Raw genomic sequence first — 275,002 nt, 5'->3', positions numbered from 1 at the left:
TGCAGCTCCATCAGCCCCTACGTTAATCCGGCCCTGCTTGTAACCGTATGAACCTATAGAATAAAGATTCGGTAAACAATTTTACCGAAAATTGCACTGTGTAGAAACTGAACATTTTTTTTAAATTTCCCCCCACAAATAATTTTATTTAGCTTCACCGCAGATTATGTTATAAAATAATTGATGTCATTACAAAGTACAATTGGTGATGCAAAAAACAAGCCGTTATATTGGTCTGTAGGTGCAAAATTGTAAGCATTATGATTTTTAGAAGGGGAGGAGGAAAAAATGAAAGTGAAAAAAAGAAAATTGGCCTGGTCCTTAAAAAATGGGCTTGGTCCCCAAGGGGTTAAAGCACTCTGTCATGTTCTTTCTAGTTCTTGGTCTCCTCAGCCCCCTCCTTGGTCTCCTCAGCCCCCCCTGCACCCCATCCTTGGTCTCCTCAGCCCCCCTGCACTCCTCAGCCCCCGCTGCACCCCATCTCCTCACATACTTTCCCCAGCTCCTCTCTCATGCACAGTCTGTCCTCTCATCAGCCCCCCCATGCACCTCATCCTTGGTCTCCTCAGCCCCCCCCCCTGCACCCCATTCTTGGTCTTCTCAGACCCCCTGCACCCCATACTTGGTCTCCTCAACACCCCCCCATCCTACATACTTTTCCCCTGTCCTCTCTCATCCACAGTCTGAAGACCCCCCCCCACACACACACATACACTGTTGCGCACTGCTCTACACCCCATCCCTGGCTTCCATAGCCCTCAGTTCACACACTCTCAATACCCCCCTCCCCGCAGTTCACTCTCCTGGAGATCGTGGCTTCGTTTGGGGTGGTGGAGCCTGTGCTGCTCCTGCCACTGCTGCACAGGGGACCTCTGCTGGGGAGAGCTAGGTGGGAGAGCAGACAAGGAGCGCGGCCATGGAGAGCACACAGGGACAGTTTCAGGTGATTGTTGGAGCAGTCGTGCATCCCTGCGTGGGCACTTCAGCTCCTATCAGCCCCTGGCCTGTTCTGCTCTTCTCAGAGTTTTAAAGGGCCCCGCACCCTTCCTAAAGGTAATTTTGAAATACAAATGATCGCATAGTAACATCCCCTGAGGGACTAAAAAATGTATTAAAAAGGGGAGAGTGTATTAAAGGGCATAATAATGGCGAAGTATAAGAAGAACATTTTCCAGCACGGAGATTATTTTGTTTACAGGCTTCTTATTCTAAATGTCCTTCTCTCCTAATTCCTGAATGTTGAATAAGCATACTAGGCAGAACAGTGGTTCAGTGGTTAGTATGGTTCTCTTTCATAGAGTTTGCATATTCTCTCTGTGTTTGCATGTTTTCTCCCACACTTTCACCCCTTAAGGACGCAGGGTTTTTCCGTTTTTGCATTTTCATTTTTTCCTCATCACCTTCTAAAAATCATAACGCTTTCAATTTTGCACATAAAATTCCATATGATGGCTTATTTTTTGTGCCACCAATTCTACTTTGCATTGACATTAGTCATTTTACCCAAAAACCCTAGCTCAGACTAGGAGAAATCAAACCCAGATCGGATGCAGCGGAGACAGGTAAGAGGACCTCTGCTCGCGTCCTAGCTGATCGGGACATCGCGATGTCCCGATCAGCCCGACTGAGCTGCCGGGAAGCGTTTACTTTCACTTTCAGACGCGGCGGTCAACTTTGATCGGCGCATCTGAAGGGTTAATAGCGCGCGGCACAACGATCGGTGCGGCGGCTGTTAGCCCAGGGTCTCGGCTATGAATAGCAACCGGGACCGACCCGGTGTGATGCGGGGTCATGGTGTCACCCCGTTTTAAACACCGAGCGTAGGGCATATAGGTACGTCCTACGTCCTTAAGAGGTCAAAAATATATGGAATGTTTAATTTGGAATTTAGGTTGTGAGCCCCAGTGGGGACAGGGACCGATGAATTCACAATATGAATAGAGATGAGCGAATCGAAGCTGACGAACCCGAACTTGTTACGAATTTCTGTAAATATTCGATTCACAACAAATGCGAATATGGCCGCAATTCTATCGCGCAAATCGCTTCATTAAACTCGATTTTACAGCGTTCCAGGCTCCAGGGCATCTAAAATGGCGGATGCACATGTCAGTACATGGGGCAAGGGACGCTGGGAAGGGGGGAAGGCAAGGCGGGAAGGGAAGTAGGCGGGATGATCCTGAATCACATGCAGGATGCAGCCTATCAGCAGCCAGTCACCCCTGTGATGTCACAGACCTATATAATCGGCAGCCATATTGCGGCCAGTCACTTCATTCATGACACTGCAGAGAGATAGGACGGACAACCTGTGTGTGTGTTAAAGCAGAGAAAAGCGCATTCCAGCAGCATTTAACATCCTCCTAATCACATCAGCGTTCTCGTGGATGGAGAGCAGTGTTTTTTTTCACTTAAAAGGATTTTAACTGCAGCTGCAGGCAGTAAAGGGGTGCTCCAGTGGAAAACTTTTTTTTTTAAATCAACTGGTGCCAGAAAGTTAAACAGATTTGTACATTACTTCTATTAAAAAATCCTAATCCTTCCAGTACTTATTACCTGCTGAATACTACAGAGGAAATTATTTTCTTTATGGAACACAGAGCTCTCTGCTGAATCATGAGCACAGTGCTCTCTGCTGACACCTCTGTCCATTTTAAGAACTGTCCAGAGTAGGAGAAAATCCCCATAGCAAACATATGCTGCTCTGGACAGTTCCTAAAATGGAGAGAGATGTCAGCAGAGAGCTCTGTGCTTGTGACGTCAGCAGAGAGCACTGTGTTCCAAAAAGAAAATAATTTCTTCAGTAGTATTCAGCAGCTAATAAGTACTGGAAGGATTAATATTTTTTAATAGAAGTAATTTACAAATCTGTTTAACTTTCTGGCACCAGTTGATTTAAAAGAAAAAAAGGTTTCCACCAGAGTACCCCTTTAACCTCCCAGTCACTTTCTTCAGCATAGTATTACAGAGAGGGGCAGATAGCTGTGTGTAATTCAATGTCTTTGTTCCACAAAAAAACATCTACTGGTTATACTAGTCTGTAGATGGTATAATAACCAGCAGTCCATTCCTAATAGTCTGTGACAGAGTGTAATTTTGTGTTTAGTACACAGCTTTTTTTTGGCTGCAGCACTGTTGTGTACTGCTGGTGTTTTACAAAAATATATATTTTTTAAGGGTACTGTAGCGCATTTTTCTGCCCTCATAAGTGCATACCGTACACGTACATCTAAGTAGTGTACTATTTTGTACCTGTTAATCTGTCAAAGGCCTACATACTTGGAAAGGACAGCCAAAAGTAATCACAGGCTGCTGTTTAAAAAAAATTACTTTTAGGTGCATTGTAACACATTTTTCTGCCCTCATAAGTGCATACCGCATACGTACATCTAAGTAATGTACTATTTTGGACCTTTTAATCTGTCAAGGGTCTACATACTGTTAAAGTCCACATACTACTGTCAAGAGCCTACATACTATGAAAAGACAGCCAAAAGTAATCACCGGCTGGTGTTTTAACAAAATTACAGAGTTTTTATGTACATTGTAGCGCATTTTTCTGCCCTCATAAGTGCATACTGTATACGTACATCTAAGTAGTGTACTATTTTGTACCTGTTAATCTGTCAAGGGCCTACATACTGTGAAAGGACAGCCAAAAGTTATCACTGGCTGGTGTTTAAAAAAAAAAACTTACAGAGTTTTTAGGCTCATTGTAGCGCATTTTTCTGCCCTCATAAGTGCATACCGCATACGTACATCTCAGTAGTGTACTATTTTGTACCTGTTAATCTGTCAAGGGCCTACATACCGTGAAAGGACAGCCAAAAGTAATCACCGGCTGGTGTTTTAAATAAATTACAGAGTTTTTAGGCTCATTGTAGAGCATTTTTCTGCCCTCATAAGTGCATACCACAATTTTATCAACAATACCAGTATAAAAGGGGAAATATTATCACCATAAATATTACCATCATACTGTTACTGACCAAATCCTGTATACTGAGACCAATATTAACAACAATACCAGTATACAAGTAGCAAATATTATCACCATACATATTACCATCATACTGTTACTGACCAAATCCTGTATACTGAGACCAATATTACTATTACTACCAGTATACAAGGAGGAATATTATCACCATACATATCACCATCTTACTGTTACTGACCAAATCCTGTATACTAAGACCAATATTACCAATAATACTAGTATACAAGAATAAAATATTATAACCATACATATTACCATCAAATCAAACTTTTACTGACCAAATCCTGTATAATTAGACCAATATTACATATATTATTAAAATATAAGGAGGAATATCATCACCATACATATTATCATCATACTGTTACTGACCAAATCCTGTATACTAAGACAAATATTACCAATAAAACCAGTATACAAGGAGGAAATATTCTCCCTATACAGTGACCATATAGTGGTGGATACCAGCTGTACACAGGCTAAGCAGACCATATAAGTTATTACATGTAGTTATATTTGGTGTCTCACAGGTGATGTCTTCTCTAATTGGAGTCAATCACTTTTCTTCTCTATCCAGCCCAGATTATCATGACAATTTCTTCCAGCCTCAACTCATCTCCACAGAACCTGCAAGACAAACATTTTAGGTTCCGTAATTATAGCACTTTAGGTTCCACCTATAGCACTCCAAATAGTAATAATAACACCATGGGTGTCCCATGTAACCAAAGTAGCATGGGTAGATAAGTGGGTTTGGAGGAGTAGGTAGCTCCCCCCCCCCCCCATTAGGTAGTAAGTAGACAGGTCCCTTCACATAGTTTCCTTCATTATGCAGTTACCCACTGTAGGGAGTAGCAGCCCTTTATAAGTAGGGGTTACTCTCTGTAGGTAGGTCCCCCTGTACATAAAAAAAACCCTGTATATAGTTGCAGTCCACTGTATATAGTAGTATAAGACCTCCCTTTGGGTAGTAGTAGTAGCAGCCCCCTTTAGGTAGTAGTAGCAGCAGCCCACTTTAGGAATTAGAAGTAGCAGCCCCATTTAGGTAGTACTAGTAGCAGCCCTATCTAGGTAGTAGTAGTTGCAACACCCTTTAAGTAGTGGTAGTAGCAGCACCCTTCAGGTAGAAGAGTAGCAGCCCCTTTAGGTTAGTATCATCAGCCTCCTTTAGGTTAGTAGCAGCAGCCAACTTTAGATAGTAGTAGCAGCAGCCCCCTTTTGGTAGCAGTAGCAGCAATCCCCTTTATCTAGTAAAAGCAGCAGCCCACTTTAGGTGTTTGCAACCCCTATTGCCAAGATGAAAAAACAAATGAAAACAAAACAAAACATAAAAACATACTTTCCTGGCTTATATATAGATATTGCAACAATGGCAATATCTTCATCTACTAGCTGTGCTAGCGCTATCTGTGCATGCTGACTATGCTCCTCTCTATGGCAGATGTGATGGTTAAAAAGACATGCCTTTGCAGCACATCCATACTTAACACTGCAACAGCAAACTCATGTCACATGGCTAAGATAGCTCTTAAAGCAGATCCTGCCTGTTGCCACGGCTCCAGTCCTAAGAATTAAACAAGGAGGGTGAGCTGGCCTGCATGGCACACATCTGCTCTGCTGCTGAAGACTAAACAGCCTGCCTTTGGATACGGCAAGAGCTGGATGCTTCTCTTAAAGCCCCCTGACTTAGTGAGTGAGCCATAATTCAGGGCAGGAGGACATACCGGCCCACTGGACAAATGCCCGGTGAGCCTGATGGCCATTCTGGCCAAAGTTAAAAAGGAAAAAACAAACTGCAAAAATAAAAATTGGCTGTGTCCTCAAGGCCAGGGCCCGCTGTGTCCTTAAGGGGTTAAAGTGTCAAACTGTTGAGGCATTCTGCATTCAGCATTCACAGTAGTTCATGATACATAATGCAAGAGTCTGCATAAGGCAGGTAGCTGGGCTGACTTGACTCCAGCAGTGGCCTCCAACTATCATTCTTCATTATGGTAATGCTCGTAACAGAGAGGATTAAATGACTCACATATTCCTCACAAATACTGAAGTAACAGAAGACTTAGCAGGGAGAATGGAGCAGTTTGTAGTCGCTTGTCCGATTAAAAATCATGTTACACAATGTTTAATTCAAATATTTACAACAATAAAACATAGAGAACACTAAAATACACTTCACAGCCTAGGATTACACAATAGTGTGTGTGGAACGTGTGTAAAGATTTTTATTATTTTAATAGCCAGGCTGGGTCTATTACTACAAAAAGTTTTTTACTTGATAACCCCTTCAAAGTCAATGGAAAGTATGAAAGTATGCACAATGCATAAGACAGCCGACTGAAGGGGCAGGGAGCCATCAATATCAACATAGAGGTGAGACCCACATCTAGAGGACATTAATGTCATATCCTGTTGATATGTCCTAAATGTCCCAGTTGGGAATGCCCCATTAACTTTCTACACTCTACAAAGTGTTTTCTACATTTTTTGGGAACCACCACACAAAGTGTCCTTAAACTGGCCAGCATTAGGATATTATGTTTGGCTGCGTCTAGGTGTGAAGTTGACTTCATGCAAATGTAGAGATCTGATCTGAGTTTATTTTGGAGTTGTGCCTGAGGTCTGCATTAACGTCTAGCCTGGGGACTGAATTTATTCTGAGGCTTGGTCTAGTGCAGGCATAGGCAACCTTCGGCACTGCAGATGTTTTGGACTACATCTCCCATGATGCTTTGTCAGCATTTTGGCTGTAAGAGCATCATGGGAGATGTAGTCCAAAACATCTGCAGTGTCGAAGTTTGCCTATGCCTGGTCAAGGGTTTGGGTCTCAATTTATTTTGGAGTCTAGTCTGGTATCTGAGTCTATTTTAGGTTTTAGTCTCTATAGTATATTTCTAGGGCAAATATTTAGCAGTCTCCCTAGAAGGATTGTTCGGCTGCGAGTTTATGAGTAACTTTTTTAAATGGTGAAGGACGTTTATTTTGGTGACATTTTAAACTGCTTGAATAAAAAGCTAAGTTTTAAGCACTATCCTTAGTGTATTTCCCTACACATTATTATTTACTCAAATATTGCCCCACAGTAAGTTTTCCGGAACACATATGGCAGAAAAGTACATCTCTAGGGAAACCTATGATGAAAGATTATCTCTAGGAGTACATATGGTGGCATAGTATACCTCTGGTAAACGTGCCACAATACAGTGATCCCTCTTAGAGGCCATCGCATGTTGAAGGCAGCATCAACATACAATGTCGGGGCCATCGCATAAACGGGCAGCGCAGACTGCTTCAGCTGCTGCCAGATAGTCGTTTAAGGTGCCCCATGTGGTCCGGTGAGTGTCACTCACTTGTCCCCGACGTTCCGGACCTTCCTCTTCAGGTTCCACTGCATGGCCGTCGATCTCTGTTGTCGTCATCATGTCGCCATGCACGCCGTCCCGTCATCCAATAGGAGCAGCATGTACAGCAATGTGATGACGGGGATGGAGAGCGACTATTCTGGCCAGTGGTGACGGTCTAGAGCGGCGAGGACACCCCGGGGACGTGATGACAGCGACGATCCAGCGCAGCGGTGACGGTCTGGAGCGGCGGGGACACGTGAGTATAACTTTCTATATTACTATTGCACGCATCCCTAAACATACGATGGATTCAAGTAACAATGGTTCGTTTGGAAGGAATCACCATCGTATGTTGAGGGATCACTGTAAAGGTACACACACTGTATTGGTAGTACTATAACTCTTAGGGGAACAGTTTATTTGACTATGGTACACTATTCTGGCACTAAAACAGTATCTGTATATATCACTTGGAAACAGTATATATCTAAAGGGCACAACATACGTCTCTGTAGTCTACATTCTGGTCACTACTTCTGCAGCATAACTAAAGGGGGTACTCCCGTGGAAAACTATTTTTTTTTATCAACTGGTGCCAGAAAGTTAAACAGATTTGTAAATTACTTTTACTTAAAAATCTTAGTCCTTCCAGTACTTATAAGCTGCTGTATGCTCCAGAAGAAGTTCTTTTCCTTTTTTAATTTATTTTCAGTCTGACCACAGTGCTCTCTGCTGACACCTCTGTCCATGTCAGGAAATTTCTGGAGCAGGAGAGGTTAGCCATGGGGATTTTCTCCTGCTCTGGACAGAATTTACAAATCTGTTTAACTTTCTGGTACCAGTTCATTTATAAAAAATGTTTTCCACCAGAGTACCCCTTTAACCCCTTAAGGACCGAGTCCTTTTTCACCTTAAGGACCGGAGCGTTTTTTTGCAATTCTGACCACTGTCAATTTAAACATTAATAACTCTGGAATGCTTTTAGTTATCATTCTGATTCCGAGATTGTTTTTTCGTGACATATTCTACTTTAACTTAGTGGTAAAATTTTATGGTAACTTGCATCCTTTCTTGGTGAAAAATCACCAAATTTGATGAAAAAAATGAAAATTTTGCATTTTTCTAACTTTGAAGCTCTCTGCTTGTAAGGAAAATGGATATTCAAAATAAATTTTTTTTTGGGTTCACATATACAATATGTCTACTTTATGTTTGCATCATAAAATTTATGAGTTTTTACTTTTGGAAGACACCAGAGGGCTTCAAAGTTCAGCAGCAATTTTGAAATTTTTCACAAAATTTTCAAACTCGCTATTTTTCATGGACCAGTTCAGGTTTGAAGTGGATTTGAAGGGTCTTCATATTAGAAATACCCCATAAAAGACCCCATTATAAAAACTACACCCCCCAAAGTATTCAAAATGACATTCAGTAAGTGTATTAACCCTTTAGGTGTTTCACAGGAATAGCAGCAAAGTGAAGGAGAAAATTCAAAATCTTCATTTTTTACACTCGCATGTTCTTGTAGACCCAATTTTTGAATTTTTGCAAGGGGTAAAAAGGAGAAAATTTTTACTTGTATTTGAAACCCAATTTCTCTCGAGTAAGCACATACCTCATATGTCTATGTTAATTGTTCAGCGGGCGCAGTAGAGGGCTCAGAAGGGAAGGAGCGACAAATGGTTTTTGGGGGGCATGTCACCTTTAGGAAGCCCCTATGGTGCCAGGACAGCAAAAAAACACACATGACATACCATTTTGGAAACTAGACCCCTCAGGGAACGTAACAAGGGGTAAAGTGAACCTTAGGTGTTTCACGACTTTTGCATATGTAAAAAATTTTTTTTTTTTTTTACCTAAAATGCTTACCCAAAAATTTTACATTTTTAAAAAGTGTAATAGCAGAAAATACCCCCCAAAATTTGAAACCCAATTTCTCCCGATTCAGAAAACACCCCATATGGGGGGTGAAAATTGCTCTGCTGGCGCACTACAGGTCTCAGAAGAGAAGGAGTCACATTTGGCTTTTTGAAAGCAAATTTTGCTCTGGGGGCATGCCGCATTTAGGAAGCCCCTATGGTGCCAGAACAGCAAAAAAAAAACCACATGGCATACCATTTTGGAAACTAGACCCCTCGGGGAACGTAACAAGGGGTAATATGAACCTTAATACCCTACAGGTGTTTCACGACTTTTGCATATGTAAAAAAAAATTTTTTTTTTTACCTAATATGCTTGGTTTCCCAAAATTTTTACATTTTTAAAAAGGGTAATAGCAGAAAATACCCCCCAAAATTTGAAGCCCAATTTCTCCCGATTCAGAAAACACCCCATATGGGGGTGAAAAGTTCTCTGCTGGCGCACTACAGGTCTCAGAAGAGAAGGAGTCACATTTGGCTTTTTGAAAGCAAATTTTGCTCTGGGGGCATGACGCATTTAGGAAGCCCCTATGGTGCCAGGACAGCAAAAAAAAAAACACATGGCATACCATTTTGGAAACTAGACCCCTCGAGGAACGTAACAAGGGGTAAAGTGAACCTTTATACCCCACAGGTGTTTCATGACTTTTGTATATGTAAAAAAAAAAATTTTTTTTAGCCTAAAATGCTTGTTTTCCCAAAAATTTTACATTTTTAAAAAGGGTAATAGTAGAAAATACCCCACAAAATTTGAAGCCCAATTTCTCCCGAGTACGGCGATACCCCATATGTGGCCCTAAACTGTTGCCTTGAAATACGACAGGGCTCCAAAGTGAGAGTGCCATGCGCATTTGAGGCCTAAATTAGAGATTGCATAGGGGTGGACATAGGGGTATTCTACGCCAGTGATTCCCAAACAGGGGGCCTCCAGCTGTTGTAAAACTCCCAGCATGCCTGGACAGTCAGTGGCTATCTGGCAATACTGGGAGTAGTTGTTTTGCAATAGCTGGAGGCTCCGTTCTGGAAACAGTGGCGTACCAGACATTTTTCATTTTTATTGGGGAGGGGAGGGGGGCTGTGTAGGGGTATGTGTATATGTAGTGTTTTTTACTTTTTATTTTGTGTTAGTGTAGTGTTTTTAGGGTACAGTCGCATGGGCGGGGGTTCACAGTAGTTTCTCGCTGGCAGCTTGAGCTGCAGCAGAAAATTTGCAGCAGCTCAAACTTGCAGCCGGATACTTACTGTAATCCTCAGCCCATGTGAGTGTACCCTGTACGTTTACATTGGGGGGGGGGGGGGAAACATCCAGCTGTTGCAAAACTACAACTCCCAGCATGTACGGTCTATCAGTGCATGCTGGGAGTTGTAGTTTTGCAACAGCTGGAGACACACAGGTTGTGAAACACCGAGTTTGGTAACAAACTCAGTGTTTTGCAACCAATGTGCCTTCAGCTGTTGCAAAAGCTACAACCCCCAGCATGTACGGACAGCGGAAGGGCATGCTGGGTCTTGTAGTTATGCAACAGCCGGAGGCATACTACATTGGCTGGGGATGCTGGGGATTGTAGTTATGCAACAGCTGGAGACACACTGGTTTACTACTTAACTCAGTGTGCCTTCAGCTGTTGCAAAACTACAACTCTCAGCAGTCACCGACAGCCAACGGGCATGCTGGGAGTTGTAGTTATGCAACCACCAGATGCACCACTACAACTCCCAGCATGCACTTTAGCTGATTGTGCAAGCTGGGAGTTGTAGTTACACAACAGCTGAAGGTACACTTTTCCATAGAAAGAATGTGCCTCCAGCTGTTGCAAAACTACAAGTCCCAGCATGCCCATAAGGGCATGCTGGGAGTTGTGGTGGTCTGCCTCCTGCTGTTGCATAACTACAGCTCCCAGCATGCCCTTGTTGCATGCTGGGAGCTGTTGCTAAGCAACAGCAGGAGGCTGTCACTCACCTCCAACGATCCACACTGCAGGACTGTCCCTCGCCGCAGCCGTCGCTCCTGGGGCCCGATCCCAACAGGGACGCCGGGGATCGGGGTCCCCAGCACCCGGGGTCGTCTTCCCGCACCCGCTCACGTCCTCCGGAAGAGGGGCGGAGCGGGTTGCGGGAGTGACACCCGCAGCAGGTGCCCTGATTGGTCGTCCGAAGAATCAGGGCGATCGTGAGGTGGCACCAGTGCCACCTCACCCCTGCAGGCTCTGGCTGTTCGGGGCCGTCTCTGACGGCCCCGATCAGCCAGTAATTCCGGGTCATTGGGTCACTGAAGACCCAATTGACCCGGAATCCGCCGCAGATCACTGGACTGAATTGTCCAGCGATCTGCGGCAATCGCCGACATGGGGGGACATAATGACCCCCCTGGGCGATATGCCGGGATGCCTGCTGAACGATTTCAGCAGGCATCCGACTCCGGCTCCCCTCCGGCTAGCGGTGGGGGCCGGAAATGCTCAGGGCGTATCCATACGCCCTCGGTCCTTAAGGACTTGGAAATGGGGGCGTATGGATACGCCCTATGTCCTTAAGGGGTTAAAGCTCCTGAGCCAAAATGAATATTCGGTAACAGGGTACCTCCTTACCATGTGGCTTTTATAATATGTCTCATAAACCAGATTGAGGTACGCAGAGACTACTACACTAATACCCAGTATACATATATATATATAGTAGTAACTTATATGGTAATATAGTAAGGTTCGTGTAATTGTGTATGGAGCTCCATTAGGGAGCTACTTCGAGAGTCTGTTAATCTGAGCTGAACGGTCAAATGCACAAGGAACACCAATGGGTTCCTAGGGATCCCAATTTACTTAATGGGGTCAAACTGGTTTTGCATATAATATCCATTGTTTTGCAGGCTTTGAGCAGAGGAAAAAATTACTACTTGCATCACTGCTTATTGCTTTGAATGGAGCTGAACGCTGATGTGCACATAGCTTTATAACCCTAAATCATGGCAGTATTCAATACAACCAATACTACTTGCAAAAACTAAAGACTAAGGGAGAGATTTATCATTGCTTTTAGAGCATTTTGTCTATGATTTGGCGCAGTTCAGGCACAAGCAGCATATTTAGCCCCTTAAGGCGCTGCTTAGCACATCTTAGCACACAGTGCCGTACATTTATGGCGCAGTGTTCCGGGATCGCCACGTCACCGGACAGGGTGATTTGGCCGGGACGGCTGCTGTTATCTAACAACAGCCATCCCGGCATATCGTCCAGGGGGTTCTGAGACCCCCCCCCCCCATGTCGGCGATCTGTGTCCAAGACACCTCCGGTCCCCCTGAAGGGATTGGAGTTAGGTGGCAGGAGTGGCACCCCTCCTATCCCTGCTATTGGCGGGTCAGAAACAACCTACCAATAGCAGATCAGGGGTTGGGGGGTTAAAGTTCAGTTCCCCCGTTCTGCACACTGACGGTAATCCGGGCAGAACGGAGGAACTGTCCTGTGACCGGCAGCGGTGGAGGACCCTTACTGGCGATCGGTGGTGGGCGGCGATCCTCTCTCCCGCCTGGTGCGGCGTGCAGTGATCCTACGGAAGCCATTGAGTTGCCCAGCAACATCTGGAGGGCTACAGTTTGGAGACCACTATACTATGTTGCAAAACTACAAATCCCAGCATGCACAGAGAGCAAACTGCTGGGATTTGTAGTTTTGCAACATCTGGAGGGCCACAGTTTGGAGATCACTGTGCGGTGGTTTCTAAACTGTGCTGGGAGTTGTAGTTGCATACCTCCAGCTTTTGTATAACTACATCTCCCAGTATGCCCTGTGGCGGTCAGTACATGCTGGGAGTTGTAGTTTTGCAACAGCTGGAGGCACACTGGTTGGAACATACTGAGTTAGGTAATAGAACCTAACTGAAGGTTTTCCAACCAGTGTGCCTCCAGCTGTTGCAAAAGTACTACTCCCAGCATGCACAGTCAGTCAGTTTTGTAACAGCTGGATGTTTGCCCCCCCCCCCCCATGTGAATGTACAGGGTACATTCACATGGGTGGGTTTACAGTGAGTTTCCTGCTTCAAGTTGAAGCTGTGGCAAGTTTTCCGCCACAGCGCAAAATCCTAGTGGGAAACTCACCGTAACCCCTTCCGTGTGAATGTACCCTAATAACACTACACTACAATAATACATAATAAAGGGTAAAACACTACATATAGCCCCCTTACACTGACCCCCCCACCCCCAATAAAAATGAAAAATGTATTGTACAGCAGTGTTTCCAAAACGGAGCCTACAGCTGTTGCACAGCAACAACTCCCAGTATTTCCAGACATCCACTGACTGTCCAGGCATGCTGGGAGTTTAACAACAGCTGGAGGCACCCTGTTTAGGAATCACTGGCATAGAAAACTCCTATGTCCACCCCTATGCAATCCCTAATATAGTCCTCAAATGCGCATGGCGCTCTCTCACTTCAGAGCCCTGTGGTATTGCATATGGGGTATTTCCGTACTCGGGAGCAATTGCGTTACAAATTTGGGGGGCTTTTTCTCCTTTTACCCCTTATGAAAAGGAAAAGTTGGGGTCTACACCAGCCTGTTACTGTAAAAAACAAAAATTTTCACTAACATGCTGGTGTTGCCCCATACTTTTTATTTTCACAAGAAGTAAAAGGAAAAAAAGACCCCCAAAATTTGTAACGCAATTTCTCCTGAGTGCAGAAATACTCCATATGTAGGCATAAAATGCTCTGCGGATGCACATCAAGGCTCAGGAGTGAGAGCGCACTATGTACATTTGAGGCCTATTTTGGTGATTTGCATAGGGGTGGCTGATTTTACAGCGGTTCTGACACAAACGCAAAAAAATAAATACCCATGTGTGACCCCATTTGGAAACTACACCCTTCAGGGAACGTAACAAGGGGTATAGTGAGCCTTAACAACCCACAGGTGTTTGATGAATTTTCGTTAAAGCTGGATGGGAAAATGAAAAACATTTTTTTTTAACTAAAATGCTGATGTTACCCTAAATTTTTCATTTTCACATGGGAAAATAGGAAAAAAAGTCCCCCAAAATTTGTAACCCCATTTCTTCTTAGTAAGAACATAAACCATATGTGGATGTAAAGTGCACTGCTGGCGCACTACAATGCTTAGAAGAGAAGGAGCGCCATTGGGCTTTTAGAGAGAAAATGTGTCCAGAATTGAAGGCCACGTGTGTTTACAAAGCCCCCATAGTGCCAGAACAATGGACCCCCCCCCCACATGTGACACCATTTTGGAAACTACACCCCAAACATAATGTAATAAAAGGTACAGAGAGCATGTACACCCAACAGGTGTCTGACAGATTTTTGGAACAGTGGTCCGTTACAATGAAAAATTTTATTTTTCATTTGCTCAGCCCACTGTTCCAAAGATCTTTCAAACGCCAGTGGGGTGTAAATGCTCACTGCACCCCTTATTAGATTCTGTGAGGGGTGTTGTTTCCAATGGGGTCACATGTGGGGGGGGGGGTCCACTGTTCTGGCACCACGGGGGGCTTTGTAAACACACATGGCCCCCAACCAAATTCTCTCTCCAAAAGCCTAATGGTGCTACTTCTCTTCTGAGCATTGTAGTGCGCCAGCAGAGCACTTGACGTCCACACATGGGGTATTTCCATGCTCAAAAGAAATGGGTTTAAAAATTATGGGGCGCATTTTCTCCTATTACCCCTTGTAAACATTTAAAATTGGGGTAAAACCAGTATTTTAGTGAAAAAAATTTCATTTACACATCCGACTTTAACGAAAAGTTATCAAACACCTGTGGGGGGTATTAAGGCTCACTGTACCTCTTGTTACATTCCTTGAAGGGTGTAGTTTCCAAAATAGTATGCCATGTGGGTTTATTTATTTTTTGCTGTTCTGGCACCATAGGGGGTTCCTAAATGTGACATGCCCCCCAAAAACCATTTCAGCAAAATTTGCTTTCCAAAAGCCAAAATGTGACTCCCTCTCTTCTGAGGATTGTAGTTCGCCCGCAGAGCATTTTACGTCCTAACATGGGGTATTTCCAGACTCGGAAGAGATGGGGTTACAAATTTTGGGGGCATGTTCTCCTATTACCCCTTGTAAAAATGTAAAATTTGGGGGGAAAGTAGCATTTAGTGAAAAAAAATATTTAACACATCCAACTTTAACGAAAAGTCGTCAAACACCTGTGGGGTGTTAAGGCTCACTGTTCACCTTGTTACTTTCCTTGAGGGGTGTAGTTTTTTAAAATAGTATGTCATGTTTTTTTTTTTTTTTTGCTGTTCTGGCACCATAGGGGCTTCCTAAATGTGACATGCCCTCTCCAAAATCCCATTGTCGCTCCTTCCCTTCTGGGCCCTCTAGTGCACCCACAGAGCACTTAACATCCACATATGAGGTATTTCCTTACTCAAGAGAAATTGGGTTACAAATTTTAGAAGGATTTCTCTCCTTTTACCCCTTTTAAAAATTCAAAAGCTGGGTCTACAAGAACATGCGAGTTTAAAAAATGAAGATTTTGAATTTTCTACCTCACTTTGCTGCTATTCCTGTGAAACACCTAAAGGGTTAACACATTTATTGAATGTCATTTTGAATACTTTGAGGGTGCAGTTTTTATAATGGGGTCATTTATGGGGTATTTCTAATATGAAGACCCTTCAAATCCACTTCAAAACTGAACTAGTCCCTGAAAAATTTACATTTTGAAAATTTTGTGAAAAATTGGAAAATTGCTGCAGAACTTTAAAGTCCTCTGATGTCTTCCAAAAGTAAAAACATGTCAACTTTATGATGAAAATATAAAGTAGACATATTGCATATGTGAATCAATATATCATTTATTTGAGATGTCCATTGTACTTATAAGCAGAGAATTTCAAAGTTAAAAAAATGCAAAATTTTCTAATTTTTCCCCAAATCTTGGAATTTTTCACCAAGAAATGATGCAAGTATCGACGAAAATTTACCTATAACTTGAAGTAGAATATGTCATGAAAAAAGAATCTTGGAATCAGAATGAAAAGTAAAGCCGTCACGTCACACGGGGGGCGGAGTCGTCACGATCTTCTGTCCCCGTGGTCGAGTGCCAGACCCTCCAGCGCTTCCGGAGCAGTAACAGGTGGGTGCTGCGTGCTATAAGATAAGGGGATAAGATGTCTAGAGGTCATAGCTGAGCGCAGGTCATAGCTGGGAGGTCCTGGCAGCTATCTGCCACCTGGACCCATCTCTAATGCCAGACATCACAGATCATGGTGATGCACGTCTTTAACCCCTTAGACACCACAATCAAATTTGATTGTAACATTTAAAATGCAAGTAAAAATGTCTGGCAGCTCTGAAAGTAAGTAAAAACACCTAACCTTCCAAATTCAGGACCCGGGAAAGTGTCTACTTCTCTCCCTCACAAGCAACTAGAAAAAGTGTATGTAGTAGCAGCAGAGCTGTGCAAAATTCATCATCCTGCTTCACCTTCTTGATAAATAAGATGCACGCCAGTCAAACCCACCACCCAAATAAACTTGGGAAAATAGCTCTACAGTAGACTAAAGTGCATATATGATATACCATATATCATGGATAGACAAAAACTACCACAAGAGAATGATTTATTCAAATACCCATAATGGGATACCGCTGATCCCGACTAAAATTTTGTGACGAACAGCTTTTGTCTGAGGTAAGCTTTATAATATGTGGCAGAGGAGCCTTTGGGCCCACTTAAGATCCAGAAACATGTGTAACTGCTTTACCCCTGACTGCAATTCTCTGCCAGTATGAGTGGGATTCGTGTAAGTATAAACCTGGGGAAAGGATTTCAGGGGAGATTTATCAAAACCTGTCCAGAGGAAAAGTTGCTAGTTGCCCATAGCAACCAATCGCTTCTTTCATTTTTCAGAGGCCTTTTCAAAATTGAAAGAAGAAATCTGATTGGTTGTTATGAGCAACTCAGCAACTTTTCCTATACACAGGTTTTGATAAATCTCCCCCGTAATGTTTATGAAATATCAGAAAGAGCACTTTCCTGTGACCAGTGCAGAAGTGTACCTAATCCCTTAACCCTTTAATGACGAGCGCAGTAAAAGTGTCACTTTGCGAACAGTGCAGCCTTCCTTGATCACCGCGTCTCCTCTGGAAGTCCGGGCAGAGTGAGGTAAAGATGGCGGTGGCGGCGGCAGTTACCGGCAGCAGACAGTGGGGGGACGGCTGCAGACAGCGCGGGACCAGTCGTGTGGAGGACCGGCGGCAGCAGTTTGCAGGCGGCGGTGGCAGAGACATAGGCAGCAGTGAAGATCTGGTAATTGATCTTCACTGCTGCCTTTTAGTTTCATAACTACAACTCCCAGCATGCCCAGATAGCCAAAGGCTGTCTGGGCATGCTTTGAGTTGTAGTTGTGCAACGTCTGGAGCGCTGCAGTTTGGAGACCTCTGTATTGTGGTCTCCAATCTGCACTTCCAAATGTTGCAAAACTACAACTCCCAGCATGCCAAGACTGTCCAGGCATGCTAAGCATTGTAGTTCGGCAACATCTGAAGGGCCAGATGTTGCAAAACTACAACTCCCAGCATGCCCTTCGGCTCTCCAGGCATGCTGAGAGTTGTAGTTTTGCAGCAACTGGAGGCACACTGGTTGGGAAACATTGTCTGTTTCCTTACTCAGTGTTTCCCAACCCGTGTGCCTCCAGCTGTTGCAAAACTACAACTCCCAGCATGCATTGACAGACCATGAATGCTTGGAGTTGTAGTTTTGCAACAGCTGGAGGCACACTGATGCAGAAACACTGTGGTAGTCTGTTACCTATCTTAGTGTTTCCCAACCAGTGTGCCTCCAGCTGTTGCATAAGTACAACTCCCAGTATGCACGGTCTGTCAGTACATGCTGAGAGTTGTAGTTTTGCAACAGTTGAAGGTTAGCCCCCGCCCATGGGAATGTACAGGGTTTCCTGCTTTAAGTTTGAGATGCAGCAAATTTTCCGCCGCAGCTCAAACTCCCAGCAAGAAACTCGCTGTGAACCCCCGCCCATGTGAATGTACCCTAAAAACACTACAATACACTACACCTACACTTAATAATAAAGGGTAAAACACTACATTTATACACCCTTGCACTGGCCCCCAATAAAAACTACTCCCCATAGCAAACCTCACCTGCTCTGGACAGTTCCTGGAATGGACAGAGGTGTCAGCAGAGAGCACTGTGGAGAGGCAGAAAATAAATTCAAAAATAAAACAACTTCCTCTGCAGCATACAGCAGCTGATAAGTACTGGAAGGATTAATATTTTTTACATTTACAAATCTTTTTTTTTACTTTATGGCACCAGTTGATTTAAAAAAAGATTGTTTTCCACTGGAGTACTCCTTTAAGGGCTTAATGACAGACCAATGCCCACTAGTGTTGGGCGCAAATATTCGCATTTCGAAATTTTATCATGAATATCTCAAATTCACGAATATTGCGAATATATTTTCGATATATATTCGAAATTGCGAATATAATTTTTCCGCATATTCGCATATGTGAATATTCGCATGTGCGCATATTCACATGTGTGAATATTCGCATGTGCGCATATTCGCATATGTGAATATTCGCATATTCCTTCTTTTCACTTGTGGGCCAATTAGAATGATGCAAATACACTTGTCAGAGGTTATCAACAACATCCCTAACAACCAATAGTAAAGTTGCCCACCCCCCACTGTTTTCCTGTCTTCCTCAAATACGCAAATATGCAATTATTCATATATGCGAATATAACGAATACGCGAAATTCGCGAATATAGGACGAATATTCATCTATATATTCGCAAAATATCACAAATTCGAATATGGCCAATGCCGCTCATCACTAATGTCCATCATTAACTGTGAGTGCATGAACAGTCTCTACAGCTCCTGCACTTGCTTTATAGACAGAATGCAGCTCAAGTTGTAAATGCGCATCCTAGGTCATTAAGTACAAGGGCATACATTTATGTCCATTTTTCTCAGGCTAAGTTTCTACTTGTTTATTTTTTGGGGGGAAAAATGCCAAGAATAACGCCAATTCTGCTGCACAGCATTTTTTGGGCCAAAAAACACTACGACCAGATGTTAGCTGTAAATTGCTAAATTCTTACTCCACTTGGTGTTTTTCACTTTCGCATTTTTTTTAATCTTTTTGGCGTTTTTTCACTCTTTTTTGGTGTTGTTCAGCTCCTTGGTGGTTTTCCAAAATCGCAGCATGTTGAGCCACTGGCGATTTTTTTTGTCAAAATCGTGGAATTTTTCTCCCATAGGAGTCTATGGGAGTGAAAAAACGCCAAGAAAAACGATATGTGGGTTTTAACTTTGGTGTTTTTTCAGGTGGTATTTATTCTTTTTTGGACTTTAGCGATCCAAAAAAGTGATGGAGATACCTTTTTAATAAAATTTCGTAGGGTACCGTTAAAAAAAATAAATAAAAAAAGATACAGTGAAGGAAAAAATTGTATCTAAGGAAATGTATCTTTTTTATAACAAAATGTTTTACATTTTTAAGCAGGGATCAATTGATGTGTGCGGGCAGGGACCTAAACATGCAGACGACAATAATAAAAATGTAGTGTGTGTGTTTTTCACTTTTTTCTTTATTTTTTAATTTTTTATAGGTAGTACTACTACTCCCAGCATGGAACACACTGTTCCATGATGGGAGTAGTAGTACCTGTACTAATTGACAGATCACCCGTTGCGATCCTCCTGCATAACGTTTAGATGCGGCCAGCCCTTCTACGGTCCCCTGCACTGCCGTATATATACACCTATTCATATTTCCCGCAGACAGCTGTGATTGGCCAGATTGTTCCAGCCAATCACAGCTGTCTGTGGGAAATATGAATAGGTGTATATATACGTCAGTGCAGGGGACCATAGAAGAGCGGCCGGCCTCGTCTATACATTATACAGGAGGATCACAGTGGGTGTCAGTAGTGTTGAGCGGCATAGGCCATATTCGAATTCGCGAATATATGGACGAATATTCGTCATATTCGCGATTATTCGCATATTAGAATATTCTCGTTTTATTTTCGCATATGCGAATATTCATTTGTGCGAAGATTAGTATATGCGAAAATTAACATATGCAAATTTTCGCATATACGAAAATTCGCACACCAGTCTCACACAGTAGTATTAGAGCCTTCTTACACCACATAAGCTGGAAGCAGAGAGGGATGATCACTGTGATGTGTACTGTGAAAAAAAAAAAAAACAATATTCGTAATTACGAATATATAGCGCAATATTCGCGAATATTCGTGAATCCGCGAATATGCGATATGCGCGAATAAAATTCGAATTGTGAATATTCGCGAGCAACACTAGGTGTCAGGAGTGAAATCCACTTTTATCTTTCCTTAACTGTAGGTACTACTACTCCCTACATGAAGCACACTCTGCTCCATGCTGGGAGCTGTAGTACCTGCATTAATAGACAGATCGCAACAGGTGTCAAAAATAACACTCGCTGCGATCTGTCTATTAATGCAGGTACTACAGCTCCCAGCATGGAGCAGAGTGTGCTCCATGTTGGGAGTAGTGTTGAGCGGCATAGGCCATATTCGAATTTGTGATATTTTGCGAATATATTGACGAATATTTGTCATATATTCGCTAAATTCGCATATTCGTAATATTAGCGTTTTATTTTAGCATATGCAAAAATCTGCGTATGCGAACATTAGTATATGCGAAAATTTGCATATACAAAAATTAGCACAAGCGAAAATTCACATATGCGAAAATTAGCATATGCAAATTTTCGCATATGCGAAAATTCGCATGCCAGTCTCACACAGTAGTATTAGAGCCTTCTTTACACCACACAAGCTGGAAGCAGAGAGGGGTGATCACTGTGATGTGTACTGTGGGAAAAAAAAAAAGAATATTCGTAATTACGAATATGTAGTGCTATATTCGTGAATATTCGCGAATTCGCGAATAAAATTTGCATTGCGAATATTCGCGAGCAACACTAGTTGGGAGTAATAGTACCTGCAGGTAAGAACAGATCACAGCGGGTATCACTATTGACACCCGATGCGATCGTCCTATCAATCGCAAAGATGGAGCGGCTCTATACAGCACTTACATCTCTGCACTATACTCCGGCCGGCCACTCACTCATTCATATTTCCCTCAGAGAGCGGTGATTGGCTGCAACCATCCGGCCAATCCCCACTCTGGGCGGAAAATATGAATGATGTTCTATTCACATCACTGGCCGGAGTAGAGAGCAGAGATGCGAGCGCTGTATAGAGACGTTCCACATCTCTACTATATTATGGACGATCACATCGGGTGTCACGACTGACACCCGGGGCGATATGTCTATTAGTACAGGTACTACTACTCCCATCATGGAACAGTCTGTTCAGAACAGTCTAAAAAATGTAAAAAATAGAGAAAAAAAGTGAAACACACACACTTTATTAAACATTAATTAAAATGTTGTTATAAAATATATGAATTTTGCTAAATACATTTTTTCCATCACTACTGCATCCTTTTTTTTTTTTTTTGGTACCCAACAAATTTTGGGTACCAAAAAAAACTGCCAAGGTACAATTTCCACACAAATGAAAAAAAACGCCAGAAAAAATGCCAGACGCAGGAGATTGCACTGCCATTTTTTCAGGCGTTTTTTCTTGCGTTTTTTCAAACCAGAAAACGCAGGACAAAAAAACAAGTTGAAACAGAGTAGATTTTAGAAAACTGTACAATATAATATGACTAGTATATGGTTGTTACGATGTTTGTCAGTTAAGTGTATTATGTATGGTACATACAGTACATTGATAGAGATATTATACAGTTAGAATATTTTTCTTTGCATTTGTACTATAATTCAATAGTTGGGAATTGAGAAATAAGCTTCAGTGTTTAGAAAATCCACATATTTCATGAAATATTTACTTACTGGCATAAGGCTTATGAAGTGAAAGGGTTGTCTGTACTGACCAAATAAAACACAGCCTGACAGATGAAAATCATGTCCTACCTTCTGTGCACATCTAAAGTGTTTTGTTCTATTTTCCTTTCTCTGTCTTTCTGGAATGTTTCTCAAATCAGGTACCAGTCAGGTTTTGTTCAAACACTCAGTGTAGGTTTGTCTTCAGGTATTGTTGCTTTCTACTGTATTTATGTGTATATATTCAGTTTTTATGTTTTTAAGGTATTTTGCACTATTCTTATGTGATTGCAATGCTTACACCTTTTATTGGTTGTGAGTGGGAACCATACACTTAAAGGGGTTATCCAGCATTTTTTTTTTTTTTTCCAAGAACTTTGCCCATTTAACACATAAAAAAACAAACCGTTACTTACTTTTGGCATTCCTGCTGTGCTTTTGGTGTCCCTCTCTGGTCCCTGGCGCCTGGCCCCTGAGTGACGCCTTGGCCCTGAGTGACATTGGGGCCCAGAGTGTGACATTGGCCCTCAGCCAATTACTGGCAGCAGCAATGTCTTGTTTTGGAAAGTGATTGGCTGGGCAGCATTGTGACACTCTTGGTACCTTTGAGCTGCTGTGCCCCCTTTGTTGGTGAGGGTGTCCCTGCTATCCTCCATTCTGATGCTAGCGGTCTGAGCATTGAGGCATTTTTTCCTTGTTGTTGCACCTTCTTGTCCATTTGATAGGTTACAGGTGTTTATATTTCTATACATTGGTATATTGGGACTATTTTTGTGTTAGTGTCTTGCAGCATTGTGTGTATTCTTTCCACATTTTAGTGTATTTCTTGCTTAAAATTGTGGTGCCCATCACGCTAGCACTTTATATCAGGGACCCTCCCATTAGGTAATTCATACCTTACTAGGGGGCAGGTGTAGAGTAGGATTATGTCGTGGCCCAGTACAGGAGTTGCTCTCCTGTACCCTTTTCTGTCCTGTGTGGCAGACTCTATGTCAGTGCTCCCTGGGTCCACCTCCATTCTACAGACCCTAAATGTTTAACAGTGCCTTATGTTATGTATTAATTTATCTTTCTGATGTTGATGTGCCTTTAAATGTGGTTACTAAGTCCTATGTAACCAAGTAAGGTGTCAGTGACCAGGTGACTTGTGGGTGACCTATGGGAGTCCTCCAAATTGCTCCCTTATAAACCTAGGAAGGAGCTAGTTTAGTTTCAGTTTAGACCTTGCTGAGCTACAGTACAGTCAAGACCTGAGAGTGTCTGGTGTCTTAAGGGAGACCAAGGCCTAGTCACACCAACCGTTAACCCCTTCAGGTGAGAGTCAAAACCTGGCGAGCAACCACAGGGGAGAAGTTTAGTCAGTCAAAGTCAAGTCTAAAGTCAGCATGGGACTGCATTATTCAGTCCAAGTCCACTACAAGTCCCAGCGAGCCAGCAAGTCTCCTAAAGTCACTGGTCATCTCCTTGGGACTAACTGAGCTGTAAAGACTATAACACCTGTCTGCCTCAGTAAAGCTGCCGTTGTTCTGTATCCTTGCATCGGAGTGATTATTTGCCCCGCACCTGGCCCAGGAACCAGCGGCCATACCTTGGGTGGTGTAGAGGATAACAACGCCCTGGCATCACGAACACAAGGGGTTAATGCCATCTGACCCTAGGGTAATAACATCTGCCCTTCATCAACACCCTCATCACAACATTTGGAGTCACAAACAGGATACGGGGTACGCTTTATGCAAAAAGTACACCCCCAGTCTGAACTGTGCCTGTACTGCCAACAATTTTCACGCCGATGTGAAAATAAATTACGCCAAAATTGTACAGGACTTTGTCTGCGAATACTTATATGTTGAGAGGCGCATGTGAAATAGAAGGGTATTGTCTGCTGTTGTTACCCCCATCATCCAAACCGAAGCCGCTGCAGCACCTCATCAGCTCTCTTAACCCCTTCACGACCACGGACGTAACTGTACGTCCTGGCTTGGCGGGACTTCCCGCACCAGGACGTACATTTACGTCCTGTGTATGACCGCGAGCAATGGTCGACCGCCCGTAATGGTCGACATCCGCGATCGCGCGGATGTCCGCCATTATCCCCTCAGATGCCGTGATCAATACAGATCACGGCATCTGCGGCATTGCGGTACTTTGATTGGAGGATCGGATCACCTGCAGCGCTGCTGCGGCAATCTGATCATCCAGCATGGTGGCCGGAGGTCCCCTCACCTGGCTCCGGCCGTCTCCCGGGGTCTTCTGCTCTGGTCTGAGATCGAGCAGACCAGAGCAGAAGATCACCGATAATACTGAGCAGTGCTGTGTCCTATACATAGCACTGCACAGTATTAGCAATGGGAACATAAAAAGTGTAAAAAAAAAAAGTTAAAATCCCCCAATAAAAATGAAAATTGTCAGTTTTTCCCATTTTACCCCCAAAAAGCGTAAAATATTTTTTTAAATAAACATATTTGGTATCGCCGCGTGCGTACATGTCCGAAATATCAAAATATAATGTTAATCCCGGATCCCGTATGGTGAATGGCGTAAACGTAAAAAGAAAAAAAAAGTCCAAAAATGCTGCTTTTTTTGTCACATTTTATTCAAAAAATTTTCTATTAAAAATGATCTAAAAGTTTTATATATGCAAATCTAGTATCTATAAAAAGTAAAGATGGCGGCGCAAAAAAATTACCCTCATACCTCCCTATATACGGAAAAATTTAAAAGTTATAGGTGGTCAAAATAGGGCGATTTTAGATTACTGATTTTGTACAAAAAGTTTTAGATTTTTTTTAAGCAGTACAAAAATATAAAAGTATCTAGCCATGGGTATCATTTTAATCATTTTATGGTAAAATGAGAGGTTTCATTACAAAGTACAATTGGTCACGCAAAAAACAAGCCCTTATATGGGTCTGTAGATGGAAATATAAAAGAGTTATGGATTTTAGAAGGCGAGGAGGAAAAAACAAAAACGCAAAAATAAAATTGGCCTGGTCCTTAAGGTGAAAATAGGCTTGGTCTTTAAGGGGTTAAAGAGGAACGCACCTCATCTTTCTTAAACGCACTCAAAATTCCACGGGATGTCTGAACCAAGCACCACAGATCAATATAACCCTTTTCTCAGTATAATATAACCCTTTCCTCAGTAGTCATAATATTATGACTACTGAGGAAAGGGTTATATTATACAACCCTGAAACGCATCTAGTCGTTTATGCACATTTACTGCCATAGTATTACCCTTGAAGAACTGTGCCCAAACCTCAAGGCCGGTTACCTTTTATGAACTGTACCATCATCAGCGCTCTTACTCTGCTACCTACCCGGTCCAGCAGTTCAGATCCATGCCGGTGCAACCATCCCGGTGCAGCCATCCCGGCTCTGACCACAGCTGACCTCAGACGCCGGCAACACGAGGTGAACTTCCAGCCTTCCAGTATATGGTCCTGTTTACCAACCAGCAAAGCGGTGAGGAATACCAACTCCAGCGCACGCCAGCGTCAGCAGTCCCCGGGCATCATTGCGATCTTCGGCGCCTGCCAGCGCCTCAGCCGTTAGCGACTGCCACCGCTCTCAATCGGACAATACTGGACCAGGCTCACGATTGGAAGTGCCCCACAGAGGACTGTGTGCACCACGGACACCCAGTCATTGCGGGAACAACACCCATCGCCTGAGTTACCATTCAAAGACCGGTAACAATTTCTAATATTACAGACTGTTTGCTACTGTATCTAAAAGGGACATATCTACCCTAAATACTCAGAAGAACAACTCTTTAACATATTTGTTTGGTACAGATCTTACTTTGTTATCTTATTATCTTATGCCAGGATTATAGTTTTAACTACTATATGCCTAAATATATTGTTAGGTTGCCTTTTAATATGTATGTTCTTCTCACAAAGGCCCTGTGAGAAGTACCTAATCTTATTCATATTTTATAATAAATATTGATTATTATTGAAGCACGATCCACGTATATCTATTTTCATTTACTCACCTAGAAGGTCCGGGCTACATTGTGTATTTTTGGTTTTCCCTTTTCTAGCAATTAAGGTATAGTTGCTTGCCCAGTTTGACCTCGGTGTGTATTAGTTGTGAGCTGCACATATCTATATAATTTTCTCAAATTTGCAAATGACTTCTATTTAAAAATCTTAATACTTCTAGTACTTATCAGCATCTATTTGCTCCACAGGAAATTCTTTTCTTTTTGAATTTCCTTTCTGTCAGACCACAGTGCTCTCTGATGACATCTATGTTCATTTTAGGAACTGTCCAGAGTAGAAGCAAATCCCCATAGCAAACCTCTCCTGCTCTGGACAGTTCCTAAAATGGATAGAGGTGTCAGCAGAGAGCACTGCAGTCAGACTGAAAAGGAAATTCAAAAAGAAAATAACTTCCTGTGGAGCAAAAAGAAGCTGATAAGTACTAGAAGGATTACAATTTTTAAATAGAAGGAATTTACAAATCTGTTTCTGGCTGTTTCTGGCACCAGTTGATTTAAAAAAAAATAATGTTTTCCAGGGGAGCACCTCTTTAGCAATCCTGGTGTCCCAACATCCGCTCTGGTATTCATGGGGAATCCTGTCCTTCCTACCTACAATGGAGACCCCTTCACCCTGAGGGATTTCAAAGAGAGGATCAAGAGTTTGTCTGTCTTTTACTCTTTCCCTCCTAACCAACAGGTGCAACTGCTAATGGGACAACTCCGGGGACCGGCACTAGAGGAAGTCTGCACCTGGCCAGTATCTGAAAAGACAACTGTGGAACAGATTTTTGAAGGACTATACCAGGTATTTGAGTCACACTCTCCGTCAGAGGTACGTCTCCGGCTGTATGAAAGGCGACAAAAGCCAGGTGAGACCTTGAGAGCGTATTAAGCAGTAACTCTTGACAATAGTGGGACTACTTCAAAAATTCTAATGTAAATCCTGAGTTGGATATGGTGACTCAGGTGTGCTACTGTTTAGCAGTCTCCCTAGAAGGACAGTTCGGCTGCTAGTGTTTGAGTAACTTTTATATGGTGAAGGACTCACGTTCATTTTGGTGACATTTTAAACTGCTTGAATTAAAAGCTATGTTTTAAGCACTATCCTTAGAGTTTTTTTCTACACCTTATTATGTACATATATTGATTGCAGGATAGACATCACCCAGTGTGGTTTATGGGACCAGTATATACCTATTGATTTTTTGATCAGCCGCGACAGTTCAGAAAAAATTGTTTAGCGTGTCAGTCAGTGGTGTGTAGATCCAAATGTATATATATTATCTTAAAAATAAAATGAAAGTACAATTATAATCATACTCTATGATGAAATATCAGCAAAATTCTCCCCGAACTGGGAGTCCTACTGGTGGGTGCCTCTATATGGAAGGGATGCCGGTGCTGTCATCGGATCTGTCCTCATGACCGTGTGCACTTTGGTTGACTGGTGACCTTCGAGGCTATCAGGATGGTCGAAGTAAGGATACTTACTCTGGATGGACTTTCGGAGATGCTGGCGTTAATAAGTAACTAACTTCTTCATGAGTTCGGCAATAATTGTTTACTGCCCATTGCTAAGATGGAGAAGATGCAGCATGGAGAGAAGCTGCGCATCCGTGCCCGGAACACATTAGTCATCCCCATGGTTATGAGGACGCTGTCCTCTGATTGGTCAAAACAATCCGACTTCCTCCTGACGCGGATGCAGGCCTTTTGTCTTGCGCCTGCGCAATGTTCTTTACCCACGCTAACGGGGTGAGCTGTATATACTTCTGCATGTTTGGTACAGTGGTGAGTGTCAGCCCCATTGCGATATTAATTATTCTATTGAGCATCAATTAATCTTTGTTTTTAATTATGCACTGCACTTCTATGGATCTATATTGATCCTCTTATCTATCTTGCACTATATTGCATTGTATTTACACTGAATATATTTGGGATGTGTGTTTTATGACATGAATTATTATGATATGCACTTTATTTAAATACCTTGATGTAACTCACCTGTTATGCTTGGGAAAGGCGGTGTGAGGCCGCAGAAACATTGCACTGTTTGTAAGAGGATGGAATAAACACCACACTTTTTTTTTAACAAGATCTTTTTTTTGTTTTGTTTTTTTCCCTATGGATATACATGGGGTTTCCTGACCAGAAACCTGATGATGGCGTGCCCCTAACTAGTGATAATATTGGAGCGGTTGCGCTGTTCTTCTTGGGACTTTTGCAGGTAGTTAGGTAGCTAGTTAGGTAGCCAGTTATGTAGTTATGTAGGCAGTTTTTTAGGAAAGAAGGTAGTTAGCCAGGTATGTACCTAGGCAGTTAGGTAGCCAGGTATATAGGTAGTTAGGTAGGCATGAATGTTGATAGGAAGTTAGGTAGCCAGGTATGGCAGTATGTCACTGTTTCCAACCAGGGTACCTTCAGCTGTTGCAAAAGTATAACTCTCAGAATACCTTGAAAGCCTCTGGCTGTCTGGGCATGCTGGGAGTTGTAGTTGTGCACCATCTGGGGGCACATTGGTTGTGGAACACTGCCTTGCATGCTACAGACAGAGTAAAGATGGCTGTGAGGAGGTACAGGTACACCCTGGTGCGTTAAGTCCCAAATGGCAAAGGCATACCTGTATCTCCTCTCTGCTATCTTTACTATAAAGAGTGAACAGCTCCCATTGTAAGGCAGTGTTCCCCAACCAATGTACCTCAAGCTGTTACAAAACTACAACTCTTAGCATGCCCAGATGGACTTTGGCTGTCTGGGAATGCTGGGAGTCGAAGTTTTGCAACATCTGGAGGCAGCTCCCAGTCTGAGGCAGTGTTTCCCAACCAATGTACCTCAAGCTGTTGCAAAACTACAACTCCCAGCATGCTCAAACAGCCTTTGACTGTCCAGGCATGCTGGGAGTTGTATTTTTGCAACAGCCAAAGGCACATGGTTGGGAAAAACTGACTAATCATTTGAATTTTGCCCCAGGTATTCCCAAATTTTCCCAGGGGGCCATATTGATGTATCGCAATTTGCAAAACTCGTGATGCGATTGTGATATATCATGCAGCCCTAATACATATGTCTATCATACATGAATACATTTATTATACATATATACATACACACATCTATCATGCATGCATGCATACATCATAAATACACACATCTATTATATATACATACAAACACCATAAATGCACATATATATCATATATGCATATTTCATGCAAACATGTACACATCTATCATGCATACATACACCATACATGCACACATCTATCATACATACATAATGCATGCACACATCTATCATAGATTATATAGTACATACACACATCTATCATGCAAACCTCATGCCCCCCCCCCCCCCAGTCTACTCACCTGGAGATCAGTGCCATGGCCTGCCGCTCATCTGGTGCCAGGCATGTAGTGCGGGTCTGAGGAAGCGCTCACAGCTGATGATGGCAGTGTAGTTTTCTTCGGTACACTCCTTCTCCCCACTGGATGCCGGTTAGTAATAGGAGGCAGGAGCTAGGAGCAGACATGCATGCCTGCGCAGGGCAAGTCTGCTCCCAGAAATCACTGCACCTGCTGTTAAAGTGGAAGTGTCCTGTCCCATCTAATGAGATTAGGGGGCCAGCCCAGAGACGAAAACTTGCATTGAGGTGGCTTGTCATGCAACATGCCACTTCCCAGAAGCCACCACTGTTTTAAAGCAGCAGCGACTAAAAGAAAAAAAAAGTATTTTTTTTGGCAGTGATGATCTTGGCAGCTTGAGACTCATGGCTATGGGCCTGAGACAGGGGACTAAAGCCCTGCCATGGTCAGGTGATTGGTCAGGGTGCGGTAGCCCTTCGGCTGTCCCTACTGCCGGTCTAGGGGAGGTGTGTGGCCATTAGGTTCCTCACCCGACACCACCCCCATCCTTGCTTCAGCAGGGGTGCCAAGACAGTTTTACTGGGTCCTTGGTGACAACTTGGTTTTTGCAGGTTGTTCAATATGAACACTTTCGGTCCCTGAGTAAATTCGGTGAAAGGGGACACTGTACCTGGAGCCTTGCAGGTACATTTGGGCTCGGAGGCAAAGGGTTTGATTCATTGTGGGATCTCTCTCCTTTCGGAGAAGGGCTTGAGATGGAATGCATCCTCGTGCATGTTTTTTTGAGTGAACACTTGCACTTTTTATTTGCACTTGGGTGAATTGAGAGCACATACCTTGGCTCATTTAAAAAAAAAAAAAAAGAAAGAAAAAAATAGTACCATACATTCCTATATCATCCTTATTGACTAACTGTTGACGTGTACTTCATGGCCACCGTGGCATTATCATCACCATTGTCAGCACAGCCGGTTAACCTATACAACGCTCAGTGCTGTGACAAGGAAAGGCAACATTGTTATTATTTTACGGCTATTACTACAGAGACATTGACTGCCACAGTTTTATTCTGGTGTGTTTGTGACTCGTACACAGTCCTAGAAAACCTGTCTACCTTTATGTAACAATCATATCCTGGCAACATCTTCCTAGTCAGGCATTTTTTGGGTTTAATGTTTTTTTTATTACAGTTTTTGTAATGTTGTAACTTGTTTTAACATGTATATTTGTTTGCTTTTTTCCTGTCACAAGCCATTGTATTCTTTGGTCATGTGATTCAAGGATTTCCCATAACATACACATGCGTTGATATGAGCAAGAACAAAAAACTATGAAGAAAAAAAATGTTGAAATAATTCACCATGGAAGACCCGCCTAAATTCTGCCAGTGTGAACGTACCCTCATAGCAGACACATTCACTGCAAGTTTAATGACCTATGGCCTTTTATAATTAATGTTATGATATATCGTATGACCTTTTTCTTCAGCACAACTAAGCTATGGCCAATTAGTGTAAATGTCACCCAAGGAAAGGCTCAGTACTAGGAAAATGGTGCAACAAGCACCTGCAGCTATATGAACAGTCTATACAATAAGAGTCTCATATTATATATCATAATCATAAGATTAAGCTTACACAGGAGATATTGCAGGTGAAAAGTCTTTAGTTGCTTAAAATTGAACATTCTATTCTGTACATTTGATGATCATAAACAAACATGAAGAGCAAACATAAAGGTCATGTTATCCCCTGGGATGGGAAAAAGTAGATATGATCTTTATGCATCCATTTAGACCTAAACATTATAATTTTTATGTCTCTTAGGAAACAAAAGTCTTTATGTGGCCTTTAGAGTTTCTCATCACGCCCCCTCCCGTAGGCTTGCATTGAGGGGCGGAGCATGACGTCACACAGGGGTGTGATGTCACACGCCGCCGGCCCTGCAGTCGACCTTAATCAGACCCGGAGCGAACACGCTCCGGGCACTGATTATAAACGGGGTGCCGCGTGCATGATCCCGGGCGTCCCCAGCTGTGGGACTCCCGCGATCAGGCATCTTATCCCCTATCTTTTGGATAGGGGATAAGATGTGTAAGCACCGGAGAACCCCTTTAAAGGGGTTCTCTGGGGAAAAATACATTTGTAGTTTATGTCTTATTAAAAAATTATTCATATTTACTTCCATTGATCCCTTCTGCTGTCAAGTATTTCAGTCCCCGCTGCTATCCTCTTCTTCCCCCTTTAACCCCTTGGGGACGGAGGGTTTTCCAGTTTTTGCACTTTAGTTTTTTCCTCCTTACCTTTTAAAAATCATAAACCTTTCCAATTTTGCAGCTAAAAATCCATATGATGGCTTATTTTTTGGGCCACCAGTTCTATTTTTTAATGACATCAGTCATTTTACCCAAAAATCTACGGCGAAACGGAAAAAAAATTGTGCGACAAAATTGAAAAAAAAATGCCATTTTGCAAATTTTTGGGGGCTTCCGTTTCTACGCAGTACATTTTTCAGTAAAAGATAAACCTTCTCTTTATTCTGTAGGTCCATACGATTAAACTGATACCTTACTTATATAGGTTTGATTTTGTTGTACTTCTGGAAAAAATCATAACTACATGCAGGAAAATTTATACGTTTAAAATTGTCATCTTCTGACCCCTATAACTTTTTTTATTTTTCCGTGTATGTGGCGGTATGAGGGCTCATTTTTTGCGCCGTGATCTGAAGTTTTTAGCGGTACCATTTATGTATTGATCGGACTTCTTCATAACTTTTTATTCATTTTTTTATTATATAAAAAGTGATTTAAAAAAATACGCTATTTTGGACTTTGGAATTTTTATGCGCGTACGTCATTGACCATGTGGTTTAATTAACAATATATTTTTATAATTTGGACATTTCCGCACATGGTGATACCACATATGTTTATTTTTATTTACACATTTTATTTTATTGGGAAAAGGGGGGTGATTCAAACTTTTATTAGGGAAGGGGTTAAATGATCTTTATTCGCTTTTTTTCCCACTTTTTGTTTGCAATGTTATAGATCCCATAGGGGGCTATAACACTGCATACACTGATCTTTTACTTTGATCAATGGTTTCTCATAGGAAACCATTGATCAGTGATTCTGCCGCTTGACTGCTCATGCCTGGCTCTCAGGCACTGAGCAGTCATTCGGCGATCGGACAGTGAGGAGGGAGGTAGGGACCCTCCTGCTGTCTTTACAGCTATTCGGGATGCCGCGATTTCAACGCAGACATCCCGATCAGCACCCTGAGCTTACCGGCAGTGCTTTACTTTCACTTTAGATGCGGCGTTCAACTTTGAACGCCACGTCTAAAGGGTTAATAGCATGCAGCACCGCGATCAATGCAGCGCACTATTAGCCACAGGTTCTGACCATTGTTAGAGACAGGGAGCGGGTTGAGGGCATATAGGTACGCCCTCTGTCCCTAAGGAGTTAAAGGTGTACTCCGCCCCTAGACATCTTATCCCCTATCCAAAGGATGTCTGATCTAAGATGTCAGATCTCTCCCTGTCATCAGGGGCCGGAGGATCATAACATCACACCCCACCCCATAGACTTGCATTGAGGGGGCGGGGTGTGACATCACGATCCTACGGCCCCTGCATCGCCAGTCATCAGGCATGGAGTGAAGCTCGCTCTGTGCATCAGATGACAGGGGTGCTGCAGAAGAGATCGCCAGGGTCCCCAGCGGCAGGACACCCCGCAATCAGACATCTTATCCCCTATCCAAAAGATGTCTAGGGGCGGAGTACCCCTTTAAGTGATGTTTCGTGCTGACAGAAACTGCCCACCTATCATATTGATTGGCTGAACGGGCACGATACGTCATTAGAAGGAGAAGGAAGAGGACAGAAGTCAGGACTGGAGATTTTGAAGAGGGGCAGCAGTGAGTAAGTATGCACATTCCCCCTGCTGATCAGAGACATAACACCTTTAATATTTAACAATTTGGTACATTTTATCCATTAATGGATATTAATGTAATTGTTCTAGGAGGCGATTAAAATGTGGGCTCAGGCAAGCATACTGTGGTGCAATGTACTAGTATAAAGTGGTGTAAGTTCATGAAACACATATGTCCTATATTGAAAAACACCTCAAAATGACAATGTTTTTGTGCTTTATGCATTCTTTTGAGATAAACTTTTGTGGCATTTTTGCAAACAAGCGTGTTTATGTACATGCAGGCTTTAGTTGTTTTTCTGTGCTGTTTTCCCATTAAAAATGATGTAATTCATTGGATTTCTCTTCATAAATGTGGAAACAAAATGCACCTAAAACCCAACATACATGTAATATGTGCGGTGTCCCAGCACTCATAGCTGTCCCGTGGCTTTGGACTGTCTCGAGCAGCTCGGCAGCACAAGGTGTTGGGCCCACCAGAGTTTTATTGTGACAATGATTATGTGAAAGTTATAACGCCAGATAATATATTTTTATAAATTAATTTTGTATGTACATATGTATTCTTGTTACTGGGCCTTTAATTGTGAGCAGTAGAACCTGCCTGTCAATGAGAACCCCAAAAGTCTCCCCTACATAGTGAGGTACAAGGGATGAGTTCTCAATTCAGTACGGTGCTAGACATTGTTCAGTCTAGTTCCCACAAGGCTCCTTAGAAACAGCTTAACTCAGGTGTGCTGGGTGTCGTGTGCTCTGAGGAAAGGCCTACTTTAAGTCTAATCTCTCAATTTATCATCCTGCAAGGATTACTCGCAAAGAGGGAATTCATGCCTCTGCGAAACGTTCTTCAGTAACTTGATAGGACCCTAGCAACCAGGATTTAATCTTCAGTCTCAAGTCAGTATACTTCTGTCTGGTGAAAGCACCACAAGTCTCAGCAAGGCAACAGGGCTCCCAAGGGGTTATGCTGCACTCTCAAACCAAGGCCAGCTGTTTGTGTATTCCCATCTGCACCAGCTCAGTAAAGACAGTTATCCGTAACCTGATGTCGGTGTGTTCATTTACTCCCCTTGTCTGGCCCAGGAGAAGCTGCCTCCAACCTTGGACCTTGTATCGATAACGGTGCCCTGGTGTCACGAAGTGATCAAGTATTTCTACCAACAACCCCCCCCCCCCCCGTGTCACCACGTATGCATTTTTGTAAGCAGAAATAAGAACAACCAAAATTTATGGGAGAAAAATGTTACAAACTGCCTAAAAGACATACCACATCTTGAGCTGTGTATAGAAAAATAAATAAATAAGGTACCCAAAAAAGGCACTACAAGAAAGAAAAACACAAACAAAAAACATTGTTGGTGTTGTTTTCAATATTTCCATATTAGCTGTATTTTTCAGGCAAAAAGAGGTTTGTAAAAAAAATCGATTGGTACTAGGACTGCGTGGACCTGAGCGGTCACCATTGACAGCTATGCAGTCTGCATGAAATTATAGGAGGTCTGGAATTTCTTTGGTGGAATAGCGCTGCAGATTATGTTGGTTCTAAATAAATAAAAGAAGAACTCACTATAAAAATATAATTTTACACTTTATCTTTCACTTTTATTAGTTTCATGGAGAGACAGTCCACACTATACAGTTAGGGTGTAATAGGAGATCATTAAAATAACAGCATACTAGAATACATTATCATTGTAATTTACTGTACAATATATTGAGCAATCACATAGTTAAGTCCCCTGGGGGATAGTAAAGTCTACTGGGGAACAATAAAAAAAGAAAAGTTCTGAAAAATGTTTTTAAGAATATATAAAAAATGTCCTATTATAATATCCAAAAAGAAGAAAAAAGAGAGGCACTCTCCGATCACAGAAAAATACTGTACTTAATGTGCAAGTAAAAAGATATATAGTGCTACTCTCATCAGCGTGGTAGTGACAGCTATTTTAACCTATTACAATATAGTTATTTATTTTATATATATATATATATATATATATATATATATATATATATATATATATATATTCTATATTTATTAAGAAGTCAAGACACATTGGTAGTTTTTTTATTTTTATTTACTGTCTGTTGTATTTAGGAGATCTTGATAAGCCCTCATGGATTTATGAATCCTTTAATTGGTACACAAAGGGGTTCATATTTAAAAACCTACACGCCAAAGTGTTTAACATGAGAATGATCCAAGGTTTACACTAGTCACGCCAATTTTGCAAAAGTGAGCATGGTTATGTAAATTCCATGTTTTACATGATATTTTCAAAGGGGTGAGAGTCCGTTTTACATTAAAAAATATCACACCAGCTCTTTGCAAGTGTAGAAATCACAGAAATTGTTGCAGTGTTTTTATTCTTTTTCTTTCTTTTTTTTTTTTTGGGGGGGGGGGGGGGGAAGGTGTTATTAAATCAATTACTGGAAAATAAATTATTATTGGAAAATGTTAATAAATAAATTAATTAATTGTCAAAAATGGTCACTGCACCTTCACTCACATTTAACCACTGGACATCTGGACATGTTTTATTTATACAGTTATCGCTTGTATGGGCACTGGACTTCTGCCAGAATTTTCAGTGATTCAAAATTTGGCCCTAAAATCGTCAATTTTGGCACAAATAAAATCAAAGGTGACGGCAAAAGAAAAAAAAAACTTTTTGGCACTAAAATGGACAATTTTGGCATGAAAAAAAATGTAAGTGACATGAAAATGAACTCTCACATATTTTCATATTTTAAAAGCAGCAAAAGAGACCATTGAAAATGTGAGGAGATAAAAAGGTGTAATTACTATTGCTAGAACAGAAATAACAGTAGTTTTTGAATATCTCCCCCAGAGTATTTATGGCTCCATAATAGCCATTTCCTGTGATTCCTATGGTGTAACCACATGATATTGGGGAAAATCCTGTGAACAGGGATTTAGATGTCACATGCTACAATTTTGCTTCTTACAGATTTAGTATGAGATCATAATCTGCATTTGTTCTATGCAAGATGTTAGGAGATCTGAGATGTAAATGGTGTTTGCTGCTAGGGATACAAGCAGAAAACTAAACAGTGCATGCTTTTATACAAATTCTAATTAATTAAATAGTATCAGACATATTTTGGTACAAACACAGCATATAATAACATTTTGGAAATTTGCCTGTACTTTATCAGGAAAGACAAACATATATATCTACAAGTTTAAGAAATCCCAGCATTCTGTCCAAGCTGTTAGAATAGGTATTGACCAGTTCCACCACATTGCTAACATTCTAATGTGTTTGTGAAAGGTGGCTCATGTTTACACTAAATCAAAAGTATACTTCAAACCGCTCATATTCACTTAATATAATCTTACTGCAGCTATCTGAAATGTTCTGAGGTGTGCACTTGGTACAACTAACTCTGACACATCATGGTTTTTTTTTTGCAAATGTAAAAAAATTGTTCATAAATTCATTAAGCGTACCAAATTCCCTAACATCTCCCAAAATGGCCATTTTAATCGAGATGGACAATTTTGATAATCCTAATCTCCTTTCTATCTCGTGAAAGACCTTTCTCCAGAATTCCCTTACTACCCCACAATTCCAAAGAATATGGACAAAGTTGGCTTTGGCCTCCCCACATTTGGGACAATTTGAATTAACTTTACAGCCAACCCCATGTAAAAATCTATGTGAATAGTACAGACCGTAAATAATTTTTAACTAAGCATATTGAAATTCTTTTTTACTTGAACATTTATTTACATTCTGCAAAATTCTCTCCCAAAGATAATCATTAATCACCCCAGTGTCCCTTTCCCATTTACTTCTTATATTCAGTTGAAAACCCACTGCGATTCCTCGAATCAAACTTCTATATATAATCCTCAACAAACATTTACTACTTGATTTCCTTCTCAAATACAAAAGCAAATCGTGAAACTAAATACTAAATACCATTTTATTTTTTGTGCTCCTAAAAGCTTCCTGTATCTGTGCATACCATAAAAATTGTGCATCTTCCAAACCAAATTCCTGTTTAATTATATCGAACGTAATAAGATTACCGTGGTGTACTATTTGATTTACCCATTTAAGACCTCTTTGGGTCCAAAATCTTTTTTTGATACCTCTACTAAATTCTTCAAGTTTATAATTATCCCATGACGGTGCACACTCCAAACTCCCTCCCACATTAAAGGGTTACATAACCCTTTAATGTGATTCCATACCTTACAGTACAAGTCTAAAAAGAAAAGTCTACCAGATAATCATAGTTTTTTTTTGCGGATCTGCCTCTTACAGTTCTGAAAATTCCCCATATCTATCACCAAATTTGTTCATAATGTAGTCCAACCAATTTTTCCACCCTCTTTTAACCCCTTAAGGACCAAGCCCATTTTCACCTTAAATGGGCACTGTCAGATATAAAAACTTTGTACATGTTGTAAAGTATGCAAAACCAATAGGTATTGCAATTGCTTTCATAAAAAAAACAGTATTTCACACTGAAAAAGCCAGTCAAAGAACTGTCCCCCCCCTGCCTCCTATTTTGACCACCTATAACTTTTCCATTTTTCCGTAAATGGGGCGGTATGAGGGCTAATTTTTTGCGCCATTATCTGTAATTTTTTTTTACACTACATTTACTTTTTATAAAACTTTTGAATCCCTTTTTATAATTTTTTTTTAGAATAAAATGTGACAAAAAAGCAGCAATTTTGGACTTTTATTTTTAATTTTTTACATTTACACCGTTCACTGTATGGGATCATTAACATGATATTTTGATAGTTTAGACCTTTATGCACGCGGCGATACCAAAATTGCTTATTTTATTTATTTTTACACTTTTTGGGTGTAAAATGGGAAAAAGGGACAATTTCAATTTTTATTGGGGGAGGGGATTTTTCAGATTTTTTACTTTTGTTTTACACTTTTTATGTTCCCATGGGGGACTATCTATAGCAATCACTTGATTGCTAATACTATTTAGTGCTATGCATAGGGCATAGCACTGATCAGTGTTATCGGCTGTCTTCTGCTCTGGTCTGGTCGATCTCAAACCAGAGCAGAAGACCACAGGAGAGGGCAGCGCCGCAGGCCATCCGATCATCTACTTAAACGTGCACATTGCTGAAGATGCAGTGATCTTTATTGATCACAGCATCTGAGGGGTTAATGGAGGACATCAGCGCGATCGCTGATGTCCGCCAGTATCGGCGGGTCCCCGGCTGCTATAGCAGCTGGGACCTGCAGTGCATGATACGAGCACCGCTCCGATGCTCGTAGTCATGTACAGGATGTAAATGTACATCCTGGTGTGTACCCCCGCACTAGGACGTACATTTATGTCTGTGGTCGTTAAAGGGTTAATTACCTGCGCCTTCACCACCAGGAAATATAATCTGAAGTTGGGAAGCGAACCATCCCTCTTCTCCCTCTCGAAGGGAGATGACTATATTTTATGCAAACTCGACCTCTGGCCCATATAAGACGATTTAAGGATGATTCGAACCCTGCAAACCATCTCTCCGGTATCCATACCGGTGATGCTTTTAATATATATAAGAACTGCGGCAAAATAAAAAAATTATTATCGCTATCCTGTCAGCCTGGGAAGCAAGCAATTTACACCATACTGATATTTTTGTTGAGTTTTTTGAAGAACCATCAAGTTTAATTTAATAAAAAAAGGTCTACACTATTGTTTATCTAAATACCAAGATAAAACTCATAGACTCACCCTCTCCAATAATTTTCACACCAGACATCCTGAAGTTGGCCCCGTCCACCACCGGAAGTAATGATGATTTCTCCCAGTTAATTTGTAATCAGGGAAAAAAATATTCCACTATATTCATTGCCCTTGGCATCATATACTCTGGATCATTTAAAAAAAAGCAGCAAGTCATTGGCATAAAAAGGATCTTATCTTTTTCCCCTTTCAGGCCAAAGTCAGCTATATCAGGTGAATCCCAAATTGCAATAGCCAAAGGTTCACTGTATACAACAAAAAGAACTGGAGATAAGGGACATCTTTATCGTGTCCTGTGTGTTAAAGAAAATTTCTCTGTCAATGACCCACTCAATAAAATACTTGCAAAGGGTTTATTATAAAGTAACTTAATCCATTTAATTATACCATCTCCCAAGCCGAAATGTCTCAATACTCAATATGCTCCAATGGAACCCCCACTCCACCCTGTCAAAGGCTTTCATGGCTCCCAATGGCAGGATGGACGTTGTGGACCCCCCCCCCCCCCCCCCCCCCACCTGCAGGGCAGCTAACGCTCTACCCAAAGTGTCCTGTATTGACCTCCCAGGAATAAATCCTGATTGGTACTACCCCACTAATTATGGAACAACCTTAAGGAGACATTTCGCTAATATTTTGGCCAATAATTTAACATCACAATTGAGAATATTTAAGAAAAAAAACTTTCTTTCCTCCCTTCCATATTACTACATTCAGTCGTATATAATTCTCTATAAGCCGAAACCACATAACCCCTCACTTCCTCAGGGCAAGATACAACATTCCCCTCAGAGGTGCGGATAGTGCTAATTTCAGAACTCCCACCTGGCCTTCCACCCTCTATAAAAATTCTGCCACATAAAAAAAAAAGACCTCTGTGAGGTTTTTCTGCCACTAAATTTGCTAATTTTAATTGTGCATTTCTCATACTATCATAACTGTCAGGAACCGGACTGGTATGCGGGTAGTGGATCCTCTGTGTCAGTAAGGCGATGACGTGGGCCGTACCAGGGGACCGGTTCTAAGAAGTTACTGGTTTTCACCAGAGCCCGCCGCGAGGCGGGATGGACTTGCTGCGGCGGTAACTCCCAGGTCGTATCCCCTGATAGCGACTCGACCTCACTAACAGCTGATATAGACGTGGTACACAAGGACAAGGCGAAGGCAAGGTCGGACATAGCAAGAGGTCAAGACAGGCGGCAAAGGTTCGTAGTCAGGGGCAACGGCAAAAGGTCTGGATACACAGGCTAGGGATACACAAAACACTTTCTCAGGGCACTAGGGCAACAAGATCTGGCAAGGACAGGAAGGGGAAGTGGGTTTATATGTGTAGGGAGTGATTGAGAACTGATTGGACCAGGCACCAATTAATGGTGCACTGGCCCTTTAAATCTGAGAGACCTAGATAGTGGGACCGCGCGCCGGGACTGAGCAGGAGGACGGGGCAGGTGAATGGAATGGGATGCGACCTGCGGGCAGGCACATCCCGCCGTGCGGATCACATCCCCGCCGGAGAACACAGAGCAGCACTCTCAGTCAGCGAGTCTGACCGGGGCGCTGCAAGCAAGAGCAAAACGCTGTGAGCGCTCCGGGGGAGGAGCGGGACCCAGAGCGCTCGGCGCTACAGTACCCCCCCCCCCCTTAGCTCTCCCCCTCTTTTTGGAACCAAGAAATTTGTGGATAAGCTTCTTGTCCAAAATATTGGCCTCCGGCTCCCAGGACCTTTCTTCAGGGCCACAATTCTCCCAATCAATTAAAAAAAATCTGTTACCTCTGACGACCTTGGAGGCGAGGATCTCCTTGACAGAAAAGACATCAGAGGAGCCAGAAACAGGAGCAGGAACAGTGACCTTGGGAGAAAAACGGTTCAATATGAGAGGTTTAAGAAGAGAAAGATGCAAAGAGTTGAGAATACGAAGAGAAGGGGGAAGATGAAGCTTGTAGGAGACAGAATTGATCTGATGTTTTATTTTAAATGGCCCGAGGTAACCGTATGTATTTGGCAGAGAGCCACACTTCTCTTTTTATCCGCATGTCTCTTCATGCGAGAAGAGGCTAGTAAGAGCGACTTTTGAGTCTCCTTCCAGATAGAGGAGAAGTCCCGGGTTAATTCATCCACGGCAGGAACTCCAGATGAAGTGGGAATGGGGGGGGGGGGGGGCAGCGGGTGACGGCCGTACACCACAAAAAATGGAGATTTGGAGGAAGACTCAGAATTTTTGAAATTGTACGAGAATTCAGCCCAGGGCAGAATCATCTTGACGGGAGGAGACAAAATGTCGCAAGTAGTCACCAAGAATCTGGTTCACTCTTTCCACTTGTCCATTGGATTGGGGGTGATAGGAGGAAGAGAAATTAAATTTGATCTTTAATTGATTGCAGAGTGCTCTCCAAAATTTTGAAACAAATTGAACGCCTCTATCCGAGACGATATGCGTGGGAAGCCCGTGAAGACGAAAAATCTGCAGAAAAAATTGTTTCGCCAACTGTGGCGCAGAAGGAAGGCCAGGAAGCGGAACAAAATGAGCCATTTTGGAAAAACGATCAACGACCACCCAAATGACAGTGTTGCCATGAGATAAAGGAAGGTCAGTGATGAAGTCCATGGCTATGTGGGACCAAGGCTGTTCAGGCACCAGCAGAGGAAGGAGAAGACCTGCAGGCTTTTGGAGTGGAGTCTTGCCACGTGCACACACTGTACAGGCTCGTACGAAATCGGTCACATCTTTTTCCAGGGAGGACCACCAAAAGTGTCTGGCAATCAACTGTATAGATTTTTTGATTCCAGCGTGACCAGCCAGATAGGAGGAATGACCCCATTTGAGAGTCCGGAGGCGAAGACGTGGAGGAACATAAGTTTTTCCTGGAGGAATTGGCACCAGAGAAGCAGGAGCAGAGGAGATCAGACACTCAGGAGGTATGATGTGCTGAGGAAGAGTCCCGGCTTCTGAGGCATCGGTGGAACGTGATACAGCATCAGCCCTGACATTCTTGTCTGCAGGCCGAAAATGGATTTGAAAATTGAAGCGGGCAAAAATCAGCGACCATCTGGCCTGGAGAGAATTTAACCGCTGGGCGGATTGGAGATAAGACAGGTTTTTATGGTCCGTGTAAATGGTGATGGGGTGAAGGGATCCCTCTAGGAGGTGTCTCCATTCCTCAAGTGCCAACTTGATAGCCAACAGTTCACAGTCTCCTATAGAATAGTTTTTTTCAGGAGGAGAAAAAGTTTTGGAGAAGAAACCACAAGTGATATTTTTTCCTTTAGCGGTTTTTTGAAGAAGGACAGCTCCGGCTCCAGCTGAGGAGGCGTCAACTTCAATGAAAAAGGGCTTCAGAGGATCTGGCCTAGAAAAGACTGGAGCAGAGGTGAAGGCGGCTTTGAGGTGGTTAAAGGCTTCCTCCGCCTGCGGTGGCCAGGATTTCGGATTAGCATTTTTCTTGGTCAATGCTACAATAGGAGCAACGATGGTGGAGAAGTGGGGAATGAATTGACGGTAATAATTAGCAAATCCGAGAAATCGTTGGATAGCTTGCAGACCAGTGGGATGTGGCTAATCTATTACCGCAGATAGCTTATCCAGGTCCATCTGAAGGCCTTGACCGGACACTATGTATCCCTGGCAAAACCTAAACTGTGCTCCACTGTGCCCCTCCCCCTTCTTCTCCTCCAGTTCAGCCCCCACAGGGCTCATGTGGCCGTGAGATTTAGGCACCACGTCTCCAGTGCCCTGACCAGCCATTGTTTCCAACACATTTTGTAAAAAATGAAGCAGTGGAATGATGTCGTTCATCCCGTGATCCTGGCTACTCACAAATAATGTGGCTTCCTCAAAGGGCTTGAGCAAACGGCAGGTGTCACGCATGAGCTGCCACTGGTTCACATTGAAGTTACACAGGGGAGTACTCCTATCCACTTGGATCATTAAGAAATCGTGATGGCTTTTCTCTGTTCGTACAGTCGGTCCAACATATGGAAGGTGGAATTCCAACGTGTGGCAATGTCACAAATCAGACTATGTTGGGGGACACCGTTCTGACGCTGCAGCTCAAGGAGGGTGTGCTTGCGTTGTATGAATTGCTGAAGTACATGCAAAGTTTCCTTCCCATTGTTAAGATGTCTTGCAAATGGGTGGAACACTTCAGGAACTGTTTCACAACCAGATTGAACACGTGTGCCATGCAGGGAGCATGGCTCAGCCTTCCCAGTCGCAGTGCATGCAAGATGTTCTTCCCATTGCCAGTCACCATTGATCCCATTTCCAGTTTTTGTGGAGTAAGCCAGGCTCCGATTTCTTTACGAATGACTTTTAGCAGTTCCTCCCCTGTGTGGCTCCGTTCGCCATGGCAAACCATGTGAAGAATAGTGTGACACTGCCGTGCCCTGCACACATGGTATGCTGAAGGGCCACTGAGACTTGTCTGGGCTGAAGACACAGTGGAGGATGAGGAGGCAGAGTCGCATACTGTCACAGGACCAACGACCTGAGAGCAAGGAGGAGGAAGCGGCGTAACCTGTCCAAGTTGGTGTTATGGCTGTGCAGGAGCCACATTCACCCAGTGAGCCATAAAGAACATGTATTGTCCCTGACCATAGTTACAGCTCCAGACGTCGGCGCTGCTGTGCACTTTGTTGCACAACAACAGGTTCAAGGACTGGCCCACCTTTTCTTCCACAAAATTGTGCAGGGCTGGTACTGCCTTCTTCGCAAAGAAATGACGGCTTGGCACTCTCCACCTCGGCTCGGCACAAGCCATCAGTTCTCTGAAAGGTGCAGAGTCCACCACTTGAAAAGGGAGGAACTGCAGCACCAGCAACTTGGACAGGAGCACATTCAGCTTCTGTGCCATTCGATGAGTGGGCCTGTCGTCTCTTGGACATGGCTTCACTGATGGATTGTTGGTGGAATCTCTGACTAAAAGTAGGAGGAGCAGGAGCATCTGGAGCGACAGAAGGAGGGTATGACATAGAGCTCCCTTCGGCTGAAGTGGTGGAGCCTTGGCTGGCTGAAAGAGGGAGTGGAGTGCCACTGGGTGATGCAGCAGGCTGGGAAGGCGGGAAGGCAAGGCCAGAAGGCAGGTAGGCGGGATGACCCTGAATCACATGCAGGATACAGTCTATCAGCAGCCAGTCACCCCTGTGATGTCACAGTCCTATATAATTGGCAGCCATTTTCTGGCTCGTCATTTCATTCATTACTGCAGCAATTAACCCCTCAGTCACTGTGAACAGCATTGTATTAAAGAGAGGGGCAGAGAGCTGTGTGTGGCCTTAGCTGCAGAAACGTTTTCACAGGAGGGAGAAATATTTTTTTAGGGCTAATCTGTGTCTTTGCTCCACAACAACTTGTCTGCTGGTTATTCTTGTCTGTAGATGGTATAATCCATACCCAGCAGTCCATTCTTAATTGTATTTAAGAGAGTCTTTTTGCAAATTGGGTTTAGTACACAGTGACTGTGTGCTCCAGCATTGCTGTGTACTGCTGGTGCTGTGGACAAACAATTTTTTTTTTAGCTTATTGTAGTGCATTTTTCTGCCCTCATAAGTGCATACCACATACCTTCATCTAAGTGGTGTACTATATTGTACCTGTTAATCTGTCAAAGGCCTACATACTTTGAAAGGACAGCCAAAAGTAACCATCGGTTGGTGTTTTACTCAAATAATTTTTTAAGCGTACAGTAGCGCATTTTTCTGCCCTCTTAAGTGCATACCACATACCTACATCTAAGTAGTGTACTATTTTGTACCTGTTAATCTGTCAAGGTTCTACATACTGTGAAAGTCCAGGTGAAAATAATCACCGGCTGATGTACTCAGATGCTTTTTTAAGTGTACTGTAGCACATTTTTCTGCCCTCATAAGTGCATATCATGTACCTACATCTGAATAGTGTACCATTTTGCACCTGTTAATCTGTCAAGGGCATAGCTACTGTGAAAGTTAGGCAAAAGTACTCACTGGCTGGTGTTTTACCCAGATACTTTTTTAAGTGTACTGTTGCGCATTTTTCTGCTCTTATAAGTGCATACTTCATACGTACATCTAAGTAGTGTACTATTTTAAACATGCTATTCTGTCAAGGTCCTACATACTGTGAAAGGACAGGCAAAAGTACTCACCGGCTGGTGTTTTACTCCAATACATTTATTAGGCGTACTGTAGTGCATTTTTCTGCCCAGATAAGTGCATACCACATACCTACCTCTAAGTAGTGTACTATTTTGTACCTTTTTATCTGTCAAGGGCCTAGATACTGTGAAAGTCTAGGCAAAAGTACTCACTGGCTGGTGTTTTTACTCAGATTCTTTTTAAAGTGTACTGCAGCGCATTTTTCTGCCCTTATAAGTGCATATCACATACGTACATCTAAGTAGTGTACTATTTTGTACCTGTTAATCTGTCAAGGGCCTAGATACTGTGAAAGTCCAGGCAAAAGTACTCACCGGCTGTTGTTGTACTCAGATACTTTTTAAAGTGTACTGTAGCACATTTTTCTGCCCTCATAAGTGCATACCACATATGTACATCTAAGTAGTGTACTAATTTTAACCTGTCAATCTGTCAAGGGCCTACATACTGTGAAAGGACAGTCAAAAGTAATCACCAGCTTGTGTTTTACTCCAATATGTTTATTAAGCATACTGTAGTTGTTACGCCGAGCACTCCGGGTCCCCGCTCCTCCCGGGAGCGCTCGCAACATCTTCGCTACGGCAGCGCCCCGGTCAGATCCACTGACCGGGTGCGCTGCGATACCGCCTCCAGCCGGGATGCGATTCGCGATGCGGGTGGCGCCCGCTCGCGATGCGCACCCCGGCTTCCGTACCTGACTCGCTCTCCCTCGTTCCTGTCCCGGCGCGCGCGGCCCCGCTCCCTAGGGCGCGCGCGCGCCGGGTCTCTGCGATTTAAAGGGCCACTGCGCCACTGATTGGCGCAGTGGTTCCAATTAGTGTTTTCACCTGTGCACTCCCTATGTATACCTCACTTCCCCTGCACTCCCTCGCCGGATCTTGTTGCCCTTGTGCCTAGTGAAAGCGTTCCCTTGTGTGTTCCTAGCCTGTGTTCCAGACCTCCTGCCGTTGCCCCTGACTACGATCCTTGCTGCCTGCCCCGACCTTCTGCTACGTCCGACCTTGCTTCTGTCTACTCCCTTGTACCGCGCCTATCTTCAGCAGTCAGAGAGGTTGAGCCGTTGCTAGTGGATACGACCTGGTCACTACCGCCGCAGCAAGACCATCCCGCTTTGCGGCGGGCTCTGGTGAATACCAGTAGTGACTTAGAACCGGTCCACTAGCACGGTCCACGCCAAACAAGTCAAAATGAGGCTCAGTAGTATGTGTGGCCTCCAAGGGGTCTGAGGATCTCATCTCAGTACCTAATGGCAGTCAGGCTACCTTTGGCAAGCACATGGAGGGCTGTGCGGCCCTCCAAAGAAATGCCACCCCACACCATTACTGACCCAAACCGGTCATGCTGGAGGATGTTGCAGGCAGCAGAACGTTCTCCATGGCGTCTCCAGACTCACGTCTGTCACATGTGCTCAGCATGAACCTGCTTTCATCTGTGAAGAGCACAGGGCGCCAGTGGCGAATTTGCCAATCTTGGTGTTCTGCACGGTGTTGGGCTGTAAGCACAACCCCCACCTGTGGACGTTGGGCCCTAATACCACCTTCATAGAATCTATTTCTGACCATTTGAGTGGACACATGCACATTTGCAGGGCTCTGGCAGTGCTCTTCCTGCTCCTCCTTGCACAAAGGCAGAGATAGTGGCCCTGCTGCTGGGTTGTTGCCCTCCTACGGCCTCCTCTATGTCGCCTGATGTATGATCTCATGGGGGTCCCAACGCTGGGAATCCCCGCGATCTCTCCTGCAGCAACCCCTGTCATCTGCTGCACAGAGTGAAGTTTCGCTCTGTGCCTGATGATGGGGGGATACAGGGGCCGGAGTATCGTGATGTCACTGCCCTGCCCCCTCATGACGTCACATCCCCCCCCCCCCCCTCAATACAAGTCTCTGGGAATGGGCGTGATTGCAGGGTCGTGACATTACGATACTCCAGCCTCTATCGCCCGTCATCAGGCATGGAGCAAAACTTCACTCTGTGCAGCAGATGACAGGGGGTGCTGCAGGAGAGATCGCGAGGGGATTCCCAGCGTCGGGGCCCCCACGATCAGACATCTTATCCCCTATGTTTTGGATAGGAGATAAGATGTCTAGTACCCCTCAGGGTTTTTCCGTTTTTGCACTTTCGTTTTTTCCTCCTTACCTTTTAAAAATCCTAACCCTTTCAATTTTCCACCTAAAAATCCATATTATGGCTTATTTTTTGCGTCACCAATTCTACTTTCCAGTTACATTAGTCATTTTACCCAAAAATTCACGGCGAAACGGAAAAAAAAATTATTGTGCGACAAAATCGAAGAAAAAACGCCATTTTGTAAATTTTGGGGGCTTCCGTTTCTACGCAGTGCATATTTCGGTAAAAATTACAACTTATCATTATTCTTTAGGTCCATACGGTTAAAATGATATCCTACTTATATAGGTTTGATTTTTTCGTACTTCTGGAAAAAATCATAACTACATGCAGGAAAATTTATACTGTTACGCCGAGCGCTCCGGGTCCCCGCTCCTCCCCGGAGCGCTCGCTTCTCTCTCGCTACCGCAGCGCTCCGGGCAGCTCCACTGACCCGGTGCGCTGCGATACCGTCTCCAGCCGGGATGCGATTCGCGATGCGGGTAGCGCCCGCTCGCGATGCGCATCCCGGCTCCCGTACCTGACTCGCTCTCCGTCTGTCCTGTCCCGGCGCGCGCGGCCCCGCTCCCTAGGGCGCGCGCGCGCCGGGTCTCTGCGATTTAAAGGGCCACTGCGCCGCTGATTGGCGCAGTGGTTCCAATTAGTGTGTTCACCTGTGCACTTGTTACGCCAAGCGCTCCGGGTCCCCGCTCCTCCCCGGAGCGCTCGCTACACTCTCCTCACTGCAGCGCTCCGGTCAGATCCACTGACCCGGGGCGCTGCGATACCGCCTCCAGCCGGGATGCGATTCGCGATGCGGGTAGCGCCCGCTCGCGATGCGCACCCCGGCTCCCGTACCTGACTCGCTCTCTGTCAGTCCTGTCCCGGCGCGCGCGGCCCCGCTCCCTAGGGCGCGCGCGCGCCGGGTCTTTGCGATTTAAAGGGCCACTGCGCCGCTGATTGGCGCAGTGGTTCCAATTAGTGTTATCACCTGTGCACTTCCCTATATCTCCTCACTTCCCCTGCACTTCCTTGCCGGATCTTGTTGCCATCGTGCCAGTGAAAGCGTTTCCTTGTATGTTCCTAGCCTGTGTTCCAGACCTCCTGCCGTTGCCCCTGACTACGATCCTTGCTGCCTGCCCCGACCTTCTGCTACGTCCGACCTTGCTTCTGTCTACTCCCTTGTACCGCGCCTATCTTCAGCAGCCAGAGAGGTTGAGCCGTTGCTAGTGGATACGACCTGGTCACTACCGCCGCAGCAAGACCATCCCGCTTTGCGGCGGGCTCTGGTGAAAACCAGTAGTGACTTAGAACCGATCCACTAGCACGGTCCACGCCAATCCCTCTCTGGCACAGAGGATCCACTACCTGCCAGCCGGCATCGTGACAGCACTCCTTATTTATACCTCACTTCCCCTTCACTCCCTCGCCGGATCTTGTTGCCATTGTGCCAGTGAAAGCGTTTCCTTGTGTGTTCCTAGCCTGTGTTCCAGACCTCCTGCCGTTGCCCCTGACTACGATTCTTGCTGCCTGCCCCGACCTTCTGCTACGTCCGACCTTGCTTCTGTCTACTCCCTTGTACCGCGCCTATCTTCAGCAGTCAGAGAGGTTGAGCCGTTGCTAGTGGATACGACCTGGTCACTACCGCCGCAGCAAGACCATCCCGCTTTGCGGCGGGCTCTGGTGAAAACCAGTAGTGACTTAGAACCGATCCACTAGCACGGTCCACGCCAATCCCTCTCTGGCACAGAGGATCCACTACCTGCCAGCCGACATCGTGACAGTAGATCCGGCCATGGATCCCGCTGAAGTTCCTCTGCCAGTTGTCGCCGACCTCACCACGGTGGTCGCCCAGCAGTCACAACAGATAGCGCAACAAGGCCAACAGCTGTCTCAACTGACCGTGATGCTACAGCAGCTACTACCACAGCTTCAGCAATCATCTCCTCCGCCAGCTCCTGCACCTCCTCCTCAGCGAGTGGCCGCTTCTGGTCTACGACTATCCTTGCCGGATAAATTTGATGGGGACTCTAAATTCTGCCGTGGCTTTCTTTCCCAATGTTCCCTGCACTTGGAGATGATGTCGGACCAGTTCCCTACTGAGAGGTCTAAGGTGGCTTTCGTAGTCAGCCTTCTGTCTGGAAAAGCTCTGTCATGGGCCACACCGCTCTGGGACCGCAATGACCCTGTCACTGCCTCTATACACTCCTTCTTCTCAGAAATTCGAAGTGTCTTTGAGGAACCTGCCCGAGCCTCTTCTGCTGAGACTGCCCTGTTGAACCTGGTCCAGGGTAATTCTTCCGTTGGCGAGTACGCCGTACAATTCCGTACTCTTGCTTCAGAATTATCCTGGAATAATGAGGCCCTCTGCGCGACCTTTAAAAAAGGCCTATCCAGCAACATTAAAGATGTTCTGGCCGCACGAGAAATCCCTGCTAACCTACATGAACTCATCCATCTTGCCACTCGCATTGACATGCGTTTTTCCGAAAGGCGTCAGGAGCTCCGCCAGGATATGGACTTTGTTCGCACAAGACGTTTTTTCTCCCCGGCTCCTCTCTCCTCTGGTCCCCTGCAATCCGTTTCTGTGCCTCCCGCCGTGGAGGCTATGCAGGTCGATCGGTCTCGCCTGACACCTCAAGAGAGGACACGACGCCGCATGGAGAATCTCTGTCTGTACTGTGCCAGTACCGAACACTTCCTGAAGGATTGTCCTATCCGTCCTCCCCGCCTGGAAAGACGTACGCTGACTCCGCACAAAGGTGAGACAGTCCTTGATGTCTACTCTGCTTCTCCACGTCTTACTGTGCCTGTGCGGATATCTGCCTCTGCCTTCTCCTTCTCTACTATGGCCTTCTTGGATTCCGGATCTGCAGGAAATTTTATTTTGGCCTCTCTCGTCAACAGGTTCAACATCCCAGTGACCAGTCTCGCCAGACCCCTCTACATCAATTGTGTAAACAATGAAAGATTGGATTGTTCCATACGTTTCCGCACGGAGCCCCTTCTAATGTGCATCGGACCTCATCACGAGAAGATTGAATTTTTGGTCCTCCCCAATTGCACTTCCGAAATCCTCCTTGGACTACCCTGGCTTCAACTCCATTCCCCAACCCTGGATTGGTCCACTGGGGAGATCAAGAGTTGGGGGCCCTCTTGTTTCAAGAACTGCCTAAAACCGGTTCCCAGTACCCCTTGCCGTGACTCTGTGGTTCCCCCTGTAACCGGTCTCCCTAAGGCCTATATGGACTTTGCGGATGTTTTTTGCAAAAAACAAGCTGAGACTCTACCTCCTCACAGGCCTTATGATTGTCCTATTGACCTCCTCCCGGGCACTACTCCACCCCGGGGCAGAATCTATCCTCTGTCCGCCCCAGAGACTCTTGCTATGTCGGAGTACATCCAGGAAAATTTAAAAAAAGGCTTTATCCGTAAATCCTCCTCTCCTGCCGGAGCCGGATTTTTCTTTGTGTCCAAAAAAGATGGCTCTCTACGCCCTTGCATTGACTACCGCGGTCTTAATAAAATCACGATAAAGAACCGCTACCCTCTACCCCTCATCTCTGAACTCTTTGATCGCCTCCAAGGTGCCCACATCTTTACCAAACTGGACTTAAGAGGTGCTTATAATCTCATCCGCATCAGAGAGGGGGATGAATGGAAAACGGCATTTAACACTAGAGATGGACACTTTGAGTATCTGGTCATGCCCTTTGGCCTGTGCAACGCCCCTGCCGTCTTCCAAGACTTTGTTAATGAAATTTTTCGTGATCTCTTATACTCCTGTGTTGTTGTATATCTGGACGATATCCTGATTTTTTCTGCCAATCTAGAAGAACACCGCCAGCATGTCCGTATGGTTCTTCAGAGACTTCGTGACAATCAACTTTATGCCAAGATAGAGAAATGTCTGTTTGAATGCCAATCTCTTCCTTTCCTAGGATACTTGGTCTCTGGCCAGGGACTACAAATGGATCCAGACAAACTCTCTGCCGTCTTAGATTGGCCACGCCCCTCCGGACTCCGTGCTATCCAACGTTTTTTGGGGTTCGCCAATTATTACAGGCAATTTATTCCACATTTTTCTACCGTTGTGGCCCCTATCGTGGCTTTAACCAAAAAAAATGCCAATCCCAAGTCTTGGCCTCCTCAAGCGGAAGACGCCTTTAAACGGCTCAAGTCTGCCTTTTCTTCGGCTCCCGTGCTCTCCAGACCTGACCCATCTAAACCCTTCCTATTGGAGGTTGATGCCTCCTCTGTAGGAGCTGGAGCGGTCCTTCTACAAAAAAATTCTTCCGGGCATGCTGTTACTTGTGGTTTTTTTTCTAGGACCTTCTCTCCGGCGGAGAGGAACTACTCCATCGGGGATCGAGAGCTTCTAGCCATTAAATTAGCACTTGAGGAATGGAGGCATCTGCTGGAGGGATCAAGATTTCCTGTTATTATTTACACCGATCACAAGAACCTCTCCTATCTCCAGTCTGCCCAACGGCTGAATCCTCGCCAGGCCAGGTGGTCTCTGTTCTTTGCCCGATTTAATTTTGAAATTCACTTTCGGCCTGCCGATAAGAACATTAGGGCCGATGCTCTCTCTCGTTCCTCGGATGCCTCGGAAGTCGAACTCTCTCCGCAACACATCATTCCTCCTGACTGCCTGATCTCCACTTCTCCAGCCTCCATCAGGCAAACTCCTCCAGGAAGGACCTTCGTCTCTCCACGCCAACACCTCGGAATCCTCAAATGGGGTCACTCCTCCCATCTCGCAGGTCATACAGGCATCAAGAAATCTGTGCAACTCATCTCTCGCTTCTATTGGTGGCCGACTCTGGAGACGGATGTCGTGGACTTTGTGCGAGCCTGCACTGTCTGTGCCCGGGATAAGACTCCTCGCCAGAAGCCCGCTGGTTTTCTTCATCCTCTGCCTGTCCCCGAACAGCCTTGGTCTCTGATTGGTATGGATTTTATTACAGACCTACCCCCATCCCGTGGCAACACTGTTGTTTGGGTGGTCGTTGATCGATTCTCCAAGATGGCACATTTCATCCCTCTTCCTGGTCTTCCTTCAGCGCCTCAGTTGGCTAAACTATTTTTTGTACACATTTTTCGTCTTCACGGGTTGCCCACACAAATAGTCTCGGATAGAGGCGTCCAATTCGTGTCAAAATTCTGGAGGGCTCTCTGTAAACAACTCAAGATTAAATTAAACTTTTCTTCTGCATATCATCCTCAATCCAATGGACAAGTAGAAAGAATTAACCAGGTCTTGGGTGATTATTTACGACATTTTGTTTCCTCCCGCCAGGATGATTGGGCAGATCTTCTACCATGGGCCGAATTCTCGTATAACTTCTGAATCTTCCTCCAAATCCCCATTTTTCGTGGTGTACGGCCGTCACCCTCTTCCCCCCCTCCCTACTCCCTTGCCCTCTGGTTTGCCCGCGGTAGATGAAGTGACTCGTGATCTTTCCACCATATGGAAAGAGACCCAAGTTTCTCTTTTACAGGCTTCATCTCGCATGAAAAAGTTTGCCGACAAGAAAAGAAGAGCTCCCCCCATTTTTGCTCCCGGAGACAAGGTATGGCTCTCCGCTAAATATGTCCGCTTTCGTGTCCCCAGTTACAAACTGGGTCCACGCTATCTTGGTCCCTTCAAAGTCTTGTGCCAAATTAATCCTGTCTCTTACAAACTTCTTCTTCCTCCTTCTCTCCGTATTCCTAATGCCTTTCATGTCTCTCTTCTTAAAGCACTCATCATCAACCGTTTCTCTCCCAAATTAGTTTCTCCCACTCCTGTCTCCGGTTCTTCTGACGTCTTCTCAGTGAAAGAGATACTGGCCTCCAAGACGGTCAGAGGAAAAAAGTTCTTTTTGGTGGATTGGGAGGGCTGTGGACCTGAAGAGAGATCCTGGGAACCTGAGGACAACATCCTAGACAAAAGTCTGCTCCTCAGGTTCTCAGGCTCTAAGAAGAGGGGGAGACCCAAGGGGGGGGGTACTGTTACGCCGAGCGCTCCGGGTCCCCGCTCCTCCCCGGAGCGCTCGCTTCTCTCTCGCTACCGCAGCGCTCCGGGCAGCTCCACTGACCCGGTGCGCTGCGATACCGTCTCCAGCCGGGATGCGATTCGCGATGCGGGTAGCGCCCGCTCGCGATGCGCATCCCGGCTCCCGTACCTGACTCGCTCTCCGTCTGTCCTGTCCCGGCGCGCGCGGCCCCGCTCCCTAGGGCGCGCGCGCGCCGGGTCTCTGCGATTTAAAGGGCCACTGCGCCGCTGATTGGCGCAGTGGTTCCAATTAGTGTGTTCACCTGTGCACTCCTTATTTATACCTCACTTCCCCTTCACTCCCTCGCCGGATCTTGTTGCCATTGTGCCAGTGAAAGCGTTTCCTTGTGTGTTCCTAGCCTGTGTTCCAGACCTCCTGCCGTTGCCCCTGACTACGATTCTTGCTGCCTGCCCCGACCTTCTGCTACGTCCGACCTTGCTTCTGTCTACTCCCTTGTACCGCGCCTATCTTCAGCAGTCAGAGAGGTTGAGCCGTTGCTAGTGGATACGACCTGGTCACTACCGCCGCAGCAAGACCATCCCGCTTTGCGGCGGGCTCTGGTGAAAACCAGTAGTGACTTAGAACCGATCCACTAGCACGGTCCACGCCAATCCCTCTCTGGCACAGAGGATCCACTACCTGCCAGCCGACATCGTGACATATACGTTTAAAAATGTCATCTTCTGACCCCTATAACTTTTTTATTTTTCCACGTACAGGGCGGTATGAGGGCTTATTTTTGATCTGAAGTTTTTATCGATATGATTTTTGTTTTGATCAGACTTTTTGATCACTTTTTATTAATTTTTTAATGGTATAAAAAGTGACCAAAATACGCTTTTTTGGACTTTGGAATTTTTTTACGTGTACGCCATTGACCGTGCAGTTTAATTAATTATATATTTTTATAGTTCGGACATTTACACACGCGGAAATACCACATATGTTTATTTTTATTTACACTGTTATTTTTTTATGGGAAAAGGGGGGCGATTCAAACTTTTATTAGGGTTTAATGACCCTTATTAACACTTTTTTTTTGCAGTGTTATAGGTCCTGCGTCGTTAAGGGGTTAAGAAGAAATGCAAAGAAAGAAAGATAGACAGTGGTCAGTAAAGGAGATTGAAAAAAGTATCAGAAAATTGAGCAGGTATGGGCAGTAAAGGGGTGCGATTTTAATGCTTGGTCACTGTCTTCAATGTAGAGTATGCTCATCTTCTGCAGAGGTTGATAAAGATCAAACTTCGCTCCGTGCAGCAGATGACAGGGGGTGCTGCAGGAGAGATAAGATGTCTAGGGGTGGAGTACCCTGCTTTAGCCCTTCCTCCCTCAACATTTTTCTGCCCAGAATAACACTCCCTGTCTGAAGATTCAGACTCACACTCCCAACCACTGAGCATCCATCTCCATCTGCTTTGTTTGGACTTCTGATTGATTTCTTCCAACAAAGCTTCATTATTCTTTAGTCCGGCTTCATCTATTCACCAGCTTCATGGTTCCTGCAATTATAAATACACCTTCGGCCTGGCAATTGGGGCCCCAATTTGAAACCTTAGGAGTTGACCCTATGAGGTGCCCAAATCTCCAGACAATGGTGATGGTAAGGCCTACCCTGGCCAAAGAGGCTCTTTTGAGGACCCATATTCCAGGAGTGGTGTTGAAATATTCAGTGGGGGTTTTGGAGTAATAGCTAATGTGAACTGATGGGACACCACTTCTGAAGTTAGGATATAACAGGTGCATATCACATGCGCAATATCCAGAACAGTGGGCATTGAGATCCATCCCACATAATGAATGGTCTAACTTACTTTTAGATATCACAGGGAGTTGATTCTTAGTGACTAGAAGAGACAGGGTACACATCCACCAGACATGTAGTCCGGCAGGGTGCAGCTTGATACTGTATACTGGGTGTACTCTGGCTGCTGGCACATTTTTGCACCAGAAAGAAGATAGGTAAAAGACCCCAGTGGGCTCTTGTTTAAAAGGAAGCATAGAGGAATGCTGTTTCTTCCCTCCCACCTCTAAACCAACTATTTATTGTGCTTACCTGCAGTATTTTATCTCCTCCTTCTGGTCATCCCAATCTCTTCACTTACTTTGATGGGCTATTTGGAATCTGGATCAATCATCTACATTCTATCTATAAGGCTGGGTTCACACTACGTTTTGTCCCATACGGGAGCGCATACGGCAGGGGGGAGCTAAAACCTCGCGCTCCCGTATGTGACCGTATGCGCTCCCGTATGTCATTCATTTCAATGAGCCGACCGGAGTGAAACGTTCGGTCCGGTCGGCTCATTTTTGCGCCGTATGCGCTTTTACAACCGGACCTAAAACTGTGGTCAACCACGGTTTTAGGTCCGGTTGTAAAAGCGCATACGGCGCAAAAATGAGCCGACCGGACCGAACGTTTCACTCCGGTCGGCTCATTGAAATGAATGACATACGGGAGCGCATACGGTCACATACGGGAGCGCGAGCTTTTAGCTCCCCCCTGCCGTATGCGCTCCCGTATGGGACAAAACGTAGTGTGAACCCAGCCTAAGTTGTAGCCTTTTTCCTTCTATAGCTTGAACTACCTGGCTACTGTCTGACCACCCCTTAAACACCATCTATGCTGGTCCCTTCAAGTGACCATTTCCAAGCCAAATTACCCCTCTCCCAGAGTGGAGTGAGACCCTCCCCAGCAACATCTTGTTAAAGGGGTATTCCGATGGAAAACCCCTTTTTTTTTTTTTTTTTTTTTATCAACTGGTGCCAGAAAGTTAAGCAGATTTGCAAATGACTTCTATTATTTTTTTTACCCTTCCAGTACTTTTTAGCATCTGTATGCTACAGAGGAAATTCTTTTCTTTTTGAATTTCTTCTTAGTCTGGTCCACAGTGCTCTCTGCTGACATCTCTGTCCATGTCAGGAACTGTCCGGAGCAGCATAGGTTTGCAATGGGGATTTTCTCCTGCTTTGGACAGTTCCTGATACGGGCATCAGGTGTCAGCAGAGAGCACTGTGGGCAAGACAAAAAAGAAATCCAAAAAGAAAAGAATTTCCTCTGTAGCATACAGCTGCTAAAAAGTACTGGAAGGGTAATTTTTTTTTTTTTATATAGAAGTAATTTACAAATCTGTTTAACTTTCTGGCATCAGTTGATTTAAAAAATATGTTTTCTCACTGGAGTACCCCTTTAAGCCATGCAGTAATTAAAGGTTTGTTTGTACAACTCAGGGGGAAATGGCACCCTCTTTAGCTGTGCACCCCTCCCCCTTTTTCACAAGTGGAGTTTTAAATTGTTTATGGATCCAGCATGTAACCCAGTCAGAGGCTATATGCCCAGCAGAGGTGAGTGGATATTTGAGTGTTAGGCTCAGAATTTGTGCTAGGGTCCCATCCTAAATGAGGCCACCTCCCCTTAGTGCACTAAGAGCCTCAATTTTTTGACCAATGTGTGCTGCTGCAATCCTCTTTAATGTATACCCAGTAATTAAAGGTGTTATCCAGGATTAGAATAATGTAATTGCTTTCTTTAAAAAAATATATAAATATTTTTTTTTTAAACAGCGCCACACCTGTCCTCAGGTTATGTGCTGTATTACAACTTGGCTCCATTCCCTTCAATGGAACTGAGCTGCAGTACCGCACACAAACTGAGGACAAGAGAGAAGCTGATCCCGGATGAAAATAGCTATGTTTTCTAATCCTGATAACCCCTTGAAGTCTTAACTCCTTAACATGAGAGTGCCAATGGAGAGCATGGAATCAGTTAAACCTAGATCCTTACCTAGATCTCCCCCAAAGTGTGTCATTCTTAAAGACACAGCTCACCAAAAAACTGCTTATTCCACGCAAATACATAAGCTCTTGCTTTTTAAGCTTTTCATTAACAAATGATCTCTGTGTCAGAAAACGTAAGAAAAACAGTAATATTTTTACAACTTTTTATAATTATTTTTTATCACACCAAATTTCCATTTTTTTGTTTCTTATTGGGTAATATATACTATTTATTGACTATACACTATTTAATTACACTACACTATTTAATTATTTAATATACACTATTTATTTAGGAGCACCATGTTTGTAAATATTTTTTATGTAAAATATTTAACATGATTAAATACAGATCAGTGTAAAGAATAACAAGTCATGGAATGTTTTATTGCTTGGTGCATTTCGGTGATATTTTGTATTAGAAGCATTGATTCTATAGGGTAGAATAGAGCGCTGTGCAGAAGCAGAAGTGCCCACGTGAAGATATTTAGCTTGTTTGGATGTCTGCTGTCGAGTTTTAAAATCTTGTTTCCTATTATTTTAATAGATGGCTATTGACATCATTACAACAATGAAAAGCACAGGGAGTCTATTGCACAACAGATGGAACTAAAAGAACTTAAAAACTGATTATGACGTTCATGAAGATTAAATTTACTTAAGAAAATAAACTGAAATCAGATAACCACTAACCAGTCCAGCTGTCAAGCATGTGATCTGGGGAGCAGTTAGGTCTCAAGTGTCTCTAATGGCACCTAACAGTTTATTTTACTGCATTACATGGGACCTGCATTTCGGAGGCAGTATATTCACACATCCCACAGGATGCTAATACCTGTAATACGATGAGCCATAGATTAGGTGACTCACATAAGCTGCTTTGTGTATTCTCTCTTTTATTAGCTTGCTCCTCTTCTTTGTGATTTTAATGAAAACATGGCTCATTAAGAAGCTGGAGAGGAAGTGTCTTTTTGTTTCTTTGACATTTCAGGAACTGACAATTTCATTTATCCTGAATTGTGAAATGTTTTGGCACTGTCTATGGAAAGATGGAATTAGTGAGAATTGTATTAGCTTCCCCCAATCACAGAAATTAGGCCCCACATGCTCCCTTATGCTGCTGTAGCTCTGCATGTCTGTTCTTGACTGCCAGCAGGAAACAAGGGGATGCATGGCAGCAGCAGGGAGCTTGCTCTGCGATGGCTCTGTGACTGCCAGAAGCACATCAGCAGCATCAAATATGCTGCGGATTTGCTCCCATGTGATCCTACCCTTAGGAAAAGCTTCTACTTGTTGTTTTGGAGGGGGGGAAAAACGCCAGGAAAAAGGCCAAGAAAAACGCCAATTCTGCCACATGGCATTTTTTCGGCCCAAATATGCTGCGGCCAGATGTTAGCTGTAAATCAATGAGAAATTGCAAAATTCTTTTTCCACTTGGCGTTTTTCAGTTTGGCGTTTTTTTTTATCCATTTGCCATTTTTTCACTCTTTTTTAGCTCCTTGGCAGTTTTGCAAAGTCGCAGCATGTTGAGCCAATGGCGTTTTTTTTCCCTGAAATAGTGGCGTTTGTCTCCCATAGAAGTGTATGGGAGCGAAAAAAAGCCAAGAAAAATTACATGTGGGTTTTAACTTTGGGGTTTTTGCAGGCTTTTTTTATTCTTTTTTGGAAATCCAAAAAAGTGATGGAGATGCCTTTTTTAATAAAATTTCGTAGGGTAACATTAAAAAACAAAACTAAGAAAGATACAGTAGTGAAGGAAAAAATTGTATCTAATGAAATTTCAATTTTTTATAACAAAATTTTTATTAATTTTTAAAACAGGGATCAATTTATGTGGGCGGGCAGGGCACAAAAAATTTAACCGACAATAATAAAAATGTAGTGTGTGTGTGTGTGTGTGTTTCTAACTTTTTTTTCTTTCTTTATTTTTATTTTTTTAGGTAGTACTACTACTCCCAGCATGGAATACACTGTTCCATTATAGGATTAGTAGTACCTATACTAATTGACAGATTGCCTCGGGTCCGTTGCGATCCTTCTCTATAATTTATAGATGCGGGCGGCTTCTCTTCTATGGTCTCCTGCACTGCCGTATATATACACATATTCATATTTCCCGCAGAGAGCTGTGATTGGCCAGATGGTTCCAGCCAATCACAACTCTCTGTGGGAAATATGAATAGGTGTGTATATACTTCAGTGCAGGGGACCATTGAAGAGCGACCGGCCGCATCTATACATTATACAGGAGGATCACAGCGGGTGTCAGGAGTGACATCCGCTGTGATCTATCCTCAACTGCAGGTACTAGTGCTCCCAACATGGAGCACACTCTGCTCCATGCTGGGAGCTGTAGTACCTGCATTATTAGACAGATCGCAAAAGGTGTCAGAAGTTACACTCACTGCAATCTGTCTATTAATGCAGGTACTAAAGCTCCCAGCATGGAGCAGAGTGTGCTCCATGTTGGGAGCAGTAGTACCTGCAGTTAAGAACAGATCACAGCAGGTATCACTCCTGACACCCGATGCGATCGTCCTATCTATTGCAGAGATGTGGAGTGGCTCTATACAGCGCTCGCATCTCTGCTCTGTACTCTGGCCAGTGAGCTGTAATTGGCTACAACCATCCGGTCAATCCCCACTCTGGGCGGAAAATATGAATGAGTGATGTTCTATTCACATCACTGGCCGGAGTACAGAGCAGAGATGCGAGCGCTGGATATAGCCGCACCGCATCTCTGCTATATTATGGACGATCACATCGGGTGTCACGACTGACACCTGGGGCAATATGTCTATTAGTACAGGTACTACTACTCCCATCATGAAACAGTCTGTTCCATGCTGGGAGTAGTAGTACTACCTAAAAAATGTTAAAAAAAATTGAGAGAAAAAAAGTGAAATACACAAACTTTATAAAAAATGTATAAACATGTAATTCTAAAAAATATGAATTTCGTTAAATACATAATTTTTTCCATCACTACTGCACTCTTTTTTTTCTTCTTTTTTTAGTACCCGACAAATTTTGGGTTCCCAAAAATACCGCCAAAGGGGCCAAAAATACAATTTCCATGGCGTTTTTTCTGGCGTTTTTTTGGGCCACAAAAAAAACAAGTAGAAACTTAGCCTTATAGTGCTACTGCTTTAAGCTAATGATTAGCCGCAGTCCAAACACATTTAGGGTGTGTTCACACTGGAGTGGGGTGGTTTGAGTCACAGCGGGTGTTACACGTCAGATTTTCCGCAGCGGAAAATCCACAGCAGATTACATTAGCTGTGGAAAATCAGCCACGGAAAACTTGTCACGGCTCAAACCGGCTGTAAGCCTCCGGTAACCCCTCAGATGCTGTGATCAATACAGATCATAACATCTGTGGCAGTGCGGCTATTGTAATGGCTGATCTGATTGCTTGCGGCGGGGGCCACGGGGATCAGATCAGTCAAGATGGCGGCCAGAGGTCCCATCACCTGCCTCGGCTGCTCTCCCAGAGTCTTCTGCTCTGATCTGCCTTCCAGCAGACCAGACCAGAAGATCGCTGAGAATACTAATCAGTGCTATGCCTATATCTAATGATTGATATAGATAGTCCCCTATGGGGACATAATGAGTTAGAAATAAAAGTAAAAAAATAAAAGTAAAAAAATCCCCTCCCCCAATAAAAATTGAAATCACCCCTTTTCCCCATTAAACTTAAAAAAGCGTAAAAAATTATAATAATTTAAAATATTTGGTATCGCTGCGTGCATAACTGCCCGATCTATAAAAATATAATGTTAATGATCCCATATGGTGAACAACGTAAACGTAGAAAAAAAAAAGTCCAAAATTGCAGCTTTTTGGTCATTTCACATTCACAAAAAAATGTATAAAAAGCTATCAAATAGTCACATATACACAAAAGTGGTACTAAAAAAAACTACAGGTCATGGCGCAAAAAATTAGCCCTTATACGGAAAAATGAAAAAGTTATAGGTGGTCAAAATAGGCGTTTTTGTAGCAATAATAGAAAAGTATGTAAATATGGGTATCATTTTAATTGTATTCACCCACATAATAAAGAAAACATGTCATTTTTTCCATAAAGTGAAAATGAAACCCTCCAAAATTAGCAAAAATGTGGTTTTCATTTAACCCCTTAAGGACCAAGGACGTACCGGTACGTCCTTGGTCCTGCTCTCCTGATATAACGCGGGGTTACACAGTAACCCCGCGTCATATCACGGCGGGCCCGGCGTCATAGTGAAGCCAGGACCCACCTCTAATAGTGCGCAGCGCCGATCGCGGCGCCGCGCTCTATTAACCCTTTAGCCGCGCGCTCAGAGCTGAGCCGCGCGGCTAAAAGTGAAAGTTCCCGGCTAGCTCAGTCGGGCTGTTCGGGATAGCCGCGGCTAATCGTGGCATCCCGAACAGCTGACAGGACAGCGGGAGGGCCCCTTCCTGCCTCCTCGCTGTCCGATCGCCGAATGACTGCTCAGTGCCTGAGATCCAGGCCTGAGCAGTCATGTGGCAGAATCGTTGATCACTGGTTTCTTATAAGAAACCAGTGATCAGCATAGGAGAACAGTGTGTGCAGTGTGTGCAGTGTTATAGGTTCCAAAGTCCAAAATAGTGCATTTTTGGTCACTTTTTATATCATTTAAAAATGAATAAAAAGCGATCAATAAGTCCTATCAATGCAAAGATGGTACCGTTAAAAACTTCAGATCACGGCGCAAAAAATGAGCCCTCATACCGCCCCATACACGGAAAAATAAAAAAGTTATAGGGGTCAGAAGATGACAATTTTAAACGTATTCATTTTCCTGCATGTAGTTATGATTTTTTCCAGAAGTCCGACAAAATCAAACCTATATAAGTAGGGTATCATTTTAATCGTATGGACCTACAGAATAAATATCAGGTGTCATTTTTACCGAAAAATGTACTACGTAGAAACGGAAGCCCCCAAAAGTCACAAAACAGCGTTTTTTTTTTTCAATTTTGTCGCAAAATGATTTTTTTTCCCATTTCACCGTAGATTTTTGGGCAAAATGACTGACGTCATTACAAAGTAGAATTGGTGGCGCAAAAAATAAGCCATCATATGGATTTTTAGGTGCGAAATTGAAAGAGTTATGATTTTTTAAAGGCAAGGAGCAAAAAACGAAAATGCAAAAACGGAAAAAACCCGGTCCTTAAGGGGTTAAATATCTGCACAGAAATAATAATTTTTTGTGTGATACCTTACAGACACCGATATGCGCAGGTAGATTATCGTTCCCCATAGAGCGTTGTGCGACCCCAAGGATAGAATACGTATTCAGGTGAGTATGCAACAGCCTTCCCATCCACTACAACAATCAGCAAACCAAGAAACTCCTCCAAGGACAGACGGGTAATCAGGCACTGATAGACTCAGGTAAGAACTAGAGATTAATTTCCCACAATGCAACAACTAGTTTCACAATCATTCAATTGCTTCCTCAGGCATTCTACAGTAATGACTGATGTGCCAAATGTATTACTGTTTGAGACAAACACTGCAAATTGTTTCTTGTGATATACCTTTATATACCTTTATTTCAATCAGTAGGAAGCTTTCCTGTAGGCTGTTTTTACCCACCATGTTTAACCCCTTCTCCTCTAGACTTTTAGTGGTCTGTTAGATTTGGATAATTTTTTTATTGAATGGCCCTCTGGCAAAAGAGATTTAGCATTCTGCTTAGTGAGCTTAAAAGAGTATTCCATCATTAAAATATAGTGACTACTAAATTATACTTGCCAAACCCTGGTCCCCCACAGGTTCTGCTGCAGCTCCTGCTTCCTCCATTTTCAGTCTCTTTCTGGAAGCCGGTAGAAGACAGAATCTCCAGAGGACCAGAAACAGAGCACACAGGAACTGTAGCAGGACCTGCAGTAGACTGGGACTAGGTGTATCAAATTTTCTACAGCCCCAGCACTATAATAATTTTTTTTTTATGTTAGAATAACCCTTTAAGAAAGTTCTACTGCAGGATTGCAAAACAGTGGATATTTGATCAATCTTGTCCATTGGAGGAATATTGTGCTTGTTTACCACATCTTTTTGCTGGGGTTTTTCTGCATCAAAAACCATGCAGTTTATCCTAAAAACCTTCATTTTTCCCACACATACAAAAAGAAGTGCAATTCTGCATGAAACTTCACAGTGAAATTAATGGGAGCTTTAAAAACTGTATGAAAAGCCTCATGAAAAAACATCAAAAGCAACAAAAACGCACAACAGATTCCGCACTAGTTTTGAGGTGGTTTTCTCACAGTGGTTTTTGCCCATGTAAACCTATCCTTATTCTGAATGTATAAGCTAGCCCAGTTCTTGGAGGAGGCTTTCAGTTTCTGACTTGGTTCTCATCAAGGTGTTTCGTAGAATCTTATCCTCCGGGTGTTGGTGGGATTAACACAGGAACTGCAAGACTAAGTAAGCGGGCAAACGTGTTTATTTTTCGACAATGCAATGCAACACGTTTCACGGTGTTATACCGCTTCCTCAGTGGGTGTGAGGCTGAGTTTCTACTTGTTTTTTTTTCTGGCAGTTTTTGGAAATCTGCCACTGCAGTTTTTGAGCCAAAGTCAGAAGTGGATCCATAAGAGAGAAGAAGTATAAGTTCTTCCTTTATATGTCCTATTCCTTTTGAATACATTTCTGGCTTTGGCTCAAAAACTGCAGTGGCAGATATCCAAAAACTGCCAGGAAAAAACCAAGTGGAAACTTAGCCTTATACACTCATCTAGGTGGGACTCAAAAGTGATAAAACTACCAGTATTTACCACATGGACAGAAATTTCACTCAATTAAACAAAATACAATATAAACACATAAAAAAAAGCACCAAATCCCAAAATTATACATTACATAAAAAATGGCATGAGGATACCAAAGAATAAATTTACATGGGACATCATGCAGCCTACATCCAGCGCTGCATTGTATATTTTTCCTGTTCTTTGAACATACCATTATACTCCTGGTTTTATTTTTATAAATGATGCAAAAATGTGCAAATAAATTTTACAAGGCCCTTCAATTTTTACAATAACTGTATTATAGTGGACGATAGAGAAATTAGGTATTGTGTCTGACAGGAAACAATGTTCTCAGAACCCAAACACGAAGAGGTAGCATGCTTGCAAGGAAATTATAGGTTGTCATGGAAGTAAGAGAAAGAAGCTAGAAAGACAGAAAACCCCTTTGTCTATTGAACTATGAATGATCAGCCTAGCCAATCTAAACTGCATGCAGAAAGGGGACATTAATATTGGTAAACAATTGCTCTTTTTTGTCTGGAAGCTTGGTTTAATCCACCATGGCCATTGGAGAAAGAGATTATATTATACTGTTTCTGGGCACAGACTTAAATTTGAAATGGCTTCTAGGTAGGCAACACATTTGTCACATGAGTCTCTTCTGACAATTGTATGATAGCTCTAGAAAATGTCATTTTGGGTTTACATATGAAAAACTGGTTACAAATCCAGAAATTCAATATTTTTAATCACTGCATATGTGCTCAGTCCCATTGCTTATGTGCTTATGTTTAACTGACTTCCCCCAGCTCATTGTCAGGGATGTTGTATTGCAGTTTTTGCAGGAATAAACTTGGTAGAAAAAAGTGAGCCTTTTATATGCCATATTTATCGGCATATAACATGCAAAGGCGTATAACACGCACCCCCAGTTTAACAGGGAAATTTAAGTTAAAAAAATTGAATGTAAAATAAATGACTTGGACTAAATGCCACATCATACCCCCAACTTCGTTTTCTTCTGCACCTCAGTTTGGTCCCGTCCCCTCCAGTGCCACATGATTCCTTCCCTTTTATCAGTCCCTGTGCCACATTTACCCCTCTCATTGCCACCCCCCATGTCTCATCATCCCCCCATGTCTCATAATTTCCCACTGTCATAGACCACCGCTAGCCATACAGACATTAAGCCTTTAGTGCCTCCCCCACCATTACCACTTCCCCCTGTCTCATCATGTCACCCATCATTCTCCCCCTCATAATTTCCCCCGGTCTCATCATCCCCCAATCTATCTTCTCATCCCCTCATCATGTTCCTCCTATGCTATTCTTCCCCTCCCTCATCATTCCCCCTTTTCCCTGCTTTTCATAGTTTTTTTTTATTTTCCTTACCTGGCTGCGCTTCGGCTGTCTTGTGGGTTGCGATCAGTGAAGAAGATGAATGACGTCCTCTCCCGACTCTTCTGCGCGGCATCAATGACATCGCTTTTCATTTCCTGCAACCGCCGCGAGTCAGAGTTCAGAGTGCGGCGACTACAGGAAATGAAAAGTGACATCACTGATGCCGCGCAGAGAAGCCAGCAGAGGACATCACTCATCTGCTTCACTGACCACAGCCCGCAAGACCCCCCGCCTGACCTGGCCTGTCGAAGAACAGCTAGGTAAGGAAAATAAAAAAATATATTAAAAGCAGGGAAAAGGGGGAATGATGAGGGAGGGGGGAGGTAAGAAAAATGTAAAGTAAAACTGTCACTTGTTTTCTCCTGCACTATCCACAGGTACTGGTGGATAGTGCGGGAGACGCTGATCAAAATGAGCCCTACCTTGTCGGGATCTGCGCCGCTGTTCTCCCGCAATTGTAGTTTTATTATGTGTTGAAATCTTCCTGTAACTGGCACGGGCGGGGTTTCGGCGCTTAATTGGCACTGACATCAGCGCCGCTTATGAATATTCATCCCCCCTCCCCCCAGTTAGGAGCGGCGAAGAGACAGAGAGCTGGAGGGAGAGGGGATGAATATTCATAAGCGGTGCTGATGTCATTGCCACTTAAGCGCTGAAGCCCCTCCCGTGCCAGTTACAGGAAGATTTCAACACATAATAAAACTACAATTGCAGGAGAACAGCGGCGCAGATCCGGACAAGGTAGGGCTCATTTTAATCAGCATCTCCCGCACTATCCACCAGTACCTGTGGATAGTGCGGGAGAAAACAAGTGACAGTTTTCCTTTAAAGCAGAGCGGGGAGGAGACGCCGCTGGTCACTGATTTAAAGTGGCCGCGGCCATGCTGCTAATACTTAACAAGCAGTTGCTGCTGCGGCCGCTTTAACCCCTTAAGGACTGAGCAATTTCCCGTTTTTGCATTTTCGTTTTTTCCTCCTTGCCTTTAAAAAATCATAACCCTTTCAATTTTGCACTTAAAAATCTGTGTTATGGCTTATTTTTTGCGCCACCAATTCTAATTTACAGTGAAATTAGTCATTTTACTAAAAAATCCACAGCGAAACGGAAAAAAAATTCATTGTGCGACAAACTTGAAGAAAAAATGCCATTTTGTAAATTTTGGGGGCTTCCGTTTCTACGCAGTAAATTTTTCGGTACAAATGACAATTTATCTTTATTCTGTACGTCCATATGGTTAAAATTATACCCTACTTGTATAGGTTTGATTTTGTATTACCTCAGTAACAAATCATAAATACATGCAGGAAAATTTATACATTTAAAATTGTCATATTCTGAGCCCTATAACTTTTTTACTTTTCTGTGTTCAGAGCACTATGAGGGCTAATTTTTTGCACCGTGATCTGAAGTTTTTAGCGGTTCCATTTTTATTCTGATCAGACTTTTTGATCACTTTTTATTCACTTTTTTGTGGTATAAAAAGTGATCAAAAATGCGCTAATTTGGGCTTTGTAATTTTTTTGCGCGTACGCCATTGAACGTGTGGTTTTAAAAGTGGTATATTTTTATAATTCGGACATTTCCGCACGCGGTGATACCACATATGTTTATTTTTATTTACACTGTTTTATTTTGTTACTAGGAAATAGTGTTGAGCGGCATGGGCCATATTCGAATTCGCGAATATTCGCGAATATATGGACGAATATTCGTCATATATTCGCTAAATTCGCATATTCGTAATATTCGCGGTTTGTTTTCGCATATGCGAAAATTTGCGGATGTAAATATTTGCATATGCGAAAATTTGCATATACAAATGAACGTATATAAAAATTTGCATACACGAAAATTTGCATATGTTAATTTTCGCATATGCGAAAATTCGCACGCCAGTCTCACACAATAGTATTAGAGCCTTCATTACACCACACAAGCTGGAAGCAGAGAGGAATAATCACTGTGATGTGTACTGTGATAAAAAAATAAAAAAAAATATTCGTAATTACGAATAAATAGTGCTATATTCACGAATATTCGCAAATTTGCGAATATGCGATATTCGCGAATAAAATTCGCATTGCGAATATTCGCGAGCAACACTACTAGGAAATGCCGGTTGATTTAAACTTTTCATTCAGAAGGGAATACCTGAAAGGGTTAACTTTTTTTTACACTTTTTTTTAAACTTTTTTTCTGCGAGATCATAGCTCCTATAGGGACCTATGAGCTTGCAATGGCTGATTGCATACACAGATTGTTGCCTTGCCGTTGCATGGGAACAAGTTGTGTAATCGGCGGTTGATTGCTCCAGCCTGTAGCTCAGGCATGGAGCAATCAATCAGAGCCGGGGCGCCGACGGAAGAAGGTAGGGACCTTCTTCTCTCCGGGTAGCTGATCGGGGCATCGCGATGACCCCAATCAGCGCGACTGAGCAGCTTGGAAGCATTTACTTTCACTTTGAGCACCGCATCGGAAGGGTTAACAGCGCGTGGCCAAACGATTGCGGCCGCGCACTATTAGCCGCGGGTCCCGACTGTGAATAGGCGAAGGACATCAATACTAAAGCCAAATAGACTTCTAGCCAGCGGGCACGCTCCTCTGTGTGAGCAGGATACTGGCGTAGTAGGAAACAGAAATATAATACACGGAACACTAGCCCGGGAAACGGATGAGTCTGAACAGACTCCACAAAAGCCAAACTCCAAAACATGGAGGAATACAGGTCAGGAGACAAAAGGGTACATGCAAGACTCATAGTGAGAACACATACTAAGATATCAAGTTTAAGCAGAACGTACATACATGAACCTAAAAACCGACTAAAAACCAAGCAGACTAAAATTTATAATAAAACAGGCATAATAACCATGGTTAAAACTCAGATATATAACAAGATAAATGCAAGGTGCAAGATAAACTAGACATGGTCAGAAAAGTACTAATCACCAGCCCAGAGTTCCGAGAGAGCTCAGGTTTTGAAGCCACACCTGAGCTGCAATAGGGTGAGAGCATTAACTCTTCCAACCCTGGGAAGAATAGCACAGAAACTGCTCAGACATAAAAACTAGAGTTTGCACAGACCCCAAGACAGAAAAATATAAAAAAACAAGAACAGACATTACACATTTTTTATATTCAGGGACTCTATAGTAATAGGGACTGTTCCCCAGGACTGGCGCATTGCAAATGTGGTGCCAATATTTAAAAAGGGGTCAAATGGTGACCCCAGGAATTATAGGCCTGTTAGTTTAACCTCCGTTGTATGTAAATTGTTTAAGGGTTTTCTAAGAGATGCTATTTTGTAGTATCTTGATAAAAATAAATGTATGACCCCATATCAGCATGAGGGATCGTTCCTATCAAACTAACCTGATCAGCTTTTATAAGGAGGTGAGCTCCAAATTGGACCAGGGGGAATCACTGGATGTCGTATATCTGGATTTTTTCAGAGCATTTGATACGGTGCCACACAGAAGGTTGGTGCATAAAATGAGGATGCTTGGACTGGGGGAAAATGTGTGCAAGTGGGTAAGTAACTGGCTCAGTGATAGGAAACAGAGGGTGGTTATTAATGGTACTTATTCTGATTGGGTGACTGTTACTAGTGGAACACAACAGGGGTCAGTCTTGTGTCCTGTCCTATTTAATATATTTATTAATTACCTTGTAGAGTGAGTGGTTGAATAGTAAAGTAGCAATCTTTGCGAATGATACTAAACACTGTAAAGCGGTAAACACTATAGAGGACAGTGCACTGTTCCAAATGGATCTGGATAGGTTGGAGGTTTGGGCTGAGAAGTGGCAGATGAGGTTCAACACTGGTAAATGTAAAATTATGCACATTTGGAAGAAGAAGAAAAAAGGCAAAAATAGGAGAGCGGACAGGTTCGATGTTTAAATGTAACCAATTCGTACAAGGATATTAAGCTCCCACTTACTTCAGCGAGAGGGGTTTCTATGTCCTTAAACCCCTCTCAATCTGGCAAGCCTTTAATCTATCACCTTAGACACGCCAAGCAGGGAACTTTGTACACTCAAGCTCTTTCTTTCGAATCTGACCAGAGTTTTGCACAGGAAACACTGCGATTCACAGTTCTTCATACAAGGTAACACATTTTTTCTATTAAAACCTTCATATAAAACCTATACATCTGGATCCGACGCGATGCGGGGACAATTCCCCTTCCTCAGGTGCAGTGTGTTGTGCCTTTTTTGTGTACCTTTTTAACGTTTCCAATGCAGTGAGCATTGTTTATTATGTGCTCCTTTTTGAAAAAAGGGGCATAAAAAGACTCATCTACCATAAAAAAAAGCTGCAACTTTATTCCACATTGAGCCAATCTTTTCATTCACTCAAAAGGTGCAATATTTATTAAGAATGTGCACCTTTACAGTAAATTTGGCGCAAGTTAGCAAAATTAACAAAAACAAAAATTCTGTCAGGAAAAACGGTATCCTACAGCCAACATTGATAAATGTCCTCCTAGCTGTCTACGTTTGGGTCATTGAAATGAATAGGTCCCATGTGTGTCTGAGAAAATGACTTTTGAAAGTTACCTGATATATCCATGCCTCAGAGGCACAAATCGTAATGCAAACCCAGCCTTATGTAAGATTCTCATTATTGCCCATAACAACCAATCACAGCTCATCTTTTATTTTACCACAGAAGTGAAAACTGAGCTGTGGTTGGTTGTTATGGGCAACATAGAGAATCTTACAATAAGACAGCTTGATAAATCTCCCCCAAGTGTTTAAAAATCTGCACGTTCGGAATTTACTGTGGATCTACTGAGTTTCCATAGTAAAATCTGTGGATCCACAATAAGTCTTCAGCATTTCTGACCTCAGAATTTGCGCAATGTGTCGCTGAGATAGTAAATGTGTCTTCCGTGCGGACATTCTGCACATTGTACGCCATGTGAATATGGCCTTACTGTGGATCTATTGTAGAGTTTGACATAATACATCTACAGCATATTTGTAACACACACTGACATGCTGCGGATTTAAAATCCATACTGTAGGTTGATTTTCATGCAAATGCAGGGAGGGTTTCTTATTTTTTGGCAATGTGTGAAAGAAAATCTATGTAAAAGTTTACTAGAGCAAATGCATTCATTTTACCACTTTAGTTGGGCACTTGATCTAGAGTTGCCCACTAGATGTACAGTGATCCCTCAACTTACAATGGCCTCAACATACAATAGTTTCAACATACAATGGTATCTTCTGGACCATTGTAACTTGAAAGACTCAACATACAATGCTAGAGACAGTCCAGATCTGCGAAACATGGCTGTCCAGGCATGCTGGGAGTTGTAGTTTTGCAACAGCTGGAGGCACCCTGGTTGGGAAACACTGACATAGACAGTGATTTCCAGCTTCCTGCTGATCTTTCTTACTGTTATATGTTAGGATTTGCTTTATCTATATTAGTTATCTACTTATTTCTATTTAATCCTCACTTTTTCTTATCTTTGGATGATATTTTGGGGCTTCAGAACCAATTACCAGGTTTCCATAGAGTTCTGGTCTCAACATACAAGGGTTTCAACATACAATGGTCATCCTGGAACCAATTAATATTGTAACTTGAGGGACCACTGTACATTTTCCTTATTCCATAAAGATTGTACACAAAGATTGTACTTTGTACTGTTATGAATTGCTATAGTCTAGTTGTACATCTGCACTTGATTCTAGTAAAGCAATGTTTCCTAACCAGTGCGCCAGCAGCTGTTGCAAACTACAAATTCAAGCATGTCTGGACAGCCAAAAAAACAGCTGGAGGCACACTGGTTGGGAAACACTGTAAAAAAAAAAAAAAAAAAAAAGGTGCTGGTTTGCAAACAATGCCTGCTCTGTTCTGCCACCCTGTGGACAGGTGGACAATTTCTCCATTGTTCTGAACACCTTGTCCTACTGTTTGTGCAGTTGAATTAACTATTCATCTATTGTTTCTAAAAAACAAAAAGTTTCCAACTGGCTCTGATCCCATTGTTGTATCCATGCCCACAGGAGCCCTGACAATGTGTAAGTTAACTATTAGGAAGCTGTAAGAAAGTTTGTTATATTCGTTATTTGGGCATATGGAAATCATAGGAGAAGGACTCCATTCTAACCATTCAACCTTGGTTTCCCCAGTACAGTCCTGTACAACACAGTCACTAATACACTGTAATACCACATATTTCAAGCATTGAAATGTCTTGCCGGGCACAGCTTCCTTTAAAAAAAGAAAAAAAAAAAGGTCATTCAGGCAGCTTCCTTTTACACTCAAATTAACCTTTTCACTGCCATAACACTATAGAAACATTGTTTGAAGATAGGACTGCACTATTTGGCTTGTGGTGATGTCCGTATTGTTGTGTTGACTGTAAATACAGGAAAAAAATATTGAGCAATGCGGATAATATCAATTAACACAGAATTAAGCTAAAATATTTAGAGATACAGTATTATTTATGTAAACATGTCCTTTTGTCTATGAAGATAATAAACACAGATTTATGGCAACTTAGTGCACTTGTATTCTTGGCTCTATTTCTCATTTTTTTTTCTTTAAATAAATTAAAGGGGTATTCCCAGCTCAACTAACATTGTAGGGCATGTCAAGTTAAATAATTTGCAAACACATTCATTTATTAAATTTGCCTCCTTCTCCTGATATCCCTGCTCCTTTTGTCCCCTCATTGCCTAGTTTACAGACCACTACTCCCCTTTAAATGACAACATTATACAAGCATATCCCTGAACAATTAATTGAGTGTAAGAGCTTGTATGTTGTATATATTAAAAAACTAAAACATTTTATTTTTCTATAAATGTGCCTAGGCTGTCTGATAACATAAAAGTAGGAAGCGAGAAAAAACGGAACCTTGTCTAGGTGCTGTTATTATTAATATACTTCCAATGACGCGTTTCGGAGGGCGTCATTGGAAGTATATTAATAAATATAATGCCTCCTGGCACTTTCTCCTTACACATTTGTGTTTGATTGTTCTGGATTTGTAAACAGCGCCTAGACAAGGTTCTGTTTTTTCTTGCTTCCTTCTTGACCACATGGGAGAAGATGTTATCCTCTCCTGTTTGACCCTGGGCCTTGCAGTTCACTCCTGGGTCCCTCCCCAGTCCCTCCTGGGATCTTGGTGCCTTGGATAATACACAAGGCGCTGTCCTCTCCCCTCTTTTTTTTTCTTTTCACAGGTCTGATAACATAAAAAGCCTGTTACTTACCACCCTCGCTTCCCTGCAGCCTCTGTTATCACGATGCCCAGTCTACAATGCACTTCGCTACTTTGTGCTCAGTAATTGACGGAGCTTGTGGTGTGCCGTCTGTAGCACCCGGAAGTGAAGCTGTCTGAAGACCAGGAGCCTTGATAACAAAGGCTGCAAGGGAGCGGGGGAGGTAAGTACAGGCTTTTTATGTTATCAGCCAGCCTCGGCACAATGATGGAAAAAAAAAAACATAAAACATTTTTGCTGGATAACCTCTTTAAAGGGGTTATCCAGGGATCTAAAAAACCAAAAAGTACTCCAGATGTTGTGGAATGTACTTACATAGTCCCCCAGGTTTGTCCTAGCAGTTTATTGCTCCCCGATGTTATCCTTTGCCCACTGCTCCATTTTCTTCTATCTTCTCCTTCCTCCTGCACACCCTATTGAAATTACATTTCCCAGCAGTTCTCACTGCTCAAACTGTTAGAAAGGGAGTGTGGCTTGTCAGTATTATGCTAATAGGGGTCATGGCTTGATGAGCTATGATAAAGTGGCTTGAGTGGGGTGGCTTGAATGGATGATTGTAGAAAGGGGGCACAGTTTATTGATATGACATCAGACAATAGTGTCTTATAAGGCGAGGATGCCGAAAGCAAGGAAAAGGTTTCACATGATCTCTGTCTCTGTTGGCAGGGGCAGAGGGGAGAGAGGAGACAAAGTGGACAGGGGGTGGCAGGTTTTTCTTTACTTTCTGCCTGTGACAGCACATTCCTACAGGGGAAATGGCCTAGTACAGATAATAAGTGTATATTGCAAAACAGTTGGACTGGGCAAGAGGGAACAAAATATAAATAATTTGTGCTATCTGGAATACCCCTTTAAGTTCGGTCATTATTTCACACATTTACTTTTCCATTGCCTGCAGACTTGGCAGTTATATCACCCCTGCAGTTTGTTTTATATATATATATATATATATATATATATATATATATATATTTCATGTGGCAGGGACTATCTGACACTAAATTGCATTCTTGGAAAATACAAAGTAAAATTAAGTATGTAAAGTGACATCATGTGACACATGACAGGCCTTTATCTACATAAGCACACTTCCCTCTGTGCCATATGAATAGTAACAGACAATCAGATGGCAGTTTTCACTTACAGAACCTTCACACTGATTGCCTGTTGGTGCCTCCGCTCTTCTTGCTGTGCTATTGCTATGGCTGCTCTCTCCCACTGTGTCCTGACCACAGCTCCATGTTTATCACCAATCCTGGGCAGGTGCACAGGGAGCACACAGGCACAGACCAACATGCTTATCGTCATGTGGCGGAAAGAGCAGCTGGTGGAGGTGCGCCATGACCGGAACACCAGCAGAGACCAACGTGCTTATCACCATGTGGGGGAAAGAGCAGCTGGTGGAGGTGCGCCATGACCTGAACACCAGCAGAGACCAACGTGCTTATCACCATGTGGAGGAAAGAGCAGCTGGTGGAGGTGCGCCATGACCTGAACACCAGAAGAGACCAACGTGCTTATCACCATGTGGGGGAAAGAGCAGTTGGTAGAGGTGCGCCATGACCTGAACACCAGCAGAGACCAATGTGCTTATCACCATGTGGGGGAAAGAGCAGCTGGTGGAGGTGCGCCATGACCTGAACACCAGCAGAGACCAACGTGCTTATCACCATGTGGGGGAAAGAGCAGTTGGTAGAGGTGCGCCATGACCTGAACACCAGCAGAGACCAATGTGCTTATCACCATGTGGGGGAAAGAGCAGTTGGTGGAGGTGCAGCTGGTGTCCAGGGCATTCGATGGAAGGCGGGTGGAGAAGAATGGGAGGACTCGCTCAGGCGCCCCCCTCATCCAACAGCTCCATGTGCACCGCCCCATGATTGGTGATAAGCCTGTGCTGATTGGTGATAAGCCTGTGCTTATTTCCATGTGGGGGAAAGGGCAGCTGGTGATAAGAACATGCCCAGGATTGGTGATATGCATGTTGATCTTGGCTTGAATTTATTCATTGACACAGAAGATCTGCCCCTCTGGACTGTTATTGAACAGGAAGTTTTCCCTTCCACTCCATTTGACCTTTTGCCCCGGATTTCCCAGGGACAGCGACCTATGATATTGTGCCCTCTCCTATCTTCTACTTTTACTTTAATTTGATCTCAGCACATATGCCTGCAGCCAGGTTATTTTTTATCATGGCTTTTATCCTAGGCCTTCAATTACAGGCTTTCCTATGTTGGCTTCACAAGTGTCTCTGTTGGGATCTTTATGCGTAAACTAAGGATTTGGCATAGGGAGCTTTCTAACCTGTCCACAAAAATGCTGAGGGTTAAAGCCTCTCAATAAAACTAAATAACCAATTCTTTGACTACTCTAAAGGCCAGTTCTCTGGATATTACTGTATCCATGGTTTCTCTTATGGTTTTACATGCCCTTTATATTATTAATTCTAACATTCTGCCCTACTCATAATTTCTCTTATGTTTCACTGGGAAGCTAACTGAATGGCAGGATATGGCTTTTTGGATGGACAAAATATTTATTAATATGCCTTTGGTAGAGGCCAATTATAAAGTGTATTTTAGATGGTACTATGTACCTGATTACATAGTGAAAATAGCCCCTACCCATTCCACCCTTTGCTTTTGTAATTGTGGTGTTCAGGGTCCCTTTTTCATATTTGGTGGGAATGCCCCAAGGTTACACATTTTTGGAGAATTTTTAACATGCTTTACTCCCCTTCCAAGGTAAATGTTATGTTTTTTCCTACCTATGCCCTGTTATATAAGTCTCGGTATGCCTAAAATCCCCATAGCAACCTCTTGGATAAAGATAGTTGTGCCAGAAAGTTAAACAGATTTGTAAATTACTTTTATTAAAAAAAATCTTAATCCTTCCAGGTACTTATCAGCTGCTGTATGCTCTACAGGAAGTTCTTTTCTTTTTGAATTTCCTTTCTGTCTGACCACAGTGCTCTCTGCTGACACCTCTGTCCATTTCAGGAACTGTCCAGAGTAGGAGCAAAACCTATCCTGCTCTGAACAGTTCCTGAAATGGACAGAGGTGTCAGCAGAGAGCACTGTGGTCAGACAGAAAAGAAATTAAAAAATAAAAGAACTTCCTGTAGATCATACAGCAGCTTATAAGTACTGAAATGATTAAGATTTTTTTAATAGAAATAATTTACAAATCTGTTTAACTTTCTGGCACCAGTTGATAAAAAATAATAATAATAATAATGTTTTCCAGTGGCCTACCCCTTTAAAAGTAATCTGACAGCAGGGTCACTCAGACTAACTTAAATACGCAGGTAGATATTGTGAGTTACCCTGTTTCTAACACTTTTTACCAGGTAAATATCTCTGCAGCCATTCAGAAAATATTCATCTAGTTGCTAATGTGTTTTTTACTTCATTACTGCATTAGTGGCGAGCTCCAGCTGTATGTGCAATGCTTTCTCCTGCCCGTTTCTGTGATTCTATATTATATAGATTTTTCAGTTGTGCTACTATAAGGCTGAAGATGCCTGTTACATGGTGCTTACCTGGTTATACTTGTTGATTCCTTTCTATTTCATTTGCTGGTGTTGACAAGTCTGCAATTATATAATACTGCAAAAGATCCACCAATGCAGAAAATGTACAAAATGTATAATAATTTTATTAAAGCTAGATAACGTACAAACATGATAAAATCTCTCTCAAGATATATTTGGAGAGAACAAGAGCAAGGATATGCTTTAAAAATTGCAAATTGAGGCAGGCGTAAAAATCTGGCAGAAAGTAGATGACAGTTCACACTGTATGCATGGGTGAGGTATAGCAATGATAAGTAAACAAAGGTATTGGCAAATTTGTAAATGGAGAAAAGAAGGAAAAGATGATAAAGGAGTACCAAAGGTAATTATTGTGCTAGCCGGATCCTAATAAAAAGATGTAAATGCTTAAGCATAAATAGTACAGAAAATAAAATAAAAAAGACCATGAAGCAAACATATAAGAAAACTACCCCACCCAATGCAACCAGGTTGTGAAAAACAAGTACAGAGACATAAGATTCAGGTTACCGACCCCAGTTACCCACCAGTCCTCTGATGCATTTCGCCATTCAAGCTTAGACTTACAATCTGTAATTAGTTTTGCTTATACTTCATGTGATCTTTATATGTCACTGTATTGCTTTACTGACTGTACTGACTGTCTTAAAAAAAAAATAGCTGGATCATGTGAACAATGTGAACAATGACATATATTTACCATATGATACTTTATTAAATCTAGTTAGCAAGCATGAACAAACCAACAGAAGGGGGACTGTGAACAGGGCCGGTTTTAGGCTTAGCGTGGCCCTGGGCAAAATCAAAAGTGGGGCTCCAAAAGTCGTAATAGTGCACTAACCAGATTTGCACATTTTTAGTCACTTCAAATACCATAAAAAAATATCTAAAATGCAATTGAAAAGTCCCATCAAAACAAAAATGGTACCAATAAAAACTACAAATCAAAGTGCAAAAATGAGCCCTCATACATCCCCATATACAGAAAAAAAAGAGTTCTAGGTATCAGAACAGTACAATTTAATATTTTTGTATAGTTCCCCCACTTTAGGATGGCAGTATAGTTCCCCCACATTAGGTTGGCAGTTTAGCTCCCCCCAAATTAGGTTGGCAGTTTAGTTCCCCCACATTAGGTTGTAGTTCCCCCACATTAGGGGGTATAGGTCCCCCCACATTAGGTTGTCAGTATAATTCCCCCACATTAGGTTGTCAGTATAGTTCCCCCCACATTAGGTTGTCAGTATAGTTCCCCCACATTAGGCTGTAGTTCCCTCACATTAGGTTGTAGTTCCCCCACATTAGGCTGACAGTATAGTTCCCCCACATTAGGTTGGCAGTTTAGTTCCCCCACATTAGGTTGTAGTTCCCCCACATTAGGTTGGCAGTATAGGTCCCCCCACATTAGGTTGGCAGCATAGTTCCCCCACATTAGGTTGGCAGTATAGTTCCCCCACATTAGGTAGGCAGTATAGTTTCCCCACATTAGGTTGTAGTTCCCCCACATTAGGTTGTAGTTCCCCCACATTAGATTGGAAGCACTGTTCCCCCACATTAGGCTGGCAGTATAAGTACCCCCACATTAGGTTGTAGTTCCCCCACATTCGGTTGGCAGTGTAATCCCCCCACATTAGGTTGTAGTTCCCCCACATTAGGCTGGCAGTATAAGTCTCCCCACATTAGGTTGGCAGTATAGTTCCCCCACATTAGGTGCAGTATAGTTCCCCACATTAGGGGCAGTATAGTTCCCCCACATTAGGTGCAGTATAGTTCCCCCACATTAGGTGCAGTATAGTTCCCCCACATTAGGTGCAGTATAGTTCCCCCACATTAGGTGCAGTATAGTTTCCCCACATTATTAGGTGCAGTATAGTTCCCCACATTAGGTGAAGTATAGCTCCTCCACAGACATACATCCTTCAGCCACATACAGTGTATGGCTGGAGGCTGTATGCCTGTGTACTGCCCCACTTCAGTGCTCCGTCCACCAGTCCTCCGGTCAGGGGTCACAATCTACTGCTATGGCCTAGAGGCGTCCTACTCCTTGATGCTCCATTTCTCCATTCCTATGGGCGCACGCACGGGACGTCAGTGACGTCCCTGCGTGCGCTACCTCCCGGAGGCCCCTGCATTCTTAAAGTTGACGCGGGGCTGCAGAAAGATAACCGGGGCATCCTTGTGTCCCGAAAAGATCTTTCGGGACACAGGGACGTCCCGAATGATGGGGCCCCCTGCGGGCTGCTCAGTGGCGGATCCCCCCCCCCCTGGATCCGCTACTAAGCAACCCGCAGGGGATGCCCTGGGGGATGGGGGCCCTGGGAAATTGCCCGGACTGCCCCACCCTAACACCAGCTCTGACTGTGAAAAACCAAAACAAGAATTACAGAAGGAATTCCCCGGACATTATTCAGGGTTATAAAACTGTGAATTCTGCTACTCAAGTAATCAGCAACATAACATAGCATTACAATTGTAAGTACTTAAGTGTATCACATGAAGAGATCCTGTCTAGTCACATTCTGTGTGTAGACAGCAACAGCTCATTTCCTTCCAGTGGAGAACTATGCGGCATGCTTTCATTGACCAATATGTCATTTATTTTTCTGTCATTCCCCAAAAAGGAAATGATTTTGTACCCTCCCATGGACTTTGGCCTCTGACTCCAACATCCATGGGCATAGATACATTGTGTGACATCTTTCTTTCTTATCAGTTTATCATACTTTTTAGAATTGTCAATATGTAATAAACTAAACATGTTTGAGCTTATTAATATTTGCAAGTAAGGCTATGTTCAAATGTCGAGGTTTTTAATTGCAAGTACTGAATGCAAAACAAGAAACAAATAAAAAATCAAGGAAATATATTAAGAAAAAACGGAGATGTCTCCTCTTTTCAGTATGAATACACCCCAATTAAAATCATGAAAACCAAGGCAAGTAATTGGATGTATGGTAAGGTCAGTTCAGACTCTTTTGTAGATATTTCTAGTTGTTACATATGATTTTGCACAGAAAGCATGTCAGTCTATAAATCATGTTTACATAGCATAATGTCTTGACTGGGGAGCCTTAAAGAATACCTGTCAGCCAATAAAACTTTTAATATAGTGTTCATTGTGTAATTAGCAGAAATTTTCCCATTCACTTGCTTTTAAAATGATCACTATAAATATGTTTAACATGTAATAGAAATAATGGCCACTAGGTGGCTCTGTTCTGTTCCCTGCCAAAATTAATACAGTGAGTTTGGTCTCCTCCCGGGCCTGGCAGGAGACCGAACTCAGGAAGTGTTTCTCTGCACTGAGATTGATTGACAGCTGCACAGAGCCTCACTGAAAGCTGCACAGAGCTTGAGGTCTTCTATTCATCACAGCACTGCAACAATGTAAGGGCGGAAGTGGCCCCCCAGCAGGCTTCAGTGATGTCATGCCTTCTGGGAAATGCCCATTTTCTCCTGCTGGGAGATTGCACTATGTGAGCAAGAATAAAGGTATTGTAAGGACCCAAGAGCTTTTGTTTGGTCTTGTTTCTATGGTTACACCTGTTTGCTGAGACTGGTCAGCTTACCTTGATCAGAGCACCTGTTCTGGCTCCTATATAAGCTGGCAGTCTGCTCTCACACCTTGCCCTGCTAAAGAGCTCTGTGTACTCCTAACTAGCATTTATATTATATCTGTATATCTGGCATTTTTGACCCTTTGACTCTTCTCCTGGCTTTGCGAATTGGCTTATCCGTAACCTCTTGGTATCTACTCGAACTGTGGACAGCGACTTATTGTGTATGTTTAGTTATTTTTCTGTTAGTTTAAGTGATTCCATTCTGTGTCCCGACCTCTGTCTGCATTATAGTTTATTATTTTGACTGGACTGCCCTCACTAATTGTAAGTAGGGACCGCCACCATGTTTATGGACCCGCTACCTAGGGCGGGTACGTAAGCAGGCAGGGATAGGGGGATAGGGTAAATATATAGTGTGCGCTCCTTCCCTGCACATACATGCTCCTTCCCTGCACAGACAGGTATGATACAGAGCTTTTTAAAGCTCTGAATTTTTTAAGGGTGGGAGAAGTGTTAGGAGCAGTTAGGGAACATAGCCTGAGTTAGTTTACAAAGTAACATAGTTCATAAGGTTGAAAAAAGACCAAAGTCCATCAAGTTCAACCTATAACCCTAATGAGTCCCTACTGAGTTGATCCAGAGGAAAAGTTTATTTGGTGACAGGTACTTTTACAAGTACAGTATCCTGCGCATATTTGATGTGCAGGATTTAGAGGTGGAGATTTCAATGTATACACAGCTTCAAATTTGCAGCTTCAAATCCTGAACATCAAATAGGTGCAGGATACCTTACCTGTGAATAGACTTTAAAGGCTCCCCAGTCAACATCAATATGCCAGTCAACACATTGTGCTCTGTAAACACGATTAATAGACTGGCATGCCTTCTGTGCAGATAGGGAATACCTGTCTGATCGCAGGGGAGGGGTCCTCTATGATCTCCTGCCCAGCACCCCCGCTCTCCCCATGAAGGAAGCTGTGTCGACCACTGCATGAAGTGGTGGCCAACACGCCCCCTCCAAGCATCTCTATGGGAGAGCCGGAGACACAAGAGTGCTGTATCTCTGGCTTTCCCATAGAGATGCATGGAGGTGTTTCATCAGCCGCTGCTTCATGCCATTGTCGACACAGCTTCATTTATTGGGAGAGCCGGGGTGCCGAGCAAGAAATCGCAGGAGGGTCCCAGCAGTCGGACACCCCACAGACACTTGTCCCCTATCCTGCGGATAGGGGATAAGTTTTCCGCAACTGGATTACTTCTTTAGAAGTCCCCAGTATAGGTTATGGTCACACATATCTTATACATTGCAGATTGAATGCTTCAGATATGATACTGTTGGTTTTATGATCAATGAATGAATTAATAGACATTAGACAAATACAGTAGTTTTGAACAACTGTATATGGATACATGTGTATTAAAGTACCCTTTGCCATCTAGAGCAAATAATACTCACTAGGACCAGCCATACTAGTCTTATATACAGTCATGGCCGTAAAGGTTGACACCCCTGAAATGTAGAAAGAAAATGAAATATTTCTCACAGAAAAGGACTGATTTCAGTTATTTTTTCCAAAGGGTGTGCAACCAATTATTAAGTTAAGGGTGCCAATTATTTTGTCTATCACATTTTTGGAGTTTTGTGTGACATTATGTACAATTTTCTTTTTTTCCTGACTTTTTTGATTTAGTTCCAATATACACAACCGTATGTTTCTTTAGGCTATATCTAGTGATCAGTGGGGGTCTCAGCATTGAGACATTGATTAAAACTTTTTCCCCGTCTGTGCGACATATAAAAAAATTTTCTCATCTAAAATTAGTAAGCCTATAGTCTTGTGTATACAAAGGCATAAGTGGGTTGTTACCTTTGATAAAGTTTGACATGTGCGTCCACATATCTTACCCTTGTATACTATGAGTAACTGATGGACGCAACAGAGTCAAGATCAATAGAACCAGGTTAGTTTGTTCACATTTTCTTGTTTGCTTGTATTTTGCTTAACCTTCACAAGCATTTTTGTAAACCAATTGGAGTTTGAGTTTACTGAACTCCAAAATCCTGCTGGAATTTAGGGTAAGAGATTTAAAGGGAGTCTGTCAGTGGTTTCCCATAGTGTGACTAATCACAGCACAAAAAAACGCGAAAAAAACGGATCGTGCGTCATCCCTACATAGAACAAGGACCAACAAGACAACTGACAACCAGGTGAGGTGCATTTTAGATTATAACTCTCGTAGCCATGAGATTAGGCAGATACTTGAACAGCATTGGCCCGTTCTACAAGTGGATGAGACACTAAATGGTATGATACCTTCGAGACCAGCGATTGCATATAGACGGAATAGAAACTTGAAGGACCTTCTGGTGAGGAGCCACTATGAGACTGAGGAGCCATATTTATTTGGCTCCAAGGGCCCCAAAAACGGCTGCTCCCCATGTGGTAAATGCCTTGCATGTAGTAATATATTACGGACTGATATGTTTCGCAATTCATCCTGTACCAAGTCATATGAAATTAGGCAGAAAATAAACTGTGTAACCAAAGGGGTGGTATATGTTGCACAATGCCCATGCGAATTGCTATACGTGGGCATGACCACCAGGGAGCTCCGCCGACGGGTCAGAGAGCATATCCTGGATATTAATGCGGCAGCCAATGAAACAAACCTTCAGTCTTTGAAAACCCTACCAAGACACTTTAAACTTAAACATAACAGTGATGCCACTCTCCTCAAATTCATAGGTATCGACCACGTCCCGGTGGGTATCAGAGGTGGCCAATGGAAGAAATTGGTTGCACAAAGAGAAACGCGATGGATCTTCAGGCTGGACACACTTGTACCTCACGGCTTAAATGAGGTAAACAGCTATGCCCCATTTTTGTGAGGAGTATTGGTTGGTTTCTGAGCTCGGATTTTTATTAGTGTGTGTAATTAATGGGTTTTAAGTGATTTTTTAGCAGCTTCCATTTTGTTTTAACTGTTGTTTATTAATTTATTCCTTTTTATCTGATTGTCTATCTAGATGTGTTATGAGACTTACCAACCAGGGCCATCACGTGACTACTTCTAGCCTCCTTCTATCGTTGGAGTGACCTTACCACCGGAATCATGTTGGGACTCTCTTTCTCTTATCAATTTTAAAACATACTTTTTTATGTACACTTCCAGGGTCACAATCCTCTCTCTATATATTCTTTTACATATATTTTTAATACTTTTTTTATATTTATTATTAATTTTATTACTAATTTTCAATTAATTATATATTCCTTGATACGATATTTTTACTCCCACTTCTTATACCCTATGTTTTTTTATGCATGATTACAATCCCTCTTTCTTCTTATCACCTCATCACACTTCTACACAGGCCTTTCAATCACATATATACGTTTTTCACTCATACTATTCACTTCTTTCATCCCATCTTACACTCCGTACACTAATCTCACACTACACTGTCACTCCCCTATTTTATATTTTTTCTATATACCCACATTTTTATGCCCCTCTTTGTTTATTTATATTATTTTTGGGGCTCTAATCTAATTGCTTAAATTATATTTAACATTCACAGCTACCCATTTATTTATTTAATTATGACAGCGCTACTAATTATTAAGCCATTTTTCATATTTCCACTTTTTCACACATTCATTGACATTATGGTTCCCCCCCTTTTTTACTAGGTAGATTTTTATATAGGTTTCTTTTTTCTCCCCCTCTTCCCCTCTTCCCCCTTTTTCCCCCCCCCCCCCTTCCTTTCCCCCCCCCTCCCCCCTTTTTTTCCTGCATGTCACTTTTATTTTGTCACTGTGTGTTCACCTTGCACTTGACTTTTTTTCACTGTTGTTCTGTTGTTTTTTTTTTTTTTTTTTTTTTTTTTTTTTTTTGCACGCGATGCACTTTACCTTGATTCTTCATGATGCTGTACTGCCTTTGTGCAGTGCAGCTGCATGAATATCTATATAATAAAATATATGAATATATGAAAAATATAATAATATGCACTTGCATCCACATAACATGTGACCCTAGTATTATATGTACTTACCTTAAGTGTGTACTCTTTATGTATTTACTCACAATATGTACCCATCATGATATTTAGTCCCTGATATGTAATCTATAATATGTTGATATAGAAATGAATATATTTTATTTTTTATTTATGTTTGAATTGTGCCTGTATATAATTATAACTAACTACCTAGAGTTATGAATTTTCGCTTTAGTAGGGATCTCCGCATCTGAGCACTTTCCAAGCCTCGCTTTGACAGCGAGGCTTGGCTCTCTACTGGATAATGACACATCCCAGTATACGATTGGCCCGTACATCCGAGCCTCGCTTTGGAAGCGAGGCTTGGTTTGTCAGGTGATGCACGTTGACAGACGTATCTGTTTCCGGACCTCGGTATGAAAGCGAGGCTTGGTAACAGTGACCTATGGGCGATTACGACGCCCTAACTACATCACGTGCTTTTGTCCCTGGTTTTAATTGGTTAAGTCTCTGCATATATACATACCCCACACTCTATTGACCACACCCCGGAAGAAGCCTTCATTGGTGAAACGTTATGGGTGGCGGGTGGCTGTAGCATTGCACTCTCTGCTCCACTTGGTAAAGTATTTCCTTATATTGTCTAGCTTAGGGTTTGTTCTACTTATAATGCGCTTTTGATCCCCTGGGGCTCTCTCTTGCTCTCTGATTTTCTGTATTTAATTGCGATCCGAGCATTGCCGGATCAGTTCCTAATATCTATTCCACAACCCTTGAGCCGTAGCCTCCCTCATTAATTCATGGGAAACAATACTTATGTGCACTATTTATTTAACTCTTTCCCGGGCAGACAAGCATAGCCCCCGTTCTTCTCTCTCAGCATCTCTTGGATTCATGTTTACTACTATATATGTATTCTTTTAAATTATTTTAAATGTCTTGTCATTTTTCATGTTAATAAAGTATACTTTGTGTCAATTATGTCCTGTTTGACGCCTTTTTCTTTATGAATTATTCTATAATCACAGCACAGCAGCAAGTACCCACTGGATGGGCCGATTGCCTCCAGTGCCCTCCAGTGTTTTCATCCTATAGTGCTGCTTGGCTCTGTCTGCATGTGATTGACAACCTATGTGCTGTAAGTGATAGAAATGTTTAGCACTTGAGGTGAATATCTGGCCCTGCGGGCATTTGCAGCCTATTGAAATAAGTGAAAAAATGTAAAGTGTTCAGCTCACGAGCAGAAGTTCACTTTTGAAAGTCACAATGTGATGCCACGGGGGTGCTAGGAAATACCTTATCACTTCAAGACGCCAGGGCACCATACACGGTTCGATGTTGGAGACAGCATCTCCTGGGCCAGACACGGGGAGTAAAGGAACACACTGATGTCAGGATAAGGATAACTGTCTTTACTGAGCAGGGTGCATATGGTATTACATAGACAGTATTGTGCAGAGTGGAGAGGATGCAGTGTAAACCCTTGGGAGCCTTGCTGGGACTTGTGGTGCTTTTGCCCAATACATTGATACTGACTATAGAGAAGTCAGTATCAATGTATTGTCAAGGTCCTGTAGCTTTCTACGCCAGGGCATGAACTTCCACCTTGCGGGTGATCCTTGCTGAATGACCGGATAAGATAGATTTTTATCTTGGCCTTCCCTTAGAGCTTCTCCACATACCTCACACTTTACCACACTGGTGCTCAGAAACAACTGAACTTAGACTGGGGCAACTTCTCCACTACTACACTATATGGATAAGAATTTAGAGGTTCCCATTGGCAGACAGGGTCACATGGGGTGCACTGCTCCTCTCTTTACCCTTTAAGGACCCAGGACATATGGGTACGCCCTGGCTCCTTGGTACTTAAGGGTCCTGAGACCCCCCCATGTCGGCAATTGCAGTGATTCCGGATCAATCGGGTCTCTGGTGACCCGGTGATCCAGAAACAAAAGGTGGAATGGGGCTGTCCGAGACATCCCCATTCACCCTTACCCAGCAGGAGTGAGGTGGCACGGGTGCCACCCCACGATCACTTGATTGATCAGTCGGAACGACCAACCGATCACGTGATTGATTGTTGTTCCGACCGATCAATCACTGCCCTGCTGGGCGATGATTGGGGTGGCGATTGGGGTGGCGATTGGGGCCAGCGGGGTTCTTCTACCTCTCCCTGCCCGGCGGGGGTCCCCCCAGGAGCGGCGGTGGTCCCGGCGGCAGGAGCAGCGGCAGGAGCGGCGGCGGTCCCGGCGGCAGGATACAGCAGGAGGGGAGGCCTGTTCACCTCCTGTTGTTGCTTCGACACAACTCTCAGCATGCACAGCCAAAGGACATGCTGGTAGTTGCAGTTTTGCAACAGCTGGAATTCCAAATACAACTCCCAGCATGCCCTTTGGTAGTCTGTGCATGCTGGGGGTTGTAGTTATGCAAAAGCTGGAGGCACATTTTTTCTATGAAAAAGTGTGCATCCAGCTGTTGCATATCTACAACTCCCAGCATGCAAAGACTACCAAAAGGCATGCTGGAAGTTGAAGCAGTGTGCCTCAAGCTGTTGCAAAACTACAACTCCCTGCATGCCATTCGACTGTCAATGCATGCTGAGTGTTGCAGTTTTGCAACAGCTGGAGACACATTGGTTGTGAAACAGAGTTTGGGTCTTCGCAACCAGTGTGCCTCCAGCTGTTGCAAAAATAAAACTCCCATTTTAGTGAAAAAATAACAATTAATTTACACATCCGACCTTAACAAAAAGTCGTCAAATACCTGTGGGGTGTTAAGGCTCACTGTACCCCTTGTTACCTTCCTTGAGGGGTGTAGTTTCCAAAACAGTATGCCATGTTGGTTTTTTTATGTTTGTTTTTTTGCTGTTCTGGCACCATAGGGGCTTCCTAAATGTGACATGCCCCTCAAAAACCATTTCAGAAAATCTCACTGGGGCATAAAAGACACAATAATAAGTCCCTCAGTGGGCCCAACACCTGTGCCGCAGGTCTGCCTGAGGAAGTCCGAAGCCACAGGACAGCCTTTGGTGCTGGGACACTACAACATTATGTGAAACCATCTGCCAGTATACATTTTCTAGATTGTCGTGACATATTCTGTTGATTTTTTCAATGGGATTCTGCTGCACCATGCACTATGCGGAATTTCCGAAGTATAAAATTCAGCAACAGAAATTCAAATTTCAGACTCCAAAGAAAGAATTGACATGTTCATTCTTTCAGAAGAATCTGTTCAGACATGCCGGCACCTGCCACGCACAGAATGTCCATTCAGAAATGTCCTCAGTGCATAATCCACCGTCTGTATAGGCCCTAAAAATTTAAATTTGCCAATAGGCATCCTTCTGCAGATGCCAATGGGTAACAGGAATTATGGGGTGGTATTTATTTTTTTGGTATTTATTTTTAGTAAATTATTCATTTATCATAATCTAGACAGAGGATTCTTGTTCTTATTCATGTACAGTAGGTGGGTTTAACCAATAGGAATGGTTAGTGTAACCAATAGGTTACATTCACATGGCTAAAAGCTGTATGGTTTTTGAGGTGAATGTTTGGCACCAAAAAAAATGCCTCCAAAATGAAAAACCTTGAGGAAAAGCTATGCTGAATTCTGAAGTGTTTTTTGAAGCATTTTTTTTTTCAGGAAGAATTTTAACACAAGGTTTTTAGCCATGTGAATATACCATTTTTTTGTGATTCATGATGCAGATTTTGTAAAACGGAAAGAAAATTCCTTGTGTGACAAAATTTAAGAAAAATTAAAATTTTGTAACTTTTGGGAGCTTCTGTTTCTACGCAGTGCATTTTTCGTAAAAAAAATTTTTTATGGGAAAAGGGGGGAGATTCAAACTTTTATTAGTGAAGGGGTTAAAATACCTTTATTAACTTTTTTCACTTTTTTTTTGCAGTGTTATAGCTCCCATAGGGGGCTATAACACTTAATACACTGATCTTTTACACTGATCCCTGCAAAGCCATAGCTTTTCATTGATCAGTGTTATAGGCGGTCAATTGCTTAAGCCTGTATCTCAGGCTTGGAGCAATTGCCGATCGGACGCAAGGTAGACAGGTGAGGGGACCTCCGCTCGCGTGCTAGCTGATCTGGACATCGCGATTTTATCGCGATGGTCCCGACTGAGCTGCCAGGAAGCTTTCCCTTTCATTTTAGACGAGGCGATCAACTTTGATCGCCGTGTCTAAAGGATTAATAGCGCGCAGCACAACGATCGGTGCTGCACGCTATTAGCCCAGGGTCCCGGCTATCATTAGCTGCTGGGACTGACCCAGTATGACCAGTTATGGCCTGCATCCTTAAGAGGTTAAATGGTGGCAACACGTGTGAGGAAATGGGGCAAGGAAGTCTGGAAAGGCGGGTAGGCGGCATCACACTGAATGACATAGCGGCATGCAGCCTATCAGCAGCCAGCCAGCCCTGTGATGTCACAGCCCTATATATATATATATATATATATATATATATATATATATATATATTCGTCAGCCATTGCCGAAGACAGGCATTTCCCATTTTGCTGAGAGAGCAGAGACTGTGTGTGCCCTAATCAGCGTTACTGACAATACAGATCTTTACAGCGGCTAATCCAGTCACCTCAAGCCCGCATTCATTCTGATTAGAGAGAGAAGACACTGTGTGGTCACTAATCAGCATTACTGACAATACAGATCAGCCAATTGAGTTCAGTACTGGAAGCATTCACCATTCACAGACTTCAAGCAACCATAGTGCAGGCAGGGACAGCTCAGAGAGAGAGAAATATATACGCACTACGTTTTTTCTGGTTAAAGCTAATAGGGTGCAGTAAGTGTAAAAGCACTAAAAGACTTATGCACTAGATTTTTACACTTATTTCTGGTGCAACCGTACTGGGGCGTATTACCCTAATAAATGAGAAATATATACACACTCTGCAGTTTTCCTTTTTTACTGGTTAAAGCTAATAGGCTGCAGTAAGTGTAAAAGCACTAAAATACTTACGCACTAGATTGTTACGCTTAGTTCTGGTGCAACCGTACTGGGTAGAGATGAGCGAACTTACAGTAACTTCGATTCGTCACGAACTTCTCGGCTTGGCAGTTGATGGCTTATCCTGCATATATTAGTTCAGCTTTCAGGTGCTCCGGTGGGCTGGAAAAGGTGGATACATTCCTAGGAAAGACTATCCTAGGACTGTATCCACCTTTTCCATCCCACGGGAGAACCTGGAAACTGAACTAATTTATGAAGGATAAGGCATCAACTGCCGAGCTGAGAAGTTGGTGACGAATCGAATTTACTGTAAGTTCGCTCATCTCTAGTACTGGGGCGTATAACTCAAAAAAAAAAGGGAAATATATATGCACTCCACGTGTTTTCTGTTACAAGCGTATAGTGGCAGCCAGAGGAGCTACAGGGTGATGAGGAAGACAAGACAGAGGACCTAGACACACCATTGCAGTATGCAGTGGAGATTAAGACAGGGAGTCCCTTCGAGTCACTTGCACAAATGGCACAATGCATGCTCACTTGCTTGCGTAGTGACTGCCGAATTGTCCTCATTCGGCAGCGGGATGACTTTTGGCTCTTTACCTTGTTGGACCCTCACTACCAGCACAAAATGGGGGGCCTTTTTTACACCCACTGAAAGGGAGGACAAACTTACCTACTACAGAGACATCCTACTTAGTCATTGGGCCAATGCCTATCTGCACCATCGTCCAACCTCTCACAGGTCTGACTGGGGGCCCTCTGCGTTCACGTTCCACTGCAATGGCTACTGGAGAGGGGTGGGGTGCAGGAGCAGTACCAGCTCCATCATCAGCGGCCTGAGTCTACAGTCGCTTTCTTCACTCGCATAGTAAAAAAACTAATCAGTAGCAGCAGGTAGACCTTAAGAAGGACCTGAACCAGCAGGTGGTGGCAAACTTGGACATGACCCTGTCAACCCACATTGAAGATCTGCTGGACTTCTGGGCAGCCACACTGGATTTATGGCCAGAGTTTGCCCTGGAAAAGCTGTCCTGCCTGGCCAGTAGTATGCCATCAGAGCGGGTGGTTAGGGTGACAGGGTCATAGAAACCTCAAAACCTTGCCTGTCCAGCAAAAATTTTGGAAAGACTGATGTTTGTCAAGATAAATCAGGCTTGAATTAGCCAGGATTTCCACCCACCAATGCCTGATGCATCAGACTAGATTATCCATGGTGCCATACCAACACTTTGACAAAAGAGACTGGTTTCTTCTGCCTACCTGCCTCAGCCACTATTCTCATTCTGCAATGCGCCTGATGCCACACATCTGATGCCAAGTGCTCCTTCTTTCACCCACCTTTGTCAGGTATTGCCACCCACTGCCCCACTCTGTCACTGGGTCATTTTCAGGACCCCTGAGGCTGCTGCTACCTCCAGGCTCTGTCATTGTGCCACCATATGATCTCCTCATGCTGCTGCTTCTACCTCCAGGCTCTGTCATTGTGCCACCCTATGGTCACCTAATGCTGCTGCTGCCACCTCCAGGCCCTGTCATTGTGCCGCTCTGTGGCCTACATAGGCTGCTGTCACCTCCAGGCTTTGTCATTGTTCCGCCATATGGTCTCCTTATGCTGCTGCCACCTCCAGGCTCTGTCATTGTGCCACCCTATGGTCTCGTCATGCTGCTGCCACCTCCAGACTGTCATTGTGCCACTTTGCAGCAGTAATTCTAATTGCAATGCCTGTAATCTGCATGTCATACTGAATAACAGTATAATTTCACTACCCCAGCACACTCCCTATGCATTTTACGGCAAGGCAAAGTGTTCTACACCCCTATTGAGGCTCTCTGTAACCCAGAAATAGCAGTTTTTAATAGAAATGTTACATAAATAAATTTGTATCGAACCAAATTTTTTGGAAAAATTCGGCGAATCGAATTTTTGAAAAATTTCCCCATCTCTAGTTGCTATGGGCAACTCCTCCTCTCTTCCTCTACATGTTTTAAAAAATTTCCCTTACCACTCAAAGCTAATGGGGCGGCTTTCTGCCTATGCACACTATAAGATACTACTCAGTGACAGCCGCATGGGGGATGTCCACCGCTTATGATTATGGTGTGTGCTGCAGCTGATATGAAAGTTATGAAAACTACTGCAAAAGGAAAAGGAAAAATTTTAGTGAGCTGGAATCTGTCTCCCTTCAACTTGTTGTAGAAAGTGTTTTGAAAAGTTTAGATCAGTTGAGGTCTGAGAGTTCAGGCCTTGACTGATCGCTAATCACTAGATAGACCCCAGAAGTGTTCACGCTAAGCGCCTTAACTCCCACCTCTGTACCACATGATTCAGACAGTTACACAATATCTAAGTCCTATCAACAAAGAGCTCAGCTGTGCACTTTACTACCTGACCATTTTACCAATCCCTCAGAAATTTGAACAGCCAGACCCTGACCAATTGATATTTTTATAGTCTCCAACACGTCAAACATTTTTTAAAGCAACAGGTACAACTTTCAATTGCTTTGGTAAAATGAAAGCTGTGCTGTGATTGGTTGCTATTGGGAACGAAGACAGTTTGGTACATTCAGGGTATATTCAGACATACATAGTCTGCTGCGGATTGCACTATGTGGATTTTATGCTAAGAGTTTTATACCGCATACTTTTATGCTGTGGAGCATAGCATCTGCCGCATAAAATCTGCAGCATAAAATCCAAAAAAGTGTAAACTTGGCACTGGGAAATCCACGTCAGATTTGTGTAAACATACCTATAGTAAGTTTTCATAAATTTGCCCAATTGTGTCCAGATGTTAGCTGGAAGTCAATAAGGAAATATAAAGCCCTGTACCTACAATGCTGTTTTCTTTGTTGTGGGGTTTTTTCCCCCCTTGATTGTCGTTTTTGATCCAGTGGCAGTTTTTGCACTTTGTTGGTGGTGTTTTTGCTCTCATAGATGTCATAGGATTTTATAAAAAGAGGATGTGTCTAATAGGAATTCCAACTGCTGGGTCCCCCCACGATCTCCAGAAAGGGACTCCGGCAATCTGTAAGGAGCACATGCTGCAGGCGTCATGTACTCGATTCATTTCTATGGGAGCAGGGGAATAGCTATATAGGTAGCAGAGTTAGAAGTTTAGACCTAGTGTCTAAGGGGTCCCAAAGCACATCTGCTTCATGAGAGACCAGTATTATATTTGGCATATGGGGCCCTGTGGCAGTTTTTGCGTCAGGGCATAGAAGCTACAAGCTACGCTTCTGTATGCCGCAGAAATTCTGTAGTGTACACTGTGCAGAGAAATCGGAATGCTTGTAATTAAGGTGTGTACTGCAGCTTATATGAAAGCTATGTAAACTACTGCAAAAGGAAAATAAAATAAAAGTGAGCTTGTACTTGTAGAAAATGTAGCTTGAGGGTACGTTCACACGGGCGTATTTGTCAGCGGATCCGCAGCTGCCCTCTTTGTGCCTGCTAACAGCGGCAATCCGCCGCTACCAGCAGACACACTGCGATGTGTGAGTTACCCTGCAGTGTACTCGCACACATCGCGGCCACTCTCTGTGTAGCTCAGGGAGCCGGGGGAGCGGCCGCAATGTGTGGATACACTGCGACTCGCACTTCACAGTGTGTCTGCTGGTAGCGGCGGATTGCCGCTATTAGCAGGCACAAAGAGGGCAGAACTTTAGGGGCCTTTGTCAGCGAATCAAATACACCCGTGTGAACGTACCCTCAGGATACATAGCGATTATCTGTGTATAGGGAGTTGGCACCACTCTGACATACCACAGGTTTTATCAGTGCAGAACACTGTTCAGACTCAGCCATTATTCAGTGGCACTGAATAAGGTTGTTTCCACAGTATAAATGCCCCCAGTAGGTAGATTACTAATTATACATAAACTCCGTAGATGGGTTTCCCTGTATTTGTGCCCTCAGTAGGTATTTTCCTTTTGGATAAAAAAAAAAAAAAATATATATATATATATATATATATATATATATATATATGCTCACCTTTTCCCAGCTCCCCCCACAGCCACTGGCATCTGGTCTTTAATTTTCTAGGCTGCAGGCAACTTTATAGGCCTCATTTATCAAAAGTGTTTAAAAGAAAAACTGTTGTTGTTGCCTATAGCAACCAGAGTACAGGTTTAATTTCTTAAATGAGCTTGTTCAGGTCGCCAGAAACATGAATAAGCTCATTCTATTGATGTCGTAATTTCAGCAACTGAAATTCCGTAGTGTGCACTGTGCAGCTGAATCCCATCGCCAGCAATAGGATTCTGCTGCACTGGAATTTCCAACCAAAATTGAGGTTGGAAATTCCGTAGTGTGAACCTAGCCATAGACTACATAATCAAGGAATCATATGACTTGTACTAAGAAAAACGCAACTAAACCCATGCACGTACTAATTCAGACTATGGCAGTTGACATTGGACATGGAGTTGACATTGGGTTTTGTGTTTACTTTTCACTGTTTCCGTATTATTATGTATTATTTTGCTGTAAACAAAAGCGTTGTCAACAGTGCTTTTGTATAGAGCAAAAGAAAAAGAAAAAGTGCATTGCAATGTATGTGTTTTTTATTATTTGAAATAAGGTCAGTCAGTGAAAAACAGACAGATGTATGGCAGCATGTGTTTTTTTTTTTTCATTTTCAGTAGTATAAAATAGGAGTGTGGAATCCTATAGAAGTCTATGTAGAGAAAAGAAAAGAAAGGACCGACGGACGGCGCCTCGTGTATTTACCCTCAATAGATCGGGTGGTGGGTGGGGGGGGGAACCCCACAGGGCTTATAGATGGCCGCTCACCTTGAGATCTATGCAAAAAAGCATATCACCCACGATATAATCTGGGTACTGTAGTACGAGTCGCTGCTATGCCGATGGGTTGCAGGAGGAAACAAGTCGTCCTGGGAGTCAATATTAGAAGTAGAGCAGGAAAAAACCCTCAGGTATGGCGCTGCAGACTCTTGTAGACAGATGAGGCGGATGCCAAAGGTAATAGGAAAGTCCTCAGCAGGACATTTTATTAAAAAAACAATAAAAAAAACTATAAAATGGACAAGATTACGCGTTTCGGGAGGATCCCTCCCTTCCTCAGATCAGGATGATCCTCCCGAAACGCGTAATCTTGTCCATTTTATTGTTTTTTTAATAAAATGTCCTGCTGAGGACTTTCCTATTACCTTTGGCATCCGCCTCATCTGTCTACAAGAGTCTGCAGCGCCATACCTGAGGGTTTTTTCCTGCTCTACTTCTAATATAGAAGTCTATGGGCTTTAATTTGAGGCGGAATCCCGCAAGTGGAAGTTCTGCCGTGTGAAGAGACTAGGTTAACACTACAGAATTTCTGTCTGCATTTCCCCTTTTAAATTGCCGACAGAAGTTCTGCTTACTAAAATGTATAAGCTAGTCAATGGGTTTTCCGTCCACCAATTCACACTTCGTAATTTTTAAAGCAATTGTGAACGGAAATTTCGCTTTTAAATTTACACCTGAAGAATGGTGGTGCTCATTCTTCAGGCGGATCTACTCGCGGAAGCCATAGAGGTCTGAATTAGTCGGCGCTGGCCACACCCGAAATCTCTAGATGGAATTTTTCTGTTGAATCATAGTCTTAAATGTAAACCCTGTATATTGAAGGGGACAAAACACTATGGGGAGATTTACCCTTCTTTTCAAACATATGGCTTTTAACAATTTTTTTTAATCTTACTTTTGCTTACATGCGACCGATTTAAAATAGTCGCACGACCTTGATGAATAAATCGCATATAAGCAAAACCCGGGAAACCCGCTTACAAAGGCGTTTTTTAAAGCAGAAAAGTTTTCCCTTATGTTAATAGCCAAAGTTCTTTATCTACCCTTTATTACCAGTAGGGTTGCTAGAGAGTGATGGCGAGGGGGGGGGGGGGGGGGGGGGCGTACCGCATCGGATGACACCCTGACTGGCCTGCCTGGCACTAAAAAGCTGCGCTCCAACTTTCCCGCAACAAACCATCCACCCTCCTCAGAAATTAGAAAAATATTAAAAACATACTATGCCGCACCATGAATATCCGTACTCTGGAGGCTTTTTTGTTTAATTTTGAGCCTGCATTTTTTGATGCCGGAGTTTACGTCAGGAAGGAAGACAGCGCAGCCCCAACAGGCACATAAACAATAGTGAAGCCACACACTAAAAAAAACGACTCGGTACGTTACCCACCCCAAAATGTGCCTGAAGATGGATTACTATGGATGTTTCTTTTTTTTAAGGAAAACTTTTAGTGCCACATATCATATGGGTTATTTACGTAGTCTGTAAAAATTCTTACACAATTATTTTGTGCCTTATTTTATTTTAACACAACATTAATTTTAAAATTTAGTGGGTACGCCAGCATGGTCGTGTCCTAAAATTAACAAGGTGGGCAGTGTGTATTTTCAACCCTAAAATTCAGGGGAGGAATAATGATGAGCTCGGCGGCGCTGCGGCCGGCGGCTCTGACATCAAAGTGCCAGTTAGCACATACCGAAAATAGAAGATTACGGCGCGGCAGATTTGGGCACGGTAAGGATCAAACTGATCAGCGTCCCCTGCACTACAAGTCAGTACCGCTGGTTAGTGCGAGGGGAGAAAGCTGACGGTGTTCCTTTAAAGGTTGCATACGTATTCCAGGTCCAACTTGGCATAGGCTAAGTTTCCACTTGGATTTTTTTCTGGCAGTTTTTGGAAAACTGCCACTGCTGTTTTTGAGCCAAAGTCAGAAGTGGATCCATAAGGGAGGAGAAGTATAAGTCCTTCCTTTATATGTCCTATTCCTTTTGCATACACTTCTGGCTTTGGCGCAAAAACTGCACTGGCAGATATCCAAAACCTGTCAGAAAAAAAACCAAGTGGAAACTTAGCCTAAGGCTGCATTCACACCTCGTATTCAGCATACGGTTGTCGGATCCGGATTCTATTCTGAAGTCATTTACTTTAATGAGCCGACTGGAGTCAAACGGTGACTCCGGTCAGCTCATTTTTGACCCGTATGCGGTTTCCTGACCGGACCTAAAATCGTAGTATACTACGGTTTTAGGTCCGGTCACAAAACCGCATACGGGTCAAAAATGAGCCGACCGGAGTCACTGTTTGACTCTGGTCGGCTCCTTAACCCCTTAAGGACTCAGGGTTTTTCAGTTTTTGCACTTTCGTTTTTTCCTCCTTACCTTTTAAAAATCATAACCCTTTCAATTTTCCACCTAAAAATCCATATTATGGCTTATTTTTTTGCGTCACCAATTCTACTTTGCAGTGACAATAGTCATTTTACCCAAAAATTCACGGCGAAAGGGAAAAAAAATCATTGTGCGACAAAATCGAAGAAAAAACGCCATTTTGTAACTTTTGGGGGCTTCCGTTTCTACGCAGTGCATATTTCTGTAAAAATGACACTTTATCATTATTCTATAGGTCCATACGGTTAAAATGATATCCTACTTATATAGGTTGGATATTGTCGTACTTCGGAAAAAAATCATAACTACATGCAGGAAAATGTATACGTTTAAAAATGACCCCTTTTTGACCCCTATAACTTTTTTGTTTTTCCACGTACAGGGCAGTATGAGGGCTCATTTTTTGCGCCGTGATCTGAAGTTTTTATCGGTTTGTTTTGACCGGACTTTTTGATCACTTTTTATTCATTTTTTAATGGTATAAAAAGTGACCCAAAATACGCTGGCTGGGGTGCGGGAGCGCCCGGTTTTCCCCTCCCCTACGGCACCCGTGGGCTGAAAACAAGGTGTAAATGCAGCCTTATAGAAAGTACATACGTCCGCAGAAAAGGAAATTAACGCCCACTTTAACAACTGTTCTTGTTCTGCATCATGAAACAAAGCTACTACATTAATGTTAATTATAGAAAAAATGTATTATATAACTAATAACTATACATTTTAAGGTTGCAAATACACACTGCCCACCTTGTTAATTTTGGGACACGACCATGCTGGCGTACCCACTGCATTTTAAAATGAATGTTGTGTTAAAATAAAATAAGGCACAAAATAATTGTGTAAGAATTTTTACAGACTACGTAAATAACCCATATGATATGTGGCACTAAAAGTTTTCCTTAAAAAAAAGAAACATCCAAAGTAATACAGCTTCATGCACATTTTGGGGTGGGTAACGTATCAAGACGTTTTTTTGTGTGTGGGGCTTCACTATTTATGTGCCTGTTGGGGCTGCGCTGTCTTCCTTCCTGACATAAACTCCGGCCTCACAAAATGTGGGCTCAAAATTAAACAAAAAAGCCTCCAGAGTACGGATATTCATGGTGCGGCATAGTATGTTTTTAATATTTTTTATTTTTGAGCAGGGTGGATGGGTTGTTGCAGGATAGTTGGAGCGCTGCTATTTAGTGCCAGGCAGGCCAGTCAGGGTGTCACCCGATGCGGTACGAACCCCCCCCCCCCCCCTCCCCGTCACTCTCTAGCAACGCTACTGGCAATAAAGGGTAGATAAAAATTTTGGCTATTAACATAAGGGAAAACTTTTCTGCTTTAAAAAATGTCTTTGTAAGCGGGTTTCCCGGGTTTTGCTTACATGCGATTTATTTATCAAGGTCGTGCGACTATTTGATAAATAGGCAGATATAGTAGACAAGAAATCCAGCTCACTGTGCAATTATCCCCTCGCCCGGACTGTGCTATGGCAGGCACACAAAGCAGACCAGCAATAAAAAGAGATTGTCCAGCGAAAAGGATATTGTGCCAAAAAGGATTCTTCTTTATTGTATAAAAAGCCAGTATACAGGACAATGTGAAACGTTTCAGGGGTCGTAGTGCACCCTTAGTCGACTAAGGGTGCACTACGACCCCTGAAACGCGTCACATTGTCCATGTGTGTTCCTCTATACTGGCTTTTTATGCAATAAAGAAGAATCCCCTTTGGCACAATATCCTTTTCGCTGGACAATCTCTTTTTATTTGATAAACAGGTCGCATGTAAGCAAAAGTAAGTTAAATATATAAGCATATAAAGCAAAGCAAGTAAAAGTAAGTTAAATATATAAACATACAAAAGCCATACGTTTGAAAAGCATGATAAATCTCCTTCTAAATTACTACGTGAGCAGATTTCAGAAATGTGCTTTGGAAGAAGCAAAAATCTAAAAGTCGCAGCATGTCTAGAAAAGTCGCACGTGCGACTCTTTTACGCAAAAAACAAAACAAAAAAAAAACTACTATGGAGCTTGATAAATCTCCTTCTATGAAAGCTGCAGTTCAAAAAGTGCAGTATTTTTATTTCTGATGGTGCAGAGAATGGGATGCCAACACAGGGCATCACCATCCTACCCTGCCACTGTCATTTATTCATGAAATGTATTACTCAACCAAAGCCATTTCTTGTGAATATGGCTTGGCCATTCCTCATAGCAGGTTTTGGTGCCACCACTTCCTCAGAGCTGAATTGGCCCCATTGTCCTGAGTACAGTGAGTACAGAGAGTCCCTATCCCGAGGCTGGCAGGGTGCAGAACACAGTGTGAGCCATCTCCTCCCTATCTGGGTGTAGCTACACTTCACTTGTTGATGCAGCTGCCCGCCCCCAGGACGGCCCCATGACAGCTGAAGCCTCCTTACCAGGGCCCTACAAGCCGCTACTGTCACTGAGCACAGAGCAAGGAGCCCGGTGAGTAAGAGCACAAGATGAGACAGAGAGGAGCAGCAATGTGACAGCCACATGACAGCGGGTGGCAGCTGCCAGTGTGTGTGTGTGTGTGAGCTGGGGACTGTGCAGGAACTTGGAGAAGTTGCTGAGCTGCAGCCTGTAGATAGCAGAGTTGGCCATTAGTTCTGTATACCGACAGCCAGATCGCCTGCAGCCTAGACTTCTTGTGTAGAACATGTGCAAGCTTCTCTTTACATGGCAGGGCAGGAGCTGGCACACAGGAGGCAGGGCTGGGCACTTCTGAATGACAGCTACTCAGGGACACATGGGCAGTGGGGCATCATTATGTGGGCATTGAACAATTATGAAAAGTGCACTACTGCAGTGTTTCCCAACCAGGGTGCCTCCAGCTGTTGCTAAACTACAACTCCCAGCATGCCCGGACAGCCGAAGGCTGTCCGGGCATGCTGGGAGTTGTAGTTTTGCAACAGCTGGAGGCACACTGGTTGGGAAGCAGCACACTATTGTATATTACTGTATAGATTACTCAATTACTGATGTTCTTATTTGTAAATACAACTGTTATTGTAGCAATGTCAACTCATTCAAACTTTAGATGGAAGCGATCATTGTATATATAGAATAGCTGTAATGGCCCAAACTGTAGAAGCGACAGTTTCTCCACTTTGATGCCGGCTTTAACCCCTTGGGGACGGAGCCCATTATGACCTTAAGGACGGGAGCATTTTTTTTTTCAAATCTGACCTCTATGGGGGATATTTATCAAAGCTGTCTATAGTCCGCATCAATATAGACCAAACTACAGAGGGTTAGGCCGGTCTATTGTGCGCTTAATTTATCAAAAGTCGCACCGCTCTTGATAAATTCTGCGCACGGACTTCGTGATCTATGCTTTAGACTGTATTTAAACCTGCTTCAGTATGGTCTGACATTTTGGCGTACTTTCAGCCGATGCGACTTGTCATTGAAAAATCGCTTTTTATAAATTCAGCACCAATGCATTTTTCCGTCTAAAATAGACTAGAATGCATCATGTTCTAAAAATCCTCTAAAGCAAAAGTCACAGAAAAGTCGCACCTATTTAGACTGTGACTTTCTGTGCGACAAAGTTAGACAGGAAAATCCAGTCTAAATCCTTTGATTTAATATCACTTTATGCATTAATAACTCTGGGATGCTTATACTTATAAATTTGATTCCGAGTTTGTTTTTTCGTGACATATTCTACTTTATGTTAGCGCAAAATTTTCGTCAGTACTTGCATCATTTCTTGGTGAAAAATTCCAAAATTTCAGGAAAAATTTTAAAATGTAGCATTTTTCTAACTTTGAAGCTCTCTGCTTGAAAGGAAAAGGGACATGTCCAATAAATTACATATTGATTCATATATGCAATATGTTAATTTCATGTTTGCATCATAAAGTTGACATGTTTTTACATTTTGAAGACATCAGAGGGCTTCAAAGTAGAGCAGCAGTTTTTCACAAAAAATTCTAAATCAGAATTTTTCAGGGACCAGTTAAGTTTAGAAGTGAATTTGAGGGTCTTAATGTTGGAAATCCTCTATGATGGACCCCATTATGAAAACTGCACCCCTCAAAGTATTCAAAATGACATTCAAAAAGTTTGTTAACCCTTTAGGTATTTCACAGGAATAGCAGCAAAATGGAGGAGAAAAATCTAAATCTTCATTTTTTACACTAACATCTAACATGTTATTGCAGCCCCATTGTTTTCATTTTTACAAGGGGTAAAAGGTAAAAACGCCCCCAAAACTTGTAATTCATTTTCTCTCGAGTAAGGAAGTACCTCATATTTGGATGTAAAGTGCTCTGTGGGTGAACTAGAGGGCTCAGAAGGGAAGGCGCGACAATGGGATTTTGGACAGCAAATTTTACTGAAATGGTTTTTGGGGGGCATGTTACATTTAGGAAGCCCCCATGATGTCAGAACAGTAAGAAAAAAAAACACATGGCATACTTTTTTGGAAACTACACCCCTCAAGGAACGTAACAAGGGGTAAATTGAGTCGTTATACCCCACAGGTGATTGACAAACTTTCATTAAAGTGGGACGTGAAAATTAAAAATTAGATTTTTAACACTAAAATGCTGGTGTTACCCCAAACTTTTCATTTTCACAAGGAGTGATAGGAGAAAATGCTCCCCAAAATTTGTAACCCCATTTCACTTGAGTATGGAAATACCCCATATGTGGATGTAAAGTGCTCTGCAGGCACACTACAATGCTCAAAAGGGAAGGAGCGACATTGGGCTTTTGAAGAGAGAATTTGGTGGGAATGGAAGTCGGGGGCCATGTGCGTTTACAAAGCCCCCCGTGGTGCCAGAACAGTGGACCCCTCCCACATTTGACCCCATTTTGGAAACAACACCCCTCAAGGGTTGTAACAAGGGGTGCAGTGAGCATTTACACCCCACTGGTGTTTGACAGATCTTTAAAACAGTGGGCTGTGCAAATGAAAAATTACATTTTTCATTTTCACGGACCACTGTTCCAAGAATCTGTCAGACACCTGCTTGGTGTAAATGCTCACTGTACCCCTTATTACATTACATGAGGGGTGTAGTTTCCAAAATGGGGTCAAATGTGTGTGTGGGAGGTGGTGGTCCACTGTTCTGGCATCATGGGGGCTTTGTAAACACACATGGCCTTCAATTCCAGCCTAATTATCTCCAAAAGCCCAATGGAGCTCCTTCACTTCTGAGCATTGTAGTCCTCCAGCAGAGCACTTTACATCCACATATGGGGTATTTCCATACTCAGAAGAAATGGGGTTACAAATTTTGAGAGGCTTTTTTCCTGTTACCCCTTGTGAAAATGAAAAATTTGGGGTAACACCAGCATTTCAGGGGGGAAAAAATAAAACATTTTTATTTTCACGTCCAACTTTAACAAAAATTTGTCAAAGACCTGTGGGGTGTTAAGGTACACTATACCCCTTGTTACCTTCCGTGAGGGGAGTAGTTTCCAAAATGGGGTCACATGGTGTTTTTTTTTGCATTCATGTCAGAACTTCTGTAACTATCAGCTACCCCTGTGCAAATCACCAATTTGGGCCTCAAATGTACATGGCGCTCTCTCACTCCTGAGCCTTGTTGTGCACCTGCAGAGCATTTTACGCCCACATATGGGGTATTTCCGTACTCAGAAGAAATTGCATTACCAATTTAAGGGGTCTAGGGCAACACCAGCATGTTAGTGTAATTTTTTTTTTACACTAACATGCTGGTGTAGCCCCCAACTTTTCCTTTTCATAAGGGGTAAAAGGAGAAAAATCCCCCCAAAATTTGTAACACAATTTCTCCTGAGTACGGAAATACCCCATATGTGGCCCTAAACTGTTGCCTTGAAATACGTCAGGGCCCTGAAGTGAGAGAGCGCCAAACTCATTTGAGGCCTAAATTCAGACTTTGCAATAGAGGCGGACCTGGATACAAGTATGGGGCTTGTCTCCACCTAAACCCTACGGCAGTGTTTCTCAAACAGGGTGCCTCCAGCTGTTGCAAAACTCCCAGCCTGCCAGGACAGTCAATGGCTGTCCAGCAATACTGGGAGTTGTTGTTTTGTAACAGCTGGAGGCTCTGTTTTAGAAACACTGCCCTATGAGACGTTTTTCATTTTTATGGGGGGGAGGGGGGTGTAACTGTGTAGGGGTGTAGTGTATATGTAGTGTTTTCTTTTTATTTTGTGTCAGTGTAGTGTAGTGTTTTTAGGGTACGTACATACAGGCGGGGGTTCACAGTGAATTTTCCGCTGGGAGTATGAGCTGCGGCTGCAAATTTGCCACAGCTCATACTTGTAGAAGGACACCCACTGTAAACCCGCCTGTGTGAATGTACCCTGTACATTTATTCACATGGGGGGGCTCAAACCTTCAGACCGTACATGCTGGGAGTTGTAGTTTTGCAACAGCTGTAGGCACGCTGGTGGGGAACCACTCTAGCTCAGTGATTCCAACCCGTGTGCCTCCAGCTATTGCTACAACTCCCAGCATGTACGGTCTGTCAGTGAATTCTGGGAGTTGTAGTTTTGCATCAGCTGGAGGTACACGGGTTGGAATCACTGAGTTAGGAGACAGACTCTAGCTCAGTGTTTCCCAACCAGTGTGCCTACAGCTGTTGCAAAACTACAATTCCCAGCATGCCCAGACAGTCAGGGATGCTGGGCGGTGTAGTTCTGCAATATCTGGCCCTTCAGATGTTGCAGAACTACAACTCCCAGCATGCCTGGACAGTCTGGGCATGCTAGGAGTTGTAGTTATGCAACAACTGGGGAAGAACAGTTTGGAGACCGCTAAGTAGTGGTCTTCAAACTGTAGCGCTCCAGATGTTGCAAAACTACAACTCCAAGCATGCCCAGACTGTTCAGGCATGCTAGGAGTTGTAGTTCTGCAACCTATGAAGGGCCAGATATTGCAGAACTACACTGCCCAGCATGGCATCCCTGACTGGGCATGCCGGGAATTGTAGTTTTGCAACATCGGGAGGGCTACAGTTTGGAGACCACTGTATAGTGGTCTCCAAACTGTGTCACTTCAGATGTGGCAAAACTACAACTCCCAGCATGCCTAGGCAGTCAGTGCATGCTGAAAGTAGTAGTTTTGCAACATCTGGAGGACCACAGTTTGGAGACCACTACAGAGCGGTCTCCAAACTGTTGCCCTCCAGATGTTGCAAAACTACAACTCCCAGTATGCCCAGCTCCTATCACTGACCCCATTGGCCCAGAATCGCCGCAAATTGCTGGTCTAGATCCTAGAGAGCGGGACCATGCGTGCCGGGACTGAGCAGACGGAGGACGGGGCAGGTGAACAGAACGGGATGCCACCCGCGGGCAGGCACGTCCCGCCGCACGGATCGCATCCCTGCTGGGGGAACCAGAGCAGCGCTCCTGGTCAGCGAGTCTGACCGGGGCGCTGCGAACAGGAGCCAAACGCCGCAAGCGCTCTGGGGGAGGAGAGGGACCCGGAGCGCTCGGCATTACACATATATTTTAAATTGGCAGTATGTATGCTGTTGTGTCGGATCTGCTGCAGATATACTGCCGATTTTCCCCATTGACTTTAATGCGGTACTGGTGCCAGAAAGTAAAACAGGTTTGTAAATTACTTCTATTTAAAAATCTTAATCCTTCCAGTACTTCTCAGCTGTTATATGCTCCACAGGAATTTCTTTTCTTTTTGAATTTCCTTTCTGTCTGACCACAGTGCTCTCTGCTGACACCTCTGTCCCTTTTAGGAACTGTCCAGAGTAGAAGCAAATCCCCATAACAAACCTATCCTGCTCTGGACAGTTCCTGATATGGACAGAGGTGTCAGCAGAGAGCACTGTGGTCAGGCAGAAAGGAAATTCAAAAAGAAAAGAACTTCCTGTGGATCATACAGCAGCTGATAAGTACTGGAAGGATAAAGATTTTTTTTTTAATACAAGTGATTTACAAATCTGTTTAACTTTCTGGCAACAGTTGATTTTATTTGATTTTTTTCCAGTGGAGTACTCCTTTAATAAACAGAAGGGAATTATCAATACATGTGCAGGTGTTACAGATCTGCAGAAAACGTAGCAGCAGCAGATATGTTAAATGTACCTGTCATTTAAAAAAAAAAAAAAAAAAAAAAAACTTTTGATGTGTCACAGAGACATGTCAAAGGTTTTATTGGTCAGAGTCTCAGTGGTAAGACCACCACCGAACAGGAGAATGAGCAGGGACACCCCAGCTGCTGCTTCCAAGGCCGGCTGGATATTGTCATGTATAAAAAGAGGCATGGACTCGAGGGACAGGGACATAATACTCCCCCTTTATAAAGCATTGGTACGGCCTCATCTGGAATATGCTGTTCAGTTTTGGGCACCAGTCCATAAAAGGGACACTGCGGAGTTGGAAAGGGTGCAGAGACGTGCGACTATACTAATATGGGGCATGGAACATCTTAGCTATGAGGAGCGATTAAAGGAGTAACAATTGTTTAGTCTTGAGAAGAGACGTTTAAGGGGGGATATGATAAATGTATATAAGTTTATAAATGGCCCATACAAAAAATATGGAGAAAAACTGTTCCAGGTTAACCCCCCTAAGGAAGAGGGGGCACTCCCTCCGTCTGGAGAAGAAAAGGTTTAGTCTCAAGGGGCGACACGCCTTCTTTACCATGAGAACTGTGAACTTATGGAACAGTCTACCTCAGGAACTGGTCACAGCAGGAAAAATTAACAGCTTTAAAACAGGATTAGATACATTCCTGGAACAAAATAACATTAATGCTTATAAAGAAATATAAAATCCCATCCCTTCCCCAATATCGCGCCACACCCCTACCCTTCAATTCCCTGGTTGAACTTAATAGACATATGTCTTTTTTCAACCGTACTAACTATGTAACTATGGTAGCACACTGTGTTGCTGCCCCATAGACTTGCAATAGAGCAGTGAAACAAAGATCAATAAGAGTTGGGAAGCAAAACTTACTACCGCATGCTTTTCCCCACTCGTTCTCCTGATTGTTGGGGGTCTTAGGGTCTTGTAAAAAACCTTTGACATGTCTCTGTTGCATGTCAAGTTTTTTAAATGACAGGTAAACTTAAATGTACTTAAAATATTAGCATATTTTTGCACAAAGCTGATTTGAGCAAAACTTTATGGGGGAGATTTATCAAAACCTGTGCAGAGGAAAAGTTGCCTAATTGCCCATAGCAACCAATCAGATCGCTTCTTTCATTTTTAACAAGGCCTCCAAAATGAAAGAAGCAATCTGGTTGGTTGCTATGGGCAACTTTTCCTCTGCACAGGTTTTGATAAGTATCCCCCCATGTCTTTTTGGCCAGGTTACGCTGCACCCAACACTTTGTAATAAGGTTTTTTTTTGCCAATTATTGGCATAATTTAGAGTGGAAATGGCTCATAGCTGGCATAGGATCTCAAGGACATCATGAGCATCATGACCATTATGACATGTCATTGTGACTTTTCCCACTGTCTTCCAGCACATAGTGATCTTAGTAGTGCAGGCGGGGTTGGAAGACTGCATCCACATTATCTTTCCCCAATATGTAAGCAAAGCCTTGCGTCAAACTAGACAGCTGGGCTGAAAAAAAAAATCATCCCACCCAAATAGACCTTGACATTTTGACAATAGGACCAGGATTCCAATGGGATTCTGAAACAGATAATGGTAAAGAATATAATAGTGAATTTCTGGTTGTGTCTATCAGGCAGCTCACCTCGTGCCCATTTCAGGTTTGTCAAACAAGGAATATGTCATAAGCAACACACTATACAGCAATTCCTGCAGTAAAACCATTCACACTGCCAAGTAGTAATATCATTATGATTCTTAAAGTGTACCTGTCGTCAACAAAAACTTTTTATATAATGTATATAATAACATTATATGTATATTTGTAATATACATTGGATAAAAAATGTGTATATTTTTGGGTGAAAAAATGCTGTCTCTGCAGCCATTGTCTGTGTGTCTCTATGAGGAGTCCAAATACAGGAAGTGTGGGGAGGACAAGCAGGGCTCTGTGCAGGCTCCTGGCTTGCCAATAATACTCATGTGTGAGCCCATAACATGTCACAGAGCCTCAGTGTACAGAGTCCTGCTTGTCCTCAGTGTACAGAGCCCTGCTTGTCCTCAGTGTACAGAGCCCTGCTTGTCCTCAGTGTACAGAGCCCTGCTTGTCCTCAGTGTACAGAGCCCTGCTTGTCCTCAGTGTACAGAGCCATGCTTGTCCTCAGTGTACAGAGCACGGCTTGTCCTCAGTGTACAGAGGCCTGCTTGTCCTCAGTGTACAGAGCCCTGCTTGTCCTCAGTGCACAGAGCCCTGCTTGTCCTCAGTGTACAGAGCCCTGCTTGTCCTCAGTGTACAGAGCCCTGCTTGTCCTCAGTGTACAGAGCCCTGCTTGTCCTCAGTGTACAGAGCCCTGCTTGTCTTCAGTGCACAGAGCCCTGCTTGTCCTCAGTGCACAGAGCCCTGCTTGTCCCGCCCACACTTCCTGTATTTGGACTCCTCATAAAGACACACAGGCAATAGCTGCAGGGACAAAAATATACACATGTTTAACCAATGTGATTACAAATATACATATAATGGTATTATTTACATTTTATAAAAGGTTTTTGTTGATGACAGGTACACTTTAAACTACCAGGGTTGTGGAAATCCTATCGCCCGACGCCCGGGACAAGTAGTTTTGGGCGCCGGGCAGGTGAATTTGTCATAGATTTATCCCTGTAACGGGCAAGCAGGGACAGACCGACTTCCCCCTTATTTTTCTTTAATGCCGGTGTGAGGCGCAGGAGCGGATGCAAGTCTGCACCTTACATCGGCGCTCAGAGTGTATGGGGGTGGGGGGGGGGGGGGCAGCTGCAGAGCCATAGGCTGCATCAGGGCATGCTGGGAGTTGTAGTTACTAACTGCAATTCCCAGTATTCCTTGACACAGCGTATGGCTCTGCAGCTGACACGAACCAAAACTACAACTCCCAGCATGTTACACAATAACCTTAACTGTACTACTATACAGTGCAACATGCTGCAACACCCACACAACCATAGGCTGTATCAGGGCATGCTGGGAGTTGTAGTTATCTAGTAACTAAATGCAACTTCCAGCATTTTCTGACACAAAATGCACCACATAAACTGGATCAACTGAAACCCGCCCCCCCCCCCCCCAGTAACACATAAGTCCCTATTGAGACTGAAAAATAGTGATTAAAATATTTTAAAAAGTGCGTATATATGTGAATAAGCCCCTTTCCTAATAAAAGTTTCCAATTTTCTTTAAATAAAAATAATGTACTAAAATAAACATAAGTGGTATCTCTACATGTGGAAATTTCCAGACTATTAAAATATAATGTTAATTAAACCGTACGGTGAACGGTGTAAATGTAAAAAATAGTCCAGAATTGCTCATTTTTGGTCACTTCATATGAATTTTTTATAAGGTGATCAAAAAGTTACATCTAGACTTTTTTGGGCTTGCCTCGGCATAAAAGGAGCTACAGCTCTCCCGCCGCTAATAGCCTGGCATGCTGCGATCGCCGTGGCCGCTATTAAACCATTAGATCACCGCTGTCTAAGTTGACAGCAGTGTCTAAAGGGACCTTATATCCATCCCTGGTGGTCTAGTGGAGGGATCGTACTATTTTGGTTGAAATTATTTTATCTACCAGGACAAGTGGATTTTCTTGAGGGGCAAGTAGATTGTGTTCCGCTTTAGTCCCTTGGACAAGTAGTTTTTTTTAAAATTTCCACACCCCTGACTACTTTAACTAACAAATAGGTGTAATTCATTCATGTCCATTTTGAAATTCTAAATTCTGCTAGTTTTCTTTCACCAGAGTTCAGTGCATTAAAGCGGTATTCTGCCACTAGACATCTTATCCCCTATCCTTTGAAAATATGTCTGATTGTGGGGGTCCTGCTACTGGGGACCCCCGCGATCTTGGCTTTGGCACCCCAGACATCTGGTGCACAGAGCGAACTTCGCTCCATGCCGGATGACTGGCGATGCGGAGGCTCATGATGTCACGGCCACACCCCGATCGTGATGTTGTGGCCATGCCCCCTCAATGCCGTCACGCCCCCTCCATAGACTTGCATTGAGGGGGCATGGCTGTGACATCACGAACCTCTGGCACTCTGGTTCTGCACCCGACGCTCTAAACGAATGGATAGGAGATAAGATGTCTAGGGACGGAGTATCCCTTTAAGGGAGATCAGAGGACAGCTACACTGACCTCATGTGCTTAACAAAACTGTCTAGAGACCTGTATGACAGAACTCAGGTTGAATAAGGGTCCATATCATGAATATTTTACCAGTGTGTGTTGTTCTCATGAGACACAATTCCCCTAGAAGAATTGCCACATATAAGATTTTTTTTCTCATTGTAGCAGTAAGGCTAGGTTCACACTGCAGAATCCCTGGGAAGAAAATTTCCACCTGGAGATTCTGAGTGCGGCCAGCGCAGACTGAATCAGTCGGCGCTAGGACTGTGCAGACACTGCAGTCTCCATTAGAGTATTTCCACCTGAAGAATGAGCAACACCATTCTTCAGGCGGAAATTTTCACGTGGATTTTCCGTTCACAAATTCTGCTTCACAAATTCTGAAGTGTGAATTTGTGAACGGAAACCCATTCACTATGCATTTTAATAAGCAGAATTTCTGCCTGCAATTTCAAAGCGAAATTGAAGGCAGAAATTCCGTAGTTTGAACCTAGCCTAAGGTTAAGTTTCTACTTTTTTTTGTGTGTCTCTTTAACTTCAACTTGTTCACAGATGGCATCAAGTTAGCATCCAAAATTTGCTGAAATTTTATTGAATCAATTTTTCCTTCTACTCATGAGATGTTCCCTGTGCCACCTGCTGCAATACAACCCCAAAGCATGATTGATCCACCCCACATGCTTAACAGTAGGACAGAGGTTCTTTTCATTAAATTCTGTTCCCCTTCTTCTCCAAATGTACCTTTGCTCATTCCGGCCAAAAAGTTAAATTTTAACCTCATCGGTCCACAGAACTTGTTTCCAAAATGCATCAGGCTTTTCTATATGTTCATTTGCAAAGTTAAAATGCTGATTTTGTGGTGAGGATGTAGAAGAGGTTTTTTTTCTCTTTATAGTGGAATAGTGTACCACAACTCCAGTGTCTGCCAGATGTTTCCGGAGGGATTGTGCAGTCAAACAAGGGTTTTGAATTGTTTTTCTCACAATCCTGCAAGCTGTTCTGTCTGATATTTGTCTTGGTCTTCCAGATCTTGCTTTAACTTCCACTGTTCCTGATGACTGCCATTTCTTAAATAAATTCCGAACAGAGGATATTGACATCTGAAAATGTGTTGCTATCTTCTTATAGCCTTCTCCAGCTTTGTGAGTGTCAACTATTTTCAGTTTCAGATTTCTAGACAACTGCTTAGAAGAACCCATGGTGCTGATTGTTGGGGCAAGGTCAGATGAGTCTGGACATTTAAAACCTTTGAGATTGAAATCACTTGGTCTTCCCAGATGATGATTGAGAAAAATCCATGACACTTGGAGGTCTCAGCTTTGCAAAGGGGGCAGTGCATGCTATAAATTCTGCAGGGTGCCCAAACTTTTGCATACACCATTTTTTTGTTTTCTGTTATTTTGAAAGTGTAAATGATGGAAATAAAATCTGACTTTTGTTGACATATTATAAGAACGTCTAATCTGTAATTTGATGCCTTTTGGAGATTTTTCCATCTTTCCTTGGCTTCTTTATGCACATTAATACAAATTTTTACCTGGGGTGCCCAAACTTTTGATCCCAACTGTATACACCTATTCATATTTTCCGCCAGATGGTTCCAGCCAATCACAACTCTCTGTGGGAAATAGGAATTGGTGTATATATATATATATATATATATATATATATATATATATACATCAGTGCAGGGGACCATAGAAGAGCGGCCAGTCGCATCTATACATTATACAGGAGGACCACAGCGGGTGTCAGGAGTAACATCCGCTGTGATCTATCCTTAACTGCAGGTACTACTACTCCCAACATGGATCACACTCTGCTCAATGTTGGGAGCTGTAGTACCTGCATTAATAGACAGATCGCAACAGATGTCAGAAGTTACACACCTGCGTTCTGTCTATTAATGCAGGTACTAAAGCTTCCAGCATGGAGCAGAGTGTGCTCCATGTTGGGAGTAGTAGTACCTGCAGTTAAGGACAGATCACAGCAGATGTCACTCCTGACACCCAATACAATTGTCCTATCTATTGCAGAGATACAGAGCGGCTTTCTTCTACTCTCCACATCTCTGCACTATACTGCATGTGGGCATGATTACACCCACACCAGATGTTTGCGTCAAGCACCTGCCCTTCCTGTCTTGAAACAGTATACTTCTGAGACAACCACAAAGCAGAAATTAAGTGCCGGGGAGCATAATAGGTGGGTCTTTTTCTACTCCTGGGACAACCCCTTTTACCATCAGAATTTTAAAAGCTTGTTAGCTTCTTATTTAGAAAAGTTACCCCATAGGGGATAACTAGCAGAACGGTGGGGGTCCAACCACTTGGTCCTTCACAATCACAAGAATGCAGGCAAACTGTGCCTTTGAATACACGTGCAGGGCCAGCGCTCCATTCATTCTCTATGGAAATTCAGAACATTGCCAAGTGGAAGAGCTTAAAAATTACCTGTCATCAAATAAACTTTTCTAAACTACCTCAGGCTATGTTCTCTAACTACTCCTAACACCCTTCCCACCCTTAAAAAAGAGCTTTAAAAAGCTGTGTATCTTACCTTTATTCTTGCTCACATAGTGATATCTCCCAACAGGAGAATGTGGGCGTTTCCCAGAAGGTATGACATCACTGATACCTGCTGGGGGACCACTTCCACCCTTACAGCATTTCAGTGAGGATCTGTGCAGCTGTCAATCAAGTTCAGTGCAGAGAAACACTTCCTGAGTTTGGTCTCCTGACAGGCCAGAAGGAGACCAAACTCACTGTATTAATTGTGGCAGGGAACAGAACAGAGCCACCTAGTGGCCGTTTTTCTCATGTACATTTTAAACATATTTATGTTAATCATTTTAAAAGCAAGTGAATGGGGAAGTGTCTGCTAATTACACAAGGAACACTATATTAACCCCTTAAGGACCAAGGACGTACAGGTACGTCCTTGGTCCTGCTCCAGTGAAATAACGCGGGGGTTACACAGTAACCCCGCATGATATCACGGCGGGCCCGGCGTCATAGTGAAGCCGGGACCCGCCGCTAATAGCGTGCAGCGCCGATTGCGGCGCCGCACGCTATTAACCCTTTAGCCGCACACTCAGAGCTGAGCCGCGCGGATAAAAGCGAAAGCTGCCGGTTAACTCAGTGGGCTGTTCGGGATAGCCGCGGCGAAATCGCAGCATCCCAAACAGCTTACAGGACAGCGGGAGGGCCCCTACCTGCCTCCTCGCTGTCCGATCGCCGAATGACTGCTCAGAGCCTGAGATCCAGACATGAGCACTCATGCGGCAGAATCATCGATCATTGGTTTCTTATGAGAAACCAGTGATCAATGATAAAGATCAGTGTGTGCAGTGTTATAGGTCCCTATGGGAGCTATAACACTGCAAAAAAAAAGTGAAAAAAAAGTGAATGAATATCATTTAACCCCTCCCCTATTAAAAGTTTGAATCACCCCCCTTTTCCCATAAAAAAAAAACACAGTGTAAATAAAAATAAAAATAAACATATATGGTATGATCGCATGCGGAAATGTCCGAATTATAAAAATATATCATTAATTAAACCGCTCGGTCAATGGCGTCCGCGCAAAAAAATTCCAAAGTCCAAAATAGTGCATTTTTGGTCACTTTTTATATAACTTAAAAATGATCAATAAGTCCTATCAATGCAAAAATGGTACCGTTAAAAACTTCAGATCACGGCGCAAAAAATGAGCCCTCATACCGCCCCATACACGGAAAAATAAAAAAGTTATACGGGTCAGAAGATGACAATTTTAAACGTATTATGATTTTTTCCAGAAGTCCGACAAAATCAAACCTATATAAGTAGGGTATCATTTTAATCGTATGGACCTACAGAATAACGATAAGGTGTCCTTTTTACTGAAAAATGTACTACATAGAAACGGAAGCCCCCAAAACGGGTTTTTTTTTTCAATTTTGTCGCACACTGATTTTTTTTTCTGTTTCACCGTAGATTTTTGGGCAAAATGACTGATGTCATTACAAAGTAGAATTGGTGGCGCAAAAAATAAGCAATCATATGGATTTTTAGGTGTAAAATTGAAAGAGTTATTATTTTTTAAAGGCAAGTAGCAAAAAACGAAAATGCAAAAATGGAAAAAAAAACGGTCCTTAAGGGGTTAAAAGTATTTTTTTTTTGGTGAAAGGTACTCTTTAATATAGGCTCAAGATAGGTGGAAGAATCATTTATATTTATTTATATGGCTTTTCTTTGATTGTGGGGCCACTGTTATGCTGGGTTCACATTTGTGTCAGAGGTCTGCTAGGGGCCTACATTGCAGATTCATTTTGGTACCAGAAAATGGAACTGTATGGTCCCAGAGAGATTCCGAGAGATCCTTTTGATTTGAAAAGGGTCCATTAGGTTTCTGTCTGGTGACCATTCACTTAGCAGAATTTGACCAGACAAAAAATACTTCCTTCCATATCTTTTTGTCCAGTCAAATCCTGCTAAATAAACGGAATCTGCAAAAAAAATAGCCTCCCACCCCGAATGGAACTCCATTGCAGATCTGAACCTAGCCTTTGCTCATGTTTTCATTTCATTAGTCACTGAAATGATTTTCTATTTGAGTATAATCAGTTCTGACTTAATTACATTACAGTATGTAAATAGCAACTTACTGTATTTACTGCGTGCAGTACGTAAGCAGCTTGTTTAAACTGTCATCATTTTCTCTGTCCCATCATGTAGTTGTATGTGATCTTTTTTTATGTTCAGCCATGTGACGTTTGGGTTGGTGATTGAGGTTTTTTACTAGTATTTCCTGGGAGATCATTCTGAGGTTTCAGATGCGACTTCCTCTTATGTTGACACATGTTATTATTATGCCGAGAAATCATTTTTTTTCTGGCATAATCTATGGCAGTGTTTTTGTGTGGTTGTATTTCTTGTCACTTGTAGATAAAGCCTTGCTTGTAACGGTGATGCAGCATAATCTATTTTTTGTGAGCTAAAGTTCACAGAACTCTAGTCCATTGTTTGCATTGTTTGGAGACGGTAACATACAGTAATGGTAACTGATGCAATAGTCATACAATATTCCTTGTACCATGAAGCAGATCTTTTTCTAGGAGGCTCAGAATACGTTTCTCAAAATATGAAAAATAAACCTTATAATTTACTTTTAAAATAGCGTGCGATCCACATATTAATGTAGACAGTGTGCTCTCTGCATGTTATGATACCTTGATCTACAATGCTTGAGGTGTATAATCACTGTGCAGCTGCTTACAGCTTTCCCCAATGATAACTGATAATCAGAGTGTAGTGATGGTTAAAAGTTTTTATCTGAAATCCTTGGGCTATTTTCCCATGTCATTATGTCCGCACGGAAAATCTCCATGCGGACATCCCTCAGACTGCAAGGACTGTGGGGCCATCTTCTGAAAACTGGACAGAGATCGATGTGAGTCAGGGAGTGAAGCATGCAGCCATGTTCTTCTCCCGATGGGTCCTAATGATCTATGGGTGTCTGAGCATTCAGACCCCGATTGATCACAGCACAAGACCGGTCCTCCATAGAGAAGGTTACTCTTTGTAACCATTCTACAGCTTGGGCAAGAGATGAGGCCCCACCTTTCTAAACTGTATACCTTTTTAAGTTTTTTATGCATAAAGTTTACTATACTGAGCATTGAATACGTTTCACAGTAGCATAAATTATACACTGCTCAAAAAAAATAAAGGGAACACTTAAACAACACAATGTAATTCCAAGTCAATCACACTTCTGTGAAATCACACTGTCCACTCAGGAAGCAACACTGATTGGCAATCAATTTCACATGCTGTTGTGCAAATGGAACAGACAACAGGTGGAAATGATAGGCAATTAGCAAGACACCCCCAATAAAGGAGTGGTTATGCAGGTGGTGACTACAGACCACTTTTCAGTTCCTATGCTTCCTAGCTGATGCTTTGGTCACTTTTGAATGCTGGCGGTGCTTTCACTCTAGTGGTAGCATGAGACGAAGTCTACAACCCACACAAGTGGCTCAGGTAATGCAGCTCATCCAGGATGGCACATCAATGTGAGCTGTGGCAAGAAGGTTTGCTGTGTTTGTCAGCGTAGTGTCCAGAGCATGGAGGCACTACCAGGAGACAGGCGAGTACATCAGAAGACGGAGGCCTGGCCCCCGCATTCAGGCATCTTATCCTCTATCCTTTGGGTAGGGGATAAGATGTCTAGGGGCGGATTACCCCTTTAAGGCTGGGTTCACACATGAGTGGAGCCTACAGAGAAAAACTATAATGGAAAGATTTGTACCTTATTTTGTATTTTAGACCCACTCCTATTTTTTGGCTAAAAATACTGACCAAAATATTTACTGATCCAAATGCTATGTTTATAACCAGCCTAATGGATGTGTGTTATTACTTGTTTAGTAGATTTAGAAACAATACAGGTATTATACAGGTAGTCACAAGTAGCTTGTATGTCAGATAATATGAATGTTTATGCAGTGGTGTGGAAATAATAAAAAAATAAAAATACTTGTCCAAGGGACTAAAACGGAGCCCAATCTACTTTTCCGTTATAACAATCTATTTGCCTGGGCCAATTTTCGTTTTTGCACATTCGTTTTTTCCACCTCACAACTCTTTAGTATTTTTCCATCTACAGACCCATATGAGGGACTGATTGCACTTTGTAATGACACCTTTTTTTTTCCATGACATATGCTCCGAAACCCCAAAAAGTTGGTGAAATTGAAATAAAAAAAAAGAATCTAGCAAATTTGGTGGTTTTCTTTTTACGCCATTTACCTTGTGGTCAAACTGACCTGTTATTTTGATACTTTAGGTTGGCCTGATTACAACAATACAAATTTGTATAATGTCTGTCATGTTTTACTAACTTTTAAATAATTCAAAACTTTTTAGAATTTTTTTAATTGCCATTTTCTGACCCCTGTAGCTTTTTTATTTAATTTTTGTATGCCAGGCTGTATCATGGCTCATTTTTTAAGCCGTAATCTGTTGTTTGTATCTGTACCATTTTGGTATTGATCTGCCTTTTAAATCGCTTTTTACATTATTTTTTCTGGGATATGATGTTATAAAAAATGCAATTCTGTTTTTTTTTTTTTTTACATTTACGTCATTTACCGTACAGCATATATTATATGTTATATTTTAATAGTACGGAAAATTGCGCATGAGGCGATACCAAATATGTTTGTTTTTATTATGTTTATGTTTTTTTTATATAGGAAAAGGGGGTGATTTAATCCTTTAATATAGAAGAGGTAACATGTCTCTTTTAAACTTTTTTTGAAACCTTTTTTTTTAAACTTTATTAGTCCCTTAGGGGACTTTTAGGAAGAATTATTAGATTCCTCATACAGATCAATGCAGTTCTATTGAATGCCATTGATCTGTGTGCTCTGCGCTCCATTGATAAAGCCTGGTCCAGTCAGGCTCTATCAATGACAGAACCACGGACACCAGGGAACAAGAGTTAAGCCCTCCAGCTCCCTCTACAGTGGACCATCTGCATGCCGGCTATTAGGGGCGGCCACCAGCTATAGTAATCAGCTGGGGGCTGCCAGGTATGGAGCGGCTTGAGTCAGGAGCCCGCTCCATACACCCTGGGGGCCGCTGGGTTGTCTGTCAGAGAAATTCACCTTCGCGGCGCCTGGAACTGCATGTCCCGGGGCGTCGGGCGATAGGATTTCCACATCCCTGTATGCACATTTGTTGATCAAACACTCTGCCAATTACAATGTGAACACAACATAGATTGCATACATAATATTGTACGTATAATCATACACATACAAGCTGCGCCAAGCAGTTAAAACAGGTACACTTCCGTCATCTCTAGAACAAAACTGTTATATGAATTGTTATCGTACCCTCAGGCTCTCACCTAGCCTTATATTAAAAGTCTACCCTACAGTACACTTTAACCTAACACCTTGTACATTTTAGGAAGAGTGAATGGGCAAATGGCATGTAATAGTCAAATAAATCAAAGTGTTTGTGAATAAACCTAGTCTACTTGCATGATATTACTATTACTATAGAAATATCCTTTTCATGTGAAAAAAACAGACATCAAACAATAAAACAATAAGGCAATAGGATGACATAGATTTGCATTGTACAAAGTTTGGATCCATCAGAATCCTATTGTTTATCATGATAGAAAAATCAGACCTTGTTAGCCATCAGCAAAGAGAATGATTTATCTGCCAATGCCTGCAGTTCTGATTCTGAACATGATATAGAACCGACAGATTCCCTTTAAAGGGAACCTTTCAGGTAGGTTATTCTGCCCTAGCTGAGGGAAGCATAACACTGTTTTCAGTGGTCTGATCCTTGCTATTGTACTGCAGTGCGGTTTAAAATCACTTTCGGTTAGGTTTCCTTAACCCCTTAAGGACACATGACGTTCTCATACGTCTCCATTTCCGAGTCCTTAAGGACACATGACGTATGAGAACGTCATGTGTTTTACCGGCCCCCCGCAACCATCTGGAGCGGAGCCGGTGCCCGATGCCTGCTGAAATCGTTCAGCAGGCATCGGGGCATATCGCCCAGGGGGGTCATGATGACCCCCCATGTTGGCGATGGCCGCAGATCGCTGGACAATTCAGTCCAGCGATCTGCGGCGGATTACGGGTCAATCGGGTCTCCAGTGACCCGGTGACCCGGAATTATTGGCTGATCGGGGCCGTCAGAGACAGCCCCGAACAGCCAGACCCAGCAGGGGTGAGGTGGCACTGGTGCCACCTCACGATCGCCCTGATTCGTCGGCCGGATTACCGGCCGACCAATCAGGGCGCCTGCTGCGGGTGTCACTCCCGCAACCCGCTCCGCCCCTCTTCCGGAGGACGTGAGCGGGTGCGGGAGGTGCACCCCAGGTGCTGGGGACCCCGATCCCCGGCGTCAATGTTGGGATCGGGGCCCCAGGAGCAGCGGCGGCGGCGGCGACGACGAGGGACTGACCTGTGCGGCGAGGATCGTTGGAGGTGAGTGACAGCCTCCTGCTGTTGCTTAGCAACAGCTCCCAGCATGCAAAAAGGGCATGCTGGGAGCTGTAGTTATGCAACAGCAGGAGGCAGACCACCACAACTCCCAGCATTCCCTTATGGGCATGCTGGGACTTGTAGTTTTGCAACAGCTGGAGGCACATTCTTTCTATGGAAAAGTGTACCTTCAGCTGTTGTATAACTACAACTCCCAGCTTGCACAATCAGCTAAAGTGCATGCTGGGAGTTGTAGTGGTGCATCTGGTGGTTGCATAACTACAACTCCCAGCATGCCCGTTGGCTGTCGTTGACTGCTGAGAGTTGTAATTTTGCAACAGCTGAGGGCACACTGAGTTAAGTAGCAAACCAATGTGTCTCCAGCTGTTGCATAACTACAATCCCCAGCATCCCCAGCCAAAGTAGTATGCCTCCAGCTGTTGCATAACTACAACACCCAGCATGCCCTTCCGCTGTCCGTACATGCTGGGGGTTGTAGCTTTTGCAACAGCTGAAGGCACACTGGTTGCAAAACACTGAGTTTGTTACCAAACTCGGTGTTTCACAACCAGTGTGCCTCCAGCTGTTGCAAAACTACAACTCCCAGCATGCACTGATAGACCGTACATGCTGGGAGTTGTAGTTTTGCAACAGCTGGATGTTCCCCCCCCCCCCCCACTGTGAATGTACAGGGTACACTCACATGGGCGGAGGATTACAGTAAGTATCCGGCTGCAAGTTTGAGGTGCGGCAAAATTTCTGCCGCAGCTCAAACTGCCAGCGAGAAACTACTGTGAACCCCCCGCCCGTGCGACTGTACCCTAAAAACACTACACTACACTAACACACAATAAAATAAAAAGTAAAAAACACTACGTATACACATACCCCCTACACAGCCCCCCTCCCCAATAAAAATGAAAAACGTCTGGTACGCCACTGTTTCCAAAACGGAGCCTCCAGCTGTTGCAAAACAACTACTCCCAGTATTGCCAGATAGCCGTTGACTGTCTAGGCATGCTGGGAGTTTTACAACAGCTGGAGGCACCCTGTTTGGGAATCACTGGCGTAGAATACCCCTATGTCCACCCCTATGCAAGTCCCTAATTTAGGCCTCAAATGCGCATGGCGCTCTCACTTTGGAGCCCTGTCGTATTTCAAGGCAACAGTTTAGGGCCACATATGGGGTATCGCCGTACTCGGGAGAAATTGCCTAACAAATTTTGGGGGGTATTTTCTGCTATTACCCTTTTAAAAAATGTAAACTTTTTGGGAAAACAAGCATTTTAGGTAAAAAAAATATATATTTTTTTACATATGCAAAAGTCGTGAAACACCTGTAGGGTATTAAGGTTCACATTACCCCTTGTTACGTTCCCCGAGGGGTCTAGTTTCCAAAATGGTATGCCATGTGTTTTTTTTTGCTGTTCTGGCACCATAGGGGCTTCCTAAATGCGGCATGCCCCCAGAGCAAAATTTGCTTTCAAAAAGCCAAATGTGACTCCTTCTCTTCTGAGACCTGTAGTGCGCCAGCAGAGCACTTTTCATCCCCTTATGGGGTGTTTTCTGAATCGGGAGAAATTGGGCTTCAAATTTTGGGGGGTATTTTCCGCTATTACCCTTTTTAAAAATGTAAACATTTTGGGAAAACAAGCGTTTTAGGTTAAAAAAAATTTTTTTTTTTACATATGCAAAAGTCGTGAATCACCTGTAGGGTATTAAGGTTCACTTTACCCCTTGTTACGTTCCCTGAGGGGTCTAGTTTCCAAAATGGTATGCCATGTGTTTTTTTTTGCTGTCCTGGCACCATAGGGGCTTCCTAAATGCGTCATGCCCCCCAAAAACCATTTGTCTCTCCTTCCCTTCTGAGCCCTCTACTGCGCCCGCCGAACACTTTACATAGACATATGAGGTATGTGCTTACTCGAGAGAAATTGGGTTTCAAATACAAGTAAAAATTTTCTCCTTTTTACCCCTTGCAAAAATTCAAAAATTGGGTCTACAAGAACATGCGAGTGTAAATGAATTGTAATGAATTGAATTTTCTCCTTCACTTTGCTGCTATTCCTGTGAAACACCTAAAGGGTTAATACACTTACTGAATGTAATTTTGAATACTTTGCGGGGTGTAGTTTTTATAATGGGGTCTTTTATGGGGTATTTCTAATATAAAGACCCTTCAAATCCACTTCAAAACTTAACTGGTCCCTGAAAAATAGTGAGTTTGAAAATTTTGTGAAAAATTTCAAAATAGCTGCTGAACTTTGAAGCCCTCTGGTGTCTTCCAAAAGTAAAAACTCATAAATTTTATGATGCAAACATAAAGTAGACATATTGTATATGTGAACCCAAAAAAAATATATTTTGAATATCCATTTTCCTTACAAGCAGAGAGCTTCAAAGTTAGAAAAATGCAAAATTTTCATTTTTTTCATCAAATTTTGGGATTTTTCACCAAGAAAGGATGCAAGTTACCATAACATTTTACCACTAAGTTAAAGTAGAATATGTCATGAAAAAACAATCTCGGAATCAGAATGATAACTAAAAGCATTCCAGAGTTATTAATGTTTAAAGTGACAGTGGTCAGAATTGCAAAAAACGCTCTGGTCCTTAAGGTATAAAATGGCCTGGTCCTTAAGGGGTTAAAGGGGTACTCTGGTGGAAAACTATTATTTTTTTTAAATCAACTGGGGCCAGAAAGTTAAACAGATTTGTGAATTACTTCTATTTAAAAATCTTAATCCTTCCAGTACTTATCAGCTGCTGTATGCTCCACAGAAAGTTATTTTCTTTTTTTTTTTTAGAACTGTTTATTTTTATATTTTATAAACAATTTTTCATTTTAACAGTAAGGGAATCAAAAAAGAAAAAACAGACATTGAAAACAAATAAAAAGAAAAAATATATTGGTATTATCTGAATCCGAACCAATAAATTGTTAGTCCTCTAATTGTATAATTCACTTAGACATGTCTTGTAATCATAACTTTCAGTTTCATGCTCTCTGCTGACACCTCTGTCCATGTCAGGAACAAGATAGGTTTGCTATGGGGATTTGTTCTTGCTCTAAACAGTTCCTGACATGGACAGAGGTATCAGCAGAGAGCACTGTGGTCAGTCAGAAAAGAAATTCAAAAGGAAAAGAAATACAACTTCCTCTGAAGTATACAGCAACTGATAAGTACTGGTAGGATTGATATTTTTAAATAGAAGTCATTTGCAAATCTGTTTAACTTTCTGGCCCCAGTTGATTTAAAAAATTGTTTTCCACTGGAGTAGCCCTTTAAAGCTTTTTGTTAAATTTTCAAGTGCTTCCCCCTCAAAGCACATGAAGGCTAATTTTTAAAATACAATGGTCCCTCAACATACGATGGTAATCCGTTCCAAACGGACCATTATTTGTTGAAACCATCGCATGTTGAGGGATCTGTGCACTGTAAAGTATAGGACAGTGGTCTACAACCTGCGGACCTCCAGATGTTGCAAAACTACAACACCCAGCATGCCCGAACAGCCAACGGCTGTCCGCGCATGCTGGGAGTTGTAGTTTTGCAACATCTGGAGGTCCGCAGGTTGTAGACCACTGTTAGAGGAAGTTGTACTCATCTGTCCCCGCCACTCCGGACCGTCACCGCTGCCCGGGATGTCGCCGTCCATCGCTGTCGCCGTGTTCCCGAGGTGTCCCCGACGCTCCGGTAAGGCCTCTGCTTCACCCGGCATCTGTGCTCTCCGACGCTGCCATCACATCGCTATGCACGCCGCTCCTATTGGATGACGGGACGGCGTGCGCAGCGACGTGATGACGTCAATGGAGAGCACCGACGATGCAGGGGATTCCGAAGAGGACGAGCCGGAGCCCCGAGGACAGGTAGGAGACATCACCAGAGCACACAGGGCACCGTAAACAGCTATCTGGCGGCAGCTGAAGCAGTCAGCGCTGCCGGATAGCCGTTTATGTGATGGCCCCGACATACAAAAGCATCGTATGTTGATGCTGCCTTCAACATGCGATGGCCTCTGAGAGTCCATTGTATGTTGAAATTATCGTATGTCGGGGCCATCGTAGGTCGTCGAGGGGGTCACTGTAATAAGTGGTGGTATTTTTTAAATGTGATCATTACATCAGGCCCCATCTGAGGTCTCTGTATGAGTGTCATGTTACTGGCATGCTTGTAACCATGAGGCCTCCTTTTCCGTCTATTGTAGGTTACTGTTGTTCAGTTTAGTGGCCGATGACACTTGACATCATAATTGTTATTTGTGTTCGGGGACTCAATGCGTAGCGTACCTACCTAAACTAATCACCTGATGAACTAGCTAACAGGCAGTCTGAGTTGTGCCATGTACTGCCGCGTGTAGGTGTACCTGAATAAAATAGAGGGCATACCTAATAACCGTGACTGGATAAAAGAAGAAAAATGGGGGGGGGGGAATTACATGGGTGGGATGCGAAGAACCCGCGGCGTGGGGATGTGCTGACGCCGCGGGTTCTTATAGTTGTAACCCCGCCCCCTCACACAAACACAGGCCAACTACGCCGGCCTTCCCACTTGTGTTCGGGGACTCAATGCGTAGCGTACCTACCTAAACTAATCACCTGATGAACTAGCTAACAGGCAGTCTGAGTTGTGCCATGTACTGCCGCGTGTAGGTGTACCTGAATAAAATAGAGGGCAAAACTGCAAAATTTGAAACAAAAGCGCTTTATTACCAAACAACATTACAGTACCAAGGACTGAAAAGCACGCGACATTTCGACCTTAGGATTGGGTATGTAGCGCATATATGTGCTGGATTTCCACCGGCCTAACTTGCGAATGATGTGAGCTGGTACCCCCTGCCGTGATGCAGATGACGCGGCACCAATACGAAGGGAGTGACCAGATATGACTTCCGGATTACCCCCTAAACCTCATTACTAAGGCACGTATGTGTTTGATGAATTGGGCCGTGGTGAGAGCAGCCCCTTGAAACAACAACAGCAGCGGCTGCGATCTACTGGCTTCTGGACGAGAGGTCAAAAGATCGCTTAGGACATGCACCGGACACCATCTGTGATCGGTTGTAAAGTATCGGATGGTAACCACTTGCCCTGGTAGGGATGTCTTAGTAGAGTTTAATTCTAGCTTGTAGTGATCCGAACTCCGTATTAATTGCCCCAACGTCAAGCAAGGGCTACTAGCTGACTTACAAGTGAATTCTCCGGGTCTGAGGAACCCGTAGTAACCTAAAAACAAAGCTGCTTTCAGACACAGACTATCTCTGAAGCCAAATGGTGATCTATCTAAAATGTCGGCTAAATCTCTAAATAGTTCGGCCGCCAGAGGTTGCCGGGAAGGAGTCTTCACTCCCTCGCACCTAAGAGCGCCCCTAAGTGCGGCTTTGACAGCGTGTGACGTGAACAAAGATGCTAACTGTGGTTGTGCCAATGTGATGTGGTGCTGAACCCCGGCAAGGTAAGACCTGATTGTGTTGTGAGCAAGGTGCAAAGAAGAGTGGCAAAAGCCGATGAAACCAAGTAGGAGAGTGATAGAGTGCGGAGTTTCTTCAGGAAAATTGTTACAGAATGTGTTATAAGTGCTCCAGCCTGTGTTATACATCTTCAGAGTGCTGGGGGCCAATGATTTGATGATGAGATGTTTGGCGGCTTCCAAATAGAGTGTTAGTCCAGGATCAGTTCTTGAGGCATGGGCACTGGAGCCCCTTGAGGGTCTGCCTCTGGCATGATCTGGAAAAAGAGTTGAAAATTCAGTCTGGATAAAGCGTCTGCGGCCGTGTTCCTAACCCCTTGAATATGTGAACTGGTGAACCGGAAGTGATGCTGCAGGGACAACCATACTAATCTCCTGACTAAGGACATAATCAAGGCTGACTTGGACCTGCCTTTACTCAGAATTTCTACAGTGGCTGCGTTGTCTGAAACAAACATCACAGTCTTCCTGTGCCACAGATGACCCCAAACTTTGGCCGCAGCCACGATTGGATAGAGCTCAAATAATGCTGAGCTAGAGGAGAACCCGGGAGACCGAGATACTTCGGCCGGCCACTCTCCTGCCATCCACTTGCTGCCCCAGACGGCAGCAAAGCCAATGGAGGACGAAGCGTCCGAAAATATCAACGGTGAGAGATTATCAACGCCAGGAACAAAAAATGCCCTGCCATTCCAGTCTCTGAGAAATGACTCCCACATGAGCAAATCTGCCCTGGCATGCTGATCCAATATTACCACATCATTCTGACGAGGGACCGAAGCCATGAGTACTAACAACCTGGAAACGAACGACCTGCCTTGTGGCATTATGCGCATCGCAAAGTTCAGCCAAGGAGTGATTGGAGCTCGACCTTCGTTACCCTGGGTGACATGAGGGTGTCGTGTATGATCTTTCTAATGCGGGACAATTTATCCATGGGCAGCCTGGCTTCCATGGCTTGAGTGTCCAATTCTATGCCGAGGAACGTGAGCGACTTGCTTGGACCTTCCACCTTCCTATCTGACACTGGAATTTGCATTTGAATGAACGAAGCCAGGAGGACACCTAGATCCCTGGGACGTGCTTCGCCTTTCTCAATTAAAAGGAAATCATCCAAATAATGTATCACATGATTGCATTCGAACCTGTGTTCTAACATCCAATGTAAAGCTTGGGCGAACTTATCGAATATGCAGGGGCTGCTACGGGACCCGAAGGTTAATTTGACAGCAAAGTAATATTGGCCACGCCATTTCAGACCGTGCCACTTCCACAACTCCGGATGAATCGGAAGGAGTTTAAAGGCATCAGCAATGTCTGCCTTAGACAACCACTCCTCACCCCCTATGCTATGAATCACTGCAATAGCCTCGTCAATTGATGAATACTTGAGAGCAAACTCTTCTGTTGGAACAAGAGAGTTTAAACTGGGAGTGGAGGACGAGTAAGGAGCGGACAAGTCATAGATCAGACGCTGTTTATTATTGAACTTGCCAACTACTAGGCCTATCGGATTAATTCTCCAGACATCGAACGGTGATTCACGAAAAGGGCCTAACACAAACCCTTTATGAACCTCATTGGCAATCAACTGATCGACTACTGCCGGGTTTCGAGCAGCTGACCTCAAGTTTTCACACTCAAAAGTGGCAATGGGGAGAGCCACCAAACCAGTGTTAAAACCTTCTACTAGACCTGACATCAGATATGACACAAACTGGCTGTCCGGGTGCTCCTGAAGAAACAACTGCATGAACGATACCTCCACCACTGTTAGTCATGCTCTGACTTTTTGGGGGCATGCTGTCTTCAGGTGTGCCCGGAAGCAGACTGCACAAACGTGCAGCAGTCTGCACTGGTGGTAATTGCAGACAGTATGATTGTAATTATTGCAAATTTGGGATTTGCCTAAGTATCGGATGGGTCTACCAAGTTTGTCAGTTAAACCCGACAACTTAGGACCTCTCGTAGGCACAGTGGAGGAGGATGTTCCTGGAGCTGCCTCTTCGTCCGTGTTATTGTGGCTACTGCACCATTCCGTCGTATGAGCTATCGACTGACATTTGGCGCAAACTGGGGCTTTCAAACCTGCGAAATGGTTGCAGAAAATTTCGGTGTCGACGGCTGCCCAATTCATGGTGTAATTGTACTGAACTAACGCAGCGGCCGCTTTGGCGGAAAACGACTTATGATAGTCGTAAAACGTATATCCGCCATATTTGTGAGACAGCTCCGTCACTTTGAAGAGATACATGTCGAGCTCTTCGCGACGCTCAGGTTTGACCGAGCATATGATATCCATATATATGGCGAAGGCCATGCTAAACTCAGCAAGGGAAAGTTTCCTGCTAAGTCTAACATCCTTTGCTCTGAGGATGACCGATACCTCACCACATGCAATTGTCTTGTTTTCAATAATGTCATGCGTGGCAATCAGAAGGGAGGCAAGGTTGACGTCCTTACCCTCAATGATATCTTTCTTCAAATTTGCCGGGATGAAGTGGGCAGGAGCTGGGCTGGGAACTACTGCGTTAAGTCCAACAGACATGGCCGGGATCGACTGCTGAACCGGCTGGGCGGTGGTAACTGAAGGAGAATTAACCCAGTTCTCTAAGTTATCAATCCTGGAGGAGAGGGAGTTAATCAAGGTGTGTAGCTGGGTGATGGATGTATGCAACGTTTGCGTAGATACTCCCCCGCCGCTGGGCCCTGCTTGATCGCTAGAACCCGCCGGTTCCGTGATTAACAGGCGATAAAGTTCCGCCTTCCGGGCCGTAGCTGGAAACGGAATGCCCCTCCGCATGAGCTCGGCCGTCAGTTTAGGGATGGTCCAAGTACGTAGTGACTGCGCGCTACCGTGTTCTGATGTTCTAGCGACGTTCTCCAAGATGGAGCCGGAGTCCTCAATATCAGAGGCAAGAGACATCCCTACCAACAAGAAATGATAATTACCGCCAGACCGATATTGTGTAGCTGAAACCTCCACCCGTTCTAGCACCACCAATCACGCAACGAAACCTAACCTGCCCTAATTACCCTGGAAAACGATGATGAGGCCTGAAGACGTGTCAGACCTCCACACGTGACATGTTGACATTGGTGGAAACATACCCTTAACTGGTGACAAGTGACCAATACAACGTGACAAGCTTCGAAATGCCCAATGACGTGATGGGCTATCGCCTGTTATCCTTACTACCCAAAGACGTGATGGGTAATAACCCTAACTACCTGTGATCTGGGAACTCTTACAGGACGGACGAACGGATGTACCACAAAGAACCTGCCCACTGGAGACTGTGCACAACCTGAAAAGAAGTCGAAAACCCAGTCAAACCAAATTGCTACCCTTGCCACGGCTCTGACTAACCGTACCTACCCGAAAACGGAAACTCGTGGCAACTACCAAGACATGCAGCTCCGTACCCTACCAAACTCGACCGACTGGACAACTGACAGTCAAAGCTGAATCTGAAACAAATACAAAGAATAACATAATCCAACGTTACCTATCCACCGACAGTTAGGGACGTGTACCCAAAGACGTGATGGGTAACCCAAACAAGATTGCCCGTACCTGTACCGAGAAAAGAGCTGATCTGCCCTGCGAGCCCACGTACTAGCCTGGAACTGAATTAGCGGACCTTACGCCAACACGACCTAATAACAATGAACAAACCATGACCGAAAGTAACATGCATCTTATCCCTTTCCAGCCCTATATACCTACCCTAATAACTGAACACGTATAGCCAAACCCTGGATAAGGAGTTCAGTCGACTACTGACCCAGCCCGAGCAGGATAGCTGAAATACAAAATACATCGTACCGACTGGTCTAGCGAATGACAGTTTGGGACGTGAACCCAATGATCGAATGGGTAACCCCGACCAGTGAATGTCAATACCTGAACTGGAACACATGCGCTAATCACAACCACGAGCAACGTACGAGACTGGCACTAGAGAAGCCAGTCTGATACCAACGAATCTAGTAATAGAAAACACAATGACAATCTGAATCTGTCAATAGTACCCCAAAGCCCTACCCTAGATGCTTACCACCACGGAAGAACACTAGTACGTGATTCTACCGCAACACACTGTCCTGTAACGCAAGGGAGTTCTACCCGACAGCAACAAACCGTCACGATGTGAAGACCCCAGCAGTGGACGACAACTGAAGTACACGAACCTAGATATGATAGTACAAATGATTACAGGAGCCTCCGAACGTATACGACTCTATAAGCTAACCAGGAACCTGGCGACGCTATGACGCTGCTTGTGCGGGGAGTGTCGTGCGCAACTGACCCTCCCTAACTGAACCATGCTGGATGAATAGTGTAAGCATTACCTGTACCCCTAACCTACCCACCTCGTGCCACCTTGAGTTTTTTTTTTTTTGAGAATCCTATAGATAATCAGTAGTGACTACAGCGCCAAAGGCCCCAGATTACCTGTGCCTAGGCTACTCCACCACCGTGACCCATATGCCATGTGTGTAAGTGACTAAGCATTGAAAAGTGCCTGGAGCACGCAAAGGGCACCCTTACCGATGATTGACAGTGGTAACCCTGTACCGCACCCTCAAGATGATGCCCCACAACTGAGCCCCTCGAATAGTGCCGAGTGAAGTTCTGAAGCAACAGTGCACCCCCGTGAGATGCGTATAACAGACTCCCTGCAAGGTCCCTAACGTGATTGCTAACCCACGCCCACGTGCTAGGTGACAGACAGCTACAGATACCGAGGCGACGAAATATAGCCAAGCCCCAGCTCACACATATCATGTGTCTGCCCGGAGAACTGCGCCACATGCAGACCTGGGACCTGCAACACCAAGCGGAGAACACCCTGAATATGCGCCGCTCCCCGGCGCCGTCAGCTGCCTCTCGCAGTCAGCTAATACATATCATGCGCCCGCCCGGAGAACGGCGCCACAAGCTGACCCGGGACCTGCGACACCGTGCGGCAGCGAAACCCCACCAGTGCTCAAATAAAAGACCGGGGCTGCCTCCTGTTCCCGGTCCCCGCTTGCTACTTACCGCTCCTCAGAGCGCCGCTCGGCGAGGATACGGGGACCGGGATCAAGGGCAGCCTACTCACCGGAAATGATGACGCCGCTGACACCCGACTTCCGGTCAGCTGATCGGAACCTAATGCGAAGAACCCGCGGCGTGGGGATGTGCTGACGCCGCAGGTTCTTATAGTTGTAACCCCGCCCCCTCACACAAACACAGGCCAACTACGCCGGCCTTCCCACTTACCCTGACATTAAAACCTTGTGTAGTGTTTTCAGCCTGTGTTCCTGTTTTGTTATGTATAACATACTGGTCAACTAGGTGGGTTGGTTGAAGAACTATTATTATGTCTCACGTGTAGGTTGCATGTAATTTCCTTCATTCTTATACATTTCTGCAGTATTTTAAATTTGAATGTGTTTTAAAAATATTATATACGGTAACTCTAAAACAGTAATATTTAACACAAAGCACAATAAAACTGATTCTTTAGCTCAACCTAAGTCATTGACCTGATTAGGAAAAAATTACTCTAAAGGCATATCATAAAGTGTGCCTAATAATACCCAAAGGGTTCAGAGAGGGGGACATTCTGATGAACTAAAAGCGGCTACCATTATTGTTTGCAGAATCTAAAGCTGCTGTAAAATACACCAGAATGCAGTATATAGAAGCCAGGAGATTAGAATATCAGGCACTTACCCTGAGTACATAGGTGCCTGTTTTAAGTAAGTCAGTGACTACCAGTGCACCCATACTAAACAGAGCAATGGGCAAGAAAGTGATATGATGCCATGGTATATTTATATTTATTTGCTGATATTGTGTCGCCATTAATATTTTGAGCTACCTATACATTGGAACCAAGAACTGTAATACAGTAAAGATAATATGACATACTGAGGTTTTCTAATAAGGCTTACATGATATGCCCCATATATCTGGAATGTATGTTCAACACTAAAAGGGGTATTGCAGGATTCTTTTTTATTTGACTATGCTACAGGGTCTGTAAAGTTAGTGTAGTTCATAATATAGTGTCTGTACCTGTGTGTGACAGTTTTCTTACAATTATTATGTGATTTTACCCCAATATTTATTTTTAACAGCATACAAAATGACTGTTGCCTCAGATTTTTCTGCTTCAGTGGGTGGAGGGATCGCTTGGTGGGAGAGGGATCAATCTGCAACTAATGCAACAGCTGTATTCACCCTGATTGAAAACCACAGGTCTTTTGAACGGATGCAGCTCATTTATGTTTCAATGGGTGGGGTGGCTGATGTGTGGGAGGGAGGAAAATAGAATTGTGGGATTTGTAGTCAAAAAAAGAAAAGTCAAACAGAAATAACAGTTCACAAAAAGCTAGCCACAGTGTTCTGGTAATCTCACAACATAGCCATTTAGCCCCAAGACAAGCGCAGATCCATCCTAAGCATGTCCATTACTGTCTGCCAGGTACGTACTAAAATCACCTTATGGTGGATAACTCCTTTAAGGGACCAATTCTTATTATGAGAAAGATGATACTATAAGCCAGTGTTTCTCAACCAGGATGCCTCCAGATGTTGCAAAACTACAACTCCCAACATGCATGGACAGCCTTTGGCTATCCAGGCATGCTGGGAGTTGCACTTTTGCAACACCTGGAGGCACCCTGGTTCGTAAACACTGCTATAAGCAAGCGAAAGCTACCCAGGGTAGCAACACATAGTAGAACAAACAGGAAAGTAGAGAGTTTCCCTCACACTTGGGCTGTGTTCACACGGCAGAATATCCGCAATTATACACAAAGCTTGCTGAACGGAATTACAGAATTCTGGCGGTGCTCAAAACACAGAATTCTGCCGAAATTCAAAGCCCCATTGAGTTCTATGCGATTCCGTCCGCACTTTCACAACATTTAAAGACAGGTCTTTAAATTTTGCCAAAATGCAGAATTCCTGTGGTGGAATGTCCTCTGCGGTAATTCTACTGTGTGAATGGGACAGATGGGGGAGATGCCTACAGCAACCAATCACAGTGCGTCTTTTATTTTTCAGAGGCCTTGTTAAAAATAAAAGAAGCCATCTGATTGGTTTCTATGGACAACTGGTCTTTTTTTCCTCTGGACAGGTTTTGATAAATCTCTCCCACAGTGCTTCATATTTCGGCTGAATTTCCGTCGAACGTCTTTCGCGAAATTCCGCACGGAAATTCAGCTGTGTGAACATAGCCTTAGAAGTTTATAGGGGGCTGTGAAATGAGCCAAGGGGCACAATGTACCACCACCTATACAAGGCTGCCGCTGGCTGTCTTGGCTTACTATATGATTGGGGCTTTTACCTTTTAGACAATTAGTAGGTAACCTGTAAAAAGTGACAGGGTGTGGTTTTATAGGAGTTGATATTTGTATTAATAATTGTATCATTGATCCTGAATTTTTCAATTCGACAAGACAAATGACCTTTAATTGTTCAATTAATATCCATTAGCGCAGCTCTATATCAGATACATTCCTGGGAATAAAAATGAGATACCGTCGCTAATGTTCTGATACTAACAATATTTAATCCACTTGCAGTCCCGGTTGGCATGTGATCATCATGTGCATCTATCTACGTTGCAGCTGTAGCTATCAGCATTACCAAATATTGACACAGTGTGTTGTTATTGTATGAAAGTTCACTGTAGGATACTATAGTAAAAAAATATGGACATTGAGTGAGTGTTTTGTGGCATTACATTTTTTTATCGCAGTCCCTGGAGTAGTATAACCTTACCATCTAACTCCGTCCGGCTCATTTAAATGACTGAGGTGTGACGCAGATATGGCAGTGGCCGTTTTTTAAAGGGGTACACAGCCCCTAGGGGATAAGATGTCTGATCACGGAGGTCCCGCCGCTTGGACCACCGCAATATCTGTGCAGCACCCGACATTCTTTTAGAACGCTGGGTGCAAACTGCCGGGTTCTTGACGTCACCCCAACCCCCCCTCCTGTGATGTCACGCCACTCTCCCTCCCCTAGACTTGCATCGAGGGGGGCATGGCGTGACATCACGATGGGAGTGGTAGAGACTACACGACCCCGCCACTCCACTCCAAACATTCAGAACTAAATGTTCCAAACGCTGGGGCAGGGAGTACCCCTTTAAACTCTTTAAATTCTCTTGCCGGATTCAGCTGCCGTGTCCCCAAAACGTGGTGTGAATGAACCCCTTAAGACTGCCCTTGCAACTACTTTTCTGTAATGCATCTAAAATACTTAACACAAACGTCAGTCATTTTGTAAACATGACTATCATGATCAAATATCCCAACGTTGTGTACATAACTTCTGTGCAGACCAAAGTATATCAGGTGGATGCTGTTGCTGCAAGACATCTGTCAGAGGTAAACATTTTTCATACGCAGCATATGTTATATTTCCCACAGTAGGCACAGTTGTGTCTGTGTGAAGGAATGAGATGACACAGTTACACAGGATACACCATTGACAGAATGTAGAGATAGGGAGAAGATTATAGCCTGTCATGATTAATGGTAGTTATTTGTGACGGAAGAAAAAACGGCACATGCACAAATTTTTCTTCCGTCACAAGAAACGGGTAAATTAACGGCCGTTATTTTTAACATTGAAGTCTATGGCAAACGGATGAGCCTTTATGCCATCCATTTGCACCTGGTTTATAATATCCATTATTTCTTCTGAGCATGCTCAGAAGAGGTGACATCAGCAGACTCCTGTAGTGCTGAGGGACTACTACTACTCCCATCATGGAACAGACTTGTTTCCATGATGTAAGTAGTAATTCCCTGGCTGCGGGAGTCTGCTGGTGGCAGAGGAGGCTACATTAGTGTTACTACCCCCATCATGGAACAGACTCTGTTCCATGATGGGGGTTTCAGTACAGGGGCCGAGGGATTGTTCGCACTGGGTCTCACTTCTGAGACCCGATGCAATTATAACTTATTAAATGGGATCGGGTGGCATGGTCCACAACCCTGCAATGTATGGTGTGTTTTACTTTCATTCCCATTCAGGGCTCCTGGCAGGGTTTTCAAATAGAAACTCAGCAGTGGGGAAAGATATATAGAATCGACGTATATGTCTGGCCCCCGCATCGCTTCTATATATCTTGCCCCCTGCTGCTCTATATAAGTCTTGCCTCCCTCAGCGCATATATATATTGTCCCCCACAGCACATTTATATAGGTATTGCTCCCTGCAGCACACACATATATATATATATATATATATATATATATATATATATTGTCCCCTGCAGTGCATGTGTATATTTATATATATATTCCCCCCGCAGCGGTCTCATAAGCCCCCAACAGCGCTATGAATGAAAAGTATTCTATTAGCAGCGCATTGAGCTGGGAAGCCGGCCATCTCGATGCGCTGCTGAAAGAATACTTTTCTTTCATATCACTGGCTGCATATGTACATGGAAGCAAAGTGGGGGCCGGATAACACTATATGTCTCGCCCCCACAGCGCTTCTATAATCATATGCCTCCGCAGTGCTATGAATGAAAAGTATTCTAACAGCAGCGCATCTGGCCGGGAAGCCAGCCAGGGCGATGCGCTGCTGAAAGAATACTTGACATGCATAGCGCTGCAGCTGCATCTGTATATAGATGCGCTGCGGGGGTCAGACATATATCCATATGTCTGGCCCCCACAGTGCTTTTATAATCATATGCCTTCGCAGCGCTATGAATGAAAAGTATTATAACAGCAGTGCATCTGGCCGGGAAGCCGTCCGGCCCGATGCGCTGCTGAAAGAATACTTCTCACTCATAGCGCTGCGGCAGCATATGATTATAGAAGCGCTGTGGGGGCCAGACATATGGCTATATGTCTGACCCCCGCAGCGCATCTATATACATATGGGGGGGAATAAGGATACTCACTGAAGTTTAAAAACCCCACTGGGAGCCCTGAATGGCTCCTCGGTACCGGCCATTCAGGGCTCCCGGCGGGGAATTTAAAAATGAAAGTAAAATACATCACAGGGAAGCGGAGCATGACGCCTGCTCTCCTGTTTAATAACTTCTAATTACATCGAGTCTCAGAAGTGAGACCCGGTGCTATCATTCCCTCAGCCCCTGTGCTACAACCCCCATCATGGAACGGAGTCTGTTCCATGATGGGGGTAGTAGTATAAACACTAATGTGGCCTCCCCAGCCACCGGCAGACTCCCGCAGCAGGGGAACTACTACTCCCATCATGGAAAACAAGTCTGTTCTGGAGTAGTAATAGTCTCGACTGTAGGAGTCTGTAGGCAGAGGTGTTAAAATGGCCATACATGTTGGATGTTATAACGGGTCTTAACGGATGAATATGCCTGTTATTTTGACGGACGTTATTCAGCCGTTAGCACCCGTCATATCATCCGTTATTATACATCCATTTTTAGACAGGAAACGGATGTTTAATAATGGATGAAAACTCATAGTGTGAAAGGAGCCTAAGTTAGTGTTTCCCAACCAGGGGGACTCCAGCTGTTGCAAAACTACAACTCCTTGCATGCACCAACAGCCTTTGGCTGTCCAGGCATGCTGGGAGTTGCAGTTTTGCAACAGCTGAAGGTACCCTAGTTGGGAAACACTAATGGTTTAGACCCCACTAACTGTTGAAATGAGTGAAGAGAAGCACATGGTTAAGAGCTTCTCTCCCCAGTTTGCTTTCCTTCCTGCTGCAAAGCTCCATAGACTAATAATGGAACTTGTTTTGTGCAGCAAGATGGATAAGGTAGCGAGCTGGGGAGAAAAGTGCTTAAAGGGTTTTCCAGCAATAAAAAAACTGAGAAATTTTCTTCCAAATACAGTACCACATCTGCCCACAGGTATGGCTCCATTCATTTTAAGGAGAACTCTGGTATCGAACATCTTATGCCCTATCCCCTCCATGCATCTCTATCCCATAGAGATACGTGGAGGTCGCTCCGTGCATAGACAGAGTCAGCATGCCAGGCAGGAGATTGCGGGGACATCATATAAACCTCCATATGATTTGTACTGACAATGTCCACTTCCAATAAGTCATATGAGCCCTAACTGTAAACAGTTATTACCGTATTGTTAAATAATCGTGTTAAAGGGCTTGGCTGGGATTTGAAAGGGTTTTTAGGTTTAACAAACCCTTAAGGCATCAGTTTGTGCGTATAACTATAACTTCTTGGCTATATTTTTAATAGGGATACAAGGTGCATAACTTTAGAAATTTGACATGCTGCTTGTTTGCAGCCTAAACATTTTGAGTATATATGTAAACAAAAATATACTAGGTGATACACGGTGCATAACTTTAGAAACTTGACATGCTGCTTGTTTGCAGGCTAAATATTTTGAGTATATATGTAAACAAAAATATACAAGGTTATACAAGGGGCATAACTTTAGAAATTTGGCATGCTGCTTGTTTGCAGGCTAAATATTTAACATATATAATGTAAACCAAAACATACTAAACTACTCATTATGTAATGTGGGAGTTTATCTCAGTAGAGATGGGCAAAAGGCATAAAACACCAATCAAAGAAAATGTTCAAATGCAGGGCTTCTCATGCAGTTTATTGTCCAAGCGCAAAATACAGCTGCACTTATCTTTGCACAAAACTAAGCAAAACCTGCTTGTCCAGAGCTGGATAAATACTTTAAGTGGCCCTCAAATGGCCTACTACTGGCCACTCCATAAAACATACTGTAAAGTTGTTACTTCACACCACTGCCACTTATTACAAAGTCCTCTTTTAGAGGCAGCAGCCTTTCAGAATACAATTCCCATCTGAGGATTTGGTTCTTCTCAGCCTTCCTAGTTTTAATACCCAGTACCATCTACACTCAGCACCTGTGCTGACCAGGGCTCATCTTAAACCTTGTGTGGCCCACAAAGTTGAACAAAAGGCCCCACTGACAATTCTGCCTTTGATTCTGTAAGAATCCAGGCCTGAAAATATGACTTACCGAATGTCCCTAGCAAGCTAACTTTTGATTTACATAGCATTGCCATTTGGAAAAGCTTTTGACATGTCCTGGTTTCAGGAGAATGATCCGTGAGAAGTTTGCCCTCAGGTGCATTCTCTCCTGACTGTCATGTGATGGAGACAATCTTATAATGTAAGTCTATGGAGCAGGGAGTGAAGCACTAGGCAGCATGGACTTCTCCCGGACCCTTTATATGATCAGCAGATGTCTAAACACTCAGAACTTCGCCAATCAAAGCTTTTGACATGTCCCCAGGACACAAATACACTTTAATTCTTTCCTGGCTTTCCCATATCTCATCCACTTTTCCTTGGAAGTGATATGTGCCTCCTGAAACCTGCTTGCTACATATGACAGTTAACTTGGAGAAATATAGCAATCCCCAACCACTATACCTGTCACTGTGTTACAGTAAGTATACAAAGTGTACAGCTAATTGCTTATAGTATAGTATAGTATAGTATACCTAGTATCCAGTAAAGATGTCCTAATCTCCACAGGGTTAATTGCCTCTTACATAACATTGATGGGTAAGCGCTGCAATTGAGAGATAATCATAGTGTGACTGCGTTGATGATCTTAGCTGGTGAGCGACATCAGGAAGGAAGAGGATTAAAGTTCATGTATAATGGTAATTAGATTTTAATGAATATAGGTAGTATAAAAATCATTTATTAGTACCTGTAAGCTTACAGAAATAAGCTTATGTTTCCAATCTTATGTCTAAATCTTAAAGCAACACTGTCATGAACGTTCACACGTAACATAATGATCTAAAGCAGTGGTTTAATGTGGACCTCTAGATGTATAAAAACAGCAACACCCAGACAATAGCAAATACCTGTCTAATAGGTCCCTTACCTGCTCTGATCCAGAGTGTATGTGTAGCCTCCAAAAACACAGATGTTGGTGTCACGATGCCGGCTGGCAGGTAGTGGATCCTCTGTGCCAGAGAGGGATGGAGAGGACCGCGCTAGTGGACCGGTTCTAAGCCACTACAGGTTTTCACCAGAGCCCGCCGCAAAGCGGGATGGTCTTGCTGCGGCGGTAGTGACCAGGTCGTATCCACTAGCAACGGCTTACCTCTCTGGCTGCTGAAGATGCTGAATATAGGCGCGGTACAAGGGAGTAGGCAGAAGCAAGGTCGGACGTAGCAGAAGGTCGAGGCAGGCAGCAAGGATCGTAGTCAGGGGCAACGGCAGGAGGTCAGGAACACGGGCTAGGAACAGACAAGGGAACGCTTTCACTAGGCACTAAGGCAACAAGATCCGGCCAGGGAGTGCAAGGGAGGAGACTAGATATAAGCAGGGAACAGGTGGGAACCAATTAAGCTAATTGGGAAGATTGGGCCAGGCACCATCATTGGTGCACTGGCCCTTTAAATCGCAGAGACCCGGCGCGCGCGCGCCCTAGGGAGCGGGGCCGCGCGCGCCGGGACAGGACCGAGGGAGAGCGAGTCAGGTACGGGGACCGGGGTGCGCATCGCGAGCGGGCGCTACCCGCATCGCGAATCGCACCCCGGCTGAAGGCGGGACCGCAGCGCACCCGGTCAGTGGATCTGACCGGGGCGCTGCAACAACGAAGATGAGGCGAGCGCTCCGGGGAGGAACGGGGACCCGGAGCGCTCGGCGTAACAGTACCCCCCCCCTTGGGTCTCCCCCTCTTCTTGGGGCCAAAGAACCTGAGAAAGAAAAACTCAATTTTTTCGTGATGAGGTCCGATGCAAATTAGGAGGGGTTCTGTGTGGAAACGTACGAGACAGTCCAATCTTTTATTGTAAAAACAATAGATGTAGAGGGGTCTGGCGAGACTGGTCACAGGAACGTAGAACCTGTTGATGAGAGAGGCCAAAAAAAATTTTCCTGCAGATCCGGAATCCAAGAAGAGCATAGTAGAGAAGGAGAAGGTAGAGGCAGATATCCGCACAGGCACAGTAAGGCGTGGAGAAGCAGAGTTGACATCAAGAACTGTGTCACCTTTGTGCGGAGTCAGCGTACGTCTTTCCAGGCGGGGAGGACGGATAGGACAATCCTTCAGGAAGAGTTCGGTACCGGCATAGTACAGGCAAAGATTCTCCATGCGGCGTAGTGTCCTCTCTTGAGGTGTCAAGCAAGACCGGTCAACTTGCATAGCCTCCGCGGCGGGAAGCACAGGAACAGATTGCAGAGGACCAGAGGGGAGAGGAGCCGGAGAGAAAAAACGCTTCGTGCGAACAAAGTCCATATCCAGGCGGAGCTCCAGACGCCATCCGGAAGAACGCATGTCAATGCGAGTGGCAAGGTGAATGAGTTCATGTAGGTCAGCAGGAGTCTCTCGTGCGGCCAGAACATCTTTAATGTTGCTGGATAGGCCTTTTTTAAAGGTCGCGCAGAGAACCTCACTATTCCAAGACAACTCGTAAGCAAGAGTACGGAACTGAATGGCGTACTCGCCAACGGAAGAAACACCCTGGGCCAGGTTCAGCAGGGCAATCTCGGCTGAAGAAGCTCGGGCAGGTTCCTCAAAGACACTTCGAATTTCCGAGAAGAAGGAGTGTACAGAGGCAGTGACGGGGTCATTGCGGTCCCAGAGCGGTGCGGCCCATGACAGGGCTTTTCCAGACAGAAGGCTGACTACGAAAGCCACCTTAGACCTTTCAGTAGGAAACTGGTCCGACATCATCTCCAAGTGCTGGGAACATTGCGAAAGAAAGCCACGGCAATACTTAGAGTCCCCATTAAATTTGTCCGGCAAGGACAGGCAGAGGCTAGGAGTGGCCACTCGCTGCGGAGGAGGTGCAGGAGCTGGCGGAGGAGAAGATTGCTGGAGAAGTTGCGACTGAAGTTGGTGCGAAATGGTGGACATTTCCGACAGCTGACGGGTTAGAAGGGCGATCAGTCGGGCTTGCTGGGCGGCCACCGTGGTGAGGTCAGCGACAACTGACAGAGGAACTTCAGCGGGATCCATGGCCGGATCTACTGTCACGATGCCGGCTGGCAGGTAGTGGATCCTCTGTGCCAGAGAGGGATGGAGAGGACCGCGCTAGTGGACCGGTTCTAAGCCACTACAGGTTTTCACCAGAGCCCGCCGCAAAGCGGGATGGTCTTGCTGCGGCGGTAGTGACCAGGTCGTATCCACTAGCAACGGCTTACCTCTCTGGCTGCTGAAGATGCTGAATATAGGCGCGGTACAAGGGAGTAGGCAGAAGCAAGGTCGGACGTAGCAGAAGGTCGAGGCAGGCAGCAAGGATCGTAGTCAGGGGCAACGGCAGGAGGTCAGGAACACGGGCTAGGAACAGACAAGGGAACGCTTTCACTAGGCACTAAGGCAACAAGATCCGGCCAGGGAGTGCAAGGGAGGAGACTAGATATAAGCAGGGAACAGGTGGGAACCAATTAAGCTAATTGGGAAGATTGGGCCAGGCACCATCATTGGTGCACTGGCCCTTTAAATCGCAGAGACCCGGCGCGCGCGCGCCCTAGGGAGCGGGGCCGCGCGCGCCGGGACAGGACCGAGGGAGAGCGAGTCAGGTACGGGGACCGGGGTGCGCATCGCGAGCGGGCGCTACCCGCATCGCGAATCGCACCCCGGCTGAAGGCGGGACCGCAGCGCACCCGGTCAGTGGATCTGACCGGGGCGCTGCAACAACGAAGATGAGGCGAGCGCTCCGGGGAGGAACGGGGACCCGGAGCGCTCGGCGTAACAGTTGGATTGAGGTTAGGATAAAAGATATGGACAATCCGGACGGCGCCTTCCTTAGGAATTGAAGAAAATTGCCAAAGCGTATAAAAAGGCCTTTTTATACGCTTTGGCAATTTTCTTCAAATCCTAAGGAAGGCGCCGTCTGGATTGTCCATATCTTTTATCCTAACCTCAATTTCTTACCGGACCGAAGAGTCACGGGAAAAGGACGCCGAGGCTGCCACCTATCACCGGCTCAGCGAGTCTACATGCCATCAAAGGTGTTGCACTCTCAGTGCAACACCACATGGTAAGGTGCATTATTTTTATCCACCTTACTGATATATCCCGCAATATTTCACTAGGAGCGCACCTCTCTTTTTTCATTTTACTTCAAAAACACAGATGTAGCTCTGTTAAAGTCAATCTCCTGAACTTCTCCAAAGCACTAAGAAAAGCAGCACTTTGAATATGCAGCAAGCTAAGAAGGTTTGCAAATAATATAGATTGACAATGTGTATACACCATGATAGTTGATAAATGGAGATAAGATAAGGATCATCAGCACTCACCATGCAATTTGGAATTTAGAAATTTAGGTCAGTGATTTACAAGCAGGCAACCATTGTTACTATTCGCTGTTGCAATTCCACATTGCATGGTGAGTGTTCTTCATTCACCAAGATTCCAGATATCTGTATGTATAATGGGGCATCACCTCTCACTCCTTTGCTCCTGAACCTTACTTCCCCCCCAGGCTTGCTCCCTTCTTACTTCTTCTGGTGGTGGGGGACTATCTTGGCAGATTTCTTAATTAACAAAAAAACTAATGTCAATGGATACTTTGTGGATCGTTATCATCCTCCACAATCTGAACATTTTTTCTCCCACCAGATGTTCTCTTTCTTTCCCTCCTTAGTTCTCGGCAATACGGCAACATCTAGTTTGTACAGTATGGAGATTACTAGTGTTGCTCGCGAATATTCGCAATGCGAATTTTATTCGCGAATATCGCATATTCTCGAATTCGCGAATATTCGCGAATATAGCACTGTATATTCGTAATTACGAATATTCTTTTTTTTTTCTTTACTTTATTTTTTTTTTTCACAGTATACATCACAGTGATCATCCCTTTCTGCTTCCAGCTTGTGTGGTGTAAAGAAGGCTTTAATACTACTGTGTTCGCATATGCGAATTTTCGCTTGTGTTAATTTATGTATATGCTAATTTTCGCATATGCTAATTTTCGCATACGCTAATTTTTTGCATATGCGAAAATAAATCGAGAATATTACAAATATGCGAATATTCGCGAATATATGACGAATATTCGTCCATTTATTCGCGAATATTCGCGAATTCGAATATGGCCTATGCCGCTCAACACTAGAGATTACAACCTTTTTTGGATTATACATGTACTTTGTTCGTACAACCTGTGTGAATTATAACTGTATTCCCATGACTTGGGACTGAACTTTATTTAGTCTGCATAATTTGTATAGCCCTTAAAATTGCAGTTTTAGCTAACAAAGTAAGTGAATTGTGAAAATTATAAGCCAGAATTCAGAAAAGCATGTTTTTACAATCACGGATAATTGAATTATCTACAATTTGCCCTACATAGTGGTGTGATACAAAAATATACAAAAAAACAATGTAGAATTCTAATTTAATGATACTTTATTCAGTTTATTTGTAAAATTTCTATGTTTGCTTATATTTTTGCATCCCATATTTGCATATGAGTGTTCTTAAGTAAAGGCTACTCTGAGATGACCTGAAATATTTTTAGGACCAAACGTTACACAGCCAATAAAAGACCTTTCTGTTTAAATGACAGAGAAACAGAGCCTCATTTCACATAAAACTATCTGCAGTTGGCATAAAGTGCAGTGAATACAGACTGCTAGTACTCATAGAACTCGTGGAGGTGTAATTCAAGCCAAACCAAGGCACAAATTAAAGGGATACTGCAGTAAAAGACAATTTATTTCCTATCCAAAGCATAGGGGATAAGTGTCCGGATCCCCTGTGATCTACTGCATGGCGCTCTGGCCCTCCAGATATCTCCAGACTCACATACAGGTCAATGGAGGGCACGTGTCTACCCCCGCTCCTTGCGCAAGGAGAGCCTTAGAGCCGTGCAAGAGTTGTTGAACCCCCTGCGATCATACACTTATCTCCTATCCTTTGGATAGGGGATAAATTGTCCTTCACTGCAGTACCCCTTTAATTCCCTCTTAGTTTTCCCAACTTAAAGAACTATTCAGTCTTTGGAGCGCATGAAAACAATTACTGTCTATACTGATTGTATGAATACAATCAAAACTTTACCTTGGTCATTTCCTTGCGCAGACTACTCCTGATCTAGGCCGTGTTTTGTGTTGACAGATTTTTTAATTCCTTTGTTTATTTACTTAGAGAAAACTGAGAACAATATGCAGTAACAATGTTCGAACTATTGATGTCATACCAAAGGGCATAATATTATGGCCATGAGATGACACTGAGTCACATTCATGGGAACTGTTTTCATAGATATGTAAGGAGAAGGACAGGCTGGATATTTACTTATCTAATCCTTTACTTCCTCATAAGGATAAAACATTGCTTTTAGTTTATATGGTTGGGATGATCCTGTCTAGTTAACCAAGACTTTGCTATTTTTATGTAAACTTTTGTACTACCAAATATTATGTAGTATATTTTGGCTAAAATATAGTAAGCAAGGCAAAAGCTGTGAAGCCATACGAACTTCAAAACTGAAGTACCTATACACCTTTAATACTGTAGTTGTTAACTGAATGCTTATTTGTCCAACAGCTATATTCCTGTCTTTTACATACAAATACCTGTGTGTTTGTGCTTGTTTTGGATGTAGAGTGGAGCTATCTGCAGGCAGACACCTCTGGTGGTGGTTTATGTCTCATGTGTACAGGATGGGTGATTGTAAGTTAAGATGTTTGATCTTTTTTTTTTTTCTCAAAGTTATCCGTCAGGGAAAAGTTTAGGGGTTTCCATGCACTGAAATTGGTGGGTTTGACCAACTTTTCTCTAATGTATATGAGTTTTTTAATACTGAAGTGCAAGAGATTGAAATAAAAGGGGTACTCCAGGAAAATATATAAATAATCAAAGCCACCACAGTACCTGGCTATGTTCCCTGTAAACCATTCTGTACTATATGCATGGCACATGGCCATTTTTCCCCTTGCCTACATCTCACAGCAATCATTGCAGCTCTGCTCTTCCAGCCAGCTCACTCTCTGAGAGCAGCCCCCATCCTCCTGCTCTGAGCAGCAGAGAGAAATTCAGTGTGTGATTGGCTGAGGCTGTACACACCTCCCAGTTCTCAGCACTAAAGGGAGCATGACTCCTCAGTACAGGGCAGAAAACACATGGTCTTTGTCTCTCAGGAGGGTGGGGGCTGCTTTTAGAGAGGGATGTGGACAGAGTGGATGGCTGGATGATGTCATTCCCTCACTCCCTGCATGTAAGTAACAGCCAAAGAGGGAAACTGCTCTATATAGCTAATGAATTATATTTAAACAGTTAAATAGGTTGACGAGAGGGAAAGAATGTGCTATGAGTTTAGTTCCCCTGTAATACCCCTTTAAAGGAGATATCTCCTGTACAAAATTTTTCAGTATAATACCCGTCTACCTGCTTTAGGCCACAGCATTGGTTGCCCAAGCTCAATGCATCACACTGCTACTCGGCCAAGGATTTGCTGACAGGCATTGTGATGCGCTGACCGCAGCCGGGCCAGGAAGAAGATGGCAGTGGAAGGTTGGAGCAGGTGAGTCTTCTATATTGTTTTATTTGCAGGCAGCCCGGGCATTATACTAAAAAACTAATGTACATGAGACTTCTTTGTTAACTTTTTTGCTTTTATTAGGGATGGACAAATGACTGGTTAAAGTTTAAGAGCAATTTCAGGGTGCTCTAATACTCAGTATCCTCAGGATACTTTTCATACCAAGATTTGTGACTTTGACCTGTATTCCATGCTTCCATCACCACTTGAAGTTCCTTCCTATCAAACATCATCTACAGTCGGTGAGCTTGTTCATTTTCTATATTGACTTCAGGGAACCCCACTGATCACCTCGGTTCAAGTGGCTCTCCAGCTGTTGGAAAGCTAAAACTCCCATCATGTCTGAAGAGCCTGAGGCATTTGGGAGTTGTAGTATTGTAACAGCTGGAGAGCCACAGATTAAGGTACAGTTTTACCCATCATCACTGCAGAACTTACAAGTGACTACAGCAGTGATGGGACAGTCAGGAAAATAAACAATATCAGTGACATCTTCTGTTGTGCAACAGCTGAAGTGGAGCAGATTGGAAAACACCAATCTAAACAAATATTCCTCAACCCATCAGTGATGTATTTTAGTTTTTTGCTGCCCTAGGCCGCCCCTTTCCCAATCACCCCCTGGCCCCCACCCCTCGGCATTGGTGTATAGTATATGTATGTATGTATGGCTGGTGTATGTATGATAGATGTATGCATGACAGATGTGTATATGACTGGTGTATGTATGATAGATGTATGTAAGTATGATAGATGTGTGTATGTATGATAGATATGTGTATGTATGATAGATGTACGATATATGTGTGATCTATCATACATACACCCACCTATCATACATACACACACATCTATCAAACATACATACACACACATTCATACATACATATACACATCATTTATATACACACACTATACATATACACACACTTCATATATACATACACACATCATACATATACACATTTCATATACATACATACACACACACCTCATACATACATATACACCCCCCCTCTCATCCTCAGTGTCCTCATCACTCCTCATCACCCCCATAAACCCCCTGCCGCACCTCTTCTTATGACTATTATAACTCCCCCCCACACCTCTCCTCATCACCCCATAACCCCCCTCACCTCCCCTCATCACCCCCATAACCCCCTCACCTCTCCTCATCACCCCCATAACTCCCCGGCATCTCTCTTCACCACCCCCATAGCCCCCTCTGGCACCTCTCCTCATCACCCCCATAACCCCTCCCCTTCACCTCTCCTCATCATCCCCATAACTCCCTCCCCACACCTCTCTTTATCACCCCATTACCCCACCCCCACTTCACCTCTCCTCATCACCCCCATAAGACCCCCCCCTGCACCTCTCCTCATCACCCCCTGCTGCTCCTGCCACTGCACAGGGGGATCACCTCTGCCGGAGATCGCTCAGGAACGGAGGCAGGGACAGGTTTGCGCGGGGCATTGCTACCCCCATCAGCCCCTGGCCTGTCCGGCCCTGCCCTGATTTTTAAAGGGCCCACGCCCTAGAAAAACGTAATTTTAAATAAATGTGCTGGTAGTGATGAGGCCGGGCCCTTGGGCAGCATTTGAGTGCCCGGCCTGCTGCAGTAGTGTGTAGGAGAGTGGCAGGCCGACTATGGGGTCTGGTCGCCATAGTGACCGTTGCAACCTCTATAGTTACGCCACTGTAAGTATGTTGTTGTTTTTTTCAGAATATTAAACATTTTTGAGGTTGCTTGCCAATTCCTGATTCATCTGCTCATAAGTAGCAAATGCCAGCTTTCATGAGGGGGTATCACACCTACAAATGATAACTTTTCTATTTAAAAGAATATATCAACAAATTCTTCTTGACTGGGCAATCGCTGCACATGTTTACACTGGCCAATGATTGTGAACTTATATTATATTATTAAACACAATAAAACCATACACAATAAATAAAAACAATAACACAGCCCTAATTGCTGCTAAGATCTGCAGACACCATTGTATAGCTGTTAAGGTAAAAAGACAAACTGTACCTTTTCTGGTTGTTACCAAACTAATAAAATGTTATTTCTCAGCCTAGTGTTAAAGGGTGTATTCCATGATTTTTTTTTTATTTGACTATACTACAGGAGCTGTAAAGTTAGTGTAATTTATAATATAGTGTCTGTACCTGTGTGTGATGGTTTTTCTCACAATTCTTCTGTGATTTTCACCCCAATATTTATTTTTAACAGCATACAAAATGACTGTTGTCTCGGATTTTTCCCACCTTGCAATGCGTCCGAGTCCTGACTCAGTAGTCAGCTGATGACAGGGAGCCTGTCTGCTTCAGTGGGTGGAGCGATCGCTTGGTGAGAGAGAGATCAATCTGCAACTAATGCAACAGCTGTAGGCACCCTGATTGAAAACCACAGGTCTTTTGAATGAATGCAGCTCACTTATGTTTCAATGGGTGGGGTGACTGATGTGTGGGAGGGAGAAAAATGGAATTCTTGGATTTGTAGTAAAAAAGTAAAGAAAACCAGTTCACTAAAAGTTAGCCACCGTGTTATGGTAATCCTTCCAAGTGCAGATCCTTCCTAAGCATGTCCATTACTGCCTGCCAGGTACGTACTAAAATCACCTTATGGTGGATAACCCCTTTAAGGAAGTGGAGCCAAGCTGCTCAAGTACCACAGTTTGGCATACCTCCTTACTCCCCCTCCTGTATTGATGTAAAGAGCCCTGAAGAGAGGGATGGAGATGTGGGAAAGCAGAAGGCGTTCCAGGCTGTGACAAATGAACAACTTGGCTCCACCTCCTTGACACTTGGTTAAGAAATACATTTTATAAGTTTGGCAACCACCATTAGCTCGAGGAAAGGTACAGCCTGATTTTATACCCCAAGGGATCATTCACACTGGCTGGCATTTATCATTATGTTTACACTTTTTTTTTTGTCAATTTGGCACTATTTTGGCGCAAGTGTCCTTTTATGCGCCTTTTGGTTTACACATTTCTTCTGATTTTGAGTTGCAGTCCACTGATTTTGGCAATACGCATGATATGGATGGGTTTTATGAACGCCGCTGTCACGATGCCGGCTGGCAGGTAGTGGATCCTCTGTGCCAGAGAGGGATTGGCGTGGACCGTGCTAGTGGATCGGTTCTAAGTCACTACTGGTTTTCACCAGAGCCCGCCGCAAAGCGGGATGGTCTTGCTGCGGCGGTAGTGACCAGGTCGTATCCACTAGCAACGGCTCAACCTCTCTGACTGCTGAAGATAGGCGCGGTACAAGGGAGTAGACAGAAGCAAGGTCGGACGTAGCAGAAGGTCGGGGCAGGCAGCAAGGATCGTAGTCGGGGGCAACGGCAGGAGGTCTGGAACACAGGCTAGGAACACACAAGGAAACGCTTTCACTGGCACAATGGCAACAAGATCCGGCGAGGGAGTGAAGGGGAAGTGAGGTATAAATAGGGAGTGCACAGGTGAACACACTAATTGGAACCACTGCGCCAATCAGCGGCGCAGTGGCCCTTTAAATCGCAGAGACCCGGCGCGCGCGCGCCCTAGGGAGCGGGGCCGCGCGCGCCGGGACAGGACAGACGGAGAGCGAGTCAGGTACGGGAGCCGGGATGCGCATCGCGAGCGGGCGCTACCCGCATCGCGGATCGCATCCCGGCTGGAGACGGTATCGCAGCGCACCGGGTCAGTGGAGCTGCCCGGAGCGCTGCGGTAGCGAGAGAGAAGCGAGCGCTCCGGGGAGGAGCGGGGACCCGGAGCGCTCGGCGTAACAGTACCCCCCCCCTTGGGTCTCCCCCTCTTCTTAGAGCCTGAGAACCTGAGGAGCAGACTTTTGTCTAGGATGTTGTCCTCAGGTTCCCAGGATCTCTCTTCAGGTCCACAGCCCTCCCAATCCACCAAAAAGAACCTTTTTCCTCTGACCGTCTTGGAGGCCAGTATCTCCTTCACTGAGAAGACGTCAGAAGAACCGGAGACAGGAGTGGGAGAAACTAACTTGGGAGAGAAACGGTTGATGATGAGTGGTTTAAGAAGAGAGACATGAAAGGCATTAGGAATACGGAGAGAAGGAGGAAGAAGAAGTTTGTAAGAGACAGGATTAATTTGGCACAAGACTTTGAAAGGACCAAGATAGCGTGGACCCAGTTTGTAACTGGGGACACGAAAGCGGACATATTTAGCGGAGAGCCATACCTTGTCTCCGGGAGCAAAAATGGGGGAGCTCTTCTTTTCTTATCGGCAAACTTTTTCATGCGAGATGAAGCCTGTAAAAGAGAATCTTGGGTCTCTTTCCATATGGTGGAAAGATCACGAGTCACTTCATCTACAGCGGGCAAACCAGAGGGCAAGGGAGTAGGGAGGGGGGGAAGAGGGTGACGGCCGTACACCACGAAAAATGGGGATTTGGAGGAAGATTCAGAGACTCTAAAGTTATACGAGAATTCGGCCCATGGTAGAAGATCTGCCCAATCATCCTGGCGGGAGGAAACAAAATGTCGTAAATAATCACCCAAGACCTGGTTAATTCTTTCTACTTGTCCATTGGATTGAGGATGATATGCAGAAGAAAAGTTTAATTTAATCTTGAGTTGTTTACAGAGAGCCCTCCAGAATTTTGACACGAATTGGACGCCTCTATCCGAGACTATCTATGTGGGCAACCCGTGAAGACGAAAAATGTGTACAAAAAATTGTTTAGCCAACTGAGGCGCTGAAGGAAGACCAGGAAGAGGGATGAAATGTGCCATCTTGGAGAATCGATCAACGACCACCCAAACAACAGTGTTGCCACGGGATGGGGGTAGGTCTGTAATAAAATCCATACCAATCAGAGACCAAGGCTGTTCGGGGACAGGCAGAGGATGAAGAAAACCAGCGGGCTTCTGGCGAGGAGTCTTATCCCGGGCACAGACAGAGCAGGCTCGCACAAAGTCCACGACATCCGTCTCCAGAGTCGGCCACCAATAGAAGCGAGAGATGAGTTGCACAGATTTCTTGATGCCTGCATGACCTGCGAGATGGGAGGAGTGACCCCATTTGAGGATTCCGAGGCGTTGGCGTGGAGAGACGAAGGTCTTTCCTGGAGGAGTTTTCCTGATGGAGGCTGGAGAAGTGGAAATCAGGCAGTCAGGAGGAATGATGTGTTGCGGAGAGAGTTCAACTTCCGAGGCATCCGAGGAACGAGAGAGAGCATCGGCCCTAATGTTCTTATCGGCAGGCCGAAAGTGAATTTCAAAATTAAATCGGGCAAAGAACAGAGACCACATGGCCTGGCGAGGATTCAGCCGTTGGGCAGACTGGAGATAGGAGAGGTTCTTGTGATCGGTGTAAATAATAACTGGAAATCTTGATCCCTCCAGCAGATGCCTCCATTCCTCAAGTGCTAATTTAATGGCTAGAAGCTCTCGATCCCCGATGGAGTAGTTCCTCTCCGCCGGAGAGAAGGTCCTAGAAAAAAAACCACAAGTAACAGCATGCCCGGAAGAATTTTTTTGTAGAAGGACCGCTCCAGCTCCTACAGAGGAGGCATCAACCTCCAATAGGAAGGGTTTAGATGGGTCAGGTCTGGAGAGCACGGGAGCCGAAGAAAAGGCAGACTTGAGCCGTTTAAAGGCGTCTTCCGCTTGAGGAGGCCAAGACTTGGGATTGGCATTTTTTTTGGTTAAAGCCACGATAGGGGCCACAACGGTAGAAAAATGTGGAATAAATTGCCTGTAATAATTGGCGAACCCCAAAAAACGTTGGATAGCACGGAGTCCGGAGGGGCGTGGCCAATCTAAGATGGCAGAGAGTTTGTCTGGATCCATTTGTAGTCCCTGGCCAGAGACCAAGTATCCTAGGAAAGGAAGAGATTGGCATTCAAACAGACATTTCTCTATCTTGGCATAAAGTTGATTGTCACGAAGTCTCTGAAGAACCATACGGACATGCTGGCGGTGTTCTTCTAGATTGGCAGAAAAAATCAGGATATCGTCCAGATATACAACAACACAGGAGTATAAGAGATCACGAAAAATTTCATTAACAAAGTCTTGGAAGACGGCAGGGGCGTTGCACAGGCCAAAGGGCATGACCAGATACTCAAAGTGTCCATCTCTAGTTTTAAATGCCGTTTTCCATTCATCCCCCTCTCTGATGCGGATGAGATTATAAGCACCTCTTAAGTCCAGTTTGGTAAAGATGTGGGCACCTTGGAGGCGATCAAAGAGTTCAGAGATGAGGGGTAGGGGGTAGCGGTTCTTTACCGTGATTTTATTAAGACCGCGGTAGTCAATGCAAGGACGTAGAGAGCCATCTTTTTTGGACACAAAGAAAAATCCGGCTCCGGCAGGAGAGGAGGATTTACGGATAAAGCCTTTTTTTAAATTTTCCTGGATGTACTCCGACATAGCAAGAGTCTCTGGGGCGGACAGAGGATAGATTCTGCCCCGGGGTGGAGTAGTGCCCGGGAGGAGGTCAATAGGACAATCATAAGGCCTGTGAGGAGGTAGAGTCTCAGCTTGTTTTTTGCAAAAAACATCCGCAAAGTCCATATAGGCCTTAGGGAGACCGGTTACAGGGGGAACCACAGAGTCACGGCAAGGGGTACTGGGAACCGGTTTTAGGCAGTCCTTGAAACAAGAGGGCCCCCAACTCTTGATCTCCCCAGTGGACCAATCCAGGGTTGGGGAATGGAGTTGAAGCCAGGGTAGTCCAAGGAGGATTTCGGAAGTGCAATTGGGGAGGACCAAAAATTCAATCTTCTCGTGATGAGGTCCGATGCACATTAGAAGGGGCTCCGTGCGGAAACGTATGGTACAGTCCAATCTTTCATTGTTTACACAATTGATGTAGAGGGGTCTGGCGAGACTGGTCACTGGGATGTTGAACCTGTTGACGAGAGAGGCCAAAATAAAATTTCCTGCAGATCCGGAATCCAAGAACGCCATAGTAGAGAAGGAGAAGGCAGAGGCAGATATCCGCACAGGCACAGTAAGACGTGGAGAAGCAGAGTAGACATCAAGGACTGTCTCACCTTTGTGCGGAGTCAGCGTACGTCTTTCCAGGCGGGGAGGACGGATAGGACAATCCTTCAGGAAGTGTTCGGTACTGGCACAGTACAGGCAGAGATTCTCCATGCGGCGTCGTGTCCTCTCTTGAGGTGTCAGGCGAGACCGGTCGACCTGCATAGCCTCCACGGCGGGAGGCACAGGAACGGATTGCAGGGGACCAGAGGAGAGAGGAGCCGGGGAGAAAAAACGCCTTGTGCGAACAAAGTCCATATCCTGGCGGAGCTCCTGACGCCTTTCGGAAAAACGCATGTCAATGCGAGTGGCAAGATGGATGAGTTCATGTAGGTTAGCAGGGATTTCTCGTGCGGCCAGAACATCTTTAATGTTGCTGGATAGGCCTTTTTTAAAGGTCGCGCAGAGGGCCTCATTATTCCAGGATAATTCTGAAGCAAGAGTACGGAATTGTACGGCGTACTCGCCAACGGAAGAATTACCCTGGACCAGGTTCAACAGGGCAGTCTCAGCAGAAGAGGCTCGGGCAGGTTCCTCAAAGACACTTCGAATTTCCGAGAAGAAGGAGTGTATAGAGGCAGTGACGGGGTCATTGCGGTCCCAGAGCGGTGTGGCCCATGACAGAGCTTTTCCAGACAGAAGGCTGACTACGAAAGCCACCTTAGACCTTTCAGTAGGAAACTGGTCCGACATCATCTCCAAGTGCAGGGAACATTGGGAAAGAAAGCCACGGCAGAATTTAGAGTCCCCATCAAATTTATCCGGCAAGGATAGTCGTAGACCAGAAGCGGCCACTCGCTGCGGAGGAGGTGCAGGAGCTGGCGGAGGAGATGATTGCTGAAGCTGTGGTAGTAGCTGCTGTAGCATCACGGTCAGTTGAGACAGCTGTTGGCCTTGTTGCGCTATCTGTTGTGACTGCTGGGCGACCACCGTGGTGAGGTCGGCGACAACGGGCAGAGGAACTTCAGCGGGATCCATGGCCGGATCTACTGTCACGATGCCGGCTGGCAGGTAGTGGATCCTCTGTGCCAGAGAGGGATTGGCGTGGACCGTGCTAGTGGATCGGTTCTAAGTCACTACTGGTTTTCACCAGAGCCCGCCGCAAAGCGGGATGGTCTTGCTGCGGCGGTAGTGACCAGGTCGTATCCACTAGCAACGGCTCAACCTCTCTGACTGCTGAAGATAGGCGCGGTACAAGGGAGTAGACAGAAGCAAGGTCGGACGTAGCAGAAGGTCGGGGCAGGCAGCAAGGATCGTAGTCGGGGGCAACGGCAGGAGGTCTGGAACACAGGCTAGGAACACACAAGGAAACGCTTTCACTGGCACAATGGCAACAAGATCCGGCGAGGGAGTGAAGGGGAAGTGAGGTATAAATAGGGAGTGCACAGGTGAACACACTAATTGGAACCACTGCGCCAATCAGCGGCGCAGTGGCCCTTTAAATCGCAGAGACCCGGCGCGCGCGCGCCCTAGGGAGCGGGGCCGCGCGCGCCGGGACAGGACAGACGGAGAGCGAGTCAGGTACGGGAGCCGGGATGCGCATCGCGAGCGGGCGCTACCCGCATCGCGGATCGCATCCCGGCTGGAGACGGTATCGCAGCGCACCGGGTCAGTGGAGCTGCCCGGAGCGCTGCGGTAGCGAGAGAGAAGCGAGCGCTCCGGGGAGGAGCGGGGACCCGGAGCGCTCGGCGTAACAGCCGCCTTTTATTGAAAAAGGTGCAAAAAAGGCGCCAAAAACCTACACCAGCCCAGACTTAGCTTTTTGGTATATTTGAAGAGTGAAATTTCAGAAAATGTGTACCTGCCCAAAATTTATCAAATGTTTTGCTAATATTTAATACATTTGTTGCTCCTACACATTACCAGCACACAAAAAAAAGGTGTAGAAAAATGCTTCACTGACACCTACAATGATAAATGCCGGCCTCTATGCTTATATCATAGCGGAGATTCCATCTGTAGTGGGTGCCGGCAGAACAAGCACTAGGACTACTTGAAAATGCGCCCTCTCCATAGATGGCAGTGCATCTCCAAGCTCATTCTGCATAAAGAATGAACATGTACATATTTGCAGCAAAGTCTGCGTCCGCAATTTCCGTAGAGTGATATAAATGGTGCAGAAAAATCCCAGAAAAAACAATGGGAGCTGATGCACTGTATTTTCGGCAGCGGAACTCTGAAGAAGGATTCAGCTCAGAAAAAACATAGTGGGGGTCATATTCAAAACTCTTCACATCAAAAATTTCACGTTTCGCAACAAGATTCTGGCGCAAAATTTTTTTTACATCAGATATTCAAAGTGCTTTACATGAGAATTATCCAAGGTTTACACTAGTCACACCAGTTTTGCAAAAGTGGGCGTGGCTATGTTAATTTCATGTTTTACATGATATTTTGAAAGGAGTGAGAGTCCATTTAACATAAAAAAATTTCACACCAGATTTTTGCTAGAGTAGAAACCACAGAAATGGTTGTAGTTTTATTTTTATATATATATATTTTTTTTCATTAGTTGTTTGGGGAAAAGGTGTTATTTAATCAGTTATTGAAAAATAAATAATTATTATTGGAAAATGTTATTAAAAAATAAATACATTTTTTTTTGTTTCATGGTCACTGCTCCTGAACTCACATTTAAGCCCTAGAAATGTTCTATTTATACAGTTATCGCTTGTCTGGGCACTAGTAATCATGGAATATTACATCAGATTCTTCCACCAGAATGTTCCGGGATGTAAAATTTGGCGCCAAACATGCACCAAATTTTGGCTCCTAACTCGGCAATTTTGGCACAAAAAAATCCATTATGGCGGCAATAACAAAAAAATTGTGACGCCAGATTTGGCAATTTTTGGTACAAAAAAAAATAATAATATAGTGGCACGAAAATGAACATATTTTCATATTTTCAAATCAGCACAAGAGACATTTAAAATTGAGGAGAAAAATAAGTGTAATTAATATCGGTTTAACAGAAATTACAGTCGTTTTTGAATATCTCCTCCAGTGTGAATTGGCCCTAAAAACTCTTCAGTGGCATCGGCAGCTCTTAGCAGAAAATACAACTGACAGATTCCCTTTAACCCCTTGCCGCAGAACGCCGGCTTTATACGGCGCTGCGGCACAGGGGGGTTATGAAGCGAGCTCAGGAGCTGAGCTTGCATCATACCCGCACGGTCCCGGTTGCTATCAGCAGCCAGGACCCATAGCTAATGCCGGACATCGCTGTTCCGGCAAATGTCCGGCATTAACTCTTTAGACGCAGCGATCAAAGTGGATCGCCGCATCTAAAAGTGAAAGTAAAAGTATCCCGGCAGCTCAGTCAGGCTGATCAGGACTTTGTGATATAATCGCGATGTCCCGATCAGCTAGGACGCAGCAGGAGGGTGGCTTACCTGCCTCCTGCATGTCTGAACGGCAATCGATTGCTGCAAGCCTGAAATCTAGGCTTGAGCAATCAGCCACCGATAACACCGATCAATGCAAAGCTATGGCTTTGCAGTGATCTGTGTAAAAGATCAGTGTGTGCAATGTTATAGGTCTCTATGGGAGCTATAACACTGCAAAAAAAAAAGTGAACAAAAAAGTTAATAAAGATCATTTAACCCCTTCCCTAGTAAAAGTTTGAATCACCTCCCTTTTCCCATAAAAAAAAACTGTGTAAATAAAAATAAACATATGTGGTATCTCCGCATGCGGAAATGTCCGAATTATAGAAATATATCATTAATTAAACTTTGAAAAAGTTCAAAATAGTGTATTTTTGGTCACTTTTATAACATAAAAAAATTAATAAAAAGGGATCAAAAAGTCTGATCAAAACAATAATGGTACCAATAAAAACTTCAGATCTCAGTGCAAAAGATGACTCCTCATACCGCCCTGTACATGGAACGATAAAAAAGTTATAGGGGTCAGAAGAGGACAATTTTAAACGTGTAAATTTTCCTGCATGTAGTTATGATTTTTTTCCGAAGTAATAAAAAATCAAACCTATATAAGTAGGGTATCATTTTAATCGTATGGACCTACAGAATAAAGAGAAGGTGTTATTTTTAATGAAAAATGTACTGCGTAGAAACAGAAGCCCCCAAAATTTACAAAATTGCGTTTTTTTCTTCCATTTTGTAGCACAATGATTTTTTTCCCGTTTCGCCGTAGATTTTTGGGTAAAATGACTGATGTTATTACAAAGTAGAATTTGTGGCGCAAACAATAAGCCATCATATGGATTTTAAGGTTCAAAATTGAAAGGGTTATGATTTTTAAAAGATAAGGAGGAAAAAAACGAAAGTGCAAAAATGGAAAAACGCTTTGTCCTTAAGGGGTTAAAGCAGTATTTCCCAACCAGGGTGTCTTACAGCTGTTAGAAAACTACAACTCTCAGCATGCCCGGACAGCCTTTGGCTGTCCAGGCATGCTGGGGGTTGTAGTTTTCCAATAGCTGAAAGCATCCTGGTTGGGAAACACTGTTTTTTTCAGTAATCAACCTTTATGAAAGGCCCTTACCGTACCTGAGGAATGTCCAGCATTATTCTATTCTACCCATGAAATTGATACAGTTAATTTATAACATTGTTCATCTGTAATATGATGCAGCTATTCTGATCTCGCTGTTACAGATATGATTGATAATATTCCTGGGAACAAATGCAAAGTAAATCTGATATGTTGTGTATGTATTATCAGTATTATTCTAAAGAATGTTTATTAAATTTTTTTTTAGATAAATGAAAAAGAAATCAGGATGAAAACTGAGGATAATGGCAGCAATAAAGCTATTCACCGCAGCCCCCGGCCACCAGGGACAATACAGTTGGAAGAAAAAGAAAAGAAAACAACCCCTCTACAAACTCGTTTAACTGAAAAGATAACGAAAACCTGTAGCTGTTCCTCAAAAAAAGCCAAAGATGCGCTGCTCAGTTTCCTGCCTGTGCTGAAATGGCTTCCGAAATACAAAGTAAAGGAAGACTTGCTGGGTGATGCCATGTCTGGCCTCATAGTGGGTGTTCTGCTAGTTCCACAGTCAATTGCTTATTCGCTTTTGGCTGGACAGGAACCTATCTATGGCCTTTACACCTCGTTTTTCGCATGCATTATATATTTTTTAATGGGAACTTCTAAGCATATTCATGTTGGAATCTTCGGGGTGCTGTGCTTAATGGTTGGTGAAGTTGTAGATCGAGAGCTACAAGCTGCAGGTTATGACAGATTGGATGACCAGGGAAGCCATCTTTCAACAGTGGCTGGTATTGTGACCAATGAAACCCTCGAGGCCAATCAGACTTCAAGAATGACTTGTGATAGAAGCTGCTATGCAATCACAGTAGGCGCTACCGTTACGTTTATGGCCGGTGTTTATCAGGTACGTTGTGAAAAGATATATCTAGTGTCTAAGACTAGTGCAAAGTAAGGCTGGAGTCACACGGTCGTTCAGATTTACTAAAACTCTCTAAGGGCTCGTTCACACGGATGGATCCGCCGACGATGGACCTTACAGTGTGCCTCTTTATGTGCCTGCTTGGAGCGGCAATCCGTTGCTACGAGCAGACACACTGCGATGTGCAAGTTGCCGTGCGCATGCGTCGTGTACTTGCACACATTACGGCCACTCCCCCTGCTTTCTGAGCTAGGCCGAGAGCAGCCGTGATGTGTAAGTATACTGCGCATGCGCGCGGCGAGTCGCATATCGCAGTGTCTTTGCTCGTAGTGGTGGATTGCCGCTCTGAGCAGGCACATATGGAGGCACACTGTAAGGTCCATTGTCGGCAGACCCGCAGTGTAAAATACGCTGTGGATCTGTCCGTGTGAACGAGTCCTATGGCTATGTTCACAAGGTGGAATGTCTACACAGAACATTTCTGTGCGGACATGCCACAGTCAGCGGAGCACCGGCACAATATTCCAGCACTAGGATCGCTTGGAAATGCGTCATCTAATAGACAGGAATGCATTTCCTTGCAGAATCTACTAAAACGTTGAGCAGGTTCATTGTATTTGCGGATGCCAGAATCAGGATTTCCGTGGCTAATGTCGTTGTATGCGGAAATTCTGCAGTGTGCACAGTGGAGAAAAATCTCATTGAAATCAATGGGACTCTGCTGCATAGGAATTTATGCAGAATTCTGCACGGACATTCTGCCACGTGAACATACCCTAATTGTTAGACATTGTAAACTTAGACTACATAGTTTAAGAATGCCACTGATTTATTTACAATGGCTCCGGCTATTTGATAAATCTACTGCAATCATTGACAGTTTATTCTAAGTTTACACTAAATATCAGTTGGTCGAAACTGTGCTAGAATTTTGGTGCTTTTTTTGGTGCACAGTGCCTCATCTACAGCCACCTCCTACTCCTTACCAAAGCTATGTTCCTTTTACCAAAGCCACCCTGCCTTTTTGAGCTTGACAGAAAAGTGCCTTAAATGGGCACTGTCAGATACAAAAACTTTTGATATGTTGTAAAGCATGTATAACCAATAGGTTTTGCAATTGCTTTCACTAGAAAATTTTCAGTATTTTATACTGAAAAAGCCAGTCAAACAACTGCCCCCCCTTCCTGCTTGGACATACACTAGTCCTGCTGTGTCCATGCATCATCACGTCATGGACACACGTCCTTGATTGACAGCTGTGAGCGCAGGGCTGTCAGCTGGAGGTAAAATCCTCCCACTGTCAGCTTGTGTCCCGTTACTGTCAGTGAGGACAAGTTGGGAGTTGTAGTTTTGCTAATGCTAGGGGAGATGTGAACAGACAGCATACTGAGGGAGGGGGCGGGGACCTGCACAGTGAGGCCACGCCCCCTCCATTTGAGAGGAATTCAGACTAGTGAGCTAAATTAAAAGTGTAATAAAAAATAAATAAAGGTGCTGGACACATAAAAATTTGATGTACATGGTCAAGATTAGGTACTGAGTGATAGATAAAAAAAAAAAAAAATAGTTGGATCTGACGGGTACGCTTTCAGTGTCTAAAACTCCATAGGGGACATTTATCATTTTTTTGATCATATTTGGCACATAAAATGTTGCACATGTGCCAAAGCACTTTTTTGTTCCACTTCTGGCTGTAAGAAAAAAGCTACACACAATCTTACAAAAGTCAATTTTAGTTTTCACTTCACAGTGGTAACAGATTTATCAATTGCGAATGTTGCACAAAAAGTCCATAACCTCCAAAAACACAGCAAATCTACACTAACCCAGACCTGGCTTACAAAACTGCCTTTGGAGAGCACTTTTAAAAAGTCGCAGAGAAGAGGAGGAATCATACAAAATGGTGTTCTGAAGGGATTTTCAGTTTTTTGCTTACATGCGCCAAATTTATCAACCCTCCTGCGACAGTATGATAAATTTGTGGCGCATAAGCAAAACCAAAGCAAAAATTAATGACTTCAAAACCCACTTTCAAAAGACAATAATGATAAATGTCCCCCCATAGTAGATGCGATGCAAGTTATTTAATTCTGTCGCATTTGCAATAATATATGTGGGACAGTATTTTTGGGCCCAGAAAAATGACACAGATAAACTAAAATTGAAATATCTCTTTTCTGGGTTTTGGAACCAATCCTGGTTTTGGAAAAACTACTGACCAATATAGGCCCCAAAAAAACTGTGTGAATCCAGTCTAAAAGTGGAGCAGTTTACTATATCTGCACCAGTTTTGATAAAAATCCCTCAACAATGTTATCATTTACTGAGAACATCATAATTGCTCTAGATTTCATGTCAACACATCTTGCACATTGCAGGTTTACTGTATACACGTATTAGTAATGCTGTATACACCTATTAGTAATGCTGTGTACACCTATTAGTAATGCTGTGTACACCTATTAGTAATGCTGTATACACCTATTAGTAATGCTGTATACACCTATTAGTAATGCTGTATACACCTATTAGTAATGCTGTATACACCTATTAGTAATGCTGTATACACCTATTAGTAATGCTGTATACACCTATTAGTAATGCTGTATACACCTATTAGTAATGCTGTATACACCTATTAGTAATGCTGTATACACCTATTAAACCCAGCTGTAGCCAGATGAGGTGACCTAACCCCAGGGGCCAAGTCCTGCAGGAACGTGTGGGAACTTAGGGGGAGATTTATCAAAACCTGTCCAGAGGACAAGTTGCTGAGTTGCCCATAGCAACCAATCAGATCACTTCTTTCATTTTTAACAAGGCCTCTGCAAAATGAAAGAAGCGATCTGATTGGTTGCTATGGGCAACTGGGCAACTTTTCCTTTGCACAGGTTTTGATAAATCTCCCCCACAGTTCCTGCACTTTTTTCATAGCAGGAACACCATTCCCATTAGTTGGACCAGCCCTTGAGTGGAAATCATGGGTGAGTTCCCTCACTTCTTTTTCCAGGACTTTACCCCTGCCTAACCCACAACAACCAGTTAAGAATGGTGATGCTAAAATGGGAGTCAGAAACATCAACGTTTTCAATTATATGTGTCATGCCAGGCAATATGCATAGATTGAGTGATTCATTCTACAGCACTACAACCTAAACCAGTTCTTATCACATCCCTTCCCCTTCATCCCACCATACCCCTTCCCTTCAAGTCCTTGGTTGAACTTGAAGGACGTATGTATTTTTACTACCATACTAACTATGGGGGACATTTATCAATGTTTGCTTATGTATTCCTTTTTTTGTTATTTCTTTCTTACAATTTTGCGAAACCAGTTGATAAATTTCTTTCACATTAGCATTTTTTTTTTTTTGCTTTGGTAGTAGCTTTTTCTGCTCCATGTCTGAGCTGGAGTAAATTTGGTAGGATTTTTCATGTAATGCGACTTTTTTGCGACTTTCGCATGATAAATCTCTGATCACTGCAAGTCAAAATTCACCTTTTGCTTTGGTAAGCAAGTTTCTTTTTTTTTTGCTTAGTGCACTGCACAATCAAAAACTCACACAAAAATAGAGTAGTCGCACATGCGACTTTTTTTGCGACAATTTTAACCTCTTAAGGACCGAGGACGTACCGGTACGTCCTGAGTCCTTTCACTTTCTATAACGCGGGACCCGTGGCTAATAGCGTGTGGCAATGATCGTGGTGCTGCGGGCTATTAACCCTTTAGACGCGGCGTTCAAATTTGAACACCACGTCTAAAGTGAAAGTAAATCACTGCCGGTTAGCTCAGGGGGCTGTTCGGGATCGCCGTGGCGAAATTGCGGCATCCCGAACAGCACTGGGACACGAGGAGGGTCTCCTACCTTGCCTCCTGGTATCCAATTGCCGAATGACTGCTCAGTGCCTGAGATCTAGGCATGAGCAGTCAAGCGGCAGAATCATTGATCACTGATTTCCTATGAAAAACCATTGATCAATGTAAAAGATCAGTGTGTGCAGTGTTATAGGTCCCTATGGGAGCTAGAACACTGCAAAAAAAAAGTGAAAAAAAAAGTGAACAAAGATCATTTAACCCCTCCCCTAATAAAAGTTTGAATCACCCCCTTTTCCCATTTAAAAAAAAAAAAAAAAGTGTAAAAAAAAAAAAAAATATGTGGTATCTCCGCGTGCGGAAATGTCAGAATTATAAAAAATATATAATTAATTAAACCGCATGGTAAAGTCCAAAATAGTGTATTTTTGGTTACTTTTTATATCATGAAAAAATGAATAAAAAGCGATCAACAAGTCCGATCAATACAAAAATGATACCGCTAAAAACTTCACAACGGCGCAAAAAATGGGCCCTCGTACCGCCCCATACGCAGAAAAATAAAAAAAGTTATAGGGGTCAGAAGATGACAATTTTAAAAGTATACGTTTTCCTTCATGTAGTTCTGATTTTTTTCAGAAGTACGAAAAAATCAAACCTATGTAAGTAGGGTATCATTTTAATCGTATGAACCTACAGAATAAAGAGAATGTGTAATTTTTACAAAAAAATTTACTGTGTAGAAACGGAAGCCCCCAAAATTTACAAAATGGCGTTTTTTTTTCAATTTTTTTTCCGTTTCGCTGTAGATTTTTGGGTAAAATGACTGATGTCATTACAAAGTAGAATTGGTGGCGCAAAAAATAAGCCATCATATGGATTTTTAGGTGCAAAATTGAAAGGGTAATGATTTTTTAAAGGTAAGGAGGAAAAAACGAAAGTGCAAAAAAACAGAAAAACCCCTGGTCCTTAAAGGAGTAGTCCAGTGGTGATTCAGTGGTGAGCAACTTATCCCCTATCCTAAGGATAGGGGATAAGTTGCAGATCGCGGGGGGTCCGACCGTTGGGGCCCCCCGAGATCTCCTGTATGGAGCCCCGACAGCCGGCGGGAAGGGGGCGTGTCGACCTCCGCACGAGGCGGCGGCCGACACGCCCCCTCAATACAATTCTATGGCAGAGCCGAAGCGCTGCCTTCGGCAATCTCCGGCTCTGCCATAGAGATGTATTGAGGGGGCGTGTCGGCCGCCGCTTCGTGCGGGGGTCGACACCCGCTATCTCGGCGGAGAGCCGGGGCCCCGTACAGAGAGATCGCAGGGGGCCCCAGCGGTCGGACCCCCCGCGATCTCAAACTTATCCCCTATCCTTAGGATAGGGGATAAGTTTTTCACCACTGGACTACCCCTTTAAGGGGTTAAGAAAAAAAAAACTACTAAATGCTTTGATAAATGTCCCCCTACGTAACTATGTAGTAGCTATATATTACATTTCAATCCATTTCATAAAGATCAATGTAAAGCAGAATTTCATAGACCTTAAAGGGGTACTCCGGTGAAAACCTTTTTTCTTTTAAATCAACTGGTGGCAGAAAGTTAAACATATTTGTCAATTACTTCTATTAAAAAATCTAAATCCTTCCTGTACTTATTAGCTGCTGAATACTACAGAGGAAATAATTTTCTTTTTGGAATGCTCTCTGATGACATCACGAACACAGTTCTCTCTGCTGACGTTATTATAATAATAATAACGCTTTATTTATTGTTGTCCTTAGTTGGATTGGAACCCAAGTCCCCAGCCACCATGCTGCCCTTAGCATACATCTGCTATGCATGGTTGCTAAAATGGACAGAGATGTCAGCAGAGAGCCCTGTGTTCGTGATGTCATCAGAGAGCATTCCAAAAAGAAAGGAATTTCCTCTGTAACATTCAGCAGCTAATAAGTACTGGAACGATTAAGATTTTTTAATAGAAGTAATTTACAAATATGTTTAACTTTTTGCCACCAGTTGATTTAAAAGAAAAAAGGTTTTCACCGGAGTACCCCTTTAAAGGAGTTATCCTGATGCTTAATTTTTTTATATATTGATTGGGCTGCTATAAATTAAAACACATACTTGCCTGCCCTGGTCCCCCTCTGCTCCCCTGTGACATCTTGAGTTGGCCGTTACTGCCCAGACAAGTCTGTCTTGGAAGTATGAAGAAGAGCCAGGAAATGTCACAGCTTCGGGGGATTCATGTTGGAAAGTATGCACCAGCAATATAATAAAAAGAAAAAAAAAACACTTTTAGGGTAGGGTCACACTTAACGGATCCTAAACGGATCTTTTGCTGCGGATTCTCCGGTGACCAGACCCATTTTGTGCCTCCAGCTGTTGCAACCCCCCTTCCCGCACCTCGAGCAGCCACACAGGGGGCCTGCGAGTCGGCGAGTGCAGCGGGGTGGGGGAAGGTGGGATTGCAAAAGCTGGAGGCACAAAATGGGTCGGGTCACCGGCAGATCCACAGCATAAAATATGCTGCGGATCAGTTACATGTGACCCTACCATAACACAGTTGACTGAATTCCAAGCCTTAATAGGGGTAGAATGTACAAATCCGAAAGTTGTTCATAAAGTTGTTAAATGCCCTGTGCTTTTCTGATAGAAAAAGTAGCAGGGAAGCCATGGGACGGAAAAGTACAGAACTATGGTAACCTTCTCTAATAACATCTTTGCTATAGATGACATTTGCATTGCTGCTATACATAGTGATAGCTGAGAGTGTCAATAAGTGTTAAAGGGGTACTTCAGTAAAAAAAACTATTTTAAAAAAATCAACTGGTGCCGCAAAGTTAAACACATTTGTAAATTACTTCTATTTAAAAAAATCTTCATTCTTCCAATTCTTATCAGCTGCTGTATGCTCCAGAGGAAGTTGTATTTTTTTCTGGAGTTCTTTTCAGTGCTCTCTGCTGACACCTCTGTCTATAGCAGGAACTGTCCAGAGAAGGAGAGGTTTGCTATGGGGATTTGCTGCAACTCTGGACAGTTCTGGACAGTTCCTGTCAGCAGAGAGCACTGTGGTCAGACTGAAAAGAACTCACGAAAAAAATACTAATCCTGTGGAACATACAGCAGCTGATAAGTACTGTAAGGGTAAAGTTTTTTAAATAGAAGTAATTTACTAATCTGTTTAACCTGTTAAGGACCCAGGATGTATGGGTACGTCTTAGGTCCCGGTCCTGCGATATAACCCGGTGTCACAAGATGACCTTGCATCATATCGCGGCGGGCCCGGCGTCATAGTGAATCCGGGACCCCCCACTAATAGCGCGCAGCACTGATCGCGGTGCCGTGTGCTATTAACCCTTTAGCCCTCAACCCTCAAAGCTGAGCCGCGCGGCTAAAAACTAAAGTGAAAGTTGCCGGTTAGCTCAGGGAGCTGTTCGGGATCACCACGGTATAATTGCGGCATCCCGAACAGCTGTAGCACAGGAGGAGGTCTTCTTACCTTCTCCTGCGCTGTCCGATCGCCGAATGAATGCTTCAAGCCTGAGATCCAGGCTTGAGCATTCAATCGCCGAAAACACTGATTGATCCATTCCTATGGAGATGCATCAATCAGTGTAAAAGATCAGTTAATGCAATGTTATAGCCCCCTATAATATTGCATAAGAAAAGTGTAAAAAAAATCATTAACCCTTTCAATTATCCCTTCCCCTAATAAAAGTTTGAATCACCCGGCATTTCCAAGAATAAAAAAAAACTGTGTAAATAAAAATAAACATATGTGGTATCGCCGCATGCGGAAATGTCCAAATGTTAATAATATACCACTTTTTAAACCGCACGTTCAATGGCGTACGCGCAAAAAAATTCCAAACGTCCAAAATAGCGCATTTTGATCACTTTTTATACCACAAAAAAGTGAATAAAAAGTTATCAAAAAGTATGATCAGAACAAAAATGGTACCGCTAAAAACTTCAGATCACGGTGCAAAAAATGAGTCCTCAAAGCGCCCTGAACACAGAAAAATAAAAAAAGTAAAATTGTCATTTTCTGAGCCCTATAAAACATATACATTTTCCTGCATGTATTTATGATTTTTTTCTGAAGTGATACAAAATCAAACCTATACAAGTAGGGTATCATTTTAACCATATGGACCTACAGAATAAAGATAAGGTATCATTTTTGCCGAAAAATGTGCTGCGTAAAAACGGAAGCCCCCAAAACATATAAAATAGTGTTTTTTTCTTCAGTTTTGTCGCACATTGATTATTTTTCCGGTTTCACCGTAGATTTTTGGGTAAAATGACTAATGTCATAACAAAGTAGAATTAGTGACGCAAAAAATAAGCCATCATATAAAATTTTAGGTGAAGATTTTAAAGAGTTATGATTTTTTAAAGTTAAGGAAGAAAAATTGAAAATGAAAAAATGGAAAAAGCCCGGGTCCTTAAGGGGTTAATTTTCTGGCACCAGTTGATTAAAAAAAAAAAAAAAAAAAAAAAAAAAAAAAAGTGTTTTCCACCACAGTACCCTTTTAAGCAACTGGATTATTTACATCCTGTTCACTTGCTGTCTACCAGTTTTAAGGGTACCTAGGGACAGTTTACATTTAAATTTAAAGGTGTTGTCTAGAATTACAAAAACATAGCTGCTTTTGTCCAAAGGGCAACACCTATCCACAGTTTAGTGCCATATTGCAGCTCTGTAGAGCTTAGGGCCCTACAAAGCCTTTACTTGTTGAGCAGAGAGGGCTGATCTGTGGGTTATTCATGCTGCCCTTTAGTACACACATGTCTGATCACCTGCTTGTGGTTTATGACGGGTCAAAATCAGCTGACAAATGAGTGTTTGCTCATTCATTGGCTGACCGCTGGCCCTGTGGCACAGGGGATTATCCGCCTATTTGGCCAATAATCACCACGTTTAATAGGGCACATGTAAATTGGTGTGGCCCAGTTTCTAAAATAGAACTGACATTTTTCTATTAATATGTAGCCTAAAGTAAAATAAAATATAGCAGGTGGTATGCAGGTCCATGTAAACATGGTTTCCGATCCCAAAATTAGGTGGTGTCCCAAAATTAGAAGTAATATTATATAGAACTAGTAATAATATTATATAGAACTAGTAATGGCAGTGCCACTTTAGCAGAAGACTCAGCAACACAGTTCAGACAAGAGTGCGGTTTTGGTTTGCAGTTTACTAACAGCAACTAAAGCAGTGGTTCTTAACCTGGGTTCGATCGAACCCCAGGGGTTCGGTGAGTCAGTCCCGGGGGTTCGGCGGGGGAGGTCGCAACAGGACAGGTAAACCAAGCACTTGCTTGGGGCCCCGAGCTGGCCCAGGGCCCCGAACAGAGCCAGAGTTTGCCCGTCCTAAAGCGACGGGGCAATTCCCCCCATCACTATTAACTCCCTGCGGTCCCACATTAAGTTTAAAAACGCAGGGCCGCCGGGACATAGCGCACGCTTTTTAAAGTTATAGATGTCTGTGGGAGACAAATGACCACGGTCTAGGTGACAAAAACAACATAAATAAAAATAACATTGAATGTGCAGTGTTTTTTCTATTTCCCTATTGACTTCCATCTAACATCTGGATGCATTTTTTTAAACCCATCATCCATGTTGTGTTTTTTTTTTGGGCCCTTTTCCAGAATGTGTGAAACGTCCCTTGGAGCTATTAGACTACAGATATCCAAAAGAATCTGTGTGAATAATTTGTGTGCAGCTACTGCGGTACAGCACTGTACCACAAGATGGCGCCCGAGGAAAGAGGAGAGACATGGCTGTGTATCCACATTTACACTGATAATGCAGAACCCAAATAATGCAATGAGGTATTAGCGGAAGGAAACACATTATTCATTAGAGGCTTCGTGAGGTTTTAATCAGCAACTCAATATGAATCCTTCCTCTGAATGTCATAATATTGTCACAAAAGACTATTACAGCATACTGTTCCTGTGCTAATGTGTAATATGCACTATAAATACTAGCACGCACTTATTTGCTTATTTATTTTTTGGATTGCAACTTTATTGAAATCTTATACTAACTATAAAGGAGACCATTTACCATAAAAGTTTAGAAACTGCCTTTTAAAGGCATCATATAAATTAATAAGAAAATAACAATGTGTTATTGTGATAAAAAAAAAAATAATAATAATGAAATACTAACCTGCTGATTGATAGCCATGTTTGTGGTGCCGTATGTGATTTGAAATCTCCCAATAGATATGGTAACTGTATACATAGACCCCAATCATCTGGCCAAAAAGGTGTCATTTTTGTGGGTGGTTTTCATCAGGGTTTCCAGTGTTTTGTTGGATGGAATAGCACAGTCCTCTGCTCTTTTCTATAGAGCAGGAACCAAAAATATATATACATATGTTACATATTGTATATGTATGGTGGATGCCACAAAAGTAGCCATATGTTGGGGGTACCCTGCTACTGGATACCACCATTGAACACCACAAAGACTTGGTGTGAAAGAAGCCCTAGGGTTCTTTTACACCACATTTGTGCCTTCCATTATGTCACCAAAAGGGCATGCTAATGTTTTCATGCACGGAGAGACACAGACCGCATTGATTTCAATGACCTGAATGTAGTTGTCACGATGCCGGCTGGCAGGTAGTGGATCCTCTGTGCCAGAGAGGGATTGGCGTGGACCGTGCTAGAGGATCGGTTCTAAGTCACTACTGGTTTTCACCAGAGCCCGCCGCAAAGCGGGATGGTCTTGCTGCGGCGGTAGTGACCAGGTCGTATCCCCTAGCAACGGCTCAACCTCTCTGGCTGCTGAAGATAGGCGCGGTACAAGGGAGTAGACAGAAGCAAGGTCGGACGTAGCAGAAGGTCGGGGCAGGCAGCAAGGATCGTAGTCAGGGGCAACGGCAGAAGGTCTGGAATCACAGGCAAGGAACACACAAGGAACGCTTTCACTGGCACTAGGGCAACAAGATCCGGCGAGGGAGTGAAGGGGAAGTGAGGTGATATAGGGAAGTGCACAGGTGTAAACACTAATTGGAACCACTGCACCAATCAGCGGTGCAGTGGCCCTTTAAATCGCAAAGACCCGGCGCGCGCGCGCCCTAGGGAGCGGGGCCGCGCGCGCCGGGACAGAACTGACGGGGAGCGAGTAAGGTACGGGAGCCGGGGTGCGCATCGCGAGCGGGCGCTACCCGCATCGCGAATCGCATCCCGGCCGGAGGTAGTAACGCAGCGCCCCGGGTCCGTGGAACCGACCGGGGCGCTGCAGTGAGGGAAGTGTAGCGAGCGCTCCGGGGAGGAGCGGGGACCCGGAGCGCTCGGCGTAACAGTACCCCCCCCCTTGGGTCTCCCCCTCTTCTTGGGGCCTGAGAACCTGAGGATCAGACTTTTGTCCAGGATATTGTCCTCAGGTTCCCAGGACCTCTCTTCTGGACCACAACCCTCCCAATCCACTAAAAAAAAAGTTCTTCCCCTGACCTTTTTAGAGGCCAAAATCTCTTTGACAGAGAAGATGTCCGAGGAGCCGGAAACAGGAGTGGGAGGAACAGATTTAGGAGAAAAACGGTTGAGGATGAGAGGTTTAAGAAGAGAGACGTGAAAGGCATTAGGGATACGAAGAGAAGGAGGAAGAAGAAGTTTGTAAGAGACAGGATTAATTTGACACAAAACTTTAAAAGGACCAAGATAGCGTGGTCCCAACTTATAGCTCGGGACACGGAAACGGACATATTTAGCGGAGAGCCATACCTTGTCTCCAGGGGAAAAAATGGGAGGAGCTCTTCTTTTCTTATCTGCGAATCTCTTCATGCGAGAAGAAGCCTGTAAGAGAGAATTTTGGGTCTCTTTCCATATGGTGGAAAGATCACGAGAAATTTCATCCACAGCGGGCAGACCAGAGGGCAAGGGGGTAGGGAGGGGGGGAAGAGGGTGACGGCCGTACACCACGAAAAACGGAGATTTGGAGGAAGATTCAGAGATTCTGAAATTATACGAGAATTCGGCCCAAGGTAGAAGATCTGCCCAGTCATCCTGGCGGGAGGAAACAAAATGTCGTAAATAGTCACCCAAGATCTGGTTAATTCTCTCTACTTGTCCATTGGATTGAGGATGGTATGCAGAAGAAAAATTTAATTTAATCTTGAGTTGTTTACAGAGAGCCCTCCAGAATTTAGACACAAATTGGACGCCTCTATCCGAGACGATCTGTGTAGGCAACCCGTGAAGACGAAAAATGTGTACAAAAAATTGTTTAGCCAACTGAGGCGCTGAAGGAAGACCAGGAAGAGGGATGAAATGTGCCATTTTGGAGAATCGATCAACGACCACCCAAATAACAGTGTTGCCATGGGATGGGGGTAAGTCAGTAATAAAATCCATACCAATCAGAGACCAAGGTTGTTCGGGGACAGGTAGAGGATGAAGAAAACCAGCGGGCTTCTGGCGAGGAGTCTTATCCCGGGCACAGATAGTGCAGGCTCGCACAAAGTCCACCACATCAGTCTCTAGAGTCGGCCACCAATAGAAGCGAGAGATGAGTTGCACAGATTTCTTGATGCCCGCATGACCTGCGAGATGGGAGGAGTGACCCCATTTGAGGATCCCAAGGCGTTGGCGTGGAGAAACAAAGGTCTTTCCTGGAGGAGTTTGCCTGATGGAGGCTGGAGAAGTGGAAATCAGGCAGTCAGGAGGAATGATGTGTTGAGGAGAGAGTTCAATTTCAGAGGCATCTGAGGAACGAGAGAGAGCATCGGCCCTAATGTTTTTATCAGCAGGCCGAAAGTGAATTTCAAAATTAAATCGGGCAAAGAACAGAGACCACCTGGCCTGACGAGGATTCAGCCGTTGGGCAGACTGGAGGTAGGAGAGGTTCTTGTGATCGGTGTAAATAATAACTGGAAATCTTGATCCCTCCAGCAGATGCCTCCATTCCTCAAGTGCTAATTTAATGGCTAGAAGCTCTCGATCCCCGATGGAGTAGTTCCTCTCCGCCGGGGAGAAGGTCCTGGAAAAAAAACCACAAGTAACAGCATGCCCGGAAGAGTTTTTTTGTAGAAGGACAGCTCCAGCTCCCACTGAGGAGGCATCAACCTCCAATAGGAAGGGTTTAGATGGGTCAGGTCTGGAGAGCACGGGAGCCGAAGAAAAGGCAGACTTGAGTCGTTTAAAGGCGTCTTCCGCTTGAGGAGGCCAAGACTTGGGATCGGCATTTTTTTTTGTTAAAGCCACAATAGGAGCCACAATGGTAGAAAAATGTGGAATAAATTGCCTGTAATAATTGGCGAACCCCAAAAAACGTTGGATGGCACGGAGTCCGGAGGGGCGTGGCCAATCTAAGACGGCAGAGAGTTTATCTGGGTCCATTTGTAGTCCCTGGCCAGAGACCAAGTATCCTAGAAAAGGAAGAGATTGGCATTCAAACAGACATTTCTCTATTTTGGCATAGAGTTGATTATCACGAAGTCTCTGAAGAACCATACGGACATGCTGGCGGTGTTCTTCAAGATTGGCAGAAAAAATCAGGATATCGTCCAGATATACTACAACACAGGAGTATAGTAGATCACGAAAAATTTCATTAACAAAGTCTTGGAAGACGGCAGGGGCGTTGCATAGACCAAAGGGCATGACCAGATACTCAAAGTGTCCATCTCTGGTGTTAAATGCCGTTTTCCATTCATCCCCCTCTCTGATGCGGATGAGATTATAAGCACCTCTTAAGTCCAGTTTGGTAAAAATATGGGCACCTTGGAGACGATCAAAGAGTTCAGAGATGAGGGGTAGGGGGTAGCGGTTCTTAACCGTGATTTTATTAAGACCGCGGTAGTCAATGCAAGGACGTAGAGAGCCATCTTTTTTGGACACAAAGAAAAATCCGGCTCCGGCAGGAGAGGAGGATTTACGGATAAAGCCCTTTTTTAAATTTTCTTGGACGTATTCAGACATGGCAAGAGTCTCTGGGACGGACAGAGGATAGATTCTGCCCCGGGGTGGAGTAGTGCCCGGGAGGAGGTCAATGGGACAATCATAAGGCCTGTGAGGAGGTAGAGTCTCAGCTTGTTTTTTGCAAAAAACGTCCGCAAAGTCCATATAGGCCTTAGGGAGACCGGTTACATGAGGAAGCACAGGGACACGGCAAGGTTTACTGGGAACCGGTTTTAAGCAGTCCTTGGAACAAGAGGGCCCCCAACTCTTGATCTCCCCAGTGGACCAATCCAGGATTGGGGAATGGAGTTGAAGCCAGGGAAGTCCAAGAAGGATTTCAGAAGTGCAATTGGGGAGGACCAACAGTTCAATCCTCTCGTGATGAGATCCGATGCACATTAGAAGGGGCTCCGTGCGGAAACGTATAGTACAGTCCAATCTTTCATTGTTTACACAATTGATGTAGAGGGGTCTGGCGAGACTGGTCACCGGGATGTTGAACCTGTTGACGAGAGAGGCTAAGATGAAATTTCCTGCAGATCCAGAGTCCAGGAAGGCCACAGCAGAGAAGGAGAAGGCAGAGGCAGACATCCGCACAGGCACAGTAAGACGTGGAGAAGCAGAGTAGACATCAAGGACTGTCTCACCTTTGTGCGGAGTCAGCGGACGTCTTTCCAGGCGGGGAGGACGGATAGGACAATCCTTCAGGAAGTGTTCGGTACTAGCACAGTACAGGCAGAGATTCTCCATGCGGCGTCGTGTCCTCTCTTGGGGTGTCAGGCGAGACCGGTCGACCTGCATAGCCTCCACGGCGGGAGGCACAGGAACAGATTGCAGGGGACCAGAGGAGAGAGGAGCCGGGGAGAAGAAACGCCTCGTGCGAACAGAGTCCATATCCTGGCGGAGCTCCTGACGCCGTTCGGAAAAACGCATGTCAATGCGAGTGGCAAGATGGATGAGTTCATGTAGGTTAGCAGGGATTTCTCGTGCGGCCAGAACATCTTTAATGTTGCTGGATAGGCCTTTTTTAAAGGTCGCGCAGAGTGCCTCATTATTCCAGGATAATTCTGAAGCAAGGGTACGGAACTGTACGGCATACTCGCCAACGGAAGAATTACCCTGGACCAGGTTCAACAGGGCAGTCTCAGCAGAAGAGGCTCGGGCAGGTTCCTCAAAGACACTTCGAATTTCCGAGAAGAAGGAGTGTACAGAGGCAGTGACGGGGTCATTGCGGTCCCAGAGCGGTGTGGCCCAAGCCAGGGCTTTTCCAGACAGCAGGCTGACTACGAAAGCCACCTTAGACCTTTCAGTGGGGAACTGGTCCGACATCATCTCCAAGTGTAATGAACATTGGGAAAGAAAGCCACGGCAAAACTTAGAGTCCCCATCAAATTTATCCGGCAAGGATAGTCGTATTCCAGAAGCGGCCACTCGCTGCGGAGGAGGTACAGGAGCTGGCGGAGGAGATGATTGCTGGAGCTGTGGTAGTAACTGTTGTAGCATAACAGTCAGTTGAGACAGCTGTTGGCCTTGTTGCGCAATCTGTTGTGACTGCTGGGCGACCACCGTGGTGAGGTCAGCGACAACTGGCAGAGGAACTTCAGCGGGATCCATGGCCGGATCTACTGTCACGATGCCGGCTGGCAGGTAGTGGATCCTCTGTGCCAGAGAGGGATTGGCGTGGACCGTGCTAGAGGATCGGTTCTAAGTCACTACTGGTTTTCACCAGAGCCCGCCGCAAAGCGGGATGGTCTTGCTGCGGCGGTAGTGACCAGGTCGTATCCCCTAGCAACGGCTCAACCTCTCTGGCTGCTGAAGATAGGCGCGGTACAAGGGAGTAGACAGAAGCAAGGTCGGACGTAGCAGAAGGTCGGGGCAGGCAGCAAGGATCGTAGTCAGGGGCAACGGCAGAAGGTCTGGAATCACAGGCAAGGAACACACAAGGAACGCTTTCACTGGCACTAGGGCAACAAGATCCGGCGAGGGAGTGAAGGGGAAGTGAGGTGATATAGGGAAGTGCACAGGTGTAAACACTAATTGGAACCACTGCACCAATCAGCGGTGCAGTGGCCCTTTAAATCGCAAAGACCCGGCGCGCGCGCGCCCTAGGGAGCGGGGCCGCGCGCGCCGGGACAGAACTGACGGGGAGCGAGTAAGGTACGGGAGCCGGGGTGCGCATCGCGAGCGGGCGCTACCCGCATCGCGAATCGCATCCCGGCCGGAGGTAGTAACGCAGCGCCCCGGGTCCGTGGAACCGACCGGGGCGCTGCAGTGAGGGAAGTGTAGCGAGCGCTCCGGGGAGGAGCGGGGACCCGGAGCGCTCGGCGTAACAGTAGTCAGCTATTGACTACAATTTGGTCATTTTAAAGCATATGTAAGCTTTGTGTTGGACTCAAAAGTATGCGAGTCCAAGACAAAGCTTATATACAATTGGAAAATGACCCAAACAGACACTAGTTGACTTTTTTATCAATGGGGTCTTTGTCTCGGGTTATCCAGGTAAAAAACTTTTATATATATATATATACATATCAACTGGCTCCAGAAAGTTAAACAGATTTGTAAATTACATCTATTCAAAAATCTTAATCCTTTCAGTACGTATGAGCTGCTGAAATTGTGTTGTTCTTTTCTGTCTAAGTCCTCTCTGATGACACCTGTCTTGGGAACTGTCCAGAGTAGAAGCAAATCCCCGTAGCAAACCTCTTCTACTCTGTGCAGTTCCTGAGACAAGCAGAGATGTCAGCAGAGAGCACTGTTGCCAGATAGAAAAGAACAACTGAACTTCAGCAGCTGATAATTATTGGAAGGATTAAGATTTTTTAATAGAAGTAATTTACAAATCTGTTTAACTTTCTGGAGCCAGTTGATTAAGTTGATAAAAAAAAAAAGTATGTTTTTCCCTGGAATACCCCTTTAAAGGGGTTATTCAGGAATAGAAAAACACGGCTAATTTCTTTCAAAAACAGCTCCACGTCTGTCTCCAGGCTGGGTGTGGTTTAATAGCTTGGCTGCATTCACTTCAATGGAACTGAGCTGCAGAACCACACCCAACCTGGAGACAGACAGGGAGCATTTTTTTAATGAAAGTAGCTCTGTTTTTGTATTCCTGGATAACCCCTTTAATGTATGGATACATTTTGACCTTTTGCCAACATATGCATACTCGGAAGGCACACACAGGGTGTGAATGTGCCCTTCCTAACATATATAACATTTTGGGAGACTAGATGCTTTGGATACACGCAGACTGGTGCAGCTCCATTTGGCCTCTGAAGCTGCAGTGTCTACTGTGCTTGGCCAAAGAGGATATTGTCCTTTCCTAGAATGAGAATGAGAGAATATGTTGCAGCTTTGGAGGCATGAGGCTCACCTCACCAGAGATCTCTCCACATACACAGTGGAAATGAGAAGTAATACTAAGGATGTGTGTTCACCTTGGCACATTAGACATAGTAAGCAGCAGGTGGCGCTATACTAGCATTATTTCTGGAGTATCAGGGAATATATGTATTTTTTAATAAGGTTAAATGAAAAAATGTTAATAATTTGGGACTGGGTTTCACAAAAATAAAATCGAAGCCCCTCTAAGCCCCCATATTAGGAGTTTACTAGGAACAGAACGTAAAGAGAATCCCTGAACAGACCACTTTAGCATTTATTAGATATCATGATAACAGTAAGCTAATGTTTGCACCCACTGAACGTGCCCCTGAACTCCTAACCATTCCTTTCATCTGATTAAAGAGTGTTCTTGTGCCCATCCTAGGGTTGCCACCTTTCTAGCAAAAATACCGGCCATGCTAATTTGCATAATTATATATATATATATATATATATATATATATATATATATATACGTAACATCACAGGATACACCTATGCGGGTCAAATTTTGTCCCAGTCTGACCCCTATAACTTTTTAAATTTCTCCTTATACAGGACTTTATGAGGACTAATTTTTGCGCCTCAATTTGTAGTTTTTGATAGTATCATTTTTGTTTTAATGTGACTTTTTGATCACTTTTTTTCAATTAAATTCGGGAGTTGCAGTTAGTAACTAACTACAACTCCCAGCATGCCCTGATACAACCTGTGGCTCAAAAGCTGCCCCAAATGAAAACTACAACTCCCAGGATGTTGGACTATATAGTAGTATGTAGTATAGGTCAGTGTTATCCAACCAGGGGTGCATCCAACTGTTGCAAAGCTACAACTCCCAGCATGTTGGACTATAGCGTAGTATAAAGTATAGGTCAGTGTTTCCCAACCAGGGGGGCCTCCAGCTGTTGCAAAACTACAACTCCCAGTATGTTGACCTATATAGTAGTATATAGTATAGGTCAGTGTTATCCAACCAGGGGTGCCTCCAGCTGTTGTAAAACTACAACTCCCAGCATGTTGGACTATATAGTAGTATGTAGTATAAGTTAGTGTTATCCAACCAGGGGTGCATCCAACTGTTGCAAAACTACAACTCCCAGCATGTTGGACTATAGAGTAGTATATAGTATAGGTCAGTGTTTTCCAACCAGGGGGGCCTCCAGCTGTTGCAAAACTACAACTCCCAGCATGTTGGACTATAGAGTAGTATATAGTAGGGATCAACCGATATCGTTTTTTTAGGGCCGATACCGATAATTGGTGGAGGTTAGGGCCGATAGCCGATAACTTATACCGATATTCCGGTATAAGTTATCGGCTATTTATACCCCCTCGACACCGCTGCAGAGCATTGATTTAAAGCGGGTGCTTTAAATCAATGCACTGCGGTGGCTTTTGCGGTGCCATAGGCTGCCGCCACCACCACCCGCTTCTCTCCCCCTACCTGTCAGGGTGGTCCGGGCCATCCATCCTTCCTTCCTGTAGTGTCCGGCGGCATTCCGGGTAAAGGGTGAACCTGTTTGGGCTGTCCTTCTCTGGGGGTCATCTTCTCCACTCCGGGCAGGCTCCGGCCTAGTACGCTGCATAGACGCCGCTGCGCAGTGACGCCCGTGCGCAGCGACGCACATGACGTCACGGCGTAGCGGCGTCTATGCAGCGTACTAGGCCGGAGCCTGCCCGGAGTGGAGAAGATGACCCCCGGAGAAGGACAGCCCGGACCGGTTCACCCTCCACCCGGAATGCCGCAGGACACTACAGGAAGGATGGATGGCCCGGACCACCCCCATTACGGGTAAGTAAAAAATTTTTTTTATTGGCTCGGAGGGTGGGGGAGGGGCCAGACCGGTATAGCGGTATGGGCAAAAATCCATACCGGTATACCGCCCAGCACTACAGGGGGGTGGTCGCGGTGCGGCGTATCGGGGGTGGGGGGGGCGGTCGCGGTGCGGGGGGCGGGGCATTATCGGCTTATCGGCAAGGTAATTGCAGATACCGATAATGCCCAAAATCGTGATTATCGGCCGATAATATCGGCCATAACGATAATCGGTCGATCCCTAGTATATAGTATAGGTCAGTGTTTCCCAACCAGGGGTGCATCCAACTGTTGCAAAACTACAACTCCCAGCATGTTGGACTATAGAGTAGTATATAGTATAGGTCAGTGTTTCCCATCCGGGGGGCCTCCAGCTGTTGCAAAATTACAATTCTCTGCATGTTGGACGATATATTAGTATATAGTATAGGTCAGTGTTTCCCAACCAGGGGTGCCTCCAGCTGTTGCAAAACTACAACTCCCAGCATGTTGGACTATAGAGTAGTATAAAGTATAGGTCAGTCTTTCCCAACCAGGAGTGCATCCAACTGTTGCAAAACTACAACTCCCAGCATGTTGGACTATAGAGTAGTATATAGTATAGGTCAGTGTTTCCCAACCAGGGGGCCTCCAGCTGTTGCCAAACTACAACTCCCAGCATGCCCAGACCGCCAACGGCTGTCCGAGCATGCCTGGAGTTGTAGTTTTGCAACAGCTGGAGGTGCTCTGGTTGGGAAACACTGGTATAGGTTATGGTGCAGCATTCCGGGAGTTGTAGCATTGGCTGGATAAATTCTGGCCATTGTGTTGAAGGATTGGGGCCAAAATACCAGCTGTGCCTGTAAAATACTGGCCAGGCGGCAACCCTAGCCCATCCCCAAGTCATGTTGTCCGTCATGTTTGCCAAACAGAGCACGCCCTGATCCTAAGTCTAGGGGAGGGCTAGTGCATGCCAACCAACCACCGGCTTTCCAATACTATGGGTTAAATTTATGTTGCAGAAAATCTGCAGGTGTGGAAACGTTCTTACCATGTAATGATATGTAGTTTATTTCACATTGGGTAAATTGCCAGTTTAAATAAAGAGTCGAGGTCAGGGAGTGTGGTAGACATGAACAGTCATAGCATAATAACATGTTTTAAAAAGGTTAATGACTGTATTAAATAGATATAAATGATATTTGGTAAATATTATTGTTATGCTTTCTGGTGCAAGCTCTGCAGACAGCGCTGGAAGGGTGTTTTCGGTAGAGGCCATGGACAGATAATGGGATTGTTTACTGGTTGTCTTTGTATACTGTTTAATGGGCTGGTCATGGTGTAATAATGGGTTAAAGAAAGCAGACACATGACTATATTAAATAGCAATTACCAAGTAATGGTATTTGGGAAATATGATTGTTATGGTTTCTGGGCTACATCTGCAAATAGAGCAAGATAGATGGCATTGATAGATTATGGGGCCTGTGCTAGGTTTCTCTGGCAGTGACTGGCATATGATAGAAGTACCTGATCGTGTTCCTGTAATCTCCACCTAGCCCCAGAATGACCTCCCAAAGAAAGCTGCTCGCTGCAGCCCAGCTTCCCCTTACTTACAGACAGACATAAATCCTCTGCTTTTATATTCTAGTAGCACTTTAATCGGTATAATCTGCTGCTTACAAACAGAGTCTAAAGGAGAGGGACAGAAGGGAACCACTGCTGCGTCACAGGCTCTGCATACTGCAGCCACTTCTAAATCTTATCAGCCACCCTCATAGAAATGCATTTACATTAAAGGGGTACTTCGGTGGAAATTTTTATTTTTTTAAATCCACTTGTGCCAGAACATTAAACAGATTTGTAAATTACTTCTATTAAAAAATATTAATCCTTCCAGTACTTATCAGTACTATAGTTGTGTAGTTCTTTCCAGTCTGACCACATTGCTCTCTGCTGACACCTCTGTCCATGTCAGGAACTGGAACTCAGAAGCAAATCCCCATAGCAAACCTCTCTTGCTCTGGACAGTTCCTGACAGAGGTGTCAGCAGAGAGCAATGTGGTCAGACAGAAAAGAACTCCACAACTTCCTCTGGAGCATACAGCAGCTGATAAGTACTGGAAGGATTAAGATTTTTTAATAGAAGTAATTTACAAGTCTGTTTAACTTTCTGGCACCAGTAGATTACCCTGGAGTACCCCTTTAACATTCAGCCGGAGAAAAATGTCATATCCATAACATGTCTGAGTGTTATTTCTATTTACTGATATTTAATGGGGGTACCCCCTCTGAATGTTATTTCTATTTACTGATATTTAATGGGGGTACCCCCTCTGAATGTTATTTCAATTGACTGATATTTAATGGGGGTACCCCCTCTGAATGTTATTTCTATTTACTGATATTTAATGGGGGTACCCCCTCTGAATGTTATTTCAATTGACTGATATTTAATGGGGGTACCCCCTCTGAATGTTATTTCAATTGACTGATATTTAATGGGGGTACCCCCTCTGAATGTTATTTCTATTTACTGATATTTAATGGGGGTACCCCCTCTGAATGTTATTTCAATTGACTGATATTTAATGGGGGTACCCCCTCTGAATGTTATTTCAATTTACTGATATTTAATGGGGGTACCCCCTCTGAATGTTATTTCTATTTACTGATATTTAATGGGGGTACCCCCTCTGAATGTTATTTCAATTGACTGATATTTAATGGGGGTACCCCCTCTGAATGTTATTTCTATTTACTGATATTTAATGGGGGTACCCCCTCTGAATGTTATTTCAATTGACTGATATTTAATGGGGGTACCCCCTCTGAATGTTATTTCTATTTACTGATATTTAATGGGGGTACCCCCTCTGAATGTTATTTCAATTGACTGATATTTAATGGGGGTACCCCCTCTGAATGTTATTTCAATTTACTGATATTTAAAGAGGGTACCCCCTCTGAATGTTATTTCAATTTACTGATATTTAATGGGGGTACCCCCTCTGAATGTTATTTCAATTGACTGATATTTAATGGGGGTACCCCCTCTGAATGTTATTTCAATTTACTGATATTTAAAGAGGGTACCCCCTCTGAATGTTATTTCAATTTACTGATATTTAATGGGGGTACCCCCTCTGAATGTTATTTCAATTGACTGATATTTAATGGGGGTACCCCTTCTGAATGTTATTTCTATTTACTGATATTTAAAGGGGGTACCCCCTCCCATAGACTTGCATTGCAGGGGCAGGGCGTGACGTAACATGGGGGCGGAGTCGTGACATCACGATATTCTGGCCCCGTAGTCGTGACCCGGCAGACTCCGAGACTGCAACGCTGCATGCCCTTTAATAAATTCAAAATAGGCAGTGGCTGTAGAAACCAAGGGCCACATTGTGAGGTTGCACGTCTTGAAGGCATTGTAATAAACACAAAAGTGAGGCCAGTTAAAATATACTTTTTAGTGTGTGAGTGTAAATGTCTATTCACCTGCTCTGATCCCCATTTCATTGTACACTACGCACTCAGTTTTCAGAGGAAAGCCGAGCAGAGACAAATGGGCACAGCACTCAGCGGAGCACTTTTCCCCTGATAGTTGGGGTTCTTCACCACCAGAACCCCAGTAATCCAAACTTCTGACATAACAGAAAATTCTGCCAGCAGTTCTCTATCATAACTTTAAAAAAGTTTTGTGTTGCTGTTCATTTGCTTATTTTAAAATAGTGACTGCCATCTGTGCCATTGTCTTATTCGCTGTGTTCTAAATTAGCTCCACTAAAATGTTTCTTTGGCAGCCATTTCAGCAGATGACAATTATATAAAGATCATTTCTGATGAAAAGTACATATCATTCTCCCTTCCAAAGAAAAGTTCTTTTTGTGGGTGTTCAAAGTTTATGGTTTCAAGACAAACTTATCTATCCAGCTGCTTGAAATCTGTCATGTTCTATGTGTCCAGGGCATGTGCCCACAATGCCTTCCTTAGGGTGCGTTCACACTGAGTAATTGAAGAGGAATTTACTTGAGTAATTCCTCTTGAATTCTCCGCTCCATATTAATGCACATCTCCTCTGCCCATTGACTTTAATGTTATTTCTGCTGTCCTGTTCACACTGCGAAATTCTGCTAGCAGAATATCGACGCTGAATTCCTTTCCGCTTGAAGGGTATGTTCACACTACGTAATTCCGTGCTGTGAGCATAAACATCAGTGTGAATGGGTTTCCCCGAGACTCGTTCACACTGCGGAATTTCAGCGGCAGACAATTCCGCCGCTGAAAGGCTAGGTTCAGACTACGGAATCTCCAGGCAGAAAATTTCCGCCCGGAGATTCCGAGTGCGGCCAGTGCCGGCTGAATCAGTCGACGCTAGGACCGCGCGGACACTGCAGTCTCCAATAGACTGCAATGTGTTCCGCGTGGATTTCCGCCTGAAGAAAGAGCACCGCCTTTCTTCAGGTGGAAATTTCCAAGCGGATTGTCCGTTCACAAATTCCGCTTCACAAATTCCGAAGTGTGAATTTGTGAACGGAAAATCATTCACTACACTATACATTTTAGAAAGCGGAATTTCCGCCTGCAATTTCAAGGCAAAATTGCAGCCGGAAATTCTGTAGTCTGAACCTAGCCAAATAGTTCCGTGCAAAGAAAGAACATGTTCATTCTTTGTGCGGAAGTCTGCAAACACTGCATAGCCGTCAATGGTGATGGCGCAGTGCCGCGCGGTCCTACCGACAAAGTATTGCGGCGGCCAGCCAGAATGGAATCTCTGCTCACGGAATTCTGCGAGCGGAGACTCCGTTCATAATCCATAGTCTGAACATACCTGAAGAAAGAACATGTTCATTCTTCAAGCAGAATCAGCGAGCAGAATCCAATAGAAGTCAATGGTAAAAAAAAATTCTGCCCGACATCGTTTTCAAGCGGAATTCGAGCGGAATTCAGAAAAGTAGATTAAATTGCCTCCTTCATTCCTCTTCATTTCCGCATGGAAATTCCGCTTGAATTCCGCTTGATGGAGAAGGCAACAATTTCCTCACCAAAATTATTCCTCGTGAATTCCTCTTGAATTCCTCAGTGTGAACGCACCCTTACAATGTGTCTGATCTGTACTTATCCTACTGTATGTTACAAAGTATCAGCACATCACGTGTTGACATTGTTAGAATTCAACCACTTAGGTCATTAGGTAAATCGGAGATGAGAAGCTGAAGATTTACCATTATGAGCTTCTTGGACAAACCTGCTGCAATAGAATCTGATGGAATCATGGTATCCATGTAACAGATCACAGGGATGCTCTTGCTGTCCCCTCATCACTCTCAACAGCAGAACTTTAAATCAATGGAGGCGATTTATCAAACTGTTTAGACCAGTGTAGATGGTCTATATTTGTCTATCAGAAAGTCTCAGTCTATTTAGTTGAGACTTTTATGAGACTTTTGCTTTAGAGCCTTTCTCTGCAGAAATAGCATAGTGGTCTACAATAGAGGATAAAATGCAGTGGTCAGGAATTTATCAACTGAGACTTTTAATTGGAAAGTCTCAAAAAAGTCTCATCAATGGAAAATATGCCGAAATGTCAGACCATGTCAGACCTGGCGGAAATCCAATCTAAATAGTTAGTAGGAAGCCTTTTATAATTTTTTGGGATGTACCATGCAACACAGTGCTGCTTATGTTTCAAATGACATTTTAGCTTAAATTTGGAGGGTAATCTAATTATAAAATTCTAAAATAATACAGTTTAATCCCAATGATCCCATATTGTAAAATTTTTCGGTCATTTTTGTTATCCTTGTAGATGTCTGATGCTAATTTTTTTTGTTTTTGTTTTCTGTATTTTAGTGCTCCAATTTCACTTTTGCAGCTGATTTGAAGAAAGCATATGAATTTTCGCCATGCGCATGGTGCAATTTAGTCTCTGGAGAATTCTGAAAACATGTGTAGTGGAAGTATAGTGCAGTTTCTTATGGCAACCAATCCGATTCCTTCTGTAATTTTTTAAAATTGTGTTGAGAATGGCAAAAAAAATTGAAAAAGCAATCTGATTGGTTGCTCTGGTCACTGCACCACCCCTCCTCAAAACATGTCCACACGGAGAACGTCTAATCACACGTTCCGTACAGTGTGTGCACTGGCAGAATCTTCTGGCGCTTGGACCGCACAGGAATGCACTGTCTCATAGACAGTTATGCAGTCCGTGAGGCTTCCGCACAAAGAATGACTGTGTCCGGACAAAGGAATTTATGTTCAGGAAAGATCTGGCATTGAAATAACACCAATAATTAAACATGACTCTGCTGCAGCTGAATCTCCGTCCAAATTTCCTATCCGGAATTCAGAATTGAATTTCCATCATGTGAACCTAACCTACCATTCTGGCCGATTGCCACATGGATGATCCTCCTTTTGAACTTAGACTAACAGCGTTGAGGGCTAACTAAGAATGCTTTAAAAAAAAAATAATAATAATATATCTAAATATATATATATATATATATATATATATATATATTTAGAAACATTAAAGAATAGAAAGAGAAATAATTATACTTAGAAAAACGTGCTTTGGAGAGATTAAATTTATTGTACAAATATCAGAACCTAAGAACGAAAGCAAGTGGAACCAGCCAGCACCTCACAGAAGACATATGAGATGTTCGCTTTATAGTATACTTTCTATGGGGCAGGGCTCAAGTCCTGCAGGAACTCATGGGAACGGAGTTCCTGCAGTTTTTCCACAGCAGGAACGCAGTTCCCATTGGCAGGAGTCCTGCAGGACTTGCCCTTAAAGGGTTACTCCGCCCCTAGACATGTTATCCCCTATCCATAGGATAGGGGATAAGATGTCTGATTGCGGGGGTCTTTGCTGCGGCACCCCAGACATCCGGTGCACGGAGCGAACTTCGCTTCATGCCGGATGACTGGTGATGCAGGGCAGAGGCTCGTGACGTCACAGTAATGTCCCCTCAATGCAAGTCTATTGGACGGCTGTCACGCCCCCTCCCATAGACTTGCATTGAGGAGCCATGACCGTAAGTCATGAGCCTTTGTCGCTGCACCCAACACTCTAAACGAACACCGGGAGCAGCAGGGAGAACGTGCGGGTCCCCAGCAACGGGACCCCCAGGATCAGACATCTTATCCCCTATCCTTTGGATAGGGTATAAGATGTCAAATACCCCTTTAAAGGGTCACTCTCATTAAAACTAATTTTTACTATTGCACTCGTTATGGTAAATTAAAAATATTTCTAATATACTTTGTTTAAAAAAAATGAAGTTTTCTATGTTTTATTTGTGCTTAAAAAAGCTCAAGAGTACATTTTCCACCAACTCGTACACAGACTTTGGACCAAAGTCCGAACACAGGAAGTGCCGCCTGGAGTGCTGAGGGGGGGGGGGGGGGTGTCCAGCCTCATCCAATCATAGCTCCTCTCACACATAACTGCCATATGCTGTTGGCTGGACACCCCCCCCCCCCCCCTCAGCACTCCAGGCGGCACTTCCTGTGTTCAGACTTTGGTCCAAAGTCTGTGTATGAGATTGGGGAAAATGTGCTCTTGATCTTTTTTGAGCACAAATAAAACATAGAAAACTTCTTTTTTTTTTTAAAACAAAGTATATTAGAAATATTTTTTATTTACCATAAGGAGTGCAATAGCAAAAATTAGTTTTAATGAGAGTGCCCATTTAAGTGGAAATCTAACGTGTGTTCCCAAACTTTTTTTTCCAGGACTTCACCCCTGCTGTGTGGCGGGAAGTCCGTGATAATAAATGTGTGACTTTTGATATATTTGTCTCAGGCTCTGAGACTTTTATGAGACTTTTCTCGTCTATTTGTCTCAGGCTCTGAGACTATGAGACTTTTCTCATCTAAAGTGTTGTGTAGAATAGAAAATAATGTCCATTCGCAAGATTTACTAAATACTGTGCGATGTTTGATAAATTGCACGGACAATAGACCCATGCTAAGCGACTTTACTCGTCTAAAGTACTGCGGAAAATAGACCATGATAGTAAATCTTCCCCAAAATGTCTAAAGTCAGATACCTGAGTTAAATAAAAAAATGTAAAAAAAAATATATATATAGGAGTAACTAGGAGATGCCAACTAGACAGAGGGAGGTGTGGAAAAGGCTTTGGTGATGTGGAATTGTGGAGTCCCGGGCCCAAATTTGCTGCCACAACTCAGGATAATGGGCCCGACATAAATATTTCAGCCAAACTGCTCTCGGTTTCCGGCGTAGAGTAAATTGCCCCGCCATATCAGCTGACAAGCACGGACTGACAATGAACTATTACTATGTTATAAGCATTTAGATGTTACAATCATAGGGATTAAAAACTTTTCACTGGAGTACTCCTCTAGGTAGCCCTTGCCTACAATTTTACTACTAATACAGCTATGATAAACTGTATTATAACTTGATCAAATGAAAAGTTGAAAATAAATAATTATTGATATGATAAAGATAAAAATGAAGAAATTTAGCAAATAGTCTAATATAAACCCTACTGTTTTGCATACACAGCTCCTTTACAGACCCATATTTCTCCAAGGTTACTGAAAACAATGTGGTCTGATATGACGTATCTTTTCTTCCTCTACACCCATTCGCAGTATTTTGCTGCTGATTTTCCTACCCATTGAATGAGTAGAAAAATCAGCAGCAAGAAATGTGCAGCAAAATACATTAAGAATACTGTATGTGTGACCCTACCCTAAAGCTGGTTTCTTACACATTATTTTAGTCAGTATTTTGGTCATTATTTATAGCTAAAACTAGTAGTGGATCTGACACAGAGAAAAACTATAATGCAAATATTCCTGCTTTTGCCTAAAAATACTAAGTGTGAACTAAGTCTAAAGGGGTCATCGAGGCATACAAAATGTTTTATAGTTGATTCAGGATGCTTCCAAAATAAAAGAAACAATGTATACTCACCTACCCTGATCACTCGCAGCTGCAGTTACGACGGCTCTCAATCCCTGCTTCTTACTGCTGCTCTTTCTTGCTTCCTCTGATGCTCTATTCTTTCAGAAAATGCCCGCTTAGCCAACCACTGACAACAGCAGTCATCCAAATCAGACATTGATTGGCTAAGTAGACATTTTCAGCAATGTTAGAGGAAGTGGGGTGCAGCGGTGAGAGCAGCTTGGACCAGGAGCCGTCAAAACAGCAGCTGTGGGGGATCAGAGCAGGTGAGTTTGCACTGTTTTTATTTATTTAGAAAGCACTTTGAAATCACTCTAAAAAGTTTCTATGCTCAGAATACCCCTTTAAGACATACCCATTCAAAACAAACATAAATTGCCCGAAACTTTGGACCAGTGTTAACATCTTGGTTACTGCATGGCCACACTGGACTAGTTTCTGTTATGCTATAATGTATTTTAGGAAGAATGTTAACAACATGTAGAGAACATATAGACAAAGCTGTGTTGTTTCATTGGAGGATCAAGTAAAGAACAAGAGAACTGTGCATGCTAATACAGTAATCTGGCTAAGTTGCTTTAGTCTGCTATATATAGTGTACAAATCAGTTAATCAACACTGCTGTCACGATTCCGGCTGGCAGGTAGTGGATCCTCTGTGTCAGCGAGGGATTGGCGGGGACCGTGCTGGTGGACCGGTTCTAAGAGGCTACTGGTGTTCACCAGAGCCCGCCGCAAAGCGGGATGGTCTTGCTGCGGCAGTAGCAACCAGGTCGTATCCACTAGCAACGGCTCACCTCGCTGACTGCTGAGAAGGCGTGGGACAGAAGGACTAGGCAGAGGCAAGGTCAGACGTAGCAGAAGGTCGGGGGCAGGCGGCAAGGTTCGTAGTCAGGATGGGTAGCAGAAGTTCTGGTACACAGGCTTTGGACACACTAAACGCTTTCACTGGCACAAGGCAACAAGATCCGGCAAGGGAGTGCAAGGGAGGAGACTAGATATAGCCAGGGAACAGGTGGGAGCCAATTAAGCTAATTGGGCCAGGCACCAATCATTGGTGCACTGGCCCTTTAAGTCTCAGAGAGCTGGCGCGCGCGCGCCCTAGAGAGCGGAGCCGCGCGCGCCAGCACATGACAGCAGGGGACCGGGACGGGTAAGTGACCTGGGATGCGATTCGCGAGCGGGCGCGTCCCGCTGTGCGAATCGCATCCCCAACGGCCATGACAGTGCGGCGCTCCCGGTCAGCGGGACCGACCGGAGCGCTGCAGGGAGAAAGACGCCGTGAGCGCTCCGGGGAGGAGCGGGGACCCGGAGCGCTAGGCGTAACAGTACCCCCCCCCTTAGGTCTCCCCTTTTCTTTGACCGGCAACTGCCTCCCCTGGGATGAGGACACCGGGAAAAAATGGAGGGTTTCCTCAACGGCAGGCAGTACAGCAGGAGTGGGAATGGGGAGGGAGGGCAGAGGGCGAAGCCTGGCACGGGGCAGTGTGACACCAGGACGGGGGCCATGAGGAGGCACAGAGGTTTGCCTGACGGGACTGGGAGGGGGGGAGAGGCACTTCCTATGGCAGGCAGAGTCCCAGTTCTTTATCTCCCCGGTGGTCCAATCAAGGGTGGGGGAATGAAGCCGGAGCCATGGCAGACCGAGGAGGACCTCAGAGGTACAACTGGGGAGGATGAAGAACTCAATCCTTTCGTGGTGGGGTCCGATAGACATCAGGAGGGGTTCTGTGCGGTAACGCACGGTGCAGTCCAATCTGGCTCCGTTGACCGCGGAAATGTAGAGCGGTTTGGCGAGACGGGACACCGGGATGCTGAATTTATTAACAAAGGACTCCACAATAAAATTCCCGGAGGCACCAGAGTCCAAGCAGGCCACGGCTGAGAGGGAGGAGTTGGCTGTAGGAGAAATCCGCACGGGCACCGTGAGACGTGGAGAAGAAGACTTAGAACCAAGAGATGCCACACCCACGTGAGCTGGGTGTGTGCGTGCGTTTCCCAGGCGTGGAGGACGGATAGGGCAATCCACCAAGAAATGCTCGGTACTGGCACAGTACAGACAGAGATTTTCTTCTCTACGGCGATTCCTCTCTTCCTGGGTCAGGCGAGACCGATCCACTTGCATGGCCTCCTCGGCGGGAGGCCCAGGCATAGACTGCAAAGGATGCTGTGGGAGAGGTGCCCAGAGATCTAAGTCTTTTTCCTGGCGGAGCTCTTGGTGTCGCTCAGAAAAACGCATGTCAATGCGGGTAGCTAGATGGATGAGTTCTTGGAGGTTGGCAGGAATCTCTCGTGCGGCCAGCACATCCTTGATGCGACTGGATAGGCCTTTTTTAAAGGTCGCGCAGAGAGCCTCATTATTCCAGGATAGTTCAGAAGCAAAAGTACGGAATTGTATGGCGTACTCGCCAACGGAAGAATTACCCTGGACCAGGTTCAGCAGGGCAGTCTCGGCAGAAGAAGCTCGGGCAGGTTCCTCAAAGACACTTCGGACTTCAGCAAAGAAGGACTGGACTGTGGCTGTGGCAGGATCATTGCGGTCCCAGAGCGGTGTGGCCCAAGACAAGGCCTTTCCTGAAAGAAGGCTCACTACGAACGCCACCTTAGACCGTTCTGTAGGAAATAAGTCTGACAACATCTCCATATGCAGGGAACACTGAGACAAAAATCCACGGCAGAGTCTGGAGTCCCCATCAAATTTGTCCGGCAGGGACAAGCGGAGGTTAGGAGCGGCCACTCGCTGCGGAGGAGGTGCAGGAGCTGGCGGAGGAGATGGTTGCTGCTGTAGCAGAGGCAGAATTTGCTGTAACATGGCGGTCAACTGCGACAGCTGCTGTCCTTGTTGGGCAATCTGCTGCGATTGCTGAGCGACCACCGTGGGAAGATCAGCGAGACTTGGCAGCGGCACCTCAGCGGGATCCATGGCCGGATCTACTGTCACGATTCCGGCTGGCAGGTAGTGGATCCTCTGTGTCAGCGAGGGATTGGCGGGGACCGTGCTGGTGGACCGGTTCTAAGAGGCTACTGGTGTTCACCAGAGCCCGCCGCAAAGCGGGATGGTCTTGCTGCGGCAGTAGCAACCAGGTCGTATCCACTAGCAACGGCTCACCTCGCTGACTGCTGAGAAGGCGTGGGACAGAAGGACTAGGCAGAGGCAAGGTCAGACGTAGCAGAAGGTCGGGGGCAGGCGGCAAGGTTCGTAGTCAGGATGGGTAGCAGAAGTTCTGGTACACAGGCTTTGGACACACTAAACGCTTTCACTGGCACAAGGCAACAAGATCCGGCAAGGGAGTGCAAGGGAGGAGACTAGATATAGCCAGGGAACAGGTGGGAGCCAATTAAGCTAATTGGGCCAGGCACCAATCATTGGTGCACTGGCCCTTTAAGTCTCAGAGAGCTGGCGCGCGCGCGCCCTAGAGAGCGGAGCCGCGCGCGCCAGCACATGACAGCAGGGGACCGGGACGGGTAAGTGACCTGGGATGCGATTCGCGAGCGGGCGCGTCCCGCTGTGCGAATCGCATCCCCAACGGCCATGACAGTGCGGCGCTCCCGGTCAGCGGGACCGACCGGAGCGCTGCAGGGAGAAAGACGCCGTGAGCGCTCCGGGGAGGAGCGGGGACCCGGAGCGCTAGGCGTAACAACTGCACCTTCCGGCTACGGCAGTGGAATAGTTAGTGTATATGTCTAGAGCTAGGCTGATGCCCCAAGGCAACGGGAAAATGATTTGTTGTGAACTCGCTCATTTCTTTACATAGAGATTGCTGTTCCAATTAAGTTTTAATTAAAAAAAAAATCCCACTGCCTTTGTATTGACACAGCAAACAGTATGTCAGCAACAGCAATAGAGGAAATTCTGTATAGACTTCTGCTGTTACCAGTTCTAGACGCCTCCACAGAGAGGAGATTATACTGGAAAACAGGCTGACGATTGGCTATTGAGCAAGGCTCTGTCCATAGTTCATTTAGGAATGGATTTCTCTGCTCAGATAATGAGGTTCCTGGGTATGCTCATTAACAGCTCACCCTTATCGCTCCTCTACAATGTAGGCAAAGACTTACAGGATTTACTCTGAATGTTTTTAATAGAATAGTTATAGCTGGAAAAGTGTAATAGCTCAAACTATGCTTTAGGTTGGATTCACACCACGTTTTTGCAATGCAGTTCCCGTATACATTTTCAATTTGAAAACCGTATGGAACTGTATTGAAAACCGTATGCATTGACTCTCCATTGAAAACCGTATGCCAAAAGATGCATCAGGTTGTGTCCGTTTTGCATCCTGTACGGTTTTGTCAGTTTTTTTCCTGTACCCAAAACCGTAGCCTACCACGGTTTTTGGTCCAGGTGAAAAATTGTATTGAAACATATAATTTTTTTTTTTAACATGGGAGTCAATGGGAACCGTACAGAACCATATGTGCATACGGTTCCATCTGGTTTTCATCATGCATTTTTTGACTTTTGCACAGTTTTTTTCTTGGAATTTCAATCAAACAAGTGAAACTTTATTCATTATGGAATGAAAAGTTAAAAACTTATACTTTTTTTCTTAAAAAAACGTATTCAACCGGACATCATTTTTCAAACTGTATACGGATTAAAATTTGTACACAGGTTTTGATACAGTTTAGTCAGTTTTTAAGGAAACAGTTTTTTTTTATCAAAAACCTGATACGGGGACTGTATTGCAAAAACGTTGTGTGAACCCAGCTTTAATAGGAGTTGCATACATTATCAGTACACAGTGAATTACTGTATTATAAAGATATTAAAGAAAACCATTCATACCCCTTATGCATATATTTTTCTAAGGGCAAGACAAAGACAGACATTTATACAATGATCCTCCTGGAGGTTTGGTTGGTGTTATTGGAGATTTACACAAAAATGACACCTCTAAAATCAATGTCTCTATGTTTTAATTTAGTAAAATGTACAGTTTATTTGTTGCAGTGCAATGGGAATACTATAAACTATGGGATAGTTTACTAGGCATGCTCTGTGACCTGTCCAGAGGTCTTCCTACAGGAAGAGAGAAGGTGACCTCTGTTCTATTGTAAATGGGGGTAGATCCAGGGTAATCTGTATATTGGTGTCTCTGATCTGTACAGAATATTGAGTCTCAGCTTAATATTAGGCCTAGTGCAAGACTTTAAGATTTTTTTAAAAATATAAATAGATTAAAAACAAACATCACCAAAAATTCTTAAAAAACATGTCTAACATAAAACTTGATGTAAATAATAGTTTGTTTTCTGATGCTAGGTTTCCTTTAAGAAGCTGAGGCCATGGGTAAGGCCACAAAACTGGACATGTTCCTTTTTCCCTAAGACAACAAAAATATATTTATATTTTTAACTGCGTGTATCAATTCTGTATATTTTCCTTAACAAATATTAAGCTGGTAACCAATAAGTGGAGTGATCAGTAAAAAATGAGTAATGTCTAGAGTTTCAATATTTCAGTTTTAAATATATATATATATATATATATATATATATATTTTTTTTTTTTTTTTTTTTTTTTTCACTTTCATATTTAATGTGGTCATGTCTGGTAAATTTATATTTGTTTTTTTTTACTTTACAGGTAGTAATGGGAGTTCTACAAGTTGGCTTTGTTTCCGTGTACCTTTCTGATGCACTTCTTAGTGGATTTGCAACAGGTGCCTCGTTCACAATCCTTACATCACAAGTCAAATATCTTTTAGGTTTAACTTTACCACGTGCCAATGGGATTGGCTCTTCTATTTACACATGGATTTATCTCTTCCAGAATATTCACAAGACCAACATTTGTGACCTTATTACAAGCATGTTGTGCCTCTTAGTCCTGGTTCCAGCCAAAGAGCTCAATGAGTGCTATAAATCTAAACTTAAAGCTCCAATCCCAATTGAACTTTTTGTTGTAGTTGGTGCTACTCTTGCCTCTCACTTTGGCCATCTCAAAGAAAATTATGGGTCCAGTATAGCAGGAGAAATTCCTACAGGATTCCTAATGCCAAAGCCACCAAAGTGGAGCCTAATTCCCAGTATAGCATTGGGGGCATTGTCCATTGCGATTATAGGATTTGCAATCACTGTCTCACTCTCAGAGATGTTTGGCAAGAAACACGGGTATGAGGTAAAGGCCAACCAGGAAATGTATGCCATTGGATTCTGCAACATCATTCCTTCATTTTTTTATTGCTTTACCACAAGTGCTGCTCTTGCAAAAACACTAGTTAAAGAGTCTACCGGTTGCAAAACTCAAGTCTCAGGAGTCATGACCTCGTTGGTCATTCTGTTAGTCCTACTGGTAATTGCTCCTCTCTTTTACTCTCTCCAAAAATGTGTTTTGGGAGTTATCACCATAGTGAACTTGAGAGGTGCCCTCAGAAAATTTTTAGATCTTCCCAAAATGTGGAAAGTCAATAAAATTGATACAAGTATCTGGTTGGTCACCATGTTTTCTTCAGCATTGATTAGTACGGAGCTTGGACTATTGATTGGCATTGCTTTTTCTATGCTTTGTGTCATTGTAAGATCTCAGAAACCAGAGGTAACACTGCTAGGCAGAGTGGAAGCCTCGGAGATATATGAATCTGTGAGAGTATATAAAGACCTGAACACCATGAAAGGGATTAAAATCTTTCGATTCGAAGCCCCAGTCTACTATGTGAATAAGCAATGCTTTAAGTCAGCCTTGTATAAAAATGTTGGTATTGATCCAGTATTGGTCTCATCGGCACAAAAGAAAGCAGCAAAGAAGAAAGAGAGGTTGCAAAAAGAAGAAGGCATCACTGAAACAAGTCTTACCCCAATAGACACTGTACAACAGCTCTACCAGGAACAAATGCCCCTTCACTCTGTAATCATTGACTGTAGTGCCATCCATTTCATTGACACAGCAGGGTTAAACACCTTGAAGGAAGTGTTGAAAGATTATGGTGACATTGGTATACGTCTTCTGTTGGCTCAGTGCAGCTCTTCTGTACGGCACTCCCTCAGGAAAGGTGACTATTTTAAAAGGGAAGAAGGAACTATGGTATTTTATAGTATTCATCAAGCTGTGCAGTTTGCACTGTATGAGCAGGAGCAGGTAGAAGCTTTTATGAACGGGTCAGTAGTCTAAAATATATAGGTGAATTTACACTATAGGACTATATTGTTACATGTGCACTACAGAAGTGTGCAGTCTGGAATTGCACATATTCATAAATTTTTCTGATGAATACAAGACTATACAATATATTTTCAGACAAAGGGGCTGTCAAATTTTTTGGAAGATCAGATCACAGAAGTAGCAGTAGCCACATAGAGGAGGTAGTTACACTTAGCTGAAAAATCATTTTTAAACCTTTATTGCTACACAATTTTTCCGCTATATATTAGTATGCATTTAGCTGAATACTCAGGGCAAAGAACTATCAGATTATTTTTTTTTCTAAAACAAAATACTATTTTTATTCAATTCTCATGATGCAATTCTCTTACTGTTTTGATATAGACTATTTTTCTACAGTCAGAAATCAGAGATATTCTATTTTAATTACATTTTAACTTTAGCAAAATGATTGCAATATGTAGATTAAAAAGCACAAATCATTACATAACAAAGTACAACATTTTACCAGTATCTGCAAAGATGAATTGTAGAAATTGTAGTCACAGCCTGTGCCATATCCCTATGGTGTATTTCAAAGGGAAGGGCAATGTATCTGGCTAGTTGAAGAGTTAGGCTGGGTTCACACTTGAGAAGCTCCAGACAGAAAGCATCTGTCGACTGAAGCAGACAGCACTAGGACCACACAGATATTGCTGTCCACAAAGATGGCAATGTCTGTGGAATGGATTCCGCCAGAAAATTGAGCAGGTTCAATGTTCTGGCTGAATTTTTTGATTGGAATTTTCTTTCGGAAATTCTGACCAGAAAATTCTACAGTGTGAATGGCTTGACAGAAAACCCATTCTCCTGCATGTTAAAGCATACCCATCAGATACAAAAAAACATTTTTATGTGTCTAGCACCTTTATTTATTTTTTTATTACACTTTTAATTTAGCTCACTAGTCTGAATTACTCTCAAAGGGAGGGGGGCGTGGCCTCACTGTGCAGGTCTCCGCCCCCTCCCTCAGTATGCGGTCTGCTCACATCTCCCTTAGCATTAGCAAAACTACAACTCCCAGCTTGTCCTCACTGACAGTAGTGGGACACAAGCTGACAGTGGGAGGATTTTTCCTCCAGCTATGAGCCTTGTGCTCACAGCTGTCAATCAAGGAAGTGTGTCCATGACACCTGGACACAGCAGGACTAGTATGTGTGCAAGCAGGCAGGGGGGGGGGCAGTTGTTTGACTTGTTTTCAGTATGAAATACTGAAAATTTTCTAATGAAAGCAATTGCAAAACCTATTGGTTATACATGCTTTACAACACATCAAAAGTTTTTGTATCTGATAGTGCCCATTTAAGCTTCATGCAGTGGAATTTCCAACCAAAATTCCAGAGCTGAATTCCAGTCGGAAATTTCATATTGTGAACCCCGCCTATTGGCCTATTAATCCCTTCTGGGTCCTACTCTGAGGTTACACACAAACAACTTAGAAAGAGGTAAGACTAGTTATGCATCCAAACACCAATAAGAAAAATGGAGTCACTTTAGAAATTTAATTAAAAGGTAAATGTTTATTTCATTAATTCAAACACCAGACCATGTTAAAAAAGGACTATTCATACATCACACACAAAGACGACATATCCGGAACCTGCATTATCAGTAATTAACTGACTAACTAATAACAGGAAGAATGGCAATCACAATTAATTACTGTCCATATAATAAGCAGTGCATCAGACCACAATGGGAAAACCCTATCTCATACAGTACACCACACAGACAATGCTGTAATTAAAGTGTTAAATGCCTAAGGCACTGACTATAAGATAATATGAGATATAAATAAATACTAAAAATAGTTATGCTATACTGACCAAGAAAAGTGCAATTGCAGCTATGGTAAACGCAGGGACCGGGACAGCGTCACCCCAACACGCGTTTCGTGCCGGGAGTGACTCCTTTTTTCTTATTGATATATTGTATACAATATAAGAGTTCACGGTATACTTGCCACATTTATCTACAGGGAGCTACTATAGCACTACTAGAATAATTAGGCATATACAAAATTGTCTGGGTAACCTATTCCCTGTTTTGGTGTGTTCTTTTGGTAAATTAGTTATACATCCATCACATAAAATAATTTTTAATATTGTTACGGATTCTCAAAAAGGTAGGATTATATTCTCATCAACCAGTGATACAAGTATACTCATGTACATAGTGTAATAACATATTATATTATAAAGAATGTTATTCTAATATTTACAATGACATTTTCAGATTTATTAATTATTATTTATAAATTTCAAATAATTTATTTTTAAATTGCAAAAAGCTCAGTAAATAAATCTAGTCTGATGAAGTTGTAGATTATAGAACAAGAGTGATCTTAAAAACTGATATGTAACACTACTCCCCCTCTGTGCAATGATTCTCAGCTCTTCTCCTTATGTGCCACAGGTGAAATTACTTTTTTATGTTAATGTTGTTATAATATTATACCATTCATAGATCATTAAGTAGTCTCATATACAGAGGATCATACCCATAACCTATAATATATACTCTGATGTACTAGAAGCAGTAAATGCATTAGGGACATTTCCCTGGAAAAGGGAACACTTAGAAAAATATGCCTGTTTACAGGCATACTCTACTCCACACTAGGCCAACCGGTGCTTCATGTGGCTGACAATACCTGTGCACTCTATAGATAGAAGGTCCCTATCCATTTGTTCAGTATGTATTTCCTAGAATGTCTCTTTAAAGGGAACTGCCAGCAGTTTTTAACTCCCCTTTAAATTGCTATCACAGTTAAACAGATGCCAGATAAACAAGTTTAAATATACCTAGGTTGGTGATCATAGTGCCTGCATAACTGAGAAAATTTAAGTTAGTCATTAAAGGGGTTATCCAAATATAGAAAAACAGAGCTTTTTTTCAAAAACCACTCCCCATCTGTCTCCAGGTTGGGTGTGGTTCTGCAGCTCAGTTCCATTGAAGTGATTAGAGCCAAGTTGTAAAACCACACCCAACCTGGAGACAGACTTGGAGCTGTTTTGGAAATAAATTAACTGTGTTTTTCTATTCCTGGATAACCCCTTTAACATGACAAATGCATATGAGAATACAAGTGTTTGTCCCTTCATCAAAGAAGTGATCTGAGTTTTCAGAGGAAACCCCGCCAAATCCCCTTCACTCTTGATAGACCTCTCCTCCAGAAAACTGCTGGAAATGTCAACCAAGAGCTAAGATAAAGGACTTGTATGGGGGATGCCGCCAGATCTGGGATAATAGGTAGACAGCGGTAGGGTGCCACCTCGGTATAGGCAGGAGGGGGTATAATTGGATGGGTTAGAGGATAAGGCTATGTTTACACCTTGGAGTGTCCGCACGGAAAATCTCCGTATGTACATTTCGGAGACTGGGGGTGCTGGCATAACAGGTTCCTTCTTTCTGCAGACATGGAAATCTTATTTCCTGTGCCTGATACATCTGGCGCGGAAATTCCGTCAAGTGCACAGCGCAGCAGAATCCCATTGCATTCAATCTCAGTGCAGAATTCTGCACGGAAATTACTAAAAGTATGATGGCTGGATTTTTCTTCTGTATTATGGCTTCAATTCTCCCCCTGACCACAGGTTTTATGGCGGTCAGATTAGCTCATCAGACCCACTCTCAGGCCAGGATTTGCAGAAGATCTCAAGCAAACCAAACCCACATTTTAATAGCTTTATAGCATTCAGTTTAAGGCAGTTAAAAGACAGGGTTAACACAATGGGGCCTGCTTTTAATATATTTTGTGTTCAGTACCGTATTTTTCGCCGTATAAAACGCACTTTTTCTTCCCCAAAACTTTTTCTTCCCCAAAAAGTCGGTGCGTCTTATACGGCGAATACACCCCTATCACGGTGGTCCCTGCGGCCATCAAGGGCCGGGACCCGCGGCTAATACAGGACATCACCGTTCGCGGTGATGCCCTGTATTAACCCTTCAGACGCGGCGATCAAAGCTGACCGCCGCGTCTGAAGGGAAAGTGACACTAACCCGGCTGTTCAGTCGGGCTGTTCGGGACCGCCGCAATTTCACCACAGCGGTCCCGAACAGCCCGACTGAATAGCCGGGTTAGTGCTTACAGGACACCGGGAGGGACCTTACCTGCCTCCTCTGTGTCTTCTCCGTTCAGGGATCCCCTGTATGGCCGGCGCTCTCCTTCCTCGTCATCACGTCGTCGCGTGCGTGCGTAACGGCGTGATGGCGGCGACGGAGAGCGAGGATACCCGGCCGGCAGCAGAGACGTTCCGGAGCGACGGGGACACGGCGACAGCGATGGAGCGACATCCAGGGCAGCGGTGACGGGTCCGGAGCGGCAGGGACACTTGAGTATTACCTCCTATGCAGTGGTCTTCAATCTGCGGACCTCCAGATGTTGCAAGACTACAGCTCCCAGCATGCCCGGACAGCCAACGGCTGTCCGGGCATGCTGCGAGTTGTAGTTTTGTAACATCTGGAGGTCCGCAGGTTGAAGACCACTATTGGGTTCAAAATCTTTATTTTTTTAGATTTTGCACCTATAAATTGGGTGCGTCTTATACGCCGGTGCGTCCTATAGGACAAAAATACGGTATGTGAAACCTGAACTTATTTTGCTTTTCTTTTTATTCAATTTAATTGACTTCTCAATAATATTACCATGCTGACTCTGTAAACACAATGCGGGACATTTATCAGTATTTGCTTATATATTCCTTGTTTTAGTTTTTTTTTTCTTAAATTTTTTTGCTTATGTGCAAGTTATTTATCAACTGGTTTTAGCCTATTGATAAATTTCTTACATGTAAGCAATTGAAAAATTTTTTTTTTGCTTTGGTAGTAGCTTTTTCTGCTTCATGTCTGAGCTGGAGTAAATTTAGTAGGTTTTTTCATGCGATGCAACTTTTTTTTGCAACTTTCACACTTGATAAATCTCTGACCACTGCAAGTCAAAAATCACTTTTTGCTTTGGTAAGCAAGTTTCTTTTTTTTTTTTTTTTTTGCTTAGGGGACTGCACAATCAAAAAGTGGCACAAAAAATAGAGTAGTCACACATGCAACTTTTTTTGCGACAATTTTAAGCAAAAAAAAACAAAAACCTACTAAATGCTTTCATAAATGTCCCCCAATAAGGTTTATAGAGGAAAAATACTGGAAAACAAAATGCATATTGATAGGGCATCCTCTTTTGGGTTTTCCAAAAATGAATTCTTCTTAATCTAAATATTTAGTTTTGTCAAATGATGTCAAGTGTCTTAATGTCCAAATGTCAAATGGCTCTCTTAGGCTATGTTCACACTATGGAATATCCGCACGTAAAATCTCTATACGGACATTCTGCAAAATGCTCCGTCTCATGGACATCTGTGCATTCCGTGCGGTGTCCACAGAAAAACTGAACAGATTCATTCTTTCTGTGAACACGGAAAACAGAATTTCCGTGCCGGAAACATCTGGCACAGAAATTCCGCCATGTGCATTGCGCAACAGCTTCCCTTTTGTATGGGACTCTACTGCAGCGGAATTTCCCTGCGAACATTCCAAGCGGAGTTCCGCACGGAAATTCCGACATAGTCCCATTGATTTCAATAGGATACTGTTCAGTGCACAATACGGAAGTCCTGCAGTGGAACGTGTACATTTTTTCAGTAGCAATGGTACTTTTATTACTAAATCTTACTACAAAGTTACATTCTGTGCAAAATAAGTACTGGTTCCTTGCATCCTTGCAGCACGGTTCCGCTAAGAAAATACATAGCTGAACTTAGGGGGAGATTTATCTTTTTTTTTTTGCAAAGATTTTGGCTTATTTGTGCCAAATGTATCAACTTGCTGTAGGATGTCAGTTTTCTAAGGCAAGGCAAACGTGGCAAGTATTTGCATTTTTAATTTTTTTTTACGTTTGCACACTTTTTTTGCACCTTTTTTCAATAAGGCACACATGGTCAATATCTTCCACTGCAATGTCAATAATAAATTCACTGCATTTCACTGTCGGTTTTGCAGAAAAGGTCTTTTTTGAAATTGCACAAACTGCACAAAAACTAACTGCGCAAAAAATTTCTGCCAAATTACAGCCAATAATATGTTAAGAAGGCAATGATAAATCTCCCCCTTATAGTAAACTTCTCTTGTTGCCCTATAGCAACCAATCAGAGCTCAGCTTTCATTTTACCAGAGCTTGTTAGAAATAAAAGCTGAGCTGTGATTGGTTGTTATGGTAAGCAAAGAGAATCTTACTATAAAACAGCTTGATAAATCTCCCCAGTGTTTTATATACATATAACATTTATATAAGGTGAATTCATATGTACTTTTTATTTTATGTCTGGGTTCAAACAGCATTTTTGTCAGTATTTTGGTCAGTATGTGTAGCCAAAACCTGGCGTGGAACTGATAGAATTATAATAGAAACATTTGCATCTTGTTCTGTGTATTGGACCCACTCCTGGTTTTGGATAATAATACTGATTAACATACTGACCGAAAAACTATGTGTGAATCCAGCTGCAATTGCTATTGAAGATAAAATGTAAATATTTATGCAAAGATATGATTCCTTTCATCATCATTATAATTAAATAAAGAACATGTATTATGTATCCAGAGAGTATGTGAAAAGTTAGACTTCAGGGGTCTAACTAGCAAATACCCTACAGGTCACCTGTAAGGAGGTACTGATATCACTATTAGAGATGAGCGAACTTACAGTAAATTCGATTCGTCATGAACTTCTCGGCTCGGCAGTTGATGAATTATCCTGTGTAAATTAGTTCAGCTTTCAGGTGCTCCGGTGGGCTGGAAAAGGTGGATACATTCCTAGGAAAGAGTCTCCTAGGACTGTATCCACCTTTTCCAGCCCACCGGAGCACCTGAAAGCTGAACTAATTTATGCAGGAAAAGTTATCAACTGCCGAGCCGAGAAGTTCGTGACGAATCGAATTTACTGTAAGTTCGCTGATCTCTAATCACTATTCCTCCAGCATATTCCAGGGGAGGCGTGTGTATGAACCATAATGCTTTATAGAACACTTAAGACTGTGTTCACAATACAGAATTTCCAAGCAGAAATTCCGCTTTGAAATTCCGATGCAGCACAGTCCCATTGTTTTCAGTGCTGTCTTTTGGTCTTGAAGTTACCTAATGTACAGAAAAACTGATATATGATATTGTTATGTCAAATTAAAAACGTGTAGATTCAGCTCTCACGGGGGGCCCTCTCCCTTTATATCAGTCCGTCATTTACTGTTTTCACGTTTGTTATGTGTATGTCATGTGTTTTTTAACCCTTAATCATATGTGCAGTGCCCTGGAGCCAAGGGGGCTATACAAAATCAATAATAATGTTGATAAAGATCAACAATAGGGTCAGTATATCATTCCAGAATGATTAAAAAAGTATGCACTTATACAATATATGTTACATGAAATGATTGCTCTTATTGCTACAAATGCTTTACTGAAGTTATATAGTACTAGCTGTTGCAGATGGTGTCTGTTGTATTCACTGGTGCCTTTGAAAGGAATAAAAGTCATATTCTTTACAAGCTACTTGTATTGTGTTTTTTTTTATATTTTTTTTTTTATTGTGCCTTATGTTTCATGCAAGTGTTAAAAGGGTACTATGTCCCTAGACATCTTATCACCTATCCTTTGGATAAAGGGTAAGATGTCTAGAGGCAAAGTACCAGTTTAACCACATTTTGTGATATTCAGTAGCAGGCGGGGAGCTGTCACATTATCCCAGTAAGGGTGCGTTCACACGTCGGAATTCTCGCGGATGAATTCTGCGAGCGGAGCTTCCGCCTGGCGGCCGCCGCCGAAGGTGCTTCGGCGCTAGGACCGCGGGGCACTGAGCCGTCACCATTGACGGCTATGCAGTGCTCGCGGAATCCGCGCAAAGAATGAACATGTTCTTTCTTTGCGTGGAACACTTTCAGCAGCAGAAATGTCCGCCGCTGAAATTCCGCAGTGCGAACGGGTCTCGCGGAAACCCGTTCACACTAATGTTAAAGTTCACACTGCGGAATTCCGCCCGGAAATTCCGTGGGAATTCCGTAGTGTGAACGGGGTCCTAGGAGAGTGTACACCATGACCAGTTAAAGGGGTACTCCGGAGGAAAACATTATTATTATTTTTTTTTTATCAACTGGTGCCAGAAAGTTAAACAGATTTGTAAATGACTTCCATTAAAAAATCTTAACCCTTCCAGTACTTTTTAGCAGCTGTATGTTACAAAAGGAAATTATTTTCTTTTTGAATTTCTTTTTTGTCTTGTCCACAGTGCTCTCTGCTGATACCTGATGCCTGTATCAGGAACTGCCCAGAGCAGCATAGGTTTGCAATGGGAATTTTCTCCTGCTCTGGACAGTTCCTGATACGGGCATCAGGGGTCCGCAGAGAGCACTGTGGACAAGGCAAAAAAGAAATTAAAAAAGAAAAGAATGTTCTCTGTAGCATACAGTTGCTAAAAAGTACTGGAAGGGTAAAGATTTTTAAATAGAAGTCATTTACAAATCTGTTTAATGTTCTGGCACAATTTGATTAAAAAAATAAAATGTTTTCCACCAGAGTACCCCTTTAAACTCAATAAAATCCTGTGATATTTTCCTCTGTTTAACTGAAGGCTGCCATCAAGCACTTAGGTCAACAAAAACTGATAACAGGTTATTTGGCATTATGGTAAATGCATTTTTATTGTGTTTATTTTTTATTATGTGCTAAGACGTACCAAGCTCTAAAATAAAGAGTGCCACATCTATGTGCATTTTGATGCTACAACCGGCTTTATTAAATTGGATATTTTCCTATCCATGGTGACGGAAAATATAGATTTTATGAAAGACAGTAGGCGAGCATTATATGCAATATCTTTCTTTACTGCAACGAATAGCAGCAATATTAAAGGTTTTTTCAACAGGTAACAAGAAAAATTTTAAAGTAACAGGTGTATAATTACAGGTATACAACCAAACATGCTGAATATAGTAATGACCAATAAGCATACAGGCCAGGTGATATAAGGTGGAATAGTCCTCTTTCTTTGATAAATAACCTAAGAATTCTATGAAGGAATAAAGTTCATAGTGTCCATAAGAATAACTGGAAACAACTTGAAGGTTGATTTTTCCGGCAGGATAACATCTATAGGGGTTAAGATATTCATTCATCGATGACTTTGAAGGAAAACTTGGCAAAGGAATGTAATAATGATCCAAAACGAAGAGAAGTAGATCAGGTAATTCCATGTCAGGATGATTAATAGGCTGAAAATAAAAGATAAATGGTTAGAGGGATGGGATAAGGGAGGGATAATGCTCGCCTCCTGTCTTTCATAAAATCTATATTTTCTGTCACCTTGGATAGGAAAATCTCCAATTTTATTTCAATACAGGAGGCCTCGCATTATATGCAAGTTCAAAGCTATGATAAAGTTAAACTTCTATGTTAAATTATATGATTAAAGTAATGACATAGATACATGGGATTCAGGATAAAAACAAGCAATCTCCAGGTAGTAGAGCGGGATCAATGGAAGCGCTGAGACCAGATAAGAAGTTAAAAGGATTTATTTCCCATAATGCAACGTGTTTCACGGTCACCCGCTTCCTCAGGCAAACACGTTGCATTATGTGAAACGCGTTGCATTATGGGAAATAAATCCTTTTAACTTCTTATCTGGTCTCAGCGCTTCCATTGATCCCGCTCTGCTACCTGGAGATTGCTTGTTTTTATCGTGATTCTATTTCAGCGGGACGAAGCTGCAGAGACCCTTTGATGATACGCCCTGTTCCATTGTTGTTCTTGGTTGGAGTAAAACTTCATGTGGTAAGCGCAATTCACACTTAGCGTTACCAACTTACCTTTGGTGTTACACTACGGAGCGCTTTTTTATTTCACATGGGATTCAGGTCTGACATAAAAAGTCTTAAAAGTAGAGTCTGAAGACCAATCGGCTGCTTTCAAGAGATCAGATAGGGATACCCCTGATTGAAAAAGTTTAGTAGAAACTGCGCCTCTAGTAGAGTGGGCACCAAACATGGGAACGTCAATATTTGCTAGAAACACAGCCTGTCTGACCCATCTAGCCGGAGTAGCAGAAGAAACTGGTATATGCGGTTTACAGTAGGAAATTAGAAGTTGGGAATGACGTAAAAGGGCAGTTGGGATGACGTAAAAGGGCAGTTTTTGTCTCGTAGGATTTGAGACAATGAACTACACAAAATTTATCATTGTGAGGAAAAGAAGGATAGAAAACGTGATGTAAATTAGTCTTGGTGCGTCTGTGAATGGTAAAAGTAACGCCTTGAGGAGAGTATTGTCTCTGTGATATATCCAAAGCTTTGACATCAGAAACTCATTTAATAGAAATGAGGCAAAGGACTGTAATGAGTTTAACCTCTTAAGGACCAAGCTCATTTTCACCTTAAGGACCAGGCCAATTTTATTTTTGCGTTTTCGTTTTTTCCTCCTCGCCTTTTAAAATCCATAACTCCTTTATATTTCCATCTACAGACCCTTATAAGGGCTTGTTTTTTTGCGTGACCAATTGTACTCTGTAATGAAACCTCTCATTTTTTTAGGGAGGAAATTTAAATGAAAACTGCAATTTTGCGCATTTTGGAGGGTTTTGTTTTCACACTTTACACTTTACAGTAAAAATGACATGTGTTCTTTATTCTGTGGGTCAATATGATGAAAATGATACCCATGGCTAGATACTTTTATATTTTTGTACCGCTTAAAAAAAAATCTAAAACTTTTTGTACAAAATCAGTAATCTAAAATCGCCCTATTTTGACCACCGATAACTTTTTAATTTTTCCAAGTATAGGGCGGTATGAGGGCTCATTTTTTGTGCCGTCATATGTACTTTTTATCGATACCAGATTTGCATATATAATATTTTTAGATAATTTTTTTTTTATTTTTTTTAATAAAATGTGACAAAAAAGCAGCATTTTTGGACTTTTTAATTTTTTTACGTTTACGCCATTCACCATACGGGATAATTAACATTATATTTTTATATTGCAGACATTTACGCATGCAGCAATACCAAATATGTTTATAAAAAAAATGTTTACGCCTTTTGGGGGTAAAATGGGAAAAAACGACATTTTCATTTTTATTGGGGGAGGGGATTTTCCCCTTTTTTTTTCCTTAACATTTTTACATTTTTCAACTTTTATTTTCAACTTTTTATGTCCCCATAGGGGACTATCTATAGCAATCCTTTGATTGCTAATACTGTTCAGTGCTATGTATAGGACATAGCACTGATCAGTATTATCGGTCATCTTCTGCTCTGGTCTGCACGATCGCAGACCAGAGCAGAAGACACCAGGAGACGGCTGGAGCCAGGTGAAGGGACCTCCGGCCGCCATGCTGGAAGATCGGATCGCCACGGCAGTGCTGCGAGCGATCCGATCATCCATTCAAAGTACTGCACTGCCGCAGATGCCGTGATCTGTATTGATCACGGCATATGAGGGGTTAATGGCGGACATCCGCGCGATTGCGGATGTCGGCTATTACGGGCGGGTCCCCGGCTGTTACTAGCAGCCGGAACCTGCCATGTATGACGCAAGCACCGTTCCGATGCTCGCGGTCATACACAGGACGTAAATGTACGTCCTGGTGCGTGAAGTCTCGTATATTTATGTCCATGGTCGTTAAGGGGTTAATGGATAATAATTTTAATGAAAGAGAATCATTATCCTCCCAGGAAAGAAAAAGGTTAAGGAGGATATTGATGTCCCAAGTAGATTGATCTTTGGGTAAAGGAGGACGTTTAAAGCAAATAACTTTTAGAAGTTTGCAGACTAAGGGATGTTTTCCAATAGGAATGGAATTAACTGGATCATGGTAAAAAGAGATTTGCCTAGATCAAAAGAGGCTGATAAGTAATTCAGAATATGTGGGATAGGTGCAAATACGGGATCCAATTCCCGTTGTATGCACCAATTAGCCCAAAGTTTCCATGCTGATCGGTAAGCGACCCTGGTACCTGGAGCCCAGGATTCTGAGAGGATGTCTCTAGTTGACTGAGAAAATTCTGAGACAAAAGAGGGTGACCCGAAATCAGCCAGGCTATTAGAGGAAGTTGATGCGATAAGATCAATGGATGAAGACTCCCTGCAAGGTGGCTCGGAATTTGTGGGAGAAGTCTCGGGTAATCTGCTAGCATTCCCAGAATTTGTGGGAACCAAGATTGGGCTGGCCACCAGGGAGTGATCATCACCGAAGTTGATTTCTGAATAGACAATTGAAGAACTCTGGGAATGAGAGAGAAATGAGAAAACGCATACAATGTTTGTGCAGGCCATGACTGTAGGAGAGCATCTACAGCTAATGCTTCCGGATCGGGATGCCAACTAAAGAATAGGGGCAGTTGGCGATTGAGGCGAGAGGCAAATAAGTCCAGATGAAGACAGCCCCATAAAAGGTTGATTGGGTTAAAAATCATAGGGTGTAGTTTCCAGTCGCTGGAATCTATTAGGTATCGTGAATTCCAATCCGTTACGGTATTGGAAAGGCCTTGAAGATATTCCGCTTTTATGGTAATATTCCTGTCCAGGCAAAAGTGCCAAAGGTCTTTGGCGATGTTGGTTAATGATGTTGAGCTTGTTCCACCAAGACTGTTGATATATTGAACGGCTGAGATGTTGTCCATGCATATCAGGATGCAAATGTGGGATAGATCTTTTGCAAAGCTTTTTAGGGCGAAAAAGCCTTCTAAAAGTTCTAGACAGTTGATATGCATTTGGGATTCTAAAGGGGACCATTATCCCCGGGTGGAAAGAAGACCTTGAAGGGCTCCCCAACCCTTGAGGCTTGCATCTGATTCTAAAATTAAATCCTGATTGGGGTGGAAAATGGCTTTGCCATTCCACTTTCGGATGTATTGAAACCACCAGAGAAGCTCTTCTTTGGCCTCCAAAGATAGATGGATTTCGTCTGAATATCCAAGCCCTTCTCTTAAATGCTGGATTTTCAGGCGTTGAAGGGCCCTGTAATGTAGTGGAGCTGGAAATATAGCTTGAATTGAGGCAGATAAGAGACCTACAATTCGAGCTATGGCACGAAGAGAAATTTTTTCTTTGTTGAGAATAGAACAAATGTCTTTTCAGAGAATCTTTAATTTCTTTGAGGGAAGACTGAGAATGGTAGTACGTGTGTTCACAGAAAACTCGAGAAATTCTACTTCCTTTGAAGGAATTAGAACATACTTCTCGTGATTGATTATAAATCTGAGATTGGATAAAAGGGATAAAGTCCTCTCCATATGAAGGGAAACTAGTTGGTTAGAAGAGGCCATAATGAGTAGTGTTGCTCGCGAATATTCGCAATTCGAATATTATTCGCGAATATCGCATATTCGCGAATTCGCAAATTTCGCGAATATAGCGCTATATATTCGTAATTACGAATATTCGTTTTTTTTTTGTTTTTTTCTTCACAGTACACATCACAGTGATCACCCCTCTCTGCTTCCAGCTTGTGTGGTGTAAAGAAGGCTCTAATACTACTGTGTGAGACTGGCGTGCGAAAATTCGCATATACGAAAATTTGCATATGCTAATTTTCGCATATACGAATTTTCACATATGTTACTTTTCGCATACGCGAATGTTCGCATATGCGAAAATAAAACGAGAATATAACGAATATGCGAATATTCGCGAATATATGACGAATATTCGTCCATATATTCGCGAATATTCGCGAATTCGAATATGGCCTATGCCGCTCAACACTAATAATTAGGATATCGTGTAGATAAATTATTAGACGAACACCTCTTGACCGTAGAGAAGCTACCACAGGTTTCATGAGTTTCGTGAAACACCATGGAGCTGATGAGAGACTGAATGGAAGGCAAGTAAATTGCCATTGTTGGTTGTTCCAGATAAACTGGAGATAAGGTTGAGATATCGGATGAATAGGGACTGTAAAGTATGCGTCTTTGAGGTTGATTTTTTATCAACCACTCATCTTTAATTAAGATATCTCTCAATAGATGAATACCTTCCATCTTGAAATGACAGTAACATACAAAGTTATTGAGAGTTTTTAAGTTTATGACAGGTCTGTGACTACCATCTTTCCTTTTGACCAGAAAGAGATTGCTCACAAAACCTATAGAGTTTAGAGCCATCTGAATGATGGCTTTTTTCGCACAAAGGTCTCTGATTGCACCACAATTTGGTCTGGTTTTGAAAAGTATATTGGGTTTGGTATAGAATTTTGGAATGGATTGGATACAAATTCTATCTGATCGACCAGGACAGTACTGAGAACCCACTGGTCGGAAGATATAATTTCCCAGTTTTGGAAAAAATTAATGATCCCACTGTTAAATGGGAAGAAGGGGGTTGAAGACTTACCTGAATAAAGTCTTGAACGGTTGGCACCTCTCTGTCCCCTTGCCCTCCAGGGCCGTCCTCGGTAGGGGAAGAAAGGTTGGGGTTGCTGGACTGGGATATTGAAGGACTGCCTATCCTGTTGAGGAGGGCCTCGATACTGGGATCTGAATTGTGTGCTGCAGCTGGGAAAACGGCCCCTGCTTTTCCCAGCCCTTCCAAAAATTTTACTGGAAAATACCTTTTTAATGGCTCTGGGCCTTATCTTGGGAGGAGAATAGGCCGACATATTTAGATATTTCTTTTATAAAATTATCCCCGAATAGAAGGCCTTCCGTAGATGAGGAGGATTCAGGAGTAGCTAGATCGGCAAGCTGGGGATCTAGTTTCATAAGGATGGAACGTCTCCGTTCAATGGAAATAGATTCATTGGCGCTGCCTAAGAGACATATCGCCCTCTGAGACCAACCCTTTAGAGTATTAGTGTCCACAGGGTAACCTGAGACTGAGGCTTCCTCTGAAAGTTCCAATATTTTGGTGAGTGGGCCTAGAAGGTCAAGAACCCTATCTTGTATATAGTTGTAAATAATTAATTATTAGTAATAAATTTATTGAGATAAAAGTATTGACTATTGTTATTATTATGAATTAATAATGTAAATAGTTATGAGGTAAAATATATAAGAAAATGAATTATATAGTCAATGGAATAATATTCTGCTACACTGTCCTAAAAAGGACAGTAGGTGGCAGCAGAGGATAAGAAATAACTTGCGGTCAGGGGAAAAATTCGCAGACACCGGAAATTTTTAGTCAGAGACTTTTAGCCTGCGCAGCGGAGCTCCGTGAGGTGACAGAGAGACGGGAATTCTGTGTGTGAGGAGAAGGATGCGCAGGAACAGTTCAAATGATCACCAATTGAACTGAAATCCCGTGAGTAGAGATGAGCGAACTTACAGTAAATTAGATTCGTCACAAACTTCTCAGCTCGGTGGTTGCTGACTTTTCCTGCATAAATTAGTTCAGCTTTCCGGTGCTCCGGTGGGCTGGAAAAGGTGGATACAGTCCTAGGAAAGAGTCTCCTAGGACTGCATCCACCTTTTCCAGCCCACGGGAGCACCTGAATGCTGAACTAATTTATGCAGGAAAAGTCATCAACTGCCGAGCCGAGAAGTTCGTGATTAATCGAATTTACTCTAAGTTCGCTCATCTCTACCCGTGAGCATAGGGAAAAAGAATTATAGAAGGTAAGGAGGGGAGAACGGGTGACAGGATTAATGTGGAGTGTGACACTAAGTGGCGGAATGTAAAAATAGGATGGTAGAGGGTAAAAGAATATAACAAAATATATATACGGGAAAACTAAAGAGGTATGGAGATATACGGTGATAATGAAGGGAATTATACTAGGTGAAGTCCGTAAGGTGTGAAATGGATAATAATTAGGTAGAATGATGAAGATATATATATATATATATATATATATATATATATAAAAAGCTAGATATGAAAAAAAGGAGAGAGCAGAGCTTCCTCTAAGAGTAGTATGTTCATAGAAATTGGTTAATGAGTGTAGATGTACGCACCGCTACGGGTGTCTGCTCACGTTGCGGGGTTGTGTGCCAGACACAACCACCATGAAGCACTTGTCAGTGATTTTACAGAGCTGCCTCCCGGGAATCAGAAGTGGGAATTCCCTTGCTGTTCTAGGACATGAGGTAGACGGAAGAAAAAAACAGAATTTGATGGCGCGTGCCGCAAAGATGCTCGGACTCCGAGCATCATTGCGGCACGCGCCATCAGATCCCGTTTTTTTCTTCCGTCTACCTGATATATATATATATATATATATATATATATATATGGTGATACTCATCTGTGGAGCAGCAAAGATAGAGGACCATTCCACTCACACAAGACCTTATATCACCTGGCCTGTATGCTCATTGGTCATTACTTTATTCAGCATGTTTGGTTGTATACCTGTAATTATACACCTATTACTTTAACATTTTTCTTGTTACCTGTTGAAAAAACCTTTAATATTGCTGCTATTCGTTGCAGTAAAGAAAAATATTGCATATAATGCGAGGCCTCCTCTCTTGAAATAAAATTAGTGGCTGTCATTTATCCCTCGTGAATCTGGAATCTGTATCACATCCTGACAACATTGTTGATACATTTAAATAGGGACATGCTGTAAATAAAAAATACACTTATATTTTTTGGTATATATATATATATATTAGAGGTGCACCGAAATGGAAATTTCAGAACCGAAACGAAACCGAAATAAAAAAAAATGTCCGGCGGAAACCGATACTGAAACCGAAAATGACTTATCCCCGTCTTCTGGTAAAATGCAGCGCTCCGCTCATTAGATTCCCCCACATTAGGTCGGGAGTTCCCCCACATTAATAGGCAGCTCCCCCATATTAATAGGCAGCTCCCCCACAATAGTAGGCAGCTCCCCCACAATAGTGGGCAGCTCCCCCACATTAGGTCAGCATTTCCCCCACAATATTAGGCAGCTCCCCCCAACAATATTAGGCACTTCCCCCACAATATTAGGCAGCTCCCCCACAATAGTAGACAGCTCCCCCCCACATTAGGTCAGCAGTTCCCCCACAATAGTAGGCAGTTCCCCCACAATATTAGGCAGCTCCCCACAACAATATTAGGCAGCTCCCCACAACAATATTAGGCAGCTCCCCACAACAATATTAGGCAGCTCCCCCCACATTTGTAGGCAGCTCCCCCCCCCCCCACAATATTAGGCAGCTCCCCCCCCCCACAATATTAGGCAGCTCCCCCCCAACAATATTAGGCAGCTCCCCCCCCCACAATATTAGGCAGCTCCCCCCCCACAATATTAGGCAGCTCCCCCCACAATATTAGGCAGCTTCCCCCACAATATTAGGCAGCTCCCCCCACAATATTAGGCAGCTTCCCCCCACATTAGATCAGCAGTTCCCCCACAATAGTAGGCAGTTCCCCCACAATATTAGGCAGCTCCCCAAAACAATATTAGGCAGCTCCCCACAACAATATTAGGCAGCTCCCCCCACATTTGTAGGCAGCTTCCCCCCCCACAATATTAGGCAGCTCCCCCCCCCCTTACAATATTAGGCAGCTCCCCCCCAACAATATTAGGCAGCTCCCCCCCTCCACAATATTAGGCAGCTCCCCCCCCCACAATATTAGGCAGCTCCCCCCACAATATTAGGCAGCTTCCCCCACAATATTAGGCAGCTCCCCCCACAATATTAGGCAGCTCTCCCCACAATATTAGGCAGCTCCCCCCACAATATTAGGCAGCTCCCCCCCAACAATATTAGGCAGCTCCCCCCCAACAATATTAGGCAGCTCCCCCCCAACAATATTAGGCAGCTCCCCCCCAACAATATTAGGCAGCTCCCCCCCAACAATATTAGGCAGCTCCCCCCCAACAATATTAGGCAGCTTCCCCCCACCCCACAGACATACAGCTTCCAGCCATATACAGTGTATGGCTGGAGGCTGTATGTCTGTACTGCTGCTCCCACAGTGATCCGGTCACCGCTCCTCCGGCCCGGGGTCACATCTACTGCTATGGCCTAAGGACCATAGCAGTAGGTGGCGGGACCGGGGGAGCGGTGACGGAACACTGAACAAGATGCCCTGGCCAGCGCGCGTTCTCCTGCAACGATCCTGCGGTCCTCCTACGTCTCTATGGTTGTACGCACGGGATGTCAGTGACGTCCCGTGCGTACGACCATAGAGGCGGAGAAGTGAAGGACCGAAGGAGGATCGCAGGAGGACGCCAGGGAATGGTGAGTGACCGGCGGACATCCTTATGTCCCGAAAAGATTTTTCGGGACACAGGGATGTCCGGGATAGGAATACTTCTTTTTATGTGCCCGAGCCGGCTCCCGTGTGTGGCTGCATGCGGGGGCCGACCAGAGCATATAAAACCTAATACTGTATACTAAAAAACAGGGTGCCTCCAGCTGTTGGGAAACTACAACTCCCAGCATGCCCGGACAGACTTTGCTGGTCCGGGCATGCTGGGAGTTGTAGTTTCACAACAGCTGGAGGCCCCCTGGTTTTTAGTATACAGTATTAGGTTTTATATGCTCTGGCTGGCCCCCGCCTGCAGCCACACACGGGAGCCGGCCCGGGCACATAAAAAGAAGTATTCCTATCCCGGAGAGCGCGCCCCCCCCCCCCCCCCCAGATGTTGCGCCCGACCCCCCTGCACCCCCCACGAGTGCCTCTGCCACTGGCAGTGTTTGCAACTTGTGCTGTGGGCGGGCAGGGGAGGTGGGTCATTATCGGCACATTTTTTGTTGTTTCGGCATTTACCCGAAACAGCTATTTTCGGCCGATACAGAAGCTCAGAGGTAACTATGTAGACAATAGACAATGCATAAAGGAATTCTATACATGTACTGATCAATGTGTCTTGATGATATAAAGCAACAAAAAATAACTAAATGGTATGCTCTGAAAACATTCAAAGATAAATGGTGTGATTGGCCACGAAACTGGAAAATGGGTGGCTACACACTAAAAATAGATACAACTTGTTTAGACCGAGGTACTGAGTTGCACTATACCCAAAGTGCCAAAGAATAATTGAGGAGATTTATCAAAACTTGTCCAGAGGAAAAGTTGCTGAGTTGCCCATAGCAACCAATAAAATGGCTTCTTTAATTTTTCAGAAGCCTTGTTAAAAATTAAAGAAGCATTCTGATTGGTTGCTATGGGCAACTCAGCAACTTTTTCTCTGGACAGGTTTTGATAAATCTCCCCCAATAACCGGGAAAAAATAAGCGCTTCAGACCTCAAGGTGTAAACAAACAAGATGGTTTATCTGAAAATAGCTAGTTTAGTTAGATTATAAAAATCATATAGAAGACTGGTATCTGAGCAGTGCCCTTTCTACAGATCCAGTTAGAATTACATATATAATACAGATAACGGTAGGTAAAAATGCAATGTATTGAGAAATTCATATAAAAGAGGTACAAGTGCAATAAAAGCATTGATAAGAATACAATAAAATAATGCAGTACAACCCCCCTTGCTGGATAATGTTCCAATAATGCCTTGATGCCTGTAAACGGTAATTGTAGCATTAAAGGGGTACTCCGGTGGAAAACTTTTTTTTTTATGAACTGGTGCCTGAAAGTTAAACAGATTTGTAAATGACTTCTAGTTAAAAATCTTAATCCTTGCAGTACCTATTAGCAGCTGTATGCTACAGAGGAAATTATTTTCTCTTTGAATTTCTTTTCAGTCTGACCACAGTTCTCTCTGCTGACACCTCTGTCCATGTTAGGAACTGTCCAGAGCAGGAGAGGTTTGCTATGGGGATTTTCACCTGCTCTGGACCGTTCCTTATACGGGCATCAGATGTCAGCAGAGAGCACTGTGGACAAGACAAAAAAAGAAATTCAAAAAGAAAAAAATTTCCTCTGTAGCATACAGCTGCAAATAAGTACTGGAAGGGCAAATATTTTTTAATAGAAGTAATTTACAAATCTGTTTAACTTTCTGGCACCAGTTGATTTTCAAATAAAATAAAATTCCACCAGAGTACCCCTATAAAGTCAATATAGCAGCGATATGTGGGATACTTTGAATGCTGAATAAGACGCAGGATGTAAGTATCTCCAATAGAAACAGTCTTGGCATTCAATATGCCCTGGAAGACTCCAAGGTTAACAATTGAAGAGACACATCAGTCCAATTCAAAGGAAAATTCTAAGAACATGTACCTTATAAATGTTTTCCACAGGTTGGCACTGATTCAGTGATTCAGAAGGAACACCTCGCAATGGTAAGTGTATGGCTGAAAACAGAGTGACTTTGTAGCCTATGGGGAGATTCTGACAGGCTCCGCTGCTAGATGGCACAGATCTGTGTCCGGCTTGATGGCAGTGTTCGGGCAGTGGGATTAGCGAGCGCAGACTCTGTAATTGGCATTCTCATGCGGCAGTTGGTAATTTCAGGTGCATAAACACACCTTGTGGTGGTCTCCTGAAACGGAGGCTGCAGCACTTGACAGGCAGTAAAGTATCCAAGGCAAAAAGTGTGCAGATTTGTGGCAGCAATGGGGTGGCAGTACTTGGAAGTATGATGGCCAGATGTGTTTTGGGGGTACCCCCTTTTTCAAATGCTTGATATGACCATTGTTCCATTTTAATTGGCATACTGGTGTTGGTAGTTGAAATAAATGGCATGGATCCAATTTGTTGGGATCGGGAGCTGAATATCTACTTAGATAGGGTACTACACAATATAGGAGCAAATGCATGAAATATATGTCAGTTATAATGTCAGTCAGAATAGATCATGGTAAAAAATGGAAAAGAATACACATTTTATTTCCAGCTAAATCTTATAGATTTCCAAGGATATCAGTAAAAGAGCTAATGCACAAATGTGTTTATGGAAGGGTAAAATAAATTATAAAGGAAGAAATATGAGTGAAAATAGATGGAATAATAAATGAGTGTAATGGAAATGGAATACAATAAGATAAAAAGAATGGAAAAGAAGAAATAAAAATAAAGATAAAAATAGAAATAAAAAAATAAAATAACAAAAATAAAATAGTAGTGATAATGATAATAAAAATAAGGATACTAAATTGAGATGAACTTGCTAGACGGTATGTCCTGTGGGCTAGAATTCGGACACTGTCCAAGCGCTGGGTATACAGCCGGGCATTGGACAGGGAACGGGTCAGAGCCGACAGGATTCACTATAAGAATTCAAAATTCTCCAACTCAGAATTTAGTTCCTTTGGTTCTATTGTTTAAAATTCATAGATTTTTCTGGATTAGGATCTTGACATTCTTGCTAAAAAATGTCCTCCTCTCAAATCTTTCCTAATGATCTGAATACTGAAAAATTTAGGTTGTGTTGGGTCCTGTTTGTGAAATCTAAGAAAGTGAGCGGAGAGGGGGTGTTTCTTGTTGCCTTTTTTAATGTTGTAAATGTGTTCAGATATTCGTGTTTTCAATGTTCTTTGTGTTCTCCCTACGAACAGTTTATTGCATGTGCATTTAAGGATGTAAATTACCTGTGTTGTATTGCATGTTATTGGTTCTTTGATTTCCCACTTAAACCTGTTTGCTGTGGATTGCACTGTGGTAGTTGTTTTGGGAAAAGTTTACAGTTGGAGCACGTTCCACAGCAGTGAAACCCTTTAATGTCTAACCATGTGCTGTGACTTTCTGTGTGTAAATTTTGAATCGTGGTGGGCACTGTAAGACATAAATTGTGGGATTTTGTGTATATGATGATACTTGGGACAGGTGGTATGATATAGTATAATGATTTTTTTGGTGTAGGAGGTTTCATTTACTATGGATTATTGACTCAACTTTCTTATGTTGATTGTTGTAGGGAAGGATAAAGCAGATTTCATTACCGGTATGTTCTTTGTTTGTTGGAGTATGTTCAAAGTAGGTGGAGCTATCCTGCTGAGAAATCTTAGCTTTTGTGTTTTGGAGAACTTTAGATGGATAACCATGTTCCTGAAATTTGATGGTTAGTTCCTGAGCCTTCCTTTCATATTGTGTAGTTTCTGTACAGTTTCTTTTAATTATTCTGTACTGTCCGGCCGGAATATTCAAAAGCCATCTAGGTAAATGGCAACTGGAAAAGAGGATGAAACTGTTTGTAGAAGTGGGTTTGTGGTAGATGCTACTGATGGGTTGTCCTAATGTGCTAGAGATAATGAGGTCCAGGTCCAATTCTATTTTGGAGTGATCAGTGAATTTCAAATTACAGTTGTTGGTATTGAGATTTTGGATGAATGACGCAAGTTCTATGGGTCATTTGTCCAATATTAGTATTATGTCATCAATGTAGCACCGCCATAGGACCAGACATGCGCCTAGATGGGGAGGGATGGTAGACTCCTCCCATGCCGACATGAATAGGTTGGCATAACTAGGCCCAAATCTGGTCCCCATGGCGGTGTTGTTTCCCTGTAAATACTAATCGCCATTAAAATTGAAATAGTTGTGAGTTAGAATGAATAATATACTATTTAAAATTAACTGATGTGACATGCTGCACTCCGGCCACAGACACCGGCCGTGAGCGCAGCATCCCCGTGTCACCGACTGCCGGCAGGGCGAGGGATTCGCATCGCGGGACGCGGCCACATACGAATCCCGGCCCATCTCTTACCTCACTCTGCTCCTGCAGCTGCCTCCTCTCAGGCCCGGTGAGCGCATCCCCGTCCCTTAGGGCGCGCACATGCCAGAGCTTTGAAATTTAAAGGGCCAGTGCGCCCATAATTAGTGAATTCACCTGTCACCATGTTATACGTTATTTGCACCTCCCACGCCCCCGTGCCGGATCTTCAGTGCCTATGAGAAAGCGTTCCCATTGCCTGTTTTGCCTACCCATGTTTCCTTACCTTCCTGCAAATTTTTTGACTCCGAACCTTTGCCGCCTACCTAGGCCTTCTGCTAAGTGAACTAAGTTAGCTGTGTGGTCGAGCCGTGTCGGCGGTAGCGATCTGGGTGTCGCCTGCTGCAGCAAATCCATCCTGCTTTGTGGCAGGCTCTGGTGAAGACCAGCGGCACCTTAGACTCCACTCCCCGATACGGTCCAAGTCATCAGCCACACAGGTAGAGGATCCACATCCAGTTTCGTGACAGCCCGCATTCAGGTGCGTGACAGTAAGATCTGGCCATGGATCCAACTGGGGTTCCTCTGCCTGACAACACAGATCTTGCATCTATTGTGGTGCTCCAGTCCCAGCAGTTGGCCCAACAGGCACAGCAGCTTAACCAACTATCCGCCATGATGCAGCAGTTGCTATCTGCTCAGCAGCAATTGCCACAGCCTCCTCCTCCAGCTCCAGTACAGCCTCCCACTGCTGCAGTCTCCTCCGGAACCAAACTCCATTTGTCGCTTCCTGAAAAATATGAGGGGGATTCCAAGTCCTGTCGAGGTTTCGTGACGCAGTGCTCCATGCACATTGAACTCATGGCGGACCAGTTCTCCACAGAACGAGCAAAGGTGGCTTTTGTCATTAGTCTCCTTTCTGGAAGGGCCTTGGCCTGGTCATCTCCGCTGTGGAATTGCAGTGATGTCATCACTACTAATCTCCAGGCATTCCTGACGGAATTTTGCTCTGTCCTCGAGGAACCTGCTCATGCTTTCTCTGCTGAGACAGCTCTGCTGAGTCTTTCTCAGGGCAACTCCACTGTTGGCCAGTATGCCATCCGGTTCTGAACCCTGGCGTCGGATTTGGCCTGGAAAAATGAAGCTCTCTTTGCTACCTTCAAGAGAGGATTATCGAGTCAAATTAATGATGTCCTTGCTGCCCGGGAATTGCCATTTACCATGAACAAACTAATGCAATTGGCATCCCGGATCGATATCCATTTCTCTGAGCGACGAGAGAAACTACGGCAAGGTCTGCATGACCTCGGCGCTTTCCTCAGCTGGCACGAGTCTTCCAGCAACCACCGCAATCTTCTACGTTGCCCCCCGCAGTGGAGGCTATGCAAATGGATCGGTCTCGCCTAACCCTGCAGGAAAGGACTCGCCGACGAACCGAGAATCTTTATCTATACTGTGCCAGTGCAGACCACTTCCTTAAGGACTGTCCTCTGCATCCTCAGCCACAGGGAAATGCCCGCACCTAGGGTTTGTTGGAGAGGACTCCCAAGGTGTGAATTCCTCCTCTCCACACTTAAATAGGACGGTTCAGCTTCTTCTTCCCTCCAAAGAGAACCTCTCAGTTCTGGTCTTCCTGGACTCTGGCTCTGCGAGAAACTTTATTGATGCCTCTCTAGTGCATAAGTATTGTCTGCATGTTTTCCACCTCCTGAAACCTCTGTTCATCTCTATGGTCAATGGAGAAAGAGCGGACTGTACCGTGCTATACTGCACAGAACCCCTGCTGATGCAGGTTGGAGTCTCCCATAGAGAGAACTTGTCCTTCTACCTACTCCCACACTGTATTTCACCTCTCTTGCTTGGTCTAACTTGGTTGCAGCTCCATGCCCCACAACTGGATTGGAGAAGTCCTTTTCGGGGGTCCGCACTGCAACAATCACTGCATTCACATACGTGTGACCAAGTTGGAACCTTCGTCTAGACCTCTACCCGGTTTACCTTTATTTCACAAGGATTTTGCTGATGTCTTCAGCGAAAAGCAAGCTGAAGTGCTGCCTCCACATCATCCAAACGGCTGTCCAATTGACTTGCTGCCCAGCACCACACCTCCCAGGGGCCTTATCTACCCCTTGTCTGTTCCAGAAACCCAGGCCATGTCAACCTATATCCAGGAGTACCTACCGAAAGTATTTATCAGGAAGTCCTCTTCTCCTGCCGGAGCTCGGTTCTTCTTTGTGGAAAAGAAGGATAGCTTGTTGTGTCCTTGCATCGACTAACGGGGACTGAATAAAATTACAGTTAAAAACAGTTATCCCCTTCCTTTAATCTTGTAGTTATTTGACCGTCTGCGAGGTGCCAGGATTTTCTCCAAATTGGATCTTTGAGGTGCCTATCACTTAATTCATATAAGAGAAGGGGACGAGTGGAAGACCGCGTTGAATACTCGAGATGGACATTTCAGGTATCTTGTTATGCCATTCGGACTATGTAATGCTCCAGCAGTCTTCCAGGAGTTTGTCAATGAAATTTTTCGGGACCTTCTCTACTCCTGTGTCGTTGTCTATTTGGATGACATCCTCATCTATTCACCCAGTCTCCACACTCATCGTCTCCATCTCTGTCAAGTTTTGCAGCGTCTCCGAGACAACCAACTCTATGCAAAACTAGAAAAGTGTACCTTTGAAAAGACCAGCCTTCCGTTTCTGGGATATATTGTTACCAGTCAAGGACTACAAATGGATCCTAACAAGTTATCCGCTGTACTGGAGTAGCATCAACCAACTGGACTGAAAGCGATTCAGCGCTTCCTTGGCTTTGCCAATTATTATCAACAGTTTATTCCCCACTACTCCACTTTTGTTGCCCCCATTGTATCTCTAACCAAAAAAGCTGCCAATCCTAAGGTCTGGACTCCAGAGGCTGAAGAAGCCTTCAAAAAGTTAAAGTCTGCCTTTGCATCTGCTCCGGTGTTGTCAAGACCTGATCCGGACATGCCATTTACTTTAGAGGTGGATGCGTCTTCTGTCAGTGCAGGAGCAGTCTTGACACAATAATCTCTCAAGGTTAAGACTGTGACTTGCGGATTCTTCTCGAAGACCTTCTTTCCAGCAGAGAGAAATTATACTGAAGGAGATCGAGAGCTCCTGGCTATTAAGTTGGCCTTGGAAGAATGGCGTCATCTCTTAGAGGGCTCTGTGCATCCCATAACCATCTTTACGGATCACAAGAATTTACTTTAACTTCAGTCTGCCCTTTGTCTCAATCCTCGTCAGGCTCGCTGGTCCCTGTTCTTCTCCAGATTTAACTTTTTTATTCATTTTAGTCCAGCAGAGAAGAATCTTCGAGCTGATGCTCTAGCTAGATCTTCTGAGGTACAAGACCTGGAACCCCATCTGCAACATATTGTTCCTCCGGATCGTCTTATTTCCGCAGCACCGGCAAGTCTTCAGTGTCTGCCCCCTGGGAAGACTTATGTTTATCCTCGTTTGAGAGTTCGGATCTTGAAATAGGGTTATTCTTCTCTGTTGACAGGTCATGCTGGTATCCGTAAATTCTTGCAACTACTTTCTCGACAGTATTGGTGGCCCACTCTGAGACGGATTGTCATGGACTATCTTCATTCTTGCTCTTTTTGTGCCTGGGACAAAACACAACTCGCCAAGTCTTCCCAGTCTACTGCATCCTTTGCCTGTTCCTGGTCTGCCCTGGTCTAACATTATAATGGACTTTATTACGGATCTTCCTTCTTCTAGCGGCAATACAGTCATCTGGGTTGTTGTGGACCGATTCTCTAAGATGGGTCATTTTGTGCCTTTGCCTGGGTTACCATCCGCACCTCAACTTGCCAAACTGTTCCTTTCCCATATCTTCTGATTTCCTTGCCGACACATATTGTCTCCGAGGAGCAGTTAGTCTCCAAATTCTGGAGGGCACTCTGCTCACAACTTCAAGTTAATCTGGATTTCTCCTCTGACTATCACCCCCAGTCTAATGGTCAAGTTGAGTGGGTGAATCAGATTTTGGGGGATTATCTTCGCCACTTTGTCTCTGCCCGCCATGAGGACTGGTCTGATCTTCTACCCTGGGCTGAGTTCTCGTACAACCATAGGGATGCCGAATCCATAGGAACTTCACCCTTCTATGTAGTCTATGTACTTCATCATCATCCACCTATACCCTTACCTTCTTCCTCCAGAGTCCCTATGGCTGATGAACTAGTACGGGACTTCACCGCCATTTGGAAGAACACTTGTCTCTCCCTTCTTCATGCCACGACCCATATGAAATCTCAAGCAGACAAGAAAAGGTATCCTCCTCCTGAATTTTCACTCGGGGACAAGGTATGGCTGTCATCTAAATATATCCGCTTCAGAGTACCTTGCTACACACTGGGACCAAGCTATTTGGGGCCTTTCAAGGTCAAGAGACGTCTTAATCCAGTGGCTTATTCGCTACATCTGCATTCCTCCCTCCAGATCCCAAATTCTTTCCATGTCTCCTTCCTGAAACCAGTCATCTATAACCGCTTCTCTAAAAAGGACATTTCTCCCACTCCCATCTCTGCTACCTCTGATGTATATTCTCTCAAGGAAACTCTGGACTCCAAGCTCATCAGAGGTAAACGTTTCTTATAGATTGGGAGGGATTCGGTCCTGAAGAGAGGTCTTGGGAGCCACAGGATAACATCCTGGATCAGGATCTTCTCAAAAGGTTCTTGAGCTGTAAAAGCAGGGGGAGACCAAAGGGGGGGTACTTTGACATGCTGCGCTCTGGCCACAGACATCGGCCGTGAGCGCAGCATGCCCATGTCCCCAATTACCGGCGGGCCGGGATTTGCATCGTGGGACGCACCTGCATGCGAATCCCGGCCTGTCTCTTATCTCACTCCGCTCCTGCAGCTGCTTCCTCTCAGCTTAGGGCGCATGCCGGAGCTTTGAAATTTAAAGGGCCAGAGCGCCCATAATTAGTAAATTCACCTGTCACCATGTTATAAGTTATTTGCACCTACCACGCCCCCCTGCCGAATCTTCAGTGCTTATTGCCTAAGAGAAAGCGTTCCCATTGCCTGTTTTGCCTACTCGTGTTTCCTGACCTTTCTGCTAAGTTTTTTGACTCTGAACCTTTGCCGCTTGCCCAGACCTTCTGCTACGTTGACTATGCCTCTGCCTCATCCTCTGGTACCCCGCTTTGCCCAGTTATCTGTGTGGTCGAGCCGTGTCGGCGGTAGCGACCTGGGTGTCGCCTGCCGCAGAAAATCCATCCTGCTTTGCGGCAGACTCTGGTGAAGACCAGCGGCACCTTAGACTCCGCTCCCCGATATGGTCCGAGTCATCAGCCACACAGGATCCACATCCAGTTTCATGACAGCCCGCATTGAGAGATGTTTGTTAACTGCTTCTATTTCTAGGTCATGTGGAATTATAGCGTATAAGACACTGACGTCTAATGTGGCTAATAGGTAGTTGTGGTTCCAAGGTAGGTTTTCAATGATCATTAAAATTTGGGTTGTGTCTTTTAAATAATAATTTTCTGAACGTATGGTTGTAAAAGTTGATCAATGTATTGTGATAAATTGGAATTGATTGAACCGATCCCGGAGACTATTGGATGGCCAGGTATGGTTAGTGGATATTTGTGTATCTTGGGTATAGTGTAAAATACAGGAATTCCCTCTATGAACTCCCTACTATGTGTCCCTACCGTAAGTATGCCAATTTTTGTTGCTTCGTTATATAATTGTTCTAGTTCCAAGCTAAATTGTTTGGTGGGGTTTCTTGGCAATGTTTGGCATGTTTTGGTATCTGACAATTATGTCAGACACTCTTTATTGTAGTGGTTTGTGTTAAGAATCACGATGACCCTGCCTTTGTCTGCTGGGCATATAGTGATGTCTTTTTGCAGTTGTTGAATGGCTTGCCTTTCTTTGAATGTAAGGTTAGATCTGTTGTTTTTAGAGGGGTTCAGCCTTTGGATATCACTTTCAACTGCTTGTTGGAACGCAGTGATCGAGGATCCCGTTTTGTGTCTAGGGTAAAAAATTTGATTTTAGGGTACATCTGGTGTGAGTGTAGGGATCTGACATGGTGGCGGGAGTCTCTAATGGGTGTTTCATAAAATATTTCTTTAGGCATAGTTTTCTGAAAAATGTTTCAATTCCTATATAGGTATTCAATTTATTGAGTTGTTGAGTGGGAGCGAATTTGAGTCCTTTATTCAGTAGTGAGATTTGGGGTTGGACCACGAATTGATAAATTGATAAGTACGTTTTGATGGAGTGGAGTGGAAAAAAAGTAAGAGAACGGATATGTAAGACTGAACAGAAAATCAGGGATTAAGGCAAAGTAGAAAGGGAAAGGTTATATGGTATAGATTTTATGTACAATTTCTCTTTTGTTCCAGTTGAGGTGCATGGAGGTTGAGGGAATTAAATATAAAAGCATGGTGGTAATTAAAGGGGGATTCCAGGATTTTTTTTTTTATTTGACTATGCTACAGTGGCTGTAAAGTTAGTGTAGTTCATAATATAGTGTCTGTACCTGTGTTTCATCTACCAACAAAAGGCCACTAAACACATAGTATTAACAACAATTTAACCCCAATGGGGGGTTAACAGAAAGCCTCTATATAATTGTGTGTTCCATTAAAACATAACTTTTAATCAAATAATAAAGTAAAGGTGAGAAACAATACCACACAATTAAAATCACTGACCCAATCACATCAAATGATGTCACGTATGTCTAGAATAGACCAGTCTCTAACGGTCAATCTCTTACTTAATTGCGTGTCTTAATAGACATCAGTGGAGTACTAACTATAGTTATATAGAGTGTGTTGACCACTATCTTGATCTGGGGAGTACTTAGGCACTTGATGTAGCCCTTACTGGATGATACGCATCTCCCTCCTGTAAGCATCTCTATAGTTGACAGTACCAGATGGTTTACTTTATTAAAGTTAGGTTTTAATGGAACACATACTTATCTAGAGGCCTTCTGTTAACCCCCCATTGGGGTTAAATTGTTGTTAATACCTGTGTTTCATGCCCAAGGTGCACAAAACCTTTTTCTACCCCAGATGTGACCCATAGTTGCGGGTATCTCGTCTTTGAATGAGAGGCTTTGTGCATGGGTCGACACTATGCTTCAGCCATATATACCGCACATTGCACGTTATATTAAAGATACCCAGGCTGTATTAACGGCGGTGGAACACATTACCAGTCAGTGCCCTATCACATTCACTATAATGTGCATCAAAAAATTCTCATAATAATGTGCATCAAAAAACTTTCTAAGGAGCATTTATTATTATAGATTTAGAAGCTATTTATTAGATACTACTCCTTTGTTAATTTTTGAGAGAAGAGTAGATATTTGGGAGCTTAATACACTGAAATACTTTATTTTTGGATTTTATTTTCCCATCTGCTGTGAATATCGTATCATTATTCCATTTTCTCATATATCCATATTCTGCATGTTCTCTATTATCTGCAGACAGTAATGCATTTGATATCAGTATATGTAGCATGCATATCATACATAAAACTGGTCTCCATGTAATATGCACGACATTCAGTGATTGGAGTAGTATAATGCACATTTATTTATATTACTATTTTTCCACATGTCCTGAATGTCATGCATAAAGATATATCCTTTTTTTATTGTTTATGACATACATTTCAAGTGCTATATTTTGTATTTTTTGATTCATGACCTGGTTTTCATGTTTTTATATAAATTTGCATGGTTTGTGACATAAACGTTGCCACAATTATGTTGACTGAGCACATATTTGTGAAAATCAGGTGCTGTAGAAACTAATATGGGAGAGGGTGATCACCTAACTAGTGGCAGGTGTGTACTGATGCATGTCTGTGGACGCCCTCCCCTATTAAAGGGATTAATTTGCCATTAAGAGTTAGTATGAATAAGGCCTCAATGGAGGCTGAAATGCATCACTTTGGCTAAAGTCTTCTGTATTCCTGATGAGATCCAATAAAGCTTTTTGTCATGTCTGTCTATGTCTGTGTTAACACACAGCCATTTGGATTTGCTTGTGTGTGAACAGTTTTATGTTCCCTGGTCAGGGAATAGTTAATGCCTCTGGCTTTTTCAGCCAATAGCTTCTAGGGTGTGTCTATTTAATGTCAGCCCAGTCTAGCCTCTGGGCTTGTGATTGACTTCATTATATCATGACTTGCTAAGATGCTGGACATGCTGCATGGAGCTCTTGGTGAAACACTTTGATTTGAGCTTTTTATCTACTATTTCTGTTTTAGCATGCACTTTGTATTTTATGGTTTTAGCTTATGTTAGGTTGCATGCTCATAGTAGATTTTAAGCTGGGTTTGTTTAGTCGGTTTTAGCATTTGTATGTTCTTTTTGCTATGTGTCTGTTCACACTGTTTTCTCTTGTATCCGTTCATATGAAGTTCTGTGCTTTATATTTCTGTTTTCCTACTTGGTCAGCTTCTGACCACACTGTGGAGTTTGCCGCTGGCCAGTAGTGTATTTGGATTTATTATTATGGCTATTCCTTTAGTGGAGTGGAGTGTTCAGTGGGAACAGTGTCCTATGTTAGATCCCTGATAACGCTCCATGGGTACTCCATGTCTACTGGAGGTGTTTGGAGGGATTGCTATTCCTGTCTTGTGTTCAGTGTAAACAGTGTTCTATATTATAATTCCAGTTTAGCGATAGATCCCGTTTACCTGTTCGTGGGGACTCAGAGGGTATTGTTATTCCTGTGTCTACCAGAGGTTTTTCTAGGGGATTAAGCTTATTCCTGTTTTGTTCTGGATGTTCAGACTTATTGTCACGATGCCGGCTGGCAGGAGGTGGATCCTCTGTGCCAGAGAGGGATTGGCGTGGACCGTGCTAGTGGACCGGTTCTAAGTCACTACTGGTGTTCACCAGAGCCCGCCGCAAAGCGGGATGGTCTTGCTGCGGCGGTAGTGACCAGGTCGTATCCACTAGCAACGGCTCAACCTCTCTGACTGCTGAAGATAGGCGCGGTACAAGGGAGTAGACAGAAGCAAGGTCGGACGTAGCAGAAGGTCGGGGCAGGCAGCAAGGATCGTAGTCAGGGGCAACGGCAGGAGGTCTGGAACACAGGCTAGGAACACACAAGGAAACGCTTTCACTGGCACAATGGCAACAAGATCCGGCGAGGGAGTGCAGGGGAAGTGAGGTATACATAGGGAGTGCACAGGTGAACACACTAATTAGAACCACTTGCGCCAATCAGCGGCGCAGTGGCCCTTTAAATCGCAGAGACCCGGCGCGCGCGCGCCCTAGGGAGCGGGGCCGCGCGCGCTGGGACAGGACCGACGGAGAGCGAGTCAGGTACGGGAGCCGGGGTGCGCATCGCGAGCGGGCGCCACCCGCATCGCGAATCGCATCCCGGCTGGAGGCGGTATCGCAGCGCACCGGGTCAGTAGATCTGACCGGAGCGCTGCAGTAGCGAGAGTGTAGCGAGCGCTCCGGGGAGGAGCGGGGACCCGGAGCGCTCGGCGTAACAGTACCCCCCCCCTTGGGTCTCCCCCTCTTCTTAGAACCTGAGAACCTGAGGAGCAGACTTTTGTCTAGGATATTGTCCTCAGGTTCCCAGGATCTCTCTTCAGGACCACAGCCCTCCCAATCGACCAAAAAAAAGGTTTTCCCTCTGACCTTCTTGGAGGCTAGTATCTCCTTAACGGAGAAGATGTCCGAGGAGCCGGAAACAGGAGTGGGAGAAACAAGTTTGGGAGAGAAACGGTTGATGATGAGTGGTTTAAGAAGAGAAACGTGAAAGGCATTAGGAATACGAAGAGAAGGAGGAAGAAGAAGTTTGTAAGAGACAGGATTAATCTGGCACAAAATTTTGAAAGGACCAAGATAGCGTGGTCCCAATTTGTAGCTAGGAACACGGAAGCGGACATATTTAGCGGAGAGCCATACCTTGTCTCCTGGAGAAAAAATGGGGGGAGCTCTTCTTTTTTTATCAGCAAACTTCTTCATGCGTGATGAAGCCTGTAAGAGAGAATTTTGGGTCTCTTTCCATATGGTGGAAAGATCACGAGATATTTCATCCACAGCGGGCAAACCAGAGGGCAAGGGAGTAGGGAGGGGGGGAAGAGGGTGACGGCCGTACACCACGAAAAATGGGGATTTGGAAGAAGATTCAGAGACTCTGAAGTTATACGAGAATTCGGCCCATGGTAGAAGATCTGCCCAGTCATCCTGGCGGGAGGAAACAAAATGCCGTAAATAATCACCCAGGACCTGGTTAATTCTTTCTACTTGCCCATTGGATTGAGGATGATAGGCAGAAGAAAAGTTGTTTACAGAGAGCCCTCCAGAATTTTGACACGAATTGGACGCCTCTATCCGAGACGATCTGCGTGGGCAACCCGTGAAGACGAAAAATGTGTACAAAAAATTGTTTTGCCAACTGAGGCGCTGAAGGAAGACCAGGAAGAGGGATGAAATGTGCCATCTTGGAGAATCGATCAACGACCACCCATACAACAGTGTTGCCACGGGATGGGGGTAAGTCCATACCAATCAGAGACCAAGGCTGTTCGGGGACAGGCAGAGGATGAAGAAGACCAGCGGGCTTCTGGCGAGGAGTCTTATCCCGGGCACAGACAGTGCAGGCCCGCACAAAATCAACAACATCCGTCTCCAGAGTCGGCCACCAATAGAAACGAGAGATGAGTTGCACGGATTTCTTGATGCCCGCATGACCTGCGAGATGGGAGGAGTGACCCCATTTGAGGATTCCGAGGCGTTGGCGTGGAGAGACGAAGGTCTTCCCTGGAGGAGTTTGCCTGATGGAGGCTGGAGAAGTGGAGATCAGGCAGTCAGGAGAAATGATGTGTTGCGGAGAGAGCTCTACTTCCGAGGCATCCGAGGAACGAGAGAGAGCATCGGCCCTAATGTTCTTATCGGCAGGCCGAAAGTGAATTTCAAAATTAAATCGGGCAAAGAACAGAGACCACCTGGCCTGGCGAGGATTCAGCCGTTGGGCAGACTGGAGATAGGAGAGGTTCTTGTGATCGGTGTAAATAATAACTGGAAATCTTGATCTCTCCAGCAGATGCCTCCATTCATCAAGTGCTAATTTAATGGCTAGTAGCTCTCGATCCCCGATGTAGTAGTTCCTCTCCGCCGGAGAGAAGGTCCTAGAAAAAAAACCACAAGTAACAGCATGCCCGGAAGAATTTTTTTGTAGAAGGACCACTCCAGCTCCTACTGAGGAGGCATCAACCTCCAATAGGAAGGGTTTAGATGGGTCAGGTCTGGAGAGCACGGGAGCCGAAGAAAAGGCAGACTTGAGCTGTTTAAAGGCATCTTCCGCTTGAGGAGGCCATGACTTAGGATTGGCATTCTTTTTGGTTAAAGCCACGATAGGAGCCACAATGGTGGAAAAATGTGGAATAAATTGTCTGTAATAATTGGCGAACCCCAAAAAACGTTGGATAGCACGGAGTCCGGAGGGGCGTGGCCAATCTAAGACGGCAGAGAGTTTGTCTGGATCCATTTGTAGTCCCTGGCCAGAGACCAAGTATCCTAGGAAAGGAAGAGATTGACATTCAAACAGACATTTCTCCATTTTGGCATAAAGTTGATTGTCACGAAGTCTCTGAAGAACCATGCGGACATGCTGGCGGTGTTCTTCTAGGTTGGCAGAAAAAATCAGGATATCGTCCAGATACACAACAACACAAGAATATAAGAGATCACGAAAAATGTCATTAACAAAGTCTTGGAAGACGGCAGGGGCGTTGCACAGGCCAAAGGGCATGACCAGATACTCAAAGTGTCCATCTCTAGTGTTAAATGCCGTTTTCCATTCATCCCCCTCTCTGATGCGGATGAGATTATAAGCACCTCTTAAGTCCAGTTTGGTAAAGATGTGGGCACCTTGGAGGCGATCAAAGAGTTCAGAGATGAGAGGTAGAGGGTAGCGGTTCTTTACCGTGATTTTATTAAGACCGCGGTAGTCAATGCAAGGACGTAGGGAGCCATCTTTTTTGGACACAAAGAAAAATCCGGCTCCGGCAGGAGAGGAGGATTTACGGATAAAGCCCTTTTTTAAATTTTCCTGGATGTACTCAGACATAGCAAGAGTCTCTGGGGCGGAGAGAGGATAAATTCTGCCCCGGGGTGGAGTAGTGCCCAGGAGGAGGTCAATAGGACAGTCATAAGGCCTGTGAGGAGGTAGAGTCTCAGCTTGTTTTTTGCAAAATACATCCGCAAAGTCCATATAGGCCTTAGGGAGACCGGTTACAGGGGGAACCACAGGGTCACGGCAAGGAGTACTGGGAACCGGTTTAAGGCAGTCCTTGAAACAAGAGGTACCCCAACTCTTGATCTCCCCAGTGGACCAATCCAGGGTTGGGGAATGGTGTTGAAGCCAGGGTAGTCCAAGGAGAATTTCGGAAGTGCAATTGGGGAGGACCAAAAACTCAATTTTTTCGTGATGAGGTCCGATGCACATTAGGAGGGGCTCCGTGCGGAAACGTATGGTACAGTCCAATCTTTCATTGTTAACACAATTGATGTAGAGGGGTCTGGCGAGACTGGTCACCGGGATGTTGAACCTGTTGATGAGAGAGGCCAAAATAAAATTTCCTGCAGATCCGGAATCCAAGAAGGCCATAGTAGAGAAGGAGAAGGTAGAGGCAGATATCCGCACAGGCACAGTAAGACGTGGAGAAGCAGAGTTGACATCAAGGACTGTCTCACCTTTGTGCGGAGTCAGCGTACGTCTTTCCAGGCGGGGAGGACGGATAGGACAATCCTTCAGGAAGTGTTCGGTACCGGCACAGTACAGGCAGAGATTCTCCATGCGGCGTCGTGTCCTCTCTTGAGGTGTCAGGCGAGACCGGTCGACCTGCATAGCCTCCACGGCGGGAGGCACAGGAACGGATTGCAGGGGACCAGAGGAGAGAGGAGCCGGGGAGAAAAAACGCCTTGTGCGAACAAAGTCCATATCCTGGCGGAGCTCCTGACGCCTTTCGGAAAAACGCATGTCAATGCGAGTGGCTAGATGAATGAGTTCATGTAGGTTAGCAGGGATTTCTCGTGCGGCCAGAACATCTTTAATGTTGCTGGATAGGCCTTTTTTAAAGGTCGCGCAGAGGGCCTCATTATTCCAGGATAGTTCTGAAGCAAGAGTACGGAATTGTACGGCGTACTCGCCAACGGAAGAATTACCCTGGACCAGGTTCAACAGGGCAGTCTCAGCAGAAGAGGCTCGGGCAGGTTCCTCAAAGACACTTCGAATTTCCGAGAAGAAGGAGTGTACAGAGGCAGTGACGGGGTCATTGCGGTCCCAGAGCGGTGTGGCCCATGACAGAGCTTTTCCAGACAGAAGGCTGACTACGAAAGCCACCTTAGACCTTTCAGTAGGAAACTGGTCCGACATCATCTCCAAGTGCAGGGAACATTGAGAAAGAAAGCCACGGCAAAATTTAGAGTCCCCATCAAATTTATCCGGCAAGGATAGTCGTAGGCCTGAAGCGGCCACTCGCTGCGGAGGAGGTGCAGGAGCTGGCGGAGGAGATGATTGCTGAAGCTGTGGTAGTAGCTGCTGTAGCATCACGGTCAGTTGAGACAGCTGGTGGCCTTGTTGCGCTATCTGTTGTGACTGCTGGGCGACCACCGTGGTGAGGTCGGCGACAACTGGCAGAGGAACTTCAGCGGGATCCATGGCCGGATCTACTGTCACGATGCCGGCTGGCAGGAGGTGGATCCTCTGTGCCAGAGAGGGATTGGCGTGGACCGTGGTAGTGGACCGGTTCTAAGTCACTACTGGTGTTCACCAGAGCCCGCCGCAAAGCGGGATGGTCTTGCTGCGGCGGTAGTGACCAGGTCGTATCCACTAGCAACGGCTCAACCTCTCTGACTGCTGAAGATAGGCGCGGTACAAGGGAGTAGACAGAAGCAAGGTCGGACGTAGCAGAAGGTCGGGGCAGGCAGCAAGGATCGTAGTCAGGGGCAACGGCAGGAGGTCTGGAACACAGGCTAGGAACACACAAGGAAACGCTTTCACTGGCACAATGGCAACAAGATCCGGCGAGGGAGTGCAGGGGAAGTGAGGTATACATAGGGAGTGCACAGGTGAACACACTAATTAGAACCACTTGCGCCAATCAGCGGCGCAGTGGCCCTTTAAATCGCAGAGACCCGGCGCGCGCGCCCTAGGGAGCGGGGCCGCGCGCGCCGGGACAGGACCGACGGAGAGCGAGTCAGGTACGGGAGCCGGGGTGCGCATCGCGAGCGGGCGCCACCCGCATCGCGAATCGCATCCCGGCTGGAGGCGGTATCGCAGCGCACCGGGTCAGTAGATCTGACCGGAGCGCTGCAGTAGCGAGAGTGTAGCGAGCGCTCCGGGGAGGAGCGGGGACCCGGAGCGCTCGGCGTAACACTTATCCGTTTTCCTGTCTGGTGTTTTGAACTTTATATGTTTATTTGTTCTTTATTCAGATCTTTGGAGTTCTGTTCATGACTGCTTATCTATAGTGTCCTCTGTTCACGACCACTGAGTCCTCTGTTCATGTCTGCTGATATAGTGTCCTCGGTACTAACTCTCTGATCTGTGTCCTATGACCTTTTAACTATAGAGTTCTATGTTCCTGTTATGTTTCTGGTTTGTGACCGACTATTTATTAGTATGTGTTTTTATTAGGCCCCTGCACTTTAGTTCAGGGAGGGACCGGTGCCCAGTTGTCGATCCACCGGTTAGGGTGGATGGGCAAGTAAGCAGGGTGAGCGATTTTAGGGTTAGTTTAGGGCTCACTCTTCCTGTCCCCTGGTTGGTCCCTGACAATTTTATTTGCACAAGCAAACCTGGCTGGACATCTACTTCTTTCTATTGCTCTATTGGTGTGGTCAGCACCAGTCCGGGCCAGGTCATCTGCAAGTCGGGTGGAGCTGGTCGGCTTCTTTTATTACCTCTGTGTTTCATGGGGGTCTCGCAATTCTTATGTGATCTTTGCCACAATGTTTATTTTAACAGCATACAAAATGAGTGTTGTTTCAGGTTTTACCAGGTTGCAGTGCGGCCCAAGAAATTACATCACGTCTGGGCAGGGAAAGAGTGCAGCCCTTAACTCACCCTGCCTACTTACGTACCCACCCTAGGCAGCGGGTCCGTAACCACAGTGACGGTCCCTTCCTATGTAAGTGATGGCAGTCACAGTCAACACAATAAATTACAAAAAGAACAGGCACAGGTTAGGAACAGTCAGGAGGCACACAAACTAATAGACAACAACCTAAACACGCACACGCAGTAATACGTAGTTGACAAGTTCAAGCCAAGAGGGAGCAAAGTACAATAACAAAGGGAACAGAGTTACAAAGGGAAGTCAAAAAGCCGAGCCAAGAGTCACAGAAAACCAGAATAAACAGTAGAGTAAGAAGTTGCTAGGTCAGTTCAAGAACTACCACAAGCAGGGAATGACTGGAAAAGGCCTCCCTATATATGCCTGAGCTGCAACCAGGAGGACTCTAATTGGCTCAGCAAGCTGAACCAAACCCAGGAGCACAGAGGCATCCCAGCAACCAAAATAAACAACAGGGCAAGAAAGCATTAACCCTATGGGTTCTTGCAGAACTAGTCATCACAATCACCAGTCAGGTGATGGCAGGGAGCCTGTCTGCTTCAAAAGGTGGAGCGAATGTTGAGTGGGAGATCATTCTACAGTAAATTGTAGTTTTTCTACAGCTGGAGACACCCTGGTTAGAAAACAGGGCTGATGCGTGGGAGGGAAGAAAGTGACCTCACACTTATAAACAAGGAATGATGGGACTTCTAGTTTGACAGAGGGAACTCGAACAGGAAATAGCTAGTTCACAAAAAAAATAGCCACAGCATTATGGTAATCTCACAACACAGCCCTTTAGCCCCAAGACAAGCACGGATCCTTCCTAAGCATGTCCATTACTGTCTAGCAGACAAATACTAAAATCACCTTATGGTAGCTAACCCCTTTAATGGAGGCAAAATGTAACAAATTAAGAGATAGATGGATTGCTATTTTTGAACGTTGATATGTAGAGAGTCATTGGAAAATAAATCTTTCTGTGTGTATGAATGTGAGTGTTTCTTTTCCTCTCTTTTTTATATTTCTCTCTCTTTACGAGTTTGGTTTTATATATATATATATATATAGGTTGGATTCGTGAAATATGGATGGATTAGATAGACCTTGGTAGGGTCCAATGGATCCTATTCTCTACTTTGTGGAGATAAATAACTGGAACGGAATACAGTACTGGGAACAAATGAGTGATCTATTTTTTTTTATTTATATTTCTGGAATGATAAAAATGTAACTTGTTATAAAGATTATGTTTATCTTAAAAAATCTTCACAAAAACCTTCCATGATACAGAACCGCAGGTGTCAATAACAGTTCTGGTCCCGGTTTGCTGAAAGACAAAGACATCACTACAGATGAAATACTACCAAACAAATGCAATAATCGTCATATTCTATTTTGAAACCTGCATTGTCTAAATGTTATGCCTACATTGCATCAGAATAGGAAACAAGGGCAGCCTGGTGTGTCAGGTGAATAGTTCAGAACAGAGAAGATTTGTAAGACTGGAGAAAGAAGTCCACAGGTGATAGAAAGCATTTTTTGCTTAATCATGTGTTCTTTTTCCAATACCTTTTTCCAATACAGAGTTCTACATGTGACAACTAGAAACACGATTGCACGAGAGCACATATATTGTCTATGGTATAAACACCACAGGTGCATACATTTGTCTTGAGGCTGGAGAACTAACAAAAAGCTTCAAGAATGACAATAGATTTTTTTTTTTTTTACAAAATCTCACTTAATTTATGATTTGATATAGTAAAGGAGCACAGTATGTGACAACAAATATGAGCTGTAAACAAATATTAAACCTGTAGATCACATCCACAAGAAAAAGTATTATAAATCGGCACTGATATATCAATGAATATCCACAATTGCGAATCAATGCTATACAGAAAAGCTGTTGCTGGGCATGATTAGTTTGGAAACCGGGATAATGGGAGGTGCTCACGTCAGAAGAAATAGTGTTCTGACAATAATAACATATAAAGAAAGGTACAGAGCACTCACCCGGTGCTAGATCCCTGGCTGGCCAGTAACTGTAAACGAGTCCTCTTCTCTTTGCGGGGGAGATGGTAGGTCATTCGGGGGGAGCTCAGACGCCGGCCACAGTCTGACAAAGCGCCAAGTGGCGTGATACGGTCTGTGGCTGGCCTCTGAGCTCCCCCCGAACCACCTACTGTCTCCCCCGCAAAGAGAAGAGGACTCGTTCACAGTTACCGGCCAGCCAGGGATCTAGCACTGGGTGAGTGCTCCTTACTTTTCTTTATATGCTATAATACCTGTAGAGATGTTGGCATGCAGGCCCCCTAAGGTCATGTAAACATAACATTGTGCATCCTCAGACAGAATTAACAAAAACATAATAATGATCATAATGGAAAGAAAAACTATTGAACTATAAAAAAAAAAAAAAAAAGTAAAATTCAGGATGTGTAGATGTCGAGGAGTCCGGGATCCATACAGAAAGTAAAGAAAAAAGGCTGCATCTTTTTGAAAAACAAAGGGGCCACTTGGTTATGTGTGTTGTGGAAAGATTCTTTACAATTTTTTGTCAAAGAATAAGGACTATCCAACAGGGATGAGATGTTTATGTCTATCATTTATGTTTTCCTTTTCTTTTAAATCCACTTCTGGCTTTGGCTTAAAAAAAAAAAAAGTGAAACTGTTACAAAAAGCTGTGTATAGGGTTACCTTTAGGTCTAAGGCTTGGTTTACATATGTGCGGTGTTCGGCATAGTTTCCATCCAGCGTGCACCAGAAGGAAACCGATGCTAGAACTGATCCCATTCATTTGAATGGGAAAGTTCACAATTATCCAGTGGCTCAATTTTGACGCTGGATTGTTGGACACGCTGGACAGCATGGGACAGCAGAACGCAGCTTGCTGTGTTTTGCTCTCCTGCATCCACAAACATTGGATGCCGGATGCCACACAACTGATGACTACTGATGCACGTTATAACAACACAGTTCATAGAGCCTGCCAAAGTTCACACAATTAAGTGTTTAGTCCCACTAGGGAGTTCCAATTCTCCCTTTCAAGCTACAACGGAATGTGTAAGGAAGAAGGCAGACGAAGTTTATAGGAGACCGGATTAATCTTTTGAAAAACCTCAAACCGTCCCAGGAAACTAGGGCCCAACTTGTAGCTCAGAATCTTGAAACGTATATATTTGATGATAACCAGACCTTATCACTACGAGAAAAAAATGGAGGAGATATTTTCTTATCTGCCTGAGATTTCATACGGGAGGAGGCTTGAAGCAGAGAATGCCGAGACTGTTGCCAGATGGATGTGAAAGCCCAAACTAGTTCATCAACAGCTGGCACGCCCGAGGAAACTGGAAGAGGAGGACAAGGATGAAGACCGTAGGCATCAAAAAATTCAGAAGACTTTGTGGCCTCAGAGTCTCTATGATTGTAGGTGAATTCCGCCCAGGGTAAAAGATCGACACAGTCGTCCTGTCAGACCAAAACAAAGTGACGAAGATATTCTTCCAGAACTTGATTTACTCGACTTGCCCATTGGATTGCGGGTGATAGGAAGATGAGAAATCCAACTTGATTTTTAGACGAGAGCATACAGCTCACCAGAACTTAGAGACAAATTTCACCCCGTGTTCCAAAATGATATGAGACGGAAAGCCATGTAAGTGGAAGATATGCTGAAGGAAGTGTTTGGCCAGTTGCAGAGCAGATTGTAAACCGGGCAATGGAATATAATGAGCCATTTTGGAAAACTGATCGACCACCACCGAGATGACCATATTGCTATAGGATGGGGGCAGATTGGTCAGAAAATCCATAGCAATTTGCTACCAAGGAGTGTCCGGAATAGGAAGAGGCTGTAAAAGGCCAGCAGGTCTCTGCCAATGAGTCTTATCTCAAGCACAGGTAGCACAGGAACTGACAAAGTCTGTGACATCCCGTTTGAGGTGGGGCCACCAATAATGCATAGAGATTAATTAAAAAGACTTTTACACCGGAATGGCCAGCTACCAACAGGGGTGTGGAAATTTTATAAAAAACTACTTGTCCACGGGACTAAAATGGAGCAAAATCTACTTGTCCCTCATGACGATCCACTTGTCCGGGCCAATTTTCGCTTTTACGCTCTCGGTTTTTTTCCTCCTCGCCCTATAATAGCCATAACTACCTACTATAATGATACCTTTTAATTTTTCAATAACATATTCTCTGAACCAAATATATATATATATATATATATATATATATATATTAAGGGAGGTGAAATTGAAATAGTAAAAGATCATTTTGCAGATTTGGTGTTTTTCTTTTCTGCGCCATTTACCTTGTGGTCAGATAACATGTTAGTTTTATACTTTAGGCGCCTGATTACGGCAATACCAGATTTGTATCGTTTACATCATGTTTTACTAATTCTGGACTTTTTCACATTTTTTTAATTGCCATTTTTTAACCCCTGTAGCTTTATTTTTTCCCTGCATACCAGGCTGTATGAGGGCTCATGTTTTGCGCCATAATCTGTTTGTATCGGTACCATCTTGGAATCGATCTGACTTTTTAATCGCTTTTTAACTTTTTTTTCTGGGATACTATAAAAATTGCAAATCTGTGGTTTGGTATTTTTTTACATTTACCGTACGGGATACATAATGTTATATTTTTATAGGTTGTACAATTACGCACGAAGCGATACCAAATATGTTTATTTTTATTATGTTTGCATGTTTTTATATAGGAAAAGGGGGCGATTTGAACTTTTAACATGGAAGGGGTTAATGCAGCGGTCTTCAAACTGTGGCCCTCCAGATATTGCAAAACTACAACTCCCAGCATGCCCGGACAGCCAACAGCTGTCCTGGCATGCTTGGAATTGTAGTTTTGTAACATCTGGAGGGGCACAGTTTGAAGACCACTAGGTTAATGTGTCCTTCAAACTTTTATTAAAACTTTTTAATTTTTTTTATTTATTTATTTGTTTACACTTTATTACACTTATATGAGGAATCATTAGATTCCTCAGACAGATGAATAGAGTTCTATTGAACTCTATTAATCTGTGTGCTCTGTGATCCATTGATAGAGCCTGGTCCAGCCAGGATCTATCAATGACAGAGCGGGACAGGAGGAAGCAGAGGTAAGTCCTCCGGCTACCTCTATAGTGGATCACCCCCCTGCGATCGCGCTGCGGGGGGGCGATCCACCCCACTAGCCCACCAGGGAGCATTCACATCTCCCTTTAGACGCCGCTGTCAGCTTTGACAGCGGCGATCTAAAGGGTTAATAGCCAGCCGCGGCGATTGCCGCATGCTGGCTATTAGCGGCGGCCCCCGGCTACTGAGAACAGCCGAGGGCTGCAGTGTATGGAGCGGGCAGGAATCCGGAGCCCGCTCCATACATACTGCAGAGCGCCGCATACAGTCTCCCCGTGAAGACGTGCGGGGAGTGAAGGCAGAGGACGCAGGTCTGCACGGGGAGCAAGAAGTCACGCCCCCTCATCTCCCCCCGCACGTCTGCAGAGCAGGGGAGAGAAGACCAATACACAGCTTCTCATCTCCCCTGCTCTGCTTCGGAGGACACAGGCTGCAGAGTATGGAGCGGGCAGGAGTCGGGTGCCCGCTCCATACAGACTGCAGATCCGCCGCACTTGTCAGGTCCGGCCCTGCTTGCCCGAAGCCGGGCTAAGGGCCGAACAAATTCACCTGCCCGGCGCCCAATACTGCTAGTCCCGGGCGTCGGGCGATAGAAATTCCACATCCCTGTACCAAGGAAGAATGACCCCAGCTCAGTACTCTGCATCTCAATAGAGGTGGTATGAAGGGTTTTCCAGATGGAGCTTGCTGGAGGACTGCAGGTGTTACAGGAACCAAACACTCAGGTGGAATAATATGACAAGGAGTGGAATCTTGTCCAACCACATCTGAAGACCTGGAGAGTGCATCGGCTCTTATGCTCTTGTCGGCAGGATGGAAATACATTTTTAATTTTAACCTGGAGAAGAATAGCGACCATTTTGTCTGGTGGAGATTCAGACATTGAGCTGACTGAAAATACAAAAGGTTCTTGTGATCCATAAAGATGCTGACTGGATGTGTGGAACCCTCCAAAAGATTACGCCATTCTTCTAAGGCAAGTTTTTTTCAGGGTAAGGTCTTGACAGAACAGGTGCTGAAGCGAAGGCAGATTTTAACCAAGAGAAGGCCTCCTCTGTCTCAGGAGACCAGTTCTTGGGGTTACAGTTCTTTTTGGTAAGGGCTACAATTAGGGCAACCAAGGAAGAAAAATGTGCAAACGAATTGACGGTAGTAATTGGCAAACCACAAAAATCGTTGAATAGCTTTAAGACCAGAAGGATGTGGCCAGTCTAGAACTGCAGAAAGTTTGTCAGGATCCATCTGAAGACCTTGGTGGGAGACAATGTAACCCAGAAATGGAAGACTTGTTCTCTCAAAGAGAAATTTCTCTAGCTTGGCATATAGATGATTCTCCCGGAGATGCTGAAGGACCAGATGAACATGGAAAGATGAGCCTCCAAATTGGGAGAGAAAATCAGAATATCATCCAAATAGACTACCACACAGGTATACAACAGATCTCGGAAGATTCTTGAAATTCTTGAAAATAGAAGGAAAAAGAGGCGCGCTCCTAGCGTGATACCGTTGATGTATAGCGGGTACGTGCGAGTTAATGCACCTTGCCGTAGTAGGTTGTGTTGCGGGCACAACACCTTTGTCTGCCTTCAGAATCGCAAGAAGCCGTTGGTATCCCGGGTCCGAGATCCTAGTGTACGGCGGTGTTAGGTAGGTGGCTGCCTCTGCATCCTTAACCGTGACTGGCAGGTCCAGTTTGAACATGTAGAAATTGGGAGAAAAAATGGGATGAGATACGGCACCTCCTTCGATGTTGTCTCCTTTGATGCCTCCAAACTTACAACATCGAAGGAGGCGCCGTATCTCATCCCATTAACAAATTCTTGGAAGACAGCAGGAGCATTGCAGAGACCAAAAGGCATTACAAGGTAGTCAAAGTGGCCATCACGGGTATTGAAAGCCGTCTTCCATTCATCTCCTTCACAAATTCAAATAAGATTGTATGCCGCCCGCAGATCCAACTTAGTGAAGATTCTGGCTCCCCGTAAACGATCAAAACGTTCTGAAATCAAAGGCAGTGGGTAGCGATTTTTGATCATAATCTTGTTTAGACCCCGGTTGTCAATATAGGGATGGAGAGATCCATCTTTCTTTCCTACAAAGAAGATTCCAGCCCTGGCTGGAGAGGTGGACTTCGGGATGAAACTCTTTTGTAGATTTTCCTGGATATATTTAGCCATAGCTTGCGTCTCAGGTACAGACTGCGGGTTAATTCTTCCCCGGGGAGGTGTAGTACCAGGTTGGAGATCAATGGGGCAATCGTAAGGATTATGTGGTGGAAGAGTCTCTGCCTGTTCTCACAGAATATGACAGAAAAATTACGATAAGGGGGAGGCAGGCCCGACTTGATAGGAGGTGATAGACTGGGTGGACTCCAGACAGTGACCTTGACAGAAAGTTCCCCAACGAGAAAAAGTTGCGAAGAGTGACGCTGAAGCCAAGGCAGACCAAGAAGAAGTTCAGAAGTACAATGAGGAGGTACAAAAAATGATTTCTTCTCCTTATGTAACACTCCCACTTGCATAATGAGAGGTACAGTGCGGAATAGGACCATACCATTCAGGTTCTCTCCGAAACACAGGGAGATTATGTTTTTGGACCAAGGTGGCATCAATAAAATTCCCTGCGGAGCCATAATCCAAGAAGGCAGAGAAAGAAGTTTTCAAAGAGTCATGGAATTGAACAGGCATGGTCAAACGTGGAGGACGTAAGGTGCAGTCTTTGAGAAAGTGCTCCAGACTGGCATAATAGAGGCACAAATTCTCGTTGTGTCGACAGATTCTTTCTTGAGAAGAAAGTCTAGTGCGATCCACCTGCATGGGCTCCTCAACAGGAGGAATTGGAGATGGTTGTTGTGGACGTTGGAACACAGGTGCCAAACGAGGAAAGCGCCATGGCTGGACAGGCTCCTTCTCCCGACGTAACTCCTCCTGTCTCTCAGAAAACCGTACGTCAATTCAAGTGGCTAAATTGATGACATCTGTTAGGGAGGACGGAACATCTTGCGCTGCCAAGGCATCCTTGATTCTACTTGAGAGACCTTTTTGAAAGGTACACACAAAGCCTCATTATTCCAAGCTAGCTCAGAGGCTAGAATGCGGAACTGTACTGTGTATTCACCCACGGAAGAATCTCCTTGACAGAGATTCAGTAAGGCAGTCTCCGACGAAGAATCCCGGGCAGGTTCTTCAAAAACATTTTGGAATTCACCAAGAAATGACCGGAGATTAGAGGACAAAGGGTCATTGTAGTCCCACGGCAGGGTAGCCCAGGCCAAAGCTTTACCAGAAAGGAGGCTGATTATAAAAACCACTTTAGCTCGTTCAGTAGGAAACTGGTCCGCTTGAAGTTCAAGGTGCATAGAACACTGAGTCACAAAGCCTCTACACAACTTTGGGTCTCCATCATACTTGGAGGGAAGAGACAGATGAATCTTGGAAGCATCAGAAGCCAGAGGAGCAGAAGATGCTGAAGGTTGAGACTGTTGCGTAGCAAGGAGCTGCTGCATAAGCGCAGAAAGCTGTGACAACTGCTGATCCTGTTGTTCGATCTGCGCAGTCTACTGCACAACAATGGAAGAGAGGTCGGAGACACTTGGCAGAGGAACCTGGGCTGGATTCATGGCCGGATCTTACTGTAACGGCTGTGGTAGGTGGATCCACTAACCTGTGAGGAAGATGGCATGGGCTGTACCAGGAAGCGGAGTCTAAGGTGCCCCTGATACAACCTGTGCCCACAGGCAGCCAAGGTATAACGAGGCACAGGAAGGATAAGGCACAGACGAAGTCAGAACAGGCAGGAGGTCAGGGCTGGCGGCAACAAAGCAAGGTCAGGTCACATAGCAAGAGGTCAAAAGGCGGGTGGCACAGGAGCAAGGTCAGGATACATAGCAAGGGGTCAGATACATGGCAAGACACAAGTATACATGGGCGCAAAGATCTGGCAGGGCACAGTAGGAAGTGCCAGAACTAAATAGGGTTGGTTTGAGACAAACACCAATTATTGGCGCACTAGCCCTTTAAATTTAGAAGAGCCGGGTGCGTGTGTCCAGCCTCCTAGGGCGCGCGCATCCCTGCCTCCTAAGAGCCAGCAGGAGGAGAAGAACAAAGTGGGGCTCCCAATAGAGCGCGCCCTGCAACGCGAGGAAAAGGTCCAGCGGGGACAGAAGAGGATGGGGCGGAAGGTGAGCAGCAGTCTGGGGTTCACATTCAGGTCCCGCAAAAGTGATGTAGCAGTAAGGAAAACTAGTCACCAAACATTCTAGTAGACGTAAAAGTACTTACCATTGCCTAAATTGTGGCCATTGTAGTGGCATAATTAAAAGGAGATACATTTTAACATCCATCAAAAGGTCACTCTATTATGTGCAAAGGTTTTTATACCTGTATGACTAAAAATGTAATATACATGCTCAAATGTCCGTGCGGACTTTCTTATGTTGGACAAACAGCCAGGATGATCAAAACCCGTCTCTCTAAAAACAAGTCAGTTATCAGAAAACTTTTGAATACAGAAAAAGGGGAGATATCAAGTTATGGAGAGAGTACCGTTGCTAGGCACTTCCGTGACTGTGGACACTCCATCACAGCACTCAAATGTTTAATACTGGAGGAAGTCCCAGAGTCAGCAAATGAAAGCCTCAATAAAAGATGTTTGCTGCAGAGGGAATGTTATTGGATTACAAAATTGGACAGCATTTTTCCGCATGGTTTAAACTAAGTATGTTGTTTTAAATAATTTTTGTAGCATGATAGCACTTTAGTGAATGTGACTTGATTCTGAAATAATTGCATGCGATTTTTTCTATTGTAGCAAAGCCTATGTGAACAGGTGCCTATCTAATTTGCTATATAACCCTCACCTTCTCCACACCTGGAATGCATGACTAAGGGGGCACGCCCCTGAAACGCCGTCGCGTTCAAGGTGTTGAGCAGGAAGAAGATTCGTGATGAAGTATCCTAAATAAAAAGCAACTGAATAAGCCAGAGACAAGCATCATAATCTTGAGTTACTATCCGGCTGGGTTTACATATGATGGACACTTCTCAAATGTTCCTTATATCCCACAGTGTGTGATCACATTGTAACTAATGCACATTGTCATCAGTCATGGCATCAATTGTGTCAGGATTTAGGCCTATGCCAGATGCCGGACATATGTGAACTCAGCCTAAATGTATATAAATGTGTGTATATATATATATATATATATATATAAAAGGGGTCAGTACTTTCCTCAGGGAGAGGACACCTCTTCAGGTGTAACAGAGATTCAGGTTAGGCCATTTAGCACTCCACAGGCATTCTGGGTAGGGGAATATGCAAAGCAGCTCATTACACAACCTTTTCAGGTAGTGTTCCCTGGTATCAGCTTAGCTCCTGTTAAGGAATATAAAAAGCTGAACGGGATATATGCCAAGCCAGACTACTCCCCAAAAGGGAAGTTTCAACCCATCTGCAGACAGCTGTTTCAGGGTTTTTGCCCCTCGTCAGTACAGAGCAGGGTGATCTGGCTTGGCTGTGGCGAGAAGAGGTGTCCTCTCCCTGAAAAAGTACTGACCCCTTTTAAAGCCTCACTCCTCTCACCACAGCCAAGCCTGATCGCCCTGCTCTGTACTGACGAGGGGCAAAAACCCCGAAACAGCTGTCTGCAGATCGCTTCTCGGCCTTTTGGCTAAGATCAAGTGTAGTATCTGTTCTTATCAGTTTTCATGCTGGTGGGGATGGGTGCTGCATGGAGGATGCAGGTGTACCAGGGCTTTCCGGGGCTGGTTCTGAAGAATCAGCTCGACGGCTGCCCCGATGTGACCTGTTCCCTCCGGGTCTCGCCATGAGGCTGAGAGGGTCTAGAGCCGAGGTACTTTTGTGCCTCGGGGAGTGGTGACCCGAGGTGCTGAAACTCACTGGGAGGATTGGCTCACTGAGTTGAAGCACGGGCACCATAATCTCTTCACCTTGTGGCACTCACCTCTTGATTCCCGGCCTTCTGGCTAGGATCAGAGAAATTTTTATAGATCCGGGCAATATATCTGCACACATTCACTTATTTATTTCTTTTTGTCTCACTGTGTCACTTTTTGTGTGTTGTGTGTTCACAGGATTTGTCAGGATGCGGTAGCCCTTCTGGGTGTCCCTCCTGGCAGTCTAGGGGAGGTGTGTGTGGCCATTAGGTTCCGCACCTCCCTGCAAACACCCCGGGTACTCCTGCTTTGGCAGGGTACCTACCGTTATCGGCTCTGCGGGCAGATACCTTGGCTAACGCCAAGGGGGATGCCGGGAGCATTTGTGGTCCCCTAGTAGCTTTGGCGAAAAGGGACATCGAACCTGGAACCTCGCAGGTACCTTTTGGTCCGGAGGCGAAGGGTAAGGTTTGTTGGGGGGCCTCTCTCCTATCGGAGAAGGGCTTGCGATAGACCGCATCCTTTGTGCACGTTTTTTTAGTGTAACACGTTTGCACTTTTTCTTGCACTTTGGGTCAATCGAGAGCACGTTCCTCGGCTTTAAAAAAAAAAAAAAAGAAAAAAAAGAAACAGCTGTCTGCAGATGGGTCGAAACTTCCCTTTTGGGGAGTAGTCTGGCTTGGCATATATCCCGTGATCAGAGAAATTTTTATAGATCCGGCCGGATGTCCGGGCAGTATATCTGCACACATTCACTTATTTATTTCTTTTTTGTCTCACTGTGTCACTTTTTGCGTGTTGTGTGTTCACAGGATTTGTCAGGATGCGGAAGCCCTTCTGGGTGTCCCTCCTGGCGGTCTAGGGGAGGTGTGTGTGGCCATTAGGTTCCGCACCTCCCTGCAAACACCCCGGGTACTCCTGCTTTGGCAGGGTACCTACCGTTATTGGCTCTGCGGGCAGATACCTTGGCTAACGCCAAGGGGGATGCCGGGAGCATTTGTGGTCCCCTAGTAGCTTCGGTGAAAAGGGACATCGAACCTGGAACCTCGCAGGTACCTTTTGGTCCGGAGGCGAAGGGTAAGGTTTGTTGGGGGGCCTCTCTCCTATCGGAGAAGGCTTGCGATAGACCGCATCCTTTGTGCACGTTTTTTTTTGTGTAACACGTTTGCACTTTTTCTTGCACTTTGGGTGAATCGAGAGCACGTTCCTCGGCTTTAGATAAAAGCTGTCTGCAGATGGGTCGAAACTTCCCTTTTGGGGAGTAGTCTGGCTTGGCATATATCCCGTTCAGCTTTTTATATTCCTTAACAGAAGCTAAGCTGATACCAGGGAACACTACCTGAAAAGGTTGTGTAATGAGCTGCTTTGCATATTCCCCTACCCAGAATGCCTGCGGAGTGCTAAATGGCCTAACCTGAATCTCCGTTACACCTGAAGAGGTGTCCTCTCCCTGAGGAAAGTACTGACCCCTTTTAAAGCCTCAGGCCTCTCACCACAGCCAAGCCAGATCACCCTGCTCTGTACTGACGAGGGGCAAAAACCCCGAAACAGCTGTCTGCAGATGGGTCGAAACTTCCCTTTTGGGGAGTAGTCTGGCATGGCATATATCCCGTTCAGCTTTTTATATTCCTTAACAGGAGCTAAGCTGATACCAGGGAACACTACCTGAAAAGGTTGTGTAATGAGCTGCTTTGCATATTCCCGTATATATATATATATATATATATCTATCTTTCACTGTATATGTATATATAATAATAATCAATCTACATTTTACCCAGTGAAAGTAATTGATCAGTTGTTCACCAGAAAGATTTCTGGCTCCCAGGTGTCTTAAAGGGGTACTCTGGCGCTTAGACATCTTATCCCCTATCCAAAGGATAGGGGATAAGATGCCTGATCGCTGGGGACCCCCGTGATCTTGCACGACGCACCCCGTTTCGCTCCGGGCCTGATTACTGTCGATCACGGGGCCGGAGCGTTGTGACGTCAAGGCTCCTCCCCGTGTGACGTCACGCTCCACCCCCTCAATGCAAGCCTATGGGAGGGGGCGTGACAGCTGTCATGACAGCTGTCGCGGCAGGATCCCCGCAATCAGGCATCTTATCCTCTATCCTTTGGATAGGGGATAAGATGTCTAAGCACCGGAGTACCCCTTTAAATTCAGGTAATGAGCTGAGAATAGGAGACTCTCTTAAACTGCGTGCTCCTAATGTTTGTGTGTTTTGCAGGGAGGTGCAGAACCTGATGGCCACACACACTTTCCCTAGACCGCCAGGAGGGTCACCCAGGTGGGCTATCACATCCTGCCTATCCTGTGGACACACAAAACTCAAAAGTGACACAGTGACAACAAAAAGAAATAAAAAAAGTGGAGATATACTTCCTGGCTCTATAAAAGTTTCTCCGATCCTTGCCAGAAGGCCGGTAATCAAGAGGATGGTGCCAGTGTGTCAACTCAGTGAGCCAATCCTCCCAGTGAGTTTCGACACCTCAGGGTCACCACTTCCTGAGGCACAAAAGTACCTCTGCTATAGAGTTGTCCAAGGATGTCAGGGACAAGATTGTAGACCTACACAAGGATGGAATGGTTATAAAACTACCACCAAGCAGCTTGGTGAGAAGTTCACAACAGTTGGTGTGATTGGTGTGTCTTTTTTCAACTCTACTAACTATGTAACTATGTAACTATGTAAATTGAAGAAAGACAAAATTACTGTCTAGCATGTATAGAAGGATGTTGTGACTGCAATCTAAAAATCTATATAGTATTCAAACTCCTTTTAAATCCCTTTACAATTAATAGTTGTTAGACTCAACTGAGGTTATGGATGATTTAGGAGTTTAGTGAGTTCTTTGAGTTCTGTGGCATATTTGCGAACTTATACATACCTGCATTCCATTTCATATTTTCTGGAATTGTTTTGAAAATAAGCAAAGAAAAAGGTAAATACAGCTAAAATTACTTCAGCTTCTACATTCTGCTGTGTCATAGCAAAGGTTTGAGTTGCGCCCCTAAATGTATAGGTCGAAGTATGTGAAAAAGTAAGACCATGCAACCTAGTAAGGCTTTTCACATTGTAAACTATTATAAATGCACGTATATACTTTTTCGAAGCTTTTGTGTTGACAAGACTAGATGCATATCCAGACATATGGCAAAAGGACACTATTTTGGTGTATGAGGGGTCCATGACATTTTATTGATACATTTGACATATATGTTTTTTGCAGCAAATGCAGTATGGGCAGCGGCAGTATGATATGCCTTACATAGTTTGCCTGAAAACTTTATTAAGTTTGTATATAAAGTACAACTTTTATTCTGCAGTTCCGGTTCAATGATAAGATGGCAAGCAACATAATTATGTCTATCTATCAAATGTATAATTTCAAATATACCTTGTCTTGACAAGAAACCTTTTCGAAGTTTAAGGTACTTTTAAGAAGACATGCCAGACTGTGATGTTTGACTGTATACTCTATACATACTCCCTTATTGCTATGATTTTCCTGCCTGCTTCCACAACATTCATGTCTGGCAATTGTTCCATGCTCAGTTTTTATCCTGGTTCTCTCCTGCAGTTTCCTCAAGCCACAATTCACCATTCTCCTATGGTTGGGCATAGCTAGGGGGAATGTGTGGGTCTCGGTCTCTGAAAAGGTCATTGCATGCTGAAGATCTGCTTCTTCCACCAATGTTTTGTGGCCATTGCCTATTAAAAGGATTTTGGCATTTCTTGCCTAAGAAAAAAGGTTCCAATTGACAGCAAAGATATAGTTTAGAAATGTGTTCCATTTGCTGACCCAGCTAGTTACCTGACCAAGACATTTTGCCTGGTACCTGCTCTGACTTACTGCTTGTTTTCAAAACTGTAATAACTCCACCTGCCCTGACCCTGGCTACTTCATCATGTTGGCCTAATTCTGGCCGAGCTGACTGTCTACTTGATTGACTATATGTGTGTCACCTACTCCTACAACTCCTATGGTACCACACACAGACTTTTAAGAGAGTAATGATCTTGCAGTTTCCTGCAGCAAATTCCAGACCCCTATCCAGTGGGGTAAATACATTACCAGAAAGACCCCTAGACTCCACTCCTGGGTTTAAATCGACATTAAATTTGAGGTAACTCGGCTTCTCTGTTGCAAGATAGGCCTCATGTCAGTCTATACACATGCAGAAGGGTTTAATTTGTCCAAAAAAAAAAAAAAACTAAAAAAACATTCAGTATTGCATTATGCTAAAATAAATAGACTTTGAATATACTTTTAACATCTCTCATCATTGCCTTCCTGTTGCTGTTCTGTTCACCATCCCCATCCACAGAGGTGACACATGGCTGACTTGCTGTAACACTCACGGTTCAGTAGACAGGAACACTGGTAGATCCGCTAGACCTGTGTGGCAGATGACGCGGGCCATACCAGGGAGCATAGTCTAAGGTGCCGCTGGTTTTCACCAGAGCCCACCGCAAAGCGGGATGGACTTGCTGCAGCAGGCGGCACCCAGGTCGCTACCCCTGGCACGACTCGACCACACAGGAGATTCGATGCACAGGAGGGATACAGAAACTCGTAGTCAGGATAGCAGAAGGTCAGGGTTGGCAGCACAGATGCGTAGTCAGGAACAATGCAGGAGGTCAGTAGGCAGGCGGCACAGGAGAAAAGTCAGGAACATAGCAGGAGGTCATTAACAAGGCAAGGCAAAACACAGTAACGCTCTCTCAATGGCACAAGGCAACAAAGATCCAGCAGGGATGTGGGGGGAGGAGCAGGAACTTATAGAGGAGACACAGGTGTTGCACATAATTATGGGCGTGCTGACCCTTTAAATCTTAAAGCTCCAGCGCGCCCTTGGAGATGGGGATACACGCGCCAGAGCTGAGAGGCAGAAGAGGAGGCGGCAGGGGACCGAGGTGAGTGACGGCCTGGGATTAGCATGCGGGCACGCCCTGCGATGCGAACCCTAGGCCCGCCATCAGCAGGGGTGAGCAGGGAAATGCGCTCATGGCCAGAACTGGTGGCCAGAGAGCAAACCGTAACAGTACCCCCCCCCCCCCCCCATTGGTCTCCCCCTTCTTTTGCAGTTCAGAAATTTCCTGAGAAGTTCACGGTCCAGGATATTCTCCTCTGGCTCCCAAGAGCTTTCCTCAGGGCCATATCCTTCCAAGTCAACCAAGAAGAATTGTTTACCTCTCACGGTCATGGTGGCAAGAACCTCTTTTACCTTAAAGACATCAAAAGAGTCAGAGACTGGTGTGGGGACAAGATTCTTTTGTGAAAACCGGTTTATGACAAGGGGCTTGAGAAGAAAAACAATTAAATGAATTAGGAAATATGTAAATGGTGTTTGTAAGAGACAGGATACATTTTTTGTAAGACTTGGAAGGGACCAAGATAGCAAGGACCAAGCAGGGTATCTTGAACCAAATATATTTGGAGGAAAGCCAAACCTTGTCACCAGGAGTGAAGGACGGAGGAGATTTTCTACTCCTATCAGCTTGTGCTTTCATGTGTGAGGAAGCATGAGACAGAGACTGACGAGTTTGTTGCCAAATGGAAGTGAAGTCCCAGACAAGTTCATCAACAGCTGGCACACCGGAAGAAACTGGGAGTGGAAGAGGATAACGGAGATGAAGACCATAAACAACAAAAAGAAGACCTTGTAGACTCGGAATCCTTATGATTATATTACAATTCTGCCCAAGGGAGAAGGTCAACCCAATCGTCCTGGCGAGCTGAAACAAAATGACGAAGATTAGTCTCCAGAATTTGATTAACCCTCTCCACCTGACCATTGGACTGAGGGTGGAAGGCAGAGAAGTCCAGAATGATGTCAAGATGGTACAAAGAGCTCGCCAAAATTTAGAAACAAACTGAACTCCGCAATCTGAAACGATATGCTGTGGAAGACCATGCAGACAAAAGATATGTAGCCATAAATACTTTGCCAGCTGTGGAGCAGATGGGAGGCCAGGAAGAGGGATTAAATGTGCCATCTTGGAAAACCGATCGACCACAACCCAAATGACCGTGTTATTACGGGAAGGAGGCAGATCGGTGATAAAATCCATAACAACGTGGGACCAGGGAGTCTCCGGAATGGGCAAAGGCTGCAAGAGTCCAGCTGGTTTCTGCTGAGGAGTTTTGTCACGGGCACAAGTATCACAGGAACGGACAAAATCAGAAACGTCACGCTCTAGATGCGGCCACCTGTAGTGCCGAGAAATTAGGAGTAAAGTCTTTCGTACACCAGGATGACCTGCTAACAGAGAAGTATGACCCCACCTCAGTACCTTGCATCTCAATCTGGCGGGCACAAAGGATTTTCCTGGAGGAACTTGCTGAATATCAGCAAGAGCGACAGAAATCAAGCGATCAGGAGGAATAATATGCCCAGGCGTGGAGTCCAAACCTATGATGTCAGAGGACCTGGAAAGAACATTAGCTCTGATGTTCTTGTTAGCAGGACGGAAGTGAATGTAGAAATTGAATGTAGAAAAAAATAAAGGCCACCTTGCCTGACGAGGATACAATCGCTGAGCAGACTGAAGGTACAGAAGATTCTCATGATCTGTGTAGATGCTGACCGGATGAGAAGACTCTTCTAATAAATGTCGCCATTCCTCCAAGACAAGCTTAATAACGAGGAGTTCTCAGTCTCCAATGGAGTAGTTCCTTTCAGCAGGTGAGAAAGTCTTTGAAAAGAAACCAAAAGTTACAGTCTTACCCTTGGTATTTCTCTGCGTAAGAACGGCACCGGCTCTAACAGAAGAGGCATCAACCTCCAAAGTGAAGGGCTTCTACAGATCAGGTCTTGAAAGCACGGGAGCAGAAGAAAGTGCAGTCTTTAAATGGGAGAAGGCCTGTTCGGCCTAAGCAGGCCATGTTTTGGGATTAGAGACATTTTTGGTGAGAGCCACAATCGAAGCAACCAAGGAAGAGTAATGTGGGATAAATTGACAATAATAGTTTGCGAATCCCAGAAAGCATTGAATAGACTGTAGGCCAGAACGTCAAGGCTAATCCAATATCGCAGACAGTTTATCTGGATCCATCTGCAGGCCTTGATGAGAAACAATATAGCCGAGAAATGGGAGACTAGACTTCTCGAATAGGCATTTCTCCAGTTTGGCATAGAGATGATTCTTCCGAAGGCATTGAAGAACCTGACGAACATGAGTACGATGCTCCTCCAAGTTGGTAGAGAAGATCAAGATGTCATCTAGGTACACGACAACACAAGTGTAGAGAAGGTCCTGGAAGATATCATTGACAAATTCTTGGAAAACGGCAGGAGCATTGCAGAGACCAATAGGCATCACAAGATACTCAAAATGTCCATCACAAATAAGGTTATATGCACCCCATAGGTCCAACTTGGAGAAGACCTTAGCTCCTTGGAGACAGTCAAAAAGTTTGGAGATAAGAGGAATAACGATTTTTGTCCGTAATCTTGTTAAGTCCCCTGTAGTCAATACAAGGTCAGAGAGAACCATCCTTCTTCCCTACAAAGAAGAATCCTGCTCCGGCAGGAGAAGAGGACTTATGGATAAAACCCTTTTGGAGGTTCTCCTGGATATACTTCGCCATGGCTTGGGTCTAAGGAACCGATAACAGGTAAATTCTTCCACGTGTCCAAAAAATCTTGGTAAGGTAGAGGTAAACCAGGTAAAGGAGGACGAGCAATAACTTTAGGCTGGACTGGCCTGAGACAAAGATTTTGACAGTGCTGTCCCCAGCAAATAATTTCTCCAGTTCTCCAATCAAGTTGCGGATAATGACGTTGAAACCAAGGTAGACCAAGAAGAAGCTCAGAGGTACAGAGAGGAAGCACATGTAACTCAATCTTTTCTTTATGCAAAACTTCCACTTGCATGATGAGAGACTCAGTACGGAAAAGCACTTTACAGTCCAGATTTTGTCCATTAACAGAAGAGATGAACAAAGACTTGGCAAGCCGAGTAACAGGAAGATGATATTTATGGACCAAAGAGGCATCATTGAAATCACCTGCGGAACCAGAGTCCAAAAATGCAGTAGCGCTGAAAGAAAACTTGACAGAAGCATAGACTTGTACAGGGATGGTCAAGCAAGGAGAGGTAGTATTCACACCTAGCTTTTCCTGGATACTGTGGACGAACTGAACAGTCTTTGAGGAAGTGTTCCGGGCTAGCACAATACAAGCACAAATTCTCACTGCATCGTCGTGACCTCTTCTGTTATGTAAGACGAGAACGATCTACTTGCATACCCTTTCCGGCAAGAGGTGCAGGAAACTGTAGAGGTGGACGTTGGAACACAGGTTCCAGGCGAGGATATCTCAGTTATTGGGCAGATTCCCTCTCTAAGCGCAGTTCTTCCTGCCTCTCAGCAAAACGCACATCAATATGTGTGGCCAAGTGGATAAGTTCAGAAGACGGAGGATCATGTGCAGCGAGGGCATCTTTTAATAATGCTTGACAGTCCTTTTTTGAATGAGGCACACAAGGCCTCCTCATTCTATGCTAGTTCTGAGGCTAGTGTGCAGAATTGAACCGCTTAGTCACCAATGGAAGAATTCCTTGGCAGAGGTTCAGCAAAGCCGTCTCAGCTGAAGAGGCACATGCAGGTTCCCCAAAGACACTGCGGAATTCTGCCAGAAAAGCCGTGAAGTTGGAAGATACCGGGTCACCATGGTCCCAAAGGGTTGTAGCCCAGACCATGGCTTTTCCGGATAGTAGGCTAATGACAAAGGCCACCTTAGCACATTCCGCAGGAAACTGTTCAGACATGAGCTCCAAATGCATGGTGCACTGTGTAACAAAGCCTCTGCATAACTTGGAATCATCATCATACTTGGAGGGTAAAGGTAGACGTAGCTGGGAGCCTGAGGCCACTGCAGGGACTTGTGGAGAGAGTGGTGCTGGTTGCGGATGCTGCTGCTGTTGTTGCTGCATGGCCAATAGCTGTTGCATCATAGCAGATAGCTGAGTTAGTTGCTGTGCCTGTCGGGCCAACTGCTGCGATGGAGGAAAGATCTGCAACTTCAGGCAGGGGTACCTCAGCAGGATCCATGGCCGGATCTTACTGTAACAGTTCAGTAGACAAAAACACTGCTGTAAGTAGATCCGCTGGACCTGTGTGGCAGATGATGTGGGCCGTACCAGGGAGCGGAGTCTAAGGTGCCGCTGGTTTTCACCAGATCCTGCCGCAAATCGGGAAGGAATTGCTGCATCAGGTGGCACCCAGGTCGCTACCCCTGGTGCGACTTGACCACACAGGCGGCTGAGGAGAGTCGAGGCACAGGAGGGATACAGCAACTCATATTCAGGATAGCAGGGCTGGCAGCACAGGTGTGTAGTCAGAAACGAAGCAGGAGGTCAGTAGGCAGGCGGCACAGGGGCAATGTCAGGAACGTAGCAGGAGGTCAGTAACAAGGCAAGGCAAAACACAGTAACGCTTTCTCAATGGCACAAGGCAGCAAAGATTCCGCAGGGATGTGAGGGAGGAGCAGGAACTTGTAGAGGAGACACAGGTTTTGCACATAATTATGGGTGTTTTGTATGTTTTAGAGCCACTCACCCAGGCTCTACATCAGCGTGCACCAACTATTAGACTATACTTTCTTTGAGTTGTGCCACTCTTCTGGATTTTTTTTTCTCTTTTAGATAAAAAGACAAATATATGAAGTCTGGATTGGTGTGGGCTGGCACCCTCGTGGTCAGGGAGCACACCAGAAAATTAAGGTGTATTATATTACAATACTGCTGGTATTGTAATATAATACACCAGCAGTATAGTAATATAATACACCTTAATTTTCAGAACGTCGTGGTGCCGGGCCAGAGATTGCGGGGGTCCCAGTGGCCAGACCCCCCGAGATAAGACATTGTATCCCCTATCCTTTGGATAGGGGATGCTATTCACCCACACTAAAACACAGTGGGGGAGATTTATCAAAACCTGTCCACAGAAAAAGTTGCTGAGTTGCCCATAGTAACCAATCAGATTTCTTCTTTCATTTTTGGAAAGGCCTGTGAAAAATGAAAGAAGTGATCTGATTGGTTGCTATGGGCAACTCAGCAACTTTTCCTCAGAACAGGTTTTGATAAATCTCCCCTTATCAGTTTCCCTTTCAACTGTCATTGTTCTCTATATGTTTCTGCTGCAACATGTAGAATAACATAGAATATTGGGGAAGACAGCCTGCACCAAACAATTGGTGCAAATTTCACTAAAAACTGGTTTACATGACTTGCGCTACATTTTAAATATGTTTTTAGACATTACTTTGAAAGCGGTATGGCTTATCAGGAAGTGGGTGTGATTTTATTAATAGGGTGCAATGAGTGATCTGGGGTATTTAGTCAAGGTGCACATGAATCATTGTAGGCAAGCAACAGACCCCATATCCTTTCAAAAGCGTTGTGTTTGAGAGAATGCAACTGGTCAGTTCTTCTAGCCAACATATTTGACTCAGTTTATCTAACCATTGGGCTTTGGTTGGTGAAGTTTGGAGGGCCATTTTTTTTTATATTTGGTTTGAGTAATGTGCCGTAGTTTTTTCAGAGCCTGTTCAATAATATTTTTCATTACTATTTTGGTAGATTTGTAGTGGTCTACAATGGCAAATTAATTTACTTGTAACTGCTATTGTTGCTGAATTGTAGTCTTGGGTTCTTATGAGTGTATGTGTGCCTGCCCCACTAGGCACCTCTGGGCCTGAGGCTAGGGCTATCTCTTCTTTCTTCAACATAACCTGCAGGCCTGCCACCTACTCCAGACAATGTGCTTCGACATTCCTGCATTGCCATTAGTGTTGAGCGGCATAGGCCATATTCGAATTCGCGAATATTCGCGAATATATGGACGAATATTCGTCATATATTCGCGAATATTCGCATATTCGTTATATTCCCGTTTTATTTTCGCATATGCGAACATTCGCGTATGCGAAAACTATCATATGTGCATATTAGCATATACAAAATTAACATACGCAAAAATTCGCATATGTGAAAATTCGCATGTGCTAATTTTAGCATATGCTAATTTTCGCATATGCGAATTTTCGCGCGCCAGTCTCACACAGTAGTATTAGAGCCTTCTTTACACCACACAAGCTGGAAGCAGAGAGGGATGATCACTGTGATGTGTACTGTGAAAAAAAAAAAAAAAAAAAAAAAAAAAAAAAACGAATATTCGTAATTACGAATATATAGCGCTATATTCGCGAAATTCGCGAATTCGCGAATATGCGATATTCGCGAATAATATTCGAATTGCGAATATTCGTGAGCAACACTAATTGCCATGTGGAACAAGTTAATTTCTTTTCAGACAGAATGCAAAGAATACAATCTAAACATTCAGTGGAGCATTTTGATTTTCATTCTAAAAGATCTGTTAAACTGTTTGAACATTTATTACTGTATTATGTAAAGCAGTCAGGGCTCATATAATAATGTATGATGAAGTCAAATAAGCTCATATTAATGTCAAAATTAAAGCTGATTTTAAGCCCTGATCAAGATGATACAGATGAGTATATAGAGTTCTTCTAGTACCCATTAAGGGCACTTTAAGATAGCAATTTATTTGTTTTGTAGACACTTTATGTGGAATCTTATCTTGTTTGATTTTACAGAAATGTAGATTGTTGACTAAACACTTTCCTCAATGACGGTCTAAACCTGCATTTACAGTTTTTGTGTTTTTTTTTTTTACTGCACAGAAGCTGATTGGTCACTTCCACAACAACCGTACAGCGCAGATCTATAAATCTGTCAGATGCTTAGAGATGATGACAGGCTTGTCTTACCATTCCTCTGGACAGAATTAGACAGAATTCATCCATCATGGGGCAGGTTGGTCAATATTATGAAGCAAATACATTTTAGTAACACATTGTGATTCTACAATTATGCCGTTTCATGATTTGGATCTATCACTTCACAGATGTTAATAGACTTTTGCTGATTAGTGTACAACAATTCAAGTCAAATAATTTATTTGTTCTAAATGTTTCCGATTCTTTACTATGCTTATGCATGATTTATAATGTAGACCTTAAAGGGACCCTGTTAGTGGTTTTATTTTGTGGATCCCAACACACTATGACTTCAGAAAAAGTATAGTTATAAAAAGTCGGTGGGCAGAGAGTAGCTGTAGTCACCACTAATTGCCATGTTCCTGGTGGTTTTCTAAAACCATCATTTCTCTGAAGCTGCCGGGCATTTTAGAGTAAATTATAGTGTGTCAGAATCACATAGTCCATCAGTGTTTCATGCTGCTCGCCATTTGAGCAGCAGGAAACTGCTTACAATTTCCCTTCAAATGGGCCCTATACTTTATATATATATATATATATATATATATATATATATATATATATATATACTGCTGATATACTTGACTTTAACATTTGTTCCAAAAAAATAGAATTAATTCAAATTTGGTTGAAGAGGTCCTGTGGTGAGTATAAAAAATACTTTCTGTTGAGAAATAGGAATTTAACAATTTGATTGACTATCTGCACATTTCCCTGAATACTTTTGACATTAATACTTCTGACATGTCTCTATGATATGTCATAAGTAGGGATGAGCGAATCGAATCTGATGAATCCAAATTCGTTACGAATTTCAGGAAAAATTCAATTTGTAATGAATGTGAATATCGCCACGATTCGATTGCGCTTCATTAAACTCCATTTAGTGCGGTCCAGGCTCCAGAGGCCGGGCATCTAAAATGGCAGATCCACATGTGAGGACATGGGGCAAGGAAATCTGGGAAGGCAGGAACAAGGGATGACCCTGAATCACAAGCCTATCAGCAGCCTGCCACCCCTGTGATGTCACAGCCCTATATAATCGGCAGCCATCTTGCAGCCAGTCTCATCAGCAGTGTGTGTTGCGCAGAAAAGCATTTTTACAGCAGCGATTCCCCTCCCAGTTACTTCAGCGTTCTATTGCAGAGAGAGAGGGGGACAGAGAGCAGTGTGTGCTGCACAGAAAAGCATTTTTACAGCAGCGATTCACCTCCCAGTCACATCAGCATTCTATTGCAGAGAGGGACAGAGAGCAGTGTGTTGCACAGAAAAGCTTTTTTACAGCAGCGATTCACCATAAGCCCAAATCCAGCCTAGAAGCACTAGGCTTCTATTTAGAGAGAAAGTGCAATTTTGCGTGTAGCACACAGCAACTATGTGCTGCAGCACTGGGGTGTACAACAACTGAAAAGCTAATAGTAGCCAGCCAGCTAGGGTGAGCAGAGCATTAAAAGCATTTTGTCCTCTATTAAGTGTAACCTGTGCGTACATCTAAGTGGTGTACCATTTTGTTCCTATTAAAGTCTTAAGGGCCTAGATACTGTGAAAGGCCAGACAAAAGTACACACCTGCTGGTATTATGGACAAATATTGTTTTAAGCATACTGGAGTGCATGGCCTCCCCCATAAGTGCGTAACACATACATACATCTACGTGCTGTACCATTTTGTTCTTGTTAAAGTCTTAAGGGTCTAGATACTGTGGGGGCCTTTTTTACACCCACTGAGAGGGAGGACAAACTGACCTACTACAGAGGCATCCTACGTAGTCAGTAGGCCGATGCCTATCTGCGCAATTGTCCATCCTCTCACAGGTCTGACCCGGGGGGCCCTCTGCACTCACCTTCCAGTGCCATGGCTACTGGGGAGGGGTGGGGTAGCAGGAGCAGTACCGGCTCCATCAGAAGCAGCCTGAATCTACAGTTGCTGATGAGTAGCTTTCTTCACCCACATAGTGAAGCAACTCATCAGCAGCAGGTTTCCCTAGAGCAGGACCTGAACCAACAGGTGGTGGCTTGCCATGAAATGACCATGCCAACACACCTTGAAGATCCGCTGGACTTCTGGGCAGCCAAACTTGATTTGTCGCCACAACTAGCAGAGTTTGCCCTGGAAAAGCTGTCCTGCCCAGCCAATAGTGTGCCATCAGAGCGGGTGTTTAGAGCCGTGGGGGCCATAGTAACCCCAAGGAGAGCTCGTCTGCCCACAAAAAATGTGGATAAACTGACCTTTGTGAAGATGAATCAGGCATGGATCAGCCAGGATTTCCACCCACCAATGCCTGATGCATCAGAGTACATTGACCATGGTGCCGCACCAACACTTCACAAATATGGATAGTGAAAAACATTTAAGGTGCTGCTCCCCAGTTACAGACATTCCTCGGCATCAGACCACAAGTAAGTATTGAGGATATGCATATGCTAAAACGTAACTTTTCTTAGGATAAAATATATGTACGCAAAATTTTTGGGAAATCAAACAAAAGGAAAGGTGTGCAAAAAACACCATGTGCCACCAAGTATTGATGTGATGCAAAGACCTCTAAAAGGTGGAATGAAACAACTTATGGTCCATTGTAACCGGTGGGGGTAAAAACTTCCCCTGTAAGGCCCTACTCTCACATTATTAATTCCCTTCTTGGCAAGTGTTACTCGCCCTAAAAGGGCAGCCCCACACAGGAACCTCTCCCTATTTCTACCTACAAACACTTCCATTTCACAGGGTTTTTAGGTGGAAATAGGGAGAATTTCCTGTGAGGGGCCGCCCCATTTAGAGCGAGTTACACTTGCCAAGAAGGGAATAAATAGGGTGAGAGTAGGGCCATACAGGGGAATTTTTTTTACCTCCACCTGCTACAATGGATAATAAGTTGTTCCCTTCCACCTTTTCGAGGAAAGTGTTACTCGTCTTAAAATGGGCAACCCCACACAGGACCCTCTCCCTGTTTCCACTTAGGAACCTCTCCCTATTTCCACCTGCAAACACATTTCCCAGGGTTTTTAAATGAAAATAGGGAGAGGTTCCTGTGTGGGGTCGCCCATTTTAAGACGAGTAACACTTTTCTCGAAAAGGTGGAAGGGAACAACTTACTCTCACCCTATTTATTCCCTTCTTGGCAGGTGTAACTCGCTCTAAAAAGGGCAGCCCCTCACAGGAAATTCTCCCTATTTCCACCTAAAAACCCTGTGAAATGGCAGTGTTTGTAGGTGGAAATAGGGAGAAGTTCCTGCGTGGGGCTGCCCTTTTTAGGGGAGTAACACTTGCCAAGAAAGTTTTTACCCCCACCGGTTACAGTGAACCATACGTTGTTCCCTTCCACCTTTTAGAGGTCTTTGCATCACATCAATACAACACGTCTCATGCTACCACTAGAGTGAAAGCACCGCCACCATTCAAAAGTGACCAAAACATCAGCCAGGAAGCATAGGAACTGAGAAGGGGTCAGTGGTCACCACCTGCAGAACCACTCCTTTATTGGGGGTGTCTTGCTAATTGCCTATAATTTCCACCTGTTCCATTTGCACAACAGCACGGGAAAATGGTTGCCAATCAGTGTTGCTTCCTGAGTGGACAGTGTGATTTCACTAGAGGTAAAAATTCCCTCCCGACTCCAAATATGGCAGTCAGAATAAATCCCTGGATCAACGTTCTGTCCCTATAAATCTAGTATCCATAACCAGTGATGTTATTATTCTCCAAAAATGCATCCAGACTGAGTTCACCATGATCACCTCCTCAGGCAGAGAATTACACAGTCTCACTGCTCTTACAGTAAATAACCCCAGTCTGTGCTGGTGTAGAAACCTTCTCTCCTTTAAACGTAGAGGATGCCCCCTTGTTATAGATGCAGTCCTGGGTATAAATAGATCATGTGAGAGATCTCTGTACTGCCTCCTGATATATTTATACATAGTTATTAGGTCTCCCCTAAGCCCTCTTTTTCCTAAACTAAATAACCCCAATTCTGCCAATCTTTCTGGGTACTGTAGTCCTCCCATTCCCCGTATTACTCTGGTTGCCCGTCTTTGAACCCTCTCTAGCTCCACTATATCTTTCTTGTACACTGGTGCCCAGTACTGTACACAGTATTCCATGTGTGGTCTGACTAGTGATTTGTACAGCGGTAGAATTATTTCCTTGTTGTGGGCATCTATGCCCCTATTGATGCACCCCATAATTTTATTTGCCTTGGCAGCAGCTGCCCGACACTGGTCACAACAGCTAAATTTACGATTAACTAAGACTCCTAAATCCTTTTCCATGCCAGTCGTCCCAAGTGTGCTCCCATTTAATACATAATTCCAGCCCGGATTTTTCTTCCCCATATGCATTACCTTACATTTATCAGTGTTGAACCTCATCTGCAACTTCCCAGCCCAAACTTCCAACCTTTCCAGATCCATTTGTAACAGTGCACTGTCCTCTATTGTGTTTACCGCTTTACAGAGTTTAGTATCATCTGCAAAGATTGCTACTTTACTATTTAACCCCTCTACAAGGACATTAATGAATATATTAAATAGAACAAGACAGACCCCTGTGGTACCCCACTAGTAACAGTCACCCAATCAGAAAAAGTACCATTAATAACCACCCTCTGTTTCCTATCATTGAGCCAGTTACTTACCCACTTGCACACATTCTCCCCCAGCCCCATCCTTCTCATTTTATGCACCAACCTTTTGTGTGGAACCGTATCAAATGCTTTGGAAAAATCCAGATATATGACATCCAGCGATAGCCTCAGTCCAGTCTGGAGCTCACCTCCTCATAAAAGCAGATCAGGTTAGTTTGATAGGACCAATCCCTCATAAAGCCATGCTGATATGGTGTCATACATTTATTTTTATTAAGATACTCCAGAATTGCATCTCTTAGAAAACCCTGTTTACATACACAGAGGTTAAACTAACAGGTCCATAATTACCGGGGTCACCTTTTGATTCCTTTTTAAATATTGGTACCACATTTGCCATGCACCAGTCCTGGGGAACAGTCCCTGTTACTTTAGAGTCCCTGAATATTAAAAATAGGGGTCTGTCTATCACATTACTTAATTTATTTAGAACACAGGGGTGAATGCCATCTGGACCTGGTGATTTGTCTATTTAGATTTTTTGTAGGTGGCACTGTACTTCTTCCTTGTACTGATGACTTGTACTGCGGAGTTTAACTTATCTCGCCGTATTTCACCTGGCATTTCATTTTCCTCGGTGAATACAGTAGAGAAGAATTTGTTTAATATATTTGTTTTTTCCTGATTCCCGTTTATAATTTCTTCCTTAAAGGGCCCACACTTTCATTTTTGATCTTTTTGCTATTTATATAGTTAAAGAACATTTTGGGGTTAGTTTTACTCTCTCTGAGTCTTTCTGTCTCTATTTTTGCAATTTTTATCTGTTTTTTTTTGCATATTTTACATTTTTCTCTATAGCTTTTTAATGCTTCTTCACTGCCGTCCTGTTTTAGTAGTTTAAATGCTTTACTTTTTGTCATTTATTGCCCCCTTAACATTTTTGTTCCTCCATATTGGTTTTCTTTTATTTCTGACCCTTTTATTCCCATAAGGTATATACATCTTACAATGAGAATTTAAGATGTTTTTAAAAGTCTCCCATTTAATGTCAGTATTCTTGTTTTTGAGGACATTATCCCATTTTATATTGTTAAGGGCTTCTCTGAGTTGATCGAACTTTGCCTTCCTAAAGTTCATTGTTTTTGTGGCCCCTCGAGAGATTCCCTTATCGAAGAACAAGTTATAATGTATTATATTATGATCACTATTTCCTAGGTATCCTTCTACATTAGTTACTCTGTCAGGTTTGTTGGTTACTATTAAGTCCAGTAGGGTGCCCCCTCTGGTCGGGCCCTGCACCATTTGGGACAGATAACTGTCTTTAGCTATAGTCAGAAACCTGTTTCCTTTATGAGATTCACAGGACTCAGTCTCCCAATTTATATCAGGAAAGTTAGTCCCCCATTATTATCACATCATTCTGATTTGCTGCCTTGTTTATTTGCCTCAGTAATTGATCTTCTGCCTCTTCCATTATGTTTGGTGGCTTATAGCAAACCCCTATCAGGATTTTTTTTATTTTTATCTCCATATATTTCTACCCATAATGACTCCACGTTATCATTTCCCTCCAATATATCCTCCCTTAGTGCGGCCTTCAGACTCGATTTCACATAATGGCATATGTTAAGGGATCACGTGACGACAGGATGTGAGGTGGCAGCTCCTGCCCCAGTCCTCCCTTTCGAACTGTCTCCACGTTCTATGGATCCTGAGCCCTGAAGAACTGACTCTGCAGCATACTTGGTGACCGTGAGAGGTGGCGTGTTCCTGGATGGTTGGTGTGAATGGAGAATGGACCTGGAGCAAGCCCGCGGGAGACCCAGTGGTGCTGGTTGGCTTGGGGGGCGGGTGAGGCAACAGGAGGGACATGTCCAGATGCCCTCCATTCCATGCCACCCCCTTTCTCTGGCATGGTCTTCCTCTGCCAGAGAGACAAGAGTGCATATGTGATGGCAGGGGGTAGTCACATGACCGGACTGTTATCACGAAAGACCTCGTGCACTGGCGTGGCAGTCTCAGATGCCGGATGCCGTCCGAGAAGGAGTGTGCTGGCATACCTATACTGCAGGAGCAGTAAGTGATTTACTAATAACGGGTGCCAGACAGAGGAACGGGGGATATGGACTCGACAATTGTATTTTTTTTTCCAAAAGAATAATAATATCTGCCACACCATTATTGTTGTGGATTCCGGAGGAGACAACAGTTGCAATATTAAAGAGCCTCCTAAGAATGGTGCCTGTGATGGAATTATGTGCAAACGGGAGTATGGAGGGGAAACAGCTGGAGTCACATTGTTTGGGTATATGGGGTCTATAGCTCCTAACATGAGAATATAGGCCCATGGTGAGAAGAGAAAGCTATATGGTCACAAAAGTATGATGAACAGGTTTGGAGAAAGTAGTCACAAAGAGTCACTTTAAAATGGAGTCTGAGTCGGACTTTTGTGCAAAATGGAGTAAAGTGGGCAAACGGCTGGCGCCATATGGATATATATACATATGGCACCTTAAGGAGAATGGTGTATACAGTACTCCAAGTATACAGTACTCCAAGAGTATAGAGTATACAGTACTCCAAGTACAGGAGGGCCTAGAGGAGGCAGAAAGAGAAGGGATAACTCCTCAAGTGTTGAGTTCAATGTTGGCAGGTGCGGAGAGGTGCAAAAAGGCACTTGAGGATCTAACAGTGAAGTTTGGGTCTATGAGTACAGATGTTAGCCTTATCCGGGAGGATAGAAATAAAATAAAGGAGAGAGTGGAACAGATAGAGAAAGCAGTCCCTCTGATAGAGAAGGACATTGGGGAGATGAAAAAGGAATGGGAGGAAATGAAGGAGGATAACAAACAGCTTAAAGGGAAAATTACGGACCTAGAAGACCGTTCGCGCGGTAACAATGTTCAGATAATAGTTCTCCCAGAAGGGGAAGAGGCGGAACAAACTGTTATGTTCATAGAAAAATGGCTGAAAGAAGTGTTTGGCGTAGAGGAGTTCTCACCACTCTTTCATGTGAAAAGAGCCCACAGAATCCCCACAAGGAAACCATTACCTGGACTTCTGTCTAGAACTGTATTGATCACGATGTTATGCTCCCAGGATAAGGATGAGCTGCTGAGACTCTCCAGGGAAAAATTGGGATTATTGGGACGAAGGTGGTGTAAAGAGACATATCATTCAACATTCTCTAATTACAAATCCAGTGTGTCAGTTATAATACACAGGGGGAAGGGGGGGTTGATATCCTTTATTAAAATCATCCATAGATGGAAGGGGAAGATATGTCTTCTTCATTCTATTTGGGAGGGAAGAAAAACTATTCTGGCCTTTATCTATATTCCTCCTCTGTTCACAGTTGAGGTCTTGAGGATATTAATGGACTTTATGAAGGACAAGGAATATCAGGATATGTCCTTGGGGACCTCAACTGTGTAATGGACAGGGAATTGGATTGGCAAGGGAAGAAAGTAGAAGGTAGTAGGACGCTACTACAAAAATGGTGCCAAGAGGTGGGCTGGGTAGATGCGTGGCGCAAACTCTATCCTGGAAAAAAGTCTACTCATGTTTTAACTCCTCACAAAAAAATCGCATCCAGCATAGATCATGTACTCATTCCACGCTAGAAGAAATTGGTGAAGTGACTTATGAACTCAGATGTCTATGCAACAGGTGGTGTAAGGAGTATGTATATCAGCCCTCATTGGTTGTCAATTGAGGAGATGGTAAAAGGGGTAAAGGATGAAATTTATTGCTTTTGGGAAATTGATAAAGGATCTACTAACCTGCTCATTGCATGGGACACACTTAAAGCCTTTCTGAGGGGAATATTGTGTAGAAATATTGCAAAATTTAACAAGAATTGTAAAGCGAAAGAAAAGGAGATAAGGGAAAGTATTAGAAAGCAGAGGAGGAATATGGGAGAGTACCAACAATAGAAAACTGGAATAAGCTATCACACTTTCAAGAAACATATCAAAAACTGGTAATAGAGAAAGCAAAACATGCAATGTTTTTCCGGGGACAAAAACAACATACAGAAGCAGGGAAGCCAAATAAATTATGAATAAGAATGATCAAAAATCAAAAAGATAATAAGAAAATCACTGTACTCAATAATCGAAATGGGGAAGAGGTGAGAGACCCACAAGAGATACAAAAAATGGCTCTAGATTACTATGAAACATTGTATACGAAAAAATCTGAGGTGGAAGAGAATTAAATGGAGGATTACCTTCAAAAACTTAATCTGCCAGTCTTAGATGAATTTGAAAGTAGAGAATTAACTAGCGATATCAGTTTGGAGGAAATTAAAACAGCCTTAAAGGGGTACTCCGGCGCTTAGACATCTTATCTTATATACCAAAGGATAGAGGATAAGATGCCTGATTGCGGGGGACCCGCCACTGGGGACCCCCATGATCTTGCACGCAGCACCCCAGTTAAAAACAGTCCCCGGAGCATGTTCGCTCCGGGTCTGATTACCGGCGACCACGGGGCCGGCGGCGTTTGACGTCACGGCTCCGCCCCCGTGTGACGTGCCGCTCTGCCGCTCAATCAAGCCTATGAGAGGGGGCGTGACAGCTGTCAAGATTTAAAGGACCAGTACGCTCATTAGTGTAATCCTCCTGTGGCTCATTTATAAATTCCTCCACCCTCTTCAGTTCTCTGCCGGATCTTTGTTGCCTTGTGCCTTTGAGAAAGCGTTCCTCTGTATTGCCTTGCTCTGTATCAGATCTCTTGTTCTTGTGACTTGACCTTGCTCCTCTGTCGCCTGCCTAATGAACTCCTGCTTCGCTTTGACTATGCTACTGTGCCGCCTGCCCTGACCTTCTGCTATCCAAACTATGAGTTGCCTTATGCCTCCTGTGCCCCGCATCTCCTCAGCCGCCTGTGTGGTCGAGCAGTGCCAGGGGTAGCGACCTGGGTGCTGCCTGCAGCAGCAAGTCCATCCTGCTTTGCGGCGCGCTCTGGTGAAAACCAGCGGCACCTTAGACTCCGCTCCCTGGTACGGTCCGAGTTATCTGCCACACAGGTCCAGCGGATCCACATCCACCTGGGTTCCTGTCTTCAGAAACGTGAGTGTTACAATACCATTATATATATATATATTGTGAGAAGGTGAAAGGTATCATGGTGATATGTGTCACCAAGGCCGGTATTATTCAGGGTCTGTGCTGCGATGCAATCTGACAATGTGGCAGTAGTATGGCTGGAAGGCCAATCCAGAACAGCTCTTACTGGGAATGACCAAGTGCAGGGTGGGGGTCATTCCCCACAATCCAGGCCATCTTTTTGTTGGCCTTAAATGCAACCTGTTTCACCAGCTGAGGGGGATTTGCTAGTTGCAGATAACACTGCCAGAGAGAGCTGAGAGTGAAGTTCTTCTCTACATTTGCTCTAAGGTTGGAAGCTGGTGAACAGTCTGCCTGGAGGCCTGGAAAAGACTTGCTTGATGCCACATGGCATGGTCTAAGGTGTGAACAAGCACCTAACAAATACAGGTGGACTGTTTGTTATGTTTTCCTTTGTTCTGCATTTAAAGACTGTTTGCTGTGTGACGTGAATAAAACACTGAACTTTGATTTGGAAAATACTGTTTCCTTGCCTCTATACTGCAACTGCACCTATTTGCAAGAGGGAGTCATCACTATATATATATATATATATATATATATATATATATATATATATTTGTAATATTCATTGGTTATTTTTGTCCCTGCAGCTATTGCATGTGTGTCTCTATGAGGAGTCCAAATATAGGAAGTGAGGGTGGACAAGCAGGGCTCTGTGCACTAAGAAAAAGCAGGACAGTGTGCACTGAGGCTCTATAAAATGATCCTAGATCAAATATCAGAATGATTTACAAGCCAGGAGTCTGCACAGAGCCCTGCTTGTCCTACCCTCACTTCCTATTTTTGGACTCCTCATAGAGACACACAGACAATAACTGCAGGGACAGCATTTTTTCACCCAAAAATATACACAATTTTTAACCAATGTATATTAAAAATATACATATAATGGTATTATCTACATTATATAAAACGTTTTTGTTGACAATAGGTACACTTGTAAATCAAGCCAGATTCTTCTCCAAAAGAAAGAATTACCCATCTATAGACAGATGTTACAAGCTCTATAAAAGTTGACTATAGGGTAACATTTCTTTTTATAATAGAATATGGCTTGGCTAATATTTCTCAGGTATGCTCCAAGGCTCTTTAAAGGAGGAAGGCATTGACTTAGTGCGCCATTACCTGCAGTAGGTGGAACCAGAAAGTAAGCTCCCTTCCTTCTGGAGGAGGGCTTCTTTACATAGACGGCTCTACATTTCGTTCATTCTTTCTGCGGACACGGAAATCTGAATTTTGGTACTAGAAACATCTGGCACAAAATTTCCACTGTGTACACAGCACAGAAGAATCCTGATGAACTCAATGGGACTCTGCTTCTCTGAAATCTCCATGCAGAATTCCACTTCCAATTCCGAGGTGTGAACATAGCCTCAATAGTTTTCACTTTGAATAGAAATATGTAGTACAGTCCAGATACTCATCTAAATAGGTATCTTAAACACAGTTATTTATACAAGCTGCAATTTAAATAGATGACAACATGCCCCCAAACTGTGTGTACAAAGTCACATTCAGAACAGCAACCTATGTATCGAAGACTTGCAAGACTAAGGCCATGTTCACATGGCGGAAAATGAGCGGAATGTCCACTGGAAACCATGTGCGGACATTCCACACAATTAATTGATTCGGCAGCACTTGGATCGCTTGTAAAAGTGCTGTCTCCATAGATAGGTTTAATGTTTCTGCAGACGTCGAAATGGAGATTTCTGTGGCAAAAACATTTGCCGTGGAAATTCCGCTGTGTGTACAGTGCAGCAGAATATCTGCTGCAATGTAGTTTCGGAGCTGAATTTCCCATGGAATTCTGCTTGGAAATTCCATGTTGTGAACTTAGCCTAAAGGGGGAAACATAGTATGCTGATATATTTCACACTATAATCTTATCTTTTGTCTGTTTTGCATTCACTGACATGAATATTTAGATAATAAAACAATGCCTAAAGTAAATATTACACTGCAAAAATTTACAGCGAAACTTTCTAATACAGAAAAGTGTGTTAGTCAATACTAATGGGTGGAAGAGTTGTTTTAAAGAGTACCGATCAGGTCCTGGGTCCTTCATGCAGTATCCCCTGGACCTGACAGGTGAGAACAATGAAGGTCTGACTCTGTTCTGCTATCTTTTAGGTAATGCTGCAAATAGACAAAGAATAAATTACCTGCCTGAATCCTGTATACAGTAACTGCTATCCAGTTTTGTGAGACTGAATGTTGCAGATTCCAGTCCCACTCAATGTGCCCTCCTCCCACTAGGCAGGACATGGCAGGGAGAAGCCATGCACTCAGGCTGTCAATCAAGCAGGCAGAAGTAGAGTACGGTGAGCGGGACTAGACGCTTCCAAGTTAATTCTCTGGTACTTGGATCACAGTCCCTTGTATACAGCTATTCAAAGTAAATTGTTAGCTGTTTGCTGCATTGCATATAACAGTGTTTCCTAACCAGTGTGCCTCCAGCCATTGCAAAACTACAACTCCCAGTAGAGATGGGCGAATGTTTAAAAAATTCGATTTGGCCGTTTCGCCAAATTTTCCGAAAAAATTTGGTTCAATCCAAACATATTCGCGGTGAATCGCTATAAAAAAATGGCTATTTCCAGGCTACAGAGAGCCTCAATAGGGGTGTAGAACACTTTGCCTTGCCTTAACACGCATATGGTATGTGCTGGATTAGTGAAATAATACTGTTATTCAGAATGACATGCAGATTACAGGCATCGCTATTAGAATCACAATGACTCTGGATGGATGTACTATGGTTGCTTGCAGTCTTTGAACGGAAAGTGCTTCCTGTGATGATCTCAATTTGCAGACTGTGAAATTACTTCTAAATTCTCCCTGCCTGCCTGCCTGCAGTGATGCGGGCTTGAGGTTAATGGATTTCCCCTGTGCTGATCTGTATTGTCAGTAAATCTGATTAGTGACCACACAGTGCCTGCTCTCTCTGTAGCCAGAACGAATGCGGGCTTGAGGTGAATGGATTCGCCGCTGCAAAGATCTGTATTGTCAGTAACGGTGATTAGTGCGTGTACACAGTCTCTGCCCTAGGAAATGCTTGTCTTCGGCAATGGCTGCTGTATATATAGGGCTGGGACATCACAGGGCTGGCTGCTGATAGGCTGCATGCCACCATGTGATTCAGGGTGATCCCGCCTACCTACCTTCCCAGACTTCCTTGCCCCATGTCCTCAGACGTGTAGCTGCCATTTTAGCCCTCTGGCTCGCACAAAATGTAGTGAATGAAGTGATTCATTACCACAAAGCGCGAGGAAATTCGGATTCAATCAGAATGAAATTTTTCATGAAATTCGGAATTAATTTGACTTTGTCAGCTTCAATTCACCCATCTTTAACTCCCAACATGTCCGAATAGCCAAAGTCATGCTGGGAGGGAGTTGTAGTTTTGAAACAGCTGGAGGCACACTGGGTGGGAAATACTGGCCTATAAGATAGGAAAACAGCATCAGACCGCTGTTATCCTCACCTGTCAAGTCATGGGGTGCTGTTTCATGTACCAGGGACCTGACAGGTTCTTTTTTTATTACACATGAAAGGGTTGTCTAGTTAGGAATTCCATTTCCTGGTAGCAAGGAAAACTATACGTCTAAGGCTATGTGTACACTTCCGGAATGTCCTCATGGAAAATCTCCAGTGGGCACCGGCATAACATATACAGCTATGCATTCCGTGTGGAGTCTGCAGAAAAAATGAACAGGTTTAAGTGGCATTTCCATGCCAGAAACATCTGGCACGAAAATTCCATTGTGTGCACAGTGCAGCAGAATTATGTTAAATTCCGCACAGAAATTCCGGATGTGCGAACATGGCCTTAGTGTAGAACTGCTACAAATAGAGTCTCTCACTCTGGAGAGTAACTCTCCAGGGAAATTACACACTTACAGCACTACCAGGACTATCTAGACTAAGACAAAACAGGGAGGTGGCTTAGATTATGGAAATAGCCAAGCTCAGTGAAGGAGATTTATCAAAACCTGTGTAGAGGAAATGTTGACCATTTGCCAATAGCAAAAAATCTGATTCTTTGATTCTTTTCAGAGGTCTGAAACTTTTTCTCTGTGCAGGTTTTCATAAATATTCCCTAAATGTGTCCCACTGTTCTGTAACTCCCTCAGACATGAATGCCATTTGCTGAGCCAGCAGGGCTTGCTCCACTATACTGTTATAACTCCAAAATACTTCAATGTGAATTATAGAAACAGCAGAACCAGCGAGGTTATTTTTTCCACAATCCTGGCCACCTCTCTGTCCAGTCTTGTCATGAATTTGACGACTAGTGGCCACCACACTAAGCAATTGGGGGATTCCCATTCTAAAGGTGCAGGTACCAGAGGTTGGACCCATATTTATTAGACATATGTATCATACCCTGTTGATTTTGGAAGGTGAAATTTAGAAGTAGGCAATATTTACTACTTACCATGCAATCTTAGTTATTAACCCCTTAACGACCAAGGACGTATATTTACGTCCTTGGTCGACTCCCGCAATATAACGCGGGGTCACACGGTGACCCCGCGTCATATTGGGTCGGTCCTGGCATGTATCTGAAGCCGGGACCCAGGGCAAATAGCGTGCAGCAGCGATCGCGGTGCCGCACGCTATTAACCCTTTAGACGCGGCGTTCAAAGTTGAACGCCGCATCTAAAACGAAAGTGAAGGCTGCCCGGCTGCTCAGCGGGGCTGATCGGGACCACCGCAGTGAAAATGCGGTGTCCAAATCAGCTGGGACACGAGTGGAGGTCCTCTTACCTGCCTTCGGCGTGTCCCCTCGGCGATTGATTGCTCTAAGCCTGAGATGCAGGCTTGAGCAATCGACCGCCGATAACGCTGATCATTGCAAAGCTATGGCTTTGCAGTGAACAGTGCTGGCAATCAGTGTGTGCAGTGTTATAGGTCCCTATGGGAGCTATAACACTGCAAAAAAAAGTGTAAAAAAAAAAAGTGAATAAATTCCTTAATAAAAGTTACCCCCCTTTTCCCATAAAAAATACCACCATGTAAATAAAAATAAATATAAACATATGTGGTATCACCACGTGCGAAAATGTCCAAACTATAAAAATATATCATTAATTAAACCGCACGGTCAATGGCGTATGCGCAAAAAAATTCCAAAGTCCAAAAGAACGTCTTTTTGGTCGCTTTTTATATCATGAAAAAATGAATAAAAAGCGATCAAAAAGTCTGATCAATACAAAAATTGTACCGCTAAAAACTTAAGATCACGGCGCAAAAAATTAGCCCTCATACTGCCCCATACACAGAAAAATAAAAAAGTTATAGGGGTCAGAAGATGACAATTTTAAACGTATAAATTTCCGTACAGAATAAAGAGAAGGTGTCATTTTTACCGAAAAATTTACTGCGTAGAAACAGAAGCCCCCAAAAGTTATAAAATGACGTTTTTTTCTTCAATTTTGTCGCACAATGATTTTTTTTCTGTTTCGTTGTAGATTTTTGGGTAAAATGACTGATGTCACTGCAAAGTAGAATTGGTGGCGCAAAAAATAAGCCATCAAATGGATTTATTTTTAGGTGCAAAATTGAAAGGGTTATGATTTTTAAAAGGTGAGGAGGAAAAACCGGAAGTGCAAAAACCGAAAAACCCTCAGTCCTTAAGGGGTTAAAGTAGTACTGTGGAGCAGTAAAACGTATCCGCTGGGACGCCCCGTAATCTACTGCATGGCACCCAGACTCTCCCGTGAAAGGGAGCTTATCGACCCCCATTTGAAGCAGCGGCAACATGTTCCCTCCATGTATCTTTTATGGGAGAGCCGGGGATAAAGCTCCTTAAAATATTCCTATAGCATAATATATTATCTATCCATTTTATAAAGTGCTTCTACATTTTTTATTCTAGCCTGAAGATCTCGAAGATTCTGGGAATGACTTTCCTGATCAAAATGAACATCAAGATTCACATTTGTTTCAATATATGCATGTGAAGCTTGAAGAACATGCCCAACCAGAACTTACCACCAAAGAACTAATCGTTGAGAAAACAAGAAAATGCTGTAAAAGTGGCCCAAAAGAGATTGCTAACTTTTTTCTAACACTCTTCCCTGTTCTCCAGTGGTTTCCACGTTATAAGATCAAGGAATACCTTCCTGGAGACATAACATCTGGTATCATTGTGGGCATTGTCACTATTCCACAATCGATTGCTTATTCTCTGTTGGCCAACCAAGACCCAATCTATGGATTATATACCAACTTCTTCTGCTGTATAATTTATTTTTTGACAGCAACATCTCGCCATAATTGTGTTGGAACATATGGAGTGCTTTGTTTGATGGTAGGAGAATCTGTGAACAAGCAACTAAAAGCTGCAGGTTACATTACAGATGGGACCACCTCAGTTGTGGTAAACTCAACACTTACCAATGGAACGATATGTGATAAAAGCTGTTATGCCATTACTGTGGCCACATCTTTAACTTTTATTGTTGGTGTATACCAGGTGAGTAGACATTTGACAAAAGAATACTAATTAAAAAACTCATATCATAAAAATGAATCCTCTATTCACAGGGTAGGGATATGTGTCTGATCATGGGGGTCTCCCTTGTGAACTAGGGAAATCAGTCTCTAAGTTCCTGCCACAATGGAGCATCAATAACATTTGCATTACTGCTGCTCCATCAATTTTCTATGGGAGCCACTGAAGATAGCAAAGTGACTCCCATAGACATATACAATGGGGTGGCAGTGCACACGCCTGACTGCCATTCTGTCTAACAATAGCATAGAGACTGACTTCTTGAGAAAAGCAGGGCCTTTCAATGGTAAGACTTCCTCCATGCCATGATCAGACAATTATCGCCTATCCTAAAGTTTTAATGGTACAGCAACCTCTTTAAAGGAATATTCCGGCCATAGACATCTTATCCCCTATCCAAAGTATAGGGGATAAGATGCCTGATCGTTGGGGGGGCGCCGCTGAGGCCCCCGCAATCTCCGTGCAGCAGCCGGCATTCTGTGCCGGGCTGCTGCTCCAGTATCGGAAACCTCTGTGTTTCCAGGACTGGAAACGGGATGTCATGCCATGCCCCCTCATGATACCACACCCCCTCCATTCATGTCTATGGGAGGGGGCTTCACGGCCAAATACATGAATGGAGGAGGCGTGGCATGATGTCACGAGGGGGCGTGGTGTGACGTCACATCTCCAGTCCTGGAAACACAGAGGGCTGCCCGTGATCAGACATGGGATAAGATATCCATGGCCGGAATACCCCTTTAAGGATAGATGGTTTTAACACACACAAAAAAAAAAAAATTATTAAAATATAAGAAATATTAAATATGTTTAATATATATATATTTTAATTGACTGTTACTTAAATATCTCTCCAATTATTTATTAATGCAACACATTTCCATTTTTACTTTCTCTGCAGATCCTAATGGGAATTTTTCAGTTAGGCTTCATCTCTATGTATTTGTCAGAACCCCTGCTGAGTGGTTTTGTTACTGGGTCATCCCTCACTATTCTGACCTCCCAGATGAAGTATCTCCTCGGCTTAAAGATTCCTCGTCGGGATGGGGCAGGGGCTCTTGTTTTGACTTGGATTGACATCTTTTCAAATATAAAAAATACCAATATATGTGACTTGGTAACCAGCTTAATTGCGATAATCACTATTGTACCCGTCAAAGAAGTGAATGATAAATTCAAAAGCAAGATGAAAATCCCATTTCCAGTGGAACTGATTGTGATTATTGTAGCCACACTAGTGTCTCATTACTTTAACTTTAATACCAAATATAAGTCCTCAGTCTGTGGCACCATTCCTACTGGCTTCAAGACTCCCAAGGCCCCAGACTGGAGTCTCATTCCAAGTATAGCTGCTGATGCAGTTCCAATCGCAATCATTGGGTTTGCCATGACTGTATCCCTTGCAGAGATCTTTGCAAAAAAGCATGGCTACACAATTAGCACCAACCAGGAGATGATAGCCATTGGTATGTGCAATCTTTTTCCATCTTTCTTTTCCTGTTTTTCAAGCTGTGCAGCCCTTGCTAAGAGTCTTCTGAGAGAATCTACAGGTGCTAACACACAGCTCAATGGCGTAATCAGCTCTGCCGTATTGTTGCTTGTTCTTCTTGCTCTTGCTCCATTGTTTTATTCATTACAAAACTGCATTTTAGGCGTCATCACTATTTGCAGTCTCAGAGGAGCGCTAAGAAAGTTTTCAGATACTCCAAAAATGTGGCGCATAAGTAAAATTGACACTGTGGTCTGGTGGGTCAGCATGTTAGCATCTTCCTTAATCTCAACTGAGATTGGACTACTAGTAGCTGTTTGCTTTTCTATGCTTTGTGTGATCCTTCGTACACAGAGGCCAAGGGCCACTCTATTAGGTAAAGTCAGTGGGACAGAGATTTATGAGGACCAGTTCACTTACAAGGAACTGAACACTATCCCTTATGTTAAAATATTCCGCTTTGATGCCTCTCTATACTATGCCAACAAAAACTATTTCAGAGACTCTCTATACAGCAAGATAGGTATTAACCCATCTTTAGTGGCTGCTCTGCAAAGGAAAGCCAAGAAGAAAGAAGAAGCAGCATCAAGAGAACCAAGCAATAGGTTTATAGCCAGGTTTAATTTGATTAAAACAGTAAAGAAACCTCAGACACATTCTAAAACCTCAATCCCCCAACTTGATATTCATTCCATTGTAATTGACTGTGGCGCCATGCAGTTCATAGACTCTGTTGGGCTTGGGATTCTCAAAGAAGTTCACAAAGATTATGAAGAGATTGGCATTCAAGTATACCTTGTAAACTGCAACCCATCAGTGCGCCATTCCCTCCACGATGGGGGATACTTCAGCAACTCAGGTGGTGATGCAGAGTTACTGGCTTTTCATAGTGTGCATGATGCGGTCACATTTGCTGAAAGAAAGTTCCGTGAAAAACAGAAAGAAATTCAGTTAAGGGATAATGCTTTCTCTTTTGACCCAGCTCAAGCCGTTAGTGATGTTCTAAGAATTTAGGGAAGCCATTTTTAAAAGAATATTGAGTAATTCCCTTTAAAATAAAATTTTCAGTTTACTTTTACTCTTTTCCATTTGGCACAGATCGCCATGAAGTCCATTTTCAGGAAAAACTTTAGAATTTGATGCCTAAACATTTTGGCCCCTCCCAACCTATAGCACATATACACACTTCCCATCCTGCTCCTACCCTACCCTTATTTTATGTTTTTTGTTGCTGTATTTGCCCCTTTACTCTACTGGCTATGCTCCAAAATACTGTACTTTAAAAATACTGGTGCCATAACTATAGTTAAAGGGGTACTCCGGTGGAATTTTTTTTTTTTTTTTAAATCAACTGGTGCCAGAAAGTTAAACAGATTTGTAAATTACTTCTATTAAAAAATCTTAATCCTTCCAGTACTTATTAGCTGCTGAATACTACAGAGGAAATTCTTTTCTCTTTGGAACACAGAGCTCTCTGCTGACATCATGACCACAGTGCTCTCTGCTGACACCTCTGTCCATTTTAAGTTGTGTTTAAAGAAGAAAATAATTTCCTCTGTAGTATTCAGCAGCTAATAAGTACTGGAATAATCTATTTAACTTTCTGGCACCAGTTGATTTAACCCCTTAAGGATGCAAGGTTTTTCCGTTTTTGCATTTTCATTTTTTCCTCATCACCTTCTAAAAATCATAACGCTTTAAATTTTGCACCTAAAATTCTGTATTATGGCTTATTTTTTGCGCCACAAAAATTCATTGTGCGACAAAATGTAAGAAAAAATTCCATTTTGTAACTTTTGGGGGCTTCCATTTCTATGCAGGTTCATTCTTTCTGCAAATAAGGAAATCAGAATTTCCGTGTCAGAAACATCCGGTACAGAAATCCTGCCATGTGCACTGCTCAGCAAAACCCGGTGAACTCAATGGGACTCTGCTGCTTCGAAATCTCTGTGCAGAATTTTGATATGGAATTCCACACAGAAATTCTGAGATGTGAACATAGGCTAAAAGTGCTTCCCTTAAAAAAGTACCTGTCACCAAATTAACTAAACTGTTCTTAACTAACTCAGGCTATGTTCCCTAACAACTCCTAACACCCCTCATGCCCTAAAAAAAACAATGTCAGAGCTTTAAAAGGCTCTGTATCTTACTATTCTTCTTGCTCACATAGTTAAATCTCCCAGCAGGAGAAAGTGGGCATTTCCCTGCAGCCATGACATCACTGAAGCCTTCTGGGGGATCACTTCTGCCCTCACATGGTTGCAGTGCTGTGATGAATAGAAGACCTGGGGCTCTGTGCATGTTTCAGTCTGTGCAGCTTTCTGGGAGAATCTGTGGAGCTTTCACTTTCTGTGCAGCTGACAATCAAGCTCAGTGCAGAGAAACACTTCCTGAGTTTGCACTCCTGTCAGGCCGGGAAGAGACCAAACTCACTGTATTAATTGTGGCAGAGAACAGAACAGAGCCACCTAGTGGCTGTTTTTTTATATTACATTTTAACCCCTTAAGGTTAAGGACTCAGCCCATTTGGGCCTTAAGGACTCAGACATCAACTCAACCAAAAAAAAACTATTTGTGTGGGGAAATTAAAAAGAAAACCGCAATTTTGCTAATTTTGGAAGGTTTCGTTTTCACACCGTCCAATTTATGGTAAAAATGACATGTGTTCTTTATTCTTTGGGTCAATACGATTAAAATGATACCCATGATTACGTACTTTTCCATTACTGTTGCGCTTAAAAAAAAAATCGCAAACTTTTTAACCAAATTAGTACGTTTAAAATCCCCCTATTTTGAAGACCTATAACTTTTTCATTTTTCCGTATAAGCGGTGGTATGTGGGCTAATTTTTTGCGCCGTCATCTGTACTTTTTTATTGATATCCTATTTGCTTATATACAATTTTTAATACATTTTTTATAAATTTTTATTGGAATAAAATGTTATAAAAAAAGCAGCTATTTGGAATTTTTTTTTACGTTCACGCCGTTCACCGTACGGTATCATTAACATTTTATTTTAATAGTTCGGATAGTTACGCACATGGCGATATCAAATATGTATATAAAATATTTGTTTTATACTTTTTGGGGGTGAAATAGGGAAAATTTGGGGGGGTGAAATAGGAAAAAAGTTTTTTTTTACATTTTTTTTTGCTTTGATTTTTACACTTAAATAGTCCCCAGAGAGGACTATTTATAGCAATCGTTCCATTGCTAATACTGTTCAGTGCTATGCTTAGGACATAGCACTGATCAGTATTATTGGTCATCTTCTGCTCTGGTCTGCTCGATCGCAGACCAGAGCAGAAGACCCGTGGAAGGCAGGCGGAGGCAGGTGAGGGGACCTCCGTCTGCCGTTCTGGATGATCGGATCTCTGCGGCAGCGCTGCGGGCGATCCCATCATCCATTTTAGTGACCGCGATTCTGCAGATGCCGTGATCTATATTGATCACGGCAACTGAGGGGTTAATGGCGGACATCCGTTACCAGCGGGTCCCTGTCTGCTATCAGCAGCCGGGACCTGGCGCGCATGACCCGAGCATCGCGGTTATGCATAGGACATAAATGTGCGTTAATGGCGGACATCCATTATCAGCAGCCGGGACCTGCCGCGCATGACTCGAGCATCGCTCCGATGCTCGCGGTCATGCATAGGATGTAAATGTAGGTCCTGGTGCGTTAAGTACCAGCTCACCAGGACGTACATTTAACGTCCGGCGGTGTTAAGGGTTAAACATATTTATACTGCTAATTTTAAAAGCAAGTGAAAGTGTCTGCTAATTACACAAGGAACACTATATTAAAAGTTTGATCTGGTGGCAGGCACTCTTTAAGTTTCATATTGACCATTTAACTTTTGGTATCAAATGCTCAGAACCTCCATATAACCAAATAGTTGATGCTTACTATAAATACAGTTTGTGGTTACTTTCATTCGAAAAACTGGTAAGGTGTGTTAGATACATCAAAACAGCAAATTCCACTGTCAAAGAATAAAAACATGTAATTGTAATGAAATGTGTGTATACTGTGATTTGTATAATTTGTTGGTTTAAAGGGGTATTCCGGCCTTACACATCTTATTCCGAAGGATGGTTGATAAGATGTGTAAGGCCGGAATACCCCTTTAAGAGCTAATATATATGGCTGGGTCCATCATGATTTCCATCATTTTTGCGGGAAGTATAACACTGTAAAAATCTGCTATCACTTTTGAGGGAGTCTTTAGTAATCACCCCCTTTCCCTCCTTGATGTTTTTATTTCTGTTGATGTTTTACAACCTGGAATTCAAATGGATTTTAATTAGAATTTGATGTTGATTTGTTAATATTGATTAATAAATAAACAAATAAATAAATGCGTTGATAAAAGTTGAAAAGTTGTGAGTGCGTATATATTTACCCCATTTCCTATGAGATCCCTAAATTTTATCTGGTGCACCCAATGAACTTGAGTAGTCACAAAATTAGATCATTTTATTTTTTATTGGGGGAGAGGCTTATTCACTTTTATAAAAATAAATAAATGCTTTATCTTTTTTTTTTTTTTTTTTTTTACACTTTTTATGTCCTCACAGGGGGCTATGTATTGCAATCTTTTGATTGCATTTATTGTTCAGTGCTATGCGTAGCATACTTATCTGGTCTGCTAGGAGGCAGACCGGAGGAGAAGATCGTAGCAGATGGCCAGGAGCACTTGCACCACTAGTGGTCTGATGAATCCCCCAGATTCCATGATCAGCATTGATCACAGCATCTGAAGGGTTAATGCCAGGCATCAGCAATATCGCTGATGTCCGCCATTATGGGTAAGTCTGACAGCAGTCAGAGCTGTACATTTAAGGCATATGTCCTTAAAGGGGTACTCTGGTGAAAAATAATTATTTTCATATCAACTGGCTTTAGAAAGTTAAACAGATTTGTAAATTACTTCTATTAAAAAATCTTAATCCTTCCAGTACTTATCAGCTGCTGTATACTACAGAGAAAATTGAGTTGTTCTTTTTTTGTCTGACCACCGTGCTCTCTGCTGACACCTCTGTCCATGTCAGGAACTGTCCATTGGAGACCATTAACAATTACCAATATTTAATAATAAGTATTATCTATAGATAGATAGTTTTATCAGTCCTATAGCCTTGAAATATATAGTAAATATGAAATGTGCTAAATTCTAGTTGAAGTAATTCCACTTTAATTTTCTTTTTATTTATTTATTACTAATAATTGGTAAGATGTATAATTATTATACATAGTATTCATTCTGCACATGAAATTATAGAAAAATATTATTATATAAACATCAGAAAATACATACCGTATTCAGTATGAACTGAGTAATAAACACAGATGTTAGTTTTTTTGTGTGTCAATAAGTCCGCAGAGTTTTCTAAAGGCTGTTAACATGAAGATTAGAATTCTAATGTTATCATTAAAATCCAATAACAATCTCCTTAACTGCTCCAGGGAATGAAGTAAGCACATTACTTCAAATGTGTACAGAATAACAAGTGATTTTTTTACCCCCTGCAATGCATCTGCTAAATACAAGGCTTAAATATTTCATTAAATGTTTACTCCACCGAAAAACATTTTATCTCTGATCTCCAGAGCGGCACCCCAGTCATCTGTGCACGGAGCAAACTCCTCTCCGTGACAGATGACTGACGATTGCAGCTGCCACGCCCCCTCAATTGATGTCTATGGGAGGAGGCGTGACGGCTATGTACTAGCCGTCACGCCCCCTCCAAAAGACATTAAGTGAGAGGGGGACGTGTTCCGGATGCCACCACTGCCGGCCTGGAGATCGCAGGGGTCCTCATTGGCGGATCATTTTCCCCTTTGGATAGAGGATTGTCACGTATGGGCAGGGAAGGAGTGCTCGCTAAGCTCACCCGCTCCCCTGTCCCTGCCTACTTGTCCGCCTATCCTAAATGATAGGCCGGCAACTGGTCGACAATCCCTTCCTAAATAAGTGAGGGGAGTCAAATGTCAACACAATAAAATACAATCCTGTCCATTGTCAGGAGCAACAGGGAAACAAGCAACTAACAAAGACAAACTAAACATACACACATAAGGTCAATGTCAGTCAAACCGAGTCTAGCCTGGAGTGGGAAGAGGTGCCGAATCGCTATAACAAAAGATAAGTCAGATAGGAAGCCAGAAGTCAAGTTGCCGGGTATACAAGGGAATAAGGAAATGCTAGCTACTCAGGTAATGACCAGTTTCACAGGCATCTTCCCAGTGTCTGATGCCTGGTAATATAGGAAGATGCACATGTGGTCAATCAGTAGCTAGCCACTCAGACAGCAGGGCGTAACCCGGCAACCTTGCAACAACACCTTGTCAGCACCTGTTAACCCTGCTGGTGCTGACAGTACCCCCCCCCCCACTTTTAAGAGGGGCCACTGGACCCTTAAAACTGGGTCTAGGTTTGTCTGGGTGAGAATCATGGAATTTCTTAATTAAAGTGGCCACATGGACAAAAGAGGCCAGAACCCACGATCTCTCCTCCGGACCATAACCTTTCCAACGAACTAAGTACTGGACAGAATTCTGTACCCTTCTGCTATCCAGTATTCTAGTGACCTCATACTCAAGCTCTCCGTCAACCTCAACTGAAGGAAGCAGACTCGGGACTGGAGACTGAGTAGGAACAGAATGTTTTAACAAGGATGAATGGTACACATTATGAATCTTAAAAGAAGATGGTAATTTTAATCTCTAACTCACAGGATTAATAACTTCAATTACCTCATAAGGTCCAATGAACCTAGATGCCAGTTTCTTAGACGGAACCTTGAGACAAAGATTTTTCGTAGATAACCACACTTTATCACCAACTTTAAATTTGATGCCGCAAGTACATCTCTTGTTGGCCGATTTCTTTTGTAGTACTTGGGCGTTTTCCAGGTTCTTCTGAACCTGAGCCCAAACTGTGCACAGTTTACTCATAGTGGTGTTGACCTCAGGGTTATCCCTATCAGTATGGGTACAGGGTCTCTTAGGAATAGATAATGGACACAGCTCCCCTGCAGGATGAATCCGAGGAGTCTTAGCTCGGGCACACACATCACAAGAAGCAACAAAACCTTTCACATCCCTGTTCAGGGTTGACCTGTTCAGGGTCGCCTTTTGAAGCAATCTCCTTGTACCATGGATACCAGGATGACCTGCTAACGGCGAACAATGAGATTCCTGAAACTGATTAGGCGAAACTGATTAGGTACAAAGATTTTGCCTCTAGCAATCTCTGGAGGAACC

General features: G+C 43.7%; 2 protein-coding genes and 1 pseudogene across 3 annotated transcripts; all 3 read left to right on the top strand.

Annotated features, from left to right (window-relative positions):
* Nucleotides 1–68,892: 68,892 nt before the first annotated feature.
* On the top strand, nt 68,893–192,439 carry SLC26A2 (solute carrier family 26 member 2). 2 transcript variants are annotated; one of them, XM_056574742.1, is made up of 4 exons: nt 68,893–68,969; nt 79,136–79,195; nt 153,900–154,538; nt 187,996–192,439. In XM_056574742.1, the coding sequence occupies exons 1-4, from the start codon at nt 68,931–68,933 to the stop codon at nt 189,517–189,519; spliced, it is 2,262 nt and encodes a 753-aa protein (XP_056430717.1). In that variant the 5' UTR covers nt 68,893–68,930; the 3' UTR covers nt 189,520–192,439. The 2 variants fall into 2 exon arrangements, with proteins under 2 accessions (XP_056430717.1, XP_056430718.1); XM_056574743.1 differs by lacking the exons at nt 68,893–68,969; nt 79,136–79,195 and adding an exon at nt 98,393–98,450.
* A 45,504-nt stretch (nt 192,440–237,943) lies between these two features.
* Nucleotides 237,944–238,103, top strand: LOC130267798 (U2 spliceosomal RNA; annotated as a pseudogene).
* An 11,831-nt stretch (nt 238,104–249,934) lies between these two features.
* LOC130367472 (sulfate transporter-like) lies at nt 249,935–268,747 on the top strand. Its single transcript, XM_056569892.1, has 3 exons — nt 249,935–250,044; nt 265,606–266,205; nt 267,146–268,747. Exons 1-3 carry the CDS (start codon nt 250,036–250,038, stop codon nt 268,745–268,747), a joined length of 2,211 nt encoding a protein of 736 aa, XP_056425867.1. The 5' UTR covers nt 249,935–250,035.
* The last annotated feature ends 6,255 nt before the right edge of the window (nt 268,748–275,002 follow it).

Source organism: Hyla sarda, chromosome 4 (assembly GCF_029499605.1).
Source record: "Hyla sarda isolate aHylSar1 chromosome 4, aHylSar1.hap1, whole genome shotgun sequence".
Classification (NCBI taxonomy): Eukaryota; Metazoa; Chordata; class Amphibia; order Anura; family Hylidae; genus Hyla; species Hyla sarda.
The sequence above is the reverse complement of the archived record's forward strand: the minus strand, read 5'-3'. Positions and strand labels throughout refer to the sequence as shown.

What these genes read in the sequence shown, in the direction of transcription:
- SLC26A2 (XM_056574742.1), top strand. Translation starts at nt 68,931, where the DNA reads ATGAGGATGCTTGGACTGGGGGAAAATGTGTGCAAGTGG. An exon ending in GGGAAAATGTGTGCAAGTGG is followed by an intron (nt 68,970 to 79,135) that starts GTAAGTAACTGG and finishes TCCTCTTTTCAG; the next exon opens with TATGAATACACCCCAATTAA. An exon ending in GTAATTGGATGTATGGTAAG is followed by an intron (nt 79,196 to 153,899) that starts GTCAGTTCAGAC and finishes ATTTTTTTTTAG; the next exon opens with ATAAATGAAAAAGAAATCAG.
- LOC130367472 (XM_056569892.1), top strand. An exon ending in TTATTGTTGGTGTATACCAG is followed by an intron (nt 266,206 to 267,145) that starts GTGAGTAGACAT and finishes CTTTCTCTGCAG; the next exon opens with ATCCTAATGGGAATTTTTCA.